General features: G+C 46.8%; 7 protein-coding genes and 3 long non-coding RNA genes across 32 annotated transcripts; 6 read left to right on the top strand and 4 right to left on the bottom strand.

Moving 5' to 3' along the window:
* The first annotated feature begins 17933 nt into the window (after positions 1 to 17933).
* Positions 17934 to 30606, top strand: CCDC90B (coiled-coil domain containing 90B). 3 transcript variants are annotated; one of them, XM_082304005.1, is made up of 10 exons: positions 17934 to 18073; positions 20331 to 20450; positions 23163 to 23266; positions 26487 to 26588; positions 27236 to 27277; positions 27358 to 27429; positions 27514 to 27567; positions 27858 to 27972; positions 29258 to 29364; positions 30129 to 30606. In XM_082304005.1, exons 1-9 carry the CDS (start codon positions 17953 to 17955, stop codon positions 29332 to 29334), a joined length of 807 nt encoding a protein of 268 aa, XP_082160131.1. In that variant the 5' UTR covers positions 17934 to 17952; the 3' UTR covers positions 29335 to 29364; positions 30129 to 30606. The 3 variants fall into 3 exon arrangements, with proteins under 3 accessions (XP_082160131.1, XP_082160132.1, XP_082160130.1); XM_082304006.1 differs by having other exon boundaries at positions 29215 to 30606; XM_082304004.1 differs by having other exon boundaries at positions 29258 to 30606.
* On the bottom strand, positions 26598 to 49935 carry ANKRD42 (ankyrin repeat domain 42; the record flags this gene model as incomplete). Of its 7 annotated transcripts, none has more annotated exons than XM_082304002.1 (12): positions 26598 to 27231; positions 32311 to 32444; positions 36179 to 36323; positions 39069 to 39195; positions 39589 to 39764; positions 40382 to 40487; positions 42039 to 42164; positions 43151 to 43351; positions 46893 to 47028; positions 47638 to 47757; positions 48076 to 48183; positions 49747 to 49935. In XM_082304002.1, 11 exons carry the CDS (start codon positions 49933 to 49935, stop codon positions 32349 to 32351), a joined length of 1530 nt encoding a protein of 509 aa, XP_082160128.1. In that variant the 3' UTR covers positions 26598 to 27231; positions 32311 to 32348. The 7 variants fall into 7 exon arrangements, 6 of the variants coding, with proteins under 6 accessions (XP_082160128.1, XP_082160127.1, XP_082160126.1 ...); XM_082304001.1 differs by lacking the exon at positions 26598 to 27231 and adding an exon at positions 27980 to 29136; XM_082304000.1 differs by lacking the exon at positions 26598 to 27231 and adding an exon at positions 30705 to 30833.
* Positions 36285 to 39062, top strand: LOC309586704. Its single transcript, XR_014227408.1, has 4 exons — positions 36285 to 36415; positions 36543 to 36672; positions 37830 to 38197; positions 38719 to 39062. It is a non-coding gene; the product is annotated as an uncharacterized lncRNA (long non-coding RNA).
* Positions 49936 to 51104: 1169 nt separating the features above from the next.
* On the bottom strand, positions 51105 to 75410 carry PCF11 (PCF11 cleavage and polyadenylation factor subunit). 6 transcript variants are annotated; one of them, XM_082303992.1, is made up of 17 exons: positions 74919 to 75410; positions 69938 to 70063; positions 67460 to 67648; positions 66851 to 67042; positions 64892 to 66000; positions 64436 to 64625; positions 63699 to 64341; positions 62116 to 63611; positions 60658 to 60745; positions 59832 to 59951; positions 59187 to 59295; positions 58397 to 58580; positions 57754 to 57909; positions 56580 to 56672; positions 56030 to 56065; positions 55188 to 55407; positions 51105 to 51122 (listed from the first exon to the last, which is right to left on the bottom strand). In XM_082303992.1, exons 1-16 carry the CDS (start codon positions 75105 to 75107, stop codon positions 55198 to 55200), a joined length of 5130 nt encoding a protein of 1709 aa, XP_082160118.1. In that variant the 5' UTR covers positions 75108 to 75410; the 3' UTR covers positions 51105 to 51122; positions 55188 to 55197. The 6 variants fall into 6 exon arrangements, with proteins under 6 accessions (XP_082160118.1, XP_082160119.1, XP_082160120.1 ...); XM_082303996.1 differs by lacking the exon at positions 51105 to 51122 and adding an exon at positions 70500 to 71228 and having other exon boundaries at positions 54282 to 55407; positions 74919 to 75008; XM_082303995.1 differs by lacking the exon at positions 51105 to 51122 and adding an exon at positions 70500 to 71236 and having other exon boundaries at positions 54282 to 55407; positions 74919 to 75008.
* A 391-nt stretch (positions 75411 to 75801) lies between these two features.
* LOC309586706 lies at positions 75802 to 90620 on the top strand. Of its 3 annotated transcripts, none has more exons than XR_014227410.1 (3): positions 75802 to 77892; positions 79165 to 86258; positions 89492 to 90620. It is a non-coding gene; the product is annotated as an uncharacterized lncRNA (long non-coding RNA). The 3 variants fall into 3 exon arrangements; XR_014227411.1 differs by lacking the exon at positions 89492 to 90620 and having other exon boundaries at positions 79165 to 79983; positions 80091 to 87156; XR_014227412.1 differs by lacking the exon at positions 89492 to 90620 and having other exon boundaries at positions 75802 to 76349; positions 77734 to 77892; positions 79165 to 87156.
* LOC309586705 lies at positions 87539 to 104999 on the bottom strand. The gene is made up of 3 exons (XR_014227409.1): positions 96492 to 104999; positions 96291 to 96401; positions 87539 to 92218 (listed from the first exon to the last, which is right to left on the bottom strand). It is a non-coding gene; the product is annotated as an uncharacterized lncRNA (long non-coding RNA).
* A 306-nt stretch (positions 105000 to 105305) lies between these two features.
* On the top strand, positions 105306 to 151959 carry RAB30 (RAB30, member RAS oncogene family). Of its 2 annotated transcripts, none has more exons than XM_082304007.1 (5): positions 105306 to 105841; positions 141372 to 141472; positions 142941 to 143024; positions 147717 to 147900; positions 150023 to 151959. In XM_082304007.1, exons 2-5 carry the CDS (start codon positions 141380 to 141382, stop codon positions 150271 to 150273), a joined length of 612 nt encoding a protein of 203 aa, XP_082160133.1. In that variant the 5' UTR covers positions 105306 to 105841; positions 141372 to 141379; the 3' UTR covers positions 150274 to 151959. The 2 variants fall into 2 exon arrangements, with proteins under 2 accessions (XP_082160133.1, XP_082160134.1); XM_082304008.1 differs by lacking the exon at positions 105306 to 105841 and adding an exon at positions 131630 to 131708.
* Positions 151960 to 162577: 10618 nt separating this feature from the next.
* On the bottom strand, positions 162578 to 172850 carry DDIAS (DNA damage induced apoptosis suppressor). 4 transcript variants are annotated; one of them, XM_082303709.1, is made up of 7 exons: positions 172587 to 172850; positions 172177 to 172321; positions 170263 to 170391; positions 169098 to 169259; positions 167827 to 167944; positions 165492 to 166023; positions 162578 to 164888 (listed from the first exon to the last, which is right to left on the bottom strand). In XM_082303709.1, the coding sequence occupies exons 3-7, from the start codon at positions 170373 to 170375 to the stop codon at positions 163462 to 163464; spliced, it is 2352 nt and encodes a 783-aa protein (XP_082159835.1). In that variant the 5' UTR covers positions 170376 to 170391; positions 172177 to 172321; positions 172587 to 172850; the 3' UTR covers positions 162578 to 163461. The 4 variants fall into 4 exon arrangements, with proteins under 4 accessions (XP_082159835.1, XP_082159833.1, XP_082159834.1 ...); XM_082303710.1 differs by having other exon boundaries at positions 164546 to 164888; positions 165622 to 166023; XM_082303707.1 differs by having other exon boundaries at positions 162580 to 166023.
* Positions 172851 to 173175: 325 nt separating this feature from the next.
* Positions 173176 to 209246, top strand: PRCP (prolylcarboxypeptidase). Of its 4 annotated transcripts, none has more exons than XM_082304302.1 (10): positions 173221 to 173296; positions 186697 to 186836; positions 191476 to 191616; positions 192756 to 192857; positions 193181 to 193362; positions 194893 to 195050; positions 196376 to 196548; positions 198847 to 199011; positions 201461 to 201648; positions 206115 to 209246. In XM_082304302.1, the coding sequence occupies exons 2-10, from the start codon at positions 186822 to 186824 to the stop codon at positions 206317 to 206319; spliced, it is 1329 nt and encodes a 442-aa protein (XP_082160428.1). In that variant the 5' UTR covers positions 173221 to 173296; positions 186697 to 186821; the 3' UTR covers positions 206320 to 209246. The 4 variants fall into 4 exon arrangements, with proteins under 4 accessions (XP_082160426.1, XP_082160428.1, XP_082160427.1 ...); XM_082304301.1 differs by lacking the exons at positions 173221 to 173296; positions 186697 to 186836 and adding exons at positions 189577 to 189678; positions 190249 to 190431; XM_082304303.1 differs by lacking the exons at positions 173221 to 173296; positions 186697 to 186836 and adding exons at positions 190414 to 190455; positions 192025 to 192250.
* A 26950-nt stretch (positions 209247 to 236196) lies between these two features.
* Positions 236197 to 237303, top strand: FAM181B (family with sequence similarity 181 member B; the record flags this gene model as incomplete). Its single annotated transcript, XM_082303986.1, has 1 exon — positions 236197 to 237303. The coding sequence occupies one exon, from the start codon at positions 236197 to 236199 to the stop codon at positions 237301 to 237303; it is 1107 nt and encodes a 368-aa protein (XP_082160112.1).
* Between the last annotated feature and the right edge of the window lie 45716 nt (positions 237304 to 283019).

The raw sequence follows: 283019 nt of genomic DNA on the forward strand, positions 1-283019 counted from the left end.
TTGCAACTGAACTCTTGACTAACTCAATTTCAGAGACTCTTCCTGGCAGCTCCTGCCTGTGCCTAGACCAATTTGTATGTCGCAATGTGCCCAGTCACATCCTGGGGTGGTGAATCTGGCCATCCCAGAGAACTTCCCAGGCAGTTCCTGCTACAGAACTGACCTAACTGTACATAGATAAGATGCTTCAGTATACAGCAGTAACTGTGCCTGCAGCTGAAAAAAGGGCACTTGGGATTCTGTGCATAGTTAAGATAGTCCAGAGATATTTTGTACATAGTTTAAGATAATCAGTAGCAAGGGATCATTCTTGTGCTGGAGTGATCCCATAGGACCTTTAACCAAATACAAGACTTCAGCAGAACAGCAGCTTGGGGAGTCTCACCCAATCCAGGTGAAGACATCATTGCAAGCACACCCGTAGTAAATTACTTATCGTTATCACAGCCTGTTCATGAGTCCAGTGCATCTACTTCATCTTCTACTCTCCATGCTGTTATCTTCATGCCGTTTATGCAGGACATGCTCTGGTGCAGGTGTAGATCCAGCTCCAGAGCTCCCAGTGCGGCTAAGCAGGCAGAGAGTGTGGGGACAGTTGAAGGCACTCTTTGCACATAAGCTCTTGTGCTCTGGATAGACTGGGGACAGTGGTGAGGAAGCATGCCCACAATTAAGCTCCATAGTTTGTTCCTTTATAAAGGATAGTGATGGTATTTTGAAGCAAAAAGGCAGAAATCTGTACAGAAGTACCCAGATCATAGAATGACAGAATGGTTTTGGTTGGAAGGGACCTTTAAAGGTCATCTAGTCCAACCCCTCTCCCATGGGCAGGGACACCTTTCACTAGATCAGGTTGCTCAAAGGCCCATCCAGCCTGACCTTGAACACTTCCAACGATGGGGCATCCACAACTTCTCTGGGCAGCCTGTTCCAGTGTCTCACCACCCTCATAACAACTTAACTGGTGAAAGCCTCTTTTGAAGCCTTCTCTGAGCCTCACAGTGCAGGGGCAAGTCCTTCTTGCTACCTTCCTGCATTTGAAACAACCAGCTCCCACACTGACACAACCTACACAGTTTTGCACCAGGAGGTGCTGGTCCATTATGATCCTAGTAAGAACAGAATTAAGACTAGAGTCGACTAGACTAGACTAGTTCAGTTGGAAGGGACCTACAATGATCGTCTAGTCCAACTGCCTGACCAATTCAGGACTGACCAAAAGTTAAGGCATCTTGTTAAGATGCATCTGTCCAAATGCCTCTTAAACACTGACAGGCTTGGGGCATCGACCACCTCTCTAGGAAGCCTGTTCCAGGGTTTGACCACCCTCTCAGTAAAGAAATACTTCCTAATGTACAGTCTGAACCTCCCCTGTGCAGCTCTGAACCATTCCCACGCGTCCTGTCACAGGAACCCAGGGAGAAGAGCTCAGCACCTCCCTCTCCACTTCCCCTCCTCAGGAAGCTGCAGAGAGCAATGAGGTCGTCCCTCCGCCTCCTTTTCTCCAAGCTAGACAATCCCAGAGTCCTGAGCCGCTCCTCATAGGACATTCCTTCCAGCCCTTTCACCAGCTTTGCTGCTCTCCTCTGGATGCATTCAAGGACCTTCGCATCCTTTTTAAGTGGTGGGGCATTCAGACTTCATAAAGTATTATTTAAGATGTTATTTATTAGAGCTAAGACTACAAAGAAAGAGAGAATAGTACAGATAACCTTACACCCTTTGAGACGCTGGGAACCCCAAGTGGTATAACATCGAACAGCCCTCTGATCCATGCACAGCACACCGTGCAGTTCCCATCCGTAAAAGAGATTCTCCTATTTTGGTCATTTGAGCTGTTACATCATTTTCTCACAAGGAAACAACTCTATCCATCATTTCTACTGTCAAACAGGAAGGACGTTTGCATGAGTTCTTGCTGCACTTTTTAATAAATGCAAGGCCGTGCAGGTGGTGTAATCACCAATACCAACTGCAAACTGCCTGCAGGCGCCTCCGTTACAGTGAGCTGGCTACACTAGGGATTCTTGCAGCACAACACATGCTGTGTGTGTGTAGCGTACGGACGCAGACGTTGCAAAATGTCTTAAACACTCACCTTGCTTGAGCAAGATAAGGAGGGGGGAGAACGAAGGACCACATCCTGCAAAGGTGGGGTAGCGTTTCTCCAAACCCTTTTGTATGATGTTTCATTTCCATGCTTGGGCGCCAGATGGGGTTGATGATCGGTCATTGAAGTGGGCAGAGCGCGCGTGTTCTGATGCCACTATCCCCCCGACCCATTTCTAGAGAATTCTCACCACAAAATGTGCATGCTCCAGTGTTACCCCCCGACTCATTTCCAGAAGATTCTTGTCATAGAGCACGCATGCTCCTGGTGGCCAGTAAAACCACCTCCTAGGGGCGGGGAAAGAGACTTTAAAAGAGCCAGGAGGCAAAGAGGTGGTGTGCACTGGCCACCTTGACGACCTACCCGCACGCCACATCTTACCGACGTGGGATCCTACTTTACTCTCTACCTCATACTTTTTATCTCTTTCCTTCCTCTTCTTTCCTTGCCTTCTTTCCTCGTTCTACCTTATTATAAAGGCCAGATGTTGTATTCGTGTGTGCCTCTAACACGTGTTACAATCGTATATATCCTTGCCAAATCTCGGTTCAATTATAACATCCTTGTCACAGTTGCCAGTTGTCGTTAAGTAAAAGTTGATCAGATTTTTTGAACGTTTGGGTAATTGTTGTTACTCCTCGTTGCCATGCAGAGATTTCAAAACAACCTCCCCTCGTCCCACCGAGTGGGACAGGACACCGTGCAGCACAGTGCAAGCCACAGCCCTCCACAGCCAGGAGAACCCCTCCATTCACGTCAGCTTGCTTTTAACGTGAAGGCAAAACCTGACATCCCTGGGGCAGACTAGCTCTTCAGCCCTCCCTGCAAGTACCACTGCATGGAGTACCTACCTATGAGGAAAGCACCACGCTGCCAGTGCTCATTCATCTTTTATAGGCCTCTGTCTCCTTTGTACTGGAGCTTTCACTTGCGTTAACATTTTCCTTTTTCCCCTGTGGGGTGGAAGGACTGTTTAACTGTGTCTGCTCTGGCATACAGGGACATGCCCCTGTGCAGCTCTGCTACCAGACTTCTTTGAGCAGACTGGCATGAAATGTTTCGGTCAGATAGTTTAATTGTCATAAATTACAAATTCAGATACTCTCAACTACTAAAAGTGTCAAGTCCTGTTTCCACTTTTTTTTTTAATGGAACATTTGGAATTTTCTGTCACAAAGTTTTGAGACCTATGTTTTACTTAAATGTAGTTTTTCAACTGTTAAAAGAGAAAATGAACTGTTCTAATTGACATGAAATCTGTTTGGTTTTACTGTTGGTTTTTTTTGCTTTGGATCAAGCCCAAATAAATTAATTTCAGTGTTTTCCACTCAGGCCATGAATACAAAAAATCAGCTGTTTCCACAATTCTGCCCTTCAGGACAATGAGAATGGTTTCCTTCTATAGCAGGAATTGACCACCAAATTTTCACACTCCAGTTAACTCCTACCAGAGTTAAATGAAAATTAATTTTTGTCTCGCTCTACTGCCTTGCCATGTTACTCTCCTGGATTTGCCTGGCAGCATAAAGAAGCTGTTCAAATTGAGTTGCTATTGGTGACTTAGGAAATTGTTTTATGATGCAACACTGACAGTTCTGCCTGCAGAGTTGCTCTGATTCAAGCTAGTTACCTACCTGGCCTTCATACCTGCAAAGCTAGAACACACACATTTGGTCTTTGGTTGATATAAACTGAAATAACATTAGGTCTGTTTGTCAAGCAGACAGGGCTCTGCTGATGTGCTGGGCTCAGAGATCAGAAGGTACCAAGACCTCCTAGGCTAGGAAACACTTTGGAAAGTGTTTTCTGACAGATTCATGGAAAAATGGAAGTTTTTAACCATGTTTTTGCCCATGTTGCATCTGTTATTTATACCTATTATCTATGCCCAACACAGGAGTGGCTGAAGAAATGTTTGGCTCTAAAACAGCACTAGGAAGTTCATCACATCCTTTTGAATTGCTCACTCTCTCCTAAAAGTGCCTCCTTGCTGCTGCTGATCAGACTCATGGCTGATCTGTCTGCGTGGCTGATTTGCCCAAGCACCAGGCAGCGGCTGTCACGTCCAGCCTCACAAACGCATCCCTAGAAACAACAATGTCCTCGTGCCCCCAGTGTGTCAAAGGCTTCCTGAAGAAGGCAGGTGATAATTTCAGCCTACAAAAGAAGAGGCCCTTCCTTTCCTCCCAAAAGGGGAGAGAAAGTAGAGAAGAAGGAAGCTAAAACAGTTACCTCTATGCTCCCTCCCATCACCAACCCAATTCCAAGGAAGGAAAAAGTCAAGGCTTCAAGCTAGTAAAAACTGTAGTAGGTTCTGCTTATACATCTACCATTGAATGATGTAATTCTTGGCCCTGGTGGATAAAATCCCACTGATCCAAATGGGAAATAGGGTCTCTGGTTAAGATACTGGTCCAGGTTTTAAGGGATTTCCGTTCAGGCCACATAACCATCCTGGCTGTGTCTAACTGATAGCCTGAGCCCATGCTTTCCCTGAATCCAAACAATTTCAATATGAAATTCACTCTCAGGTATCAGTTTCCAGCACATTCTGAAATAAAAAAGGTTCAGCCTGGTGTACTCGTTAGTGAAAGCCCATACACATCCTTCCTCATCGTTTAGATGCCCATAAGTGCCCTAGGCATTACGTGAGACGCAGGCTGCAGGCCTACTGTACACAAAGCAGACAGCATGGTGCATAAGTGAGGATGCACCCTGTGTTTTATCTTGTTCTCCAGGTGTTTCTGAGGACAAAAGGAATTGTTCAACTTCTCCAGCTGTGCCTGCTCTCTGTAAACCTAGTCTTTAGCTCCTCTAGGGAGAAAGCTGGCAGACAGGAGGGAAGTACCTGATGCACTGCCAGCTGAGTACAATTCTGATTTAGGACTTACATTCCTAGACCCAGATTAACCTTTTCCTGAGCAAGTATCTTGTCTAGCTATGAGGGAGATAATTTCAGCTGGAACTTCTGTAACGCAAACAAATAGCAATAAAATGCTATCTCTGTATCAGGAACATGAGAATCGCCATTTAAAAGTTTTTTTTCAGCTGAATCATCCACATACACATATCTTTTCTGTTTTTCAAGGAAGCAATGTGCAAATAACTAAAGGTATTTCAAAGGCATTTGAAATAAATAAAAAGGATCTGCCTTGTTTGAAAACAGGTTTATAGAATAGCAGCCTGAAATCCTTGGAAGTCTAGGACCTGTTCCTCTCACCTTTGTAAATATGAGTGACTCACATGAGCATTCGGACTACGCTTTGCTCCCTCCTCTCTCTCAAATCATGATGATTTTGTTCAGAGTCAACGACAGGAGAAGCCCACCTTCTCTCCAGAGAGGTGATTTATAAAAGTAAACTTCCAACGTTGTTTGTTCGTTTTAATTGTTTTCTTCATGCTAAATTACACAAGTCTGCAAAGAAGATAGAAATCATTAAAACTCTGAGATGGAGAAGAGGGATTAGATTTAATCCTTTCCCATATCAAATTTCTGTACTGTATATTTCCTAAGTGATTCAGTGTCAGGTGATGAGCTTTACTTGTCAGGTTATCCAAGTCTCATCATCAGGAAATTTGTTATAGAAGCTTCATTTTCCATTCCTTAACTTAATCCTATTACTCCTTAATTTAATCCTATTACAGCCAGGATTGTTGCTGCTAGCCATGTCCACACATCAGCACTGAGATGAAGAGTTACTTTAAAATGTGGAAACTCCAATCACTTTATTACAAGTCCCAGAGCAGTACAATTTCCAGGTGGGGTCTGTTCCAGGGGGTGGTTCATCTCATGCATGGAGGGGATGGCACACTGATGCTAGTTTACCTATACCAGTTAATTGGTGTTCCTCAATTAGGACTGTGTAAGTAATTTTCCTGAGCATACAGGAGAGATTAGACCTGCCACAGAACATCTACAATCATAGCTAACACAATAAAGCAAAATTGCTTCTTTGCACTCCTTCTGGATATTTCACAAATTCCCCATGGGCTTGTCTTAGCTCTGAGGTATGATCTCGGGTTAATAGTTTTGATTAAAGCAAAGAAGGGAAAGAAAAGGGGAATCAGAACAGAAATAATATCTCAGATCGAAACAATCCTTTCTTCAGCTTTATTTCAGTGTTCTGTATAATTTGTTTCCAACTGCTATTGAAACAGAGGTTGGCTGTTTTTCAACAGCAAAGCTTAAATATATATATTGTGTGTACATAGACACACACACACATAAATATATATTACACATATACCATTAAAACTGCAAAGCCAAGCATATGCAAGTACCATAATGCCAGATTTAAGGTTACCCATGCTCATGTTGTGCATGTGCTATGACTCAGTTGTAAGCAACATGATCACATGCTATTTTCCTTAAGACCTCTGTTCATTTAGTGCTTAAGTATGTGCCTCTGTGGTTCGCAGAAGCGTGGGTTAACCCCCTACTTGCAGTACTGTGATGAACTTGCAGCATCTTCTAGTCTCTTCATTATACAATATATAGATAATGGAGACAGCAAAGGCTTTGACCCAAACTAATGCCCTGCCAAAATTCCCATGTTGCTTCAAGGCATGGGAGTACCAGAGCTGCCTGCTCAGAAAGACCTGAACCATTCTGCCTTAAGTTTTCAAATTCAGCCATGAATATAATTTCCAATTTGCAAAAATTTCAGCTCAAATGATTAAGCTGTAGTAAGGAAAAAGATTTCATACCAGGAAGTGACCAGAAGGCCTCTGTGCTACTCTTGTCTTTGCCACTGAGCAACTACTGACCTCTGAGCCCTTATTTCCTCAGTCTTCCCTCCATAAATGGTAGAAGCAGGCAGCATTTCCACTTTACTCCTGATAAAAGGCCTCATCTGTTGTATAGAGCCATGCTCTTTCCTTCCCAATGTTCTGATTTTACTGTAAAGGAGTCCAAGTTCCACCTCAAGCCCTCCCCAAGTCACCTTTCCCTTGGCATCCCCTTATCTGATCTTTTTGTTCTTTGATCTTGAGCATCATTTCCCCTCTCATAGGCTCAGGCTGGAACTGATGATCTACCAAACATTTATTCAGAAGAAATTCTCCCACCACATCAAATCTGGGAGGTTTATCATCAAATCATAGAATGGTTTGGGTTGGAAGAGACCTTTAAAGATCATCTAGTCCAACGCCGCTGCCACGGGCAGGGACATCTTTCCTTTTGATCAGGTTGCTCAAAGCCCCATCAAACCTCACCTTGAACACCTCCAATGATGAACACCTTGAATACCTTATGTACGTTGTAACTAGAATTGTCTAGTGTGGTGGGAGAGAGTTCAGTTTTGCATGCCACCTGTAGATACTGAGAAGCATTTAATTTTGGAGGAAGGGAATAGAGATCTCTTAAGGGAGTCTGAAACTGATTCAGCTCTAACCTTGTACTGGTGGCTGGGAGGCCTGTTTCTTCATGGCTCCATGTGTTCCTCATGTCCTTGGACATACATAGATGGTGTCAATATGGAATTTGTTGTGCACCTTTCTCAAAGCAACTGCTTCATGTATGCTGTATATTAAGACAGCAGTTACCACGTGCTTCATAGCTTCAAGCTCTTCTTCGCAACTCCAAAAATGATTTTTTTTTTCATTCTAGAAGGAGCTGAGATTGCAAACACATCACACAACTTCAAGAACCAGAAAGGGCAGATGACTGTACATCTGAGTTTCTAACACTCAAGCTTTAATTTGGCCTGGAGAGGGAAGCTGAAATAGCCAAAACCTGGTTATTAAGAAGACTTATCATTAGCTCCCATAAATCTTATCCCTTGCTGGGACAAACCTATTGCCCCTAACGTGAGAAACAGCAGAACAACCTCATCAGGGAGACGGCTTACATTTTCTGCATATCTGTTACCTAGTCAGTAAAACTGTCAAAAAGGAGCATTATAACCTTGAACTGGATTGACTGCTGGGGAACCAGCACAATAGTGGAGTGATGAACTTCTGCTCCTTTAGCAGAATAAAAACCAACTCTGTAGTATTTGCTTATTCATCCCCATTTACAATCACTGCAGCAAACCAACCTGGAGGTCACCGATGCAGAAAGCCTTTGCTCGCATGGTTTGTGTGCTCTTGGCCAGGAACAAAAGACTTTTTATTCATGCACTGTAACAAAGCAGGGGCCAAATTTCCTGTTGGGGAAAATGATCAGAACTTGAATGACATCAGCAGAGTTTTGGTTTCAACTGAATTTCAACTAGCATAATGCGCTTTGGAGATTGCCACCAAATGAGTTTAACAGTTTTGCAGTAAATCCACTCCTAATTTATAACCATGCTAATGGGAACCAAATTTACCTAAATGTGTGTGTGTTCACAGCAGAAAGTCAGCAACTCCATAACTCAGTTATCTACTGAGTAAGACTGGCTCCTGGGGACTGAAGGTCAGGCGTGGGCTCTCTTATTTTGGTGGTTTAAACACTTCATGTTTAACTAACATCTGTGTAAGTTGACAGAGCTCTTCAGTGTACACTGCTGTACCTGGAACGGGGGAGCAAAATGACCTCATTTAACTCCATTATGCAACGGCACATACAACTCGCTGCAGTCATTTCTGAAGGTCTGTGGCATTTTGCAGTTGGCTCTAGTGTATCTAACCATTACGGCATTGCTGAGAAGACAAATGTCCTTACAGGCAAATGTAGTTAACAGCACGATAGCTTGCAGGGCAGATGGATGAAATGAGCATCTAGAAATGAGCAGCTGCTATAGTGACACGTCTCCCTTGACACAGCCTCGCCAGTCGAGGATGACTGTACCCTCTGCCTGTGAGGGAGCTCTAAATGGAGATGTCTTCACTTCTCCACTTGTCTTGAAGCAAGCAGTATACCCTTCTGAAGCTCATCTATTAAATTTTTTAAGATCCCAGCTGGATTTATATTAACTTGCAAAGAAATATATTTGCTCTGTTTCCAGGCTCATAAATACTTGAACGTTTTGTGAAAAGCTCTTAGTCCTGGTATAATCTATTCAAGCAAGAAGAACTGTGAAAACAATGGTCTGCAAGCTGTTCCCATGACACAGAGCGCTGTGGTTAAGTGGGTGCTGTTTGTGCCTATGTGGAAATGCATCAGTGCCTATGTGGTCTCAAAACACTAAAAGTGCACTGCGAAATCCAAGGCAAAGTATTTTGGACTCCATCAGAATTTCTGAGCAACTTCAGGAGCCATGAAAACTGTCTCCCTGGGAGCTGTCAGCCATTTCCATAATAACTTGTAAATAAGATCGCAGTGACTTTTATGAACTTGTTTATGAACTCATGCCAGCTTCTCCAGTACATCTGGGTCCTTCGGAGTCTCTGCTAGACAGGCGTACTTGGTCTGGCTGGGATGGAGTTAACTTTCTTCCTAACAGCCCGTATGGAGCTATGCTTCGGATCTGTGGCCGAAACGGTGTCGATAACACACCAATGTTTTGGCTATTGCTGAACAGAGCTTGCACAGCATCATTTCTCTGTTTCCTACTCTGCCCACCCCACCAGCAAGTAGGCAGGGGGTAGGCAAGGGGCTGGGGGGGTGGGACGACACACGACCCAGCCAGGACAGCTGACTCCAGCTGACCAAAGGGATATTCCAGACCATACGACGTCCTGCTCAGCAACAAGAGCTCACAGAAAGGAGAAGGAAGGGGGTACGTTTGCGGTTACGGTGTTTGTCCTCCCAAGTAAGTGTTACAAATGCTGAGGTCCTCCTTCCCAAGAAGTGGCTAAACATCTGCCTGCCAAGGGGAAGTAGTGAATAAATTCCTTTTTTTTGTTTGTTTTGCTTGTGCATGCAGCTTTTGCTCTCCCCATTAAACTGTTGTTACCTCAAACCACAAGTCTCCTCACCTTCCTTCTGTTATCTCCCCATCCCACCAGAGAGGGAAGCGAGCAAGCAGCTGGGTGGGTGCCTGGCTGTTAGCCAGGGTCAACCCACAACAGTCCTTTTTCAAGCGCAGCATGGGGCTCGAGATAACAGTTTTGATTGGAGCCTGCTATCGCAGGTATAGTTGTTAACTGGCAGGGTCCTGTGCCAGTCACGGAACTTGCTTGCTTCACTGTGTATTAGAGTCCAGGCCTTGTCAGTGGCTGCTTTTGCTGTTTGCTGTGGTGCTTATCACTTTACTCCACTGTGCCTGGACACATTTTGATAAAAGCAATGGCCATGTGCCAGGGCTGGCATATGGCCCCGGCACTGATGCGGTTCTTGGGCTTGCGGAGAGAATGAGGGATTGCACCTCCCTCCGCTCCTCTCCAGGACGGACACGTCCAGCTCTGCTGCATGGGCTCCCAAGCTTCTTGTACATCCTTATGTATACTGTTTGATCATATTTTCTAACATCATTGGCTTGTTGTTGGGTGTGTGGAACCTGGCTTGGTCCTGGCATAAGAGTAAACAACTTGTTGGTGAGGTGACAGAGAAATGTGCCCCAAGGTGGTCAGTCGGTGGTGGCAGGGTTTGTGAGAGGATTTGGGCAGGTGCCTAGGGCAGTTATCACCTCTGATGGCCTGTGATTTTACACCTGAACAGGCATATAATCCTGATGAATTGGCACACCACTTGAAGGAAGGGTGCATCGCCTAACCCAGTGAGGCCCAGCAACTTCTAGCAATGGCTGGGGGCTCAGCCTCTGCCTCCTGAGCCTCTGTGCAGCAGCATCAGAGGAAGCAGGATGAGGAACTGACAAAGTCACCACTGAGGGGGAAAACACTTGGGCCCTAAACTCCAAGGTTTTAAAGAAGCTGAGAGATCCATGGAAACATTAGAGCCACAAGTCTGGCAACCGGACTGCTGCCTGGTTGCTGCAGTGTTGGGATACTGGGGTCCACTGTCAGCAGCTAGATGGCAGGCAAGCCAGGCAGCTGGGATCCCTAAGTAGGGACACTGGGACTGACAAAGTGATTGGAAAAGGAACTGGAACCCACAGCCTTTGGACGTGGTTCCTGTTGCCTGTGAAAGCCAATCACACCCTCAAGGACGATCTGGTACGCTGCCTGGGCAAGTGGACCACCACTGAGGAAGGTATCCAACACCTGAGGGAACTAGCGATGGTGGAGGCAGTCTATAGCAAGTTGGAAACAACCAGGTCACCAAAGACCTGGCTGCCATCCAATGCACCCAGTCCATGTGGCAGAAGGTGGTACGTAACTCACTGGTGTCGTATGCCAACACCCTGGTGCTGATGCACTGGCCAGACCCTGAGCCACTGTGGAGTGAGTGTCCCAAGGGCTCCAGGGTTTGAAAGAGAACCTCCCCTCCTCCTGCCCACCACAGGCCTACGCCTTGGCTGTCAGGGGTGCCCCATGGAGCCAGCTTCCCCCTGCCGGAGAGAAAGGGGGCACGAGGTGCACACCATGCCACCCTGTGGTTCCTCCTGCACGACCAGGAGGAGGACATGAAGAAGTGGAACAATGTGCCCACCTCAAATCTAGAAGCCCACATATATGGACCGCAGGGAAGACTGACGCTAAGAAGCACCCATCCAAGAAGGCTGACGCTCCAGTTGCCACTGAGATAGTGGAAGACAGCAATGCCCCAGATGCAGAAGAAGGGCTGAGAACACCTCTCCTCCTGGCCTTGGTGAAGAAACTTCTGGTCTGAAACCACAGGACTCAGTGAATACTCCAACCAGGAATAGAGGATCCCTGTCTCTGGCCAGGCAGAGGAAAGGGACAACCGGATTTACTGGACGGTGTGGACTTGATGGCCTGGTACATGGGATCCACAGGCGCAGAAGGCTTTGGTGGACACTGGTGCACAGTGTACCCTAATGCCATCAGAGTACAAGGGAGCAGAACCCATTGGGATTTCTGGAGTGACCTAGACAGGGAATGTAAGGGTGAGTTATCTGTAGCTTGGTGAGCCCATGAAACATCAGCACATCTAGGGAGAGATGCAACAAACAGCTGGGCTCGTGATCAAGGGGTGGACCTGACCACTGAAGCTATCGCACAGGTGGTGGATGGCAGCACTATGGAGGGCAGAGAGAAGATAATTCAGAAAGACAGGCAAGAGGAGCATCAGGCAACCCACCACTGAAGCCTTCTTTCCCTAATTAACTTCCATACTAGAATTTTATTGCCTTCAGCTGCACGCAGAATCTACATATTGAGATTTCACAATGGTGAGATGCTGACACAGGATTTGGGCTTCTCAATACTACAGGATTACAAAGAACAAGCAATAGCTTCTGCTGACACAAGTCAGCATGGCTCCACTGACTACAGCAACCTCATTGACCTAGATGAGACTTAATCGAATACATCTGTGACCACGCATTTTATTTTGCTATCCTATTTTTTTCTTCCCCACTGGGGTCTCAAACAATGTTACTCAAGACACTGCCAAGGACAAAAGTCAACAGAGTGTCATTAATACCAACCACAGCTTCAAAGTCTATCTGTCCACTGCCTATACTCCACCTAAATTAAATTCGGTAAGATTTATCTGAGCCTGATGTAACTAAATTAATCATGCACTGACCTATCCTACCACAGGCTCCTGTGCCCCACCCTGTGTATTTATTTCAAAGGTAAATCTAATTTGCTGCAAATGTGTTTATCTAGCTGGAAAGCAGACTGTGATAGGTACTCCAGAAGGAAGACAGCTTTCCAGAAAGCATGGTTCAGTGAATTCCTTTATAGGAGGAATATAGAATCTATTTTATTGTTGTTGTTGATTTGCACTGGAATTATTCACCTGCTCCCTGCTCTTTGTCTCAATATATTTCTGAAGCACAGTTAAGCTCCTAAGCTCCAATCAGTTCAAAATTGAGTGGAATGCACCAGCCCTTTCCCCTGGGTTTTCCATGAAGAGCTTCAGCAGCTCTGGAGAACTGCTGGGTAACAACATCCTGCCCACAAGGTTCCTTTGGCAAACGAGAGTGAAATTCTGACAGATGTTTGCTAGCAAAATGCTGAAGCACCATAGCCCACTGAGTAGCCAGCAGTGGTACAGCAGCCTTTGTAACACAGAAGAGAGCCAGAGCACAACACTTTGACCTGAGTAGGAATGCAAAAAGAGACTTACATTGCAGGGGTCTCATGTTGCTAAATATGTACAATCCCAACCAGTGTTGAAATGATTAAAGGACAATATTATGATTAATAGCAAGCGTCTTTGAGACACCAGCTGTCTTCTGTCCCACTCCAGGCTGCTGGACCTCACTCACCTTTGCCTGCCAAGCTGTATCTTGCACTTTGGCTTTGTCTCAGCAGTGTGGTGAGGGAGGCATCAGAGCCAGCTCTGCTTCCCGTGGCACATCCCCCAGCAACACTCTCCTCTTACCCCGTGAGATGTAGAACAGGGCTGGGACAGGGGGGTATGCATGTCCCCGTCTGGCCTCTTTCGCCCAAGGCTCAATGGTGCCGCAACACTTGGTGGTGGCGTGATGCTCCCTTCTTCCAGTTTCAGGACTGAGGTGGGGTCCTGAGGGACTCAAGGAGACAGGCACCACCTACCACTGCTACCAAAGTTCCCTGTCTCCTTGACTATCCCTTTCCATGCCGGTTCATTTAGCAGCAGGTCTGCTACAAAACTACCCAAATGACCAGAAAGAGCCCTAGAGAAGCAGGATGGGCACCATGAAAAAGACAATACTGGAACTATCTTTTGTCAGAGAACGTGATGCTTCCAGACTTCAACAAAAGCTATGAGACCGGCATCTCACCCCCAGAGACTGACAAGAGGCTGACAGCAGAGAATGGACTAAGAAGGGATGGATTCTGCCTGAGCATCCACGGAAATAAAATCTACATGAGGCCCCTGACCGTCAGCCCCAGCTTTGACAGGCAGGCATGACTTACGGTGTAGAAACAATCACTTGGACACTTTTACTATTTTAAACTCCTCATTCTCTTATACTCTGTTCCATTTGTTGAGATTGAATAGTATCTTGCTTTGCTGTAGCTGTTTGTACTCTGTTTGACACTGGTCACAGACCCCAGAAGAGGTTTTGCAAGGGCTGAATTCAGGGACCTGTGCTCACTAACACAGCCAATATAGAGGTTGCCGTAGCCCAGGCCTCTTCTAAGGGTGGGAGACTCAGAAATTCAGAAACAAGAGAGCAGAGAGAAAGGGCTTTCGGCACCCAACATCTCTGAAAATCCAGCAGCAGTTTAGGTTTCTAAATGCAGTTCAGGGGACGCCTAGCTTTGAAAATCTTTGGTTCACCTAAACTCAAGAAAGGAACTTGCTAGTGATTCAGTGGGAAAATCAACCCTAGGCTGGGAAGGATCTTAAAGAAAACAGGGAGAAAAAAGGAGGTATGTGTGCTCGTTGTTTGCTGAGGGAGTGGACTCGAGACAGATGGTCCTTTCCAGCCCCACAAACCAATGACTAGATAGCACCACCATCGACACTACTAAAACTTTGATATGTATCCTGAAGTCAAGGGAGACAACAGGGAGCTCCCATGAAAGATATGAAAAATATATACTGTATGGAAAACAGGGGGGAAGGTTAAAAAATTAGTTATCTTGTCTCATTAATTTCCCTCTTTCCAACCACCTCATCGGTTTCAACATTTTTCTATCAGGGGTCCACATCTGCTTGCCCTCCTTATTTTCATCTGTTTGAGAGGAGCGCCTTCTACCTTACAGCATCTTTGCAGCGTACGGCAGCACGAAGCAATCCCTGCTGCAGGCCCTCACCCAGATGGATGAACAGACAATAGAGAGATGTGTTACCTGTGTGCATGCAAAAGCTGTAGGATGGATGGCTGGGCATAGGAATAGCTGCCCTCCGCCGTATTTGTATAAATGGCAATAAATAAAACAGAGCGGAAGGGTGAGCTGATCAGAATACACAGTCCCATCGTCAGACCCTGTCTGGCTGTAGGCTGCTGCCCTCCTACGGCAAGCTGGGACAGCCGCCTTTACCTCCAGAGCAGCTCTCTGTACTGCTAAGATGAACCGAGTTCAGTTGCTGGTACCGGCTGCCAGAAATTACAGCTTCCAAACACCCAGTTTGCCAGTTCACTGTCTGTCTGAAGTAGAAAATCAGCACCCTGGGGCGCTCAGCCTTTCTGTCCCGCGAGGGAAGCCTGTGTGGTTGGAAAGGACTGCGTGCCGCTCAAGGAGCAATTGCCATCCTGAGCCTGCGTGTGACGTTGTTAGTGCTGAACAATAACGTCCCTGCAGAGAGGGCGCAGATCTGGGGCTCTTCTCCCTTAGTGACAGCTTTTTGTTGCTATCATTGGGGTTTTTTTCTAATGTCTGTATCTTGGCAACACAGGAGTTGTTGACTTGGAAACTCAGTGCTTTAAATAAGGCTAGGCTTGTTCGAGCGTTTCTGCTGAATCCTGCATCTGTTACCATGGCAGGACTGTGAAGTTAAACCTCAGCACAGGTACCAGGCGCTTGCGTTCCCGCGAGCGCCCTTCCAGCGAGTTCCTCGGCTGCTTGCCTTCTTTATCACCCTGCTTCAGACAACTGCCACTGGTAGCAGGGCTTCTTCCCCCAGATACCCCGTACACATCTTCCTTCCACTTTCGTTCTCATCGTAGGAGTCCTCTGAATGAAGGCCATGCCCTGAAAGAGGAAATGCCTCTGAATTAATTAAGATTCCCCCAATGGGCTCTTGTGAACAGAAGGAAACAAGGCAGGACCGAAGCTCCACGTAAGCGAGTCCGCTGAGATGACAGCCCCTTCCACTGAATGGAGACGAGCAGTTCATGAAGGCCGAAGCCAACCTGGCAGCGGAAGGGACCTTCAAGTAACTGAAAATCAAGGGGGTTTTATTACCAAGGAGACTTTTCTGCTCTGAAAGCCTAAATTTTATGTGCTCAGCTTAAAGCATCGCAGCTACAAGCTGTGAGAGGAGGAGGCCTCTGGGAGGAGCACAGAGGGGCGAGTTCAGACAACCCACAGCTGCTGGTGATGGCTGAAAAATGCATCTTCTTTACTCACAGATGTCTTACATCATGGCTCTCACACTTTACTATTTCAGTTAGAACTTTTTGTAAAAAGTACCACTCGCAATCCTCTCTTTTGGTCTGCGCTTTTATTTTAAGATGTAACTTCAGCATCCCTGGACTTCTACAGTGAAACAGATGTCTCAGAGAGCCTAATGTAATTTATTGTAACTATTACCAGCTGAAAAGCAAGAATTCAATTTTGCAAAAATATTCTGAGGCTGTGAAATCTGCATTTTGCTCTGATAGGGAGTAAAATAAAAACAGGTTGGACTTTGAAAGCTTCAGAGTTCAAAAGCATGAGGATCCAGAGTTACGGTTTCATCTTTCAGAAAAACTGGAGCCAGGACTGGTTTTGCATTTAAAGTCAGGGATATTTGGACACAGCAGAGCCAGGCTTAGAGAGGTTCACCTCTGGCAGTTGTCTGAGGCTAGAGTAAGTTCAGGACAGACAATAAGGGGCAACCAGGCTAAATCAGGAGCAGTTCACGGCAACCAGGCTAAATCAGGAGCAGTTCACATCATTCAAATAGAGCTGGGAGAAAATAGGGCCCCTTAGACTCTGCACAGGCCTCTCCATCACAAATCTAATTCTAACTCTGTACACAGGCATGTAAGAGAAATTCAGGGCTGTTTTCTTTTCCCAAAGTCCATCTTGGGATTGTGTGTGTGCAGTGAATGCTCAGCCATCACGTCACTGACCCTGCATTTTTGGTCAATAGGTTTGCAGCCTCCAGAGGCAAATTTGCCTGTTCACAGTATTTGCATGGATGCTCCACACCTGCACCTCTCCAGCTCTGAATTGCTCTGAGTTCTGTACTGCTTACTGCAGGCAGCCTGCTTTTGCTCTGGACTCGGCCTGCCCTGAAATCATTCTGGCCTGAACGCAAGCAGTGCAAGGGCTCTTACAAGGAAGGTCTTTGACAAGCTTTCCTGTGCTTGGCCAGATTAAGAGATCTGTCTTACTCAAAACTTCAGATTAACCACTCTATGGGGAAAACTGAAAGCACTGGACACACCCTCCTGAAGTCCCCAGTACACCTCAAGGAGGCTCCATCAAGCTGACAGCATGTACAAGCAATGCAGCTGGCCACAAGGCTGGCTAGCTGCTGCTCCACAGCACAGCACGGGTATAGCCACCGCACCGTCAGGAGTTGGTTTGGCTGGATCCATTACGACAAAGCTCCCCAGGATGCACACGCTGTCCAGCAGCAAAGCGAGGTGTCCTTTATTCTGATTTGCGGCACGATACCCAGGATGTTTTTCCATTTCAGGGCTGTGCCCGAGCACTGCTTGTCTCTGAGCCCATGGACCAGCGCACTGACAGAGGTCTCTCTCTGGACATCACTTCCACGTACATTTTCCAAGCAAGAGCAGTCCGCAGATTTTTTTCCTATCTCCTCCTCTACCCGCTGTGTTCCAAGGGTGTTTTAACTCTGCCTGTTCACCTTGGCTCACAACAGCCATCAACACCTTTCACACACGCTGCAGCACCAGAGTCCAGACCACTCGCTGCTGTCACTGGCCTAAAACCCCAACCGAGCGAGACTGATTTGCTACAGCCGATTTGCTACACATTTGCTGATTTGCTCTTGCACGTCACCAAGCCTTAGCCAAACTACGAAAAACGCCTGTGGTCTAAAGCAACCCGCTTGCCGACAGCAACTGGAGCTTATAAACGACGGGGAACAACCCTGTGAGAGGGAAGATGGCGCCCGCGGGGCTGCCGGAGGCGGCTGCCTGCGCATGCGCAGCGGGCGCTGCCGCTCCTCCCCTCCGCATGGCGGCGCCTCAAGCCCGGCCCCGTCCCTGCGGCCGAGGACTACAGTACCCAGCGTGCCCCGCGGGGCCCGACCGGAAAGGGGCTGCGGCTGCGCTTGCGCGGTGAGGAGTGCGGCTGGCGGCGCGGGCCGGAAGCGGCGGGCTCGTGCCGCGATGAGGGGCGCCGGGCCCGGCGCCGCGCTCCTCGCCTGGGGCCGCGGCTCCCGCTGGGCCCCGCTCCCGCTCCGGGCCCCGGTCCCTCTCCGGGCCTTGCTGCCCCCGGCTCCTCGGAGAGGTGAGAGGCGCCGGAGGGCCGTGCTCGGCCCCTTGGCCCGCTGGGAGCTGGCGAGTCAGCCGGCAGCCCCTCTGCCGGGCTGTGCTCAGGGCGGGCAGGCGGCTCCCAGCCCCTCCGAGGGGCGAAAGCGGCAGGAGCGGGCACAAGGCTGCCCGCTGTGGTGGGGAGTAGCTGGGCCTCGGGGTCTGTTGGAGGCCGCGCAGGGCGTTTGGCGGGCTGGGCTGGTTGCCTGAGAGCGATCGAGGGGGCCTGTCCCCGGGGCGGTGCGTGAGGGGCACAAAAGGCCGCCCTCTGGGGCTGTGACAAGTCGAGGCAAGGGGTGTGCTGCCTGGGCAAGAGTCGTCGGTTCAGTAGCTTGTGGGGACTGAGAGAATGTTTGAGACGGGAGGAACGATGGGAGTTAGCCAGGGGGTGCAGAAAGTCATCACAAAATGGTGTCAGGTACGGTCTGTGAAAACATCAGTGAGTTTTGAGGAGAGCTTTGGGCTGAGAGTCGTGCATCGAAGCTGGGGAAGGGTCTGGAGCACAGGTCTGATGAGGAGTGGCTGAGGGAGCTGGGGTTGTTTAGCCTGAAGAAGAGGAGGCTGAGGGGAGACCTTATTGCTCTCTACAGCTACCTGAAAGGAGGTTGTAGTGAGGTGGAGTTTGGTCTCTTTTCCCAGGTAACAAGTGATAGGACAAGAGGAAACAGCTTCAAGTTGCACCAGGGGAGGCTTAGGTTGGATATTAGGAAAAACTTCTTCAGTGAAAGGGCTGTCAGGCCCTGGCACAGGCTGCCCAGGGAAGTGGTTGAGTCCCCATCCCTGGAGGTATTTAGAAGAGGTGTGGATGTGGTGCTCGAGGACATGGTTTAGTGGTGGACTTGGCAGTGCTGGGTCACCAGTTGGACTTGGTGATCTTAAAGGTCTTTTCCAACCCAAACGATTCTATGATCCAGTCAATACAGGAGCGAAGCGATAGGAAAAAGAGCAGCATGTCTAGGCAATCAAAAGCTTCATGCTGCAATATCAGCTTTTCTGACTGAATGCCTCTACCATATGTATGTTCAATCCAATGAAAAAAAAAATCCACAAAGGCATTTAGAGGACAGAGAGCTGTGTGTTTAAAAGCTGTTATGGCTCAGTGAAAAAGAATGTTTTATTCCACAGTAAATTACAGAGTTATTTTCAATTATCTGTATGTAGTATTCAATGTTCATGCACTTAAACACAAATTTTTCCTTTGTCTTTTTAATCTTAATTCTTACACGGGCTTTGCTTTGAACGCTACACCTGGCTTAGCTATAGTCACTTCTTTAGAGCAGATACAAGGTGGCACGTCACTTGATTTATCTAGCAGTGGCACAATATAACTTCCCTGTTGTTTAAATGATATAAAGCTTTTCAATAAAGGTCTAGATAAGATACAGAACAACACTTTGCTTAAGGCAGGGAGCCAGCAGTGAGAAAAGTTTTGAATAAGCATGGATTTAGAAGTAACAGGGCTTTTTAGATAACAAAGAATCTATCAGAACGGAATCTGTAACATGTAAGGCCCCACAAAGATAAGAGGAAGGGAAAAATATGCTTGAAATAAAGTAGGAGAAGCTGTGAAACATCTTGTGGGAAGGCATTCACGTAATAAATAGGGTGGATCTTTAATACCTATCTCTGAGGTATTGGGTACAAACATTGTATTGCTTTGTTTCCCAGTTACTTCCCTGGCGAACCAACAAATTTATTCTGGATGTTAGATTTGCATAACTTTCTAAAAAAAAAAAAAAATCTGTAGCTTTATTTTTACACACGGCACTCTGCTTGCTGGAAGGGATAGCAGTGGAAGAAAGTGTAAAAAGAACGTGGCTGAGGGATTCTGTGAAGAACCACATGAATGATGGTAGCTGTAACCAGCAGAAATCGGCAGCGTGTTAGAACTGCTGATGTTTTAAAAGTAGGAAATTATTTAAGTGATGTTTCTCAAATATTACAAAACAATTGGTTGTGGTGTTTTATTTTTGATGTATCAGGATGCTTGCCTGTTGTACAGCTTCCCAGTTACACAAATGAAATTAAGATTGATATACAAGTCCTAGTTAGTACAGATTTCCTATGGGAAAGGGATTGATGGTTTCTGATGTGTGCTGTAGCTAAGCTGTCAAAAGGACCCAGCTTTTTCTTGCAACTTTCATGCAGTTTGGCTATGATAGAAGGAATTAAAATTAGCGTATTGCATGATAAACCAATCAGGTAAAGTTTAAAGCACATGTTGTCACTTCCAGGTTTTGCTGCCACAGTCATTAGGAAGTCATATGATGTCAGAAGAGTTGAAATCACTCCCCTGGAGCAGAGGAAGGTAACTTTTGATACCCATGCTTTAGTGCAGGATCTGGAAGCCCATGGTAAGTGATATCTGATAAATAATTCAAAGGAAAACTTTTAGTTTAAGTACTAAAAGTGTGAGTGCTATCAGTTTTCCCAAAATATCAATACTTTGTGTTATAAAATGTTTTGGCAGCCTCTTGAGGAAGGGCATCTGACACTGTTTGATGCCTCTGTAACCGTACAAATAACTATTGCATTAGATTTACCTTATTTGTAGTTATAGGCAAGTTTATATAGTGTCTTCCAGCCGAGGAACATAGTACAGCTAACAAAGGTAAAGTAACAATAACAGTTGAAGAACTGCTTTCTAGCAAAAATGAAGCTGTAATAGAGGTTCCTTCTACTAGCCTGCTAACAGTGACTTAAGGTTTTTTTTTCTAACTAGAAATATTTGCGGCAGCATGGCGCCGTGATATATTCTTAATGCCTGCGCTTTTATTTTGTGAGTGCGGCTGTCTGCAGTCAGGTGAAAGGTCCACGTCGCCCTGGGTCCTGTCTCCTGGCAGCAGCTGTGAGTCAGTGCCTGCAGAAGAGTATTAAAAGGAGGCAGATGTATGTGACACATCCACTCGTACTTTCTAAGCCTCCAGTTGTTTTCACCCTGGAGGTATTTTGGGTCAGGTGTGAGTTTTAGTAACATTCAGTGGAAATCTTTTCACAAGCTTATTCAGTCCCTGAACCACTGTGAACTGATGAGTACCCAAAACGTCCTTTCTCAGGGAGCTTCAGACATCCTCTCCTTTTGTTTATGCAGAATCTGGCTTCTACAAGGTTCATTTGATGCCTGCTCAGCTCTTTTTTGGGAAGGGGGGAATGAACATTTGATCTCTCATGTCACTCATGATTATGTAAACTTGTCATATTCCCCTGTCATTCTTTTCCAAACAGAAGAATGCTAGCTTGCTGAATTTTGCCTTGAGCTGTAGCTTTTCCATACTTCTGATCGTTTATGATGCCCTTCTGTGAATCTTTTCTGTTTCAAAGGGGAGGGAACAGAGCTGCTGGCACTATTTGACAACTGAATATCCTGTGGATTTGAACAGTGACATCACATTGCATGTGTTCTGTTCTCTGCTCCTTTTCTTAGTAATTCCTAAGGGTTTGGTTTACTTTATTGATCCCTACTAAGCACTGAACTGATACCTTCATCAGACTAGCAACTATCTTAAAATCCCAGGATCCTTCTCCTAAGTGACAGTTGGAACTTTATCCAACCTGAGGTTAGGATTTTTTCCACTATTTGGGTCTAATGTATGTATATGTATTAGTATATTATATGTATTAGTAGTTAGAAGACTCCTAGTAGTCTGCTAACAATGGTTATTTTTTCCATGCATGTCAGACTTGTCAGCCTGTAGTTCCCTACCTCTCCTCTGGAACCGTTTTTAAAAACCGGCACTCTGTTTGCCATTTTCCAGTCCTCGGGTAGCCGGGGTAGGCTGTGAGATGTTGCTTGTCCCCAGTACTGGTTCACTTATTTCTTCTTCGAGTGCCTTTAGAACTCACGGGGTGAAGCCTGTCTGGTGCTGGAACGCTGTGTTGTTATTCAGTTTAATTTGTTCCATAACTTCTACAAATAGTTCAGTACTGCAGCGACAGGGCTCTATAGGTAAAACCTATACATATCACAGAAGCGAGAGAGGCATTTAGTTTTTCCCAAACTTGCTGCACGCAGTTTTCAGGCTCCATTCTCTTGCTTACATGAATTTCTCCACATTTTCTAAACTTCCATGCAACAAGGACAGCTCTTGCGATAGAGGAAGAACAAAATAATGAATTGGCAAAAACCTAAGTAACCTTGAAAATTCGGAGGCACTGGAGCAATACTGTCACCCCTCTTAGTGGAAGGAAACTGTCATAAAGCAAGCGTAGCTCTTTTAGTAATGTAAACCAGTGGTGCACCTTGACAGTGCCAGTATTTTAGAAGGGAGCAGTGGCGTATTTCTCTACATAATTTGCCCTGAAAGTATTTTTCAACAAAAAGTTAATTGATCTCACTTTATAAAACGGGTCAATTCAAAGACAACACCTCAGTGAGACTGCTGGCAATAAATCCTTAGAGCCAAATCTCTCGGCACTAGATCAGATGTGGCGAAAATGACAGCTGGGTTGTCTTTTTCTTTCCACTATTCACTGCACATAGTTTTTAATGTTTAAAAATTGCACCAGGCTATGGACAAAGTGTAATTTTTATCATCAGAAAGCAAAAATCCCAGTTTGAATTCATTCTGCAGGCAATGGATGCAGCATTTTTAACATCAGTTTTGCATGTGTTCGTATCTGTGCAGAACAATTTCAGTATATGCAGACATACTTCTTCATTTTATTATTCTATAGGATGCATGCTCTGTAGCTCAAGGTAAGTTTGGTTTTAACAGAATTTGTGAAAGTTCATTATAAAGTAAAATTTTGATGAATTATACTTATAATGTATGAACAGTTAAACAACGTACAGAAATTTGGCCTTCCTGTCAGCTGCATGCATAGACTATTTCAGTATATTAAAAGTTAATGTGCTTCAGGTTTTTGCAGCATTACCTGTGTTTTTTCTAGTTAAAAGTCACAGTGGCTGGCTCCTCGCTGCCAGTTTTCAGTAACTGTGACTTCCCATTTGCCACTGTAGTGAGGTATGGCACTTGAGTGTCCCTTTTTATTATGTACCTCTTGCTCTCCTCTTCACCCAGCTTGCTAATAATACCTGAACTTGTCATCCTTCAACTGTCTTCTAGGCTTTGGGAAGGAGCAAGCGGAGACCATCGTATCGGCGTTAATAACCCTGTCGAATGTCAGCTTAGACACAGTCTATAAGGATATGGTTACACAGGCTCAGCAGGTAAAAGTAATCTATGGTGTACGTATACGGCATTGTGTAGCTATAGCGGCTCACATTTGTGTATTTACGTGACAAGTGAGCAGCTCTCTGTAGTACTGTGAACACTGCACTGAGATAGGTTTTCCTGAGTTTCAAGGTGGTATTAAGAACAGTAATGTCTTAAACCTTTCATCTCACAGGAGTCTTTTCCAAATGCAGCCACAAGGTAGAACTGTACTGCAGAGATTGCTTCATTTGCTACTGAAAAGCTCTGGTGAAGCCAGACTTTGAGCTGTGCTTTACAACGGTTGAGGGCAGAAGAGAGATTCCAGGACAGGTTCCTGAGACATAACAAGACCACTAAAATATCAGAAAATTGTCAGTGTTTTTACTGAACTTCAGTAAAGATGTCAGCTCTGTTCTGAGATACAGTGTATTTGTCCTATTTTCCGATTCATAAAACTACTAAAAACTACTATTAACACTATTTCATGATTTTATTCTGCATTTTGGTCTCTAAAGCTACATCTATAGTAAGAGCTAAACGTGGCGGGGGTGTGGGCCCAGACACCACCACACGGCTGTCCAGAGCCGCTGCGGCGCCTTGGTTTGATTTTGACCTGTCCCAGCTCGTCTCCCTGACCTGGGCACAATTCGTGTGGAAGTACAGGGCCAGGAACTGTTCCCACCGGCGGGGTGGACAGAGCCATCCTGTTTTAGGAGGAGGAGATTTTTAGCCATCTGGACGTAACCTGCGGTGTGTCATGTACCCTCGGGGACAGAAGTGGGCTCTGAATTACTCAGTTGTTGGTATAAACGGAGCTGTTTGCACTGCTCAGGTCAACACCTCAGCCTGCACTCCAGCATCGAGGTGTTTCCTTTGCTTAGATATTCAAGTCCACGTTTGTGGACGTATCTGGAGGCAGTGAATCAGTTAAGCGGCATGGCTGGGTTTTTTGTTGATAATAGAGGTGGTGACAAGTTTAATTTTAACAAATTGCCAAAATAAAAAGAACTTTTTCTTGTAGGCTAGACATCTGGGCCAGGATAATAAAGCTGTGCTGCACAGTAATGGTTTTAATAATTACTCAGGAAGGCTGTGCAAGCTGAAATTGCATGTCATTCTTCTTCAATGAGTTAATGCAATTAAGCATTCCTTGCTATTTTATTTAAACTGCTGAGCCTTACTTCCAACAGATTTTTATCTTACTGGCGTTTATTCTTAATAAAAGTTATCTAACTTTTTTCCTGTGAATCTCAGAAGGCAAGAACTTAGTATCACAGAATCATTAAGGTTGGAAAAGACCTCTGAGATCATAGAGTCCAACTGTTAACCTAGCTGCCAGGTCTGCCTCTAAACCATGTCCCTAAGCACCACATCCACACGTTTTCTGAACAATTACAGGGACTGTGATTGCACCGCTTCCCTCGGCAGCCTGTGCCAATGCCTGACCACTCTCTGTGAAGAAGTTTTTCCTAATATCCAACCTAAACTTCCCCTGGTGCCACTTGAGGCCATTTCCTCTTGTCTTTTTCACTGGTTACTTGGGAGAAAAGACCGACCCCCACCTCGCTACAGCCTCCTTTCAGGCAGTTGTAGAGAGCCATAAGGTCTCCCCTCAGCCTCCTCTTCTCCAGACTAAACAACCCCAGCTCCCTCAGCCGCTCCTCATAAGCCTTGTGCTCCAGACCCTTCACCAGCTTCGTTGCCCTTCTCTGGCCACGCTCCAGCACCTCGATGTCCTTCTTGGAGTGAGGGGCCCAACACTGAACACAGGACTCGAGGTGCGGCCTCACCAGTGCCGAGTACAGGGGCACTATCACCTCCCTGGTCCTGCTGGCCACACTATTCCTGATACAAGCCAGGATGCCATTGGCCCTCTTGGCCACCTGAGCACACTGCTGACTCATGTTCAGGCGGCTGTCAGCCAACACCCCCAGGTCCTTTCCCGCCAGGCAGCTCCCCAGCCACTCCTCCCCCAGCCTGTAGCGTTGCATGGGGTTGTTGTGACCCAAGTGCAGGACCTGGCACTGAGCCTTGTTGAACCTCACACAGTTGGCCCCTGCCCACGATCCAGCCTGGCCAGGTCCCTCTGCAGGGCCTTCCTACCCTCCAGCAGATCGACACTTCCACCCAACTTGGTGTCATCTGCAAACTTACTGAGGGTGCACTCAACTTGTGTCCCTCTTTTTTTGCATCAAAATGGAAACCTTTCTTTTTGGAGATCCTTTTATATGTAAAGAAAGTCAGTATCCCAAATGTAATGTGCATGGAATTGCACTAGGCAGAAACACTGTTTTTTATAGCGTCGTCAGTGTTGAGGCTGAATGTTTTAAGATGGGATGAGGCAAATTAGCTCCTCAGTGTAAATGCAACTGAAGTTTTCCCAGAAATTGTAAAAACTTCATTGAAGTAGTCAGACTTCAGTGGAAGCTGGGTCAGGGCGTGTTTTAAGGAATTTAGTTCAACACAGGACCTGAGAAATACTGTTTGCTTGTAATCTGAGTGAGAGCTCTTAGTTTTGCTGGCTCTCAGCTTTAAAAGCAGAATCCCACAGAGAGATGTCATTTGTCGTGCTAAATAGTAGGGTAATTCCTTATGCTAACTAAAAGAGTATCACTTTTGAGATTCTAAAATACAAAGTTTCTTCCTTCGTTTTATTTTTTTTTTTTACTCTGTAGTTTATAAATAGCAGTTGAATTCTGAACTTGTTAGTCCAAACAGCAGGAAGGCTTTTTTCGTTGCTTTTCAGCAATGTCTGACTCGTGTGCCTCACACTTCTAACGCTGAGAGGACAGCGTGATGTTCCTATCGTTAAGCCTTTGGTTTGTGATGCCTTTGTGGGCAAGAAATGGAAGCGCTTACTTAGGAACTGGATCCAAACCAAGAGTTAACGCTTCCTAGGCTACTGAGCGTTCTTTGGAAGTGGAAGTGAGTGAAGGGCCAACCTGCAGTTTTGGGTCTGTTTCATTTCATGGCTACTTGGACTAATGCCGCTGGCTTTTTTGCTTAAATTCAGAGTTAGTGTATTACAGCAAGAGGAAAAGCACAAAACCAAACCCTCTTGAGTCTTTCAAACAAATTGCAGCTATAAAAATTCTGTGTTTCTGTCACTTCCTTGTTGGAGAGTCTCCCCATTTTTGTGCTTTGCAGTAGCTAATTTCATCATTTCAGACCTAGAAATCTTTACCTGCCAGAAAGTGTGCAACTTAATCAATGACATGTTTTATTGTTTCTAAGGAAATAACTTTACAGCAGATAATGGCACATTTGGACTCCATTCGAAAAGATATGGTCATCCTGGAGAAAAGTGAATTTGCAAACTTGAGAGCAGAGAATGAGGTACTAATGTTTTTAATTAAGCAGTTAAATTGTAATATATGTTGCATCATACCTGTTGTACATTTTGGGGGAAGAAAATATGAATGTAAAAGTAATTATGGATACTTTTATCAGAGTTGAAGTGTTTGTAGATTACAACTTCTGTGACCACATAAATATATTTCACGTGGTAAGACTCAGTTCTTCTGTAAAGAAAAAAAAAATCTACACATCTTAGAATTGTCTTCTGTGTTTTTATTTAAGGGTGATTCTGGTAGAGTCTTGTCACCATTACCCATACAATGCAGGGAGAGCTGTCCGCCGTTTCTTTGCAGGAATTTGATTAAACTGGTGATTGAGACACATTTCACTTTTGCTTGACAGCATTCTGGTATTTTTCTGCTGTCTTTAGTCTCAGAGTAACAAGATGATCATGGTTCTGAAATAATCCCTTTATTTTGAACAAAATTCCCAGCAGATTATTTATGACTATACCAATTGAACACACCAGTTAGGATATTTAATCAAGAACAAATTTCCCCATTGGGAGAAAAATTATGGGAGAATAATTGCGTGCATGGGGTGGTAACACTTACATGACTGATTAACTTGGTCAGCAGTTTTCTGGATTTGTAAAATCGTTTTTTATTTTCCTTCTCTGCACCTAGAAAATGAAAATTGAATTAGATCAAGTTAAACAGCAGCTAATGGTAAGTACACAGCAAAGACCTACGCACTCCTATTAGGGGAAAGTAAATAGTTATTTTCATAATCTTTATTTGCTTTAAAGAATGAAACCGGCAAAATCCGAGCTGACAGCAAGCTAGACATAAACCTGGAAAGGAGCAGAGTGACGGATATGGTAAGCTGGTCTGTGAAGACAGCCCTCATCAGTTCTGTGTCTTGTTTTCCATCACTACAATTGTAATTTATCTTTTATCCACAGTTTACAGATCAGGAGAGGAAACTGATGGAAGCAACTACAGAGTTTCATAAAAAAGTAAGTATTGAACAAAGCTCATTTAGGAGGGGCTGGCATATCAGGGACTAAAGTCTGTATAATCCGAGTTTTCTCTTTTTCTCTCTCCCTCTTTAATATTCTTCCTGGATCATATTAAATGCTGTTCTGTGTCTTCTACGGTCTCTTACCAGTTACATGTTTTACTTCAGTGATAGGTTGGAAATTTGTTTCTCTTTCTCGTTGCTGGTAGCATGGTAATCTTGTTTGGCTTTGCAAGCTGAAAGGGCTGGAGGACGTTGTCAAATGTATGCTGTCTTCTAACGTTGCAGGATTCCAGTACCAACAGTGTTATCTCAGAAATCAGTAACAAAATTGACACTGAAATAGCTTCCTTAAAAACGCTTATGGAATCGAATAAACTCGATACAATACGTTATTTGGCAGGTATGTGACAGGCGAGGAGGTGAGTACCACTATTGTATTTTGGATGTATAAAATTTCATTCAAGAGTATACGCAAAGCGAGTTCAAGACGTCGGTTGTGTAGCAGCAGATAACCGGGACTGGGGGGACGGGACCCTCCCCGCTTGAAAGAAGTGTGACAGAGAACACAGAGGAGGTGGGAACACGCAGGCGCTGCTGCGGCTGGACTAGGACTGCGCCCAGCACTGCGGTTAGGAGGAATACGGACATGATTTTGTAATGTTTTTTTTAAAGAGCAGGAAAGAAGCCTAAATGCCTTGTCTAGTGCGACAGTACCTCTGCTGGCTGCAGGGCAGCCATTTATGTGGCAGAGTTGCTCCAACAGTTCTCCTGAGCTTAAGTTACCCTGCGAGTTGCTGGTATTCAGGACTAGTCTGAGTTACCCGTTCTGCCTCCCACTCCGTCCTCCGCAGACGCATAGTTTCAGTGTGGCAGTACTGGTACTTTGCCCTGCCAAGCAGAACCCGTTTCAGTCTGATTTGAGATTGTCTTCTCAATATATACATGACCAGTGAAATTTTTATTGTAGTGGAGCTGGATAAAAAGAGAGTAACGCACCGAGTTGGACTCGATGATCCTTGTGGGTCCTTGCCAGCTCAGGACATTCTATGATTCTGTGATTCCATTTGGAAGTGAGAACAAGTTGAAAGGGAAACATAATTACCTTTATTCAATAAACACTAGTTGAAAGAGCAGCTTCACAAATCTGAAAGACAGCTGGTCAGGCTTCAGAGGTGCTGCCTAGCTACCGTAACGTTGGGTCAGGTATGTGTACTGTTAGTTCACTGCCATTTCGTTCAGTGGGAAATCATTTGAATTACATCGAATGCAAGACCTGATGCAGCCGTCTCTCCTGCAATACAGTTTCCAATCGATGGGTGACAATAGTAGAAGCTACTGTAGCCCGCTGTAGTTATTCAGATGCGTCCCTGAAAACATAGTTCCTCAGGCGGCTGAATTTGACCTCCCGTCTCGCCACCTGGGCAGCGCTACTGTGCAGGATATTGCATCTAGGACAAGTTGTTGTCTTCTAAAATTATTCTGTCGCACCTGCAGCAATTCAGGAAGATGAGGAGGCTCTGCTCTACTGTTGTTACCATTCTTCCATCTGTTTGCAGTTAATTTCCTGTATGTAGAAGGTGATACACAATTTAGCCTGCAACTAATTATTTCCTTTTTTTTTTTTTTTTTTTTTTTTTAACAGCTTCAGTATTCACTTGCTTAGCAATAGCACTGGGATTTTATAGGTTCTGGAAATAGATCTAAATGGAACAGCTGCATCAAATACAGACGGAGAAAAGGCCACCCCAGCAACAGCAGTTAGATGATCGTGTTTGCGCTGTAGATAACCTTGGTACCTTTTTGTTTTGATATGCTTACTGTGCACTAAAAACGTTTTCTGAATATGTAACACTAAAGATCGAAATAATTGGGGGGGAAGTAGGCAAATAGTAACATTCCATTGTCCCCTACTGAATACTGTATTTATTTCAAAAGACTCCTTATGCTAAATCAGAAAGTGTTTCCTTATGTGCTTTAGACTTAGCTTTGTTTTCTTTTGGAATATTTTCAAAAGAACATTCTCACTCCCAGCTCCTCTCGAAATATTAAACATTTGATGTGCCCTTGAAATGGGAATACTGTTCCCAAGTTACTATTCCCAATATGGGAATACTAATGCCAGATTCCAACAGATCTACTCTGATCCAGGTAAATTAATCTTAAATATAGGATCTGGATTTTTGCCTTCAGTCTGTTCCTCTCTTTTCTGATGGATTGAAGCCTGGCCCTTTGGGTTTTTTATTTATATATAAACACACACTCCAAGGCCTTTACTAAAGAGTCCTTGTTTTTCTGGAGAACTGGTTTACATAAATTTAAAATCTCATGTAGAACTAAAATGTCTCCATAGATTTTTTTTTTTTGTAGTATCTTTTGCACTTTCCATAGCCCCAGAGGTCAACAGAATGGGAGAACTTCTCCCTTTGTCTTTGCAAGGGGAAGTGCCTCCGCTGTCAGCAGCTGTGTATGGCCCTGGGGCAGATAAGTGCTCTTAACTCCTCCCTTCAAGCAGCACAGAGTATTTCCAATAAACCCTCACGTATGTTCTGGGCGTAGGATCTGGCTTGTAACATGGAAATACTCGGCATCTCGGTGCCAGCGTGGTGGCGGTCGTCCTCCTCCGGGCTGTTGTGTAATCCCGTGGGACGCACTGACTCCCCGAGCCGCTGGTGGGGACCCCTCTGCCTTCTGCAAGGACTTCACGGCTCCTGTTGCAGAGATAGCGGGTGGACGCCTTCCGAAACTGAAGCAGTCACACCTTGTTGAGTACAAATGCTCGGTTTGATTCTTTTAATGCTTGGTTTGATTCCTTTAATAAAATAATAATTTAAAAAAAAAAACCTTCCTGAATTAAACTTTTAAGCAAGAGTAGGCCCTTTATGGGCTAAAGAGTATTTAGTACTGATTAGTGGCAATTTTTTTTACTGCCATTTTATTCTGTTTACAGAACCTGCTGGTATCCTGCCAGTTCTTATATTCTGTGCGTTAAATTATTTATCATCTTCATTTCAGAAAATAAAATTAATTTCTTGTATTTGCTGTCTGACTGCCTGAGAGACTTGAATATAGATTACAGACTGTAAACGGGCACAGTGCTATTATATTGGGAGTTGAGGCTGCTTTTTCTGTTGTCTCTGTGTTTGTCAAATAGGTGTGGGCGCGGGCAGCAGGGATCTCAGCAGGTGGCCGGCAGCCAGGTGTCTGTTGTAACTGTTGCTGCAAATCCATCTTTGTGTAAGCTGTAACCATTTCTGAGGTTCTCTGAAAGGTTGGAAAGGACCCTTAAGATCATGGAGTCCAACCGGTAACCCAGCACTGCCAAGCCCACCACGAAACCATGTCCTCGAGCACCACGTCTACCCAGCTTTTAAATACCTCCAGGGATGGGGACTCAGCCCCTTCCCTGGGCAGCCTGTGCCAGGGCCTGACTGCCCTTTCGGTGAAGAAGTTTTTCCTGATATCCAACCCAGTCCTCCCCTGGCGCAGCTTGAGGCCCTTTCCTCTCGTCCTATCGCTTGTTACTCAGGAGAAGAGAGCGACCCCCACCTCGCTACAGCCTCCTTTCAGGCAGTTGTAGAGAGCCATAAGGTCTCCCCTCAGCCTCCTCTTCTCCAGACTAAACAACCCCAGCTCCCTCAGCCGCTCCTCATAAGACTTGTGCTCCAGACCCTTCCCCAGCTTCGTTGCCCTTCTCTGGACGCAGAATGACTCGGGTTGATCTTTTGCACTGTTCCTGCATGAGAATTTAGTGCCAATGGTGATGTGGGAAATACCTCGCCTACTGCAGCTCCTCGCCACCACCATCCCCTACGCCCTGAAGTGGGCTCTAGAGACTGATTTCTCCTCTAGCCCCGAGACAAGGCTTAATGCTGTTACTCAGCGGGCCTCTCCCGCAGTCTGTGCACACAAAAACAAATTGATTTTTTTTTTCAGTACCTTTGAAATTCTCAGAGATACAAGTTTCCTTTGGTAACTAAGGAGAAGGCAGATCAGGATTCAAGCGCTAGCAAATTAACCTTATAGTGCAAGGCTTTCTTATTGACATCAAAACTCAAAATATGCACAATGAGGGGTCCAAAGGGAAAAGAATTTCACAATAGCACACAGGTGAGAGAAAAATCTTTACATGTGAAGTCACAAAATGTTTTTTAGGCATGGAGGAGAGGTCGGGATTGCTGTCTAACCACAACATGCCCCACAGCCTAGTGCCCCCTTCAGCCCCGAGTTAGACTCGGGGGACCGCCACAGCAGTTCGCCTGGCACCTCGTGAAGGAGTGGCTTCCTGGCTTAGTCAGGAAGGACTTGAAGATGAAAATCAAGGGGCCTGGCACCTGTCTGCAGCTGAGCAGTACTTCTAGACTCTCTATTCTGGTGCCACGCTGCAGCTCCTATCTGATCATTTCAGGAGGTAAGGTGCTTTTTTTCTTCCAGTGCTACAAAATAGCCTAGGAGATGAGGGTATTTTTCTCAGACCTAGGAGGGCCTATGACATTGCTGCAGTTAACTCCTGAAATGTCACTTTATAATTTGCAAAGCTGTTGCTAAACTACTGCCTGGACAGGAAGAGAAGTCTTTCTGCCTTTTTTTTTTTAATAAAAAATGCTGCTGCTGTGATTTAAAAATATTTCCTATCCCAGAGAACTAAAAAAATACTTGGACAAAATGCAGAGAAGCACAACTCATCTGTGGAGCTGGGCTATGCAGACACTTTGTGTTGTCTAGAATATTGCCATTCTACCTCCTCGGCCTGCCCGCCCCTCCTCGGAGGTTCGCTCCTCAGCGCAGCCTCACAAACACTCCTCGCGGGCCGCAGGCCGGTTTCTTCTTTATTTTCTTTTTCTCTTTGCAAGACTTGGAGATGGTCTCAGCTTCCTGAAACAGAGGACACTGCAGTCATTAAATAGCAATCACTTAAACCTGCTGCCTCCTAAGACAGGATTTAAAAATCCATGGCTTTGATAACCACAGAATTGCGTGTTCAGACTGACGCCGAGGGCAGAGCGTAGTCGCAGGGCGTGGGATGACAGCCACAGCAGGGCAGCGTTTGAAGGCCCCCTGGTTGTAGCAGTCACTCAGAGCAGAAGTTTTGGAAAACAAACCTGCGTCGATAGAAGCTGTCTCCAGTCCCAGCTAGTTACCCTAATGCCCCACTGGACTTCTTCAGACTGCTGCTGGTAAGAAACCTGACTACAGCCATTCTTCCACCCTAGAAATGGGGCACTCCGTGCCAGTTGTCCTGGATTTTTAAACCTGCCAGGGCAGTAGAATGGCCAATGTCTTAGAGTGAGCTGTGGAAGCAGAAAGTGGCTTTTCTTTCAAAGGTGGAGGCACCTGGCTGGCCTGGGGGTCTCAGCAGCATGGAAAAGATTGGTCCCAAGGATACAGCGGGAAACAAGCAACTGTCAGAGCACGGCAGCCTGTGTATGGTGGCAGAGAAAGCTGGCACAGGCTAAAGGACAGGGAAAAAAGGCGCAGGCAGGGAGGAAAGGCTCAGAAACAATCCTGCAAGGGAGGGCAAGAGAAAGAAAGCAGGGAAGGGGGGAGATGGGAAGAACTGCGCAATGTGGTTGTGCCAGACCACACGGCGTTGCTCAGGCACGCGCGGGCATGGCTGACCGTAAGCTGGAAAGCCGGCACCCTGCACAGGTGTGCGACCCAGGCACCGCAGCGATCCAAGGGCCTCGTTGCTTTGAGCTGCAGCAATCGCATGCCACCTGGCCGCGCTGCACACGCAGCCGTGCCACGTTACCCTGCGATCAGACGATGGCAACAGAAGGACTAAAATTCTCGGGATGGAAATTCCTCTGTCCTTCTCCAAGGATGAGCAGTGCGGCGCAGTCCACAGCTCCTGCTCCCAGCTGCCTGGGGGTGGCATCACCTCTGCTCTCAAGGGGCCTGAAATGCCCTAGACATTTCAGTGGCACAGCTTAAACGGTAACAAAATTGAGCTCTAAATGCTTGTTTCCCACTCAGAGCATTCCCCATCACGCTCAGAAAAGGGCTGTTATCTACTAGGGACACTCCAGGCACCTGGGCCTTATTCAAACCTGGTTGAAGAAGGTGGTAACGTTACCTGTTTTATCCAGCAAACCAATTTGGCCTCCAAGAAATACGTAAATGTTTCATGTGAAGCACAGGCCAGCTCCTCCCTCCTCCATGATGGCCCTCATAACCGGCTTATGAAGGTATTTTCCCTCACTCACTCCCTCTGGACCAATGAATATTGAATTACAGTGGTCACGCCGCACAGCTCGAGCAGGAGAATGAATATGGCTCCATCTCAGAAGAGCAGACATCATGCTGGTTAGAGCATCCCCCGCCATGGGTCTTCTGGGCTCCTCTAGGCAGAGGAAGGAGCTAAACCCAAGTCACCCACGTTGTCAGCGACTCGCGTCCTCGCCTGGTTATAGCAGGGCCCTACGAACGGCTCCGCAGTCAAGGCAGTGCAATGGTCAAGGCGGTTAAGTGAAGCACCAAGAACAGCAACAGACAGCCCAGGCGGGGAGGGCCCCGAGCCTTCTCCACTGCCTGTACCCTTGGCAGAACCAGCAGCGTTAGCGCGCACCAGCTCCCACAACCCGCCGCAGGAGGAATTTGATGCCTCACCCACAGCTGCCGATGGACTGGATGGCAAAGAAAGATCTGAAAAACGGGGTCTTCACTGTCACATCAGTTTGTGGGAGTGACGTAGCAGGGAAAGGTCTGAAATGCTAGCTCTCTTGTCCCCAAACTTAGCATGTGAACTTCTGACCTATCCTCAAGATTGGATTTTAAAAAAAGCTAGTTTTTCTGTCTTTGCCTGCTAAGCCAACCTATAGCTCATATCTGCATCTTCTTCGCTGGCAGCGGGCTTGATAATGAAGATGATAGCAGATGACACACGAGAACGCTCCCTGAAATCAGCCACTGCACACAGCAATACGGTACTGTACTCCAGTACTGCCCAGTCTGGTGTAAAAGGGAAGAAAACAAACCAGTTCCGAAGCAAAAGAAATATCCTACACCATGTGCTGCAATTGCTACAAACCATGGCAGCGGGGGGTGAGGGGCTGACACATCAGGTTGATACCTGATGTGAGCAGCCAGAAAGGCGGCCTGGTTAGAAGGGGAAAATTACTGAAGAGAAGAAACTGCCTGCTGAAAAATACCGACAGCGAATACGTCTGCCAGCCTGGGAACCGTGAGGCTGGGAACCAGAAACGTGCTTGAGAAGTGCAGCTGGCCTCTTTGAAGTACAGCTGTGGTACCTAAGAACCAGAAGGATCCTGGGATACCACCAAAAAGGGCAAAACCAAGGAACTGTAAAGGTAACTCATTGTCTGAAAAGGTGGAAAGTAGTCTGGAAAAATAAAAAATGGTCTGATTGATAGAACAGAAACCTCATCATCTATTGGCTGTTACATGTGAAAAGTAGAAAAATAGAAACATCAGCATCTACTGGCTGCTTGCAGTGGTGGTGTCCTCCACTCTCTTGTGTCTCTATGATCCAAAAAGGGCTTAATTTTTAAACCGAAATCGAGCCTCTCTCTCTGAGAACTTCCCATGCTGCACATACTTTTCCTTTCCTACACAGGCTGAATTCTCTGCGTGAACTTTCTATGAGATCTTGGACTCTCACCAGGGATGCCTGGCTGACTCCAGACTCTGTGACGTGGATCATCTTTGAAGTGAGACACTGTTATTTTCTTGGTCCCTCTCTGGGCCCACTTTTGGGGTTCAGTTTGTCCTCCCCTCTTTTGGGGATGATTGGGTCCCCCTCTGAGATCAGTTTGTCCTCCCCTCTGGGATGGTTTGGCCCTTCTGAAATCAGTCTAATTCACTTCATACCGCTATGATATATCCCTGTAGGTCCTAAGTATATCAGCTGCTACATTGTTGATAAGTTTGCTTCGCTAATGCCAAGTTTGTAGTAACCCGCAATCGTACATACCTACTTGGTTATTGCTATCCTATTGATTGTTGCTTTATTAGTGATTGCTACCGTACTATTGATTGTTACTATATTATTGATTGCTAATAGTATTTTGTAATAGCTTGAGATATATATATTTATATTCATTTTATTAATCATAGGTATACTTGCTAGCGGTCATCTTGTGGTATTTGTGGTACTCTGTAAGAAAATAGAGGAATGTAGAGGATCAAAGCCTCTGTGTCCTTGTGTATTATGGAATCCTACAGACCCACGGTTGCGATCTCTGCACACCCGCAGGCCGGGTAACCCTTTTGGTGGTGACAGCACCTCTCCCGAAGCACCGGTCCAGTCTCAGATACCAGCTGCCAGCCAAGATGAACTGTCAGCCACTGCATACACAGCATGGAAGTACTCAGAGATCAGCCCACTCCCTGTTGTTAATATCAAGAGGAAGAATACCGGTGCTTCTCTGCCAGGGTACAAAGAGAAACTGATATCCTTGCACAGCAGAGACGCTGTCAGGACGCGACAAAGGCTACTGCTCACCTCAGTGTCCCAAGCTAAAAGCTGCTAGCACACGTACTCCAGCATTTCCTAGCACCAGGCCTGGGAATCTCAGTGAGAACAAACGCGCACAAGCAAGGGCAGCAGCCTCCGTCCCGCGCGCTGGGGGAGTTCGCGTGGCACTCACCGGGGGGAGAGCAGGGGGGACGCGGGTTTTCTCCAGGCGCTCTCTGAGGTGGCTTATCTCAGCACGGTAGTCATCCAGCTGGCTCTCCAGCTTCTCCCGCCTGACTCGCTCATATTCCAGCTGGGCCTCCAGCTCCCTCACAGCCCTGCCAAAAGCAAAGGAGATGAGCAGAGCATGAAATGCATCCAAACCTGCCCTGGCTACTCCACATGGTCCTGTGCCTTTGCTAAGGAACAGGTTAGTCGCAGCAGAAAGCAGCGCGGTACTCCTCACACCAACTGTGCTGGTGTGAGCTACAGCGTGCTCCTGGCTCAAGACTCTTTGTAACAGCTCTAAACAACTGTTTTTCCTTCTTCGCTGTCAGCTGTGCTCGGCGCAATCCGACCACGAGATGGAGACGTCTTCCCGCACACTGAGCCAGACGCTAGGCTCTCGGGTAGGCTGTGACCCACCTCCAGCTGCGGAAGAGGGAAAAGCACCCAAGGAGCAAAAAGGTTAGTATGAAACAGATAAAGAGCATAAAACTGGGATTATGGAGGGGTCAGGAGCAGCTTTTTCGTTTACATCTGATGCCTCTACATCCTTCCTATTGATTGGCTTAGCCACAGATGAGAAATACTCATAGGACAGCTTGCATGACACTTACTAAGGGGAACTGAAGCACTGGCTGATACACAGTCTCACAAGATCTCATCGGTCACACCCACAATGGCTCCTAAATTAATTGAGATTCCTGGAACTGGTTAGCTGAGACATAATTCACATATATTCTTATTATAACAGCAATTGACCTCAGCAACTGAGTCATCTGGAGTTGAGCTGGCTCTCCTCTGTATCAGGATGAATTAGCACAGCTACAAAGATGTAAGATTGGTAAAAGGAAAAGCGAGGCGTCTGCCCTGCGGAGTCAAACAGCAGGGCAGGAAAGCTCTCAGCAAGAGCTACCGCATTTCCCAGACCGAAGTATTCCTGAGTCATGCAGCCCGAAGCTACCAGGCAGTATCAACCTTACTGGCACTGTAAGAACGGCCCGTGCTTATGCCGGGAAATCAGGGCTCAGGGGGGAAAGGCTGACTTCTTGCACGCTTCAGATTAATGAGACACAGCTCTAAAACTGTGCCGCAAACACACGGTGACAATTTTTTCCATGCAATGCAGCCTGGTCAAAGCACTGCGCAGTGGTTCACAACAGGCCTCTTACAGCCAGAAAACATGGACTAAAGCAGAAATGTTCAAAATCTGCTACAGTAGCCTTCCCAAGTGGCCACTCCTGCTTTTCATCTAGCAAAATGGTGTTGTCATTAAATATTTTAAAATAATGAGGGTTTCTGGCATATGATACAAGCACCTTGGAGTTTATCCGCAGGGAGGTACCCTGAGAAGGGTAGGTAGGTACACTGAGAAGCGGTATTTGCATTTCAAAAGGCCAGTGTGGAGCCAGGGATTCTCTCTGGCCTCCACAGATGAGAGAGGCCCTTCAGAGATCCTCACAATTTCTCTAGTTTAGCTGCACACACTACAGAAAGCAAAATCCCTTAAAGAGCCTTGTGAGAGCCCTCTAATAGACACTGCCAGCTTTTGAGTAGCTGCTCTATCCAAAATGAACTCTAATTTCTGCCATTAGTCAGCAGTGACTTTTTTATCATCGCAGATTGCTCCGACCTTCCAACGTAGGCATCAACATCTGAGCTGGTCACCCTCCTCCTTTAAAGCCAGGAGAGACACTCCTAGAAGTGATGAATCTCATCCTGAAGTACAGGTCTAATTATGCCCTGGAAGTGCCTACATCTCTCCCAGAAGTCTAAAGAGGAGCTGAAGGTAACTAACTCGGATGCAGACAGCTACATCGCAGACATACCAAGTTAAGGAAGATGGACTTTCAGCCTGGGCTGAGTCAAAGGGTGACCTGGAACGAAAAGAAATCTTGACTTCTGTTTCTTGGCTTATATACGGTTGTAAGATGAACTACTTAATTCCAGCCTGTAACACCTATTACCTGCTCCAGATCTACACAAACTGGTAAGTCTGCTGTCTTCTTGATGGCATACAAGTCCTCTGGATACAGTCTCCTCTCAGCGAACAAATAAAGACAGTGGTTTGGGGTGGCCCAAACACCTATGGATGTGGTTATCTCGAGACACTGACAACAGTGGGTAGCCAAATCTTTGACAGGTAGAGGTGGAGACAGGGCTGTCTTTTGGATGCTGCATTATTGTTTAAGCTCTAAATCTTTGATTGATAGACAGAAGGGCTTTTCTTGGAACTTAGACAGTCTGCTCATCAAATCACCTGACCAATCTAACAGAACCCTTTCATTTAATGGAGACCCTGAGAATCAGACAGACATTATGAAAAGTGCTTCATGTGCAAGGGCAGGTTTGCTGAGATTTCTTTTTCCTGTGGTCTGGATATGAGCTAATGCTTTCTTGAGCATAGAAATATATTGCCCTTGACACAGAAATGTAGCAGGTCATTGAATAATTTCTGCCGTGTATGCACTTCCATGCAATCCATGCTAAGACTAATGTGTTTTTTTTCAGATTTATTAAAGTGCATACATGTATTTGGCATCCTCAATGCAAACAAAACAGCCAGGACTTATCAGAGCTACTGCACATACGCTGCAGGAAAACCTGAAGGCTGAACAGATAATCTTGCACAAGAAGTGTGGACCCATCAAGCACTTGTGTTGTGCTGTGGAGCTGATCCTGGTGGTAGAAGTCTAGAAATGGTCAGACAAATTGCTCAAGTCTCTTTCTTTTTGGCCTGGTTAAAGCTGGTAAGTGGAAAGGACAGAATGGCCAAAACAACTTGAGTGTAAGTTAGACTTAAAGAAGGCTTTAAAATGGGCCTCACAGAGTTAAACATTAGCAGGGCAAGGTAACCTTACTTCTCAACTTTCCTTTCTTCTTTTTTCATCTTCTTCTCCTCTTCCGTTATTCCTCCCAGCTGTCTGTAGTTGCTGTAGGCAATTTCTAGAAGCTGCTGAAGTTCTTCAATCTTGCGATAGGCCCTTACTGTAAGACAGAGTTCTCCGGGTAGGTAAAATGCACGGAGAAGACAGTCATGCTGGAATCAGTCTGGAAAACAGTCTCACAGAGCAGAAATCACACTGCTCAGCAAATACTGAGCTACACCTGACACCCACACAGCAGACATCTCAAAAACAAGCAGCAATCCAATATGGTTTCACCAACACGGATTAAAACAGTGTAACAATTATGTTCTGATGGCTCTCTGCTATGCTTTCTAATTTTACACGATTTGTTTGAATGCTCAGTGGTACAGATACTGTCAACTGTCTCATCTTACAACAAAGTCACAGCAGTTGGCAGAAACTGTGCAACTAAGACTATAATGCCTTGAGACCAACTTTTTCAAATAAGGAGTGATAGAAAGACGGTGCTTACTGCGTGCATTCCTTTTCTCTGCTTTATCCAGGGTTAAATCTTCTTTGCTATCTGTACTCCCTTCCACACCGTGCCTTTCAAAAAACTTTATGTTGTTTGCATCTAGTTCTTCATCACTAGAGTTACTGTCTCCACTTCTTTGTGTCAAAAGTTCCACAGCTGCCAGTTGGGCAAATCTGCACAGAGAACAGTTAACCTACACTGAAATATCCCCATCATCAGGAAAAATGCAGCCATGCCCCCTGCATGTGACAGAAACTCTCTGAAACTCTTCATGTTCCCATTTATCAGAGAGGGTTTCAAGATTGAAGAAAGCACTGGTACACAAACTATGGGCAGCTAATCTGCTTTTTGTAGTATTCTGATGGCATGAGCTCTGCCTCAATGAAATCTTATGACAATGACTCCCACATCAGAGGTATCTTTTCCTTTGCAGGTTTTCTTAATTGAATCTCATCAGAAACCATATTATTTTTATTAGCGCAAAAATCAGCTGGCCTTCACTAGTTCTCATTTACTTTGTACAGCTGGAGCATACTTTCCTTTTGCAGATCAGCTAGTTTTCATCTGTCATGTCTGACCTTGCTAAAAAGAAAAAAAATAAGTGAAAATTAAAACCTTTTATAACTACAATACAGCTTTGCTTATCACTCAGAGCTGGAATTCATGGGCCTGATCTGTTCTTGCTCCATCACTGAAAATCAGGATTAATTCCAACAAAGCTGACATGATATTGATTGATATATAAATAGTAAGTAAATAAATGACAGAGCTACAGGATATGTACTGCTACCTCTTGGCTACATCCTTCGGAGTCTCTCCAGCATCATCTGTAATGTCACAGTCAGCTCCCATTTCAATCAACCACTGTAAGCAATGGATATGGCCCTGTCCAGCAGCTAAGGGAAGGAAGGTGCACACAAGTCAGTTACGTACAACTGAAGCGTTTCAAACCTAAAATGTCCCCGTCTCGTCATTATTTGACATGCTAGAGGTTGGGTTCACTAACACACCACAGGGGAGATCCTGTTTCAAGAGAAGCCTATATTTCAAGATGTTCAAGTCACATGGGTACACGCAGTTTTGAGGAAGATCATGCAATGTGGTTTTGTGTCTCTTTCTAGTTCCAGAAATTTACTGGCAGCTCTGCCTGGACACAAGTTAAACGAAACTTGCCCGGTTTCATGTGCTGAGCATGAGACACACAAATAACACTGCCTCACACTCTCTTGCAGTAAGGCCTATATGTCACAGATTTGCAGCAAAGCAGTGTCACCTCTCTCCAACTGTGGGCTCCCGTACATCAGACACAGCTGGCTGCCCCAATCTGTGGTGTGTGGTGCTGTGTCATGGAGAAGGAGAGAAGCCAGGGCTTTGTGCTGGAGCTATAGGTACATCATTTCTTGGGCCAGGCACTCAAGGCAACGCTTCTCAGCTGCAGCCTAACACAACAGCTTTGCCTGCTCATGTGATCTGGCACGGCTACTGCTCATACCGCCCGGTGCCAGGAATGATGTCTCACATATGGAAGATGGTATTTGGCGAGTCTAGCTGAAACCTGTAAGCTGTTTTTCTCAAGGAAGAATAAATCCATTTCTTGACAGCACCCCCTTTGGATGTGTGCCATTTTTGTTTTCTTACTGAGATAAAGAAATGAAATTATAATCAGACATAGTATTTCCCCATAACACCAACACTGCATGCAAAGATTGGGGATGAAACAATTGTAGGTTAGCACCATTCCAAGAAAAGAGGGTGGGGAAGAATGTAGAAAACACTTTTAAAATCAATACATATCAATTTTCATACTGAGAACTTTAATTATGTTTTTAAAAATTCTACCATTTTTATCTATTCAAAAAGAAACGTCGGAAATAGTGTTCAAAGCATATGACAAGAATACCTCCCTCCTTCTTTCCCCTCTTATTCTTTCAGACATTACTATGAAACCCTCAAACACAAAAGGACCATTTTTCTCTAATGCTAGCATTCTGCTACATATCAAGGTGTCAGATACCAGAAGTTTACCTTCTTTCACAGCGTACTACCAAGTGACTTTGTTGTGGTTTTTACAACGCATCTCTACAGCACTGATATGTTCAGTAAATAAAGGCCCAGGCCACAATACAGATCATTCTTAAACCTAGCTAGCCAACGTTTCTAAAAGTCACATCTTGCCTGATAAACTATTTAGTTTTCAGCTTAGATGTTGTTTTCTCTTTAAGATAAACTCTTCTTTCTTGACTTCAACTTGGTTATTTTGTTTTTACAGTGACACCTATGCACACATACATCACAAAATATGTTTTTCAGGGTTGCCCTTTCGAGCCCTCAGGAAATGAGATGCTGTTTTTCATGAAGTTTATCTGATGAGCAGCCACTTGAAAAACTTAAGTAAACACATCAGCAACAAACAGTAACAAGCTGAAACACAGATCACAATTACTGACCTTTGTGCATGAGAGTGGATCCCTTATCATCCCGCTCATTAATATTGATTACTCCACTTCTCACTAATCTTCTAAGCACTAACAAGTCCCCTTTGAAAGCAGCGCCATGGGCTGGGAAAGCTAAAACTGAAAATGAAATGCAGGTTTCCCAACAGATGCCAGCAATTCCACTAAACATGCTCATATCTGTCTCTCACTGCTTGCCTCTCGCACGGCAACTTATGCAAGGGCACTTCATAGCTGTAGTTAGCCAGGTTAAGGCAGCTGCATAACTAGCACTGTTCATCACAGACTTGATTAAACATGTCTTGGTTACGGCTACAGGCATCTTACACGGTTAAGGGATTAATTTCATAAACCTGAAATAACAAGTATACCTTTGTTTTAGGGTTGACGTTGTATTACTGGTGGTAATGGGAGTCATTTGTGTATTTTGAATTTCATAGTCTAACCAAATATATAAACTATTTTACTTCTTGCTTAAAAACTACCCATACAGACAATTTGATTTTTCTCGTTATTTTTTATAGATGGGGAGTACTGACATATATACATATATGTATAACGACAAAAGACTAGCAGATAAGGACAGTAAGTGCCTGGAAAAAGTAGAGAGGTGAAGGTGCAGTTCTCATATCCTTGCTCTGCTGACAGTTCTCCTTACAGACCTTGCCACACTTGCATCCTTTGGCTGTTCTGGCTGCAGTAGTATTGCTGGTTAGCAAGTAACCTTAATTTGAATGGGATATTTCCACGTTAAGTTGCTGTTCACTGCAAGTAAGGGATTCTGAGCAGGCACGTCTGAAAACTCATGAAAATTATACAGCTTGTCTGCATGTCTACTGGAGTCTAAGAACATGGATAACTTGGTATTCATACTGCAACATAGTGCGACATGTTCTATTTCGATAACGGGTAAACCTAAGACATTTATAAAATCACATTGAGTATCCCAGTTTTAGCTATCAGTAAGTGTAGTAAGTATTGAAAGGATCAGCTCTTCCTTATATTGGTAATTTAAATGTTATACTTCTGCTCATGCAAGTTTTCAGAATCAAGCATTTCTATAGAATTACAATGCCTATTTTAACAGTATCTTGACCCATACTCACCTTCCCGTGTCTCTGGATGCTCCTCCTCTTTTTCCACACTGTCAATATATTGCAGAATATTATCTTTATAGAAGCGTTCAGCCAAGTCCCTTGGAGTCTCTCCTTGGTCATTCCTGGCTTTCAGTGTGTGCGTGACACTGGCCATTTTACTGACCAAGAACTTAAAGCAATGCAAGTGTCCCTCCATTGCTGCCAGATGACCTATAGAACAAGGCGAAACAAAGTACATTAGAGCAGAGCACTGCTGCCCACCAAGAAAGCAGTGTTCTCACCACTAGTTAAATCCAGCTCATCTACCAGCACTTGAGCCATGCAACGTGGCACAACAAGTGGGAGCAGCCTCAGTTGGACAGGGAATGCTCAGCTCCTGTCCAGGACAGAGTTCAGCTCTATGCGAAGGAGGTGAGTCGAGGATAGGATCTGCAAAGAAGATTCCCTGGCAGAGGTGATTGCAGGAGACATGACAGTGCCAGGAGACCTCTGAGCACTAGCTAGGAGAGTGTGCCACTGGGGTCTCATCTTCCCCACAAACAGAACTCTCACTCCTCGGCAGCTCTCTGACTTCGCTGTCCTAGGGATACTCATTACAGATGGCCAGCAAGGGGTGTCTTTGATTAGGAGTTGAGGCCATTTCTGCTTTAGTCCCACCTCTACTGTGTCACCACAAACAAGTTTTGTCACGCCTCTGCATCTCAGTTATCCCATCTATAAAATGAGGACAGTGACATTCACTTTACTGGGTAAAGTATTTGCAGGTACATCCCATGACAGAGGCTTCTATTCACAGTACTTCTGTCACACATTTCTTTCCTTCAACTGTTGTAGACAGTCGCTGTGTGCAGGAGCTGCTCCACCTCACCACAGCAGTGACTGCTCCCCTGTCCTTTCGGCTATGCTGAGGTTTACTTATTTAATAATACAAGAATGCTGGGCCTGTAACAAAGTAAGAGGTACAAAACACATGCTCATTATTTCGAAATTATTAGTATTCTCTAGTTCCATTAATGGGAATAAGTTGCCAAATAAGTGCTTATTATGTGTCATCACTCCACGAAAATGCCCTGTAAAAGTTGGCTGACGTTCTACAGGCAAAAGGATTAGTTTGTCTCCAGGTAAGAATCTCATTATCTTCACAGTTAATAAACAATGTACCCAGGACCAAAAAACCCCATGTCACTCAAGTTAATTCTTGGCACATGCAAGTTCTCTATTGCAAACCATCCACAGCTTTCCAGAGTGTAATTGCTCTAAAAGGTGATGGATATTGGTTTTATGGCAAGACGACAATACTTAGGTACAGATGATTGCTAAAATTTAATGCGACAAAATCTGAGCTACACTGAAATCAGGGCAGTTTTTCCCATTGTCTTAATATATTCAGTGAGCTAGTTACTCAGGGAGAAGTGAAAAGAAGAGGCACCCTCTTAAAAGTAAGGACTGATTACTAGTCAGCTGGTGAAAAACTGACCCAATCCTTAGGAATCCACTTTCAGATACCTAAAATCTCAGGGATAAAACTTCACCTTTTGGGATGAAACTTTTTTTTTTTTTTAAATCAGATGTCTGTCCTGTGCAGAAGGCGGTCAGAAAGGCTCAACGTTTTCTGCAAAGATTGCAAGGGGAAAATAGATTAAAGAGTTGTTTTCTGTCCGTGTCTTTTTGCACAGTTTCAGTAGGATGCTGTGGAAGACATATAAAGGAACTTTTCATAGGTGGCTTTTAACCTGTGTGTTTCTGAGGAGCTAGTGCCCGACGTATAACTGTGCCGTATGAGCCTCCGGCATGCTGAGCACTTGCGGCTGAGACTAAAGCCAAAGAGTACTGTGACGTTAACACAAAATATGCAGCTTAATGCTGAGAACTTTGAAAAACCTCGTCTCAGGCATCACAAATAGGCAGTGGGTAGTTGGTGTCAGTATCCCAACTTCTCTGTGTTTCATCTCACCTTTTACAAAATCAAGCTAACACTATTTGCTCTTCTCAAAGCGGTGAGTGAGAAAACAGTGTCTGTGAAAAATTCAGATGTTGCACTACGATTAAATTTGAATTATATTTAAAACAGGTTTAACTAGTGAGCAATAAATGAAACATGGATATAGAATCATAGAATCATAGAATGGCTTAGGTTGGAAAAGACTTTTAAGATCATCACGTCCAACCGTGATGGCCAAAAACCAAACACAGAGAGAAATCAAAATGTTGAAATAATGAGCACAGCCCATTCTGGACACTGAATGAGCCACAGTTCTTCCCAAAAATTAGCAGGCTATAGGTAATTAAAGCCTCTACTATAACACACACATGCAAAAGGTGCAGCCAAGTTTTAGGTGTATGGCATCGCAACCTCAGTAAATTTCTTTCAGTATACTGTTAGGAAAAATTATAGCACTGTCCAGCTTGAAGCTGAGATATGTAAAGATGATTTAAGTTCACTCTGCTGTTTCAGAAGCTGAGGAAAAGCTGGTCTGTACATCACGCCACTTTATTAATCTTTTACTAGCAATGTTCCAAAGCATTTTCTTTCCTTTGGATAATGATATGATCAAATGTAACAGAACAAAGGCTGGAGGATCAAGCTTCTGTAGGTGTCCAAATAACAACAAAACCGATTTTCTACTAACCAGTATATACAGAGCATTTAAGTAGAACTGTGCTGGCATTTGCCACCTCTCCATAAAAGTCTCTTATCAGGGAACTGTCCCAAATGCAAATAAAGCTACCTTCCACACTGCCACCAGGGTGTCTAACATCACGATCCCTTATTGCTAATACACCAGATATCCTGCTGGGATGCAAAAGCCCCACATCCTTTAACAAAACCCGGGTTTGCAAAACAGAACACACATATCAGTTTACCAGTTAAGTGGTGCTTAACAGAGGGTAAAAGATTTTAAGAAGGGATTTAAAAAGATAACTCTAAACAAGTGGTAGAGAAAAAAAAATATGCTTTTTGGAACAAATAATGTGACAAACCATAAGAAGAAAAATGCTAAAGGGGAAGGATGCAATGAGAACACAGGGTATGAACAATACCATTCAACTTACAGAGGATAGCGAGGCAGTGGCATGGTAGGCAGAGGGACACTGGAGAAACTATGAAGAGCAAGGAATAAACACTGCCCATTTTTTGTGCTAAAGTGACTATGCTCATGATTATGAAAAGAGTACAGTTTACAGATAATACAGAATACCGGTATTCCAGAAATCAAGATGAAGAAATCACAGGTAAAAGAGAACAAGGGTTTTACCAAATCAGTTAAGAAACAGTGGGACACAAAAACCTGCATATGAACGTGCCAGAATCTGATCACACTGGCACAGCCACTAAAGCCTGGCACAAATTCAAAAAGGAGCATGTAGCAGCTGAAACTGCCTCCCGCTCCACCCACCCTTCTCCTCCTGTGACCTCCACGGGCACATGCGCTCCATCACACGCATATGAGATGCTGCCCACCTACGCTGCGCTCCCAGCCAGGCTCAGCCTGCTGCCTCTTCCAGCACCCGTGAGCTCTGATCCTTGCCAGCAGCAGCAGGAGGTGAAGAGGATACTGTCACCGACAGACAAATACTTTGGATTTTATAAATTCCCCATCATTATAAAAACAGAGTAACTATGTTGACTGCATGGAATCAAATAGCAAATGCTGCTGGCGTGCATTACTTATAATTTGCTACAATTATCATATCACACAACAACTGTAAACCAAAGGTTACAAAAAAAGTATAATTTATCCTGATATACCTGGAAGGTTTCCATTTTTATCCACATCATCTATACAGGCTCCCCATCTAACAAGAAGCTGCAAACACCCCAAGCGACCATGAAAAGCAGCATAATGAACAGGCTTCCAGTCATTCCTGTCTGAAACATTTACATTCTAAAATGAAAGCAGCAGGTTAATTCGTTTATTTATGAATCTTTGACATGACAAATTTTATAAATAGGAATCAGCTGTTCATTGTGTTAAATTATTGAACGCAAATCAAATAGCTTTTTTCAAAGTTCGTGCCATGTACGCAGTTCCCATTCCAAGGCAGGTACTTTTCACAGGTTCTTGGTTTTATTTAAATAATACCCATATAAAAGGTGCATTTTTAGACATACTTCTATCACTGCATTGGTCATTATTCCTTAAATATGCATCTGGATTTTTTTTTTAAGTTTATGTCTCCTTTACTATAGAAGATTTGTACAATTGCAAAAAATCACAACCACCACAGCGCCTGATCTCCATTTAATGACACCCTCAGTGGAATGTGGTTTACTTCATATTATTGATTCTCTCTAGACTTTTGGATCATTTCCCTAACATATCTTACAATAAAAAAATTTAAATTTACCCTAAAAATAAATTCACCAACAAGAACATACTGACAGTAATTAATCTACAGTCCTAAATCTCAGTTTAATCTAGGGAGAGTTTTGTTTGGAAAAAGATGCCAGACTTTGGCTCTGCGCTATGGAACTACGGGTAGAAGTCTCTCACCGCTCCGCTTCGCAGTATGGTTTGTAAGGTGTAAGACTGCCCATGGGCTGCAGCTAAGTGGGACGGAGTGCACCCACGATCATCTTGAGCTTCTGCGTTTGCTCCATTTATTAACAGAGCCTAAAAGAAACGCAAAGCAGAAGTTCAGTTCATAAGCTGAAAAAGCAAACATTGCCTAGCAGGATGACTTGAGATGATCAAGATAACTCTGGGCGGACCTCAAGGCAATGACACTACGCAAAATAAATCTGTTTGCACAGACAGCGCAAATGGGTGCACTGGTTTTAACAAGAGTCACTTGATTCCAGGTGTAAAGACATTAAGATGAGATACTCATAGCTCCATTAGGAGCTCTCTCAGCTGATCTCCATAATGAACTTGTCCAAACTGAAGGTCTGCCCCACTTACTTTCGCTTGAGAGTGAATATTTATACGCACCTGCATGCAAGCATCCTGACCTCGGAGAGCCGCAAGGTGAGCTGCTGTCCAGCCTCTGACAGTTACATGTGTTGTATCGGCTCCATGCCAGAGCAACCAGTGAAGGCACTGCTCGACCAAAACCAGAGTTTTTTATTTAACTATTCTTATCGTGCATCTGAGGCACATTTTAACTATAATTTATCAGTCGATGTTACATTTCAAAACAGTGTATCGGAATACTTCATTATGGAAATATGACAGCCCAGGGCATGCCTTAGCCAGACACTTGTGCTTTAGGAAGTTACAGGTAAGATGTACTTCCCAGGTTTCACCTAAGGGTACAAAAAGTGCAAACAATCTACTAATTCAGACCCTAGCATTGATTTTACAGTATGGCTTCTTAATTTTACTCTTCCAGATTTAAAATGTAATCTGTGAGAGGATTCACATGGCATGAGGTAAAAGCATTGGAAAAAACAGTGCAAACATGTTCACTTGAATTCCAGCTGAAATTACTGGCAGGAAAAATACCATGAACCAAATTTAAAGCCTCATTTAATTTATTAGGCTCCTTAGGTGTACGCAGTCCCATCTCTCTTCTCATCGTTCCACAGCTTAGTTTTGCTTATTCACCTTTTTCCAGCAGATATTATTGCTTGCAATGGAAAGCTTTATGGACTATCCAAAAACAACTAGAGGACCAGTTAAAAATTTTTATTATTATGATTTATTATCTTCTTTTAGGCCAGCCTGCGGCTCTGGTTCCTCCACTGTTTCCACGAAGGAGCTTAGCAACAAATAGATGACAGTTAATTCAATGAAGTCTAATACATTGATTGCAAAGTAGGAGAGTCCAATGAAAAATGGCAGAATTTATAGGGGCAGAAAAGGGTGGGTAAGCAATCTGTTTTTAGGATTGACAACATGATGATCAGCATTTTCTTGACAGTTTCTGTACATTCCAGTAACAGTACTGCATTTATTGAGTTTAGCAAGAACTTTACATTCTTTCCTTTGGGACATGAATTTTTATATGGTTATTCATGGCCTTGTTGCTTCAAGGTTAGATTGCTATAAAGATTGTACAAGGAGGCTGCAACAAGAAGGTGAATGTTGTGCTGAATACAGCAGCTCAGTCCTCCTGGAAGTTCAAAACATTCACGCAAGCACCTGCTGATTTCTCCATTAATATTCAACGGTTTTATTAAAATAAAATGTATTAGGACTATTTCTACAGAGAACGAGGCACGGGACAGGACATCGGTAAACAGAATGAACATGTTTTCATGTCACTTCTCACCTCTTTCAATCACCTGCAGAACATTTTATACATCTTACAGGATTTTCTAGGTGTCCCAAGAGAAGGGAAAAACACAACAGGGACAAAAGAAGGTCATGACTCTGGAAGGGAGACCATAGGCCACACTTCGCTCAGAGTAAAAAATCTACTGATTTTGTAAAATCTGGCAATGTTGACTATATGAACTGCTTGGGGCTTCAGAAAGGCAAAACGAAAACCTAAAATCCTCTACTTCTGCTCTTGGTAAATATATTTAATGAGAAAAACAGGCAAAGATTATTGATTTAGCTTGATCAAAGATAGCAATTTTGCGTCCCGCCTCTCCCAAAGAAGGAAAACATTAACCTACAAAAACCTTGCTGTGTCTGAACCCCAACATAATGTTTTACCTCCAGACTTCCAGAGTGTGCAGCACAGTGCAACGGTGTGAATTTGTGGACTAAATCCACCTCATTAATACCGGCTCCACTTTTTATCATTGATGCAAGCTGTTCTACATCACCAGCTTTCACTGCCTCGTGCACACTAGTATAATTTTGCTTCTTCTTGACAGCTAGCGAGGAATAATAAAAGGGCATTAGTCAGTTCAGCAACATTTAAGAGAGAGGAAATAAGTGATGAATCAAAGAAACATCAGGGTGTCAGCTTCACAGGAACCAACCAAAATGTTCGGAATAACCTATGAGACTGAGATTCGTATCAGCAGGAATCCTAAGTCACTTCTTCTGTTTGTCAGAAACAGAGCAATATGCAAAAGCCTGAGACAGCCATACCCGCTCCAGCCCCAGAAAAGGGCCCAAGCGAGTAAGACCCAGAAGAAAGACGACAAGAAGCACAGCAAGAGCAAGAAGCAGAGCTACTCCATCTATGCATGCAAATGCTGGAGCAGGTCCACTCCAACACTGGCTTTCTTCTGGAACTGTAGGCATCACAAATTCTTTCATTAATCACATTTTCAAGTATGACACCAGGAAGGCTTCACACGTGAGCAAACAAGCTCTCGGCCATCACTTCCCAGGCGCTCCACATGGCCACGCTGCTGCCGCCGCCTAAGGACTTGGCACAGCACTGCACACCATACTGGAGGGCACCAGAGCCTTCACCAAGTGAGCATACCATGTAATTGCTCTTGACTGAGCTACGCCGATCAGCTTCAGGACAAGCTGATGTCAAAATTAGAGCTGCCGCAGAAAAAAAGTTCTTTACACATCATGTTAGTAAGTTTGCATTGCTCTCTTGCCAGAACTATGGCACTGCTCTGTCACAGCTCACTGTTAGCAGCCTGCTATTTTGCTCCCACCGAAGTCAATAACATTTTCATTGACTTCAGTGGCACAGAATCAAACTCTACACATAGAAGCAGTGGGGTCAAAAAACAAAAATCCATGATCAGGCCATGGGATCAAATAACCTCTGTTTTCCTTCAGGCCTTTCCACCGATTAACAACATGACTGGAAACAATGGGAGTTACACATCCAAACCCCCTTGCAACATCTTGCTATCTTGCCAAAACTTGTAAGCAGAAAGATGTGATGTAAGTAGATCTAATGGCTGAGGGGGCTAACTTCAGATAGTCAAGCATAAGAGGAACCTAAAACAATTAGTAATCACCTTCTGGAGTAGTCATCATTCCAGTACCAAAACGCACTGTTTCATTAGATTTCACACTGTTAGGAGAAGTCTTGAAGAGGTGGGATGCTGTTTTGGAAGTCAAGCAAGCGTGAAAATGTAGGTCTTAAGGTATTAGTGCCTCAGCTTCTCTGCCTGTGGAGAAGAAACGGTATTAATAGTTAAAATTGTTATGCAATTTGAGATAAAAAATAATAAAGAATATAAATGAGAGGTTGCATAAAAATCTCTGTGATATGTTTAAAAATAGGCACTAAATACGATGAAAAACAGCCTTCACAGTTTACCAGTGCCTATTTTCATGTAATCTGTAGCGTCATAGAAGTGCCCAGGCAGATCTGGGGTTGCCACACAGAGGAAAAAAGGGCCGAAGCCGATTCAATAACCCAGGCCGACACTAACACACCCTACGCTGTAACACACCACTGGATCTTGTGGCTGTGTATCACTCCACGTCCACCTCCCCCAGCTCAGCAGGCTGTGTCGCCACCCGGCACAGCACGGCTTCAGTTACGAACCGGGACTCCATCCTGCAAAATACTGTATGAACAAACAGCAGCAACAGAGAAACACAGAATAATTCAGGTCAGAAGGGACCTCAGGAGGTCATCTAGTTCATGTTTCCGAAGAATATTTAAGTATGTTTTGTGGTTTGAGTTGTTTTTTTTAGAGAGACAATATCACCAGGACATAATTTTCCCACAAGGGAGCCATTTCTCATTATGGCAAGCGAGGGTTACAGACTTCAGTGCAATTATACAGACTTACATCAGAGGAAGATCTGCCCAATTACACTACTTGCCAAAGTACTAATGTGTTTAACGCAATGTTCCAGTGCAGCAAGTTCAAGGTAATCCATATTTGTTTTTATCCAGAAGAAAAGCAAATGACAAGGCCCACCGGCAGAGTGATTTTTGTCTCCCTTTTACCTCTGGAGACCTACAACCGTACGGAGATCGATGCGAAGCGCTGCTGCATGGCTTCGTGGCGCAGGCCACCACGAACGAGCCGAAGGCAGCTGCCCTGGGACTGAAGTTCAGTAAACAGCTGTTACCATGAATTCTGTACTAGAATATGTTGCTTTTGAAAGTGAAGGACCGGTTCCATCATTTTAGTGCAATTTTTTATCAAAACTGTTATCAGACGCTCATTGCACATTCTAATTGGACTTTGTAGAAAGAATGAAGTATTTTGAGACTAGTAGCTGCCCAGAAATCATTAAAGAAATTAAGTGAGGAAGAATACGTCTCAGAATGGGGGAAAGAGACAATGTTAGACTTTCAAATATTTCCATAACACACAGAAGCAATCCTAGGCAGCACGTCTCGGCAGTAGCTCAGGGGGACGAGGGGAGGCTGCCGGCCCCAGCCAAGCCCCGCTGCAGGCCAAGGCCAAGCTACTGGGCCCCGTGTGGGGGGAAACGCCACCACCGCCGCCCTTCCCCGCGCGTCTGGCGACTATGGAGCAATCTCGGTATTTTGCGTGGGTCCCGGGGGAGCCCCATGTCACAGACTGAGGATTTCGGGCAAAACAAATCGGGAGAGAAAGAGCCGAGGGAGCGCGGCCGCGGGCGGGTCCGGTCCCGCTCCCCGCCATGGCGCCGCCGCCCCGCGGGGGCTTTGCCCTCAGGGCCCGGGCGGGAGCGGTGCCGCCGTCGGCGCTCAGCCGCCGCCACGGCGGTGCTGGGGGGGCAGCCGGGGGGGCAGCCGCGGCCGCCCCCAGCCCTCAGGGAAGGGAGAAGAAGAAGGAGCGCGGGCGAACCAGTCTCACCGGCCGGAGGGGCAGGCGGCGCAGTGGCGGCCGTTGGCATGGCGGCCCCTCACAGCAGACGCGGCCGGGAGCCCGCCTCACTCGCTGCACCCTCCTCCTCCTCCTCCTCCTCCCTCTCTCCGCGCCCGACGCCGCAGAGGGGTTGCTATGGGCACGGTGTGCGCTTCCCCCGGGGCTCTCGCCATCCCCGCGGGGAGGCGGCGGCGGGAGGAAAATGGCGGCCAGGGCGGGAGCCGGCGGGGGCGGGGGCGAGGGGTGGCCATGGCGCCGCGGGGGGCGAGGGCAAAGCGCGGGGCCGCTCTCCCCCGGGGAGGCAGGGAGGGAGGGTTCATCTGCTTTTGGCAGCCTGGTGTCTTCATGGCATCCCCCAGGGAGAAGCGTAACCAGTGTCTCACCTCTGAAACCATCAGTGTTGACCAAGGGGTATTTAAGGCTGCGGGACGATCGGTCTCCAGTCACCGTTTGTGTACGTTTAACCCCCTCTCCCTGCGGGAGATGCTCACCGGTACGAGGGGACGGCTTCGCCCTGCAGCGGCACAGGCCTGCTCCTCACCCCCTTGGCCAGCCCGGCGGGATGCGGCTTCCTTTGGGGCGGTGAAAAAAGCACCCTGCATTTCCAGAGTCCTGCTTCCAGGCCGGACAGACCCTTCCCAGCCAGGTGTGCACGGATAATTACATGGACCACGTAAGGTCCACTTAGAGCTTAACTAGCCTCGTCATTAGAAACTTGCCATAAATCCTCCTGCTGCAACTTACAGGTCTCTCTTTGTTCTACCCCTAGCAGACAGAGCATTTTTTCCCTTTTTCTAACAGCCTTCTACATATTTAAAGACATCACATCTCTGCTCAGTCTCCTCTGAATTTCAATTTGTATGATTTAAGAGAAGTTTACCATATTCCAGGACACAAAGTGTCAATTGGGCCGAGCCTACATCCCCGGTCCGGGAAGAAGTTGTAAGAAGTAAGGCAGGAGTAGCTCCCCTCAGTCACTGGGCTGACTTATCCCTCATCAACCTCCTATTTTTATTCCTCTAGGCTTTCTCTAATCAAAAGCTATTTTTAAGGTTGACACCTAGAACAGGGCACACTCACAGCTACAGCTACAACCTTAATACGAGAGTCAAGGAATTATTCACATCATAAAAACTGCTTGAAGCCTGGTTGTGAAGATGGAAGTGTTGCAGCCAACAGCAAAACCACCGTCACAGCTGGCTATTTCTACTTACATCATACACCACGGGTGAATTCTCATCTCCCAAGGATCCTCACTGCAAGAATAATACGGTAGGACTGTGCCATTGCTCTTTTAGTGCTTATGTCTTGCTCCCAGCAGCTTTAGAAATACGCACTATACACATGGCAGAGTGAATAAAACGTTAAATGCGTATTGTCCTAAGGCACACAATTGTATTATTTCCAAGCCCACAAACATGCCAGCCACACCAACTCACTACTGAAAGGAAAAGACTCACACTCAAATATATGCTTAATTTTATTTATTACATTTAAGAAGTATTAACATCTCAGGATATCTGGTTTAACCATCTAAGTCCAGTCATAAGCAACAAAAAAAAAAAAAAAGTTAATCATGTTTCAAATGAGCATTCTTACATTCATTCCCCCCTGTAATGTAAAGAAAAGTTTGTTCAGCTGTATTAAATTCTTATGTGTTTGACTAATGGGAAAAAAAAAAATCATTAAAAATGTCTTAACTACCAGGCATCCTGGTTTGTTAATTGTTGTTGGCACTTGTGTTCACAATCAAGCACTCTGGTTGGTTTGTTAAATCTTCCCCTTCTACCCAGAACTGTCTTTTCGGGTGTTTTTTTTTTGTTGTTGTTGTATTTTTTTGTTTTTTTTTGTTTTGTTTGTTTTTTGTGTTGTTTTTTTTTTTTTTTTTTTAAATATCTGGATATGTAAGTTTGTTCAAATAAGTTTAAAAAGAAAAGAAATCTAGGGTTGTCTGTCTGAGAAGTTCCTGTACTGCTTCCCTTGATAACCCACCTATCGGATAACTGAAGGAAGTTAATTTGCTTTCATTTTTCTGAATCTTATTGAGCAAAAGTTCTTTTTAATTCCATTTAAACTGAAAAAAGTACAGAAACACTGTCTTCATTTGATGGTGTGCATAAACATTACACTCCATATATAGCAAAAATATCTTTTATTTATAATTTACATTTCCACAAGTGAAAATTGTACATTTTTACATAGACCGTTTCATTCCATTAAATTTTCACGCATCTACAGAACTTTCACACAATGACACCTGAAACTGTGCAGGCAATAAGAAATTCAAATACAAAAATGTATTTATTAACCAAACAGTAGTTGAGGCCCTGCCTCAGTTGAACATTTTTATTTCATATAAAAAGTATTTGCCTTCCAGAGTTAACACAGCAGCTCTTCTGTAAAAAAAAAAACTCATACCTCAGTTTATTTAAACAGACTCTTCAGGTTCTGTTTTAATATCTGTAGATGCAGGTGTGCTCTCTTCTGCACAGGCAGTAGGGGTGTCATCAGGTTCTTCTTTGACTTTAGGTGAGTCACAGGACTCTTGTGTTTCTTGTTTAACAATGTTCAACATAATATTTAGTGGATTTTCTACAGGAGTCTTGCTGGGAGATGGTGTGCAATCGAATGATGATGTCTGCAAAGTGAAAGACAATGCAGCGTTAACACACGTTAAAATAACCACTTTTAGCTTCTTATCCCTTTTACTCTTTTTCAAAATGCAAACACGTTGGTAGTCTGGCACTCAAAATCCAAGCTTCTACTTTATCAAGATCCTAAGAAAACAAACTTATTCTTTAATAGCATTACTTTTTCACAATTACTTTGAAAAGGTATCATCCAAGCAGTGATGAAATGCTTAACACATTACCATAAACTATTCCCTGCTATCCCCAGGGGAACTGTAACTCCCAAAGCATTAAAAACGTAACACACCCCAACACCCATTTACTCCATTTTTGCAACTTCCTAAGATTACGCATGTTACTCAACGATAAATGCACGATGTGTTTTCAAACCATGGTTTCGCTGCAGTCGTGTGTGACACGCGAGCTGTCACGGTACATCACAACAAGAAAAACATCTTCGCTAATTCTGCATTATAAACTTGCCATGCCCAAGGCCTCCGAGTCTGCCTAGTCATAGGCAAGAGAAACGGGTAGCACGTTCTGAACACATCTGCTCCCTGCAGAGTCGGAGATCGAGCAAACAAACCGAAAGCAAAATGCTTCCAAAAGTATGAAGAAGGATTCACTTACGTTTTGGTAATCTTCGTAGCAAGACGGATGGTAAATCTGGAAAAGAATTGTTATACAGTTAAATACATAAAAATAAATTTGAGCTGGATCACTGGTTATGAACAGAACAGTGTCAATTACACGTATCAGACAATTTGTCTAGAAAAACAATGGTATGAGCAGGCCAAGTATGGTGTCAAATATAACTGGGAAAAGATTTTGTGTATGTTTATTTAGGAAAAGTTATCATACAGAAGCCTGGTAAGTGCTGGGAATTATTTCTGTACAGCTGCAAACAGAAATAACTGAACCAATATCTACACCCATTATAGAGAGACATTCGTTTTCCTTTTAGCACTGCAGTACAAGGGAAGGCCAGGGAGCCTACGCTAACAATACCAGGACTTCATGCACTTCCAAAGGCTGAGATATGTATGTACTTGGAAGCCAGGAAAACTACCATGGGAATCCTTCAGGAGGGAAAAAGCACTTGGCCCTCCCAATTTTTTTGCTATAATTCTTCGTGGGTTTTACTGTAAATAAGTATCACATGTAAATAAGATGAGATTACCTTTTCATCTACTCTGATAGCATTCTTCAGGTGCCACTCTTCCTCCTCCTCATCCCAATACTGTTCAAATTGCTCTTGGCAAATTTCACAGCTCTGAAAAATTATTGGAGTAACAGAGATAAATGAGGTTATTGCAACAATTTACTGAACACACGAACTTCAAGAACTTAGTAAGAGTCAAACAAGGTTCTTTTAAATTAAGATACATACATTAAGACTACAACATGATCTTTCCTCCACACTTTAAAAATAACTTTAGAAAACTTTAATTAAAAATTATTTGAGTATAGTTTGCAGACTGAGCAATGATCATCATCCGGTCTTGAAGACCGCTGTCACTTCAGAAATGTAAGCTTTGCCCTTTTAGCTAGGAAGGCTCTGCAAAACACTCTGTAACAATCTAATGCTGTTCTACCGTCATGTAAGACAATCCAGTGCACAGATTTAATTAACTTTTTTTATGGCATTATCTTCACTCTTCCCCTTAACCTGGAGTCTCACGTTAAAAAAGCAGAACTTTTACATGAAGTATTAACATTTTTAGTACTTCTGTGCAAAATCATCAACTCAGGGAACAAAGCACAAAAGGTACTTTTTAAAATTATAACAAAGGCCTTTGTGGCTTGATAGCTAGTTTCTTAGAGGCTCAGCATGTAAAACTAAATTTTAATTCTACCAATATTTGTATTTGATTACTACACTGATTCATCTACCAAAATACAGACCTACTGGTTACTTTAAATTGAGATATTTCTTTATCCTAATGCCTCTCTTCTACTGAAAAAGAAATTTCTGTGTAGAAGTATCAAAAAAACAGTAAACCCAATCATTATTCAAATGACAAAGGACCATTTCCCATTCACTTGCTCTATTTACTTTCTATGGAAGCATTCAGTAAATTAACACACTTTCCCCATTTCAATTTTGCTAAAATGATTGAATGCCAGTGGGTGTAGATTATTTTTTTTGAACTACAGGTGATTTATACTACTACCTGCCACTGGGAAACAACCATTACGTACAAAAATACACCACCTATGAAGTGGCTGCACAGAGGTCCAAGAACAAGACTTCAGTCTACAGACAGCCTGCTGTACGAAAGAATGTTGTAAACATCTTTGAAGTATTAGATCATTCTCAGTATCCAGGCTAATAAAAGCAAGCTGAAACTCACCTCAACTGCTCCAGCTGGTCCAGCAGGGACACTCTGAAACTCCTTCTCTTTCGCAGCTTCTTGTGTCTTCAACACAACCTCTTCATGAGCTTTTTCAAAAAACTGGCTTTTTGCACGCTCCTCTAGATCGGCTATTTCTTCAAATTCAATCCAGTCCTAAGGAAAAAGTTTCCATTCACACTCAGATATGCTGACAAATAGCCAGAAACATTTAAAAAATACAACTCAGAAAAAAAAAAAAAGAAAAAAAAAAGACATCCCAAAAGTACTATATTTAATAAATCTCACTGCATTAAAACTGAAATGCTCCTCGCATGCAGCATTAGCAGAGAGCATGCTTTCTCACAATGCTACACTACAAAAAAAGCTTTTTCCAGAAAAACCACTATCCTTCAATTGCCATTCCATTCTCAGTGCAATCAAAACAGTACCAATAGCTTCAAACTGTTTATTGTTCATCATATAATTGCCTTTTGTGTTTTGACAGGCATTTGAGAACTACGTGAAGTATCTAAGACATCATTGTTTACCAAAGGCCAACTCCGATGATGATGTAAATTTCAACTGCAATCCTACAGCACATACATGAGTAAAACACAGAATCCGGCCTGTAATTCATCAAGACTCACACTGCAATACTTACTGTTAAACTGTAGTACCATCTTCTGTGTGTGATTTTTCTGCTAACATCTTTTTCTGTCCGGTTCTGACGATAATGCCAATCTAAATGATCCGCATAAACATCCGTCTGTGAAGTAGTGAATCTCATTCCACATGAGTAACACTGAATTCCAGTGTACAGTCTATTTATAACACTATCGTAACGCCTACAAAAAGCAGAAAAAAAAAAAAGTCTTAGCATTCCTTTGGAAAGAAACAGGTAAGAAGTACTCAGTAAGTTGCTTCATATGCCCACAAGAGTAGAGGAAAAGCATGAATCTACTGCAAGGTTAAAGTATGCAATATATCTAAATTCTTCCTGATTTTCATAACACAATTGAGACATTCAAATAACAAACAACAGGCTCATATTAACTATTCACAAGAAATGCGCTAGCGTCGTGTTTCATGCCTACTAGCTTCATCACCTAATAGCGCATAAAATGGTAACACTTGCATTTGGCTCAGCTTTGCAAACTACCACGAAGGTGGTAAAATTCGTAGTAACAAACGACGAAACACTGACTTCAATACATATCGCAACCTTGCTGATGAGGTAACGACATGCAACTTGTGTAAAGATAGCTTTCTCAGGTTAATTTCAGTTTTTTCCTCCTTCAAATTCTCCAAGGCTACCATCAAAAACTGCAGGTCCCCTTAGTCACAAAGTAACAGACAATCTTTCCAAAGCTCTCAGCTGTCTGGGATTAACTATCTAGATACTATCATCTCGTTATTCTTACTGCACTGTGAACTCATTCTACTATACGCACTGTCTAAGTTCTTCAACTGTGAAGTTAGTGAGGTCTGGAACATTTTGATCTTCATTCTGGTCATCATCTTCCTCTTCAGCAGCTGGCTGGGATGATGTTTCATTCACTTCTAGAAAGCATAAAGATATCATTTTATCAAAATTTCAGTGCATCATCAGAAAGTAATTATGTGCTTCTGAAAGCTGTTTTTATTCCAATATTAATAAATACGATCTGACTATGCTAAAATACAAGTGTGCCATAGCTAAGTCAGTCATCTTCTAACATAATTTTTAAAAAAGCACACAAGACACTGAAAGTTACTCAAAATTTCAATGTAGGAAAACAAGCATTTCACTTCAGTCTTTGGCATTAAAATTCAGTCTTCAGAGAAACAGAACATTTCAGAAACTAGCAAGAATCTGATTATAATCAAGAACAAGTCACCTAGGCACAGCACCAAAGACAAAACTGACGGCTCTGGATAGCTGAAGTGTGCAAACTGAACAAGATACTAAGAATTCACTCCATCACACGCACTAAATTCCTTCCCAAAAACAAAGTTCAGTTTAAAAAGCATGCAGGAGTTCACAAAAGTTCTTATACTTAGCTTTACACTTCAGCTGTGGATAAACTGAGTAGTTAGAACATAATGGATCTACATACGTGCTGAAGTGGAATCAGTTTTTGACAGTTTGAGGATCCCTGTTGACAGCAGTTTAGCAAACAATTCGTTGACATCAAGCTGTCCAAGGTGGTTATCAGGATATGAATGTGGAAGGGCTCCTAGGGAAAAACATCGACATGCAGGAAGACAAAAGGTCAGCATCAGAAATTCACTTCACTTTTATCAGCATATTTCACAACACACTTCTTCTGCCTCCCATTTCTTCCATATTTTAATTCAAATTATTTATCAACTCTCTGCTTTATGTCTAGTCCTTGGCCAACTTCTTCCCTTGCAGCAGCTTCCTTCATAATGTATTCTGAAGTGCTATCTAAGCTGGCTGCCCATACACGGATCGTTACTAAATACTGTTTATTAAAGTGTAGTATTTTCCTCGTTTTATGCTTGAATATTTCACCAGGACCAATCTATTTCATCACCTACTTTAACCATTTATGACTTCTTAGAAGCTTTTCATTACTAACCATTCATATACTGGCAATGTTTACACACGCTGGCAAACACAAACCAGACTACAGACTGGTACCTTCCAGAAAAGCAGACTAAAGTATTTTTTTTAGCACAACTACATACCAAAACCACAGTGTTAATGAAAACTAATGAAAGTCTTCACTGTTTGAGGGAAACTCCTAAAGAGATGAAAGTACTACAGAAACCACATCTATGGCCACCTCACTGGGGAGGCTTCCCATAGTCCACGCAGACCTAGTGCACCACCACATTACAAAAGGGTAATTTTTGTGGCCACTAACAAACAGAACGATCCAAAAGAAATAAAAGGAAGTTAATTATTTTCTTACACACCTGCAGGGTTCTGAACAAAACTTCCAGGATTTGGCAAATACTGTTGACCTTGGCCATAAGGCCCTGGTTGACCAGACATGAGAGAAACCTGTGAAAATAAACACTGAAGTATTTTTTGTATAATAATGTGATTATAAACTTATTTTTAAATTCTATCATTAACTTCTAGACATTTCTCAATAATTTCAAATATATTAAACTCCTTCCAGGAGTGACCCATGTCAATTTGTTATTGAAAGATCCACAAATGACCACGTAACATTTCCCTCATTTTCATCCCCCACTAGAAACATTTCAGGACACATACCCATTTTGCCTAACATTTAACTTAAAAAAACCCAACATTTCTTCTGCTTATTGAGCCTTCAATCACATTTTCCCAACACAGTACTTCCTTTTAAATTGTTCCTCTTCACCAAAACAGAGCTCATCAGAAAGAAACTTGAGAAACTCTTAAACATCTATTAACAAATGCCACTATTAATTCTTATCTGAGAACTGAAATAGCATCCACTATACGAAACACATCCTGAATGCACGACTTTTCCCCAAACCAGCTATAGTAAGCTTCAGATAGAAAAACAGTTTTTATAACATGCTTGTAATAAAAATGTTTTGGATTTTTTTTTCCTAATTGACTGCTTCCTGGATTTACAAAAAAAAGTTTAAATTGTTAAAAATTTTATCCCATTAGAGGTTAGCAGGAAACATTACCTGCTTTAATTTGGTTAACTCTTCATGTTCAATGATTATCCCCCAAATGAAACATGCCCTCTAAAATCCTAATCTACTCAAAGAAACGACATCATTTTCACTGATGTACAGTATCATTTTCCCCTTTTGAAGAGAGCATTTCCAACTGGCAACAGCAAGGACAACTGAACTTGTAAAGCACACTGGTGCCAGGAGAATTTTAACAGACTGTAGGTCAACAATCTCTGTATCTTTCTCAATTCCCCCAAGTTATGGATATCTCTTTAAAACTGGCTTGTCACCAGTACTAACAGCTGCGAAAAGACAACAGAATTATTTTGGTCCATTCTAATTCTACACCTCTTAGAAAAATTAATCATGTATATTCACTTACATTATCTTTCATGCTTTATATAGAATTCGCTTTTGTGCAAGTTTAATGAAAACACCACAGGCTTCTAATGACCTAGTTTTGTTTTCAAGACAAAAATACTAATTTCACTGTCGCATTCTGAGCTACAAAGTGGCTGTAAAGATCCACTATTTTATTTAATTCGTAAAAAAAAGATTCTTCAAAAATAGCAATGCATCTCCCTCTTAAATTATCTGGAAACTACTGAAGAAGGATGACTTTTTTAGCTTGAAACTGGCTCCCAGTCTGCCAGCTCTTCAGAAAAATCTTCTATTTTTAGAGGTAGAAAACCTGCCAATTCTCTACACAAAAAGACTTCTGCAAGCAAACCATTTAATGCAATCAATTCTTACCTGATTACTTCCCATTGGCATATTATTGAAGTTTCCATATTGAGGACCCTGAAGACCTTTTTCATCAAAGTAATGTCCAGCTGCTCTCAATGGGAAATTCTGTGCTCCTGGGCCAGCTGGCCCATTGAAATTTGGTCCAGGGGAACCATCAAACAGGTCAGGCCTCTGGAACTGCATCCCATGAGACGGTCCATTGTAGCCCTGGCCAGGATGGTCGACAAACGGACCACCTTGTCCGTATGGTGACATTTCTAGTCTTGAGGCAGGATGGTTAGCTACATTTTCAAAACGTGCACCTTGAAGGCCAAGGGGCAAGTCAAATCTAGAGGCTGGCTGGTGAGGTCCATCAAATCTTTGAGGTATGGCTGTATCAAATCGTGGTTGTGCCTGTTGGCCAGGCGCCCTTTCAAATCTTGGACCAGGCTGTCCATGAATTCCATCAAATCTTTGCAAGAGAGACAGCTGTCCAGGCTGACCATCAAATCCAGCTGCATGACAACCATCAAATCTCGGACCGGCCCGACCCAGAGGACCATCAAATCTAAGTCCACCAGCTCCCTGGTGTACTGGTCCATCAATTAACCTAGGGCCTACACCTGGCTGACCATGTGGTCCTTCCAATCTGAGCCCACCACCTGATGGTCCATGTGGCCCCTCAAATCTGAGCCCAGCACCTGATGGTCCATGTGGCCCCATAGGCTGACCATGTGGCCCCTCAAATCTGAGGCCACCTCCAGGTTGACCATGAGGCCCCAATGGCTGTAAATGTGGCCCCTCAAACCTGAGGCCACCCCCTGGTTGACCATGAGGCCCCAAGGGCTGACCATGGGGTCCCTCAAACCTGAGACCACCCCCTGGTTGACCTCGAGGCCCCATAGGTTGACCATGAGGTCCCTCAAACCTGAGACCACCTGAAGGCTGACCACGGGGACCCTCAAACCTGAGACCAACTCCAGGTCCTTCAAATCTAGGACCACCTACAGGCTGCCCCGCAGGCCCCTCGAACCGCAAAGGCCCACCTATCTGCCCAAGAGGTCCCTCAAACCTCAGTGGACCTCCTCCACCAACCTGTCCTGGGGGTCCTTCAAACCTCAGGGCCCCTGCCAGTTGCCCTGGTGGCCCATCAAATCTTAGGGCTCCAGCTCCCCCTGCTCCTGCCAGTGGCCCATCAAACTGAGATGCACCTGCCCCCACCAAAGGCCCCTCAAATCTCATAGCAGCCTGTCCAGGTGGCCCATCAATTCTGGAACTTGAACCAGCAGCAGGACCATCAACAAAAGGACTCCCTTGTCCATCTACCCCAACCCTTGCAGCAGCCTGTCTAGGTGAGCCATCAAAAAGAGGTCTGTCTTCCATTAGTGCACTTATCCTCTGCTTTGCTTCAATGCCTCCAAATCTTGATCCTGGACTTTCTGGAAACGGTGCTTTCTCTGGATCTTCATACCTAGCTCTTTTGAAACGTTCGCTGAATGGTGATCTTGGTTCCTCTCGAACACCTAAAAAAAAACAGAACGAACCAGATAACTACTCACTAAAATGTTGCCAATTATTTAACACCTGTAAAATAAAGCAAAAACACATACCAGCTTGCCCAAGAAGCTGTCTTTCTTCACGATTATCAAATCTGCAGATTGCATCGCCATCTATTTTCTGGAACTCTGTTGTGCTTTTTCCCTGTTGTCTGAGAGCATCTCTAAATTCATCTGATTCTCCCCAGCTGTCGTAGGGATCAAAGTTCTTAGAACCTCTTGCTCCTTTAGTAGCATTTTGTTCCTCAAGTCTTCGTCGACTCTCAAGCGGTGAGAGGTTATCAGCAAAAGGTCTGTTAGTGCCACTTACAGGAGAGTGTCTTCTTGATCTTTCTGCAAATGGTTCTTTTCTGTCAAACTGTACTCCACGCTTGGCTTTTGCTTGCTCACATTCTATTCCAGAAAGCAATGCGTCAGGCAAATGATAATCCAAAATATCATCAGGATCCAACAGGTCAAGCCTTGACAATGAATGCTGAACTTGTGTTCTTTTTAGTTTAGCCTTATGTTCATAATATGTTAATTCTGCATCCGATAGAAGAGGTTTCTTTTTCAAACCACATTTTTCCTCTGTAGGGCTATCCCAGACATTACATCTGTGCTTTCCTTCCTGATACTGGAACAGCTGTCGGATCTGATGAGCTACCATGAGGAACTCATCTTGTGTTATTTCACCAGATGTTAAGCGTTCATTGGCCTAGAATATAAAGTTAAAGTTTAAACTTCTAAAAAGACAAGAAAAGCAAACTATACCCAGGACACTTCTATGAAGACAGATTTATTAATATTACCTTCTTAAGTAATTCTCTCTTGCTTGCAGATGTCAATTCTTTGGGAATCTGTAAATTAGCATCCACACTTAACCGGTGCTGCTGCTTTGGTGCTCGGGGTGACAAAATTCCTTTACCAGCAGGCCAGTTTTCCCGGTGTCTTTGGTGAGGGGATTTACCAAGTGCTTGATGTTCTTCATTCTGCTGTGAGCTGAAAGCAAGAATACATTTAAAATACAGATTATTTCTTTATTCAAGACGTAACTGTTACATTCCTGTTAGAACTCATTATAGCAAAACATCACTATCACCTTAGAATCTAAGTACGCGTAATTTCCGTATCTCACCAGTAGAAATAAGTTAAACTTATCAGTTTTAACAATCTGAACATTGCCTCCCAAAGCCGACTATAATGAAGCCAGCAGTAGAATTTCCACTGGCTTCAAACAGAAGTTGTTTTAAAAGATAGTAACTTACTTTTTATTTTCTTCCCAACCAGATTTCCACCTCTTGCCTGATTTGGATCCTTGCCAGTTTTCTGCATTCTCCTTTGGATCAGGAGAAGCTTTTGTAGAATGCTGGCTTGCTGTTTCTTGGGGCCTATCTTCCTGGGCTTTTTTCACTCTCCTCGGGTCTCGCACCTCTTGTTTAACATTTCTCTTATTAGAATTTCTTTCGTCTCTTGCTGCTTGTGTGCCTTCTTCAACATGAGACTGCTTAGGGCCTATCTGACGTATCTTTCCAATTTTCGGAGTTGATGAAGTGGGAGATAAACTCCTAAGTCTTCTTTTGGGTGATCTCCTCTCTCGTCTTTTTGGGGAATGCGTAGATGGTGACCGTGCCTTAGGAGAGCGTGATCGTGACCGTTTTCTACTACTTGATCTCCCTTGTTTTCCACCCTGTTTTTCTGACTCCTCTGTAGTCGTGTCTTGTTTCTGAACAGCACCATTAATTACTTTATTTCTGCTGCCTACTGGCCTATGTTCACAGGTCTTATGTTCCTCTTTTTCTTTTTTCTCTGTACTTCTCCTCTTTTCTTTCACCTCCTCCTCTTTGCCCTCTGACTTATCTTGAAGATGTCTTTTCAGTCTTGGATCCCGCTTACTAATTTCAGATACTTTTGTGCTTTCACATTCCTGGGTTTTAGTATCTTTAGTACTGGGCAGCTTATTTTTTAAAGGGGATGGTGATTTAGATTTTGCTTCTGACTGGTCAAGTTCTTTCTTCTGTGTTTTTTCACTTGCTTTCAATTTTTCTTGCTTTGTTGAATTTTGCTTTTCAGCCTGTGTTGTTTTGTTTGCCTTGGTATCAGACTGACTGGTTGCGTTTGGTGGGAATTCCTTCCTATGAGATTGATCTTTAGCATGAGAAGAATGTTGAGCCATCCTATTAAGTCGAGGATCCCTATTTACTATTTTCATATCATGGAGGGGAGGACTTGGGGATGGTTTGTTTTTTTCGGATTGCACAGCAGTCTGATGAGGTGGTTTAACTGTCATATGAGGTGTAGGAGACATGTGTTGCTTGGAAGGTGCTGGAACTGAAGCTATAGTAGATGATCCTTGCTGAACACTAAGAGATACAGCCTGCAATAGGAAAAAAGCCAACATTAATCTGCACAACTACCCAGAGATGGTCATATTTTGTCTCGAAACCAGAACTATAGACAGAAATGTCTTGAAAGTTATGCGACTCAGCCATTTAACTGAAAATGACCCATTAATTGCTAATTACAAGCGTTAAAATAATGCAGTACCATTACAAAAAATCAAATTCAAATATAATTGAAAATCACTACTACAAAGTCAATACTGCAAAATATGTAACTTAGGCACGTGTTCTCATTACAGCGTTAGTTTTTCTATATATCCCACATGCTCAAGGCAACTAAGCTGCCAAGTATCTGATGTAATTTTCATATTTCTACACTTTCAAAGATCTTTTATTTTGGTATCAACTGTCAACGTAGCAAGACTTTCAATTACAAATGTAAAACAATACAGCTTAGCCGCCACCTTCAGATGGCGGCATCAAACCAACCTGACCTAATAAGTAAGCTGACTTTACTTCGAACGATCAGGCTTCCTTGTTCTGTAAGTGCAAATATATTTGAAAAAGTCTGGCTTGCTGTGAGCCACAAGAAGAGGTGGAAGACGAGGATCACAGGCACGCATCATTTTGGAGAAAAGTTAAAAACCAAAACCAAAGAACTCCACTACTTTTTTTTTTTTTAAGCTTCTATTTTGAGTGTAATTCTTAAGGTTTTTAGGTAACAAATACCGTTCAGGAACCTGAGAACTCGCGTTGCTCTAGTCCCAAAATAGCTACACTTGCCTAACATGACGAAAAAATCTGTACTGCAGTTACCAGTATAGCTAAGTACTGTCCAAAAGAAAGTGAGACCCAACTATAAGTTTCATTAACTATCCTACTCACCAACTGTGCTTTAGTCTGTTCCAGCTCCAGCTCTAATTTTTTTTGCTGAAGTTCTAACAACTGCTTTTGCTTTGCAAGCAATTGCTGCCTTATCAGTTGCTCCTGTGTCAAATTCTTTTGTATTTCAGGAACAGCTGGAGGAGTAGAGGCACCAGAAGTGACAGCAGAGGTAGGTGCAGTAGATTCCTCTGGCTAAAAACAGAATAAAAAAAAGTTAAATTTAAAATCCTGATGGAATCAACTAATTCCATCTCCTTTAACTGTTATCACGATCCAGTACTGGGACTTAGTTTGTACAGCAGTTATAAATTGCATTTTTAATGCAAAATATAACTAAAACCATTTAAAACTTTTGCCCCAGTAGAATTTGTCTGCTGTGACAGCTGCATGTCAGTTAATATAAATCCATCAATGTTCCAAAATCTAGAATACAGTTTTGAAATACAAAAACCAAACCCATCAAATATTCTGAATTTGGAAATTCCTCTTACCTGTCTACAAAGGTCAGATACTTCATTCTTAATATACTAAATTGTTCAAAAAGCAGCACACAAACAATGAAAACTACACGTATTACCATCTGTTCATACAGTAGGCATAAAAACTTACCGATTTATTTAAAAACTTAGGATTCACATGGATGCTAGAAGTATTCACATTTGGGGGCAGAGGTTTAATTGGCCAAGCAGGATCTAATGAGTTGACTCTGACATCAAGTGCATATAGTTTCTTCAAAGGAAAAATATCATCCCATGTGGAGCGTAATTTAAATAAACTTTTCCTAGTATTTTCATCCACCTAAAACAATAAAACAATTCTATGGCTTGTTAAGTTAATATAAAACAATTTCTTAAACTTTTCTGTAGAACTTAAGATTTCATTTATTTCCTATTTCTACCAACAGTTTGCCATTTTAACACGCTGAACTTGCTATACAGAATTTATAAGCAGTGCAGATCATACATCTATACCAACGGAATCAGTAACAGAAGCTCAAATGTGGAATTGTTGTTTCAAGGCCATTTGAAGGTTTTATTGTGTATTACCATTCTCTGAGAATTTTCTTTCAACTTTTCCATTACCAAAATTCTCATTTTACTTGCCCAATTTCTGTGGAAAAAATACAGTAACAAAAATATTGAAAGGCAACAGCCTCTGCGACAATACATTATTCAAGTGTTTGTGCTGAATGGAGTATAACAATGACAAACAAATCAGGAAACAACAAACTTTGTGAACAGAAAAGGTGTTTTGCTCAGCTGTTCAGTCACTGAAGGATTTTTTCCCAACAAATGCAAGAAAAGGGGTATTAGCTAAAATGAAGTCCATTATATTTCAGTTCAGCTGCAAAATTAGACCCATCTGTGAGCCACTGATCAAGCATATTTGTAGGACCAGTGCCCGTTTTATCTCTTCACAAACCATTACTTTGGCTTATCTCATGACAGGTAAGTTAGAAATTTACAATAAAGCAAAATTTAGTTCATCTCATAACTTGAGTAGTTCAATTAATAAATGAAAAACATTTGAGGACAAAATATATGCAGCTGTCCTAACGTCAATACCCCAATTCAATCATTGACTATGTACATGGGTTTTGCTGCAGTTTTATTTTTAAGATCTTACAGCAAGACACAGAATAGTCTGGGAAGTTCAGAGGTTCTTTCAGGGAGGAGCAGGAACTTCAACAAAAATAATTCATATTCAGCTATTGGGAGGGTGCCTCTACGCAATTTTCAACAAGAGGGTATGAAGTTCACTGCAATAGGTGCAAAAATGACTGAGCAAAAGTTTCTGACTTCAAGTGTCTAAAGATACCTTAGTGACCATTTACTGATAAAACGGAATTTGTAACAATGTCAGTGCTGGAATTCTACTTGCACCTTTTAACACGAACAATTAAGCTATTAGAAGTGACTGCCACTTTACACATTTAATTAATACACATTAATTAAATAGTTCTAGTTAGCTTAGGAGACAGTTAACCTATAAAACTCTGAAAATCCGTTATTATCCAGAGTTTCAGCTGCAACATTAAATGCAACTCAGTAAAAGAACATTCACAATTTAATACTGAAAAAACCTACCTATCTACTCTACACACAGGAGTTCGTGTCTTCTATGGTCATTATTACAATCTATTCCCTATTTCATCATGCACTTTACATCTGAAAACCATATATATAGCGCACACTGGGATCTCAGATCCTTGCTGATATTTAACGACAGATCGACAGGCAAAAGCTCCATTCATCTCATTCACATGAGATGCCACTTTCTTATAGGATACAGGCAACCACAGAAGTTAACCCTTCATTTCTGATCCATTTTTAAACCCATGTAAGTCCAGCCTTTCAAAAACTGGACTTTGATTTGCCTTCCTCATTGAGGAATATGCACAATTACTTCACTGGGTTTAAAGATTAAGAGCAAAAATTAAAAGATATGGCAGCAGTTTTCAATGTTGAAGGAAATTAAAACATGTATTTGTGATATAATGTAGCAATACATCCTAAGACCCCTTCCCCCTCCTAGCGTTTTTTCTAAACCACAGACCACCAGGAAAGAATCAGGTGTCAGTGCTATTCACGTCTCACAGTTTAAGCACTCATTTTACACATCACAAATTAAGTAAATCAGACAAATCTAACTACAGGAGAGAGAAGCTCTGAGAAATTCACATGAAATTGATTCTCAGTCTACTCTTGGGATAAAGACTATTTACTGTCTTAAAAATAAACCAACAATTCATAATTAATTGGTCTATACATTACAGAAAGTCCATCCAGGTGAGCAATGGGTAACCAAAATACTGTTAGTAAAATCTTGCCTGGATAGGAAAATTACAGACATTTATGAATCAAATTAAATTAAGTAAGACTTTGCATCTTACAGCTAACACATAACTTACATGCTTGACAGCAGCAGGAATAATCTTCCACGGTATAGATACAGTACTGAGATTTATAAAAAACAATCAATTTGTATAGTTCACCACCCAAGAAAACCCAGAACTGAAAGCATGTATTTATTTTACCAGGAACAAATTTTGCTTAGAATACAGAACTTTTCTGAAAGTGTATATACCTTTTCAAATACACAAATAAATGTTGCAACTAGGTTTTTAGTAAATGCAGTAAGATATTCTCTTCCCACATTCTTGACAATGGAATCCATAAGGTACATAACAGGGAGCTTCTCTGATGCAGGAGCCTGGAGTAATAAGAAGAAACTGAGAAGTTTAGTACAACAAAAACATATTTCAAGCTTTTTAAATAAAGGGATTACCAATCCCAGAAATACAGACCTCTCTTTTTGGTTGCCACTATAAACACCAAGGGATTTGGCTTGGGATTTTTTGTTTATACAAAAACTTAATCTGGAAAATCGATACTCCGTTCAAAGTATAATGCAGTGGGTCTATCACACAAAAAAGGAACACCTTAGGTTATCTTGTTTGCGTATCAAAGCTTTGGAAAAAGGAAAAAAAAAAAAAAAAAAGGAGGAAAAAAGAAGCCCACAAGACAGTATTGCTGCTAGTGTACTGAGCGTAACCTTTCAAAACCCACTTGAGAAAGTAACTTTACGTCAGCAGGAAACCATCCTTAGCACTTCAAGGAACTTCTAAAAAATACTTTATAATTCAAACCTCCTGAATGCTTGTTTTTCTGGATTTCACAGAACACAAATCAGACTTCTGGCACACAGCCCAAATTAGTGAACTTCTGCAGCCGTAGATTACATGTCGAGTATCACAGTCTTTTCATAAACTACACGCAGAATAGGTCGCAACTATTTCATCGTAATCCAAACGGACAGAGCAAGGAGTCCCATTCTCTCTTGGCACTTGTAGATCGCAACAGTTCAGATTTCCAGAGTGCATGCAAAAATGCACAGTCAGAACAAAGTTCAAAATCCAGACAAAACTCAATCATCTAGTCGACCGGGTAAGTGCACAGACAAGCTCAGGAACTGCAACCACGATTTTCACAGAAGGGAGTCTTCAAACTCTGGACACATCTTTGCTACAAGAGGAGGCTCGTTTTCTGTTGTTTGGTTTTTTGGTTTGGTTGTTTCGGTTTTTTTTTTTTTTTTTAAATCCATTTTCAAAACTTGTAGCAAGTTTGTGCGATAGAAGTGTGGTGACACTGGACCTCTACAGCGACTTCCGATGTACACAAAGCACTACTGGCCCAAATCAAGGCGATTTCAATGCCCACCATCAGCTTTCACAAAGCAGAAGGCACAGCAAAGTTCCAGAAAACATCAGCAAGTACACAGACTTGTTGAAGAGGACAACATGAAAGACAACACAAGCCGTGTGTTGACTGTGATCCTCTTAGAAGAGCATCCACTCATAATCAGTCCCATTCACCATCTGGTAAGCTCGGGATAAAACCAGAATAACTTCACTCACTGCTCATTTTAAACAGGATAGGCTACTAGGTTAATTAACAACACCTGACTTCGCAGGCCCATTGTCCAGACAAGTGTGTGGAAGTGCTCTTGCTTTACAATTTTAGATTTAATTCCTTTCCCTTTAAGGTGGTTCACAGAAGGGCACCAAGTTAACAACACTTTTATATGGGCAAATCACAATGTTTCCTCACCCTTAAATGTGTATTAATTTACCATGACCTGAAACTTAATATTGAACAGGGCAAAACTCGTTGTTAGTTGGGGGCAGAGGGGGTCACTGCCTTTGAGCATACTGAAAAAAGTAAAAACAGGCAGGTGGTGTATTTTGTACATAAAAGGACAGAAAAATGCAGTTAAGTTAGCTACAACTAATTGCAGCACATTAAAAGCCTATCTTACGCTATGACATAATACTGAGCTGTACACAAGCTAACATGCAACAGTGTTAGAATAAGGGCATCTCTCTAGTCTCAGAAATCAAAGACTGTGGGTCTGCAGCTACTCAACATTAAAATGTCTGTGGAATACTGGTTTCTTCTTTAAAGCAGTCTGCACAATGGCACATTAAAAACACTAAGTTCTGAATGCCTTCTTTTATAAAAAGATGACAGTGCACCATTTCTGACTTTTAAAGTCAGCTGTTAGGGAAACAAAGAGCTGTCTCAGAAGTACCTATGCCCAAGAACTACTGACATAGTATGTTACATTCTTCCATTTCACCAATGCATGGAAGTAGCTCACTACACTCAGCTAAGCTTCAAGTTTGAGACACTGGGGAATCATTTAATAGCGAAGGCATTGTAACAAGTTCAACTGTCACTTTCATTATGCATCAGACTGTTAAAAGTAATCATACATGGAAGCACCGTAATCTAGGAAGGAAGCCTACTTCAAACTATGGCACGGAATGAGCAGCTCAGCAGCGTGCCCTGCTATAAGCTACTCAAGGTGCCACATTTTAAGAACCATGACTTAAATATGGTTGGAATATTTAAGTCTTCTCTTCTGGAAATGTTTATGGTGTCAAGGTATCTAGCTCGTATTCCAATAACCACAAAAGGGAACCCCAGACTTGAATGTATTTTGTTTTCAGGCGGTCTATGCAGTATCCCCTAGCAAGAAAGATGCCCACGTGACCCTAACCAAAAGGCAGGGAGGCGACGCATAATCACCAGAACACAGAAGAACACTAACTCTGAGCTCATCAGCATATTATTAAAGACTTCATTACAGAATTCCCACTGTTCCTTCAAATTGTCCTTCAAATAATGTAGGAAAGCTATTGTTGGAAATGTGTGGCTCTTTTTTATTAGTTTCCTAAAAGATTTCAAGTTTAAAATCATATCTGGCAATTAAACCCCAAGTCACAAACTTAAAAAACAACCTTGTATACAAAACAGGTCTTGGAAGCAAGTTCTGCACTATACAATGGTAAATAAGAAGACAAATACATATTTCACACTTTTTATTTACAAATTTTATAATACCAGTCACACATTTCAGAACCATTTATTAAATTGTAAAGCAGACCACTCAAGTTTTACACTAAACAAACTGTCTCCAGGCAACACTTTTTAAAAGTGGCTTAGTAAAGGAGATCACTTTCCCAAAAACAACTAAAACTTGCCTTGAATAAACCACAGTCACAAACAGTAACTAGGCAAAACTAACCATTGATACAGGATTTAAGACATCTTTAAAAAAAAAAAAAAAACACACTTCAGGGCAGGCTCTAAATCACCCAGAAATGAAAAAAAAAAAATTTGACAGCATTGATATTTATCACAAATCATTTTATACACATCCACTGCCCTTTAGGAGATATAATGGTGAGATTATGAGGTCACCTCCCCAGGGAATGGCAAAACTCAGCCACTGGCAGCATTTAAAACTAGACTGGAAGAGGTCTGCGGAACACTAAAAAGCCATCCTGCATTGATAGAAAGATAGATTAAATAACTTAAGAGATCCTTCCCTCCCCATCATTAGATAGTACAATTCTCACCATTATAAACCACGATTTAAAGCCAAAGGAAAAAAGCCTTTGAACACCTGAGATCAGAGGGAGCAAGGGAAACAACGGGGGAGGGGTGACTGGCACGAATGGGGGGGATCGAAAGAAGAACCCTTTTCGTACAAAATGCTCTCATTAAAAAGGTGCTGTAAACCCCCATCCATGTGCTGTGGCTGACTGATGTCAGCAACTGCCTGGGTTGGGCTCAAAGGGAGCCTCCTCTTTCCCTTCTTTTTATATCATGTGCCTTTCAGACGCCATGTTAGGATCCTACAGGCTGCTGCAGTTTCTACAGTCAGGGAGAATTTCTTCTTCCCCATCCTCAACCAATAAACTTCTCTAGCCAAAATAAATTAAATACGCACACAACACTAGCACTACTCAGGGCACAGATCACCTGAAATCTAAACGGATTATCCCAAGCCCGCAGAATTTTCTCTAATCAGGCAGAGCAAAACAACCCCCATCACCGCCACGCACGCTTCTCTATCCGGAGCAGATGATCACCTTTCACCCACAAACTTTTCTGTAAGATAAGGGTATCCCACCCCCCCAAAATTAAGATCTCACAGGGACCGCACTAGGAAAATAACCTTACATTAACTGATACTTAAAAGTCATTATAGTTAGCCCTTCAGAAGTGGACAATTTGCGTGCTATAAACTTAACCTTATTTTCATTCCTTTAAACTACCCCGCAAAAGAAAAATCCCAACCCTCCACCAAATCTCCCAGTCAGGCCCTCTCTAATGATCGCAATATTCACCTACTGTCGAAATCGCTAAATGCAAGGGTTTAGACACCAGAATCGAGACACTGGATACTGGCTCCATGTAGGGGGAAATCCCAGCTACAAGGGCGAGGTGCTGCTGCCCAGTCACTGCCAGGCCGCCATGTTGTGTCTGATATTTACACGGGGCTTAAATCGCGAGCCACGCTGCCCTCCCCGAGCTTTTGGTGGGGCGAGTCCCAAACCCTCCCCTACTACGAACAGGGGGGTGGTGCGGGGGCTGTTCCCCTCCCTCGAGTCCCCTGCTCCCTATGGGGTGGAGGGTAGAAGCAGCAGCCTTAACCTTAGCGATGAAAGGAGCCCCCCCCGACGATCTCTCTGATCCCACCTGAGCCACGCTTCTCTCCGCCTGCTTCCCCCGCAGCGACCCCAGGCTCCTGGCCCTCTCTCCCCGCTGCCCCGGCCGGGGCACCTCGACTCCCCAGCACCCTCTGCTCCCTCCAAATCCTGCCCTCCCTGCTCGCCCCCTGCTCAGCCAACCCCCCCACTACCTCCACGTCCCCTCAACCCCGCTGCCTCGCCGCTCCCCCCCCCGCCCAAGCTCAGCTATCCCCACCCCTGGCCTCCTCCTCCTCACCCCACCCGGCCCGCTGCCGCCCCCCGCGCCTCTCCCTCTCTCTCGCCCCGCTTCCCCTCTCTCAGGCCCTCTCGCCCCCCCGCTCCGCTGCCTCTCCCTGTCCCCTCTGCCCTCCTCTCGGCCCGCCGCTGCCCGGCTCCGCCCGCGCCCCTCCGCAGGCCGTCTCCCCCGCGCCCGTCCTCCTAGCCCCCGAGGCCGCCCTAGCCCGCTGCCCCGGCCGGTCCCCCCAGCAGTATAGGTAGGAGTAGTAGTCGGTGGAATATAAAAACCTTGGCGATTTGCGCCTCGATCAGGGAGACGATGTCCTTGGCGAAGGGCACGTTCTCCTCGGCCAGGATGGTCAGCATGTTGATGTGCGGCTTGCTGTTGAACGTCAGGTCCTCCAGCGACGACTGGTAATCGCGGCACGCGTCCTCCCGGGCCTCGCTGCTACCAGCGCTGCTCTCCGGGGCCGACATGCTTCTCCGACCGGGGCCCGCACCAGGACCCGACCCACCGACCGAGAGCCCCCTCCCCGCGATCCCCTGCCGCCGCCGCCGCCGAGCGATGCCGCCCCCCCCGCCGCTGCCGCTGGGCTCCTCTACCGCATCCTCCGGGCTGCGGCTCCCGCTGGCTGTGGTGCTGCCGTCGGTGCTGCCGCTCCTTCAGCCGCCGCCGACTCAGTCTCAGCGCTCACAAAATGGCGGCGGCGGCTACGGTTCGCAAACCTCTTCCTCCAACCGTTGCGTCATGTGAAATTGTTCTGAGGAAAGGGGCCGGCGGTTTGGAAAGCCCCTTTTGTTCCCTGACTGCGCCCCGATTGGCTGGCGCCCCGCCTGCTCGGCCCGCGATTGGCTCAACCGTCACCACAGCAGCTCCTGATTGGCTAGGACCGCCCTCCCTCTCCTCTGATTGGCTTCTGCCCTAAAGCCCAGCTCTCGCCCCGGCGTCCCGACTTGCAATTGGCTGTTTCCCTACTCCCCTGCTCCGAACCCGCCCTGCTCTTCCTACCGCCTTCCCTCGCCGCCCGAGCTCTGATTGGCTCCCCCCGCGCAATCCCGCCTCTCCGCCAAGCCCTGACTTGTGCCTGCGCGGCTCCGCCCTTAGCCCCGCCCCCTCCCGCTATTGGCTCAGCCGTTGGCGTGGCAACGCCGTTGCCCGCCGCCCCCGGGCGGGCCTGGGGCCTAGCGCCGGCCTTCGGCGGCCTCAGCCGCTCCCCCCCCCCCCGGGAACGGCCCCCTGGCGCCGGGAGAGCGGCGCCGGTGTCTGGCGGCAGCCCCGCACCGGAGAAGCCACTCGCCCCGGCGAAGCGAGTCGTGCCAGTGCGGGCCGCAGCGCTCGCATTGCCCGTCAGCGAAGCGCGGCCTTGTCCCCATCCCGGGTGGCTGTGCCACAAGGAGCAGGGAGGGCCGGTGTCAGCCCCCACGCTGCTCGGTGCCTGTTGATCCAAGACACAGGATTTTCCCTACCTGGTGGGAATTCATTTGCCTCAGCGAGTGACCCTGGCCTCCCTGCTTCTCCTGACACCCGTCTGTTTTGCACCATATAGCTGCCCGCCCCTCGCACCAGTGCTTCTAGGTCTAAAGAGAGCCAGGAGCAGCCTTTCTCCTTGTCACTACGCTAGCCGGAGAGAGCTGGTACAGTCAAAAGTAACAGAACCTGCTCTTGGTCTTGAGATTTGCCCAAAGGTGGAAGTTAACTTGCTTGCAAAGCATTTTAAGGTATAGCTGTTCCTTCCTCCCACTGCGTATTACTTATTAACTGTGGAGAACTGTCGGCACTTGAAAGTAGGCCATGGGTGAATGCTTCATTAAAATACACTTGGAAATTCTGTGAGATAATTTTTTAAATGCAAATTACATATATCTCCCTCAAAATTTTATGTGTGTGTATATATATATATTCTGCAAATATGGCAGCAAGACAGCAAAAACGGAGACGTGGCAAGTTGCTGGTAAAACCTGCTGTTTGCCATTTTACCTGGATAAAAATGTATTTTCGTTTCTACGTTCGTATTTGTATCCCCTTTCTGAAAAATGTGACCTTCATAACAGGGAAGAGGGGACAGGAAACGCAACAGCATCTTTTATTTGCCCGTTGAATTGTATGTTTATGTTTGTTCCTGTATGCCTCGAAATGCCGTACTTTGTACAAACCACTTCGCCTTTACAGTGTGTTACCACGAGATAAGAAAATGAAACTAAAGTTTCTGGTCTCCGGCTGCCCGAAGCTGGGACTGTAAGACTTTTTCTCGGTGTAAATATTAGCTAGCTATTTGAAGACACGCTGTCCATGAAGAATATTAATTACTTACCAGGAATCGAGCCATAATGTAAACCCAGTTTATTTGGCAAAAACAGTACATATTGTTCTGTTCCTAGGGAAGAAACATGGGGGTTGGGAAATCTAGCTCCTCCCAAAACGACTATATTTGTAAGTTAGAATGCTCGTTCATACTAATTACAGGAGCAAAACCAATAATACGAGCAAAACTGCCTTGATGAGGACGTCACGTGGTCCAAGGCCACCCTCAAAACCAGATTTGCTGTTTACTAATCGCCAAAGGACCCAGCCTGATGCGAGGCGAAGCAGTTTGCTACCCTCCAGAACACGCCCGGCTCCCTGAGACTCTGAGTACACCCTACGTGCCTGAGCAGATCCAGTATTTTAGGATATTATTAGTTTCTCTTTACCGGTCTTGGTATGAAGCGAGGAGCACCTCAGCAAGGTCTACAGGCTGTCAGCGGGAAGCTGCCTGTGAGACCCCCATGCTGATGAGTTGTGGGAATGCTCCATGCTCTAAGCAATTCTTGAAACAGCTCGTTAACAGTGGCACAGAAATGCCCGTTGAATCTTGGGCTCTCTAATGAAAAGTTGTTTATTATTACACAATTTATGTCGTACCAGCAATATGTGCAGAGTGTGGATTTATCTATGCCTGCAAAAGCACGCTTCATGATGTATTCTTGAAACCACCTCCTATCAAAAGCACAGCTTTTCCGAAATCATTAGTTAGAAATGCTTCTGGTACAACTATGTCCCACCTCTTCTTCTCCCCGTTGACATAGCTGTCAGTTGAAGTTGGATGGTTTTTCTTTTTTACAGCTGCAGCTGGGGGTTTTGCTGGTATAAAACCCGCTGAAAAGCCTCTAGACTACACCTACATGTAGCACACTTGGCTTGAGAATCACCAGCAACTGATAATTAAAGAAGTTTTGCTGGATAGCTGTGAAATTACAGTACTACATGAGAAAATATATCAAGGTAAGAAGTCTTTCAAGAATTTATTACATTACAAAACATCGGTAGCTGTACTTGAAAATACTCCTACTTGTGTTTATGCTTGAGCTGAATTTTCTTGGGAAGTTTAATAAAATTGCTTTAAACTGTTTTACAGCTAGGCAAGGATAGGAAAAAAGGATCTCTAGGCACCCCGAAATGTTCTTGCTGCTTTTCATTCTGGAAAAGTGAAAAAAATTAATTGAAAATGCATCCTTTTTGACATGTTTGGGAATGAAAAACACAAACACTAAAGAAACAAACACAGTGTAGATTTTTAAATATTGGTTTAATGAGATGTAAATTGCCTCTCTGTACATGAGCTGAAGTCCTTTGTTCTCCAGCCGAGATTCACTTAAGGAAGCAGACAGTGTTTCTCTGCGGTTCCTCCCAAAGGGCGAAAAGCTTTACCCTCTCGTCAAGCCTCCAGAGCAGCTTTGCTGTCATCAGCCTCGCACTCTTCAGTAGCTGATCTGTAGAACAGCCTCAAATAGAAAGTTTGCCGATGTAGCTACAGTAGAAGAGCTGGTACACCCTCCTAGAGACGGGATCCAATTTAAATTGCTTTAATAACTATGTATTGCTTATATCAGAACTGCAAAGGATGTTTTGCCATTGAAACTACATCTGTGGGTTTTCACCAGCAAAGCTGTATTGATTGGCGAATGTTGTTATAGTCCTGCTATTGCTAAATCAGCAAAACTTCTAAATATAAACCAGACCTCCATCACCTGCCAGTCAGATTACTCCTTGTCTAGGTTACACAGGTCCCGTGCAGCTTCCCTCACTTTTATTCACATTTAGCATTGTACTTTGGTGACCTCAGACCAAATAACCGTAAGCTTTTTATAACTGGATTATCTCCCGTTTAGAGCTAAGCACCTACGTTACTCCAAATGCGGAGAGACTAGTTTCGTTCGTAAGGTCGAAATGTAGGAAACACTGGAATTACAGACTTGGGAAAGCACAAAAAATTGCAGTTTGCTCTTCCAGTATCCGGTGGTAATGAGGCTGAATTGGAGATGCATGATGAAGGAACCATCTACTAACATTTCTGTACTTACGAAATGCTGCATATTGTAACTTTTGTGATATGGTTTGGGTTTCACAGCCTCAGAAATTCTTAAGACAAACTGAATATATTTAGTAAAAAATAATTTCATAGGTTGATAATTAGGAAAAATTCAAATACTGACGTACTGAAAAATATGTTTAGTATGTCTAGACAAATGTACTAACCTATATTGCCTTTCAAAGCTTTGCAAGATAGTCCTGGCAGCTTGTAATTTCCGTAACATTTTCATTGTGATGAGTTCATCTTTACAAGAAGGCAGACAGACTGCAAACAGCAGCGAGCCAGGATCAAAGGCTAACGACAGATAGGGAAGAAACTGTTGAATCCACATATTCCTGCCTTTGTCAATCTGAGCTAAATACCATGGCATAAAAAACAGATCTCTGAAATATTTTGGACAGTATTATCAAACCCGGTATTTGGTATGTGGCTATAACACCCAAAGATATGACAGTAGCCTTTTGGGAACCACCTCTTTATTTACACTGACTCAAACTAGCTGGGCTACCGGTAAAAGCCTGACCGCAGCAGCTTGTGTTCCTGGTGCTAAAGACTTGCCGAGTTCCCACAAAGCCTTGTGTAATCTTTCGAAATCCCGTGTTGTCACAGCTAGATTGTTACCGGTACCCGAGTTGACGTGCCACCAGCTCACCTTCTGAACTCACATCTTGGTGGGTCTTGGGAGACCGAAGGACTCAAAACCCAGATATGTTTTACTCTGGCACTTCTCTGTCATCTTCGGCTACGCAGGCAGATATTCCTTGCTGTTCTGTGCTGCCTGTGACTGGGCGACATTTTGCTGGGCAAGGTTCTGGGTTGCTACTGTCTCTGCAGATCCGTTCAATCAAGCAAGGCTCTAGTGACAAGGCTCGTGCTTTCAGCAGGAACATAAATAATTCACATTTGTGCTGGGCTGCTCTCTGTGCCTTCCCTACAAGCAGACTGGCGGCTCAAAGGAAAGCAGCTGTGATTAGCTGGAAATCATACCTAGAGAGTTAAAGGTATGTTTACTAAAGTATATTATATTTTCAAAACGTTTTGCTTCAGAGTGTAATTTTTTTTTGGAGCGGGACAACACCAGCAAGCCTCTCTGTCAACCGTTTTTCAGAAAGATAATGGGAGAGACTCTTCGTTTAACTAAACCCACTCCTATCACATCGCATCACGCTCCACCAGTTGTCCCTTGCTGCAGTACAGCTGCCGAGGAGGCGGCTGGTTTTCTGACTGATAAAGCATGCAGTCACGTAACACCGTGGAATTAACCTGGAAAAGATCCCCCACTGTTTCAGATTTGCCTGGCCGTCCCTACCCGTGGGTAGCCGGTGGCCGTTGGCACAGATATCACTGAGTAACTACAGCGGTGAAGGACTCACAACATTTAGGCTTTGTTTATGCATGGTGCTGGAACTGCTCATTAAAACTTGACATTAAGCTGTATAACTACTAAAATACCTTTTCTATACACAAATTCAAGAGGATTCCCTCTGTAGGAGTTGTAAACCTCACTCTGACTTTTCCCATTTATGCAAACTATCAGTCCAGTATTTAATCCATCCCTCTCTCAACCACGCTTCTGCTGTTCGGATCTGGGAGTTCGACTCTTCCTTCTGCAACAACACCCACTTCTGCAAGTATTTTCAACGAATATAGGATGGATGTCTATGAATATGGGATAAATGTCAACGAATATGGGATAGATGGGATAGTCCGCAGCAATGTTTGGGCGAGCCAAGTTCTCGTCCACCTTTAGCAAGTCAATCACCCGAGAGCCTTGTGAGTAAATTCCATGTAGTGAAGCAGTATTTAGGTTGTATTTGTGACTGCAGCTAGCCTGGCCTCCGCTCAAGTCATGGACTGACCTTTCTGTTATGTTACAGTCTGGTCTGATAAGAAGCACACAGCCCCTACAGAATTACAGCCCCCCCTGCCTCCCCTGTCCCCATCACAGCTCTGTCTGGCTGCAGGACAGTCTGTGGTTTTGTGCTTCTGTGCATCGCACCAGCTTACTAAATGTTTTGAAGTTGGCGTGGGAGATCCCTTTTTAGAAATGAAATGTTTCTAGCCTGCTAACTCTGTGGACTAAACTGTAAAGAGACTGAAAGGCTCTAGACTTCTGGTTGTGGTCCCCACTCCGAACAGCGATGGCACACGGATCCACACCAGGGTAAAGACCTATTCCAGCCATATCCATGCAACTGCCATTTCTGCCACGGAAAGCAGCGGCAGGGCATGATGGGAAGGCGTGTTGTGATCCATTTTACCTCCCAGATCCTTTTGGGAAAACCAACTGCTCACCAGCTCCTCCTCCTCCTCTATCTGTGTGCCTTGATGGTTCATGCCTTGGTGTACAACTTTGCGCTGGTCCCCGTTGAGTTTCAGTCTTCAAAACATCGCTCCGGTTTTCAAGGTTGTTTTGAACTTGAATTCCATCCTCTATTATACTGCAGCCTTTACAGTTTTGCACTATCAGCAAATTTCATACGTGTTTTCTATTCCATCATTCGTATTGTTAGTGAAAACATCAAACAAATGAGGACAGACCCCAGTAGCCGCCTTTCTGCGCTGACAATGTATGAAACCTGATTTCTACTGACCCTATAGGAGTTTCAGCTAGTTTGTTTATGAGAATGCACCACAAGACAAAAATTTCACTGAAGTCCAGATATCTGATATCTACTGCTTTTTGCTTATTTATGGGTTCTGTTATCTTATCATAGAAAGAAATCTGATTGCGATTTCTACCTGATACAATTCCTACCCGATGAATCCATGGTAGCTGCTACTTCTCTCCTTGTTATTTTCCAAATGCTTACAAATAACTTTTTATCCGCTCCAAATTGAAGGAACTGGAGACAGCTGGTCTTTAATTTGTTAGTTCCAAAGACCAAACCCGTCAGATCCTGCTTCTTATTGATGGTATTAAAGTCACACGCCTTACATTAGCCCACTAGAAATGCTGGAAACAATTTACATAATGAATTTACAGCCTGCACAACTGCATGCTTGCAGTGAGCGAGGATCTGACTAGCAGAGAAGCATCTGATCTTTGCACTAACACTGTAAAAATCAATTGGGAAAAAAAAAAAAGGCAATGCGAACACCAAGCTCTGAAAAGGAAGAGCTGTTCCTTAATGTGTTTATGGAAGCAGACCCGAGACGGACCCCTGCAGGGGCACGGCTCTCTTCTGCCTGGGAATCACTGATAAATATTTTCCGAGTACAGTTTCACAACCAGTTTTGCACCAACCCTATAGAAGTTTCAGCTGCTGTGCTTATGGGACTGTTATGTGAGACAAGAGCCCTACTCAAGCGGACATCTTTAGAGCTTTTTTCCCCTCTCCACGTGGCTTCTTAGCCATACAAGGATTTCTATAGGTTTGATAAGATTTTTTTCAGATAATTTTGTGTTGCCAATTGCTAATGTCTTTGTTACCTATTGTGGGAAAAAAAAATGAAATGTTGGCAGACTTGCAAGGGATTTTTAAAAAATATATATTTGTGGTTTTGTTTGTTTTTTATTAAAAGCAAAGCTTCAGATTTTCCTTAACAAAAGCACACTGTCCACCAGAAAATGCATGGTTTGACTGTGAGATGCAAAGTAGTTTTCCCTGAAGTCATTAGATAAGACGGGTGGTGGTCTTTCTTTCGGTTAGATTAGAAGGAAGCTTCATGAATTGAATTTGCTACTGCTCCTCCGGGCAATTTTCTGGGAAGAAATGCTGTGATCCCTGGCTAAAAATCTCTTCTCACTTGCCTGGAAGTGTCAATTTTGGGGGTTCAGCTTACACTGCTAGACCAATGATAGATTCTTATTGTGGTGAAAAATCTTTTTGTGTGTACTGTATCGCAGAAGCGTTCCAGCATTTCTCTTGAGAAGTGCAAATCTGGGCTCAGGATGGCGTTTTAACTCTTACTTACTTAACACAGCTGCGTGCCAGCAGCATTAACGCTCACAGAACCTCGAGCAGGGGCCAAAACAGGCACCCTCTCTTTTCCCACTCCCGTGCTGGATGGCTTGCACTGCTATGTGTCTCCCTACCAACACACCTCTTCCCTCTTTAATTTTCAGTCTGGACAAGAAAACCCATGCCTGGGTCAGAAAACAATTATTTTTGCAGTGACCTGAGCTTTTGTGGTCATTAAATAAAATTGTTGCTAGCTCAACTGCAGAAATGCTTCCGAGAAACCCATCTTTCCTTATCCCACCCTAGACAGCCCTCCTGTATAAAAGAATATAAAAAAATATAAAGACCCATGGTGGGCTGGACTCTGCGGCCACTTACGCCGGAGTAACCATACAGAGGGTGGGGGGACGGCAGCGTTATCAGCACATGATCTCTTCTTACCCGGAATCTTCCCTTATTCTTCAAACAGGATTTTCCTGTTACTATGTGTGGGCTGGAAGGTTTAACTACAGTCTGACTCTTCCTACTGCTATGATTGTAATTGTCTCCTGGGAATCTTTATGGATATTAAGTAAGGAGGCATAAACGTGCTCGGCAGAGGAGTATCGGTGCTCTGCAAACCCAGTCCTTGGGGACCGCTGTCATCATCACAAAACAGCCAAGCGAGCAACTGTCCCCCTCAACCCTTTACATTAAGGAACGGTTTTTGACTTAAGCCTATTCTGTATCTTGTAAGAAGATTAAAAGAATTAAAGAGAAACCAAGTGACCTGTTTAGTCCATTTAATATCAAGCATATGACACATAGCTTCATCTCATACAGGGCCAGAATAAGCAGAAGGACATGATCATGCACCTTTTATGCTGCTCTTGAGGAATTCCAAGCTGGAGCGTCCTGCCTGCATCCATCTCCAGAGGATCCCCAAAGCTATGTAGTTGCATACACACACCACCATCCACAGTTCTTGGATAGAAAACATCCTATTTTGGTTGTAGCAGAGTGATTATTTCAATATATGAAGAGGAGAGCTACCCTGGCTGTGCTGCAAAGGTTTTGAGGAGGTGGAAAGTGCCTGGAGGGGGGGTGGGATGGAGCATGTGAAGCCACGGCGCCGTGCAGACCCTGCCCGAGGGCTCCTGCCCAAGGGCCGGGTGGCCCAGCAATTCCTTCATCCGTGGTCTGAGTACATCCCGCTCATCACATCAGTGCAACAGCGGCACACTGGTGTAGGGGACATGGAGGGGACGGGGAATATGGCCTTGAAAGAGGGGCCCTGCAGCAGATCGGTGCCTGACAGCCTGCTCCCCAAGGCTGCAAGACAAAATGATAAAAGCACGATGACTTTTTCACATACTGGTGGTGTCTGAAGCCCTCGCCTTTCCGTCTGAGCGCCAGTAACGCTGAACTGAAGTGTAATCTTTTTAAGGACTCCATCGACACTACAGTAAAACAATTCACTGGCTGACCTAAGCGGGGATGTTTAAAGAAGTACTCACGATGTTCTTCTTCAAGGCCATCATGAAAGTCCTGGGCTAATTCCCAAGTGCTTTTACAATCCCTTTTGACCGAGTTGCTAGCAGGGAAAAAACTCCAACTACAGTTTATCTGCACGCTGTAGGGAACGTACAGCTGCCTAACATCCCCATCTGTTTGCAGCACTGTATTTGTCCAAAAAGTACTTCCAGTAAATATTGTCAATCATAAACAATCTGTAATGAATTACCAAACCGTTCTCTTTACACTGGGAGCAGCTGGTATATTGGGATGTACTGTGAGAATCACTGCTCGGAGATGTGCCAAGTGAGATAGGAACTGGGACAGGTTACTGGCCTGGCCGTGATCAGTTCTGGCTTTGAGTTGGGTTTATATGAGATAATACCGTATTTGGGTAGTTTGGCATCATTTTAAATATATTTAGACAAAGGATAAAAGTCGTGTATTTCTGTGTCTAATTAACCACTTCAGTGCTGTGAAAGGAGCCAGAATCTAGCCCCATAATACAACTGATAATCTGTATATATATATATATATATATGCTCTATATTTTATATGATTTAGGCTGCAATTTCAGTTAAGTCAGTAAATTAGCAGATTCAAATTATCCAGTCACCAAGTTAATATGGCAGATAACCAGAATATGTACATGCTGATGAGCTGGTGAACTGCAGCAGAACTCAGCGGTAAGCAGGCACATTAGTAGGCTGCTTAAATAAAATCTTTTGTGATGCTCTCTATCCACTTTTTCCTCCTGGTAGCAGAAATTCTGCCTTCTCTTTTTGCCCTTCTCCCCCCCTGCTGCTTCCACCACAGGAATAAGGAAGCCCGCAGGTACCTATTTGTTTTGCTCGTACTATGTGAAACACTGCAAAAATTACACACTAGCACATAAATAAGTAGAGGGGCAGCAAATACACTTTGTTCAAGCTCTGTATCTGTTATAAAGGACCCTGCAAGCGCTGAAAAGGGGAAAAATCCGAATGATATAGCCCAAGAAGTTAGCTCCGCTGCGGTGCTTTATGAGTCCTTTGCCTTGCCCTTATATTGCTCTTTACCTCTGGACTCAGCTTGTGTAAATGCGACTGCAACTCGGTGCTTCCAGGCCAAAGTTTAGCAATGGGTTTAAATTCAAATCACAATGTTTTGCAATTTACTCTTGCCTTGTGCGTGTGCAAATCAATACACTACACACAGGGCAGTGGAATGCAGTTTTCAGCAATTAACTAAGGAATTCACATTATAATCCTGCAAGGCAGCTAAAGGCAGGCAAATTAATTCTGAAGGTAATAAACATATATAATGATATTAGCACTCTGGTAGAGTCATCAGATCCTTGAGGTGGACCTACCTCCAGTTTTCCCTTGAAGCAAATGTCCCAAACCACAAAGCTCTTAACTCTAGAAATCAGATTTATTAGAACAGAAAGGAATACTTTTTTTTTTTTTAGAGAACACTTCAAGTGAGGCAGAACAGAAACAGAAATTTTCCAAATTAACTCCTTGTAGGGCAGGTTCTCTCTTTCAAATGCTTCTTTCTGTCCCATCCTGCTCTTAAGATGGTTCACCCAACTCATCGTGCTCAACTGCACCACAGAGAAGCACCTCGCCCCCTTTCCGCGGCTCCAACCACGGCTGCAGCATCCAAGACAAGACAGGGGCAGCCTTCTTCCCTGGGGCCGAACACCACCCGGTGCGTTTTATTATATATCATGTGCCAGGGAACACGACGCTTCGTAAAAATGAGCAGAACAGGTACTACCCCTGCCGGCTGAAACAGGCGGCCCAGCGGCGGTGGCTGTTTCGCCCTGCGGCAGTTGGTTAGATGTTCTACATAACTACCTACTTTGTCCTGTTGCAAAGCGACTGTGTACCCAGGTAGGTGCTCGTTATAGGGGAATATATTTGGTGATTGTGTGTCTTGTGTTGACTTAGGCAGGTGAATGAAGGCATGCTGGCAAATCCGTAGCGCGTAAGTGTATTTATAAACAGCTACATTCTCAGTATTGCAAGATAGATAACTACCACGGTCTTTGTTATCGGGGATGTTACGGCCTGTGTAATGTAGGGGATGTAGGTAGTCGCTCTGGAGACAGACGGAAGAGGCTGGTGATTTCACACCAGAGCTGCTGTGTGCCTTCAGAGCTTGTGACCCAGGCTGCGGTCTGATGAAGTAAACGCAGCTTGTGTCCCATGTTGGGTTGCATAAAAGGGATCAATGCACAAACATGAATCTCACAAACCACATTACTTACCTAATTTACTTGGTGGTAAATGGAGTCAAATCCAGTTGATGGCCGGTCACGAGTGGTGTTCCCCAGGGCTCAGTGTTGGGGCCGGTCCTGTTCAATATCTTCATTGATGACCTGGATGAGCGGATCGAGTGCACCCTCAGTAAGTTCGCAGATGACACCAAGTTGGGTGGAAGTGTCGATCTGCTGGAGGGTAGGAAGGCCCTGCAGAGGGACCTGGACAGGCTGGATCGATGGGCTGGGGCCAACTGTGTGAGGTTCAACAAGGCTCAGTGCCGGGTCCTGCACTTGGGTCACAACAACCCCATGCAACGCTGCAGGCTGGGGGAGGAGTGGCTGGAGAGCTGCCTGGCGGGAAAGGACCTGGGGGTGTTGGTTGACAGCTGCCTGAACATGAGTCAGCAGTGTGCCCAGGTGGCCAAGAGGGCCAATGGCATCCTGGCTTGTATCAGGAACAGTGTGGCCAGCAGGACCAGGGAGGTGATAGTGCCCCTGTACTTGGCACTGGTGAGGCCGCACCTCGAGTCCTGTGTTCAGTGTTGGGCCCCTCACTCCAAGAAGGACATTGAGGTGCTGGAGCGTGTCCAGAGGAGGGCAACGAAGCTGGGGAAGGGTCTGGAGCACAAGTCTTACGGGGAGCGGCTGAGGGAGCTGGGGTTGTTTAGCCTGGAGAAGAGGAGGCTGAGGGGAGACCTTATCGCTCTCTACAACTGCCTGAAAGGAGGTTGTAGCCAGGTGGGGGTCGGTCTCTTCTCCCTAGTAACAAGTGATAGGACGAGAGGAAAGGGCCTCAAGCTGCGCCAGGGGAGGTTTAGGTTGGATATTGGGAAAAACTTCTTCACCGAAAGGGTGGTCAAGCATTGGAACAGGCTGCCCAGGGAAGTGGTTGAGTCTCCATCCCTGGAGGTATTTAAAGAACAGATAGATGTGGTGCTTGAGGACATGGGATAGATGGACTTGGCAGTGCTAGGTTAACGGTTGGACTCGATGATCTTCAGGGTCTTTTCCAACCTTGACGATTCTATGATTCTATGATTCTATGATACTTACAATTTCACCAAACTGATTAAAAACAAAGCAATGCTCTGTATTTTATATGATTTAGGCTGCAATTTCAGTTAAGTCTATAAATTAGCAGGCTCAAATTATCCAGTCACCAAGTTAACACAGCAGATAACCAGATTACGTAATGAAAGAAGTAATTCTTTTTTTTAACCTTATCTTAGAATTTAATGAAGATCTCATTTTCTTTTAACCAGAAAAACCCAGCTACTATTTAGCTAATATTTTATTGACATAGTTATCATGTCACTGGAGGACCCTGTCATTACTGGGCATAGGTGGCTGCTGAATATTAAGTGTATGTTTTTGTCTCAGGCCAGTTAAAAGATCCGAGCAGACAAGAACTGTACCTGTGCTCAGCTCAACAAAGTACAGTTATACAAATGCCTGTGCCACATCTTCTTTAAATCTCCCTGTTAATACATGTTAGCAGTTTTATGTTGTTGTTTGACATCACTGTGCAATAACACAGAATCTTTTTGAAGATTTAACATGTAGATAGATGATGGTTGAATCATCTCCAACAGCAGTTTTCAAATAGGACTGGCTTTTTCACTGGGAAGAACAGACCAGTGACAGAGTGCTTTCCATTTTTAGCAACTAAAAAAGATATGGTTAACCCTTCTCCTCTCTAACTCTGGCTTAATGACACAATAAATCCAACATTAGGGTCCTTAGTATCCGACCAGATGTGCCCTAACCCACTATTGAAGGTGCAGATCCAGCTTTCACTCATGCTGTCAGTTAAAATGTCTGTAAAAGTTTTATTAGTTTTGTCCTGGCACACTTAATGCGATTACAGCTACTGTCTCTCGGTGCCATTGTCACCTTATGTCAGCTCAGATATCAGCTACCAGCTGTTATAAAACCTGTCTGAACTCCATACCACAGATACTTCATAATTCAATGGAAATGCGGTCGCGTGCCCACACCTGACTGGAACCAAACCCATACGCTTGGGGATCCACTAGTGCACAGATCTAGGAATAAAAATGATGCAAGCAGCCTTACGCCTGCACTGCACACCCATTAAAAATAAGACATGCTTTCACTGAGAAAAAGTTAAAAATAAAAATTTCAGGCAGCTGTTTAATTTCTTAGGATCTGTCTCCTTAAAGTCACTCTGGGATTTTACCAAATCAGGTGTTCTTCCATAAGGGTGAAAGGCAGAGTGTGTAAGGGTCTTGGTTGAGAAAACTTAGCCCTGGCTTCTGGCTGAGACTGCAAATGCGAGACCTACATCAGCATCAATTTTGTTTAGTAAAAATAATTAAAATTTCTTTAGCACAGTATCTCCTTACATCCCTTCTTTTCTTGTCAATCACTGTCATGTTCTCAGCATTTTTAAAGCACTCCAGATTTTTACTGCGAAGGAACAGAAGAAGTAATAAGAGCTCAAAGCTCATCTTTTTAGTTTTTGACCTAAAAAACACAGGCTCTTTGGCATTTTATAAAAGGACATTCCACTCATAGCTAAACAATTAAAGTTTTCTTGTTCCAGTTATCAAGGCTCCCATGTTCTTCTCTTCATGTGTGAATATATTCAGGCTTGGGAATATATTCAGGCTTGGGAAGACATGGTGCGCTATTAATTTTGGTTGTAGTGTTTCAGGGAAGAGCGAGGAGAAGAAGGAGCGAAGTGGCATCATCACTGCCAAGTCAGGTCTCGGACTCCTGGCTACTTGTGTTCAGTAAGATTTCTGAAAGATACAATCGCTCTGTGCACTGCTTAGCATCTCCGCTGCTTTAAGATTGATCTTTGTGTATTAAAAAAAACGGTGTTTTTCATGCACCCAGGTTTTGCACCGTTGATTTGTCTTGGAAGACTGACACGTCTGGCCCGAGCCACCCATGACCAGTCAGCAGAAGGGCAATGAATGATATTCTTGTGTGCTGTTGTACCAATATGCACTTCCTTCCTTTGTCGCAGAAGCTGCAGCATGTGTTGATTCAGTAGAAAAACAAACCCTGTAATAACTGCAAAGACTTCTCATCATTACGGTGCCAGCTGGTTTTAATGCTTGTCTTAGTTCAACTCAATAGAATGACTGGAGTTTAAATAGCATGTGCGTAGATGTTCTCACTATAGTAAATCTCTTTCCCTTGGCTTCTCACAAGATGAAACCTCTCTTAGCACTGCTGCAAGGCAGAGACAAGACATCTGCAGGAAAGAGTAGAGCTTGTTTTGCTGATAAGCTGCTGCTTTTTGAAACTGAAGCAGCCCCTCCTCTGAGCGTGTGTTCTCTTCAAACGTGTCACAATTTCCCTGTTGCTAAAGTCCATCCTGTCATAGAATCATAGATCCTGTCAATTCGTTCCTTGTTGATTTTGGCAGAAGGGTCATCCAAATCAAGTAGGTGGTGACAAATTCCTGCTCTAAGAAAGATCCCACTGGGAAAGCTGAGCATGGACGTTAAAATGTTCCACAAGAAAAACCATCATGTCGCACCCGTATTTTCCTTGTCAAAGATTTTTCCAAAATTCTGTGTCTTGACAAAGCAACTGTAAATTGTCAATATCCAAAGGCGCTGCATTTCAAATCTGGAAAATTGTTGGCTCTTTTACCCCACTGATGTCATTTGGCTTGTTCCATCTTCTGTCCTCTTTCTCTGTGGGATAATATCTAAAAAAGACTGGGTTTTAGGAAGGCATGATGGCTCTACAACTGGCATATAGATTATGCATGAGTTCACGCTGGATCAGCTGGGTCCAGTGATAGCCAAGACCAATAAAAAGACTTATGACACTGTCCAAGAGGTGAACAGGAATGTCTCACTGGCAGGAAGGAACGACAACATAGCTCTGCGGTCTCCAGCTATTTGTCAGCACACCCATCAGACTGCATAGCCACTGAAAACGTAGCTCTTTAGCCAAGACATTACGTTTGCAGAGTCAAAGTTACACTCAACTAAGCCACTGTGAATAAGATGCACCGTAAGACCATCCAACCTGCTCTGGCTAAGCCCCTGCTATATTCTGTTGAGAAAGGATAAAATACCCAACTGTGCAAACCTGGGGAAAGAACTTATGTGCTGTTTTCAGACACCTACTCTGTTTCAGCCCTTGAAGGGTCAGATGTCAGACTGCTGAGGTTTCACTGGCATTAGGAGCTCGCTCCAAAAGGCAGTGAAATACAAGCCGGTGGATCATTGCAATATCTACTTTCCAGCTGAATCCAGAACTTCTTGGGCCCCTGGACTCATTACACTATGGGAGGAGAGTTAGGTGTCTTGGCATGAAGTAAATGCAAGTAATTAATCCCCAAAATCAACAATTCATTAATTTAACCCAAACTACGCACAGCTCATTTTTTAGCAATTTATTATAATTCAAACCAGCAGTGATGATGCCCTAGGAAAGGGCAGTAATTCATCCAAAACTGATAAAACTGAGACTACTTCAAATAAAAACTGTTGGCTGGTATCATCAAGCCAAATCCCAGGGGACAGACAGCAAACAAGGCGGAGCCTGGACAGGGCAGGCTAAAGGGTTAGAGATGACTCAATATTTCACTGCATCACTGCAAACAGGAAGAGGCTATTTCATAAATCATGGGTCATTTCCATAACCTGAAAGCCCATATGTGTGCTAACAGGTCATTACAGCAAGGAATCACACACAAGATTTTCCATGTTATTAAACTCCAGCAGAGCTCAAGTGCTGTGCACACCTAAAGCCTGCAGAAAGCTCTATACAGTCTGGTGTAGACTGGAAACTGTTCTGGGAGAGCCACAGCAGATGCCGGTGTCATGAATACACCCCCGTGTCTGCAATAACTTTGTCTTATCCTCCTGACCCTGTTCCTCTAATCCTTTATAATCGTTCTTGTGGCATTTCTCTGCGTTCAAATACATCAACCTTCGGCTGGGGCTGCATGGCTAGAAGGCGCGTCCCCTGGGTGGTGGATAGGGGATCCCTCTCTGGAGGGTGCACCGGATAAAATTGAAGAAGGTGCCGCGAACCAACGCAGCCTAAGGGAAGGCCACCCTGACAGAAAAACCACTGGCCCTCCAAGTCATGGGGGTTGGGCAGGAGGCCAACTACCTCCTCCCGGAAAAAAATAAATAAATAAATAAAAAGTTGCAGAAACGATGAGCATCAAATGGCAGAGATGGAGAAAATCAGTAATGAAGTGAGGAGGAGGAGATGGAACTGGATCGGTCATGTCTTGAGGAAAAAACCAACAGAAGACTGCGCTGTGGCCCTTGGGACTCCAGAGCACGCAGCCGCAGACCGACCGAAGTGGAAGAACGATGTTCGCGCCTTGTGTGCCTCCTGGAACTGAGAGAATTCAGATTCGGATTCAAATACATCAGATGCCCTTCCTGCACCGTGGACAGTTTTGGAAACTGGTTCAAAAGGCTTGATCCCTGCAGAAGAGGAGGATGCAAATCTTACTCACGTGTGTTTGGTACTGCCTGCGTGTTGTGGAAGGGAAGGCCAGAGGTTATCTGCTCGTTGTAGCCATTATGGAAGATGCCTCTTGAATCTTTTGCTTGAGTTAGTCACTGGTTTGCTCTATTTCTGCAAACGGAGAGGAATGTTACCTCCTCTAGTAGATACTAAGGCCTCATCTGTGCTATACTTCTGAAAGAGTTCAAAATGAAGACTGCTGGTACTCAGTGTTTTTGAAAATTGAAGAAGTTTAGATAGGAAGTCTGTTTTGAAAGCATAAGTCCTGAGTGGTAAAATAACTGAAATCAAGGACAGGAATTCTTTAATTTTTGTTCAAACCTTTTAAAACTACTTAAATATGTGTAGGAGAATTCTCAACAGAACATCTAATACAGAAGAGAAATCACTATATATTAGAAGATGATAAATATTCCATCATCGTTTAGTACTACCTTTTATTATGTACAGCTTCCTAACAGATCTCCAGTCAACAGCAGCCTGAAGTACTTATACTTGTGCAATCGCTCCCATGTGGAATTCTACTGATTTCAGAAAAGTTAATGACTACTAATTACGTAAGTAACTCTCACGCTTTATGCCATTGGATGTGAAATCAGAGCCATAAAATCTATTAAGTGTCTACAGACCATTAAAGATGACCAAGAGTATTACCCAATATCAGCAACACCAGCCTGTGGACACAGCGGGTGAGATATGTCTAAGCTCGATGTGTAGGTTACAAGCCTAACTTTGAGCCAGTCTAGCCTCTGCTCCCTCTGTAGCCAAGAGAAAGGAACAGACACCTCAAGAGACAAATTAATCCCCCTGTAACACAAGCACGAGAACTGAGCCCATTCCTGCATAATAGGTACTCACATCATTACCTGTCTAGTCATTAACTGTCACACACAGTGGGACTCTGCACGAGAATAATTATACACGCACAAATAATGTTTGGGATCAGGCTCCTGCTAAATTGTGTTCTGCAAAGTTAGATTCCTAAATTAGGATAAGAGGCATTGGACGGATCAAGCTTGGGATGTGCGCAGTCCTGGCCACAGAGCGTAGGGAAAGCCGCAGCACAGACCGGGCGTCTGTTGGATGGCTGAGGTTCGGCGAGATGAATTCCATTCGCTGTTAGTGTCTTGAGTTTCAATCCCTAATAAATGCGAGAACACCGACAACTTATTCACAGAGTTATTTGTTTCAACTACTTTGGTCCTAGACTGAAGTAGCTCCCAATCAATAGCAACAGTATCTCAGACTTGTCTTCCTAAATTTCATTATAATGTTTGGTTATTCTCATCTGGAAGAATAGCGTCAAAGCAAAATAAACAGCGAGGAAAAGTTCAAATGAAAATCTTTGTTAAATACTTAATGTCTTGTAATTACTAACTAAAGATAACTGGAGGATTAGGAAATAAAGGAAGCACTAAGGCCATCAGGCTCAATATTCAGCCTGTGAAGTGTTGAAACATTAAAGCAATGTATAAACGGTCTTCCAGCCCCCCTCTGCCGGTAGAGACCCACAAGTACAGTGCACTAGCAGCTGCAGCAGCCTCTCTAGTTCCAAAGCTAGCAGAGATCAACGCCTCTGACACGCATTTTGCAGCACCACGTAGTCTCTGGATGCATTGAAGACTTCAGCTGGAGGCCTGACCTGGGTGGCGGGGAGCTGGGGCGACGGCGGGACCGCAAGCCTCGCTCTGCCCATCAGCATTACGGGGTGCCGGGGTTCTGCAAGGGGGGACTCTGCCATTCCCTCGCCCCACTCGCAGCTGCATCCAGCCCGGCTTTAAACTTCCAGCCACACCTCTAGAGAGGCTGCGATGGGGGAGAAGATAGCAGTCATAAATCCTTCTCTTCCTAACACGATCCCTGTTCTCTTTGCTGCTTTGCGGGCAAAACAGACGGGCTAGTCCACCACAAACCCTGCCTGAACATTGAATTTATAAGCATGCATTCATTTTATTAAAAAAAAAAAAAAAAAAAAGGCAAATCTAATGTTCCTGTTTTGAAAATCAGGGCTCCATTTATGATTTTTACTGTTTTCTAAAGAAATGACGCAAAGCCACTTCACATCTTGGACTTCAAAAAGTGAACATATTCAGTGATGCCACAAAACTGGATGTGTAAATGGATATAAGGAGTTAAAACCGATGTCACAAGAAGGTTCACGAAATTACATTTTATCTACAGAGAGCCTCCAGGATAATCCTTATTAAAGTGGGAGTGGTAGTCAGCTACATTTACTAGTGCATTAAAATGGGGGGGAACCCTACAGAAGTACTGTTAAGTGTTTCAATCTCCTCTTTAAAATGTTGTCAACTAGTTTCCCAAGGGTTTTTAGACATAATACTGTAGGCATAACATTGTAAGAAGGGCTGGGTGTGCTCAGCCTGCTGAAAAGGTTTTGCACTATTGTATTTTAGTGGTGACTGGTTGGTTCCCAGCAATACCGGGGGTCTGCATCTTCACTGCCGATCTGCAAAACGGCACTTCGTCTTTGAGGTGTTTGAGGCAATTGGCTGTAGAGATCTATTTATCCTTAGGTGTCATCAGTTTAGGAAATGGAAGGTGCTACTTTACATTTTTAAAATGCAAAGGTTAAAAAAATATGAAACTCGGCACACGGAGAGCACTTTTCAGCTACATTTTAAGTGTTATTTTCCCCCTCAGAGATTCAATGGGAACCAGAAGGAATATTATTCCCCAGAGACAAGAGATGCCAAAGCAGAGTAACAGCAGCCAGCTATTCACACTGATGCCCTCCTGTGCAAAACATGGCCCTGAGGTGTACGTCATTTGCCCGCTGAATGTACCAGGAGAGGATCCAGGCCCTCTGAAGTTTGAGCTCAATAAGTCTTGTGATTTATGACCCAATTTTAACATTTGTTATTCCAATATTCCTGACTTATCTAATGTAGATACATGCAGCTGTAATATAAAACATGAAAGAAATGCCTACTAAGAAACATCATTTATATGCCTTTGCATAAAACCGGTCAGATTTGTACAGGGTGGAGAAATGTAACTGATTGCAAGTTACATGGAACATGTAGGGATTCGCTGGGGTTTATGCAGCTGAAACATCCACTGAAAGAAAAACGGAAATGGGTCAAACACATTCTTCCCATCAACACTTGCTCTGAAGGACCCTTGGAAAAAGCGTAGAGCCACCTTCACGTTGCGAGCTCACCAGCACCTTCTTACTTAGCAGAGGATTGCAAAACCCTAATGCAAGATTACCACGATAGGGCCAGGGGAGAATATTTGATCACAGTGCCTCCAAAGAGAAGACCAAGTCACATAAGCTGCTTTGTCAAATTTAGCAGAGGTCACGCACAAGACTCTACAAAGGTATTTCTTGGACCTTGTTCACATTAATGCCCCCTCTGTTACAAACTATGTAAGGACCAGCAGCTTTTTTGCACAGTCAGCCATGAAAAAAGGTTCATCCGATGGCACACCAAGACACATCCAGGCCTCCTGTATCCAAGGGCTGCTTGGGCTAAAGGGCCATGCTTATTAGAGCAGCCATTTTCAAACAAGAACGGGAATGAGCTTCAGGAAGGGGGACATGGAAGCCATGGGGACAGAAGGTGACAAAGGCAGAAGACGGCACCTCTTGAGACCGGTGTCCCCTCACCTCCTCCACCACAGGGTGCTGCTGTCCCACCACCCAGGGCAGGGGAGCGGTGGAGGGCAGCATCCGATCAGACCCCTGCACCAGCTCTGGAGCTGTTCAGGATATCCCAAGGGACAAGAAGGAAAGGAGGGCTCTTTCCTCCAAGCTTTCTTTTTTCTTCTTTATGATGGGATGCAATAACCAGAATTCGGCAGCCACCAGAATCACCAGCTCCACACAGCCGAACAAATGGGGAATTATCCCAGGGCTTCTCACACACCAGAGCGTAACCTACTCATTGAGCACCGAGTGAGATGTACTATGTATGGGTGACACGGAGACACTACAGAAAAACCCAAAGTTTGGAAAACCTGTGTGTTGGCACAAAGTTTCCCTTAACACCTACGCATTAGCTAGAAACAAAGCGGTGACCAAAACCCAATGCCATTTGTGGGTGGTGGACATGAACGAAATAATGCCTTGCATTCCCTGCTCTGTCACTAACTGCCGAGGAGGGAATTCCGGGAAGCCTGGGGCGGCCATCCCGCTGCATCCCACAGAGGTGCACAGTACCTGGAGGCTGGGCACAGAAAGCACTACCACAGCGCAGGGAAAACGCAGGTGCACGTTTCCTTTGGGAGGAGTACGACTGACAAATCGACTGGACCCAAGAGGCAGATCCACCTGTACCAGAGAGCACGACTAAATGTTACAGGGAGGCAGGCATATTCCAAATCCAGGATCTTGGCTGTCATGATTTTTACCTAAATTTACCTTCAATAGAGAACCAACTCTACCAAAAGGCTGGGATATTTGCGATATCGTCAAACCCACGCGAAGGAGGCTGCAACGCCGCTCAGAACGAATGGCAGCAACGTTCTCCATCCTGGAGAGCCGCGGCACTTCAGCGTTGACAGAAACTTGTGAGAGACCCCACGCGTACCTGCTGCCATGGCCAAGCACGTCACATGCCTCGGTACTCATGACAAGGTTAATCCGCGGCCAAATACCCTTCTCAAGGAGGAGAGGTTAAAAGACAGACACGATTAGAACTTTTAACGGACAAGAGGATGCACACAAACTGTATTTGTTGGGGACCAGACGTTCACGTTCAATCTGTTCTCAAGAAGGAACAGCTACTCCATCCCAGGAGTCTGTTGGCAACACAGAGCTCCTCTATTTGTCTGTGATTCCCCTGGCTTATTAATTTATATTTTATAAATTGTTAATTTATAGATTATTAATAAATAAAATATATAAATGTATTTAAATTTATACATTTATATATACACATATGCATCTATTTCCAGGTATGTGTTTATAAATATATTTACACTATGAAATGTTTATGTATTATTAATTTATAAATTAAATATGTTTAATTATTTATAATGACAAGTAAGCAAATTCATTTATTTTCATTGGACCAGAGTGCCTGCTAAAATAAGCTCCCTTTCCTCACCCACTCGTTTCCAGGCGGTAGCACTGGGAGAGCGGTGGCTCCAGTCACAATCTACCCTGGGGATACGAGGAGCTTTCCGTGGGCGGGAATTTGCAGGAGGCTAAATGGACCTCACCGACAGGAGCTCGTAAAGCGTGACTGCCCTTCATCCCCGGTGAGACGTAGGACCCCCTTGGCTCTGCAACACCCTCCTGCCAATTCCCGCGAGGATTGCATCTGCCACATCTACTTCTCCTCATTTGTTTTTCCAGAAAGGTTAACAGCAGCAATAACCTAACTCTTAGGGGACACAATTACTATTTTAGTTGACATTCATTAAAGCAGAGCAAGCGCAAAGCCACTGCACGTGTCACTTTAAAACAGCTGCCACCACATCATCCTCATCAGTGGACAACATTCACCATTATCAGAGCGGAGGCAGTAAATCATATTTGCATTGCAAGAGTTTGCAGTGGCGAAGCCGACTTCACCCGTATCAGGAGCACTGCAAAAATGTTGACGTGGAAAACTGTGCTTAGGCTTTTCATCTATCATATGCGAAACATTTTAGTGCCTAATCCTCTTTTTGCAGATCTGCTCTGCCGTTAAATATAAAAGGGATATTTGGCTAGGTGTGCAGGGGTAACATACAACTCCTGAAGCATAAGAAATGAGTTCCATCGTAAGATAACAAATTGATACCCTCTGTAACAGTCAGAAAAGGCAAAATTTGGGGGTAAACTGCTCCATTGGGATTTGTGCAGACTACATCTAGCAATCACCAGTGCTGCTACAGACATCAGGGTTTCTTGAGCTGCCACTGCCCTGCCAGAAGGCTGCACACAGCAGAACATTCGCCTGGGTCACAAGACCTAAAGTAGAAAAACACAGTTAACAAAAGCATCCATGTGCACAAGGGACACGCGAGTGCTGCTCCTCCCCCACAAAACAAACCGCATCCTTAGTGCACGGTTTAATGAGTCAAGAGGCTTCAGCAACAAGCCAAAGGACTTCTGCCTTCTGCTGTGCACCTGGCCACTTATTTTTAGTGTCGTGTCGCAAATGCCCTAAACCAGCTCACTAAACCTGATCCTGGTTTTAGAAAGCCACACAACTGCAAACCTCCTCCGCTTCCACCCCAAGCCACAGAAAAGCACACACGGGGCGGGGAAGGCGCGCGACACCCTGATTAAGGCACCGATAGCTCGCTGTGCCGCTCCAGATGGTTGCGTTGGCACGAGCGGGAACGGCGTACTGTGGCACAGGAGGGCAAGGGGCAAAAGATAACAGCAAACTCCTTAAACCAGCAATGCCACCAAAGCCTCTGCGACTTCATTTTCTGAGAGCTCAAAGCAGTGAGCTGAGGTACTACACCTCCAGGGAATGCACGCCCGAGGCGGCTCTACTGGGTACAAAACAACTCTCGTATACCCAGAATCTGAGGGTAAGACAACAGCTCTACTTCGAGCAGGGTAGCTTAAACAGCCAGCTTCACACCTCTACGCTGAAAAACCTCTTCTGTAGACCCACTAAAACATGAAAAACATCTCACCTTGAGAGCCCTAGGCCTTGCGTATGCAGGAAAGCAAGGTTCAGAAGAGATTCTGGGTCATGCAACTCAGTAGGTAGAGCGATGGATCCTAGCGTGTCCGTTTTAAAATCTTTGCAAGAGCAGCATAATGCGATCTTTTTCATAAAGTCATGCAAGAGGAAGCCAAGGGCTGTAAGAGTAGCCACTGAACTCATCCTAAGGAAGCAGGCTCATGTAAACCTGACCTATGTGGACTGGGGCCAAAACATAAAGGTTAGCTGCTTACTAGCAGTCCACTAAATTACATCCTTAGGACACCACATGTAAATAACTTGACAGAACAGAGCAAGTGAAACCACGTGAGTGGAAACTTGGCCAGGAACCCGAGATACTGTTGCTCCCAGTTTTCCAGGAAGAGGCATTTGCAAAGAAACAGAAAAAAAAAAATAATCAGGAAAGATACAGAACAGGCTAAAGAAAGTACAGAAAGGCTAAAAGTTTGGGTAAACGCCAGAGCCCAAGGCGATGAACAAACCCAGGGAATTCCGGCACAGGAGATGCCACCAAACGCTGCTCTCCTCGGCGGTGTGTGCTTTTTCACAGCCCAGTGTTACTTACCCAAAGGAAGTGGTTTGCGTGCGTTAAGGAATGCTCCGATTGTAACTCTGTTGTTTAGGTACTCACACTGCCAAAGCTTGTATTTTAAGCTGAATCATATACGATGCAACATATAATTTTGCACCACTGCATCTAAATAGCCGGAAAACCCGACAACACTAGCACGCATAATCAGGGACTCCAGCCTATCAATTTAGTTGCAAGACTTTCTTAGAAAATAAATAATGGTGCATAATCTCACACAAAATTCCAGTTGTTAATATTAAATGTTTACCTGTGTTTATGACTTTCACACTCTCCCCATCTCCAACACTTTTTCCTACAAACCTCAAAACGTAAACAGCGACAAGGGAGTGTGTTGGAAGATCGCCATAACTGAAGGCTCACATTGCCTTTGTTACAGCGTTCATTGTTTCCCAAAATGTATTCTTTCCACAAAGATATTTTTAGTGGGCTTTTCATTTCAGTAGAGTTTATGTGACCCTTCAAAAAAAATTCCCTGCTGCCTCCCCCTTTTTGTTTTAAAGGAGTAAAAGGTAGTACCATGCTTGAGGATTTGCCAGCTCACAGACTGCTTGCCTGGCAGCGGCACGCACATCGGCTGAACGTGTCGGTTACCAACTCAGGCTTACCACTGCACAACAAAAATAGACCTTCCCAGGATTGGTGGCAACAGAGCAAGGTCCACACCTAGTGCAACCTCGCCGTGACACCTCGACCTGCTTTATGCAATCCAGGGTTTTATCAAGTTCTGTGCTGAAGAGGGCAGTGCACGCACGAAGTACACCTGAACCAGCACAGCCCAAGTGTTTTCGTGTTCCACGCGGAAGCGTTCAGGTGCACCCGTGGTGTTTATCAAAGCCACAACACAGAGAGCTGAAGGATTTACTCAGCCCTGGAGCCCATCTGAGTCATGTTTGCGTGCCAGTCTCCAGCAACCCGTGGGTGGGGAAGGCTCCTCATCCTCAGTGCAGTGCTGCAATCAGCCAGACAGCTCTGCAGGGGTTAGGAGGACCAAGCAAAGCTATTATTTTTAAATCAGGAAATACTCTTATTTGATGAAAACTGAAGCTGCTTAGGTGGTTCTGGACAGTTGCATATATGCTCTCAAGAGAAATGTGGCCTGCCTGCAACCCTATGGTCTTCAGTAGTCACCCTGGCCCACCCCACCTTAAGAGGTATCTCTTATACATAGCTAAGAAACAGCTGCAGAACATCCTCAACTTTCGAGTCTCCTCTGTTTAGCACATTTCCCCCACTGCTAGTGTGCCTTCCCAGAACAGAGCTTCCCACAACTGCAGTCTCTTGTACTCAAAACTACCCGCAGTTTTTCCAAGGCCCATCACAGTGCCCTGACGCACACTTTTAAGTCCCCTATTCCGATGCCCTTCTCCAATACCTACAATAAAAGCAATTTCCTGTTTCAGTATTAGATGAGCTCTCATTTAAATCCAAGGGAGTTAAAAGATCTGGAAGAAGCAGTTTTTCTCTCTACTAAAATGGTTCTTTCAGATACCGGTTCTTATGAACCAGGGACGTGCAGCAGCCTGCACACCCTTTCCTGCTGAGTGCTACTGAACTGCTGCCATGTTTCAGTCGAAGAACACGTCCATGCTACCTGAAGAGGTTCTTGACTGCTCTTGGAGCACTCTTCTTGTGCTGAAAGATAAAAAAAGTTAACACTTTATAATTAGTCGCAAGAATGATTTTCAGGGAAGCTTTACAAACTTTGTTGGCTATGCAGGGATACTAGGTTCTTCCACAAATCGGTTTAACAGCTGCCTCCTCACAGTGTCACTGAGAACACTCAAGGCATAGAAGCCTTCCAGTCTTACCCGTGTTCTTCCAAGCTCTCCCTGTTTAAGAACAAAGTTGACAACACAATGTATTTTTCTGTATTGTTAAGATACTTGGAAACAGTAAGATGACATAAAACTACTTACGTGTTCTACCCAGCTGCATTCACTCTCTCACCTTGCAGCTCCAGTAACTCTTTGGGAAATAGCTCCACGGGAGACAAGTACAAACAAAAAACCCGCATAGCAGCTTCTTCAGCCTCCAGAATCTGAGCGGTACCTTTAATGTGAAAAGAGTTTACACCCTTCCCCCACCGGCTTTGAAGTAAGCAGTTGGTCAGTGACACTTCAACTCTCCTCCTTCCTCCAAAGGGACCGTGGACAACCAAGTTCTATAGCTGGCATAATTAAGAAAATGGGATTTTAAAACAAAACTTACACGTCAAGACTGGCATAGATCATATCAATCACCCTTAGAAACCATATTCCACTCCCTGTCTGAATGCGTATGAAAATCTTTTCATCCAGCTAATTTGCATGATGTAAGGCCTCACAACGTGCAAGAACCAAGACAACCCCAGCATCCTGCCAGCTCTCCACGCTGCACTGGCAGGGATGTCGACACCATGACAGCAGATCATCAGACACCTTAAAAATTACGTTATCATGTAATACATTTGTACACTTAATCTCATAAATTCGTGTATTCCTCCTGCAGACTGTTGAGCTGGGTTTGGTATACGATCCAGTGAAGGCTCAATTTAGAGCATCCAAATCCTTGAAGTTTTCATTAAGAGCAAGAACGTGTCAGAATGAAAGCTGGAATATGAAGCCAGGTTTCTACATATGAACTCAGATTAAGCAATTTCTTCTTTGAGCAAAGGCATCACACATTCCTACCTATCCTCACCTTCTGCATCCCTCCTGTGGGCCTTCCAACTGCTTCTCCTGGTCTTCAGGACACTGAGCTGTTGCTTACCTGAGTGCACTGTGACCAAAATCACTTTAGTAACGAAGACAACCCATAGTTTCTGCAGTATAGGATGTCAGCGTCATAGTCCATGTACAGACAAACGCAGGCTCAGGACCATACAGACACTGGAAGAAGTTTTCATTACCAGCATTAAACTAGAGCATACCCACGTATTTAAGAAATGCCACAGGCAGGCTTTCAATTCTATCGTCGCCTCAAGTCTTTTCATATCAAATGCTGAGACAACACTTATTTCTGCAATAGGACTGTAAGCTTCTTGTGGATCTTGCAATTAAGACTGCTGGGTCAGAAAAGACTTAATCATTAGCTCCTTCAGGTGAGCAGAGTATCCAAGTCTGACACATGTAACACAAGCTTCATCATTAACATCTCTGACAACTTCTGATCAATGAGTATAATCCATACACTGACAAGTATCAGACACCCCCAAACTGATGAAAGTGAATTATACATGCAGACAAAACTGTTTTACTTGTCTCTTGCATCAGGCATTCATTTGGGTAGTTTCTGAAGCCAACTCCTTTTTTCTACATTTCAATCTGCTACAGCAGCTCTTAGCTGGGACATCAGTGGCATCTACATCTTCGGACAAAGAAACATGGTATAAACAATGAGAAAAAATTATCTGCAAAGCAGGATGCATCCTTGTCTCCTCCCCAGAGCAGCAGCACTGACACAAGGGGGAAGGGGAGGAAGAGAGGGAATCAATGCAGGTGAAACCAATTGCTTCTAAACCAGTTTAAAGAACAAAGCATACTGTCATTAGGTCAGCAGACATCTCTTGGGTGAAGATTTCACACACATTTCCTGCCAGTTATAGAAAAGACAAGCAAGCCCCACCCCCCCAATTATCCCACTGCAGTACTTACTCTCATTACCTGGTATCAGCCACACAGATACAAACACAGGCTTAAAGCCTACAGCGGGCAACTGTTGTGACAGAAGTCATCATGCCACCACCCCATTTTTTCACCCACAGAACACCTAATCTAAAGGTATCTGCATAGAGAAGAATCAGATGTAGAAAAGAAATAAAGGGGGCTGCACTTGTAATTCAGAATTCTTCAGATGTATGCAACTATTCCTTAAAGTTATAGCAGCAACAGAGCATTACTCTCCCTCCGCTTCTTTTCTTCAGTGATGAATATGGCAAAACTGGGCAAGCTGGGGGTGGGGAGAAGCACCTCCTGTCCCAGGACACCGGGCACTTTACAGGAAGGCAAGCAGCTGGTCCAGATTCTTCAACTGGAGGGAGCTGGATTTAAAGAGATGGAAGAATGGCATATTGCTGCAATATCAACAAATCTCAAAAGGCTCAAGGTTCAGATTAAGTAACTGCATCACAGAACACCTCATGACACCATTCCTCCATCGTTCAAGTGTATCCTTGGGGTAAACAAACTACTATACCCATGCAGTTATTGTGAGGCAATATCCTGAGCCAATGCATTGTACTTACCTCCAGGAGGAGCCAAAGTATGAAATAAAAACTTGTAACCCCATTTTTTGTGAGCTATACCACTACTGGACTTTAGCCAAGACTTCCAGTGAGCCTGCAAAACTCTTCAGAACTCTTTTCAAGGGAGTATCTTCTTAAAGTAATAAAGCACTTTATTTCACAGGAATCAGCTGTAACTAGAAACGGTGTTATTTCACAAACCATGCAATAATTTGAGTATCCTCCCTCCCAGTTTTGAGCAAAGATCTTCCACACGTTATTTCAGGGAACTCCAGTCCTCTTAAGCCTAACAGAGATTTAATTGATCTCCCATTTGCTGAATGGATCACTTCCCATTCCCCAACACAGAAACAAGCACAAGTAGGGATGATGTTCAGGGAAGTCTACAACCTGCTGCTCAAAATCTAGCCTACCTCCTACAAGCCAGCCAGAGGGTATGCTGAGACCTAGACAGCACCTGCAGCTGGCTAAGCCATGCCACCACTAGACAGCAAGTGCAGGTAAGAAAGCAGGGAAGCAAGTTAGCCTGGCTGCTCCCATACCATGCTGAGAGGTCTTACACCATCTTGTCCATTCTGTCAGCTTTTTCAAGGTTGATGTATGTCTCCATGGACATACTGAGGACAGCTGCCTTTAGGAGGGAGCAAAGCTCCTCCTGCTGGTCACACTAAGCCACATACCTACGGCAGCCAAACGCTATTCGTGCGGTTGTCAGACAGAAGCCACAACCCTTAAAAAAGGCCCAAATGAGCAAGCACAGGCTGTCACCTGCTGGGTGACAAGAGCGCGTCCCTGCCTGCTCCCTGCCGAGGGCCTCCCCCACCAAGGCCAGGCCCAGAGTCCGGTTCTGCTCCTCAAACCAGCCCCTGCTTCACCCCAGCCAAAGCCCTCGGCACCTACACCCCCCCGGGGCCCCTCTCCCCGCAGGGCGCCAGGGGCACAGCCCCGAGGCCACCGGAGCCGCCCGGCTTCCCCGCCACACACGCAGCACCCTGCCCCTCCACACCCAGCCCGGGCCCGCACCACAGCCGCCTGCCCTCACAGCCGCGTCCGGCGCCTTCCCGCCGCCCGCCCCAGCCCCACCTCAGCCGGCGCCGCTCCCGCGCCGCCGCGGCCCGCCCGCCTCAGGGCCCCGCTGCCGGGGGCGCAGGGACCCCCCGCTCCGGCCCGCGAAGGGGGCGAGCCCCGGGAACGGACTCCCACCTCGCTGCCGCCACGGAGAGGCACTGCCCCACCGAGGGCCGGCGGGCGCCGAGGGACAACCGGCCGCTACGCAATGTCCTTCGGGGCCCTCCGCAACCCGCCGCGCCCCCTCAGCCTCCTCCTTCTCTCTCGCTCCCCCGCACAGGCTCTTTCCACCCCCTGAATCAACACCTAGCTCCCGCCCTCCCTCTTTTTCCGACATCTTAACCCGGTTCCCCGGCCGCTCCTCCCGAGCTAAAAGCATCCCACGCCATCAACATGGCGACAGCCACCACGTCCGCCCCCCACCTCCACGCCCCCCACCGCGGCCGCGCGGCGCGGTGCGTGCCGGGAGATAGAGTCCCCGCTCCGCGCTCCGCCGCGGCGTTTCCTCTCGGGAAACTACAAACCCCAGAAGCCCCCGCGGCCGGCTGGCGCCAGCCAATGGGAAGGCGGCGGCGCGGCCGCTCGCTCCGCCCCGGCGGGCGAGAGGGGTGATGTCATCGCCCAGCGGGCGGCCGCGGGGGCGCCGCCGCTCATTGTGCTCCGCCGGTGCCGCCTCCCGCTGCCGCTGCCAGCGCCGGCCACGGCGGGGGGGCCCCGCTCCTGCTCCCGCTCCAGCCCCCAGGCACCGGCCCGGGGCGGCCCTGCTTCTGCACCAGCCCCGGGGGGGCCGCCCTGCAGCGGGGGCGGCCCTGCGGCCAGCCCCGAAGGGAGCTGACTCGCACCGAGCTCCGCTGCGCCCATCCCGGGCGGTGGGGGGGGGGGCTGTCCTGCCCCGGGGGTGGCTCGGCACCCGTCCCGGGGGGCTGCGCTGCACGGGGAGGGGGGCTCAGCACCTATTCCCCAGCGGGGCTGCCTTGCGCCCCAGCCCGCTGCACCCATCGCGGGGAGCTGCCCTGCGCCCGCCCCCGGGGGGCTGCACCGCGCCGGGGGCGGCCCAGCGCCCACCCCCGGGCGTGGGGGGGCTGCACCGCACCCCGCCCCGCTGGCCCCGTCGTGGGGCGGCCCGGGGCTGCCAGCCTTCTCCCGTCGCCGGTGACCGGCTCCCGGCTCCCGCCTCGTTTTATGGTTGTGGAGAGGGAGGAAAAATCCCAAACCAGGTGAGTTCCGCGCTCCTCTTCTTTTTGTGTGTGTTCCCCCCCCTTCCCCCTCCCCAAACCTCCCCATCTCCCGGCGCCCTTCCCCGCCCGGTGCCCTCCCCAGCGGGGAGAAGCGCTGCCGAGCGGGGCTGCGCCGCCTTCCCCCGGCATTGCTAAAAAGAGGGGGGACCCCCCGAAAAACAAACCTAAATGACAGAAATACCGGGGAGCTGCGTGCCCCTCCCCGCCCTCCGGGCCCGGCGACCGGTGCGGCCGCGTCCCGCAGCCCCCGGGAAACTCCCGCAACTTCGGGATGCTCCGGTCGCCCCGAAATAGCGCGGTCCTGGGGGCGGGCGGCGGCGGGGAGCCCTGTCCCGTTACCACAGCGGGAAACGGGATGGGTTTTTAATTGCTGTCGTTAAGTGCCTGCGAGACCCTGGGGAAAAAAAATAAATGCAATCTTTTAAGAAGTCGGATAAGCGAGGTCTGGTTTAGGATGGTTTTTGGGGTGCTGGTGCGCTACCTCATGTGGCTTCTTGTGTTGCGGCACCCCCATTCCTCCCCTTTTTTCAGGGAAATGGGACAGATTTGAATCCGATGGGTTCTCGATTCCAGCTGTGTGCAGTCGGTCCAGGTTTCTTTTCCAAGTCATGTCATGAGCGTGCATCTTAAACGCTGTCGGTTGGACAGCCCGATGGTTTATTTCAACTTCCAAACTATCACTCTGTTTTTTTCCCTTTTATCATAAATACAAGAAGTGCATATACTTTAAACTTTTTAAGAACTTTGTGTTTCAGCAGAGCTTTGCTTTAGTGTGGCTTTTTTATTTGTTTCCCTGTTCCTTGCTGTTTGCGAGATGCAATTCGGATCTTTACTTGAACAGTGCTATGATATTAGTGCAAGATACTACATTTTTTTCCCTTAGTGCATCACATCTGGAGATTTTTCCCTTTCTATAACTACATTATCACTGCAATTGCTCGTGGACCCCAGGCATCTAATTTTGTGCTGGTGGCAGGGAAGTGCGTGTATGCAGCGGGGTCCTGCTCGCCTCAAATCTGTCAGCATCTTTCGGTGCCCTTTAAAGTTAATCCACTCTAAAGCCCGACTTGGAGGCTGTTCTGAGAGCAGGAAGGGAGCGTGCAGCTGAGCTGATATTTTTTATTTTTTTTTTTCTCCTTTCCCTCTGCTGCATATTTGCTTCTGCGCTTCTCTTGTGTAACTGGCACTGCGTGTCCTCTGGCAGGCTCCCTGGAATCCCGGCACTGGGGGACGGGTGACATGAGTGCCGTGGGGACAATGAAACTCCCTGTTTGGTTTGATCAAAACGTTTGTAAACACCAAGGCGGTGGTTGGGGTGTCCGTATGCAATGCATGGCGTTTTACAGCCTCCCCTCTTCAGGTGGGATAAACGTGCTGCATCCACACCTCCTCCATGCTTTTATTTTATCTGTGTTTTTTCCTTCCTTCCTCTTTGTTACTGACTCAAAGGGGAAGAATAACCCTGCGTGCAGGAGTTGCCTTTGTTTGGTTGGTCTTTTTTTAACATTTTTATTTCCTGGAATGGCATTTTCCCGTTTATTTTACAAGGGAGGGAACGGCTAATCTAATAGAGGGTTTCCCATCTTGGCTGTAAAAACAGAAGTTTTACAGCAGTGATTTTGTTAGCTATGGAGAGAAGGCACTGGAAATGAAGTGATAATTTGAAAGCGTAGCCTGGGAATTGTTCTGGGAAATATTGATACAGAAGTTGTGGAGAACAAGCGGGGAATCCATGATCAGGGATTTTTCAGTTTAAAAGTAATGAAATTTTTGAGACGTCCCTCTTCTGAATTCTGCTTTCATCTTTATATGTGTATATATCTTTACAAATATGTGTTGGTATTTATGCTTGTTTTATTATTTTTCCAAATTATCAAACTTATTGAATGAGAAAGACTCGTGACAATGTTGTCTTGCATACTAGTGTTTTCAAGCTATATTATACTACTGCAAGGAGCAGATTAAAAATGTAGCTCAGAAATCTACACTATTAATAAAGGTGAAATTTTGCCTTGCAGTGACAGAAATACAGACGCATAAAAATGGATCAAAAACTGCAACTCATTCAATAGATGAGTGATTGCTGTGAAAAAGCACGGATGAACTAAGCGGCCTTTCCTCTTGAGTAATTTGAGTCCTGATCCTGCGAAGACCGAAATGCGGTGTGTGCATTTACTGTGATTCAAGAAGTCCTTGAGATGCCAATTGCTGGCAGCAGAGAGACTACCCCAGGAAGGCAGCACTGAATATTTCCTCTGGTCTTTTACTTTTTCCCCCAATTTCTTACTAGTGTCCAGTGTCTGAAAGGGGATTCAGGGTTAGATGGTCTTGTGGTTATACCCTGTACTTTTTTTTTTTTTATTTTAGTCGTGTTCTTAATCAAGTTGAATTTGATGCCATCGATTGGCCTCTTAGCAAAGCCAGAAATCACATCTTTGTACATTGGCTTTATCAGAATCACCTATGTGCCCTGCGCTGTATTAAATTGCCCATCCCAGAACTGTTGTAGAAAGAGGTTCAAGCTCTCCTGGGACGCTTGGGTGTCTCCCAACCTCATGCATGGGGGTACCCAAAGACTGGTGAGATGAGGGGAACCTGGAAGAGCCAGAGCTGGGACAGACTTGCTGCCTCTTTAGCTTCGCTTTCTTCTCTGCTCCAGAGCTGTGCTATGAGAGGACAGTGATTTTTGTTGCCTGGAGTTGGGATCTAGTGAGGCAGTTGGAGCTTCTGAAGGGAGAAGCGGATGGATGAAGAAGGCTCTTGGGGGGGAACTGAGCAGTTGCTTCCCAAACAGGCATGGGGAGGGAAGGTGAGAACTGAGGAGTGGGAGAAAGGTGTCTGTGAGCAAACTGAACCTCCGCCACCTTCCCACGAAAGAGCTTTCCTCTGTTTGCTGTCTAGGCTGTATGTTCCTCTTCCTCCTGGGCCCACGTGTGGGTGGTAGATATTGCTCGCAGCCTGAGCTGGAGCATTGGGGCTCTCTAACGCAAGCTGCAGAGCTCCTGGGTTTAGCTCTGGAGCTGGTCTCGTTCGGTCCCTGCCATGATAGCCAAGCTGGCATCCATCAGTTGGCAAATTGAGGCACTTGCTCCAAGTCTTGTGGCATGTCCCCGGCAGGTGTATCTGCAGCTGGGGTTTTTTGTGTGTGTGGTATGGGGTTGTTGGCATTTTCTTATTTTTACCTAAAATATAGCCAAACAAGAAATTATAATAGCTGAGAATTAGATAAATTCCTTTTCTAATTTTAAGGCATATTGCCTTTTTTAGGGCAGGACCAACAGTTTGAGTGCAAGCCTTGCTCTTGGCAAGTACAGAAAGAGGAGTGGGGAATGTGCCAGGAGCCAGTTCATGCGTATTGCCGAATAACCATCCAGGCAATGCAGAAGTTTGAGAGATTCATTGCAGTAGTGTGGCTAGCATAGCAGGAGAGCAGAAGGTAGCCCAGGGTGGGCATACCTCGCAGTGATGAGGCTGTTTAAACCAAGACACCTGCACAGATGCTTGCAAGACTTTGGAGCAGGAGACTTAGGAGACAATAAAATCATCTTCTGTATTACAGATGGATTTCCGACACCAAAAATGTTAACCCTTGGGGCAGAGATGCTCAGCAAACAGCCCTGCTTTGGCTGGAGGACAGATGAGATGACCTAAGGCAATGTTTTGATTGACTCTCTAGTTTCCGTAATTTCATTTTGCAGCCAGTCATTTAGCTTCCTCCCCCCCCAGTGATTCTGTCAATAACTAACTAAATCCTCATTTTATTTTTAATGGCTCTCTTACAGCATGAAACAACTGATCTGTCATGTTTGTCAAATAACCCTGGTGCCTCTTGCTCAGCCTGTGCTTAAATCATGAATTTAAACTGGGAGGGTTGAGTCCAATATTCCTCAGGTGCTAATACATTGAATTAATTAGGGCAGAACAAGGATGAACTTGTCCCTTAAAATCATTGTCACTATTTAAACAGAGTCAAGACCACATTAAAGTCTGGTGCTGTTACAGTAGTTTCATAACTAATCTGTGCTATTAAACATTGGCCCTGAATAAGGAATTAGTGAGATTTGTGTTATAATGTCATTTGATTTCACCCTGCGTAGATAAAAATCATTAGAGAGCTTTGTTGCATTGAGCTGGGGATAGATATTTAGGTTGCGAACAGCTTGAGACTGAATTGCTATTTGTCATCTCGCCTTGCCTGGAGTTACTGTTCTCACTGCACTTCTCTGTATGCAGAGGTGCACTGCTCCCTAATATACTTAAGGCAAAATTTAAACCACCTGTTTAAACTAACCTAGCTATTAGTTTCCTGAGCTAATTAGGGAATACATGTACAAACAGAGGAGAAAACCTTCAGTAAGGTCTTGTCTTGCTCAATATAGCTAGCAGCAGATTTCCGTGAAGCTCTGTCCTTGTAAAGATCACAGGATACCCTGTTTATTTTCTTTCCTTTTAGCAGAAATGCTTTCTTCTAGGTACAGCTGAACTAAAAGTTAACTATAACCGTTAAGTAACTGAATAGTGTTTTTCTTTTAGACCTTGAAAAGAGTAATGGGAAAGGGAAGAAAGAAGAGGAAGGGGAGGAAAGGCTGCGCTGGCATGAAAAAAGATGAGCTTGCACGTGGTTTCTCAAAAGGCTGTATCCTGCAGGGTGAATTTAAAAGGGGGGGGGGGGTGTAAAAAAAAAAAAAAGGTGTTAGAGATGCCAAAGTGTACAGAGGTAAAGCAGTGTTTGGGTAACTGTCCTGCTAAAGATGCTCTCCACGCAGAGAGGAACCTAATGCAGGGCCCCAGCAGCCTGAGCCGCTGCTGCGCTGTGCTGCTGCTTGTCTGTAATGAAGTTACCAAAAACTAAACTCTGCTTTTTTGATTAAGCAATAAGTCAGTTACTCAAAAGGCAGCATGTGTGCATTTAAAGTGGGAGTATTTCTTGATATAAATCCATCCTATTATTTGCAAAAGAGAATTGCCATGGAAGTACCATCCCATAGGCTGGTGCTGAGCCTTGATGCTAATTTGTTTGGAACAGTGAAGAAAATGAATCCGACTGTGTATGAGACTCTCGCATCCCGCAGTAGCCATCAGTTGTATGTGCTTTCCAGTGTTTTGGACCGAGCCCCTCACATTGGTGGGGGGGAGGGGAAAAAGAGCTTTTATTGCTTCGGGAGGAGGGATCTTACCTGGCTGTGGAAGTATGGGATCCCTCTCCAGAGTAATCAAGTGGTTGGAATTGTTCAGTTGGGAGCGATCTACAAGGATCACCTAGTCCAACTGCCTGACCAATTCAGGGCTGACCGAAAGTTAAAGCGTGTTGTTAAGGGCATTGCCCAAATGCCTCTTAAACACTGACAGGCTTGGGGCATCGACCACCTCTCTAGGAAGCCTGTTCCAGTGTTTGACCACCCTCTCGGTAAAGAAATGCTTCCTAATGTCAGGTCTGAACCTCCCATGGCGCAGCTTTGATCCATTCCCACGCGTCCTGTCACAGGATCCCAGGGAGAAGAGCTCAGCACCTCCCTCTCCTCAGGAAGCTGCAGGGAGCAATGAGGTCGCCCCTCCGCCTCCTTTTCTCCAAGCTAGACAATCCCAGAGTCCTGAGCCGCTCCTCACGGGACATGCCTTCCAGCCCTTTCACCAGCTTTGTTGCTCCCCAGCAAAGCTGTACGGGGTTATACGGGATGTTTCACCTGGGGTGTCACTACTGAGACAGTACCAGCTCGAGGGGAACTGCTGACATGCTCGTTCCCATCCCCTTTCTCCGTGCTTGTTTTCCACCTGCCTAAGCCTCTCCTTGCTCCAGTGCAGGCACCCCACCTCCTCTTCCCCCTCTGCTTTTCTTCGATCTAGTGATGCTCAGCAATAACCTTTGGAAGCCTGGATACTCCCCAGCTACAAATGAATCCGGGTAATGTTGTGAATGGGCATAAATGGAGACTCCTCTGAAGAAGACGTGATGCCAATAGGGAACAGGTTGCTAAAGATGTTGGGTGGAAAGAAGAATGTGTATCTGATTAGCAAACCAGCCCGCCTATGCTGTGCCCTGCAGCAGATGAAATTTAAGTCACAGGAACTTGTCAAGCCCTCCTGACTTCCCAGCGGTCACTCTTTTGTTCCAAATACACATTCATCCATAGATACAAAAGTGGTGGGAGATCCAGAAAAATCCCAGATCCATATTCAGGGTGAAGATCGACACCCCGAGTTGAGAGGTGGATGCCAATGTTCAGATTTACGGGCAATCAAGAAACAAGTGAAAGGGTTTGCCAGGATTAGAAAAGAAACCATGTTTCTACATCCCCCAGATTTCGGGTTTGCTGTATTGCAAAGAATGCTTTCAGTAATGAAAAGCTGACTTGAAAAATAATCATTAGCACTTCTCTGTGATTTAAATTTCATTGCCTGAACTTAGAGTAATGGAAAATAGATCAGTCAAGGCTTTTTATCTAACAAGTTTTTAAAGGAAGCCAGCTTTATGTCTAATTAGTGAGAAGTTCTCCACGATGCCATCTCTTATGCTTCCAGGGTCTAACGCATGGTGTTTTCATGACAGTTGTGGCTGCAGCATGGGATTATTTACTCAAAATAACATCCTTTCTTAAAAACATAGTAAGACAAACTTGTACATAAATTTAACCTGAATTCTTGTTAGTGACCTCAAGAAATCCCCTAAGGGGCCCCCATGCGGTGTGGTCTTATTTTCCTGTTGCTTTCTGCTGGCAGAAGGGAGTTTTTAATTTCGTCTTCTCCAGCACTGGAGAGTCAAACTTTATTATAATGGCAACTGAACTTGATTAACTGAGAGAGGAGATGACTGCCACTTAAAAAAAAAAAAAAAATCCTTTTTCTAGTTCTTGCTTTATAGCTATTAACTTAAATACCTGCAAAATAAATGTAGGGCTGAGTCATTTGGTATCCCTGTTAGATCCTCTAGAGAAATCAGATTATTCCATCCTGAGACGAGGAATATTTGGAGGTGAGAATCAGGTAGCCTTTCTCTTTCATCCTGAAATTGCCTTGGGTGTATCAGTTCATTTTTGTGTATCGGGAAAAAGATTAAGAGAAATAATGTTGGCCTTTTTAGTCTTGCATCTTCCCTGAAGTTCATGGTGCAGTGTGTCCTGTGCAGAAAAGGTATTAACTCAGATAAACCTGCAGTAATGAGTTTAATTAAAACCCTAGCGAAGACTAGAGTAATCTGTAGCTTTCATGGGAGCCCAAGGGCAGATTTGGGATTTCGGTGCATCTCTGGGCTGCCGAGGACCCCGGGATGGCTGTTTCCAGCATCAGGTCCCATGTCCTGGTTGACCAGAGATGTAGTGGCAAGTTCAACCTGTGTGATGATGGGTTTGGGCTCTGCTCCTCTTCTCTGTAATCCCTGTTTCTGTGGCGTAACTGCAGAAAAGTGCTTTCACTCTGAAGGGGTCATTTTAACACAGTTTGCAGCTAATTCCATGTTTTCTATTTAAAATCTGCTCAAGTGAAGTGAATATCTGCAACACCGCAATTGTTCCAGCTCTGCGGGCAGTAGCTGTCTCCGTCTGTAGCCAACAGAAGATCGTGGCACCCTCTACTTTCTTACGTATCTGATAATATAAGAATTCCCACTGTAAATATTTGCTCTTGAGAGCATTAGGTAGTTATGGGGTGATTCTTGAACAATGTTGGGTCTATTAAAAAAAAAAAATCATGCAGAGACTGTATGCGAGCTGCATGTACCAGAAGCTTGAAACATCAGAAGCAAAGTCGGCGCCTGATTTCTCTATTGCATTTGTCCTTGTTCTGAACAATTTGTTCCTTCTAAAAAGGGAACTGTGCCCATTTTCTTCAAGCCAGCAGTATTCACATTTCTAAAATATGGCAGCAGCGTTTTGCTCGGATAGATGGATGGATGTGTGTGTGCGCATAGAAAACTCCCAAATAAACCCAGGTTTCTGTTAACTCTTTAATTTCAGCAGGCAAAGGGGAACCTCTAGAGTCAAGCTATTAACTCCAGGATTTCTGCTTGACCTATTTAGGAGAGGGAGGCGTGAGCGTGTGGCTTGGCTGGAAACTGCTTTGTGGTATCTGTAGGAATGAGGTTTCCTCTTGCCTTGTGACCTGCTGTTGGGTGTTGCCATGTGCTGACCGTCTCCTGCGAGGATGTAGTGTGTGTTTGATGCAGAAACAAACTGTCTTTTTAGCAGTCACTAACCTCAAATTCTGAAGTCTCTTTTACTCCCCTGCCGCCCCCCCTCCCCCCCAACTGGAAAACAAACTTAAATATATCCATATTGTGATCCTGGGGTACTTCTCAGTATTTCCATTATGTTTGTAAACCTTGGAAACTACTTTTGGTAATGTAGAGTGTTTCCCTCTACTAGGAAATCTTTCTTTCCTGGTTTTTTTTTTTGTTTTTTTTTTTTTTAAGTAGCTGTTCTGTTGTCGCAGGTCTGCAGGAAAACTGTGTCTTGGTGCACTTGCACTTCGCTGTGCGGGTAGTTGGTTCCCGTATGTCACCAAGAAGCGTTGGCAGAAGTGTCTTCAAAGGGGTGGCCTGTGAGAAGCATCTGCTGGGTCACGTTGGACATCCCTGTGCTGGAGATGCTTGAGACTTTCCCCCTTCCTATGCTATGGTTATTATGAACCATTCATGAACTTTCTACTGCAGATGTGAATGTAGTATGGGGAATTTTTAAAGCTCCTTCTCAAGCTGCTGCATGGCCAGAGACATTTGTGCTTCCATCATTAGTAACTTTACCTTGCTCATCGTAAACCTCTCAGTCTTTTGTCAGTGGCCATCCCATTTATATCAGTGTTGTCTCTAACCTGTTATGCCTCTGGATTGGGAAACTGCTTGGCTAAAGCCAATCTTAAAATTATTCTTTTTTGCTAGATTAATTTTTTGGGGGAACAGCATCACAGCCTGATTCACTTTGCAGCTATGCAGGTGGTTAGCTGATATTGAATAATAATTAAAACCAGCATCTTTAAAACACACACCACCACCACTCCCCCGCCCCAGTTAGAAATTCGCAACTGAAGAACTTCAAAATAAATTGAGTATTGACTTGCACAATGAAATAACCAAGCAAAACATTCATTGTGGGCTGAGGCTAATTTTGTTAGAATAAAGGAGGCTGATTGTGAAATAAATATTAAAGAAAGTGTCTCATTAAGTTCTGCAGTTTTACAAAAGCTGTCGCCACAGGGAGGAAAAACCTGGCGTGAATTATTGTTTGTTTACTGCAGCTGTCAGTCATCGCAGCGGTGAGCATGTTGCATCAATTCGTAGAGTAGCCATTAGTAACCAGGCCATCCCGCTTAAATGTCAAACTCCTTGCTGGGAAATGTGTGAAACTACATAAAAATTCTTTCCATCTTGTTAACACATCTTTCACAATATTCCTCATTTTGTTTGATGACATCAGTTCTTGGAGATACAGAAGAAGGCTTTAAAAATACCTCCTGGGCAATGTTGGGTGATGCTTATTTAATGAATTTAGTTATGTGTGTCTGACACTCTGGAGGACTGGTCCATTCCCAGCTCTGCCTCTGATGCAGTTTGAGTTGTATGTATTTTTTTTTTATTGTTCCTATATTTTATGTATAGATTGGATTTTATTATCCATTATAAGGTCTTTGGGATAGGGCTTTTATCTGTTAGTCCCTACTTTGTATAGTGAGAATCTGCAGTCCTCTGCAATCTGTAGGTGTTACTGCAATGTGAGTAACCAGTGCTGTAACTTGGGGGGGGGGGGGGGGAATAGCCATTAGTGATTTTTGGGGAATGACAGTCTCCTTAATTTCACTGCAAATCAATCTGTATAATTTGCAGTTTTGTCTAGAAAGACGTATTTTGGACTTTGAAGGCAAGACAATTGAATTCTGCATCTGTTTTGTGTTTATAGCAAGCCACTTCTAAACTTTCTGTCTCTTGGTTGCCTCCATCTGTAAAATGGAGATAACCTCAGAGGGATGCCTTGAATATTCATCAGTGATTTATTGTACGCCGCTGAAGAAAAGTGTTACGGGCAATGTTAATGAAGTTTATTACTCAGCCTTTCTGCTGCACATTGATCAGTATTTCAAACATCCGCAGTCTCCACAGTGAGCGCTAGCAAATTCTTAACTGGACCTAGCCTGTAGATGACAATAATAACGTTGATTTATGTGGGGCTTTTCCTTTGGAAGAGCTCCAAAGAATGTTATAAACTGTAATGCAAACCACAGTGTAAATATTGCCTTAGCAGCCACCAGCTATCAGTGAGGTGCTGCGTGATGGATATTGCAGCTGGCAGCCGTATGCGAGAGGAGAGCAAAAAAAGAGAAGGAATACTGCAAGCGGTGGAGGTGATGCAGGCAGGAAAACATGAAGGCAAAATGACATTACCTGAATTGCGATTTTTTAGCTTTGATGTGATCAGTGATTCCTAGAGATCAAGTGACTCTCATGTGAAACATGGCATTTTTGTTGCAGTTCCATGATGCTGCGATATTGGTTCAATTCCAGCCGAGCAGGAAGAGCCCTGCTAGCTCCCAGGGGTTTCTTGTAGAGCATGTGCGTTTCTGCAGGTCTTCATTCAAATACTGTGGTACAACAATGTGATTTCAGTGGTTTCTCAGCCTGGTGTGACTGTCTGTCATATGCTCCTCCTCCTCTGGAGGCAAAAGGCACAGTCACTTGGAGTTTGCTCTGTACATCCAAAAGACTTGAAAGTATAAGCCAGATAACTTACTCTCAAACTGAAGTCCCGTTGACCCTAAATTAGGGTTAATGGCTGGAGAGCTGCCTGGTAGAAAAGCACCTGGGGGTGCTGGTTGACAGCTGCCTGAACATGAGCCAGCAGTGTGCCCGGGTGGCCAAGAGGGCCAATGGCATCCTGGCTTGTATCAGGAATAGTGTGGCCAGCAGGACCAGGGAGGTGATAGTGCCCCTGTACTCGGCACTGGTGAGGCCGCACCTCGAGTGCTGTGTTCAGTGTTGGGCCCCTCACTACAAGAAGGACATCGAGGTGCTGGAGTGTGTCCAGAGGAGGACAACGAAGCTGGTGAAGGGTCTGGAGCACAAGTCTTATGAGGAGCGGCTGAGGGAGCTGGGGTTGTTTAGTCTGGAGAAGAGGAGGCTGAGGGGAGACCTTATTGCTCTCTACAACTGCCTGAAAGGAGGCTGTAGTGAGGTGGGGGTCGGTCTCTTCTCCCAAGTAACAAGCGATAGGACAAGAGGAAACAGCCTCAAGCTGCGCCAGGGGAGGTTTAGGTTGGATATTAGGAAAAACTTCTTCAGTGAAAGGGCAGTCAGGCCCTGGCACAGGCTGCCCAGGGAAGTGGTTGAGTCCCCATCCCTGGAGGTATTTAAAAGATGGGTAGATGTGGTGCTTGAGGATATGGTTTAGTGGTGGACTTGGCAGTGTTAGGTTAATGGTTGGACTTGATGATCTTAATGGTACTTTCCATCCTAAATGCTTCTATGATTCTAAATCCTTTCAGAAAGTGTAAATACCTATGCAAAGATGTTGCCTAAGGATTTGTTGTGTTCAGTTGGGTTTATTCACTAAATGATGGAGCCTCGTCTTCTCCTCTGAATCATAGGCACCTAAGCTGGGTTGTCTAAAGTTGAATGTTATTACAGGTTCCAGATGCCTTCACTGGAGAGAGATGGCAGGTTCAGAAATGCTTGTCTCACTCACAGTTTAGATAGGGAGGCCAGACCTTGTATAAGACTAACTCCGACATTTTAGTTGGCACTGTTTTGTCTTATCTGCCTTTGAGGAGCTACTGTGTACAGTATAATCTGCCAGACCAGTATCACATGTTACTGCTTTAATAGACTAGACACAAGGCTCAAGTTGTCAAATCATTTTTTAATGAGAGGTTCATCAGCTTTTGTGTCTCATGCAGGAACACATTTTGGAGATGTTTTGAGGACTTTCAACTCTGGTGGCTGAGTGCTGAAGCTCCAAGGGCTCAGAACCACTCAAAACCAAGACAGAGAGGTCCAGAAACTGGGTAACACAAATGAGTAGCTACAACTGGAAGCTGCAACGGGAACATCTCAAGAAGAAATGCATGGCTGCTACATGTGCTCTTGGTGGGCAGGCATTTGTGTCCTGAGCAACCAGCCAGCTGCAGTCCAACAAAAATGGCAAGGGTCAGCCCAGCCTAGTTACAGTGCGGATGCTGATTTCAAGTGCATCTTAGCTGCCTGTTGGTCACACGAATCATAGAAATTGTATTGTAATTTGTAATTTTGCTGAAACAGTCTTTTCTTCAGTAACTTTTGAGCCTGTTGGCTAGGCTAGATGATTGCGAAAACTTGTTTTCCTTAGAAAATCGTGTTAAAGTGTGTATAATGCTTTAAGGAGAGGGGAGCTTGTTGAATTCAGATGCTTATTTGGCAGTGCTCATCCACAGCTTGCCTGATGTGGAGAAGAGGTTGCATTGTATCATCTTAAGGCTTGGTCTGGGTAAACCAGTATTTCTGTTTGGAGCACCATGGGCTTATGGAGACCTCAGTAGTCAATAGAGCACAGTTTGAAGCTTGGCTTCCTGCCTGACTATACTCTTATACCAATCTTTACAATAAAATCAAAACACAAAGTATAATTATAGCCTCGTGGATGAATTTATATTTTTGGTATGCTGTGTGGCTGGGACCATTTAAAAGGATTCTGGTCTTTCTAGATATTTAAAACCACATCAATTCTATATTTTGCTAGGCCCCATCCTTCATTAAATATATATATATATATAGATAACAGTCAATGATTGCATTAATGTTTAATCCAGTACATTTTTCAGCTTTGGGACCCCATTCATCCATATTGCTGTAATCGATTCTTCCTGGAAATACTGTGGTAATGAGAGGAGAGACTGATCTGCAAGCATTACCATGACATGTGTAACCAACCTGTCTTGTTTTCATTCTTTCATTACCTTCGCTTATGACTTTAATTGTGTACTATCTCGAGTAGGATTGCTGGGAAGGAGTGTGAACTTTTCATTTGCATGTTAATGGCACTTTGTCTGGGAACGTGTTACAGGGATTCAAGCAGTGCTATGCAGAAAAAAAACCCAAAAACAAGTCCAGTATGCAAACAACTTTGATGGCTAGTGGTTCAGACGTTGCTAATAATAAGGGTCTTTTTTTCTTCCGATATTGCAAATGCATCTTTCAAATGGACAAGGCAATTGGTATGATTTAGGAAGAGAATTGTTATGAAGAACACCTTCCTGTAATTAGTATCTATCTCCTTCTAGGAAGGAAGGGCTTGTAATTTGTGTGCCCTTTTAAAAGAGAGAATGTATTAATTGAATCTTAATATGTGTTGTGACACACAGGGATACATTGGAAAAAGTTATACACTGAAACTAGCTGGATTTCTCTCGTGTGTGAGAGGTGTGTGTTGCTGGGAGTGTGGGATGTTCTCAGGAGCTGAAGGACTGATGGACAGGCTGTTTTGTGAAGCTCATTTGGCATTTGAGGGTTTTGTCCAAAGCTGTGACATTTTACTCTCCAGCTTCTTGTTTTAAAAAGGAACATCTGTCATTTTAGCCTAACCCTGAAGTGGTTCCCAGTGTGCCTCAGTGTGTGATTGGGGTAATTTGTCCTCTTGCAAAGAACAAGTTCATAATGGCTATTTTGGCCGTTCCTGGGAAAGTAAAGGTCCTCTCCATCACACTTCTGCTTTTGCGTGGAAAGGCCTCCCTCTAAACAGTCAGAGAAATCCTTGTAAATATCGAAAACACCTCTCGTTACGCTTCAACTCCTTCCTCATAGTTCCCTGCTCTCCTGCTGTTTGCAAGAAACCTAAGCCACGTGCTTTGAACTCACCATCAGCATCTCAGCCTGATGGAGCCAGAAGGGATTGCCATCCTCCATGGATCAGACCTGGAGGAAAATGAGTGGCATGGAAGCAACAGCCTGGCATTTCCACTTAGAGACAATTGGATAAGCCACAAGAGGGGAGATTTGCTGCTTTAAATTAAGGGTGGCCCACCAAGCAGGATCCCTTCTTCTGCCTCTTGCTGCTGTGCATTGCTGCAGCATCCCGTGGGCCATTGTTGCGTCCTGAAGAACTGCAAACACAAAACATAGTTTCCAGCTGGTAGAGCTCAGCTCTTTCTGGTGGGTGACAACAGGTCACGGTCACAAACAGGCAGGGAAAGGCCAGGTAATGAGCAGCAGACAGCTTGGTGGGTGTTTGCAGGGAGATGTGACCATGCATGAGAGAGAGAGTGGGTGACACTGCTGCTTTTGCATTGGGGATAATTAGTGGGATGTAGGCTAGGCTGTAAAATAAATGTGAAAAGTAATAACAAGGAGTTGGGGAGCCATGGAAGGAAGAACAATGGGAAACCCTGAAGATGCAAATCAGGAAAAATGGGAAAATTGTCCTTTAATGGGATTTTTTAATGGGGTTGCCAGTGATCCTAGAAGAGATCTGTTAAGACCAGAGACGGACAGTCACAGTAACTGAGATGCAAGGGGATGCTGGGTTGGATTAATCCTGAAGGGACTTTCTTCATTTTAGAAGGATTCGCTAGTGTACTTCTGCAGGAAAGAGCTCTCTTGCCAACAGAGATTAAGCCGGTTCTTCCCATGAATAACCTGTGCAAATGGTGAAGCTGCTAGCTGGCAAGGCTTTGGTTGGAGAAGGGAAGAGCTGTTCTCTGGAGGAAAGGGAGGAGAGGGTTTAAGAAGAGGTGGGTGATGTCTGTTTTAAGCTGGAAAGCTCCCTACACAAGTATCATCAGCTCCTGGAGCTTCAGAGCTGCTTTTGCTGTCCAGGAGTCTTCCAACCTGCAGTGCAAGGTAAAATACTAATTTTCTTGCAGTTCACAGCTTTACCAGTTCACTTGCTGCCCGCAGAATGTTAAATTAGGATAGAAAGCATTTACACTGGAGTCTGGGGATGGAGCGGGCACTAAGGCATTAGTGGCTAGGGGAGAATTTGGGCACTTGAAGAGCAGTGGGATGTGGCCTGTCTGCGTGCAGAAACAGAGAAGGCACCCAAGGGAAGGCTGTGTGCCGTCGTGGGTGACCTGTCCTCCAGCATTTTGTAGTGGGTAGGGGGAGAAGCTAGAAGAAAGAATTGTCTTCTTGATTTTGGTAGCTGTAACTTTTATACAAGACTTGCTAGTTAAAAGGGGGAATTTCCTGAATACAGCCCAGAAATAGTTCCCAGAGAAAAATACCAGCCCTGTTACACCTTTCTTGGCAGACAAAGACAAGAATGCGCGTAGAGAGCATGATACCAGGGCAGAGGAAGGCAGGTATCAAGACTGCAGAATGAAAAGAAGACGAAAAAGAGATCGTGGATAGTAAAGGAAAGCAAAGCAGAGTTGGGGGTGGCAGGGGGGACGGACTCTGGAGAGCTAAAATAGTCCAACAAAGAGAGCATGAGGCTTAGGTCTGGCTACATGGGAGGCAACTACTCCCAAATTTCTGACCTTGGGCAAATCACTTGATCTGTTACTTTTTCCCATCTTGCCTGTGTGTACAGAGTGCTCAGAGATGGAAAATAATCCTTATTAAGTGATTTTTGTGTAGTACAGAGTACAGCAAGGCCATCAGCCTGGCTTGGATTTAAGTGTTCTCATGATACAGATTTGAAGTTACTCTTAATGATGAGGAAAGAGTCAAAATGTGTGTACTGTTTGAGAATGACTTGTTCTCCCTTTGAAATTTAAAGGATGTACGTGTGGGTATGTGTAGTGGAAAGTGTGCTTGGACACCCCCTCCATGCAATAGTTAAATGTTGAGTGACACTTTGGGGTTGTAACTCTGACCTTTTAAAAATGCCACAGGCCTCTTTCAAGGTGATAGACCAAAAAATTGTAATTTATATTCTCTCAAAGCAGAACTCTTATTTATGTTGTTGGAGTCCATACAACCTTCTGTACAGCCTGGTATAAAGCAAGCTCATATTGGGCACACCAAGGTACCAACAAGTAGCAAATAGCAAAAGGGAGAAGAAAAGTCCGAGAAGTGCGCAAAACAGGCCGCAGGTATGGTGTCTGTAATGCTGCTCTTGTGCTCTTAAATAACCCAGCTGATGTTTGAGTTAGTTTCACGTTCGAGTTGTTGGTTGTTGTAACGGCATAATGAATGAATAATTTAACTTGGTACAATGTTATATTTTAAATCGTGGCTTCCTAATCCCTCCATGCTCATTACAACCAGATTCTGGATCTGTCCCAATAGTGCATTTGTGTTGAGGGTGAAGGGGGTGATGTTTGTATGTTTGTAACCATGCTTGGACCTTATTTTGCTGGCTTTGGGGCAGACTTGAGAAGACAGACCTGCTCCGAAGAGCACACACTGTCTTCATTGACTGTCTAAGTGTAATAAATGTACAAAGAAATGCAAACGTGGTGCTTTCTGTGTGACTCTCATTATCTGCAACTCTTGTATTGTACCTGGGAAGTCTCACTCGGTGCTCACCCCATTTCGTGGGAGGGGGAAGAGAGGTTATTAGTTGCCAAGAAAAGAAACTCAAACCAATTTGAGTGAGGACTTGGAGCTGCCAGCTGTAACCCCGGGCAGTATGTGAGGTTACTGCAGAGCTGCAGAAGAAGAGCCGTGAACCAAGCAGCAGATTAGCGAGCCCCCAGTGAAAACCTGGATTTCTCCACTGAAGGTGAAGTTCTTCCCTCCAAAGGCTACAGACTTTTTGATGTGGAGCTCTTGTCTTTACCACAAGTCAACCTCCATTTCTATGCCAAAACAGTACTCAAACCTGTCCCCTTGTATTGCACCACAAATGGGATACTTGACACTTAATACCTAATTTTCCCTGATTGTCTCGCATTGTTTTGTGCTTTTGACAGTGAACCGAAAGCCTATTTGTGACTTACAAATGTGTGTTTTATTACAGACGGATGGGTTAGCTGGGGTTGTAGTGACTGTTGTTGACTGGCACAGAGATTTGCACTTGAACCCGATTTGTGCTCAGTGTTTGAATTCAGATTCCCAGATCCAATGCATGGTCTCACCACAATACAAGTCTCCTTTGCAATTTTAAAAATGGACCATTTTCTAACTTTTGGCAGAGGTAACCCTAAAGCTTTTGAGTTTGTCTCTGCAGGTAGCTGGTAGGTGTCCTGCCAAGGTTAGGGATAGGGTTTTTTGCCAGTTTGTTCTTCCCATTGTCCCCTCTGGGCTGCATTTCTCCTGCTCTTGTGTTGCTGTGCCAGGCAGGGATGCTCCTCTCAGCAGTGCCGCTGGCTGGGCTCATGCCTTGGTGCTCCAGCAGCATCGGCGTAGACATCTTTATTCCAGACTCATCCCATATCCTCTACGCTTCCTGTTTTCCCTGTCTTCTCTCCCTATAACTTTTATTTTTTCCTTTTATAACCCTATCCCAAAATTGCCTCACACTTTCTTTAAACCACTTTTTTTTTTTTTTTTGGATGAAGGGATTGAGAGCAGCCCTGAGGAGAAGGACTTGGGGGTACTGACAGATGAAAAGCTGGACATGAGCTGGCAACGTGCTCTCGCAGCCCAGAAAGCCAACTGTATCCTGGGCTGCATCAAAAGCAGCGTGGCCAGCAGGGTAAGGGAGGGGATTCTGCCCCTCTGCTCCGCTCTGGTGAGACCCCCCTGGAGCCCTGTGTCCAGCTCTGGGGTCCTCAGCACAGGAAAGACATGGACCTGTTGGAGCGGGGCCAGAGGAGGCCACAAAACTGATGAGGGCTGGAGCACCTCTGCTATGAGGAAAGGCTGAGAGAGCTGGGGTTGTTCAGCCTGGAGAAGAGAAGGCTGCGGGGAGACCCTGGTGCGGCCTTTCAGTACTTAAAGGGGGCTTATAAGAAAGATGGGGACGGATTTTTTAGCAGGACCAATAGCACTAGGACAAGGGGTAATGGTTTTAAACTAAAAGAGGGTAGATTCAGACTAGATATAAGGAAGAAATTTTTTACACTGAGGGTGGTGAAACACTGAGGGTGGTGAAACACTGGCACAGGTTGCCCAGAGAGGTGGAGATGCCCCAACCTTGGAAACATTCAAGGCCAGGCTGGATGGGGCTCTGAGCAACCTGATCTGGTTGTAGATGTCCCTGCCAATTACAGGGGGATGGACTGGATGGCCTTTAAAGGTCCCTTCCATCCCAAAGCATTCTATGATTTTTACAGCTATAACGTGTTTCCTTTCACCATCATCTGTAGCAATTCAGGGTACTGCCAGCTAAGCAAATACTCCAGTCCAGATTGCAAGCCTTGTTACCCAGCCTGGATTCTTCACCACCACAGCAGCTTTTCTTTTGCTTTTTATCATACATGTATCCAGTTCAAGCTGGCTCAATTTAAGTTGTCTGCGTGTGACTGTTGCAGAGACAGAGGTGCTTATGCTAAAAGGAGCAGCAGCGCACATTAACAGTGAAGATTTCTCTTCCCTTGGAGAGAAACTAAATAGTTTGGAGAACAGAGTAATTTGAAAAGGTGGTTCAAAGCTGGAATTTGCTTGTTCTTGCTGGAGTTAGCTAACTGGGATAAAATTGTGCAAGTCATTGCAAACTCTGTTTTCGGAGAGAAAACCAGTGACTCTGTAAATCTGCTTTCAAAGTTAAGTCTTAAGATAATGCTTCTGCAGAAGTTCCTTGTACAGAGCTTTGCAGGATGGGGTGGGGGGGTGTCTGGTCTTGCAGTGCCACTTCAGGGCAATGTGTATAATGATTATCACATGAGGAAGAATAAAACCCAAAATGCCATGTAGGACCTGTCCTGCAAGCTGTTGTCAGCAGGGCCAAAAAGTCTTCTCATGTTCTGACTTCTAGTTCTCGTCTTTACCTTTTTTCCCTGCTGAGAGGATAAATATGCACACACAAAAAAAAATTATGTTCTTTGATTTGTGGTACAGTCCTGGATATCCAATCTCAGTCGTATGTAGTATAGAAATACATATAGAAGGGACTAGAAATAAATAAAGAACTTCTTGAGAAGTCTTGTCTTTGCTTTAGATGGGCTCTGCTAGACATGAAATCTGTTCATCAGTAATGGCAATTTGCTGTGCAATAGGAGCTGGTGCTTGCGCATTGCTTTGTACTTGATGGGAGCATGCTGGGGGCAGCAAGGCTGCGCTTGCGTTCGGTGGAACAAACGGCAAACTGAAATGTGAAGAGGCAAATCTGTATTTTACTAAATGAAAATGCCTTATGTTGAGTTTTGAACTACAATTAGTGTTTTTGGGTAGACTGCCCATTCTGTTAAAGAACAAATGGTGGCAGTCCAAATAATTTTGTATAAAATTGGGGAACTGTGAGGAACGAACAAATGCGAGATGTTCCATACCCACATAAGCAGAGTCTGCCTGGCTCATACAATCTCCTTTGATAAGCCATATTCTAAAGAAAGAATGTCAAAGTATATGTATGTATATTTAAGAAGCTGCTAACATGATCTTTTTTGTGACCAAAACACACTTTTCTTTCAGGATTGTGTGTCAAGATCTTGAACACCTGAGTGTAACTGGCTGGCATTAGCCTCTGGACAAAGTCTCCTAGTCGGGATGAAAAATATTTGCTCTGTCACATCCCTTCAACTTAAAGGATTAAAACTGTGTGGTGTCCAACAGTGTCAGCCCACTCCGGTGTAATACCTTAAAGACAATTATTCTTGCTTGGTTTTGGTTTTCTTTCAGTTTTCCCTTTTATCCTCAGCCTGTCTTTTAATTCACCTTTGGCCCGTGCTTTCTCCCTTGCCCATCCCTCCCCGCATCCACCCGTGTGCACAGCAATCCAGAAATGCTCCGGACCCTGAGCCGCCGGAGGACCAAGCCTGCGAGCCAGCAACCCTTGCAGGGAAGGGATGCTGCGGGACCAGCGTGCCGAGGGGTACTCTGGCTGGAGTCCTGCATGGAAACATCCCGTTTTCTGTGCTTTTGGCTTATTGCCTGGGTGAAAGAGCTGAGTTCCCTTGTCCCCTGGGCTGTGACTGCATTTCCAGTAACTTCAGCAGCCTCAACATTTCAGCTCTGCGGTGTGGGTAAGGGTTAACGTAAGAGGCTTGGGGTACAATTCACAGTGTTTGAACTGAAGAGTTATTGTGGAAATCTATTTATCTCATGCTCGATACAAAGTGACCTCCTTTTGGTATGCTCAGGCTGTAAATGAGAAGGTGGGCGTCTCACCCGCAGTCCTGCAGGCACAGCCCTGCCAGGGAGGAGGAGGAGGATTAATCTCCTTCCTTCTGCCTCTTATCCAAAAGATAAAGGATCCAAACTAGTTATCCTTGTTATATCCTGTTGCCTTTAGATGATTTGCATGGGTGTCCTTGATTGTAGCTCAGTTTTGTGGATGAAGTTAGGGGAGGAGCACGGTCTGGTTTGGTTTGCGGTCGCGATGAAGGCTCCGCAGTGCAAATGTGCACTGACGCCTGTGACTTTGGTCAGATATGGCCCTTGGTGTACGTACACAGCCAGAGCTGGAGTGCGATGGTGCGGTTTCATACACAGCTGCTTTGTGGGGAATATAAGGGAAGGAGCTTGTGGCTTTCATTAGAGAAGGGGCCGCTTTCCAGCCAGCCGCACGTGTGCGGTTGTGCAATTTCTGGTCCCCCCCCGCCCCGTGCAATCACGGAGGATGGGGGTGACAGAAAAAAACCTAACCCACACAGGGGCATCACTTACAACATAGTATAATAAACATTATTCCTTAGGGTCCTGTTGTTCCTTCTAGACAAAAGGCCTTGTGTTGGAGCCTAGGAGTGAAGAGAAAGATTTGGAGGAGGGGAAGGGCTGGAGACAAAACCAACCAAATAAGAGCTGGTGGTGAAATGAGTGATGTACATGTGCTGCGTGGATATCCTCAGCTTCCCAGATTTTTAGCATGCAGCCAAAACCAAAAGGCAGTGTGGCTGGAAGGAGCAGGCTCTGTGGGGACCTGGTCCTGAAGTTACAGCCAGATTATCTCCTGCCTATATTCAGAAGATCTACTGTAATGAAAGGTGTGTGTGGTGCTGGTCGTGCACGCGGGGTGCAAGGTGCTTTAGATTGCCTGTGTTGGAGCAAACGCCAGGGTGTCTTTGCTGCTCTTACCTGTCTGGCAGATTAAAACTCACACAAATACCTGTGGTTTTGGCTTGATTTGAGAATACGTGAAGAAACTCCTGTTATTGGACACGTGGCAAGAAATACCACAGTGATGCTGAGCGTGGGAGTGGGGGACTGGTGCCGCTGCCAAGTTCCCCTGGCCGTGCTGGCAGCCTCCCCGGGGAGCCCATGGTGGAGCTGTCATGGAGCTGAGACCCCCCCCCAGCTAGTTCAGGCTCCCTTTGGCAGGCAAGAAAGTCACCACGTTTAAAAGCACATGATTCTCATTACCCGCGCCTGAATGTCTGCTGGGGCTGAATTGCCTGGATCCCCGAGAGTTGCTCAGTAAGAAACAGCAAACATTTTCCCTGCGAAGGAGCAGCTGTTTATATGTAGTGTGCTGTGGGTTCACAAGCGATTATTAGGAAAACATTCCTTTCTAGTCATAAAAAAAGGGCATTTTTGTTGTCTCCTTTCCTCTAAAACACACAAGTCGGAGAGTCAGGGATTTTCATTTGCCATGACAACCAGTGAAACCACCGAGCCATGTGATTTCTCTATCCTTCCTATGATTAAATCTTTTTTTTTTTTTAAAGGCCATGTTGCTAACAGAGTTGGGAAACATCAGGTGTTATTTGTTTTTCTCATGTAGATTAGGCAGGATTTAATTTGCATGTTTGCTTGGGAGCTGTAGAGAGCTGGGGGATATTGATATTTCCATGATTTATGGTAAGAATGGTGTCTTAGTTTAGAATTACTGTATTGTACTGAAATCTCTCTTTGTTTCTCCTCTTTGAGACAGTGCTATTACTGAGGGGTCCTGGCTCCCACAGGACAAAATCCATCGTGGGACCCATCAGTGCTGCTGAACAGTGATGAGGTTCAGTGTCTTGGAGATGTTGGTTTACACATGATACAAATGGCTTAGAGACTTTATGAGCCAATAAATCTTTTCCTATTCTTATGTTGGGACAAGGTTTTGCAAAGGCAGAAAGTGTGATGGACGTGGCTCTTGATGCCTGGTCCATGTGAGGACTCCTGTTGGCTCCAGGTCTGAGCACTTCACGCTAACCAAAAGCCTGGGAGTGGTGTTACTGTCAGCAAAGCTCGAGTGCCAGCATTTATCCTCTCTTTTAAAAATTGCTATCTTCTGCTCAGGAATTTCCCCAGGGTGCCAAATATAGATTCAACACAAAAAAAAAAAAAAAAACAAACCCAAAACCCAACCCCAAGAGCTGTTCTGTTGCTAAGGAATAAAAATAAATGGTCACAAACACGGTGCTGACGTGCCAAGTTGTGTCCCCATGACCATGCAGCTGTGAGTGTGAAGGTCCCTAGCTGGGCAGTGACAGCACTGCCCAGGCTGCACACATCATGTTGACATCGGTGCTTACGGGAGACTGGCTACTGTTTGCTTTAAGGAAACGAAAGGAAATAACTTTCTGCTTCCTAATATTAGTCCCAAAGAGGTCAAAACTTCAGTACGCTGCAGCCAGGAGATCGGCAGTAGTAAAGGAGAATGACTGTATTTTTATGTGGTATTATATATAATACCGCAATGTCTATATTGAAAAAGCCCTGAGAGATCATGTTTGTGATGGGAACACATTTTTGAGCAAAAGTACCGTGCTTTGGGAGATCTTGCACTACATCATAAGGCTGTTGAACATTGACAACATGAAAAGGGTGAATATTGGTGCTGCAGAAGCTGTGGTTGTGCCTTCACCTTCTCTCCAAATGCAAACCTCTATCTGCGGATCTCTGCAATAATTTATTAACCTGTGTGGCTGGAGATGAGGAGTAGCTGAGCTGGGAGAAGAGGTGTGCAGAGGTGAAGACATGATTTATCCAGCCTAGAGAGCTTCTGTGACCAACGTGGTCTTTTAACCTGTGTGAGTGCACACACATGTGATGCTTGGTGTTGTGGGGGCCTGCCTGCTTTAGCCTTCAAGGTACCACTTGCTGCATCAGGTCTAAATAATAAATCTCAAAGACCCTGCCCCTGCAACATGTTTTTTTAATTATTTTTTCGGATTTCAGGCTTTTAGGTAAGCTGTTTGAGTAACATCCCTGCAGTGGCAGGAGACCTAGAGCAGTAAGCTTCCTCTGAAGAGCTGCTTTTTTGCTTTGGGGGTTTTCTTTTAGTGTCAAATTTAATCCATGCAGTCTCTTGAATTGCAGCTGGCCCAAAGCTGAAGTGAGGTTTTAACAGCCGATAGCTGCCCTGGATGAGTAACTGTACTTTTGTGGTGGTTTAGGGCAAATGAAAAGTACCATAACCACCTGAAACTATAAGGGGAACTGAAAACAGGCTATGTGTTAGTGCGTGAGCTAAAATTTAACCAGAACACGAATATTGTTTCTTACTATCTGAAGAGACCTGTGGTATCCTTATAAAAATCTTACTCAGGAGCTGTTATGGTATGAAATGACCATCATAGAGATACTAGTTATAGTAAAGATACTTTTTTACAAAAATGAAATTCTGGGACAAGGGCTGTAAAACCTAATCTGCTGGCCCACCCCAACATTTTTTTACCATCTGGTTTGGGTCCCTCCTGCAGCTGGCTGGGTGCGGGCAGGGCTGGGAACCTTCTCTTTGGAGGCAGCAGGGCTTAGATCAGCTTAAACCAGCCCTGAAGCTACACCTAAGTCTCTATTATTTCCACTTTCTTCCCCCTCTGAAGAATTTGTTTTCATGAAACATCTGCTTCTCTGGCAGTTACTTGCAGTTAAAAGTGTACTGAAGTGTTTCTTTGCAGAAATGCAAAGAATATTCCCTGTCAGCTCAGCCGCTTGCCGGACGGGCTGGCTGATCCCAGTTGGGGGGGGTTTCCATCAAATGAGAGCATTTTTAGAGGGGAAAACTTTTTAGAGGGGACAACCCTTTTGCTGGTGGTGCAGTTTTGTTAGGAAGCAGAAGCATACATGCTTGGGTGCACGAGCATGTGTGATGTTACAGGTAAAATGTGCTTCCCATCTGGAAGTAAAAGGAGGTGATGAATTTGGGAGCACTGGGGCAATAATCAGCCTAGGACTAGCCTATACCTACCACCCCAAACTTGATCTTAGTGGCCGAGAGAGCCCTCTGGTTTGGGATTTCAAGCTCATCTTTGGAGGGAATGGGGACCTGGGAGATGAGTTTCCCCGGACTGCCCTCTGCTGCTCTAGCAACTTCTCCAGCACCTTCTCCATCTCCCTCTCTGTAAGGGTTTAAATAGCCAATGCTATTGCATTGCCTCTGCCATCTTAACAGGAGCCTGTAACCCTTAACTATTTTATTCCTTCATCACTTCATGTCCAAAAAAGCTATCATTTCTGGAGGAGAAACCTTCCTTTAAAATGCATAGCGGAGGCAGAAGTCCTTCCTAAATGCGAATGTGCTGTTGGAAATTGCCACCCTTCCTATTGTGGTGGCACAGGGCTGTGATGCACAGCTCCCGTGTGGCTGGCTGATGTTGCACGTGTGGTTGTGATAAAGGAGACTCTGGCTGAAACACAGGATCACTTCTTTATTTCCTCATGTAAGTTAAAAAAAAACCAACCAACCAACCAACCAAAAAAAACCAAAAAACAAACCAACCCAACTTTTCTCTTAACAATCCTACTTTGTAGTAGCAAGTTGTACTCTTGAATTAGAGGGCATGCCTGAAAGTGTTGCCTAGGGATGCCAGCCTCCCTCTTGAGTCACCAGGAAGATGCTGCCCCACGAAGCCCAGATGCAAACGACTGATTGAAGATGGGTTACCTGTACTGTGCAAATAATTGCCCTAATAATTTTGTGGTCCTTCCTGGAGAGACTTCCTTCAAGCAATTGTCTTGGGAAGGCTTCTTTGCTGTCCTTCAGGCTGCAACATAAAATGTATGAGAGATGCTAGTTGGGGGTTGAGCTCCTCTCAGTGAAACGTTATCAGTTCAAATGCTTCAGAGGAACATGATTTTTTTTTTTTTTTTTTTCCATTTTTTACAGCTTCTACGGTGCAGGTACAGTTCTCACAGCTGTAGCATCTTGGCTTTTGCAGTTTTGGCTTTGATTCTTGCTATTTTAAGGGAACCACCACAAATGCATGTAGCTGTAGTAGGAGAACGTGCATGTCCTGTTCGGAGATTTGGCGATACTGGATGCAGATTGAATCTGGTATAGAGGAATGGTAGGTGCTGTGTCTGCTCCTCAGGAGGTCTAGCTGTCCAAATATTAGTATGATCAGCTCAATGGATGGTGAAATACATTGTCAAGAACAGTGTGCAAGATAGTTTTCTGGGTTTTTTGTTTTATAATGAGGGTGGTGAGACACTGGCACAGGTTGCCCAGAGAAGTTGTGGATGCCCCATCGTTGGAAGTGTTCAATGTCAGGTTGGATGGGGCTTTGAGCAACCTGATCTAGTGAAAGATGTCCCTGCCCATGGGAGGGGGGGTTAGACTAGATGACCTTTAAAGGTCCCTTCCAACCCAACCCATTCTATGACTCACTGATTTTTATCTTGCTTATTACCTCTTCCCTTTACTGCTGGTTTTGCTAATTTATTATTATATTTCAGGAAAGTTACCTTTAGGTCTGATATAGCTGTCCCAAGCTACAAAACCAAGAGCCAAAAGTAATTTTTTTTTATGGATCCTGTTGTGCATTCTGAACAAACAGCATACTTTCATCTTAATATAGCAGTTAGTTTTTAGCTTTTTGGTTGCTACTGCAGGACACCGTTGGGCTGGCCCAGCGTGGCCTCACCAGTGGCATGGCATGCATGACACAGCATGGCACAGCACAGGAGCATCACGCATGATGCTGCATGGACCCCACAGCCCTGCGGACACTGATCCCAGCCACGTGAAAGAGAGATTAGGTGAGGCATAATTACTTGTTACTTCTACTAGGTTTGATGGAGAAGTGATGTAAATCCCAGTAAATCACAAGCTAACTTGAGCAGAAATCAAGAGTTGGAAATAACTGCTTTTTTTTTTTTTTTTTAATTAAAAAGCATTCCTGCAAAACAAAACCTTATTAGCACAGATTTTTAGTTTGTTCATACAGCAGTCTCTGGCACAATCAAAACAAGATGGTCAGCAGCAGTAAGACGAGTCAATGTAGTTAAAACTTAAGAAAAATTTCTTGGATGTGCTTTTATAACCCGAACTATCTAATGTATATACTCATTTTTCACAATACATATATGGGACTTATGTCATTGGTTAATGACATACTTACACTTATGCTACTCTGTATTTGCCATCTCATTTGAGTCGCGATGTTCTTGTAAATATTTTATTGAAGTTCTTTAGTTGTGATAGCTTTTCTCATGTCTTGTCAAAAACATTGGTGTCAGCCTGTCTAATCTTGCAAGTGTTTTACCAGAGCCCTGTCACCCAGTGTCACAACATCTCCACGTACGACTGTGACACCACTCAATCCCCCCATGCCAGCCCAGCAAACTAATGTATCATGAGACTTCTTTGCCTTTTACCTGGTTAACATGCATAAGCCTTTCTTCTGCACCAAGGGCAAATCATTTCTCCTCTAGCCTTGCCTCCCTGCTTGTAGGGCTGCTGTCCCCATAAACCTTGACCAGCTCATGTGAGACACCTGGGGTTCAGCTTGATCCTGCACCTGGTTTCTAAAGGCAGAGGAATTCTCACCTATGGTCCTGATGGGTTTCCCCATTTCAGTGGGTCAGGTCTTGGTGTGGGAGCTTTATTTTCCACTGTAGAGAGCTGGACTTGGGAAGCTTTCCTGGCTTTTCCATGCAAGACACGTTCCAGTTAGTGCTTGGCTGTAGTTTTAAAAAATAATTTTGTATTTTTTTTTTCCTTTGGGAAGAAGCTGTTGTTTTTGAGTGGATAAAACAGCATTTTTGGCTGGATTTCTGGCAATGCAGTTTTCCATGCTTGGAAGTCAGCCTGTCTGCTGTGCTGGCTGAGTCTTTAACTGCTTCCATGCAAAAATGTGTTGCTGCAGAGCATACAGCTTGGTGGTCGCATGATTTGCTAAAATGTGGCCAAAACCAACCGAGTGTTGTTTTGAGCATGCAGTATTGGGTCTCCATGTCCAGGCATGTCTTGAAAGATGTTTATAAAAGCATGTGTTAAGATTGCACTGACTTTTTTGCAGTCAGAACCCAGATTCTGCCAGTAAATGGAGTGTGGGGCTGTTCTTATGCTTGGAAACAGTTTTCTGAAGATGGTGCGTTTCCTGGGCGTGTTGCTGCTTGTGCATGGTTTGGTCACCAGCCAACTATTGTGGCATTGTGGATGTGCATGTCAGCATTTTTTTTAATCCTAAAGAAATTAATCTTCTATTTGTTATTTTGCAAGTACTGTGTGTGTGCATCTCATTTTTCTTAAGTAACGCAGAAATCAGATTACTTCATTTATCTATGTGAGGAGAATAATCATTGATTAAGGGTTCAATTCTCAGATATATTTGATGGAATACAACTTGCTGTCTGCATGTGATACTTTGCGCTTCCATGGCTGTTCCCAACACCGAGGTGTGTTACAAATGTCACTGAGTCTCCCCTCCCTCCAGGAGGTGGGAAAGTTAAATGAGGACACTGGACTGCAGAAGCTGTGACTGGTCTTTCCTGAAGAGGCTTTGGTGGCACTGAGACCCTCAAAGACGTGTCCAGCCCAAACACCACCCAGCCTTCCACCATCCAACAAAAAATGGTTAATGATGTGTGTTAATGCTGCTCTTGACACCAGTACTAGCAAAGCCACCCAGAAGACTACCCAGCGGTAGACAGCATGGATGCAAGGCCTTTTCACCATCAGGGGATGCCAAGAGCACATGAAAATCCCAAGATTGCTCCTAAATGTGAGATCTATAACCTCCACCATTAAGCAAAGCAGGCAGATGAAGAGGGCAGTCTGCAGTCAGTTATCTCTAGGAGTGAGGAGAGCCTGTGTCCAGCCACGGGCTGTGGCAAGGCTGGGCCTTCTCATGTTGAGCGTGGGCATCACCACCGAGCATCCTGCTCCATCGAGCTCCTTCTGCCCAGTAAAGCAGAGCTCCTGCTCTGAGCTATTCCTTGGGATGATGTTGGTGCTGGATTTACCTGCCCGTTTTATGGTGAAGTGCCTGCAATCACTGATCAGTGGGTTCCTCCGTGGCACTTGCACAAGCTACTGGCAGCCAAGTAACCTATGAGCCATGACCTGATCAAAATAGTCTGGTGAGCTGCAAATTTTCCCTGGTGGCAAAAGAGGTAAGGGGAAGGGCTGTGTGCTCTGTACAGTCATTGATGCAAAACCTCTCAACTTCAGCTTTTCTGTATTTTATAGAAATATCTCTGAGATAAAAACATACCTGTGGTATATGAGAACTTGCACCTACTCAGCTTGCTTGGTTTCTATAGGAGAAATACCCTGAGCAAAGGGTTGAGGAGCAGGAATCTCTCCAAATAAAATTTTTGTGTAGGGCTGAGGCTTTCATAATATACTGCTTTTTCTAGCTGGAAAGTTTGGATGCAATTTTTTTTTTAACGTCTGGACTTTTAAATAACTAGCAGCTGGTCAGCCAATGCTGATGGGGATGCCCGGGGGAGCCCCATGCCTCCCCGCACTGCATGCGTAGTTGCTAGATGCCTCCTGGAAGCTTTGGATGGACTTATTGAGCCTGAATTTGTCAGTGGTAGTGTGAGCATACCACAAGTCCAATGCATCACGGAGGTGTGTGCACTAATAGTCTGTAGGTGATGCGAGTGTGGGATAAAAACATAATAGTCTAGGTGATGTGTATGTGTTTCTGCCTGGGAAATCACACTTAGAGGCATGGTGTTTCTTCACTCGGTACCTTCTCCCTTCCTATGAGGGACCATCCTTGATGAAAAGACGTGGTTAGGATTGCCAGTGTGCAGGCAACTGGATATTGCTTGCCTGGAAGGGCAAGTGTGATGGGTGGAAATGGGAAATGCTGGGCTCTGCAACTCCCACATGCCTGCAATAAATCTTTATTCCTTGGATTTCAGAAAGGCATCCCTGGAGTTTTAGCGTCCCACCTAGCTGAGAGTGTGGATCCCTTGTGGCTTTGCCACCACCAGCACAGAGCAGGGCTGTGGCGTGGGCGATCCAGGCTTTTGTGGGGATGAAGTCTCTCAATGTTTCCTGTGTGGATGTGATGTGGATGTAAGTGAAATTAAACCTTGTGAAGAGGAGGAGTGAGGAAGGTCGGCAAGGGAGTAGGAGGAAATCCAGGCTGCTGGGTTGCAGAGGGGCATGAGCTGGGCTCGTGCTTGCCAAGTGCAGGAGCCCGCTTGGGTTGGCAGGTGCTTTGGAAATGAAAATATTTTATCCTGAGTTACGTAATGCAGCAGCATGTCCAGACCTGAGTTCCCTGCAATTTTCTGGCCTGCAAGGAATAATTTTCTGCTTGAAATATTAGCCTTAGCTTTGAATTTCCTGGCTCATATGGCATGTGTGATCAATGTAATATCTGTATACATAACTGCTGCTGTTTGAACTTGAGATGTTTAGGTAAATTTATTTTTGTTTATAGCTGTTGGATGATGAAGAGCAGAAAGTACTTGTTCATCAAGAACTGTATAACTACATCAAAACCCACCCTGACCTACTGGTTAGATCCAGCAGGTAGAAGAGGCTGCAGATCCTTCTCTGTGCCTAACTGAAGCAGTTGCTTGTAAATGAGGATTTGAGGTGGGGTAGAGATGAGGTGCAAATTATCAGTGTTTCTGGCTTAATTTAGTTTCAGTCTTTATCCCTAAATGTGGAGAAGCCTTTGCAGCTGTGGATAGGTTTTTGTTGTTGTTGTTGTGGGTTTTTTGTTTTTGTGTGTTTTTGTTGTTGTTGTTGTTTTGTTTTTTGTTTTTTGTTTTTTGTTTTTTTCCCCAGCTCTTTGCTGGGTAGAAAAACTGGCTGGATGGCCAGGCCCAAAGAGTGGTGGTGAATGGAGTTCAATCCAGTTGGTGGCCAGTCACAAGTGGTGTTCCCCAGGGCTCAGTGTTGGGGCCGGTCCTGTTCAATATCTTTATCAGTGATCTGGATGAGGGGATTGAGTGCACCCTCAGTAAGTTTGCAGATGACACCAAGTTGGGTGGAAGTGCCGATCTGCTGGAGGGTAGGAAGGCCCTGCAGAGGGACCTGGACAGGCTGGATCGCTGGGCTGGGGCCAACTGTATGAGATTCAACAAGGCTCAGTGCCAGGTCCTGCACTTGGGTCACAACAACCCCATGCAACGCTACAGGCTGGGGGAGGAGTGGCTGGAGAGCTGCCTGGTGGAAAAGGACCTGGGGGTGTTGGCTGACAGCCGCCTGAACATGAGCCAGCAGTGTGCCCAGGTGGCCAAGAGGGCCAATGGCATCCTGGCTTGTATCAGGAATAGTGTGGCCAGCAGGACCAGGGAGGTGACAGTGCCCCTGTACTGGGCACTGGTGAGGCCGCACCTCGAGTCCTGTGTTCACTTTTGGGCCCCTCACTACAAGAAGGACACTGAGGTGCTGGAGCGTGTCCAGAGAAGGGCAACGAAGCTGGTGAAGGGTCTGGAGCACAAGTCTTATGAGGAGCGGCTGAGGGAGCTGGGGTTGTTTAGTCTGGAGAAGAGGAGGCTGAGGGGAGACCTTATTGCTCTCTACAGCTACCTGAAAGGAGGCTGTAGCCAGGTGGGGGTCCGTCTCTTTTCCCAAGTAACAAGTGATAGGATGAGAGGAAACGGCCTCAAGTTGCACCAGGGGAGGTTTAGACTGGATGTTAGGAAAAATTTCTTCAACAAAAGGGTTATCAAGCATTGGAACAGGCTGCCCAGTTGAGTCTCCATCCCTGGAGGTCTTTCAAATACATGTAGATGTAGTGCTTAGGGACATGGTTTAGTGGTGGACTTGGCAGTGTTAGGTTAACAGTTGGACTCAGTGATTTTAAAGGTCCTTTCCAACCTAAATGATTCTATGATTCTATAATTGTATAGCCATGCATTGGGTCTGCATCACCTGGCTTCACTAAGCCTGCTCTGATTTGACCTCTTCTGATTTGGGGACAGTGGTCCCCTAACCAGGAGTTGTAAGCAGGACATGCCCGCAAAGCCTTCTGTTGCTTCTTCAGGCTACAGGAAATGAAAACCCATGAGTGAGACTGGTGAGGAGAGAAGGTGATGCCATGATGTGTCACACACTTGCTGCTCTGATTGTCACCTGGCCCTGTGGAGATGTGAACTTCTGCTCCATGACTCCTCTGCCTCTAACTCAGAAGAGGACTGAGATACCATGGAGGTTTAGAAACAACAGGTTATTTCTGTTTTGTTCTTCTAAAATGAAGGCGTCAAAACATTCTTCTAGACATGAAAGGTTTTTGACTTCAGATGAAGGCTGTCCATCGTGTTTCCTGAACGTGCATTATCTTGTGATCTTCAGGGATGGTAAAAGACAGGCAGAGCTAGGCACACCTTGTGGTCAACTGAGAAAGGCTTGCTCTTTTGAAGTCTCCCACTCTACTTTTGGCGCTGTGAGCCAAAACAGCTGGGGCAAAATTATCATCATAGAGCCTGTTCTCATCATGCTTAGAGGTGGAAAGTCTTCCTTCAGCAAAGGAGTCGAGAGAGAAGTGCCAGAGGTTTCTTTATCAGCGAAAAACCTCACTCATATTTGCTGGTTGTTTTGTGCAAAGGCTGGTCCTAGTGTAAAAGCTGATGAGCGACAGGCAGAGTTGTGGTTTCATTCGCCTGAAGAACTTGATCACTCCAAAGTAGTTCGTGTGTCCCAGATAGTATTTGAACCTTTGCCGCGTGTTTCTGCCACTTAGTTGGTACCCAAAGAGGCTGAGCATGGCACAGAGCAGATCAGAGATGAGGAGGAACCCCCTGTGCCCATCCAAAGTAATGGGTAAAAAAACACTGCAAAAAGAAGATAAAATAATTGGTTCAGGTGATGATAAACACTGTCAAGTAAACCAAAGTGGATCAGGGACAGCAAAGAGGTGAATGGAGCAGGGAGAGGACATCATGTAGGGGAATAAATTAAAATATAACTGGATATCTTATTCTGCAAAGCATGTATTTATTGCAGATAAATGCCTTGCCTCGTGGCTTGTGGTGAACAGGAGAAGCAGGAGGCAGTGTCTTTCTCCTCCATCATCTGCGCTGCTGTTCAACATCTACAGGCAGTGAAGAGCCCATGGCAGGGTGAAACAGAGGACCAAGTCCTGCTGACCACGCTGTGGGAGAGTTTCTAGTAACAAAGATGCCAGGAGAAGTGGGAAGGACTGGTGCGTGTCTGCCTTTGCAGCGGTGCTTGTTGTATGGAGAAGGCAGCCCACGACTTCTGCACCTCTTTTGTCAGGTGTCTCCATGGGAGCTGGCACTTGCTTGTATGAGTTTGCATAGGGGAAGGAGGGGTGAAAGCCCTTGGCCCTTGTGCTTTTGTTTGGGGAGGATTTCACCAATCTCTTGGTTGAATTGGAATTAATCATTAAAAATACCAAGAGCATTTCCTGCACCGTCTTGCCGAAGTAAAGAAAACCAGCTAAGCCTGAAATGTGTCCTGCTGTCCTTCGGCTGCGTTCCTGCAGATGGACCACCTCTCTGGGTGGCTGCCGCGCTTTGATTCACCCCTCTTGGCTCCTCGTTCCTGCCTGCAGCGACCATGCGTGGGGCTGAGTGATGGAGTGGAGCTGAGCAGCTACCCAAATGAAATAAAACCCTGCAACACTGATCCCCTGAGAGGCTGGTGGGAACAGCCCAGGGGGGTGATGAGCCGTGAGGGCTGGATGGGGTGCGAGCTGTATAAACCACCTCTGGGAAAAACGGCTGTGAAACCCAATTTTCTGCCCTGCTGCCAGCCCCAGGGTCTGCTCCTGTTTCATCTCATGATAGGGCATGTCTCTGTGCTGTAGCCAGCCCTATTTGTGATTTAAACAAATGCGGTGAGGGGTGGCTGAGGCATGGACAGGCATCCCGTCCCCTGCCCTTGCTGCAGGGCCTTGTCTCTGCCAAAGGGTGGGACAGGCAGCTGCGGCCCTAATGCCTTCAACCACTGCAGTCATGCAAGGCAGAGCCCTGTGCCTGCAAACACAAGAAAACAGAAAGGAAAAAAAAACAAATACCAAACCCCAAGACCAAAACCAAGCAAACAATGTTGCACTCTGCATTCCCCCCCCCCCCCCCTTTTTTTTTAAAGGCATATAATTCAAAGTCTGAGGTGTTGCCGAGATGCACATTCCCTGACCGTGGCCAGCGGGGCAGAGGTTGAGACACATCTTCCCTGGGGAGAGGGAGGGTTGTGCGAGCCTGAGTCAGCAGCAAAGGTCACTTGGCTGAAAGGCTCGGCTTGCAGAAGGAGAAGATTTCGTAAGGGTGACTGATGCAATGTTTCTGTGTTCAGCGCTGACGCTGTGGTAGGTTAGTGTGTGTGCACATCGGAGGGAGAAACACCAGTTTTGGTGCACAGGGGAATAACAGGGCAGCGATGGTCAACCTCACCTGCACATTTCACCTCCCAAATGACTTCTCTCTCTTCCTTGCTGCTCAGTCCATTGCTTTCTCCCCTCCTGTGCCCCCACTTTTTGTCTCTTCAGTCCTGGCGTTTAATCTCATCATTGTGTTTTTTGTTTTATAGCCTTGGCTCATTTTCCAGTTCCCGTTTGGGGTCATTATCACATATGATTAGTCTTGGAGCCTAATGAAGGGGATCAGACGTGACTGTAGGGTATGTCTGAGCCATTTAGTGTTTCTGAGCTCAAAGATCTGCAGAGGAAGTTTATTTTTAAGCTTCCTGAGAAGATAAATTTGAACGTTGGATTGTTTAGGGTACAAGAAATAGAATTGAAATCCCTCCAGGGGGGAGCAGTGCCCTCCAGGATTTGAAGCATCCCAGCGATAATTATCCAGTGCTGAGTAAGTCTCATTAGTCTTGAAATAGCTTTTAGTGGATGATCATGTTTTTCTTCACGCTGGCTAGTGTGAAAGCTTGAAACCGTATATTAACATTTAGCCTTCATTGCAAGAGCACTGTCAACATGTTCTTAATACTGTTGTTGTTATCCAGTCCCACTCTGGGAAAGCCAGGCATGGAGATATGAAATAATTATATAAAATAACTCCAGAAAATAAAAAAGGGCATTTTTTGAGGCTGCTCTTTAAGGTCCCACTCTTTCATTGTATTAAGAGATAAGAGGGAGCTGCAAGGTCTTGTGTGTCGGAGCAAGGCGAGGTTAGAGCATCCTCAGGACAGCTCCAGCTGCTGCTGTTTGGTGGCACTTTGCAGGGGACCGGAGCTCCAGCTCAGCAAGGCAGCAGCAGGGCAAGTGCTGTGCTGTGTCACTTGCCCAGGCAAAGTGGCATGTCCGTCTAGTGACTCAGCTGTGTCCCTGCTAACTGTCTGCTGATGTGATGCAGATCATTAGTCATTAATTGGTGTGGTTACCCCTTTTTTTTGGGCTGCTGGAAGGGTCAAGGATCACATAGATGTGAAGCAGCTGAGTCAGTCTTCCACCCCTTTTGCCTTCAGGTCCACCAGGCTCTTGGTGGTGCTCGGAGAGCTGTTTCAACGTGCCCTGCCAGGCAGACCCAGACTGTCTCAGTTTCATCTTGTACTCTCTGACTGTTTGACTGTAAGGTTATCACAGCTGTATGGTGGCACCGGGGTCTGTAGCTGGGGCCTTCTGGTGTGTGGCAATGAACCCTCCCAAAGAAGGACCTTTGGAAGCAGTGGGAAAGGGCACTCTGCCTTTGGGCTGAGCATGAGGAGCTTGTTTCACCTGTGCTGCATTTGCTCCCTTTGCCAGCTCTGTAAAAACCCTTGTGGTGGTGCAGCCCCTGCCCAGGGAAGTGGTTGAGTCCATATCCCTGGAGGTATTTAAAAGATGGGTAGACATGGTGCTTAGGGACATGGTTTAGTGGTGGACTTGGCAGTGCTGGGTTAACGGTTGGACTTAATGACCTTAAAGGTCTTTTCCAACCTAAATGATTCTACGATTCTATGACTCCCCACTACAATTTTAGCAAATGAGCTCATTCTGTCCTTAAGGCAAACACTGCTGCTTTTATTTTTAAATTATTTTCATTTCCCTGTCTGTTCTGCCCCCATGTGCCCCCCAGCCCTCCTCTGTGCGTACCCAGCACCTGCCTGGAGGAGCTCCTGGGGGGTTTCTGGGTACTGCCCTAAAAGAAATAAATTACGTGTGCCCATTGGACAAGGTGGCAAAGTCCAGTGGAGCTGACGTAGTTGAAAGCAAAACAAACATTTGGGGAAATTTTAAGAAATGATAACTCAGGTTTGTGGAGCCTTGCTCCAAAAGGTGAAAACCAGCATCTCTAATTCATAGGCAGTCAGGTGAGATGGTGTGAAAGCCAGAATGTGGCTGAGGTTTCACAACAGGTGACGTTGGACTACGTGGATGCCCTGGCTCCAAGCGGGAAGGGCTCTTCTCCCTTATCTGGGGAGCTGTGTCCGTGCCAGGAGACCTTTGTTCTGAATATTTGGAGGAATAAAGCTCAGCAAGAATAAAAGGGCATTTCCCCACGGCCTTGTTTCACATTGTGTTGTGCTCTCTCTCTCTTCTCTTGCAGCTGCGTAAATGAGTATGGAAGATTATGATTTCCTCTTCAAAATTGTTTTAATCGGCAATGCCGGTGTGGGGAAGACCTGCTTAGTCCGTCGCTTCACTCAGGTAGGGTTGGCCACCTCTTGGACATGGGATGTTGGGGTGGGGACAGCACTGGGACGGGAGCGTGGAGCCCATGGCTGTGCACCAAGGGCTTCGCTGGCACTGCAGCTCAGAAGTGATTTGTTTTCCATGCTCTTGGTGCATGCGTCACCTATAGTGACATACTGGCACAAGCAGCACATCTGTATCTAGTGCTGTACTTAGCCCTGTTGGGGATCTTGCGTTGGAGAGAGCTCATCCCTCTCTGAAGATGGAAAGTCCTCTCTGAAAGCCACTGGGAAAACTCCTCCTGATTTGAGGTGCTCTAGACTGGTTATAAGGACCAGCACATCTCCTGGTGTGCTCCCATTTGCCTTCTCCTCCCCATCCTTCCTGCCACTGCATAAAGCTCTCCCTGTTATTTGTCTTTAGTAGATAATTAAGTAATCTGGGTCCTGGGCTGTCAGTCCAGTGTCTCCTGTTTAAACACCAGACCTCTTTTGTGGCAGAACAACAGGGGAAGGACCAGACTTCTGTGATCTGGGGCAAGAGAAGGTTTTACATGATGTGCTATGAAACATAACTTTTGGGTTTTTTGTTGCATTCTCCACTAGGAATTGTCAGCAATTTCCCCCCCTCACTGTTAATTTTAGTTTTAAAGCCGTGGTGATGTGAAACACTCTCCAGCCACATGTGACAGCCAGTGGCAGTAAAGCTAGTCAACCCCAAAGGGTTAACCACAAAAATCTGTGGCCGCTTCTGCTGCTTGTGCTTTGGCAGCGCAGCTGCTACAGGGGATGGATGGTCCCCAAAATCAACATGGCTTTGTAGACCTAGACACCAGAAATCAAAAAGCTCTGTTTATTTTATTTTTGGTTTGCTGTTGCTCCTTTCCGATGGTGCTGCAATCAAATACCACCAACATCATGCCGGCCCTTGCCATTGCTGTGGCACTGGTAGCGACTGGCTCTGTGCTTCTCTCCCGAAACACTGTGCAGGGATGTGACCCGGGTGCTGGGAGCTGCCAGAAATGCCTTTCCATGCCGTGACATGGTGGAGGGGAGAGGGAAGGTGTGAGGTTGCAGGAGCAAAGGCACCTCATCCCACATGGGTGCTCCCACCTCTTTCAAGGCGTTGGGAAGTGGGACAGAGGGTCTCCGTCTACCCTTCCCCTGCCTCTTCCAACTGCACAGAAGCAGAAGGGCTTTTCCCTGTATGCATCCTCCTTTTCTCCTGTTTTCCCACCTCTCAAGCCAATGACTTGCTACACGACTAGAGATGTGTAGGCAGTGAAAACACTGTAGGGTTGAATTATGCTAACCTTTATACTGGGGAAATGTCACGTTTTCTTCTCTAAATGTGATGGAAACAAGTGTCTGGAGAAGGGGACAAAGGAGAAATAGTTTTGGGGATGGAAAAGGGTGAGGATTGGCACCCAGAGAGCGCTACAGAAATTTAGTTGATGCAACTCTTTTTTTTTTTTTTTTTTCAGGGGCTTTTCCCACCGGGTCAAGGAGCCACGATTGGGGTTGACTTTATGATTAAAACTGTGGAGATAAATGGTGAAAAAGTAAAGGTAGGAGCCTGATGGTTTTCAGCGTAAACTCGTGTGGCGGTACTATAGCTGAGGGGTCTCACTGCTGGAAGGCATGCGGGGATGCGCAGGGCTGGCTGGCCTGGCTCAGGCAGTGCTGGGTCTAACGATCTTTGCGCCCCTCTCCACAATTACCATCAGGATCAAACCTGATGTGAGGAGTGAACCTACTCTTAAAGGAGCAAATGGAAAGGGAATATCTTGCAAAACCCTGTCCTTGCTTAGGAGACACAGAGATTGTGCCTGGCTGGGGTTGAGGAGGCACAAAGAAGCACTTCAGTGCAACCTCCACTTAAGGCATTTCTGGTAAACCAGAAATTCCCACTGGGATGTGCTCAGTGAAAGTCATCTCCTGCGAGCTCCTGAGATGGCTGGTGGAGGAGAGCAGGCTTCTGGACTTGTGTGGTTCTGCACAACAAAGGCTCGTCTTCCACTTCTGCAAAGTTGTGGATTTGGGAGAAGTTGAGGTTGTCACAGTACTGACACTTTGGTCCGTGGGTTGAAGTGAGAAGGGCAATGTCTATATTATTAACTCTTTCACCAACAAAATAGGGTGGTTGTAACCAAACTACTGCTGGGAAACTGTCCTTGTCCTGTGCGAACTCCCAAACTGAGCCTGAGCATCACTTGGAAGAGAGCTACTTTGCCTGGGTCAAAACGCACCAGAGACCAATCTCACGCTTTAATGGGATTCATGGTTGGGTTCCAGTGCCCAGAGATGTTTGCTGGCGCCGCTTTGTTCATTAGTAGAGATCTCACTAGAGCTATGGTGGCACTGAAGTGGCGAGAGAGGAGTATTGTTATCTGAGCCTCTAATGTCAAGGTGTCTAGGGTCCCTGAGCTGCTCCTGGAATTACTCTGCCTGCATTAAATCCAGACACATCAAAGTGAAAAACGGGGTTTTCCCCCTTACTGCCTTCATCAAATCTAGTAGTGGGCAAATGGGAGAGCGGCAGTAGTGTGACAGCAGCTGGATGTGACGTTGAGACCCATTTTTAAGCTTGTGCTAGGATGGAAACAGTGGACTCGTGCAGATTTTCGACCCTGAGTTTTTTCACCTGTATTTCAGTGAAGAGGTTTTTTGAGAAGAAAATCAGGTGGTGGATTCCTAAGTTTAGGACAGATTTTAAAAGCCGTGATCATGTCAGCAGGCTGCCACCTTGCTGCGTGAGGAGCTGTACAAACCTATGGCAAGCGATGGTCCTTGACCAGAAGACCTTCCAGCCTAAGCAGGTGAAGGACAAGAGGTGTAAATATCTTCCCCTGATAAAGAGACCAAGTTAACATTCAGCACATCGCTGTGCAAGCGCGACAGGGCAGCGGGCAGGAAAGCAGCGAGGATCACGTGTAGCCCCTGTGGTGTCAGTGCTTAGTTCAGTGGTTGCAATGCTCATTAGCAGGCAGCTGGTGTAGTGGGGTCGGCCGGGACACGGATGCTGCTTGTCCAGGCTCCTTGGACAGCAGAGATGCTTCTTTCTGCCAAAACCAGCTCCAGTGGAGCCGCTCAGACGATATAAGCTGGTAAATGGCTTAAGTACTGCACTGAAGGTGTAATTCATTTTTTCCCTTATATACCTGGCTTAAACCAGCTGTCTTAAGATTGTCCTGGTCAATGGAGAGAGAAAAGCAATCTTGGGGAAGATGAATCCCATCCACTTCAGACACCTCTCCTTTCTAAGCGTCTGGCTCACTGTCAAGTACAGATGGAGCTTTAAGAATATCACCTGTATCTGAGGTCTGGTTTTTGGGCAGGTGAACTCGCCCAAAGGATTTGTCTGCACTTGACTTGTTGCTCCCATGACATAATCCTGTTTTAAGACTAGCTTGGACTGAGGATGCAAACTCCTTAAGAGAAAGTTGGGAGCAGTCATACCAACATGGTCTCTGTCAGGGGCAAGGATGGTTCAAGGAAACTCTACCAGCTAAATGCAAACTTGTCAGCGTGGTAAGCCCCTGCTGCCCTGCAAACGTCTGATGAATGCACCAGTGTCCACCCAAGCAACTCTTAATCACCTTGGGGCTGGCTTGTGTTTCACAGAGCCTTAGCAAGTGGTAGCTGGTATACCAGCTATATTTCACATAGAAAATAATGAGTTGTTAAATCAAAGTCACTCTCCCAACCCCACCAGTGGAGTAAATTGGAGTCGCCAAAGCTCAGCTGCAATGACCAAGCTTGGGAGGAAGCTTAGCACGATACATTCAGGAATTTGAGTGAGCCTTCTGGAGCCTGAAAGGCAAATGGATTTCTCTCAGCAGTGATCTTGTAGCCAAAACTTTTTGAGTAAGCAGTGGTAGCGAGAATAAACATTTAATGAGCAGGAAAAGCAGGAATGACTCGGAGCAATGAAAATGACAGCTCAGTCAAACGAGGTGCTTCTGTGACTGCTAGCTCATTTCACACTGCCCGAGCCGTGACTCCGCTTCTGTGCCGGGCAGCATCTCCTGCATGTCTGCTGGGATCCTGGATGAGAGAGAGACCAGAGCTGTTTACTGAAAAGGTTTTCAGACTTGAAAATAAATTTTAGATTTCTGGGGAAAAATACTTTCCAGCTTTCAAAATTGCATTTAAAAGTCAGTGGAGAGGGACTTGCTAGCATGAAAGCTGTGTGCAAGCCATATCAGATACGAGTGGCTACTAAAGCTCGCCGACAGATGAGCTGAGACAGCGCTGTGCAGCTGAGGGGGCTTTTGATCTGCCTGGCCTTTTCTAATAAAACCAAAAATGCATACAACACCTGTGCTAAGAGGCTACATAAATTCAAGCCAAGTAGATAGCAGTTATCATGCTGGTCAAAGCTAAGCATCCTCAGTGCTGCAAACAGAGGGCAATGCTATATGGACCTGTGATCTTATTGTACTTGGTAGAAATGTTCATATGTGTAAAGTTAAATGTATGTGCAAATGTTGGGAGAGAGGGAAGCATCAGCTGGCTCCAAGAAAATAAACATCTAGGTTTTCAGCAGGCTGAGTCAGGCACCTGGTTCCTCTGAAAAAATGATACAAGTAAAATGGTTGCTGTGAAATATTTTATTTGGCAGAAATAATCAGTGGGGTGAAGTGCTGGATGTGCATTTTGTGTGAAGGAAGGGTTTATCAGTGGCTGTGAGGTCGGGGGCTCTTCCCTGCCTTCTGCACCCAGCTCACAGGTAGACTCACGGCTGCAGCCAGTAAGAAACCCTCTCCCCCAGGGCAATCCCTTTTGCTTTCAATGTCCCTTATATTAAAGCAGTGGAAGAACATACTCACATCAAGTTTTTATCAGCTTGGAGATCTTCTCAATAAATGCGAAACATATATAAGCCGGAGTTAACCAGCAGACCAATCAGTAAATGTTTTTCCTGGGAAACAGCCGAGCAACAACAAAATTATCTGTATTTTTCCATCTGCCAGAGTTTGGAGTCTGGTTTGTTTTAACAGGGACTCGTTCGTTATCTGAATTCCATGTGCAAGTAATTTCACTTACGGTTTTGTGTGTCACTTAACTGCAGGTGCCAGGTTCACCCGCTTAAATACAACTATGCCAAGAGATTAAGCACAAAGGTGCCCAGGAGCTGTGAGCCAGCCACAAATTACTTTCTCTGCAAAAAAAGTACTTTTCCAAAATCATGAAAGCTGCTACTGGGAGCTCTCATTTCAAACTAACACATTTATGATGAGTAGCTGGCGTAGTTTGACTTTGGAACTGGGCAAGAATAAGGTTTTCTCTGTTGCGGGCTGCTGAATACGTGGAAAAAAAAAAATCTCAAATACTTTACCTTTTTCTTCCCAAAGTACACAGGATTTTGGCTGGAAATCACCCTTTTGCATATTTAATTCCAGGGAGGGGTGCTTTAAAAAAATAAAAGCTGAAGCAGAGAAGTACTCTTTTATGTTGAAATGTTTTAATTTTGTATGTTTGTTTCTTTGACTGCCTTTTTGAAGAACTGAGGTTTTGGTGACCCACCAAAAACTATCAGATGGTCAAATTATAAAACCAGTATGAGTTTAGTTTGTATTGGGAACTGTGTTGTCTTCCTGGACCCAGAGGGTTTGGCAAACACTCATGACCTCTTTGATATAGTTAAGGACATGTCAACCAGGTCTACGTGTTGGGAAGGCAGGCAGTAAGCAACTGGGTGAGATGGCTGAAGTTGTGGAGAGGAAGCCTGTTAGAGTTCTTGGCTCAGCCTTCAGCTGAGCTCCTTGTTCAATCCTGTGGTTTCCACCCGTCAGCGCATCATCTCGGGATAACTATAACTAGCTTCGGGAGCTAGAGGACAGGCTTTCTTATTTCTTCTTGGGATGGATGCTGCTGTTGGTTGGACTTCAGGAGCAGGAGGAGTGACTTTCTCCCTCCAGCGCCTGTGTTGTAACTCCAGGCCAGCGGCTCTGCCCACAGCAGAGGGAGATGCTAGAAGTTGCATGAAAGCCCATAGACCTGTGGCTTCCAGGGCCCTTTGGTTATGGTGCCAGCTGACTTTGTGCCTTGCATTTCAATCCACAAGTGCAGGAATGGAAACAAAAAATGCTGGGGGAGGGGAAGCCAAAGGGGAGAAGAGCTAAGTGCTTTCCCAGCATTGGTTTTACCCTGATGGGTTTTTTTAGGTCAAAATAGTGCTGCTATCAAATAAAAAAAGTTGTTTGTTTTTTTTTTTCTTTCCTCCGTTTTACCACCCTTCCTTATTATGCCAAAAGCTGCAGATCTGGGACACAGCAGGACAAGAGCGATTCCGGTCCATCACGCAGAGTTACTATCGTAGTGCTAACGCGTTAATTCTGACCTACGACATCACCTGTGAAGAATCCTTCCGGTGTCTCCCCGAGTGGCTGCGAGAAATCGAGCAGTATGCCAGCAATAAGGTCATAACCGTGCTAGTGGGTAAGCGACGATCGTCACTAGTGGGGTGGTGGTGCGATGAGGGGGTGAGCCGTGTGTGTCGGGGGGTTGGTGGCAGATGGAGGTGTTAGCAGGAGGAAAACGTGGTATCTGCATGAACTGGTGGTGCAGGATGCTTGAACTGGTGCAGCAGATCTTGTCGCCAACCAGTTGTAACTGTAAGTGGGCACAGGGTACGGCTGGTGCCTTAAACCCAGTGCTTGAACCATTCCTTCTGCAAATAACCCCAAGATGCTGATAGCGGTGTTCAGGACACCACAGCCTATCTTGAAGTGTGGTCCTGTCTCAGCTCTAAGGCTAGAGCATGCAGAGGTGGATACTTCCCACCAGTTGGTCCAATACGGGACTGAACTGTTGATGGTGCAGCCAACCAAGCTAAGAACAGAGGTTTCCCTTGTGACTCTCAGCTCAGATCTCTGCAAATGTATAAGGAAAATGTATAAGGATCTGCTCAAGCTGGGGTTGCCTGTGGGTTGCTGTACCCCGTAGCTGTGGGACAACCAGAGTCTTGTCTCAGGTGGGTCAAGATCTGGCAACCACATCAGGATGTGATGGTTGTGTGGATCGTAGCATTCATAGGTGGAGCAGAGCTGGAAAGCTAGATATTTTTGCATGGCTTTTAGGGAAACTAAAAATAAATAACTGAATGTTATGTTAATCTGTAGAGCTTCAACTCAAGGTAAAGCAGACCTCAGGCCATCTGTCTGCAACAAGCAAGGTGAAGGTTATTTTTGCTACCCATGCTTTTCCATGCTCTGCCTTCAGCATCTGATAGTTAGGACTTTGGCTTTTAAAGGTCCAAGGATATAAAAAGAACAATGGAAAAATAACTTGGGGAAAGCCAAAAAGTTTCATACTGCAGTGTCATTATCTCCTTTAATAGTTTGTTGTTTAAAAGAAAAATCTAGAGGATTGTAAGATGTGTTTAAGGTGGCTTTAAAAATCTCTTGAGTTTTACATGACCCAGTGGTATTGCAAGTGAGCTTTGGGGTTTAAGGAGCTTCCATACAAGAAAGTCATTACACTCCGTGCGAAGGGTATGGCACGTGTACAAATGCTGCAGAAATAATAAATGACTAACAAACGTATATGTGAATTCCTAGGGAGCGTTAAGTTAATTATCAGTGTCTACAGCACAAAATATAGATGATAGCAGCCATAACACACACTTTGAAGATGGTGACACCCATAAGCCGCTTGTGTTGAGTGATAATTTGTTTAGAAAGGTAACTTCAGTGTATGCCGCAGGTCCAAGAACCTGCTTTATCAGGAAAGAAGGGGCATATCAGATAAGAGGAGGGCAATGAGATGCAGCTTGCCAGTCTTCCTCCCACCAGTTCTCACAAAATTGCTGGTAGAAACAAGGCCAGGAGATGTTTCCTTCTGAACCTGCTGCGTCCATGGACACAGCCCCCTGTTATCGCAGGTCCTGGTCTGTTATCTTTGTAAGATTAATTTATGGCAAAACCATCATATTTGAAGTGAAGTGGCCGGTAATAGGGTATAATCATATCAGACGCTTGCTTGAGGCATTAATCAACTCTGCTAAACCAAGCTCTCCAAAGGCAGGAGCTGGTTTCTCTCCCCGCCTCGCTCTGCGAGTGCCCCCCAAGCCTGCCCCTCATCAGCCTCAACAGCCAAACCCTTCATGGGAATATTGAAATAGGAAAGCAGCCTTCTGTGCCAGGCTTCTTTTAAAGCTTGTAATGACATGAGAAATATCACGTTCAGTGTCTCACATGCTATAATTGACATTTTAAGTGCTCCTCAGAGCAAGAACAGGAGAATTTTCAAGCGATATTAAAATGGAAATCCTTTAATGTTGGTTGATAGCAGCAAACAGATGCACTGGTGCTAAATTAAAGCTAACTGACTTGGGTGTTCACAGGGCATATTCCATTAAATGAGCTGATATTAAATGAACTTGGTCACATGTATCAGGGAATCCGTTATGGAGGGGAGAGCAAGCACTAAGAGTTTCACATCTAAACCACTGTGCATACATACATACAACACCAAACTTTTCTTTATCCCTTATCAACTAATCTTTCTCTTGTTTTGGAAGTCAAATTAATTCCTTTTCTAAAATCTTTTATCAATGCAGGTAATAAGATTGATTTAGCTGATAAGAGGGAAGTCTCCCAGCAAAGAGCTGCAGAGTTTTCGGAAGCGCAGGACATGTACTATCTGGAAACTTCAGCGAAAGAATCGGATAACGTGGAAAAACTCTTCCTGGACTTGGCCTGCCGGTTGATCAGCGAGGCACGACAGAACACCCTTGTGAACAATGTCTCATCCCCCTTACCAGGAGAGGGGAAAAGTATCAGCTACTTGACTTGCTGTAATTTTAATTAAAGAGCTGGCATGTGATTTCCCCTTCTGCCATGGGCCAAGAGGATTTCTTTTTGCTGGGATCTCTCTCCTTGGAGGGAATTCCTGCCACTTTGACTCATCTGACTTACCCTGAGTCAGGTTGCAGACCTGGAAGCGTGGCAGGCTGACTGCTCCAGCTGCATGGCAACGTAGCAGTATATAACACGGTTTAAATTCCATTTTTCTTGCAGTCTCTGGAGCAAGTTAGGAAAAGGAGAGTTGCACAAATGCTTCGTGTAATGCAGAACGTGAGCTATTGTGTTTCCTTCCATGGGAGACTAGAGAAGCCTCTCTCGAAGAAGATATTGAAGAGATCAAAATCTCTTTTACAGAACAATGTGTTTCATCCTTTTTAAAATCAAAAAAAATAAGAAAAAAAACCAATAATGAACACTGACCCTGGACTACACTGGCAATCTGCCGGGCTGCCAGCGAGTGAGCTCTTAAGACATGTATATAGCGTCTACCCGTGCGTCTTCATGGATAACTCTGGTGTTTGAAACAGTGTTATGTCTCTCATCTACTGGCACTTTCATGAACATGGAATTGAAAAAAAGTTACATATATCAACATTTTCAAGATTTAAGAAGACATGGATACAGCTCAGTTGCTCCCTTTGGTGCTAGCAGTTCAGCAAATATTCCATAGACCAAATGTAGTCTTACTACATTACTGTCCTCTGAATGTGTAACTTAGACTCGTTAGGGAAAAACACTAATTAGCACTGTTCATTAAAAAAAAAAAAAAATCTCGTTACCTCTTTTTCTAGGCCTGAACATAGTGGGAAAGGACTGTGCTGCTTTGATATCCAACATAGGATGAAAAAATGTTCCAGAAATAAAATAAAAAAAAAAATTAACTGTCCCTCCTCTAATTAGTAATGTCCTAATGTAAAAAATTAGCTCTGGGAACCATGATTGGTGGAGTTGGAAAAAGCACACCAGACATGACCAAAATCTTGTGCGTGCATGGATTGTGTCTAAGGGTTCAAAGAGAGCACGGTTTGAAGTGGCAGTCTGCAATACGTCTGGCTTAAAAATAAAGCTTGTAGATACAGTTCTTGTTGAAAGGCAGGCGTACAATTCTGTAGAGGTTTTTTTTTTATGCTAAGTGGAAATAGCAGTGGGTTGCAAGTGGTATCATTCTGTCTGACCCATCCAGCACTCACCTTGTGGAACTGCTCTCCAAGATGCTCTTGAAGGTATCTTCTTGGCATCTAGTCTCTCTGCTAAGAGTAGCTTTCAGGTTCAGGGCTGTAGAGTCACTTCATTTACTTGATGCTTTGTTAATCTCAGACTCCAGTGTATGTGTAACTGTTTAGGCAATTTCTTTCTACAAAACCCCCAAAGCAGAAGCACTATGGAGTTTGCGATGTTGTTATACCTCTTGTGCCATATGCAAATAATGCATTGCAAATTTACACGTTGACGTTAAAGCAAAATTGGAAGATAGTGAATGCGCACATGAAAAATGATTTTTAGATGTTTGAGTTCAGTTTAGCTTATCTGGATAAATCTCGCCTGGCAATTACATGGCTGTGATATGCTGTAATTTAGAGTTAATCAGTTTAATATTATTTGGCATTTCCTGAAGATTATAACAGAGCTTTTGTATTGACATAAAAAGCTGCCAGTAAGTACTTCTTGAAAAGAATAACAATAAAAAAAAAAAGGCATTTAAAAATGCTTTTTCACATTTTACTGGAAATACTTCTTTGGGCTGTGTCATGTTGTGCCTTTGACCTGTAATGGGGAGCTGACTCTGTCAGAGAGAGGGGGGATCGGTGTGTCATATCACCATTTTTAATATTTTCTTGCTATTTTTTAGGTCACTTTCTTCTTTGATGACTAATGGTCATATGACTAGTTGTGGTACAAGGCTAGTTTGTCATTTAGGTAACACTTTGCTAAGTGCTGCTCTAAGTGTGAGATGTTGGGGAACATGTCATCTGCTGTGCTGGCCTGTACTGGTCCTTTTCAGTCTCTGCTCATGCTGTAATCCAGAGGATTTAGAAACGTGTGGGACTTGGTGGTTTCTGCTGTGCTGGACCATGTGGTACAGCCTGTGCTGTGAAGAGCAATGCCTGTCTTGAGCATTCCCCAGATTGTCAAATGCAGCCTCATTTGAGCTTGTGAAGACCACCCAACTCCGAGCCAGCTGGTTCTGCACAGCTTTTAGGTAGCTGTTTAGAGCAAGGCTCAGGGTGTTACATGTAAGGTAACACTCAAGTTAAAAATCAATACTACGTGTATTTAATTGGTAAAAGCTCTTACTCTCCAGATGCTGGATTTGTCAGCATGTAATTGATAACAAATCAGGCAGGGCTGTTTGAGTTAATCAAGGAGGAAGGAGACTGCCCACTAAAACACCCGTGGGCTCCTCAGCCTGATTTCCAAGAGCATCAAAGCTGGGCAGGTACTTCTCGCTCCTGCTGAGCACCACTATAAATGCATTTTAAAGTGCTCCTTGCATCACTTCTGGAGGTTGAAGTCTTATGCATCACCATGATGGAACAAGCTGAACTGGTCAAATAGCAGAAACTAACTTTATTTTCTTGGATATTCACTTTGAGGTTTCTAGAAGGCTAAGTCTCTTTTTCCAGTGCTTTCCTAACCTGTAGGTGACTGTTGTGGAGAGACTAGCTGCCTACCAGCTTCCAAGCGTTGGTTCTTGTTACTGCTAGCAAATCTTCTCCTTGTAAGGACTCCATCTCCAGGCAGTGATGTGCTTTTGCAGTGGGGTGGAGTGCTGCAGTTGGGCTGATGTTACAGTGAAATATCAGACTTCTCCAGGACAAATGTGAAAGGATTCCTTTCAAAATTTATTCTGTGTAGACTTAAGAAGTTGAAAGGAAGCAATGGTGGTGTTTGCAACATTTTATAAGGTCCTAAGCCAAAGCTGTAGTCCGAAGCTCGCCTCTATTTCTGCCGTTAATAAACCCACTACCTGTTGAAGAAGTGATATTTTATTGTAGTAACTCCTCTGCAGGAGTTATTTTTGTACTCCTTTGAATATCTCTCTAGTGCACACAACCCACCTCTCCTTGTAGCACTGAGGGCTTATCTCTCTTCTACAGTCTGGTCCACTGCTGAAGGCTTCCCAACTAGAAGGGGAGCTTTATCAACTGCTAATGACAACTTAGTGCTCTGGCATAGTGATCAAAGTCTTGAAAAATAAAAGGAGATTACAAAAAAATACAAATCCCAATTATCTCTCCAACTATGGTCAACTCCTCGCTAGATGAGTGGATTTCTGAGAGAACTGTCAGTAAAAGCTTTGTGATGCTTGTTGGGTTGAGCATCCAAAAGCCATGCATAATTGATATCATGGGGCCAATTTTGACCAGGTATGTTCTCTACTATCAAGAGAGCAAGGCATTGCTTGTAGTGTGGTTGCTAGATTTTGATGTATTTGCAGGGTGATATACTCACAGCCATGGAGTAATCTTCTTAGTTCTGGGTAAATATTAATTTTTATAGTAGTCCCATAATGAGACCTTTTCTTGAAATTTTTTAGCACAATGAGTCGCTCCAATGTAGAAGCCAATATTGGATGGTCAACAGATGTTTGCTTTATCTAGCAGACCTGTTTGGAGAGATTAGTAAAAGCATCTCCTGAAAACAGGATGGTCTAAACTCTTTTCCAGTTCAGCCACTGGTTCAGTCAGGCTGACCTTGGGTAAGCCATCAAATGTTCTGTGCGTCAGGTCACTGTCTGTGAAGTACTCACTGGTATTTTGCGTTGGGTATTTGCACTGCAAGTTTGCTCGGACAAGCCATGACTCCCTTCTGTTCCTATTTGTGTTCCCCATGAGAGAGCAAGCACAAGGGGAAAAAATGCCCTTCAGGACAAAGAGTTATGATGGAAAAAGTGAAATTATGAACTCTATAAAGAAGGGCATGCTGGGTGCCTCTTCCTACCTCTAACACTGAAGTCCTGATTTGATCTACAGGTAAGTTGTTCGAGCATGCAGTCAAATACGTGCTTGTGCTGAATGCTAAATGGCTTTGTGATCATTATTTAATGAAAACCACACATGACAAATTGTCAGACAAGATACTTTGTTCTTTGCTGTAGAACGCATGAGACAGCCCTTAATATCTGTCAGCCTGCTCATGCTTGTTTGTCTTTTTGGAAATAGCTATATTGGTAACAGTTGGCTCCCGCTAGTCTAGGTTTCGTGGCTAATGGCTATTGAATTCCTTCAGTATCAGTAATAACAGCAGCAGACTGAGGTTGACACAGGAGACAGTGATTTGAAAAGAGGGAAAGTGGAAATTAGTGATGCAGAAGCATGGTGGGTGCACATACATGGGACAACAGGCTTTCCCGAGCTTTTGCTGACAAGGGATGCAATTAGTTCTAGTCAAACCCACGGGGTTTTGCCTTGTTTGTTATCCCTAAGGACTGCTGTTTGTTCAGCTGCTTTTTGACTTGTCTTCTCTTTTCAGTATGAAGAACTGTCTATAAATCAGGCTGAGACATTGAGCTGGCATGATTTCTGTAGTCAGAGACTGAATTCAGTTGGAAAATAGGTGAAATCCTCCAGCTGTTTAAATAGGCTGAGCAAACATGCAGGATATGCTGCCCTTGGGGGACCTGTGGTGCCATTGTGGTCGGATACGGCTGGAGACGCTATCACAGAACCCCTCTCCTGGCTGCGGGACAGAGGGAGTGCTGTAGCCCTTACAAAATCATTTGTGTGTGTGAAAAGATGACCATGTGGAGCAGAAAATGCAAAGGAAAGGGATGGTTCTACTCAAGATTTCCTCAATCCCATCCTCTTTTAAAAAAAAAGCATCTATGACTTAGATTTGGATTGTTCTGGATTTTAATAGGGAATGCTTTGAATTTGAGTCTCATCTGAGATTCTTCTGCATTTTGTTGCTTTCAATATCAAAGTACTCAATATCTTTATAAGTGTTGTTCCTACCAGCAAAGACCTTTTTGAGCTTATTCAGTTAGAAAAGGTGTTTCTAGAGGACACTTTGTGAATTCCTAGTGAGCAAGTATGGAAACTCTCAGCAATGTTGATGTACATAAGGGCTCAACAGAAAACCCACTGGAGCCAAAAGAAATACGCTAATCAATTCTAGTAGTGAAAGTCGAGTGAAAGATGTTATACCAAAATGTCTTCTTCCTTAGTTTTTTTTATAAACTTCGCTTATCTGAACAGATTGGCTCTTGAAGCCAACCTTTCTTTCCTTGTGTCAAGTCTGTCCGCTTGTTGCTGTGGGTAGTAATTGCTCTCGTTACTGTTCACAAACAGCGAAGGATCATCATTTTGAAGGACAGTCTTGTTTTCTTATGACGATGCGTGGTGGGGAGACACTCACGTGATTTCCTACAAGTGATTAGTGCATCCTAAGCAAAGCAGCCTCAACTGGAACCGGTCATGTCTTTGAAATGTGATCATCCACTCGAGCTGTAGTTAAATGTACCGTAAAGGTTACAGATCTCACATCTGCCTCAGTTCAGCATTTATCTTGGCTAGGAAAACAGACAACAGGGTAATCATGCTGACCGTGATGCAAGGCTCCCAAAGTAGCCTGCTGCGTTGCTCTGACTTACCTCGCTAATCACCACCTCGCTAAACTGACCCAAAGCCTCCTTTTGCTGTACTGTGCTATATCTAGCTGAGATAGATTGCCGGCTGTCATCACCCATGGATGCCATCACACCCTTTCCCCTCATGTGAATGAGCTGTAACTTAAACCAGAAGTAACAACCATGCCATGTGAGTTGAGAGTGGTTTTTGGTTGGTTGGTTGGGGTTTTTTTCCATGTGGGGCGCCACAGATCCAGGAAAAAAAAAAGCTCATCTCTAATGTTTGCCCCTCCAAATACAGTCAACTGGGAAACCGGGGAAAAATAACCCAGATATAGCAGAAACTGAGATAGCAATGAATGTAATATAGGCTGTAAATGCTGTCAGTGAAAAATTAGACTGATTTTAAGAGTATAACTAGGGTTAACATCTCAGCTTATATGTCTGGGTAAACAGGAGCTGGCTGTACTGTACTCAGAGGTTGTCTCTGTTTTCACATTAATAACTAGCTACCAGCACTTTCTGGATGTGATCACATTTGTTGAACCAATTATCCTTTTCCAGCAAGCTCAGAAGATAATTTTAGCTCCGGTTAGTGCTACAATTAAACTGAAGAAGCAGATGCCACCTTTGCATTTGCACCTTTGGTTTTTCTCCTACTGCTTATCTTGGGGTAAAGTTCCCAAGCACGTGCACGCTTGTGGGTGCACCGCAGCGGTGTCCCTGCCGAGCATCTTCTGGAGGCCAGCCCTGGTCCACAGGCACCCGACATGGCCAAAACCTGTCTCAGTCATGTTTTCAGCTGTGCATCGTTCCCTGGGGGAGAGGGGATGTTAAAAGTACTCTTATGCTTTCATGGGCAGTGATCAAGGGCTCTGGTGTGTCTGGTGTCAGATGAATGCAAACCTTGGAGCTTTTCAAAGCCTGATTCCTCAAGTACCTTTCATCCATGAATCTGCTTGTTCCAATACTGCTCATGCCTTGCAAGGTGTGCCGCTGGTAAGGGAGGCTGGTGTTACGGGAGCACTGTGAGAAGGGGAAACCAAAGCACTGTGGGGGTCTCAGACAGAAACGGGCCTGGTTGCATGAACCGCTGGATCTGAGTCCTGCTTTAGCTAGAACGAGGAGCATCCATGCTCTTCTCTGCCACCACTTCATCTTCTGTTCTCAGCCAGGGCATCCTGTAAGGAATGTTTCCCTTCTTATGGGACCAGTACAAGAGATTCAGATGTTAAGAATCGGTGGGGGTTTGGTGGAAGTGAGTAAATCACCAGGGAGCAGGTGGATGCCGCTCTCCATCCAGGGAGACTTATGGCCCTGTGGAGGAGGAGCGTCATTCTGAGCTGTCGCTCGGGTGGTGGCGTGAATATCTCCGAGGGTCTGGGTTGCATCATTGGCAGGAGCTTTAGTAAATGTAACGGCCGTGGTGTCCCCAGCAGCCAAGCCCTTACAGAGGGCGAGGCAGAGGAGAGGGGAATGCTGGTTTGACGTTTTAATGGAGTGAGAATAAAATGTTTGGTCTATGGCAGGGAGAGCTGCTGCGATTTCAGGCACTGCTATTGCCTCAGCTCTTGCAGACTGTTTGGAAGAAGCCTTACCGCTGGCCTCCACATACAGTCAGCACTGACAGGGGAAAACCCAACTTCTTAAGCCAATGTTTTGGGGGAGAAAAGGCCATCTAATGAGTATGGAGGAAGCCCAGAGCTTGTTGCTATGCTGGTTTGGAGTGACAAGTTTATCTCTGGATATTAGAGAAGTAGTTTAAAATGTGCCATGGTTTTTAGCATAATAAGATGCACTGCAGATATGTCACATCCATTTCATTCCCCACAGCTGTTTACAAAAGGAAAAAAAATAAACCCCCCTGAGATTGGAGCAGCTGCAGTCACTCAGCTGTCAATATGGGACAAGGCTCTTTCTGCTCCTCTTTTATTTCCACTTCACTCTGTTCTGCTGCACATATTTGGCTGTTCTGTGAATTTGCAGATCATGAGATTTTTTTTTTTTTTGAACTGCCTTTGATCTATACAGAAAGACTCACCCAGCTCTCATTTGAATTCATTAATACTTTCAGCAGGCATTTTAATTTTATGTTTACTGGCTTGTTTCCCTTTGTAATGTTATCTAACTGACAAGTTCGTCGTGCTCTGCATTACCTTTAGGTTTTTGAGTCTGAAACGTTTCCTCTTTCCTGAAAGCTATGATCATTTTTAGAGATGTTATAAAGGCATCTTCATTTCCTCAGAAGAAAACCTGAATTACTCTCAGCTTTGATTCCTAGCAAATCAATATTGAAGCACGTAATTTTTTTTACAGCATGAACAAAGTACGTTTTATACCATCAACTGTAGTTTGAATTGTAGTTTAAAAACCTGCTTAAGCACTAAAAGCAGCATTTTGTTTGCAAGTTCTATGCCAGGGAAGTCGCAGCATTAAAGGAATTTCCTGGGTTGGAGTTTTTCCCACAAAGTTCTGCTGTCTTTTCCCCAACAATTGTGAATTTAGCACAATGTACAGAATTTTAGCAAGAACCCCAATTCCTAACCACGTGGCCAGAAGGATGAGGAGAGGATGTGTTTCTTGTTGATCAAGCACAACCATTTCAGTGGAGAAAATGCACTGCAGTTGGTCGGACCGTTGCTCTCGAGTTGCTGGGGTAGTGCTGTCTTTGGGAAGGGTATAGGTGTTAGCAAATCGCCAAACTGTGAATCCTTGACTGTCAGAAGCATTTGGCTTGTCTGTCTGTTTGTTGTTTTTTTTTTTTAAGTTCCTGTTGTCAAGTGTGGTACAGTGGGGTTGAGAAAGGAATGTATTTTGGATGACCCGGATGATGAATGTATGATGCTTCATGTTTATTTGTAATGTCCTTTTTATACTTAGAAATTGCTTACATATGTAACTGTATGTAAATAAATGTTTAATCCTTTCCACATGGTGTTTAAAGTGTTTGATTTGTTTGCTTTTTTGATTTGAACTGCAAAGCAAAGTGGCCTTAAAAACATGTACAAGACAAACCGATTCACTTGACGTGATTTAATACCAGACCAACCACTGAATGGCTGCTGAGGATTTTCTGCTCGGGTTCAGCATACCAAGGCTCTCGCAGCACTGGGATATCACAGCAAGAGCAAAGGCAGAGCTGCTGTCCATGGGAGCACTGTCCCTTTGCACTAGAACAGAAGAAAAATTTTATTCAAACCCAGAGAATTCATAGCGATGTGTGAAATGCCGAAGAAATGCTGGCATCAGTCACTAGAGGGTGGTCTTTGACAGAGGCAGAATGTTCATTCGCCGTCGTTGCAAGCCTGTAGCTGGTTAAGCTCTTGTCCTGCCAGGATGCTTGGGTTGTGTTGGATGAAGGTGACATTTGGATGTTTTGGTTGAATTTATTCTTTGTCCAAGTGCTTTTTTTTTTTTTTTTTTTTTTTTTTTTGGATGCTCGTTCTTCTCTTCAGCCTTCAACTTGCTCTTTTCATGCTCACAGAAGACTCTTTCTTCCACTGGAGTTCCCCAATGACCTGTCTTTCTGGGGACCTAGAATCCTTTTGGACAAGATCTCCCATTTTAAGCCTTTAGTCTTTTGGTCGATACATAAAGTTTGTGCTCTGACTCATTCAGGGGATCAGGTTTCCTCCCCTGTGCTCTGCACCACATCAAGGATGACTTCTGCTAACACCTACACTGAGAAATGAGCTGTGAAGCTTGAAGACACCATGTGTCTTTTATTGCCTCTTCCACTGACCTTGAAGCTCCTTCCTTGGTAAATGCTGACATGAGGGCTGGACCGTCTGCTCCGCGTTCCCCAGGAAGCTGGCAATTTGAGTCGGAGATAAAACAGAGAGGTATTTGGAGAGGGAAAAGTCCCTGCGTGCTTCTAGGTAGGAACTGGGCAAAGGGAGGGGAAGAAAACATCCTTAAAGCTCAGACAGCTTGGGAACTGAGTATTTACTGAAAGAGAGGAGGGCTGGAGTGTGGTGCCTGTGGGGGTGATGGCTGGAGAAGCCGGACCAAGCTCCTCCTGGGGACAGGTAAGGGGCAGGTGAAGACTGGCAGCTCTTCCTTGCAAAAAGCGTGTAACCGGAGGGATGTGCAACCTTATTCTTGTTCAGCAGGTGTAGCAGTAAGGTCGCACAGAAGGCCTGCGCCAGGCTTTGCTGTGGGTAAAAGGACTGTAGGAGCACAAAGGTTCCCTGGAAAAAAGGAACAAACTGCCCAGGGAAAGAAATTCAAGACTGACAGACTACAGGAGCAAAACCAAGACAGCTTACTGCCTCTCCTCCATCTTCTCGTGTACAAAGTCTTCCTACCGAGCACTGGGGGAGCTCTGCCCAGAAGATGTCACCTTGCTGGCAGGGGCCTGTCACGTAGCAGTGCTTTTTGGTCTCACTCTGTGTGCAGTCCTCTCGCACAAAGCACAGGAGATCTGACTGCCCTGCATTAATTTCAATGGTATCATACAGACAGTCCCACCTAATTTAAAATCTAGTCTTGATTTATGGATTTCTATGCATAGGGAATCAACCACAAACCCAGTATGCATTTTCAGGAGTTTTATTACCTTCAGAATTAAACGTGCTGAGTTTTATTCTTTTTGTACAAGCTTATAATTATAATCACATCAGCTTGCACCAAAGCTATCACTTACTGTCATATGTGGATGAATTCTCCGCTGAATAAAATCGCTCATGCTGGACAAAACATCTTATGTCAAGACGCTGTCAGGTATGTGATGTAGAAGTTCTGGCAGTGTTCCCTTGCTAGCCGCATCGAGTCTCTGGTGCCTCGCTTGGATCCGGTCTAACCCCCGTGATAAAGTGGGTGTTTGTCCAGATCATCACAAGGGAGTGCTTAAAGAGCCAGTGATACCGCAGTCTTGTATCATGTGGGAGGCTGTAGTAGAAACAACTAATTTCAAGCTTTATTTGTTTGAGCACTGATGTCTTAAAACCCTTTCATTATTGCCTTCCCTGTGCTCAGTGATTTGGATATGAGTAATGTTGTCTTTCCCTTTATTTCTTCTACATAAGCTATCAATGCAGATATTTTTTTTTTTTTCCAGGCAGGCTGTATTTCTTACTCCTTTTCCACTTGCCCCTAACATAGATTCATCAAGCAGGATTTAATTTGCAATAAATAAGATCTTTTGAACAGGCATAGCAGTGGTAAACGCAGGCGCAAGCAGAGGCTGGTTCACTTGGGCTCGCCCCAGAGCCCTGCGCTATCCCAGCTGAAGCAGCCCTGGGCAGTTCTGGTGCTCTTCTTCGTTGCCAAGTGCAGGGCTAAAGCTCGGCTGGGCCAGTCATCAACGGCTCACAAAGGCTATAGGGCCGCTTCCATCACCGCCCGTCCCGCTGGCTGTGCCGGGAAGCCCTGCACAGGGATCTGTGCGTCGCTGACGGCACGGCATTGCCATATTCTGCAGCGGTGGTTTGGTTTGGGCGGGTGTTGCTGGCACAGCACCTAACAAGCGACTCCACTCACAGGTACGATGCTTGAAGTTACTTTGGTCATCAAGTTATGTTTAATCCTGCTTTTTCCCCCCTTTTTTTTGCTATAACTGGATGTTCCTTTTTCTTCTGTTTATGTCTAGGATCCAGGGGCTGCCGGGATCTAGGCTTGGACCTTGAAGAAACCTTGAGCCTTTTGCCACTGCCACCTACTGTTGCAGCATCCTTAAACACCAGGAGGAACTTCTGGGTTGTGCTTGAGTATCTTGCTGGGTAGGACAGCAAGGAGAGAAGATGGTTTGCTGGCTGAGGTCTTTCGGTGCTGCCCAGCACTAGGCTCCACGCTCTCTTAATGGTGGGCAAGGCTCTGAACCTCTCCCTCAATTTCCTCAACTGTAAGTAAGTAGTGAAAAAAGGAAAAAACCAACACTGACTGCTACGGAAAAACTTCTTTGTAAAGTGACTTTACCGTGCAGACTTGCTGCGTAGCCACGAGGACCTGCTTTCGTCCTTCAGCCTGCAGGAACGCCTGCAGCCTCGGCACAGCCGTGCCCTCAGCAGGAGAGGCCGTATCTCATTAATACCCTGCTCAGCTGCAGAAGCAGCCTGTTTGACTTCACATACTCCCTCCCAGCCCTCAGTGAGAAATGCCTTTGCTTGGAAGGTGCAGAACTTAGAGCGGAGACTGAGAAACCGAAAAGGTTTACCTATATATTCTGTAAGGCTGATCTGTGCTAAAAATAGTGGGTAAAGGGCAAGGTGGTGAGAGAGCATCTGCCCTCATACTTCCCCGGGTGTCCTGGAAATAAGGAGCAGGTAGGTATTTATTTCATAGAAGAGGCAGGAAGGCACACAAAGGTTACAGCTCACATTCCCAAGGTCTGCTTTTTGCAGCCATCCCAAACGCGGTGTCCCTTGGCTGTCCCGGGCAGGTCCCGCGTACCAGGCTGGTCTGTGCACGCCCACCGTCAGGGCCAGTGAGCGCGAGGTCAGCGGAGCCTTCCAGGCTCACACAAGAAGCCCTTCCAGCCCCGGCTCCAACGGTGACTAGCCACAGACAGTAAATAAAACACACAGGAACAAGCTGAGCACAAAACGATACGCTCCCACAATACTCTTCTAACTTCAGCAACTTCTGCCTCTCGAATTTCCTAAGGCAGAGGTGGCGTCTTTATAACCTGAAAGTAAAGCGCTTTCGTTATCAGTATTGATACAATTTGGTCCTTGCATGCAGAGACACAAAACTCTTCTGAACCAACACGGAGCCTGGGCTTTATTTAGCAGGTGCGTTAGAAATGAAGTGAGGCCTCAAACGTGGAAACGCAGCGATGGCTGCCTTGTAGCGGGGAATGAACCAAGCCAAGTCTCCTTGTCACCAGTCACAATGTAAATGGTGCATTCCCATTCCGTGCCTCCAAAAAAATCACAGTGGATAATTTTAGGCCTGCTTCTGTAAGTCAGCATTTTCAGACCGATGGGATCCTCATCAGGACCCGACCTACAAGCTTGCAGCAGCAGCAGCTCCATCATTTCTCTATTCAATGAGCCTAAGTGCAGCTGTTCTGGGTGGGGGACATGGAAGATCCCAAAGCAAGGAAGAAGAAAGACACTGCCAGGAATCTGCCACTGGCAGTCTTGAACTTGAAACAGCCTCCAGGAAAACCAGGAGTTGCTACCAGCCTCTCAGGATGGTCCCCTCCACCCATCTCAAAAGCCACAGCATCCCAAGTGGGCTCAAATACAAGGCTCCCATACGGTATTTGAAATTCCTTGATGGAAACTTGGCCCTTCTCCACCAAGAGTCATCTGGAGAATCCAGAGTGGACGTGGACTCCAGTGCTGCTCTTGTGATGAAAAGACAACACTGAACGCTAAAACACTTCACCTACCCGCACCTGATAAAGTGAGATCTACTAAACACTCACACATTTACAAAAGCTTTTATTGCACGTCCCAGAGTTAATTTACAATAAAATAAAGTAACTGCAAATTCTCTTTTCCCCCATCTCTGTGGTACAAAGATCTGCAAATAAACATAACATCTTAGGAATACATATGCCAAGAGGTATATAAACAATTTAATTGTTTTTAAACAGCTCTTTTCTTCTATTGGCTCCTTCCCAAAAGTCTTAAAAATAATTAAAAAGAACACAGCATAGAAATATCTTTTTTTTTTTTAGTATTTTGGCTTATTGGAAAAAGGACTCCGTGCTTGGAAGAACAACTCAGGAGACCAGCCAGCTGCCCCTTCCAATATAGCCCCTGAGTAATTTGCACTTGAGAGGAGATTCTTGCCTTCTGAAGGGGAATAAGTTTCCAGGTTCGTATCGTTTAAAAACAAGGCCTTGGTGACACCTGCAGATACAGGAGTTGATAGAATCCTGGCTGCATCCCCAGGGTTTAATCTCGCACTCCTGAAGCCCACATCATTTTCACTGTTCTCTTTGCTGTCAGAAATAGGGTTCCTGCCAGCGTGCCTGCAGGTCGATTGTAAGTGAGTAGCCCAGCTAACTGTTTTTAAGTTTGAAGACGCAGCTGGTTTCACCCTTTTCTTTGCAGATGGAGGGATCCACTCCTCAAAGCTGGCAGGCAGTTGGCTGGTAAGGAACTGCTGCGAAACAGAGCTATTACTTACTTTGTTTTCCCCGTTACTTGGCCTTTCACGTTTTGCTAACCTGCCAGTAAGCTGCTGCAACAGAGTGTTTTGGAAGGAAGACCTGGATCGCTTGCATTTGGAATGGATTTTAGTGGGATTTTTAGGGGTGAAGATAGCGACAAAAGAGCTTCTTTCCCCAGCAGGCCACAGTTTCTGGAGAGGTTTTGTCATAGGAGTTGACTGCGAATAAGGAACAAAGTCCTGAGCGCTAACGGAATTGCATTCTGAATCACAAAAGGAGTACGTCACCGGGGTACTGTGCTTACTAAAGGCAGGAGGGGACCTGTGTAGGGATGAGCTTGGTTTTGAACTGTTACAGGGAACATCTCCAGGATATAGCACCAATTCAGGAGCTGTGACCTTTTCTGTCAAAGTGTCTTCCTGTATTAAAGAATTACATGATTTATTTAAGAATTCTACAGGTTTTGCTCCCTCTCTTGTACTTGCATCAAAGAGATCAGCAGAAGCATTGTAGCTGCCTTCAGGGAAGATATTGTTCCCCAGCGCCTCCCTCCTATTATCACCTTTGAAGGTATTTTCTGACAGTTCTGTCAATGGTTTTAATTCTCTTTTGTATATCCTTCTGGTATTGTTGGGAGTTGCTGGATCAGAGTCCCATGCCCCTGTGAACGTACAATCTGTTCTTTGACTTGGTGTAGAAGAATAATTTTCTTTATTTTCACAACCAGCTAAACAGCTATCATCATGTGCAGAATGCATGCAGGTAGCTGCCTCGCTCCTTTTTAAATGGGAGGTTTCTCCATGTTCAGCAGTACACTGCAGATGAATAAAAGACCAAGCTGACTTTGAAATGTCAATATTTGCTTCGTTGGACTGCACGTATCTGCTCGCGGAAACAGAAGGCTCTGATGTAACTGGCAAGGACTGTGACAGAATAGGTAGATGAGGGTTAGGTACAAAGCAAGATGCTCCACGTTCCTTGTCAGCTGTAGGTAAAACAGGAGAGGAAAACTCACATTGTGACACTTCATCACTCGGAGGATTTGCATTCGACTGGAGACAAGCAAACAGTATGTTCTCCCAACTATCATTCTCTGCTGGTGGCAAGAACCTCCCTGAGACGCTCGCTTCAGGCAAATCACCAGCTACTAGGGTTTGCCTGGGATACGATTTAAGATTTACACCCAACTTGCTACTTTCTGGAAGGGCCTGTTTGCCTGCATCAAGGCCGGGCGATGTTACACCACTCTTGCCGTTTTCTATTCTGGCTAAAAATTCATTTAGGCTTTCTGAGAATGGGAGCTCATCCCAAAGCACAGAGTCCGTCTGAGACACTCCAGCTACATTTAGGTGATTAGAAGCTGAGGCATCTCTCTTGTAAAAACCGGAGTTGTGGGATTTTTCTGGGTAAGAATAATTTCTACTATTAGTCTTTGGGTAAATGCTTTTTACCCCAGATTCCAAGGGATGTTGTAACAACCTGGAACTGTTTCCATGTGAACACTCGGTCTTTGAAGAGGACACTCTCTCTGATTTATCAGCTGCAGAGCTACTGTCAGTCCGACTGGGCTGTGAACTCAATTCATTACCTTCCTCTTTATCCCCTTCCTTCACAGAAGAGCTGCAAAACTGTGAATCCCAAAGAGTTTGATTGTTGAGGCTTACACCGCACGATTCTGCAGAGACAGTCCACCCCTCTTGTTCATGCTGTTCACTCACCAGCTTTCCCAGTTCCAGAGTGGGAAAGTCTTCCGCTGTTACCCAAGCAACAGATGAAGTCAGGCTGAGGGACTGCTGCCAGGGCCCTGAAAAACTTTCTCTGCCACTAGACTGAACAAAACAGGAGTTTCTGCTCAGGCTAGACAAGCTGCTGAGCTCACTGAGAGGTTCATCTATTGGAGCTGAAGATGCATCAGGTAAGTATGAGGTGTTATTACAGCTCCTGAATTTTGCCGACTGCAGGAGCCGATGGAAGTAGCTGATAACAGTAAAGCCAGTAACAGCAGCGTTTGGCAGGAAGATCTGGCAAGCTGTAAGGTTTTTTGTATTTCTATTAATTCTGGAACAGTTTCGCAAGATGCTGCTGGCAGCAGAACGCCCTCCATCTTCCCTTGCACAGCCCTGGGGGGGTAAGAAAAACAAACTTAGTGCAATGCTTTATTTTGTGATAAGAAAAAAAAAATTAACGCATGTCTTTTAAGTCAGGCTTAAATTTAGGTCTCCCTTTTTGTCAGGATCTGCAGGGAAGAGAATACAAAACAGTCTGTCACACAAAGCAGTAGTCCCTGGGAAATAAGCACTGGCAAGGGCTATAAAGGGCATCACAGCGAGAGGTTCTTTGCTTGTTGCAATTATGCAGAATTTTGGAGCTGGAAAAACAACCAAGAATTCTAAGAGAGGACTTCACAGAAAATTTCTTCCTCTCTTTAGGGCAATGGGTGCTTCCGGGCTTCCTCCAGTGCAGCTCTGTGCAAATGGCTAGCTGCCTAAGGCCAAGTTTTTTTTTTATCTAGGAGGCACTGGGCAGTACTTGAAGCAAATCGCTCTGGTACCAGATACGTGACTTGGCAGCTCAGCCAGCAAAGCCAGCATGATGTGTTCTATGCGCTACCTCTGTGAAAGGGAAATAAACTACAACCTTTATCTTCTCAGATTTATTTGGAGAGTAGTGTTTCAAAGGAGCTTCAGCTGCAATTCTTTATAGAACCTGCTTCTCTCTACACAGAAATTACAAGTAAAAAATGACATTAAAAGCAGAGGGAATTATCTAGTGTTTTGAGAAGTGGATAAACTCTTTTTCACCTCCCCCTCAAGGTCTGGCAATGCCAGAGGGGCCAAAAATCAAATATAGCTGTCTTCAAATTCAACAACCCTCCTACTCCCTGAGTCTATGCAAAGGTTGAGGCTGAAGGCTGTTAGCCAAGGACAATACTCTTCTAGGTAAGTGTTAAAAAGTATGTTATGTTGGTGCTGAGTTTTATCTAGGAGAGTGCAACTGTATGCGTGGCTGAACACAACTATACAGAAATGTCTACAGCCAAAGGCTGAACAAATGGTCTTTGTACGCGTGTTCAGTCCTTGTGTGTGCAGGAGCAGCCACAAGGCTGTTGATATGTAGGATTACTTATATTTGTAAAGGCATCAGACCTAGAGACCTGGTGAATAATTCCAGTTAAGTTAATCCATGAAGTCCTCCAACTTCCACTACTTAAGATGCTGTGCATTAGGAAATTCTCAGCTCAGATACAAACCTCACGGTACCTGTGGGAGAGGAAAAACACCTGCCAGGTAGGATTTAGTTCGCAGACTTCATAATATGAATGACTCACACCAGAACCACTTGAAGAGAACTTAGAAGACTGTTTCTATGGAAATATTACTAAGAACTAATATTTCAAAGTCTGTGAAACACATAAAAGAGACACAGATGCCTATGTTGAACAGCTGTACTTTATCAACATTTTTAAACACGCTCTTAAATCCAGAAATATCAAAATGCTGCAACGGGATGTGTTTCTCCTTACATTTCAGACACCGGGAGACTATGCAGCATGAGAAAGGTAGGGCAGTGCTTGAAAAGACAGTCTGTTTCTTGCTTGAACTGTACACGGGTTTTTTTACAGACTCCAAGCTGTTACTGATATGCACAGGAGCTGGCACTGCTCACGCTCTCTGAAAAGCAGCCCTGACAAGCTGTCAAGCTGACTACTGCCATTCAAGATGACTTTTGGATGTGACTCATTTAAAATAACACTGGAGTCTGGGGGAAGAGGAGCAGAATCCTTCCCATGTCCTAGCTTTAAATTTTCTCAAGTTCCCAAAAGATGTTGTACATGATGTTTTGATAACTCAGTCTATGCCCCCAACTGGCTACAAGCTAATGAAAAAACTCATTATGAGAGAGTAACGTGGACTAAAAGTTACCTTCACTCCAAATATAAATCTTTTTCCAATGAAACAGGTTTCCACTGCTTCAACTAATGCTCCTGGAGATGCATCTGTGTTTGTTTCTCCTGACAGCTGATTGAAGTCTTGAATACACCTTGAGTAAAAACATATAGAAGTATTGCACCAACAGAGGAAGACTTTCGTAGCATTTTAGCTGTAGTATAGGTAGGACACATGCTAAAGAGAAGATACTGTGGTAGCTTAAACCAAACATAGAATGAAAACAGGAAACCATGAACCTATACATTCAATTGTTTAGTTCACTTAATTTGTTAGTGAAATAGGAGGAAACAAAACAACTCCTCTGAATAGGTTTAAAACACACACGACTTTCAGGTGTTCCCTGCGTGGCTGTGATTTTTGTATCAACACAATGGCTGTATAATGCGCTCAATGTGCTGCTATTGCTTACACATCCTTTCTGCCCGCACCTTTACAGCAACAACAGTTATCTGTATTAAGACATGCAAACAACTGTTTTTCACAGCTGACGGTAGTACAGCAGTCTAGTGCAGAATACCTGCCATGAGTATGTTATTAATGCTGCTGATATGGGATTTAAAGTGCTCACCTTTGACCCAGTGATAACACAAGTCATTGGAAAATAACAGAATTGAGAAACAAGCAGTGAGTGTATCCAAATACCCCATCCTAAGCAGTTTCACACATCAGGAACTCTGAAGCTTACAATGTGGTGGTCAGGCTCTGAGGACTAACAGGCCTTATTAGAAATCCCTCCTTGCTAAAGGAAAATCTGGTCATACTGAAGAAAAGTCATAAGGTGCACACCTTCTTTCTTTTTAAATCCAAACTGTTAAGAAAACCAAAACCCAAAGGCTCTATCTTTACCTTAAGATTCTTCTTCTACAATCTGGAAAAGCTAACTCACTTAGTAATCTGACATTAGACAAAGGAAATTCAATCATCTCAAATAAGGGAGGAAGGACACAAGGAAGAAGCCCAACCAACCAAACTGCGAAGCTCACTTAGCAGGTGGCAGCTGCCTTCAATAGACAAGTGGAGGATCTCTGCTACTATGTAGAAGGAATCCATCTCAAAATTTCAAGATTTCAGGAAGAAACCAAAACTTCAGCATTTTCTCAAGGTGATGGGTACCAAGGAAATGCTGGAAGGGAGCACTTTAGCAGCTTCTTCCCACGCATCTCCCCACCATCCAGGCTCATCTCAATATTTTTAGGCTGAAGAAAAAGCAGCAGCTATATAGTTAGAAACAATCCATTCCTTACCTCTGCAGATTTTCTGCGGTGACCCCAAAGAATGGATCCAAGCAACTTCCAAACACAGTAATGTCAAACAAATCATTAGTGTCGGCAATCTTTAGGGACAATCTATATCTGTAGCTCGCATCTTTAGCTTCACCTGTGCAGCCACATTTTAGACAGTTAAACCTGACAAAAGACAGTAAAAGGACAAAAAAGATTGAATACATTAACTTCTGTTAATCACTGCTGAGGTAAGAACTTATCTGCAGCTGCAAGTATTACTACTATAATGTCCCAAATATTCCATTACAAACTATGAGATACTTATTCTTTATTCCCTGAGGCATTCATCTTACCACAGGCTCAGCAAAGTGTCTGTATCATAACAGAATCCCTCTGGCTTCTTTTACTGGTTTATTAAATGCTAGCCTGTTGTAAAGCTGGAGAGAGACAGTGGGCTTTGAATGACCTGTTGGGGAGTAGTTTTGAATTCCCTGCACCCCCATTTTTCACGTTTCATTTGGGTTTGGGATTTTTCTTCCTGTAGATTTGGTATGATACCTAGATTTAAAAAATCATCGCAAACAGCACTGGTATCTTTTACTTCAGCATCTGAAACAACAGATACTCTTGCTTGACAAAGTCAGCTCCTTCCATTTAGTGCTGACATTCATGGATTTACTGTTCTTCTGCGCGTCACAGATTTCTCCTAATGGTGGGATTAAAAAGGAAAGCTCATATGTTTCTGGACACACAGCAAGTGGACGAGTCATACAGGACTACCTGATGCATTGCACATATAGAATGAGAAGAAATGGAAAAAAACCCCAGGATTTGATTTGGAGAGGCTTTCAGTCAATGCTTTCCAACTTAGTAACAGCACTGAAGAACTGGATGGACTGCAGGGGATGCACTTGGAAGCTATTAACACACATCATTTATTCTCCTAAACTGTCCTTCGATATTGCATGGCACTGAATGCAACAGAACTCTTGATCCATAATGATCTACAAGCTGCTACTGGAATACAAAGAGATCTAAATCGTGATAAGTAACATAAATACCTGAAATTAGCACTTATTTGTACAATGGCTGGATTTTCACCGATTTGTTTTAACTTGTGTTCAGCTCCCAGAGATTCCCAAGGTCTCTGACAGTTACAGTTAACAAACCCCAAAACAGGACCTACCTCCTAGAATCCAGTATCAGCCTAGAAAAGCATTTTTGACAGGCAGGGTAGGTGAAGCAGGAGTTCTGGATGGAAATTACAGAGGCAGCCAAGAGTCCTCTCACACTATTCATGTGCTCACAGCATCACCTGAAACAGGTAAGTCAAAACGGTTCAAAGGGTTCTCGTTTTATGAGATGTTAATACTAACTGCTTTTAGTTGGGTTGTTTGAACATTTTGAAAGGCAGCCCTAAGGAAATTATGATCTCTGTTTGAAAATGGTAGACCAATTAAGGCAACATCCATTATTACCCTTAATTAACCCTTTAAAAAGAAAAAAAATATGAAGATATGTAATAAGAAGCAAGCGTTCGTGATATTTGCACACCACTGCAATGATCACTGAAATGATTCTACACTTGTAATTCTGCAAACACCTTCAATATCAATGACTTTGAAAGGAGAGGATGCCCAGAAAATCTCAAAAGGGCTCTCAATAGCCACTATATTCATGCCCTTTGAGCCAAAGGGACAGCTCTACAGCATTTACCATTGATTTCAACAACGAGGCCGTATGGATCTGACAAATAAATGATGAACTAAATCTTTAAATAAATAGGAATTAATTTATTTTTATTCATTATTACTTTCCTGCAGAATTATCTTGCCTTTATTATCGCTATACTGTCCAAAATATCACGTTTTAAGAAACTTCCCCTATTTTAGAAAGTTAACTTTTTTTTTCTCAGCAGATGCTAGAAACATGTGGACAAAAATACCCTAAAGTGCCTCAAATCATAGAGTTCCAACTTAAATGACCAAAATGTTCTCTACAGCTGAATTAAAGGACACCTTAAAAATCCTTCCTTTGCAAAAGCACTTTTATCACAGTAATAGCTAAACACACATCTCTCTTCAATGTAAGCTGCAGAATAAACTCAGAATAGGAAGTCAATTTCACATCTTCATCCTATAACTCCCTCAGGGAGGCAAAAAGCCAAAGAGATAAAGGAGACTCAAATACGGCTTTTACATGTTAAAAAACATTCAATAATCAACAATGACATTTTGTTCATATTTTGCCACAAAAAAAAAAATCTCAACTTACAAGCCCTTAGGGGCACTGTGCTCAGCATTCTGATACAAACAAGATCTGTAAAATGAGTACTAGAAAAATGTGAGGGACTACACTCATTACTCTGAGTAGTTCAGAGAAGGGGAAAAAAAACCCAAACAAACAAACCAAAACCCAAACAGATATCCCAATACTCCCTATGGCAGAAAGGCCAGGAAAACAGAGGCAGGAAAAGGTAAAAGCTTTACTGGGGGGCCAACCAAAATGAAAAAAAGTCTCTCTTCAGAACACATATTAACAGAGACTCATTTGACCTAATATATTAAGTGGTGCATGCCTTCAATTCTTGCCAAACCAGAACTATTTTGTTTTAGTTACCGTATAAGATATCAGTAAAGAGTACATGAAAAACATACCAATATATAGAAAAGAAGTATTAAAATTAAGTCTGATTTTGTTATTGCCCAAGAAGGTGGACTTGCAGAAACCAGCAGGTGCCTCACATTCCAACTGGTTTTCAACTCAGAACTATATAAACAAAGCATACTGTTATCTGCACTTTCTAAATAAATAAAAAAAAAAAACCAACAACAAAAACCCAAAAAAACACAGCCCAGAAAACGCAGTGAAACTTCAAGTATTCCACTGAAATATGGGAAATAAAGCATAGCATGTACGTATTCAAACAGGTTCTGGTAAGAGCTCCCTTTAGAGCAAACAGATGCAAGAGCTACATCTCTATTTCTCTCTGGTAGAAACACAGTAATTATTATCGGGATATAAGTTTAAAAAGGACAATACAAATAGATCTGTTTTACTTTATTTTTTTTAAATAAGCAAAACAAACCTCTGGACTCACATATCCAACACGGGAACCACGCGGCACTCCAGGTGCTCCCACCGCCAGCCTCCATAGAGCGTTGCCTTTCAACAGCCCTGAAGTCTCACCGAGATTTCCGTCGGCGCCTGGTGCCCTCTAGCGAGCTCATGGCCTTAAATTCTCCCTGAGGAAAAAACCAAAACACACAAGAGCTGTAAGAGGCCTCACGCTGCAATTTTTACCCCTTAACCAGCAGCCTCCTCCCACGCCAGCCCGAGACGCCCCCGGAGGCCGACAGCGAGCAGCCCGGCCGCGGGCACAGCACAAGGATGCTGAAGGCCGGACGGAGCCGCTTGGCTTCACCCCACCCCCGCCACTCGTCCTGGGCGACTCAAGCTTCGCTCAGCACCCAGGAAACGCTTCGGCTACTGAAGTATCGCCGTTCCTACCTGTCTGCCTCCCCGAACAAATCGAGTCTCCGCCTCCCGGCCGCAGGGACCGCGCTGAAGGGAAAGGGTGAAGCGCTGTCACCCGGGCAAAGGAACGGGCGGCTGGCGGCGCCGCCTCCCCTCGGTGCCCTCAGGCCCGCACGGGAGGGAAGCGCCGAAAGGCGGTTACCGGGGCCGTGCCCCCCTCTCCTCAGCGCCGGCCCCGGGGAAGGGCCGCCCGCGGCCCGGCTGCACCGCCCGGCCCCGGCCCTGAGGAGAGCCCGGCAGCCGGAAGTGCGGGTTGCTGAGGGCCGTTGCTGGGGGCGGGGACGAGGCGGCGCTCACCCAATCGTGACGCAGCCCGGAGGCAGGGCAGCCCCACTTCACCCAATAAAAAAGCGAAGATGCCAGCCTCGTTCTTACACGGCACCTAGCGACGAGGGGGGCGGATCACGTGCTCCAAGCAACCAATGGCGCGGCGCCGCCCCCTCCGCTGGGTCCTGCCGCCCGCCGCTCCGCGCGGGGCCGGCCCGGGGCTGCCCGCGGGCGGGGAGAGCGGGGCCGCTATAAAGCGCTGGGGCGGCGGGCGGCCCCCGCTCCTCCCGGCCATGCTGCGGCTCCTCCTGTTTCTCCCGCTCCTCGCTGCGCCCGGCGCCCTGCCCGCGCCCCGCCGCCGCCGGGGGGCCGCGCCGCCAAGCGCCCCCTACCTCACGCGCTACCTCAGGCAGCAGGTAGGAGCCCGCCGCCGGCCGGGCGAGCGGCCCCCGCCTTCCCTCGCACCCCGCCCGGGCAGCTCCCCTTCGTAAAGAGGCCGCTTCGAGGGCGGCGGTCGCCGCTCACCTCCGGGCGCTCCTGAGGGGTGCCGGGCCGGGGGGGAGCTGCTGCGGCCCGGCGTGACGGGACACCGGCCCGGGGTGGGTCCTCGCAGGTGCTGCCGGTGCAGTTTCTGCCCCTGAGAGATTTTCCCTCAGCGCAGCCGCGGGCAGGGAGTTTCCGTGGGGATTCAGGGAGCATTTTGGTCTCTCAGATGCCTCACTCAGCCGCAGACTGGACAGTACTGTATTTCTGCGGATTTCTAGATGGTGCAATGCTCGTTCCCTTCGGCAAAATGTTCTAGGTCTTGAATAATCCAGTTAAGTTGCAACTATTTAAAGTGACAAGTAGTCTGCTCTGTTATATCTATGCACCATATCCTAGCACCTAAGTCTGTGTTCCAAAGCATACTGCACAGCACGTTGGCAGAGGCGGCCAGGGGCCTCAGTTGTACCCTGACTGCGAATAGTGGTTGTGGGGTTTTTTTTGTTTGCTTTAAATATGGAATAGGTTTCTCTTACTAATCTGGGCTTTGTTTTCCTGTCTGCGCTGACAATTCTCCTCAGAATTTGTTGGCAAAATCCATAGCATGTGGACAGAATAGAGGGCTACAAGTGCTGGTGTGGCCCCTTACAGAAAGCTTCAAACCCTGCTTGTTTATAGGTTTTCACAAAAACAGTCCACAGTTCCTTTGTATGTGTCGGGGAACGTCTGCATCTTCACCTGTGCTGTACCTGATCTTTGCTGGGGAGGTAATGGCTTCTCTTACTGGGAGGTGTAGTAAGGGGAGAGGACACTTTCCTAGTATTCTCTTGGTTTGGTTAGACTTAGGCTTGTAGCCTGCATCTGAATTTCATGCCCTGGTCTACATAGGGAGTGGTGGGAAGGAGAAGGTGTTTAATTCACAGGCGTCTCGGATGATACAGGGATTGAACATCTCCTGTTTCAGCTTTGTAGAAGGTGAACTTATGATGGAATGAGCAAAATGGGAAGATTACACTTTCAGAGAGAACAGACATGAAGAAAACAGATAACCCTTATAAGATTATCCTGAATAGCTACGGAATAATTTTAGAGTCAAGGTCCCTGTCATTAGGGGTGTGAGAGGTGGGCTGGGAACAGTTTTAGTGACAAATCCATACATTGAGAGTATATTCTTCTGCAGACTGTGTTACTGGTGTGGGAGCACTCCTCTTCTAGTGGTCTCTCTGCATAGATCCTGTGTCTTGAAAGCATCTGTCTACTGCTTTTCAGTTGCTTGGGTAGTGATTTGAGATTTGGGTTCCTCCATTAACTCTTCTAATAGCCCTGGAGCATATTTTGATAACATACTGCAGATACCTTCGGCAGCGTGCGGTCCATGTTGGCCGGGATATTGATCCTGCGGTAGTGTTGTAACTCTAAGCGTGACACCTAATTGCTCTGGCGCATCTGTTGTTGCACATTGCTGTCATAGTATCAGCAATACTAATTCTGTGCTGTGGTCTGAACCACCCTTTGTCACTATGCTGTTACACCTCTGACCTCATCACCTCTCTAGGTTGTGGTATCACCTGGTTATTCTCCTCAGCTATCGGCAGAGACAGCAGCGTGCCCTCTGGTTGCCAGCAAGGCAGCCGTGTACCTGAGATCTGTGGATTTTGGGAGGCAGAGAGATGTTGAGAGAAGGGTGGGAAGAGTCCCCGTGACATCCTGTTGTAAAGATGATGCCACATCTTGCTCCCTTCAGTCTCTTCCACGTTCTCTTTCCTTACTTCAAGCAAAATCATAGTGGCTGAGAGGGGCTGCTGTGGGAAAGAGGGGTCCTATTCACAGGCCTTGAAATCCTTGCTTTCCTTGTCCGAAGACTTACTAGTATTGCTGAATATGGTGGGAGATGTGTGTATATTCATGTATTTTTTGGTATTCATCAAAGATTTGAATGCTGCTGCCTGGCACTTGAAAAATGTAGGGTTAGCATAAGAGGTCTAATCGCACCGAGGGCATACGACTGCTCTTTATCAGTGGCATAGCATGCAGAACTGAAAGGCAAAACTTCAGCCCTTATGAAACGTGCACCGAGTGCTGCTGTCTGGGAATTTGTAATTATGTTATGATTCTGTAGTGGAACATAAATACCGTGATTAACATATTAAATAGGGGCGGTGATACTTTGCCCCCTCTCAGGATTATTGAAGTTTAATTATTTACATTATAGTTGCTTACAGCATGAATCATCTACTTCTGTTCCATGCTGCTGAGTCTTTCTTCTTTACCCAAAGTTCCTGTTTTGATTCTTGTTTATGCCTTTGATGGTTTATTTATTTATGTAAAGTTATATATATAAATTATTCTATAAATGATTTATATAAAATCATGCAATATAAAAGTGATTTTAGAATATGGCAAAATATTACACTGTTGCCAAGGAAACATTTCTTTTACCTACTTCTATAAAAATCTTTTTGAACAGTCTTTAAATATTTAATACTTCCACAAAAGAAAACTTTGAAAAGTCAAAACAGATTTCTTGCACAAATTCTGTTGCTTAGAAATACCTCTTGAGCACTGGGAACAATTCATTAATGTTGCACATGGGGTAGTGAATTTCAGAAGCTGAGGATTTTTGTGTGAAATTGGTCTCTAAATGGAGCTTCTTGGCACGAAGGCCTATAGACCTGAAGCGTTGCTTGAGGGTTTAGTGTCAGCCTTTACTGAGAAGCAACGATGTTTAAGTTTGCTTTCATAAAAAGGGAGAAGTAACAGGGTCAGAGTTCAGCTCAACACTCATTTGTGTTAAACTTGCTCCTGTTTACCATTTTAAGTGTCAGACAACCCTGACGATGGGGCTAAAGTCTAGAATAATGAGAAGTCAAGCAATGCCTGTGTCAGTGTGACTACGATCTTAGCTTGCATACTGGACTATGTATGTTCTCAACAACTTTTATTATTTTGGCTTGGGGGGTGTGATTCCTGCTCCCCCTTACCCCTCCCTTCATAAGTAACTGATGCCTTTCAGCCCTCTATTCCTCCGATGCAGAAGTGACATTACCCCAATATAAAGGTACCTCATGCTGACCTAGATTAGTACATGGCCCTTTAAGGAGAAACTCTGCCATGACCCACATCTTTACATTAACAAATTCTACTTATATTGGGGAAGTTGGTCTCCTTTTCAGCTCTTCTGATGCAGTAGCGTGACTTTTGTAGGCAAAACTATTCTCACTTCTGCTTTGGTAGCTTGCTTGCTAAAAGGTTGTATGTGACTTGTGTGTTAAATTAATCCATCCAAAACTGAACTTTACAGAGAATGATGTGTAGGATGCACAGAGCTGCAGGAAGACCACCTCTATCTGAATGGCTTCTTTGTAGTCAGCTGTGTCAGTGGCCACAATTCAAATTCATTGGAAAGACTTGGTGAAGTACCCAAGAGCCATCTGCTTCTCTTTGCCCGAGTAGAAATAACCTTATGGCATAGTGGGGAGGGCCTGGAGTCAGGCAGCTTTTCTGACCTTGGGGGAGCCTTGTCTTGCACCTCTGCATTCCTGTCTTCAATGCACGTACCAGCGTTAGAAAAACCATAGCCTGAGAACTTGGGGTGTTTTAAGTGCAGTACTGCTGAGAGGAGCATGCCTTAAATTTCCTGATATTTGAAGAATTCTCAGTGATAAAGTGTCTTTTTCAGAAGAGAGAGTGGATGTGGTGTCTCTTCACTCAATTTGATAATTGATGGCTGTGTGAGACTTAATATGCTGGTGGACCCTTCACCCCAATCACACTTTGTAAGCACATCACTTGCTTTGTGAACTGCTGTGAATTGGCCTAAGAACCAATGCAACAAGTGCAAATTAACTTACGTTCAGCAAATTACTGAGCCTCGTCCTTTAGTCAGGTCGTCTTTTGAACTAGTATGTGTCAATTGTGTCATCGTTTCGAGAAGATGGGTTCTAATTGCATTTAATAACTTCCTAGATTTCATACCTATGTCAGTATTTCATAGCTCAGTAAATTAATATGCAAGCTTTTGTGCTCTGAAACACATCTGTACTTCACATTGTGTGTATGTAAAAGGAAGCTATGTTGAAGCTTCAAAGTAATGAAGTTTCAAAAGTAATGCAATTTGATCTTTTCTGGCTATATCAGGTGTCTTTAATGCCCTATTTTGTGTTACAGTCTGAAGTTCTGAGGCATAGAAAATAAAAGCCTTGATTGTAAGTGCATAAATTAGGATGCAAGTTCCAAGCCAGAAAAGAGAATTTGAGAAGGACTGTGAAGGAGAAGGGAAGATATATTTTTCAGACATGGTTCTTTCTGTTTTCCAGGAGGGGCCAATTTAGAGGAAGCCAGCAAATCCCAGAATTTTCCTGTACTAAATGAAAATGTACTACAGCAAAAAACAATTTAACTTCAGTCTCAGATCACTGCATGAATGAGCAGAGTAAAGTGAGGTGAAGAGATTGGATCACTTTTTTGATGACAATGCTGTCGAATTTATCATCTTAATATGATAAATTGTCTGATTTATCATCTTTATTAGTTAAGATGATAAATTTGGATTAGATGATGAGAAGATGGTAAGTTTGGATTAATCCAAACTAAGGGTGCAGTTTTGCTCTTAAATGTTGCATCTGTTGTATTCACAAGAAGGAAGTTTACAATTACAGAACAAGATACCTTTAATCCAACTCAGTATTTTCCAGTCTGAAATTTTCACTGTTGTATGTAAATGAGTGTCACTAAAAACATACACACAACAGTAGTGTATAAGGTGGTTTAATGCTAATGAAGTAATTCCTAACCATGGGCCTAAAACTCATTTTAAGATATCAAGACAGATTGAGGTTAGCACTTTAAATTCTGGTCAGCAATTTTTTCAGCATCTTATTGTGACTCAGGTTGGTGTCTTGGAATAGTAACAGATGTCGGGAATGGTTAAGATGGGGTTGTTTTTCATGTCTGGCACCATAATACAATAGCACTTTTAACTTCTGGTGAAGGAAAACACTCTTTACAGAGCCCCTTGGTACCAATTAAAAGTTATGTCAGTGGTTAGAGAAGAAGTGATGCTGATGTTTGTCTCGGAGGTGAATTACTTGGAATATGTTTTACTCATCAAGTAGTACAGGAGTACTTGGCAGCTCTTACTCTGTGATTTCATAGTGTGATTTAAAACAGGAGCTGTAAGCTATAAACCAGGTCTACAAGCAGAAACAATAGCTCTTATTCAGTGGACAGGAAAACGGGGAAGTACTTGTTACAGCTTGTCAGTGAATTTTTATTTTTATGCACTACTTATCTGTGGGTCACAATGCAGACATCAGCTTCTCAAATTAAGCAGGAAACACTTAATTTCCTCACAACCTGCAGTCTCTTCCTTCAAGTGAGCAGTTAATACTAGAGACTACAAAAAGGATCAATGATCACTACTCTTTCTGAAAATAAGCATTTTTTATCTCGCTAGCTTTAATTATTAAAAGCTGTAATAGGTCACTGAAAGATTTCTGATAGACTTGATTAAAGAAAGTCTAAAGGACTAAACAGTAAACAAAACTGCATATGGCTGAAGTAGCAAGCTGTTTACAAGCCAGATGTGCATGAGATAAATCCTGTTAACTTCACTGAAGTTATTTTGACTTGTTCGTATTGGCCATGAACTTCTAGCAGTTCAATTAAAGTCTTAGCTCTGAATTTCTTGCCTCTTTTTTTTTTTTTTTGAGAGGTGGGGGGATGAGGAGGGAAATGAAATTCAAAATGGAATTTGATGCTAATGTGTTCTGTATTAATTTCAAAATCTGACTTTGAAGAGATCAAGGCTATCCAACAGCATAAGAAGTCATTGTAGACTGTGCAGCTAATTTGTAACATATGCAAAATTGGTGAGAGACTAGATGTCACACTTGACTATTTCATTTTAAATCTTCAAAAACTGAAGAAATACCTTAATTTTCTTTATTTCATACCTTCTGGAATTTGTAGATATATATCTAAAGCAGTGAAACTTGTAAGAAAATGGGGAAAACCAGGCTGCACTCAGTGATCTTCCATATGCTTGCAAAATGGTTAATGTCTTTATTTTCTAGGCATGTGAATTCAGTTAATTAAATACGGACAGAAGAATGGGAATTGATTTTCTTTTCAGTACAGTTAGCAGATACTGTCCTACTTGCCTGTGGTGTAGGGGGTTAATTTTCTTTTTTGTTTAAAATTTTTAGTTGCTGTCTCCTATGCTTTACTTCAGCCCTGGTGTGCCTGGAATATTTTCTAATACTCAGCACTGTTGTAGTGCTACTACCACGTGGCATTAGTGCTGTCAGTTGTGCTGTGGTGTGGTTGCTGTTCTCTAAATGTGTATAGTGAGCAAAGAACAAAACTTCTGATCCTTTTGGGTTGTTGTTTCCATCTTCAAATTGACATAACAGCTTTTTCCATTGTTCTCTCTTACAGCCAAGATACAAGCTTACCTGTGTGAGGCTTAAAGTGAGAGTGATTAGGTGAAGATTATCTGGAAAAGGTGTTTGTAGAGTAAGATCTGAGAAGTTTCTCTCTTTCCAGGAGAGGAGAGGTTTCACTGAAAGGCCTGCCTGCATGGGATGTGGGTATGCAATGAGCTGTGATACCATGTGCTAGCTTCTTCCTCTGACTGTTGGTATGGACACACTTGGTGGTGTATCTCCTTTCATTCCTAGTTAATTTATTCTGCTTCCAACGGGAGTAAGTTTTCTTGCATTGTGGAGCAAAAAACCTTTCTAAAAGCACCCACAAAGGGACTTGGTGTGAAACAGCTAGTAAGAAGTAGGCTTGGATGGTAGTTTCCACGCAGGAACTTCCTTTCAAGACAACAGGAACAAAAAGTGATGGGCATCAGGCCCTTTGACTTAAGCAGGGCTTGGACTGAGGCCAGGCTGAACTAGAGGAAGTGGGTGAAAGCAAAACTAGCATTAACAAAACATTTGATTTATGCCTCAAAGCAGCAGCTTGCTTTTCCTTACTGCCTGACTCCCTGAAAACGGAGTCTTCCACAAAAGCTGTTCAGAACCGCATGCTGCTCTGCAAGCGCTGGGTTTTCTGTAGTGTTACCTATGCAGTGATAAATGGCTGGCCACCTACAAGTGTACAGTTTTCAGTCCTGCAAGTCACTGCTACCAGGGGCAGAATGTAAGCAGGACTCCGAAGCAGGAGCTCCTCTCCTACAAGCTGATGGCAAATGGCTTTTAGCAATGTCTGTGGCGTTGTTCAAAGTCTGTTCTGAACAGGGTAGTTCATAACAAAATGTTCTTGCCTGGTTTTAAGTGGAAAATGAAAAACAGAAATGGAAGTAGAAAAATATTTTTGGATAAAAATCTGAGAGCCTCTATTTAGATGAGAAAACTGTTCCTTTGCTGTGAGAAGAAAAGCATCTGTGGTCCAGCTCAATTTTGGGTGTTAACTGCACTAGTATAAAGACCCATCACTTATCCATGCGTTTACTAGAGCTTGTCAGCCACTGGAAAACTTTTTGTAATGGTTGTGACAAGAGACCTGGATGTTTCTGCTTTAAAGTAGAGCAATCTGTAGAAAAACTTTTCACCTGCAGGGAGCCATGGATGTTATTTCCCTGAACGCTGCTGGTCTCCCTGTCATCCCATCTGCTGATGTCTCGGAGCCCTGCAAGCAGACAGTTGTTTTTCAGTGTTAAGATATGTTGCAAGCTTGCCAGAGAAGCAGTTGCAATGTGGTATTTTTGCTGTTGCATAAGGGCTGTATGACTAATTGCTGCTTTGATGCTTTGTTCTCTGAAATTGTCTTCCCCCCCGCCTCCTCTTAGATGCTCCTCAGAATTGGTGGCTATGAAATAAATGATCCACAGTGGCATGTGTAAAATCCCTAGCACTGGACCTTATGTAGGCATTCAGTGCCTTTTAATAGAAATGAACTGTCATCCCTGCATTGAGCTTTTGCCATATTGCCTGTGCTTTGTCTAATTAGAAGAATATCCAGATGGATGACAGGACAGTTTTCTTGTTTGCTTTCACTACGTCTTTCTCTTCTTCCGTGGATCCCTTGTCTTGTGTGGGATTAGCTGTAGAAAATAAAATACAAATAATAGCGGTTGAATTAAGGCTGGGAGAATGACAGAACAGAGCAAATTTCCGTGTAGCTCTGAAAATCTGGAGAGTAAAACAATTGCAATTTGAGTTGAACTTCTAAAAATATCTAGCCAAGTACAAAGTTCTAGCCCTTTTTGGGGAAGGGGTAGAGGCATGTTAAATATTGAATTTGACCAAATCAAAATATTGTCTTGAATCTGAAATGCTTTCCTTCCCCATGTCCTTTTTTACAAAAAGGCTGAGGAAGTCTTCCAAATGAAAACCATTTTGATCAGGGAAGATCAAACTTATCTTGTAAAGTGTTTTGTTTAAACAATTAGTCCTAGTCAAAACACACTCAGCAAAACTGGAGTATTTTTATACTACTTAATCTGTGGCCGTGTTGAAGGTTCATGTACAATTTTTTCCTCTCCTCTGAAGTTAATCCTCCAAATGTGATGGATTTGTAATTCAATCTGGAAGGCAGATGGAAAAAATTACGGGCCTTTGCCTGTTAAGGGTCTGAGAGACCTTTCACAAGGGTAACTTTTTTTTTGCTGGTGTAGTGCATCTTCTTTGTGCTCATTTCAGCCTTATGAAATAATGCACTTTGGGTAAGATAGCTTTGATGTGTTTGTTCCCTACTCCTTGCCCCATCCCTTGTCCTGTGGAAGAATTTCACCAGGGTAATAATGCCTTGAATGGAAGCATCAGTGATGTGAACATTTGGTGTGTTTATCGCCATAGTAGAATCATAGAATGGTTTGGGTTGGAAGGGACCTTTAAAGGCCATCCAGTCCATCCCCCTGTAATTGGCAGGGACATCTACAACCAGATCAGGTTGCTCAGAGCCCCATCCAGCCTGGCCTTGAATGTTTCCAAGGATGAGGGAGGCATCTCTACCTCTCTGAGCAAAACCTGTGCCAGTGTTTCACCACCCTCATCATGAAAAATTTCTTCCTTATATCTAGTCTGAATCTACCTTCCTTTAGTTTAAAACCATTACCCCTTGTCCTGTTGCAGCAGGCCTTGCTAAAAAGACTATCCCCATCTTTCTTGTAGGCCCCCTTTAAGTACTGGAAGGCTGCAGTAGGGTCTCCCTGGGGCCTTCTCTTCTCCAGGCTGAACAACCCCAGCTCTCTCAGCCTTTCCTCATAGCAGAGGTGCTCCATCCCTCTGATCACTTTTGTGGCCTCCTCTGGCCCCGCTCTAACAGGTCCATGTCTTTCCTGTGCTGAGGACCCCAGAGCTGGAAGCAGGGCTCCAGGTGGGGTCTCACCAGAGTGGAGCAGAGGGGCAGAATCCCCTCCCTTACCCTGCTGGCCACGCTGCTTTTGATGCAGCCCAGGATACGGTTGGCTTTCTGGGTGGTGAGTGCACATTGCCAGCTCATGTCCAGCTTTTCATCCAGCAGTACCCCCAAGTCCTTCTCGGCAGGGCTGCTCTCAATAGTAGTTTGTTATAAATTTACATAGTTGATTGATTCTCAGCATCACAAGCCTCTCCATTGCTTGGAGAAGAACAGAGTGGCAGGGGAATGGAGAGTGTGCTTAAAGAGCGTTGGCAGTAAAGCTGATTGAAGTGATTCCTGCCATCTCCTGCCTTGGTTACCCATTCTCTCCCTGGTGCTGGAGTTTTACCACTCTCTAGGCTGGGGTGGCAAATTTTGTGAGGGCTTGTGGGACCTCTCCAACTGTTCCTCCAACTGGAAGAGTTCTAATGAGGAATTGCATCCTTGCTGTGACTGGTGCAGGATTTTATGCTTAAGTAGTTAAAGCCTGAATGTGTCTAGGAACTTCATCTTTCCATGGTAAGGAGAATCTGGAGTGTCAGTTGCAGCACGAAACTACTCAGGGTTTGTGGAAGTTGAAACCAATGAGTTTGTGTTCTCATTAGCTGCTCAGGTTTCCAACATAAAAATAACCTTTCATCATATACTGTTCGGGAACTGTTTGTTTCTAACAAGGGCTGACCTGAGTGGCCCAGTGCTTTCCTACAGCATATCCTGTAGCTGTTTAAATGTACTTCAGTCTTTCAAGTGTCTTGTCCAAACTGTGTGACTCAGGGCAGGGGTAGAGTTCCTGTCTGAGGCTTTCTGTGTCAGTGCTTCTTAATCACTGAAGTGATAAATGAGTGCTAAAAGCAGACTTCCTTAAACAGTTGCAACCTCCCAGGAGCAGGTGACATGGTTTCTGCAGCATAAAAGCAGCTTCGGTAAAATACGTGACGCGTGATTCTAGTGAAAGGCCAGTGTGTTCACAAGGATGTAGTTGCAATGGAAGGGATCCCTCCCTTATGAGGATCTTAAGCCTGCATTTGTTTTGGGGAGCATGTTTGGCTGAAAGCTAATTCCAGTCAAGCACAAATTGGTAACAGTTGTGCTGGACCATCACTAGCAGAAGTTGGAATCAATTAATAGGCAAAAAGCACATGTATGGTTATGTCTGTATGTTTTGTTAAATGTGACAGATTAATGAAATAAAATTAAATCTAGTGAACAAAACCTCTGACTTATGGGTAGTGTGGAAGATTACAATGACATAGAGTCCATCTCTTCCAGTTTTCTTATTATTGACATGTAGGACTTTCAAGGCAGTGGGTTAATGTAGCCTGATGCAAAAAGGTGTAGTTTACATCTCCCTGGTTTTCCACAGAGCATCAAATGATTATGCATTTCTGCAGACTGGTGATAACCTTCAGTCTTTGCTGTCCCTTGCACAAGTATCATTAATATATTATTATAGAAGATTATTTTGGGAGTTATTGAAAAACACCTGAAAGACAACGCAGTCATTGGTCCCAGCCAGCATGTGTTCACGAGGGGAAAGTCCCGCTTGACCAACTTGATTTCCTTCTATGACAAGGTTACCCACCTAGCTGACCAAGGGAAGCCAGTCGATGTAATCTTTTTGGACTTCAGTAAAGCCTTCGATACTGTCTCTCACAGTATCCTCCTGGACAAAATGTCCAGCATACAGCTGGATAAACACATAATGCAATGGGAGAGCCATTGGCTGATGGGTCGGGCTCCAAGGGTTGTAGTAAATGGGGTTACATCGGGCTGGTGACCAGTCACTAGCGGGGTTCCACAGGGATCCATCTTGGTGCCAGTGCTCTTCAATATCTTCATAAATGACTTGGGTGCAGGACTGGATGGTTTGTTGTCAAAGTTTGCTGATGGCACAAAACTGGGAGGAGCCGTTGACACTCTTGAGGGCAGAGAGGCCCTGCAGAAAGATCTGGACAAATTAGAGTGCTGGGCAATCACCAACCATATGAAGCTTATCAAGGACAAGTGCTGGATTTTGCACCTGGGACATGGCAGCCCTGGATGTACCTACAGACTGGGGAACAAGAGGCTGGAGAGCAGCCCCGCAGAGAGGGATCTGGGGGTTCTGGTCAATGGCACGTTGAACACGAGCCAACAGCGTGCCCTGGCAGCCAGGAGGGCCAACCATGTCCTGGGGTGCATCAAGCACTGTATTGCCAGCCGGCTGAGGGAGATGATTGTCCCACTCTACTCTGCACTGGTGTGGCCTCATCTTGAGTACTGTGTGCAGTTTTGGGCACCACAGTACAAAAAGGATGCAAAGCCACTAGAGAGTGTCCAGAGGAGAGCCACAAAGATGGTGAAGGCTTCAGAGGGGAAGCTGTACGAGGAGTGGCTGAAGTTACTTGGTCTGTTCAGCCTGGAGGAGACTGAGGGGAGACCTCATCGGTATCTACAGCTTCCTCACAAGGGGAAGAGGAGGGGCAGGCGCTGATCTCTTCTCCCTGGTGACCAATGCTAGGACCTGAGGGAACAGCAGGAAGATATGCCGGGGAGGTTTAGGTTGGACATTAGGAAAAGGTTCTTCACCCAAAGGGTGGTGGACCACTGGAACAGGCTCCCCGAGGAGGTAGTCACGGCACCGAGCCTGATAATGTTCAAGAAGCAATAGGGCAATGCCCTCAGGCATATGGTGTGATTTTTTTTTGGGGGGGGGGGGGGGGGGGGGCGTGTTGTCCTATGCAGGGACAGGAGTTGGACTTGATGATGCTTGGGGGTCCCTTGCAACTCAGGACATTCTATGATCAGCCTAGAAAGCAAGGAAACACCTCATTCCCTGCATGTAAAATGGAAAATACAAACCAAAGCTAACCTTGACTTTCATGTGTCTTTTTTTTTTTTTTTTTTCTTTTCTGCACTAAATTAGCAGGGACAAACTGAGAGAATCTCACCAGCTGTTGGTGAGATGAAGTGTCAGTCCTGGCAGGCTGTGATATACAAATGTGCAGTAGGAGAAAACAAAGCAACAGGAATAGTGTCAGGGAGGGAGACTTTTTTAAAATTGATTTTTATTTGCTTTCATTTCTGGTTCTGTTTCCCCTGCTATGAAGACATAAATAGTGTGGGAGTATATATTTTTTTTTTTTTGTACTGCTCTACTGCTGCAACATTTTTTAAGCTTGAATATTTAATTATATGTAGTAGTACTTGTAACAAAATTTGTGGCTTCTTGAATATGTTGCTGTACAATGATGGCAAAGCTGTCCCTGACTTCATAAACTTGCAACTTATATGGAGGAAGCAAAGATTTTTAAGAGGAAACAAAACTAATAGGACCAGCCAACTGGACTGGAGTCCCACAGCCTGTCAGGAGTAAAACCGGGAATAGAAACACATCGGTGAAATCCCAAAGAGGCTAGTGCCCACACTGCTGTTCATGCAGGAGGATATCCTCAGGCTATCCTGTATCTTCCTGTCCTCAGGAAATAATTCAGACAGGATGAGCACTCAAAACAACTCCGTGAATGCTTGGAGGGTGGAGCATCCCTCTTAAAATCCCCTGGCTTCTGACTAGTAAAACAACTGACTTGATTTCAAACGGAATATCCAAGTTTGGGAAAATAAAGCTATTGCCTAGAGGATCAAAATTTGAGGCATGACAGAAACTCTTTCAGACACTTGCAATATTGCTAGAAACTCAGAAGCATAAAACCATCAGGTGCTGGTTTACCACCTTGAATGACATTAAATGCTTTTGGTTAGAAGCTACTCTGTGAATTACAGTCTTTTTTGGTAAAGGCTTGGGTTTGCTGTCCTGTCTCTGTAGTCACTAATGACCTTAAGATGCTGCTGAGAAGGAAGTGGGTTTTAGCCCACATGTCCCGTTTTTTCGTTGTACTTTGCACAGTGCCATAGTTCCTGAATACTTCCAGGAGTATATTAAGCAAACTAACATCTGTAGAATAACTAACATCTGTTGTGCTGTTTTTTGTTTCCTCCCTAGGGGAGATGTGTGGGCAGAGTGGCTTGTTTTATTTTAGAAGGACTTCCAAAACAACAAAAAAGCACATTTAAAAAAACCAACCTGAGACAAGTCATCTTTGAGAGCTCAACAAAAGCACGTGATACATGTGCACATATAAGGTAAAGTAAAAGAAATGTGCCGTGTGTTTCAAGCGGAAGGCAGCAAGGTGGGTTTTGGCCCTTCCTTCCAATGGGAGTTTGCTCAGTGGACCAGTCTGGAGAAGGCTCCTTGTCCTGAGCCAGCAAGCTGCACTTCATGGTAGAAAGTTTCTCTTGAGCTAAAGGATCAAAGCTGCCGACTTGAGCCTTCAGTCTGGAGCTCTCATCAGCCTCTTGGGCACAGTGTCTCGTGCTGCCTGCTGCTGTTTTTAATCAAACTCAGTGAGTGCAGTTCTCAGCAGCCATGCTTTGGGTAGTGGCTGCAGTCTTCCATCTGGAGCTGGCTGCCTCTTAAGCAATCTGTTGTGTGCATGTTTATATTTTCCCCAAATGCTTTGTGAGTCTTTGGGCTCAAAAAAGTGCAGGAAAATACAAGGTGATTCCCATTTTTAATCAAGTGGAACTGAAATTTTGTTGCTTGCTTTCTTTGCCTCACAGCTGTAGCTCTCCAAAGTATCCCATCCTGTCCACCTGAGCTGACAAAAGTTTCCCTTAAACTTATGAATAACTTATTACTTTCAGTACTCCTTTTTTCTATTTTTTTATCCTTCCTTTTATTAGTATCAGAATGACTGTGTCAGTGTTTTATGTACATCCTACTTTCATTTGTAAAACATTGCTATTGTATCACTGATGATGACTGTATTCTTATTTCTAACCAAACTTGTTAGGTAGTCCTGTTTACAGAAGCTTAAAACTTTAGGCTGTGTAGCTGGTTTGGATTAATCCTAGAGTAGTTTAGTTTTGGAAGGGAACTAACTCTGCATGTCATCTGGTCCAACCTCCCACTCAAAGCAGGGCCAGTTTCGAAGTTGTATTAGGTTGCTCAGGACCTTGTACTTACTGCTGACATCCTGCAAATAATTGTAATTATGAAAATTGTAATTATGAAAGCTTCATACATGCTAGCACACATTTATGATTGTTACTTTTAACCAACAGTTAAGTTTGTAAATGTGTACTAAACGGCTTTTTTCTTTTGCTGTTGTGGTTTGTTCTAATTAAGTCTGGTTGCAAAAGTCATTGCGTTTGTGTTATTCCTTTTGCGTAAGTGTGGAAAAGAAATTTTCTGGTTCAACTTTTTAATGCAATCTGACTTCAGGAAAAAAAAGCTAAAAAAAAAATAGCAGGGTGATTTGAGTTGTAAAGTATACTTCACACAGTTTAGGGAGTTTATTACTTGTTTGCGTACCTGTTCGACAGAGGATGGTGAAAGAAAGCACTTGAGTGAGAAGCAGCAGCTCCCATGTGCAGCCCTGCGTGTTCCTGCAGCGCAGTTTGGCTACACAACAGCTCCATCTGCTGTTCTTGAACTACAGCTTTCCCTTTGTGCCCAGACCTTTCACTTCAGTTTTATATTGGTTCTTGTGCTTCTTCCCTCTGACTTTGTACATTTTCAAACAGTTTTAACTCTTACGAGGAGTTACTCCTTGGGACACCTCCAAACTGTGTTTTGATGTTCTGGATTCAGAATTTCTTGAATTTCTTGGCAATAACCAGCAGTTGTGACATCTCTCTCTGTCTGCTTTACAAACATTAAATTTTCTTTTTTAGTCATGTTATCTGTCTTACCCTTGCAAAGACAAGTTACTACAAGGTATGAAGCCCCATCATCTAGCAATAAAGGAGTTCCTGCTCTCCAGTTGAGTAATAGGTACTTGTGTTTTGTTTTGTGTTTTTTTTTTTCCCTGCAGAAGTCTGGACTTGTGTCTGTGCTGCCTGGGATCTTACATGTGTCCATGGTTTGATGTGTTATGGATATGATGAACAGAGGCAGTTTAGCTGCTGTGAGGCTATCAAAATCTTATAGATTGAGGGAGGAGTGGGAAAGAAGAAAGTATCTGATAGCAGTGAGTGAGTCTACAGCATGGCTCGGAGTCAAGATGGAGAATCATGACACTTTGATCAATGTGGTTACTAAAACCGGCAAAAGAAATCTTAAAGTCCTGTACTTCTTTCCCTCTTGGTATTGAGAGGCAGACTTGCTAGAGCACTGGGATTTTGGGGTTTGTTTTATGGGAGTAGACTGACAGATCACATCACAAGGAAACCATAGTAAATCACATCTCTAAAGAAAATTAGACATCATTTGGGAAAATATATTCATATTGTAATATTACTACCTAATTTTCCAGCTCCTGTGGAATAAGAACAGTAAGATGGGCTTTAGAATTTGTTCTGCACAATACCCCATTGAATAACCTCAGCCTAGTGCCAAAAGGATGCCTATTCATTAAATTATTCTGTTTTTTTCTTTTTTTTTTTCTTCCCTTCCACTGTATGTTGTTTTTGTCTGTCACATATTAAGCTGTCTGCACTGAGAAGATTTTGGTATGTATCTTTGTAGTTCAGGAAAGTTGAATACTTTGTGTTGTAGTCTTGTAGTTGGCGTTGTGGCTTCAGGCAGGAAGGATGCAGAATCAAGTTTTAAAGCTAAGTGTTTAATTTCAGATAATTCCATAAAAGGCAGACAGGACACATGAGCCTGTTTTTTCCTATCTGTGGCTAGCAGCCTAACCAGAGAAGTTAAATAGAAAAAGATACTTCTCCCCTTTACAAACAGAACTGGAACAAAAGACGTATTAATTGTACTTCCTAATAGTGTTGGAGTTTATTAAACTATACTATGATTTTTTAGATGTGCCTTATCTTATCCTTCTCTTTAATTGTCCCAAGGTCTTATGACCAAAGACTTCTTCAGTTGCTGACCTTGTTCTGCCTTTCTATATCTAATCACTCTTGACTACACTCGATGTAGAAAGTGAAACTACAGTTAATAACTGTGCAAATGAAAAAGGAGCAGGTGAGTTGTCAGTGTAAAATAAGCCCAGCATATGTTGTCAGCACTTGAATTCAGTGAAAGATCCCTTAAATATGCACATGATAACATCACCACTTACTCATAAGTAGTACATGGTCCCACTAAGCAGAACTGGAGGACATAGATAAATTAGTTTTATTTGGGTCTGGAAGCAGTCACTGAAGTTAACTTATTCAGGGTGAAGACCTTGTCTCTTACGTCTGTCAAGACCATGCACAGACCTTCAGCTGCTCCTGCTGCTCTGCTAGCAGTGAGCTGCAACACAACTGTCCTCTCACTTCAGTCCAAGAGTGAGTAAGCTTTGAGAGAGTTTGGAAATGACACTTTGCAGCAGATTGTAGATCTCAAATAAATTTCTGCGTTCTCTTCGACTGAAAGCAAATATAAGTACGTGGTATGGAGTAGCTGGATCCTGCAGGTCAAGAGTTAGGCTTTCCTGAGCTGCCTGGAGGAATCTGCCTAGCAGCTAGGTCACTATGTTAGCAGCGAGTGCTTGGATTTGTGTGTGATTTGCTGCTTTTTAACATTAACTTGCAGATGTTCTCAAAACAGGAAATGTGAAAGGTTGGTTCCTGGAGCAGCTGAGAGATTTGGCAGAGTTGTTGGTGTAAAGGCAGATGGGTGAGAAGAGATGCTCAAGCCAGCAGATGTCAGGCTGTTACCACCAGCAAGAAACAATATGAAGGGAAAAGATGATGCTTTGTGCTGATGGAAGTCAAAATTGGGAAACTACAGGTCACCTTCAACTGATGAATAAAAGTAGTGATGATTTGTGAATACATGGTGATTAAGCAGCATAGCTCTTCTGGAGTAGTTTTGTGTTTTGGATGTTTTTTTTAAATTTTTCATCGTAAAAGCCTGTGTGGGTATTCCAGAATAAGATTATGCCCATGCAGAGAGTTACCTTGTAAAAGCAAATGATAAACTGTCCAGTATGGATAAATGCTTGGGGAAGGGTCAAAGGGGATAGTGCATACAAAGCAGTGTGACTAAAAGCTGAAAAACTGACCTTGGGAATAGAAACTAAATTTCTAATGAGGGACTACAGCTAACACTGGGGGGTTTGGGTTAAGTGATATGTACAGGCTTGCAATATTTATAGGGCAGTGAAAAAATTGGGGAGGGTATGTGAATTAGTGAAAATTGCAAGGAAAGAAGGAGAAACATTCCATAAAACTATCTGAAAAATATGTCAATAGCACAAGAAGTCTAGAGAATTAGTATTTTCTAAGAATTAAAAAAAAAAAAAAAAAAACACTTTCTAACAAAAATCTGTTTAAATTTGTCTTATGCCAAAAGGAGGAGAGAAGGAAGAGATGGAGTTTTTCCTTTAGTTGATTTTTTTTAATAAATAAGGCTAGTAAGGAATTTTCCTAAGACTCAAAGCATTGCAGGACAATGACTCTTTTTACTTGTTGATACAGTTTTATTAGATCAGATGCTTCGTGACCCCTCAGCAGATTTGTCTGATTTCCTAAATATATTTAGAATATCTCATGTTAAATATGATACTAGCATGGATTTCTTTTTTTACAGCTGAAAATAACATTTCTCCTTCAGTGTATACATCTGTAATTTTGGCTGGTTTCCTTTGTAAAGCAGAAGAATTTTGATGTATTAGGAATCTAAGAATATAAATTCAATGTCATATTTTTTTATCTCAGTAAAACTTGCTTGCTTTTTTTATTTTTCAATGGCAAAGTGACTGGCAGTGTTCGCAGTGGACTCCATGATCAGTTTTACCTTTCTGAACATGTTGTTGTTTTTCCTTGTTCTTAGATTGATCACTTTGGATTTGATGAAAATCTTACATTCCAGCAGCGGTATCTAGTAGCAGATCAGCACTGGAAGAAAGACAATGGACCAATACTATTTTATACAGGCAATGAAGGAGACATCACGTGGTTCTGCAACAATACGGTATGTAGAAAATAGATTCTTGATTCTTGAATGACAGTCCTTCTTTCCAGTAGTGGCCTACTGAAAAATAAGGAAGAACAAGGACACGGTGTCAGAATATCATTTAAAGAGAAGTTTGTAATGGTTGTTGTGATTGTTATAGGAGGAAGAAGAAGCTGAAAAAAAAAAAAAAAACCCACACAGAAAAAGTTCTAGGGGGTTCAGTGTCCTATTTGAAGCCCATAGAAGTCAAAGGGATGCACTTGTATTAATTTCCTGGAGTAGTGAAGAAAAATTTCTGGAGGAAACACTATAAGGTGCCTCAAGCTAAGAATGCAAAATTTTGGACCAAATCACACCTATCCCAGTACTTTACATTCCCCAAATAACATGGGAGGTTTTGATGTTTTCTTTTGTTTTCTCCATAAGAAAAATGTGAAGTGAAATGAAGGGGGCTGGAAACCTAAGATAGATGATTCTTGCTTTCTGACAAGATCTGTGGAAGCTTTTACTTCCCTGACTGATACAAATGCAGAATGGCACGTGTGGGCATTTTTCAGCCACTTCAATACAAAGTCCAGTAACACAACAGAAGGTGGCATGTGCTGGGCTCAAAGCAACCAAGGACTGCTTACACACTTTGTTCTGTCAGCAGGTGATCTCTGTCTGCCTGTTTCCATAACTGGTGGTAACAAGCTGCTGTCAACAAGTAATAACAAGCTGTAGTTATTTATTAGTTGAAAATACGTGTATTGCAATGCTCTAGATGATTGCTTATTGACAAGCAAGCTTTGTGTTTTCTGTAATGCAGTCCTAACTCAAATGCTTGCTTTTCTCCTGTAGTGTTTTTTATTTCCTATGGATTAAGCTCGTGCCATAGGAGTTCTGGCAGGATTGCCTGTATACTGCTTAATAATTTGCAGCATTGACATATACATATTTTCTTTGTATGTGTCCCTGTCTCTGGGTGGATGTCTGGTTTGTGTGTTTTCTTACTTCAGTGGTACTTTAAAACCAAATTGCACTCTGTCTTTATAGTTGTATTTTGATAGTGATGTCTTTCTAATCAAAGAATAAGAGTTGGAATACACTAGACTGAAAATAGAGACTTTGAAAATAATTGATTCAGCTTATTTAAATGTCTGTTTTCCTCCAACCAGGGTTTTATGTGGGACGTGGCTGAAGAACTTAATGCCATGTTAGTATTTGCTGAACATAGATATTATGGAGAATCTTTACCCTTTGGTAACGAGTCTTTCAGCGTAAGTGTTTTCTTTTGTCTTCCTTAACTGTGTTCTATACAAACATAATTCTGCCTATTGTAATGCTTGCCAGTGCAATGACTGTCAGGCTGAGTAAGATTTAGATGTGCTAGAAGCACACAACTATCCTATTTTTGTAATTATTAATTCTAGGATTAAAAAAAAAAAAAATCTTGATTTTTAGCACTTCAAGGGACACCTGCAAAGAATATTTCATTTGTTATCAGGCACAGATTTAGAAGTCAACAGCTGCCATGGGGAATAGAAAGACTGCTGCTGGAAATCACTCCAGTGCTGTACATAACCTGCTTTCTTTGTCTCAGGATTCCAAGCATCTGAATTACCTGACATCAGAACAAGCTCTGGCAGACTTTGCAGTACTGGTTGAGTACTTAAAGACGACCATTGCGGGAGCCCGTTACAGTCCTGTCATAGCTATAGGAGGATCTTACGGAGGAATGCTTGCAGCCTGGTTTAGGATGAAGTACCCCCATGTGGTAGTTGGGTGAGTGTACTCATCCTGCTCAAACACAGCAGGCATTTGTTACTTCTGTGCTATAAATATTACAGCACTGGGAGAAGTACTGTAATTCAGGCTGGCTTGAATTTTTCACTATTGGGAGGAGGAATTAAGTTAACTTGAATTTGGGAAGAGGCACTGTTTGCCTACTAAAGACAACTGTAGGTCAGCAGGTACTGGATGGTGTATATTTTTCAGAGCTATCTGTTAGTTTTGTAAAAACAATTATTATGAACATTGACTTTGCACCTAAGTTTTTTAGCACCACCAGACTTCTGGTGACTTGAGGCAGGTCTTTAATCTCTTCAGTGCCTTCATTCCCCTCTGGGAAACAAGATAAGTAAACAGAATCATAGAATGATTTGGGTTGGAAGGGACACTTAAAGGCCATCTAGTCCAACCCCCTGCAATGAGCAGGGATGTCAACTCAATCAGGTTGCTTAGAGCCCCATCGGACCTGACCTTGAATGTTCCCAGGGATGTAGCATCTCCCACCTCTCTGGGCAACCTGTGCCAGTGTTTCACCACCCTCAGCGTAATAAATTTCTTCCTTTTACCTAGCCTGAATCTACCCTCTTTTAGTTTGAAACCATTACCCCTTGTCCTATCGCAACAGGCCCTGCTAAAAAGTCTGTCCCCATCTTTATTATAAGCCCCCTTTAATTACTGGAAGGCTGCAATAAGGTCTCCCTGGGGCCTTCTCTTCTCCAGGCTGAACAACCCCAGCTCTCTCAGCTTTTCCTCATAGCAGAGGTGTTCCATCCTTCTGATCACTTTTGTGGCCTCCTCTGGCCCCGCTCCAACAGCTCCATGTCCTTCCCGTGCTGAGGACCCCAGAGCTGGACGCAGGGCTCCAGGTGGGGTCTCACCAGAGCGGAGCAGAGGGGCAGAATCCCCTCCCTTACCCTGCTGGCCACGTTGCTTTTGATGCAGCCCAGGATACAGTTGGCTTTCTGGGCTGCGAGAGCACATTGCCAGCTCATGTCCAGCTTTTCATCTATCAGTACCCCCAAGTCCTTCTCCTCAGGGCTGTGCTCAATCCTTTCATCCCCCAGCTTGTATTGATACCAGGGGTTCACATGGGCCCACTTCTCGAGCTTGTGCAGGTCCCTCTGGATGGCATCTCGTCCCTCAGGTGTGTCAACCACACCTGCTAGAGAGTAAATTTTTGTGGTTGGGGCTCTCTTCAGTTGAGGTTGCACAATGCCTAGTGAGAAAGACCGAGTTGCTAGATGAGAATGAAAAAATAATGTGGTAAGCAAGTCTGAATTTCTACTTTATGTATTTACTGATATCTTTGTACTAGAGCCCAAGACTCATAACCTTCAACAGCCTTTGCATGCAGAATAGTTTTGCAACGTTATGGTTAGTTCGTGTAGGGCTCAGTGTCCAAGATAATTATAAATGCTAGTCAGATAGTGGCTGTGGGGAGGGTATTGACAAGCGGATGGAAGTTCCATTTGCAGGGGTTCAGGATGCATGGTTTTCCAAACAATCTTTTTATTCCCTTTGCAGAGCACTGGCAGCCTCTGCCCCAATCTGGCAGTTTGGCGATTTGGTTCCCTGTGGCACTTATTTCAGCATAGTGACTAATGATTTCAAAAAAAGTGGGACAGGCTGCTCAGAAAGCATCCGGAATTCCTGGAATGCCATTAACCACCTTTCTTCAACAGGTGAGACCTCACCAATACTTTTTCAAAGGGTCGTAATTTTCAGGATTGTGTTATGGCTTCATAAAATCGAATTTACAATATGGCTTTCCTCTGTGTATGTATTGATTTTTTTGAAACTATACTCTTAGTACTGAAAACTGTCAAATGATCTTAGCGTTATTTTTTAAATGTCTGTTTTGTTGGATCACAAGCTTTGTTCATGCCTGATGTGATTCAGAATCCAGGTCCAAACATCCCTAAGGTCAGACAGGAGCTGACTCCTGATCAGAACCTCAAGGCTTGTATTCCTTTCTGACAAAGTAGGCCAGATAGTTGTTACTCCAAAAAATAGTTTAAATACCAACAGAGGCAATCAGGTATAGAAAATTACTGCAATCCTTATGGATTCAGTGCTAGGGACTCAGTTGAACTCGATCTTAAGGGTCTTTTCCAACCTAAATGATTCTACAATTCTACAACTACCTGAAAGGAGGTTCTAGCGAAGTTGGTGTCGGTCTCTTTTCCCAGGTAGCAAGTGATAGGATGAGAGGAAACAGCCTCAAGTTGCACCAGGGGAGGTTTAGATTGGATGTTAGGAAAAATTCCTTCACCGAAAGGGCAGTCAGGCACTGGCACAGGCTGCCCAGGGAAGTGGCTGAGTCCTCATCCCTGGAGGTGTTTCAAAGACTTGTAGATGTGGCGCCTAGGGACATGGTCTAGTGGTGGACTTGGCGGTGTTAGATTAGTGGTTGGACTTGATGATCTTAAAGGTCCTTTCCAACCTAAACAATTCTATGATTCTATATCAGATGAGTTCACTGTACAGCAAAGGAACTCAATTAAACAAAAATAATCTTGCTACTTGAGTTCAGTGTCCTATAAAGAAAGCCTGGTATGATGAGTTAGCTAATTAAAATCAGGGAAGCTGAATAGGACAAGTTCTAGACCAGACAAAATAATGAAAGGAAACACCAGGAGACTCCCAGGAGATCTATCTGTTAATAGTCCATGCACTGTCAGCTAGCTGGTTTGAAAATTTCCTTTCATTGGAAGAAGAGAGCCCTGATGTTACTTCCTATCAAAAAAAATGCCAAATGGCTTGTAAATCTGTCTCTGTTTTTTTTAGATAATGTTACCTTAGCTGTGACATACCCATACGCTGTAGTATGCAGGTTGTATTTTCCTTCACTTAGAGGTGATGACTAAAATTTGATCTGCTATGCTTGTATGTATGTGGAATAATTTCACCAGATTAGTTATGCTAAGTGAAATACTTTTTAGCAGCAGCACAACTGACCTATGTGTTAATGGTACAATACATTAAACATTATATTTTTTTATCAAAGATGCAGGTTTACAGTGGCTTTCCAGCACATTTCATTTGTGCAGCCCATTAAAAAATCTTCAGGATGCTGCTATATTGAAAAGCTGGCTGAGTGAAACATGGGTAAACTTGGCTATGGTGAACTATCCCTATAAAGCTGACTTCTTACAGCCTCTGCCAGCTTGGCCTATACAGGTAATTGAGAACCAATGTCTTGTAGAGTTGACTACTTGGTTTAACTAATTCTCTTCTTCTCTCCTAGTCTGCAACTTTTCCTTTATTTTTGGCTCTGTAGAACCAATATGGCTGAAAAAGAGAACCAGGGCAGTATCTTCTTGTGCATCAACTGGTTTGTTGACTGACTGCCACTTGTAGGGCTAATAGGTTGCATCAAGAGCCCAGAAGAAGAAAAGTGCTAGGGGTGACTGGAAAAAACTCAGTTGTCCTGCAGAGTTGTTCTTGAGGAGCAGAAATGTTGCACAAAAAAAGCAGATGCAATTAGAGCTTCTGATGCCAGGCTTAGCTGGTAGAGCTTGCAATTAAAGAGAAAGTTTTGGGCCTATGCCCTTATGATGTGGGAGACCTAGTGAGAGAGGAAATGTGGATCCCAATAAGCGTATTCCTTGCAGGGTCACTTCTCAAAGCAGGACCGCTTTTCACTCCTGCAAACCTTCGCTTGTGCAGTTCTGTTTATCTGCAGTGCTTTCTCCAAGATTTCTATTTTCTTGGAGTGTTTTTGTTCTTTCAAGACCCTGGCTGAATTTCCCTGCATGGCTTTGGGTTACTGTGTATGGCAGGTAAGGTAGATAAAATTAATATTTTTGGCTATTAAACAGTAGTTAAATATAAAATAAAAAACTTCCCTTGTGTAGAGTTGCCTCATGGAGGAGGGGAGGAACATTCATCTGTCCGATGTGACTGTCTGCAATGGGCAGTATGAACCCCTTGAAAATTATTTTTGCTTTGTTATTAGTCTGACACAACCTAAGAAATGTGCTTACCTTCACCACTGTCCATGCTCTCTCTCTTTGACTGAGGTATAAACCTAAAATAGAAAAGGCTGCGGCTTGTCTGGACAATGCTGATGTATGAAATCTGAGTTATTTAAGCTCTTCGGGTATTTTTTCTGAAAGACAAGCTCTAAGCTGACTCTGAGGGTGAGAAGGGGGGAAAATGTGCTTGAGTAGCTGGATATTTATGTGTGTTGCTTAACCTATTCTCTGTTGTGCGCTGCCAGTACTATCTCAGAAGTGTTGATTTCTGTCTCTACCACGCAATCTGAGCTTCAGATATGGGGCTGCCTGCAGCCCTCTGCTATCTGTCTGCAGTGTATATCTGCATGAATTAGTGAGCTTTCCAAACCTCTAATTGCTGAGCTAAGAACTGATGGCTGAGCTAGCCAAACCATAAAACCTACTTGGAATGGCAAAATGTGGAAGCTGTGCTCTGTCCTTGTCTGTAGGGAACAAGGGAGGGATCCATTTCCTAGCTGCCACAATGAAAATGAGGGAAAAGAATATGCAATATGCAGGGGAGGGAAGGAGAGTAAGTTTATTTCTTGGAAGAGGCACAGTTTGCAGTGGCCCTGTGAGTTGTCCCCGTGTGCCTGTGCCCCTGCACTTGAGCAGCGTTGGAGCTGCAGTGCAGCCTTTGCTCCCTGCAGACAGTAACACTGGATTCTCCCGATGGGCTGGGAGCTCAGATTTACAGCTTTCACCCTTCACTGTTCTTGTATTAATCCCAACTCCATGGGAGCAGGGGTAGGGAGAAAGTCTTGGCAAAGAGAATATTGTCACTTTTAAAAAAATGTTTAAAGATGAAAAAAACTTTCTGGGGCAGTAGCTCTTGTGTTTTCTGTTTGGTTGGTTTTTTTCCCTCTACTTGTGTCCTCAGTTAAGATTTTGAATTGAACTCTACCTGAGATTGTTCTTAACTTTTCACTGGTGAAACAGTGCCTTGTTCCACAACCTCATATTTTCCGAACACAAAGTAGTAAGAATTTTGCAATGCTGCTGTATAAAAGGACTTCAAAATATTAGAGCTTTCCTTACATGGATGTTTCCATTTGTACTACAGCAAACTACAGCAAACTGCAGGGAACCCCAATCTATACCTGGAGCTTCTTTGTTATATATTTGCATGTCTTATCTTTCATTACAAAGGAGCTAAATACTCTTTATTAAGTATTATCTGTTTTAAAGAATGGGAAATGGATTGAAAAACTTGGTGAATGAAATATTAAGGTTGCACTGCTTTTAAAGTTTTAATCAGGAAATGTAAAGTTTCAGGTTCCTCATAGTAGCATGTGCTACACAAATAGAACATTGCTTTTTATGATAATGTTGAGGGTATATTACTGCATAGAAAGATGCTTTCTGGAAGTGGTCTTGACTGTACTTTGCAAAGAAATTGATACCCTATCAGGTATCATGTATTAATCTGTATTTCTTGCAGATTTAGACACTTCCCCTCCCTTTTTTCTCTTTGTTGCAGGAAGTCTGCAAGTTCTTGAAGGATCCCAGTCTCTCTGACAAATTGTTGCTGCAGAATGTTTTTCAGGCAGTAAATTTATACTACAATTATTCAGGAGAAGCCTCATGCTTAGACATGTCTGAGACCGCAACAAAGAATCTGGGCCAGTTGGGTTGGTACTATCAGGTATGCGCTCTGTCCTTTCTAAATTGCAACTTGGTGAGTTTTTTTTGGGCTAGAGCTTTTGAGAATTCTTAAGTCATTTAACTGTGAATATATTGCACCAGATGTAATTGATGTACTGATGACAAATGTAAGCATGAAGCAAGTATGATTGTAGTGGGGAGGGCAAGGCACAAAAGAGAAGCAGCTTTCCCAGGAGGTTTAGGTGGTGTCTTCATTATCTAGCTAATTGTTGAGTTTCAGCTCTTCATATAGACTGGAAAATGATGGGCATCAGCAGCATCTTGGTCTTCTAATGCCCCCATCCCAGCTGTCCATCCCAGTTTGTGCATGCAAATATGTCAGGATATGTTGATACTGATTTCTTTCAACTAAAGCTGTTTATCCTGTGGCTCACTGAGACCCAATCTTTCCCATCAAGTAGGTAACAAAAACGCAGATCCCTGTTGTCAGGGGTCCAGGACATTCTGCTCTCCCCATCCCATTTACTAAGCACATGCAACACAGTTATATACAGTTTCTCTTCTGGGGAGCAGGGCAGCTGCTTCCAGAAGCAAAGTGTTAAGAATTGGTGTTCTGGTTGTGACCATCTGCTCTTGGCTACTGTCTCCTATGTATTTGTTCTGGACAGCCCCAGGAGATGTGCAGGTGTTGTAAGTTGTCCTCTGAGAAAGGGGGAAAATGCCATATGGGTAACAAAGAATATGGCAGCTGCGCTCGTCAAAACAACACATCCACTCTGCAGCGTGTTCCCTGCCTGCTTCTTGAAGGCATGTGGGAAGGGGGCAAGTAGAAACAAACTGAGAGTTAAGATTAATTGCCATGGTGAGGGCTATATTGCATCCAGGATATAATTTGTTTTTCTTTTTTAGCTAATATCACTAAGATGTCAGAGAATACTTAGGGTGAAAGATGAAATTTTTGCTTGATATCTGTGTTCTGGCCCACTTACAAGAAGGGCTGGAAGGAGGATCCAGGGAGCTACAGGCCTGTCAGTCTGACCTCGGTGACAGGCAAGGTTATGGAGCGGATCATCCTGAATGCCATCACATGGCACGTACAGGACAACCAGGGGATCACTCCCAGTCAGCATGGGTTATGAAAGGCAGGTCCTGCTTCACTAACCTCACCTCCTTCTGTGACAGTGACTCACTTAGTGGATGAGGGACAGGCTGTGGATGTTGTCTACCTGGACTTTAGTAAAGCCTTTGACACCATTTCCCACAGCATTCTCCTGGAGAAACTGGCTGCTGATGGCTTGGATGGGCCTACTCTTCGCTGGGTAAAAAAACTGGCTGGACGGCCAGGCCCAAAGAGTTGCGGTGAATGGAGTTAAAACCAGTTGGTGGCCGGTCACAAGTGGTGTTCCCCAGGGCTCAGTACGGGGGCCAGTTCTGTTTAATATCTTTATCAATGATCTGGATGAGGAGATCGAGTGCACCCTCAGTAAGTTTGCAGATGACACCAAGTTGGGTGGAAGTGTCGATCTGCTGGAGGGTAGGAAGGCCCTGCAGAGGGACCTGGACAGGCTGGATCAATGGCATGAGGCCAACTGTATGAGGTTCAACAAGGCTCAGTGCTGGGTCCTGCACTTGGGTCACAACAACCCCATGCAACGCTACAGGCTGGGGGAGGAGTGGCTGGAGAGCTGCCTGGTGGAAAAGGACCAGGGGGTGTCATTCAGCCAGCTGAATATGAGGTGGCAGTGTGCCCAGGTGGCCAAGAGGGCCAATGGCATCCTGGCTTGTATCAGGAATAGTGTGGCCAGCAGGACCAGGGAGGTGATAGTGCCCCTGTACTCGGCACTGGTGAGGCCGCACCTCGAGTCCTGTGTTCAGTTTTGGGCCCCTCACTACAAGAAGGACATCGAGGTGCTGGAGCGTGTCCAGAGGAGGGCAACGAAGCTGGTGAAGGGTCTAGAGCACAAGTCTTATGAGGAGCGGCTGAGGGAGCTGGGGTTGTTTAGCCTGGAGAAGAGGAGGCTGAGGGGAGACCTTATGGCTCTCTATACAACTACCTGAAAGGAGGCTGTAGCCAGGTGGGGGTTGGTCTCTTCTCCCTAGTAACAAGTGATAGGACGAGAGGAAACAGCCTCAAGCTGTGCCAGGGGAGGTTTAGGTTGGATATTAGGAAAAACTTCTTCACTGAAAGGGCAGTCAGGCACTGGCACAGGCTGCCCAGGGAAGTGGTTGAGTCCCCATCCCTGGAGGTGTTTAAAAGATGGGTAGATGTGGTGCTTAGGGACATGGTTTATTGGTGGACTTGGCAGTGCTAGGTATAACAGTTCGACTTGATGGTCTTAAAGGTCTTTTCCAACCTAAATGATTCTCTGATAGTTCAACAGTAATTACTGATGAAATCCTGTTTTGAGCTTTTTTTATTTAAATACTGCACTAAGAGCTATTGGACAGTCTCCTGGGAATACATCTTGTTGCCCTGCTCTTTCTTTCAGGCTTGCACTGAGATGGTGATGCCCATGTGCACAGATGGTGTCAATGACATGTTCGAGCCTCAGAAATGGGACTTTGATGCACTTTCAGAAGAGTGTTACAGGCTGTGGGGAGTGAGGCCTCGCCCTTCTTGGATTCTTTCTATGTATGGAGGGAAAAACATCAGTTCACACAGCAACATCGTCTTCAGGTGAGCCTGGCTTCAGCTTCTAGAGTGGAGTTTTCCACCAATTTGGGTTGTCAGTGCAGAGAGCCTGCCCTAAGTAGCAAAAGGACCTGTCTCCAATGCTCCAGCTGAATAATTGATGGGCATGCTTTGTGTTGCTCTTGAGAGTAAAATGGTCAATCTGCAGTGGCCAAAGAAGCCAACTATTCTGTCACTGCCTGTGTGACTCTAAATGAGGAATTTGGGTTGGGATTCTGCCAAATGTAATTTTCTTCCCATGTGGATTCCTTCTTATCTTGTGGCCAAAGTCCAGGTTTCCCATGCTGGTAAATCCGTCTAGCTCTTATGAAGCCAACGCACTGTCTTTTCCACATAAAAGGAAAGTCTAAACAAACTCTAGCTGTAACACAGGATCTCGGTCACTAAAATTGTTGCTCTGGGTGATAGCCTTGCGGAGGGGCTGGCGCAATGTTACTCTTTCCCTTTGATACAGAAAAGAGAGGGAAGTAACTTGGGGAGCTTTCTTATCATTGCCAATTGCCCTTTTCTTTTAGTGGTAATTAGGCAAGTTTCAACAAACTTGTGTAAGATCCAAATACAAAGAGATGTTTCCATTCTAGAAAGGCATACCGGTAATACAACAGAAGTTGTTTTGAAACACCTTTGTATGTGGACATAAAGTGAAAGAAATGTTTGTCTAGTGCAAAAACTAGTGCATGCTGCTTGCTCTGTACTCAGCCTTCAGTTCCCTTGTTTTTACGATTAAACTCTGCTTTCTTTTAAAGAGAGGTTCGTGTAGCTTTACTTCTGCTGTGAGGTGATACAAAATTTGAGCAGCTGAGTACTGGCTGTTCATTAGGTTGTTAACATGGTAGGGAGGCATTTAATAAACCCATTGAAGCCTGTGCCTCAGGCGTTCTGACTCGCTGTACCGATTGCCCGCTGTGGGCAGCTCCTGAATGTATATTCCTCTGTGTTCTGGTTAAAATTGTGCAAGGCCTTTTAAAAAAACAAACAAACAAAAAAACAAACAAAAAAACCCCCAAAAAACCCCAACCCTGCCATTTCTTTAAACAAAGCTCAGAATTAGTCTGTTGGACTTGGTAAATAGGTGTGTTTTAAAAGTAGAAAGTCCTCGCTTGAATTGGGGATTATTCTCTGGATTTCAGCTGTTAGCATTGGTCTGTTTGGCTCCAAAGGCCTGTTGATTTCATCTTGTTTGTCTTTTGCTGTTTCTGTCCCAGCAGGATACCTGCTCTAGAGTGAGAAATTCCACCCTTTTTTGGAAAACTTTTTAATAAAGAAAAAAGTGTTGGTTTAACTTAATTTCTGTAGAGTGTTGCTTATTTCCAAGGCTTCACAGCTCTGTACAGTAGAAATGTGCTTTGTAAGTAACAGACAAGCAAACAAATCTAAATAAGTGTTTAAGAATTTATGCCAGCTGAAGGAACTTGAAATGAGAAAAGCTTGAAAGCAACCAAATGAATGAAGAAGTAGTGCTGTACACACAAAGCTTTGGATCTCAAGCTGGGTTGTTTCTCTTCAAACAAATACATTGTCAACACTGTACATTTTATATAAGAGCCTTTTATCCTCGAACACTACAGAGTGCTTTACAAAAAATATCCCGATGTTTACCAGGGGATGTGGCTCCCTGTGGGGTAAAAAGCACTGTTTCAAGTGTCAGGCAACTTGCACAACAGTTTAGCGCAGGAAGGGAAGAATACTCCATCTAAAGAGAACCGCTGTAGGGTGGATTTATCTAGCCGCAGTGGGATTTGGCCAGGATGCTTGAACTGGTATTGCTGCTTCTCCCTCTGCGAGCAGTGCATCACTCTGCAGGTTCACGCTGTGTTGTGTGGTATTGACGCAGGAATCTCCATTGCCACTTTGGTACCTTCTTGGAGGTACGCAATTAGTGTGTGAGTGCTTACTTAAGCAGTAGGCAGGTATTACTTGCCTGTCCTGGGTAAGTAATACACTAGTTAAACACTAGTTTGAAGAAATTGGGGGTTTCAGAACCCTGTTTGCCCTTTCTCTTCCAGCAATTTCCACTCCTGATCCTCTTACTGGGACATGCTCTGTACTTGGTGTGGAAGTGCTGCACAGTGGTGGAAATGGCATTTTGACACTGTTCATGCATGTGGTGACAGAGAGCTTGTAGCAGTAGGTAGTGTCTCATCATCAACATACTGTGGTAGTCAAAATCAGCCCAGGTTATATTAGACAGTACAAAATTTGGTGTGTGCTGTCTAAAAATTAGTATTTTTCAATCTGGATGGATCATACCTGGGTTGTATGTTTCTAAGTCAGGGCACCCACCTACCCAGTTCTGTACTGGCAGGGGAGAGGCAGAAAGTGAAGGTTGTGTTTTGAGAGATACTGGAGCTATGTGCAGAAGGGGGGATTGTTAGCATAAAAGAAGGGAACAGAGGAAAAGAAAAGGCAGAACAATGCCTGGCTGAAGAGAAAAGGTGAGAGGGAGAAAAAGTTAAAAGGAAATTTGGCAGTTGTGGAGAGTGGGCATGTTAAAAAAGCGTGCACAGACAGTGCTGCTAGGATTGTGTAAAACCTCTCCTTGTTCTGGGCAGGGCTGGAGGGCTGAGGAGGCTCTGAAGAGATGATGGGAAAGGGAACTGTTTGCTGTGGGTTAGGCAGGACCCTCTTTATGCTGTCAAGGAAATACGATTTGAAAACAGGACTAGCATGCTGATATTTTGCATTAGGTTTTTTTTTTCTGCCCTACTGGCCTGGCTACTGCTAGAAAGGAATGGCTGACTCTTTTATTCTTTCTTTTCTTTTGCTTCTGTTTACATTAGGGAACTCCCTGTAAGATGGGCAACTGAGTACTTATATGCATACTTAGCTTTAACACATAAATAATCCATTCCAGTTGGTACTGAATTATCTTAATCTGTAAAACTGTTGAGACTTACAATTATTTTGTGATGAACCCTCCATCCCCCCTCCTCTCAGCAAGTATCCCTTCCCAAACTGCGTCAGCGCCTCTGGTGCCATCATTTGGCAGGAGCCGCAGAGGACGCAGCCAGAAGCTCCCAGAGAAGCCAGAGACAGTGTTGTTTTCTTGTGGCAGACTTAGTTTCCACATGACTGGGACCAAAAGATCCAAGTCCATGTACATCTTGGGTTTCTCAGCAACTCATCCCCCTGTTGCCAAGGTGCTCTGCTGATTCAGGCGACCTTTTAAATCCAGTGCTTTTTGCTTTTTGGGCAGCTCTGTATGCTTTTTGTTTTGCAGATACAAAATGTTTCCCTTCTCCTAAGTCATATTTAGAATTGCTGAAAATAAAGAACTAGAGAGATTCAAGATACTTGGTCTTTTTCAGTGGAGAAACAAATAAAGTATTAGTTCAGACCCCATCAGGTTTTTACTCTTAGTGATGTCTTCATTATGTCGTCTTTTTTACTCATGATTTCTTTCTGTTATTTTCTGGTGCTGCCATTGTGGTATTTTTCTAGCTGCATATCTCTTAATTTCCAAGGATGTTTTAATTTTAGATCCTCCTAGAAATTTACACTGACATACAATAGCCTATCTCTAAGGTTTCCTTTTGTGGGCAGGTTCAGTGTTTTAAGTGAGGAACAGATGTAGATTTGGGTAGTTCCGTAAGTATGTGGATGTTTATTTCTTTGTGCAGAAAGAGGGACCACGTGTGGGAAGAACACTGTGGTAAAGGAAAATAAGATGTAGTGGGGATTACTGGGTGAAGTCCAAAGCTAGGAAAGAGATGCAAACCTCTCACCCCGGTTCAGCCATTGGCTTGCTCCGTGGACCAGGCATTATGTGGAGCCAGATCTACAGGGCAAGGAATCCGTCATTGATTTGACATGAGGGAGGAGGGGGAGTAAATTGCATTAAATTGTCCTGTCACAGAGGAAGAGTCATTTTAGACAGTTTCTTGAGGGATAAAAGCTTTATTTTAATATGGTTGTTATTAGAAATAAAGGGACTAACAGAATGTCCAAGTATTTCTTTGCAAAACCAGCTTGGCACACAGCTGCGACAGCAAAAGGTAGAACCTCCTGAAAAGTCAGCTCTAAGGGGTGCAGTTGGTTATTAGTTTATGGCAGACTGTGAAGAAGGAAAGCAAAGTGCTTTGGTTTGGGAACTTGGACATGTCTTGGTACAGGGGAACCTGAAACTTTTATGGCAATGACAGGTGGCAGCAGATCTATCTCCAGTGGCTGTGGCACTATTATAGGTTATCATCTGAATTAGCAGATAATTAATGACAGAAGCGTCATTAAATAATTAATAATTAAAGCCTTGCTTAAGCTGCTGATAGCTCTGTACCTCCGTCAAGAAGGCTCCTCTCAGCAGAGAGGTGGGCACATGACATTGAGACAGGGCTGGGGTCTGTTTCTGTCTGTGCATACGCAAAACTAGTTGAGAGTAAACATGGATACGTTGACGTGAGCTGCAGCCCCGCTGCTGTGCAGAGGTGCCCTAATGTATTCTTTTCTTACAGCAACGGCGGCCTGGACCCGTGGTCTGCAGGGGGGGTGACCCAGAACATCACCGATTCCCTCGTGGCAATCGTGATCCCGGACGGAGCTCATCACCTGGACCTACGCAGCCGCAACCCTTTGGACCCCAAATCTGTGCAGCAAGCTCGAGCCTTGGAAATCTGCTACATGAAGCAGTGGATTGAAAAGGCCAGGCACAACCACTGAAGTGGTACTGCGACAACTGTGGCCGTTATACCTCTGTTGGCTTTGGTGAGAGCAGGGCCAGGCCTTAGTGCACGGTTGTCTGAACATTTCATTCCTGCTTCCTCACCTGTGTTGCAGTGCTAACCGTTGCTTGTGAGAGAAGCAGGCCGCAGACAGATGGAGAGCATTGTCAGATAATAAACTTTAGTCAAAGTGTGTGGATTGAGCTGCCTGCTCTGGCTTGCTTTCCTCTTCTGCTCTTCTCAAATGCTGTACTTTATGGTAAAGTCAAGAGTTCTCGTTTTGGGCTTGATGCCTTCCTCGCTGTGCTAGGTGATTGTCCTGACTGCTGGTATATACAGTGGATTAAATGGCAGTGCTGTTGATGATGAAACTCCTGCTGCCTTCAGTGGGATTGAATTTCAGGCATCCTTGGCTGGTGTAAGTGGTCATGGCAGGGGCATGGAGATAATGGGGGAGCAGAAATCACATCCTGCTGTGATGTTTGGTGGAGAGGTAGGGAAGGCATGGGGAAGCTGGCTGTGCCGTTTGTAAAGAAACCAAACAGCGCTTACCCTTTGGAATCAATGCTGGAAAAGAAGGAAATATCTTTTCTTTTTTTTTTTTTCCTTAGTTTTCTGACAGCTTATTAATCAAAGCTGCCTTAGGTGGCTTTTCCATTCTGCGCTGTACTGAATGGTCAGGGCTGGGCCCGGACTCACTCTGCTGATAGCTGGCTGAGCACGCACAATCTGCATCAGGGTTTTATTTCTTCCTTTGCTGTTTGTCCTAATCCTGAAATATCTGCCACTGTGATGATGGTTGCCAAAGAAAACTCTGGGTATATTTTGTGTATGTGTGTATCCCCCACAAACACTTAGCTTTTTCAAATCAGGAAGCTTTTGGAGCTGTTCTCTTGAAGAGCAAATGTGACACTTGTGCTGGCTAGATCTTATGAAGTGACAAATAATTGGGGCTGTGCCTTGTGTGCGTTTCCCCCTCCCCCCTATTCTGTGTATTGTTCAAATTCTGCATGATCTGTTTGCTGATAGCTCTTCAATAAAAGCCTTTTTAAAAAAATTGTTTGTGGGACAAACTATTCAAAACACAGAATGCAGCTATCCTCTTGGATCAGCCTAAAGCCTGATGCTGAGCTCAACAAGCCAGGTGCAATGGGCTTTCTGTAAGGCTTCCAAACCAGACAAACTGCCCTGATTCATGAGACAGCATATTTGACATTAATAAATGGCCGGGGCAGTCCCCTCGTTTTCCAGCTTTGGCTTCATTCACACTGAAGCCCTTCTTCAGAAAGGATTCTTTGCAGTTTAAAGGACAACTCCGTTTCAGAAAGACTCGGGCATGGCTTCTTGTCCCCAGACTCTTAAAATTCCAATTCTGTTGAAAAGTTTTCTCAGCTTTGATGATACGCCTGATAGTGGAGTCTTTTCCTAAGACAGCAGGTGGCCTTTTCTGTTTCCAGTCTCTTCCCATCCTCTGGGAACAAAGCAAACCCAACACTAAAATGTTTTTACCTTTTAAAACACTCCTGTGCATTCTTCTTTCTGATAGTGTTCCTGGCATTCCCTCGTCTTGTGTTAAACATGGCATTTATGTTCAGACTCCGCAATCTGAACCTCTCGTGCTCTTGACCAAGGTAATTGCTTAAGAGACTGTAGAGAACAAGACCAGAGAAGAACCACAGGGGGAGAAGGAATAGCTACGTAGAACTTGCCTGAAACCTGTTGACCGAAAGCTGTTGGCAATCCCTTTTCCAGTAGTTCCAATTTTTGGTACTCTTCTGTAAATATACTCCAGTCTTGCCTGTGTACTTTATAATGACATGGTGGCCTTGAATTTTTTGAAAGAAATAAAAATTGTTTTCTAATCAAGTGAGTTACAATGGTATTTCTAAAAACTTGACTGTATCTTCTGTGCTAACTGATGTCTGGTAGCATCCTGGTTTACTGCAAGGCAAGGAACGGAATCTACAAGAGTAAATATAAATTTGGGGGTCAGGAATGATTTGTAACTACAAGCAAGAGCCTGGTCCAGCTGCTCTCACTGATTGCTCAGGGTGCTATTCCGAGTGCAAATTCTGGGAAAAACACTTCCATGTTGTATGGAGAAGGGCGTCAGGGGGTTCATGCAATGGGCTGTGAATGCTCCAGATTAACAGCCACTGTATACAGCACTCTACAGCAGTTGGCTTGTGGCTCCTTATCTCTCTCCCTACTAGCCAGCTTACTGTCTCAGGAAACAGCTGCTGCTTTGTTGTTTGGAAAATATTTTGTAGTTTCAATCAGAATAAGTAATCCAAACTTACATTCCTCTTTCCCCTGCCCTCCTGCCTTTTCATAAGCAGGAAAAAAAAAATGCCTTTAATAAAACTTAAAAAACAACCCTGCCATTTTGTATTTTGAGAAGTTGCATTTAAAACCAAATTCTTCAGTGTTTTATGGTTTGGGGTTTGTTGGGGTTTTTTTGTTGTTTGTTTTTTGATTTTTACTATGCCAGTTTCTGTCTGTGAGACTGATTCTAGTGCGCTTTGGATCAGGTTCTTACTGCTTGGAGCAGCTTATGAATTAGGTGACTGGCTTTCTGTTGGTTTTAGTTGTTCTTACTTTTTACTTTTTTTTCCACTTCAAGTTGAGTAGTTGAAACTTCAGGTCGTATTTGCCTTAAGCGTTCAGACTTCATCTTAAAATCTATGTGCACATCTCTGTACGCTACCAAGGGACTGTCTGTGGTGTTTGGCTACCTCATCTAAATGTTACCTCTCCTGCTTATTTCATGCAGGTGAGAACAAAATGGGCCATGGGAAATGGCTGATTTCTCTTTCCAGGTATGTGATGATGGGCCATACTTCATCGAAGGCTTATGTACGTCCTTGGCACGTGTCATGAATGACTGGAATTTAAAAATGTATGTTTTCTACTCCTTGGGGAAAATGCAGAAGGAAAAAGAATGAATGATTTGCCCAAAGCATGAATCTTACTGGTGAAACTGCAGTTTGTATCAATAAAAATATGTTCACATAATGAAATGTGAGTTTCTGGGACTGGATTTTGTTTTGCAAGGACATTGAAGTGTCTACCGCTGAAAGAGGGGAGGCTTAGATTAGATGTAAGGAAGAAATTCTTCACTCAGAGGGTGGTGAGGCACTGGCACAGGTTGCCCAGAGAAGCTGTGGATGCCCCATCCCTGGAAGTGTTCAAGGTCAGGCCGGATGGGGCTTTGAGCAACCTGGTCTAGTGGAAGGTGTCCCTGCCCATGGCAGGGGGTTGGACCAGATGATCTTTAAGGTCCCTTCCAACCCAAACCATTCTATGATGACATGGATTTTTATCCCTTGGCAGATTTGGAGTTCTGCAAATAACGCTGTCTTGTGTGCTTGACCCTGGTGGAGTGGGAGGACAACTAGTTAAAGTAATCCTCAAGTTACACACGGAGCAGTCAGGACGTCAGAGGATGAGCCTGCGCTTACTTGGGAGTTTCTCGTTTCAGAGGTTAAGCTGCCTGGTGAGGAGCAGGGCTATGAACTGGTTGGTCTCCATAGGTGACCATGCTGAATGCAATCCAGCTAGCTGTAATGGCAAAAAATGCAAGCAAGTCCCAAGCAAACACACGCTTCTGACACGTCGGTGATGATGGAGGTTGTGTGGGCGGATCCGTAGCACTCCCTGACCTGGCAAGTGGAGGCGCTAACTGGGCTGTGTAGCCCAAAGAGTTAATCGGGCAGGGCTATGGCCGCTGGGTCTTGGGAGGGAGCTAAAGAGCTTCTGCAACTTGTTGTGTTTGTAGGTAAATTTAACTTTGAAGATCATCAAATATCGCATCACCAAAGGAGACTACAGAAAGGAAAGCCCCTCCAGGAACCTGGAACATGGATTCTACATCACAGAAAAAGTGTATGCACAGTGAGAATCGAGTTTTGTCTCCCATGCTGTCTGCCCACCAAATAGGTTGCAGACAAATGTCAGTATGCTTTAAATAAAGGGATTATTTTTTTTCTACCTCTGCTCTTAAAAAGGGTATTTAGCTGTTTGTGAATCTATTCTCAAAGGAGTGGGAAAGAGTCATAAATGACCTAAAGAGCTTTCTGTACGTTAAAGACTTTATGCATCAACGCTCAGATATTTGAGCTCCTTCCAGGACTAATGGTGGAACCATTGTGTCTTTCTGGCAGCCAGGAGGGTGCCGTGAAGCCCGAAAGCTTGGGTTTGAAAGAACCCAGGAGATTGTACACTCCAAGCTCACGTTTTTTTCTCTCCCCTGTTGATTCAGAATATCATCGCTATGCTGTAACTGGGGGGGGCTGTTTGTGAAACCATGTGTTTAGAGGAAAAAAAAATTGAAAGATTCTTATGGTAGTTTGAGTTAAAAATAATATCTCTGAAACTGCTCAGGCTTGTGACCCGATGATACTTGCGCTCACCGCCCTGACCAGCTTGAAGGAACGACCTGTACTAAAAGACCACCGTGGGGACGGACTTGTGTTAGAACAATAAACCAGGCCCTCGCAGAGCCGGGTGAGTGACACATCCGTCTCATCCTTCCGAAATACGCCGCTGCTCCTGAAAATAGAAATGTTTCTAAAGTTGAAACCATGTATGTGATTTTTACTCCTTAGGACCCATTTATCGGTGATCACTTGGAGGGGTTGGTTTGAATCCCATTGCACTTCTGTCTCTGTCATGTACCGTGATGGTGTCGGTGGTGTCGGTGTTTAGCGTGTTACCAAGTGTTACTACTGTAGCCTCCAGATTTTTTATAATCTAGCCTCTTTGTGTGTTTTTAAACCAAAGCTTTGGTCTTACAAAAATGACTACAAATCCAGCTTCTTTGAGACTGTTCATGCTAAGAAACTGAAATGATCTGTTTTGGCAATGCAGGTTAGCAGAAAATGTGTGTTACTGTGTGTTACCTGAGCTGTGAAGCAATGGCAAAAGATCTGAACTGAGGATGATATCTGGGATAAATTCACAGTACTTAAGTGCTTTTCAAAATTCCCCTTCTATTGTTAAAAAAAAAAAAACACACCCTTATTTTATCATTTTAAAGATGCTGGGCATCTGATTGCAGCTTCTGCTGACATCAGTAGACTTGTTCTCTTGTATTATTTTGATTCCTTGATTTCACAGTGCTGCCTCCAGGTGCTGAGACATGAGCATTGAAGCCCCAAGTCAGCCTTTCATTTATTTTCCCCCCCAGCCCAACTCATTTCCACCAGCAAATCTGAAGCGATTTGATCTACATGCTTTAGGGCAGTTTCCTTCTCCCTGTCCTTTCGGTAACACAAGCCCAATGAAGAAGTTGCTTTATAGCATTAGTTATATTGCTAACAGCTCCTTGTATTGCTAGCCTGAGCCTTGCCGAGGTGGGGACCTGCTCGGTCGCCGCTGCAGCCCCCCGCCGGAGGTCCCTCCGGCCCTGGGGCACGATGCAGAGACAGCGAACACCCACAGCAGCGAAGAGCGAGAACGTGCTCCTTTAGCACGGAGCACCCCGTATCTGCACTCTCCAAGGCAGTCCTAAACTACGCCAGCCATTGCTTATCTTGCAGTTGGCTTTTGGGTGCCAGATGTGAACATTTGGGTGCCAGCTGGCTGTTGGGGGGCTTCGGGTGTAACATGGGGTCATCTCCGTACTGGAAAATGTATTTTCCATAGCCCTCAGTGCTGTATGCGAGCGTTTCCTCGGTGGGGAGCGAGGGCTGCTGGGGGCGGCTGCTGCCCAGCTCTCGGGGGCTTTCCCCTCCACTGGCGATTTGCAAAATCTTTTAGTTCAATCCCCCAGTTTAGAAAGTAGGGGCAGCGAAACACTGAGACCGGGAATAGCAAATCCCTTCCGTTTGTCTTGTTGTTTTCTAATGTATGCGACCTCTCTGGGTGGTTTAAGCGGTTTAGGTACTTTCTATAAAAGGGATCTTTTAATGACAAAACTAATGTGATTATCTTACCGAGTGTGAGAGGCGTATTCAAGGTTTAAAGAAAATCTGTTAGAATAGCTGAATGTATCTGCTTAATCCTTTCTCTAATGTGGGTGGACAATGCTCTGGGAAGCAATTGGTCTTTCTTTCTTAGAGTAAATGCCTGGTCTCCAGAGGTAGGAACTTGTTTGCAGCTTTTTATACCCTTACGCTTCACCTTCTAGAGAATACAAAGGCGCAGGAGAGAGGCAGAGAGTTTTGAGAGGCCAAGTTTTTCCTCAAATAGCTGGGGGTGTAACCAATACGGGGCCAATTCCGGCAGGCGGCCGAGCACCCTCCGCTCCCTTTGACTGCAACCTGAATAGAGGGTCCTCCCTCCTTTTGCCCTCCTGCAAAACCACGTTCCCTGCAACGTGAAATACAGAAATGCTTTCTCTTTCCTGAGCATGCAGGGAAGCTGCTTGCGGTTGCTCGGATGACAGGACCCTGCCTGGTTTTGCGTGTTGGGCGAGCAGCCCTTCCCACGCGGATCCATGGCTTTGGGGAATTCTCCGAAGGCCGCGTTTTCCATATCAACCCTTTGGAAAGGTTTGGACCTGCTGACAAGTTATCACAAGGTGACACCTGAGCAGGGGTGAATGGGGCTGTGGTTGGACAGGGGGGACAGCACCGAGGGGTGATGCTGTGGGATGCAGCTGTAGCTGGACCTCGGCTGGTACCAGCCTGGCGCTGCTCAGCTCCTCCAATATTCATAGGCCTGTGCTTGGGAATCTTTGATTTCCCCATGTCCATCTGGATACACACATCTTGGAAACATTAGGAAATCCTATTGTCCACAACAGTTAGCAAGACAGGTAGAACCCCCCACCATGCCAAAGTATTTAACAAAGCAAGTAGTGGCTCTGGGACTCTTTAGGATGGATTTGGCTTTATAGCAGAGGCAAGCAGGTTGCATTTTGTAATTTGTTATCTAAACATCCTCAAAACAGCACATAAGGAGGAGAAGGATATTGAGCTGCTGCCTTTCCCAGTTTGAGTGAAATGTACGGTCTCCTCTCACCACCTGGCAGAGTAACACAGGGAAAAGAGGGACCTCAACATCACCGTAGCCTCTTCACGGAGGCAGGCACTGAGCTATAGCCCTACACGCTCATCTGGCTACCCCGGCCATGGGGTTGGGGTTGGCTTCTCTGTTGTGGAGAGAGATGGTACTCAAGGACTTGGTGCACAACCTAAAAACCAGTCCCAGCAGGGTCAGCTACAGGGTCAGACCAGGATGCTCAGTGATGTGTCCAGCTGGGTCCTGAGAACCTCCAAGGACGGAGCCTGCAGAGCCTCTCTGGGCATCGTGCTTGGCTGTCTGCATGGTGGAAAAGTTTCACATCTGGCCTGAACCTCTTGTTTCAATGTGCATTGTCTTTTATCCTCCCACCATGCACCATCATGAAGAGCCCTGCTCTGTCTTCTTGATGACACCTGTAGGCACTGGGGACTGCTGTCAGGTGCCCCCAAAGCTGTTCCTTTTCCAGGCTGAAGAAGTCCAGCTCCCCCACCCTCTCCTCACAGGCCAAGTGCTCCAGTCCCAACCATCCCAGTGGTCCTTCCCTGAACTTGTTCCAGATGATCAATGTCTTCCACTGGGAGGCCCCAAACTGGATGCGGCATTTGATTTGTGGTCACCAAGCACCAACTAGAGGGGGATGATCCCTTTCCTGGATCTCCTGGCTCTGCTCCCGTTCATACGGCCCAGGAGGCTGTTGGTCTCTTTGCTGCCAGGACACACAGCTGGCTCATGCCCACCCTGATGTCCACCAGGACCTTTTCCGCAGAGCTGCTCCCCAGGCTGTCAGTGCCCATTCTGCACCACTGCAAGAGTCCTTCCTTCCCAAAGGGGCAAGACTTTGTGCTTGCTCTTGTTGAATTTCACGAGGTTCTTGTTGTCTCCTTCCTTGAGCATGTCTGTCTGAATGGCCACCCTTCCTTGAGTGTATTAACTCTTCCCTCCAACTTGGTGTCATCTGCAAGGGTAAGGAATGCCAAAGAACAACTCGAAACTTAAGAACAACATGATTTTTTTTTATCTCTTTGTTGAAGATGTGCTTGGACTAGTTAGTCTTGAATGCACTTGTTCTCTAAAGTATTTGCAGCATTGAAAGGATGACATCGTTCCTGACTACCACCTTCTTGTCTGCATCCCTCCATCAATTCTGCCATGGATTCTGCAGCTGAGATCTGACCGGCTGCCAGGACAAGGGAGGAAAGCCCCACGCCGCTCTGCCCTCAGAGCCCTGATGTGCAGCAGGGCTTTCGGATGTGCCTTGCTGCAATGCCCAATGTCATACAAATGAGCTTTAGAAGTGCCATTCAGTCACCACAGCCTCCGTGCTGCAATGAAAACGGAACCCAGGCATTTCTGCGAGGGACTGTGGAACAGCTTTAACAGTTAAGTACCATCCAAAAAAATGGGATGGGAGAGGAAGAGCTGCCTGGGCTACCTCCTTGTAAGCAGCAAAGGATTCCTTTTGGAGGGTGGTTCATATGGTCAAGTGAGTCTGAGAGAACTATGCGTTGGATCACCATTGCTATATAACAGGTATTTTATCACCATTTCATAAGTAAGGAATTTGGACCTGAATAAGACCAGAGAGGTCTTGACTGTTTTTCTTCAGGATGAATTATAAAACTTTTTATGTCTTATCACTGCCCAAATCTTGAGCGGTGCTCCAGGGCTGCCCACCACTCCCAGGGAAGTTATCCAGTACATCTGGGCAGATGCTGGGGGGGGGTCAGGAGTGATGGCAGGCGCAGCCCAGTGGGTCACTATTTCCAACACTGGGCTTCCCTGAGCACCCAGAGCTCTGCTTCCACACCTGCACACGCATCGGTTTGAGAGGAAGCAGCTCAACACCTTGCTGTGTTTAACGCCTGTTGGTGTTTCTCCAAGCATCCCACAGATCTACTGCCTGCCTTTAGTTTCCTGGCTGAGGCAGGCTCTGGTGATGTGGAGCCCCATTCCTTTGGTCCAAGGAGAGAACAGTGGTCCCCTCTCCATGAAATGTGTATATATGTGTGAGCATGCATGGGGAACAAACTGTGTTCCTCCTCCAGAAAGAACGGAATGACCTCCTCCTCCCTGCTTGCAGCCTGCTGATGTGTCCAGCCGTGCAAACTGGGCCCTTCAGCAGCCCCTTGACGTTTCACCGTGCGCCAGAGAGGATGGGGGAGGAAGCGAAGGATGTTATTTCCTTGCAAAGACCAGTCCCCCATTCTCAATCACCATGAACGAGGCCGCTAAAAAAGGCCGGGCCCTCCCAGGTCACGCGGAGGCTCCCACCTTTCCTCCCAACAGATGAAGTCAGTACTTGCTACGCAAACTAGACTAATAATGTCGGAGCAGCGGGAGGTGAGTGCAATCAAGTGCGAGAGCCTGAGTTATAGCGGTAACCTGCTGAATTCCTGGGTCACAAAGTAATTTACAGAACAACCCTAATGTCATTCAATAATTATTCAGACAGCCTGGACCCCGGGGGGCACAGCCTCCTGCCGGGTGTATTATTAATACCATCAACAAGCAGCAGGATGTTGGTGTGAAGAAAAGAACCACAACACAAGCGTGTGAACCCAAGGAACAAATGGAAACTGGTATTAATAGGATATTGTACTGCTCCCTAACGAGCAAAAAAATCTATCTATCTTGTCCTAGCAAGTCGTTCAGCGAAATATGAGTGTGTCCCCTTACGCTGACAGCGAAAATCGCTCACGGCAGTTTGCAGCAGAAGGGGAGGAAGATCGGTGTGGCAGTGGCTGCCCATTGATATCTCCCAGCCTCTGCGATAGTCCCCATGGAGACTGAACGGGGCGGGAGGTGGTTTCCAAGCGCCCCAGAATAATTTAAATTAATATCCAGTGAACAATGTAAACCTTCTCTTTGACGTGGCGTGGGAATAGGCAGTCAGCGCTCGAACTGGGTCAGCTGAAAAGGAGGGTAATGCCACAGCCCAGGATTTGATCAGCGGAGTAAGCCAGGGGCTCGACCTCTGCTATCTCAGTCCCTCCCTTCTCCTCCCGCCCCCCATCCTCCAAAACATCTAGAAATGGCAGCAAATTCCCTTTGGAAACTTCTTTATGTGAATGGAGACCTCCTGGATGAAGAGGATGTATGTAAAACGTGAGAGTGGGTGTAGAGGGCAACGTCTTCTGCAGTGTGTACGGACCCCGGCACGTGGGCACCAGGAGATGCAAGTGTCGACAGGGTAGCGTTGCCACAGCTGCAAGTTTACACCATTTTACATCACGGCTTTGGGTTTCGTGGCCCTTCCTCACCGCACCGAAGCTCTACGTGGCCTAAGGGTTGCTGCAAAGGTGCAATAAGGAATTATGTGGGCAAAGCCTGAAGTGAATCAAGCCTGAAGTAACCCGTGAGTTGTTTTTCAGCTGGGAAGTGACAGGTGGAGGGCTACTTACTACGTTGCTTTGATCTGGTACACGCCGCTAACAAACAGACAAGCAAAACCTCCCTGGGTTTGACCCTTCCTCACGCAGAGGATCATATCGTTTATTTAAACATGGGGGGTAAATGTTTCTCAAGGGCATTTAAAGGATCAGAGAAGGCTTCTTGGCCATAATCTCAGGGATAAATAGCAGATGTTGGTTTATAGCAGAAGAGATTTTGCCTCAGACCTGTTCCCATAATGCGGTAATAGAGCCAGGCTGTTGCCTCAGGCACTGCCTGAGGTGGTAGGCCCATGTCCTCATTTGATCCACCATGTGCATGGGAGATTGGTCACCACCAGTAACCAGCAAGCAACTGTTGTGCCTGGGTGCCCTGCTCTGCATGGGGCCCTCCTGTAGCATCACCCTAGCCACAGGCTGAGGTTGTTACAGGAGTAGCAGCATCCACACTTTGTCTTGGGGCGTGAGATGAACTCAGTCGTTCTCTTTGGTCCTTAAAAATGCAAAATGAGAAAATCTCCACAAAATTGTGCAGCAAAAAGAAGCTGGCCACCTGGAGCTGCCCAGTGGTAGGCAATGCGCTGGACCAGCGCACTGGTGGACCCGTTCATCCTCTACTGGGAGTGCCTGGCATGCGAGGAGTGAACACGGGTATATCTGCAGAGCTGTCTGGGTCCACAAACCAGCAAAGCACCGATGGCCGTAATGACACTCGCTGGCTCCAGCATCAAACAAATTACAACTGTGTTACTGGATCAGGAGTCTGGAAGGTTGTCACCTCCCTGGTGGAGACAGAGCGGAGCGATGCCTGCGACCGGTCTTCACATTTCCTATGAGAAAACAAAGCGTGCAGCGTGGCTCCCCTTTCCCACCTGCCACAACTTTGGCCAATTCACTGCTTTTTCACAGCTTAGGTAGAATTCAGATGGCTGTTTAGCTAAGTCAGAATTAGGGCAGGGGTCCAGCACCTGATAGATGTCCATCTGCCCAAGAGAGGTGCCCTGCAAAGGGCACCTGCAAAGCCACCAGAGCAGAGACCCCCAGAAGTCCAGCAGGAAGGCATTTAATGTCTTTAAGGGGGTACAGGGATAGACAGTCCTGAAACTGGATGGATACCCCATCACTGGAAGTGTTCAAGGTCAGGTTGGAGAGGGTTTTGAGCAACCTCATCTAGTGAAAGATGTCCCTGCCCATGGCAGGGGGGTGGAACTAGATGATCTTTAAGGTCCCTTCTGACCCAAACCACTCTATGGTTCTATGGGACACACGCAGATGGGATCTCCAGCTGGGAACCAGGGGGATCTAGGATTGACGAGTGTGTCCTACACCCACAGTCAGCAGCCGCAGCCTCAGGTTTGAGAAGAAGCTCGGCCACAGAAAATGTTTCAGTGGCCACAAATGACTCGTCTTTCTGTGGCCTCTTACAATGTTTGGCTAGTGCTCTTTTTGAATTTTTGGGTTTGCTTTGCTCTTATGCTACCAGTGCCCAGCAGGCAGACAGGAGGGCCACACAGCACCACGGGCATCGGTGGCAGGAGGTACGGAGGGCTCTGACGTTAGCTTTAAATGCCAGGCTCTTCCTCTTGTTCACAGTTTAGCAATAAATTGCTAGTGACATCCACCCCATCTAACCTCCCTCTTTGATTTCTCCCACACGCGCCACCGCCAGAAGTGACTGTAATTTTGTGCCTGTGCTGCTTTTCTTGGCGGGACCCATGAAAAAAGGGTGAGAGATGCGTTATTCTGACGTTACCACTGTCGCTGCCTAAGAACAGGATCACCAAAATACTTTTATTTTCCCTTTTGTGCTTATGCACGGATGTTGCTGCTGATATTCCCTGAATTCCCCTGAAAAATAAAGAGTGTTTTATCCGTATTCCCCAAGTGCCCCATACAAATGCAAATCAGCTCCGGGTGGTAAATGTTGGTTTGGTTTTTTTTCCTGGCTGCCCAGCATCACTTGGCGGGTCTTTTCTCACTTGTTTCTTTTCCTCCCTTTCCTTTAGCCGGTGTGTCCGAAGCGAGGTCCCCAGGAGGGTCAGAGACCTGCTCCATTCCCACACCTCTGCCCTCCTCCTCCTCCTCCTGCTGCCTGTCTTGTTTAAAGCCTATTTGTTTATTAACGCCTTGAGCAGAAAGAGCTGAAGGGTTAGAAATAAACCAGGACTCACTCAAGTTCCCTAAGATAACGGTTGGGTGGGCCACACCGGTCCCAAACGAGAACAGTTGGGCACTTTATGTTCCTGCTTTGCTGCCGCAGAGTTCATCTCTTGGATAACATCAAGTAGAAGATCACGGCTGCCGGGAGTCCAGATCAGAAGGAGGAGAGTGACTCTGAACTTTCCCATCACTTTAAATAGGTCAGTGCTTTTTAGGTAATAAAATACCTAAATGAGGGACTCCTAAATCCCCCATGGGTGGGATTTTAACCAGTGAGGCTGGTGAGAGTAACAGGTGCTCTAAACCCTTAGGCCAAAGCAGGTGTCTACTCACTTAGAAGATTTATGCACTATTTTTTAAAAAATACAGCTAGTCAGTTGACTAGGCTGCTGGGTTAAAGCCATGCCTGTTATTTCTTCTTCTGGACTTGGCACATTTTCTTCCATGCCCAAATTTCAGACTGATGCAGGCTCTCTGTGCCCTCAGGGTCTCTTGACTTTTTTCAAATACATGATTTTTAATTGTATTTAAAGCTGCAGCTGAACAGATCTGCAGGTTATGTCAAATGCACACAGGATTACTGCAAGGAGAAGTTAAAAACAAGACATCAACATCAAAATTCAGCTCCAGCAATCCAGCAAATGCAGCCTGCAGGTCCTGGCGAGCCCAGGCTGAGCATCGCTGCCAGGCACAACCGCTGGCTCAGTCAGGATCCGTCTCTTCCTCCCGTGGGTTTCAGATCAACCAAGCACTTAAATATATGCTTAACTTCGAGTGCATGAGTAGCTCCCTCTTCCTGAGATGTTCTTGCAATGGGCTTAGCGTTTAGGATGTCCTTAAACCCAAGCGAAGGGTTGGAGGAGCCCGTGCAGGGCCGAGGGATGCCGCTTCCTTCCCCGCTTGGATCCACCAAGGTGCTCAAGGTCCCGTCAATCTGCTGAGCCCGTGGGCCTGGCTGCGTGTCGCGGTGTTTTGGCCCATGGGGTGGCCCAAGCTGTCTGCTGGGGGTGACCAAATTTGGGTGGGAGACACAGGGGACCCAATCCGTCACCCACATCGCTTCGTTGCCATCTCCCATCTGCCCGGTGCTGATACTGAGCAGCTTGTTCTGCCCTGAATGCTGCAGCTGAGCTGGTTTCTAAAAAAAGACCTCAGAGTTAAAAAATTCATTTGTGTGGGTTTCCTTTTTTTTTTTCTTTTCCCCCCCTTTTCATCTTCTTTCCTGCTGCTATTCATTTAGCATGAAATAACCTTCCAGATCAATCCGGAAGAGATCATTTGAAACTGTTGCTGTTTTCCCATTGCTAATTGCTGGGTTGAAATCCCATTCGAATCGCCCTGAATACACAGTCTGATGTTCCTAAGCTAAGGGCCTACCAGGTATTTTCCCCTGCAGGCTTTTTTTTTCCCTGAAAAAAAAAAAACCCAAACCAATCCTGGCTCACTGGTTAGTTTTTAATGGGACAATAGCATCTCCATAGTACGTCTTGTTTCTGAAGCAGAGCCGTGTTTTGGCAGGAACCGACCGCTGCCGAGTTTCACAGGGCTGGCGGGGTGGTTTGGTACTCACGGACCCAGAAATGAAGCAGTTAATTGCCCTACTGGGAAGGAGGAAATTTCTTGTAAAAATCCAGAATCTGGTTGAACAATGTGGCCTTTTATTTTTCAGCCTTGGAATCAAGCCTGGCTGCCCTTGTAAACAAAGAAAGGAAAGAATCACTGAACCAACCCAACACATAAAAACTGACCATGTCTGTCTTTGAAGTTCCCTTTATGTTGTTTGGAAAACTTGGGATTATAGAGGTTTTTTTTCTTTTTTTTTTCTTTTTTTTTTTTTTAAGAAAAAGAGGGATGGGAGTTAAGGGAAACTTTTTCTTAAACAGAGCAGAAGTCATTAATTAAGTATCCCATTCATCCCCGAGGCACCGGCTCATCAATCAGATTTCTTATTAGCATTCTGATGACCCGCCTGACCCCCCGTCTCTGTACTGTCTGCATGACGACACGGAAAACCAGACCACACACCGAACGGAGGAGGATTATTCGACACTTTTCCTTACTCCGAGGGGGGACCGAGCCGGGAAGAGGAATGATGACTGACGTTGTTGTTTTGGGTTGAGGCAAGTCAATAAGCGGCTCCAGGAGAGCTTGGGAGGGTGACACAAGTGGTGTCCTGGTGGGTTTGCTGATGCACGCACAGGGCTGGGACCTGCGGCTCGGTGCCATCGCAGGGTCTCTCTGCGCCCGTCGTGGTCACGCTAGGCTCAAACCCAGAGCGAAGAACAGGATTTTAGCGCAGTGACCACCGTGCTTTTACCCTTGGGTAACCCTGGCTGGGAAACGGTTGCCTCCTGAAAATGTGCTGGCAGCTTCGGGCCCCCTGAGCAGGCTGTGTCCTCAAGGTGGGTAAGGATCTCACATTACCAGTCCTCCAGCCTTTCTCCTTCCAGGCTATTCCAGTTACAAGTAATTAGCTGATTACATCTTTTCACAACTGCTTTTGGGCAAGTTTTTGCATTGAAAAGAAAAAAGAGGACAGTGACAGCAGCAAGTTACGAGGTGTGCACATCTTTTCTTGAGAGAAAGTCAAGCTACCGCAGCCCCTTGCTTAGCATGGGAATCTGCACACGCACACACATGCACAGAGCACGCAGCCAAGGCTGACCCTGACCGACGCCGGGGAAAGCGGTGGCCCGTGGTGGGAGGCCGCAGTGGGAGATCACCAGCTGCTCTCCGTTGCGTTTGCAGCGATGTTACGCGGAGCCGCATGTCAGGGAGGGAGAAAGGCAGGGTGAATGATGTGCCCGTGCAACTGCCCTGGTGATGGGTGCAGGAATACGGTGCTGCTCTTAGGGCAGCTTGTTACCAAAAGTGGCTAAGGCTTCTAAATCGGATTGCTTTTACCAGGTGTTATTCTCAAAATAAAAAAATCTGACCTTTTTTGTTTTTTTAAATGGGGAAGCTGTTTCCCTGGCAAGATAGAAAATTATTTGTTTTACTATTTCTTCCTTCTTCGTGTTTCTCTTTTTCAAAAGCAAAAGTATAATACAGTGTGTGGCGAATAGAAAAACTGGAAAATGTGGATAAAGCTGTACAAATTTTCTAAAGTATCTGGGGGGGTTAATTTTTTAAAAAATTTATTTCTTCTTTTTGATTTACTTTAGTTGGAAGGGGTTGTACCTGACCAAGTGTGACATATTCTCCTTTACATCTTAGAGCCCTCGATAGTTACCATCACAGCTCATCTCTGAATTTAGGCAATATTCCCTGAGTCACACCAGAAACTGGCAGGGATTAGGCACCTTTAGAGGTGTGAGCCTCAAAGTTCTGCCCAACAAGAAATGTCCCTCTGGGCAGGGAATAATATCTGATCTCCAGCTAAAATCCCAATGGATAAAACATCCTTGTCTTTGGGGCTCATCCTCAAGGTAGAGGATTGCTGTTACAACCATCAGGGAATGACCTGGGGATGCAAGGACATCCATCAGTCATTGCTGATGGAGGAGGAGATGGGGAGGATGGAAGTGAGAGGGGGCAGCAGTTTGGTCTTTCATGTTAAATGCCAAAGCAGCACCGGGAGCAGATACCTGAAGCCAGGGCTTCCCTTCCCAGGCAGGTGCCTTCGGCATGAAGCTGCAGGAACAATTCTGCTCTCTGTCCCAATGGATCCGGAATTATCGGACACCAGCAGGAGGGGTGCAAGTCAACTTCTTCTGCACTGTGTTTTTAAATTAGCATTTTATTTTCCTTCTGCTGCATAGTGAAGCTTGCGACACTTCATAGCATTGTCTGAGATTTTGGGGGTCAATCTCTTCTCCCAAGTAACAAGCAATAGGACGAGAGGAAACGGCCTCGAGCTGCGCCAGGGGAGGTTTAGGTTGGATATTAGGAAAAACTTCTTCACCAAAAGGACAGTCAGGCACTGGCACAGGCTGCCCAGGGAAGTGGTTGAGTCCCTATCCCTGGACGTATTTAAAAGATGGGTAGACGTGGTGCTTGAGGACATGGTTTATTGGTGGACTTGGCAGTGCTGGGTTAACGGTTGGACTCGATGATCTTAAAGGTCTTTTCCAACCTTAATGATTCTATGATTCTATTCCCTGCTATTGTAGAAGCCCAGACACCGACGTTGCAGGTCTCTCCTCCTCTCTTCCTGAGGCACATTACAGTTGTTGATTTGGTCTTTTGTTGGAGTTCATTTCCTGTGGTCCAGGGTGTGTAGTGGCATGTGAAATGGATGCGCTACAGACCCTTCTGAACTGCATGTCTGCCACAGCAACTTCATGTCCTCTCCCTGACAGAGGCCAGAGGAGACCCTTGGGATGAGCACAGAGCAACACTCACCCTAGACTGTCCCCATCCTCCTCCAATTTGTGGCTTGGGGATCTCTTACTGCGTAGCTGTCGGGGCTCCATGACCCAGATAGTGTCTTCTGGTCCCGTATAAGCCTAAACACATACCACCCAGGCAGCCCCTGTGGCCCCAAGTACCCAATTTTGGCTAATGTCATAGGGGCATAATCAGCCCCTCCTTGGCCAATGACTATGGACCAGGGCCAGCAGGATCAACCAGGGCAGCGATTAGGGCAAGCCAGAAGTCAGACTATTAGTCAAAGTGGCTGGAAACCAGCTCCCTGACTACCTGCACAGACACGTCCTCCGTGGGCTCAGAAAGGGTTCTGTGTATCCCAGAACGTAAAGGCACGTAAAAGTAGGTCGTATTTTTGCTTGGTGATGGGAAGAGCTGGCATGCTTAGATGGGCAGCTCTTCCAGGCATGCTGATGGTGCTTGGCCCAGGGCATCCTCACAAAGTCACCTCGGGTCTCAGCTCCCTTCTCCCCATAATCCAGAGGAGTCCTGAGGAAGCGTTACCCCCTGGGGTTATTGCTGGACCTTTCTACATGGCCCTTCATGTCCTGGGGCAAATCATGGCCTGTGGAGATCAGACTGCGAGGCTCATCTCCATGCCTCCATCACAGCAGATTACTGGTGTGTATTTTGCATCTGGGAAACACAGAAAGGAATTATACTTTTTACATCTTGAAATGATAAGGGTGTGGTTTAGATATCGACAATTAAGTCTAGTTTTCATGGTCCTTGTTAACCGAAGTACCGCTTAATCTAGTTCCTCCCTGAGGTATCTGCTATGGCCTGTGACTGTCAGTGGTCTTTGTGTGCTCTGCCATGCTATTCAATACTTGGCGTATTTTGAATTGAGATCAGCTGAAATGTCACATATTTCTCTGATGATGTCATTTCTTCCAACAGAGTGGCCTGCGAAGCAGCAAGTAAAAAAAAAAAAAACCAGGGAGGGAAGAATGTGTATTGGGTAGATACTGCCACAAAAGCGATCAGATGGGAAGAGACTTGCTATGTGGAAGACCTGCAAAATGCACAAAGAGTTGCAAGGAAGAACGCTCCCATCCCTTCCATCTCCAGTGCAGCAAATGAGGAGGTGAGTTCGACTGGGTACAAGTTTGGCGGCTGCTGATCTGCTGCCAGACCATCTGACACAGCGATCAGATGTTGTTTGCAAAGCCTGCATAAATTAAATTCCATGTACACGGAACAAATTTAAACAGGATCTCTGGTGCCAGCAGCTCCTCTTATCGCTTTGTAGGCTGTTCGCGTTCCCTGGCAGATAATCACCATGACTAACATTTATCTGACGCAGCCAATTTTGCTACCAAAATCTGTTTTCTGACCTTAACTGACTATTCACAGAAATGACAGTCCCCCCTCCAATAGTATAAATACTAACAAAGCTCTCCTAGGAAATAGCTGAGTTTTAGGGACACTTTATAAAGTCAAAATAAGATGCAATGGGTGCTCCAGAGAGCTGGATGGAGGGGCTCAGTGCTTTTTATTTCTCTTAGTATTTGTGGTAGTTTCCTTCATCTCATTTATTTCTTTTGCTGTTGTGTGTTGCATCTTCAAATACAGAAAGACTTTGTGCAGTTGGATGGCCACGCCAGAGAAAGAGCTACCTGCCGTGCTCTTCATGCCAACTTGACTTCTGCTCGCTCTTTCTCTGCTGTATTTTCAAGAGCTCTGTTAGGTAGGAAAGGCTGGTACAAGTGTTTGGTGATGCAGTGAAAGGCACTGGGGAATTGACCCGGGTTCAGATGTACCTGACATGATTGAAAAAGGAGACGTTTGACTTCGAGCAGCTCCTCACGCTGTTCACCATGGGGCTGCACGTGGTGCTGGCTCCAGCCGGTGGTGGGAGCTGGGGCTGAGGGAGGAGAAGAAGGAAGGACCAGGGCAGATACACACAGGTCTGCCTGTAGCTTGTTAGCAGATTTCTAATCTAACAGGGCTCTGTTGCCCAGACCAATACCCTTTACTGACCCGTGTTTCCATAGATCTCCACTCAAGTCACGTGCACTATGAATCCCCAGTTTATCCTCTCAGGACACAGACTGGGCAGGAGGGCAAGAAGCGCTTGCTGGCTAGACAGAGGAACCTTTATCCACAATGAATTTTTTAAGCTCTTGAAAGTTAACATATCTTTCTCAAGAACTGAATTCTTCAAGTGGATCTGCCCATCCTTTCCAGAAGTCTGTTGTTAGTTTTTTTCTTTGAGTCTTTCTCTTTCTGATTCTTCCTCCATGAGGCCCATACTGTCCCATGAACCCATACCACGCTTCTAAGGAAAATCCACCTTTAAATAGTGGATTTGGGCCATGTGTTCACTCTGCAGTGGTCCAGACCTAGTGGTCCTCACCTGAAGGTCAGAGCTGAAGGCCCCAGACTGCAGAGGGGTGGCTTAAAGATGGTCCCTTGCAAAAAAAATCACCAGAATTCTTCCAAATAGGTCTAAATAAACTGCATCTGGGCAAAATTGAATGCACAATGTTTGTACTTCCATATCTTGCATGTCTGGCTGTTTGTGAGGGGTACCAGGCTCAGAACTGCCTCAAGTCATTGGCAAAAGTGCCCACTCTGTATGTGTCTGAGCCTGAATCCCCTCACCCTTCAGGGTTTCCCAGTGGTTTCTCTTCTTCCTCCTTGTGCTGCCACCAGAAGACTGAGTTTTGCCTATATTGATGACTCACTCTGCCCAAGTTGAATGAGTTCTCCATATTCCCATTCAGATCCTTCTTGAAAGTCCCTTCCATAGGCCCAAAAGAAATAATTCAAAGCCCTACCCCAGAGAAGATATTGCCCTTCCTCACCTTCATTTTCCTAGAGCACTCAGCCATACGGGCAGGGCTTACCGCATCTGGCAACTATTTGTTGTAGTGTCTGTACATTCTTGACATGAGGCTAAGTATGGATATTTTCAGATCTTATTAAGCTTTTTAAGCTTAATAGGTGGGATTAGATGACTTGGAGAATTTGTAAAGAGATGCTATGCATTTTGTCTTTCCAATTTTGGTCCCAGTCTGGTCTAAACCTGTAATGAACAGAAACGGTTACTGGCTGGGAGTTTTCCCCTCAAAAAAGAGTGTGGTGACCTCTGAGTGGCTAAAAAGCATTTTCAGGACATTTTGGGCAACTGTCCTACACTGATTTGACACCTATATCTCCTAAGTAAGTTGGCTGAGTTGGCAGGTGCCCTAAACTTTTAAGGTCTGGTTTGATTAGGTTGATCATGGAGACTCCCTTCATGGTCAGTGGGAAAATAAGCAATTGCAAGGCAGGATCACTAAAATAGGGCAGAAAGGTTACTCTGGAGCTGCCTGTTTCTCTCCACCAACAAGAATCATAGAATCATTTAGGCTGGAAAAGACCCTTAAGATTATTGAGCCCAACCATTAACCTAACACTGCCAAGTCCACCACTAAACCATGTCCCTAAGCGCCACGTCCACAGAAGAGGAGCTGTGGGTGAGATGCTCATGTGGGGTCCTCTTTGACAGCCACGATCAGTGGCTTTTGGGTCTTTTTTAATTGCTTGTCAGTGTCTGTATTTGGCAGTCTGGTGGGCAGCATCTCATGGTCCTTATTGAGGTGAATTATGGCTGTGGGGATGGCTGTGCCCGGGTGCAGGCTGCAACAGCCGGGCTCCTCCTGCGGCTCCCCACGGAGGGAGCACCGAGACCCTCGCACAGGTCACCCGAGGGAGGGTGGGCAGCGTGCAAACCCTCCATCCTCCAGCTGGGACCCCCCTGGGACCACCAAAAGGAAGAGGAGAGCATGAACACACAAAAAGGGCAGAGCTTGAATGTCTTGATCAAAATCCAAGCCCCGAGAAGGGCGCTGCCAAAATCCACCTCGCACGAACTCAGCAGCCCCCAACACGCGTGGTGGTTCGGACACGCTAAGCAGGAGCAGCCACGTTCCCACCGCCGGGCGCGCAGCGATATGACGGCGTGCCAAAGGTTCTTTAGGGGCTGAGGGGGGGAAAAAAATCCTGGCATAGAATTTAAATTGTGCTCTAACCTTTTCTGCAAACTGAAAGCAAGAAAAATGCTCATAAAACTACTCTTTGTGCACAGAAAGAAGTCCGTTTTTATACTGTTGCTAAGTTCCTTATTGTTTTCTGGCTGTTTTTTGTGTTTCTGTGGCAGCCTTTTCTGTGGGCCTCTTTCAGTGACTTAGCTATATTGGCCTGCAGATAATTAGATCAGTGCTATCATTTTCACTGTCCTTTTTCCTCTGGGGCTATTTGCATGATAATGGCAGTTTGTGCGACTCTCTCCCTTCGTCTCCCTCTCTTTTAACAAGACACCATTTCTAAACATGAAATAATTCAGGGAACAATCTGCGAGTGGCTCTGTTAAGAAAAGACTGAAAACATCTGGTTAAGAAAACATTTCTGGTAACCAAAAATCCAACGTTTTTCTTAGCTATAGCTTTTTAAAAAAAAAGGGGTTTTGGGTTTTTTTTACAGTATTTTTAGTCTGTATGTATCTGGTCTATGCAAAGTTCCTAATCACAGCATGCTCCCACTCTGGGTACATATGTGTATATAATGATTTATTATGTGTTTATCTAGGTAATTTATAGACAAGTAAGATATTAGAATTTAAACTCCTAATGAATCATATGAACATTTAAAAGGTAGCTGTGTGCCACAGAATGGTTTTGAACTCCTCTTGCTGTGAACAAAGTCTTCCATTCAGCAAGATATGCCCAAATCTAAGCATGAGAGTAAACCCATTGAAATCCAGAGGTTGGCTTGGGTGGCTGACACTTGTGTTGTGCTGATTTAGGGTCTGGGGCTTTCCATGTGAGAACTTACTGGGGCCAAGGGTGGGCCAAAGAAGCGCTTTGTGCAGGAGCAGGGACTCCTGCGTCCCCAAGCCCCGCAGACCGGTGGCCATCTCGGCCTGCAGACTGTGCTGCACCAAGGAGAAGGTTATTTTTGCTGTATGAAAGGGGCCTTGGGATGAATTCCTGCTCCTGATGAGATTAAACTCCCTGCAGACGTACCTCAGCAGGGGAGACAATAAATGGTGAAAAAAATAAAGGGAGTTAATAAAATTAGTGCTGGTATCAGGAAATCATGATATGCATTTGAGATAAGACCTGGGTTTGCCTCCTAGAAAGGACATTTGTGGAGCGGATCCCGGAGGGCATTAATGCAGAGCCTGGATTTCCCCATGGCAGCCCAGCAAGGGGCATTGGATGTCCTGCTCCCAACATTTTTTGACATGGATCTGTCAGATCTTCATGTCACCCTGTCAAAAACATATTTCTGGTCCAGAACTCAGAGCCCTCCTCGGAGCAGCCCAGGCCTGCAGTGGATGGGGGGTGAGGCTGGGAATAGAAAATCATATTTGCCTGTTCAGTTGAGCTGTTAAAAAGTGCTTCGGTGGGGGCATTTTGCTGAAGGAAATGACCTTTCTAGTGGGCCATTTTCAACAGGCAAAACTGGTCACAGTTTTGATAGCGTTTTCAATTAAAAATAAAGCAATTAAAATTCCACAATTGTCCTTTTTTATGAAAAAAAAAAATCTAGGAAAGAAACAGAGTTTAACCATTTAAATACTGGGACACAGTGCTGACCAACATTTAAAGATGGTCTTGTGATGCAAATATCTCCCAACCATTGTAACACACCAGAAAAAAAAAAATTCCTGTAGGTAAATACCTGGGCTCTGCTGTTGTCTGCCATGGGGTCCCGCAGCTGCCGCCATTTCAGGACCTGAGCCCCAGCCCTCTCCCTGGGGCTGACGCAGACGAGGCAGTGCCAGAGCAGCTCCGTAGGCAGAGGCCGCCTTTTTGCCAGCATCATCACGTTACAGATCCATCAGCTGAGCTGCACTGGCTTTATTTAAGAGACATAAAGGAACAAGAAGAGTTACGACAGCATTGCTGTAGTCGTAGGTACCTGAAGTCACGTCCATGGCAGGGGCTCTTCAGCATGGTTGAAGCATCATTTGAGAGCTACCTGGAGCGAGAGAGGGCTGAGCCCAGGCCATGGGAGAGCTGCAGGGAAAAGCTGAGTTTAGCTCATAGCTGCATGGAGGGAAGATGCCACATGTCACATGAAGATTTTGGCATGGGGTTTCCTGGCTCAGGAAAATTGGTTATTCCCAAATGGAGGGCGAAGAGACAAGGAGCAGCTCACCAGAGTCATGGGACTCATTGATGCTCAGCAATTCTGAAAATTAGGTACATTAATTGGGGTTATTCATCACTCGGTGAAAGTCAGTGGAAATGGCTTCACTGGAGGCTGGGCACGGTCCTTATTTCAGAGCATAAATAATGAATGAGAAGACTTCTTTCTGAAACACTGGTGCCAGGCTGTGTATGGCCACGGACCACACACCAGGCAGCACCCAGCCCTCCTCCGCTCTCCCCCATGGTGTGGATGGTGCACAGCCAGACCTCTGAGAAACACCTCAGTGCCTTTGGTTTCAGTGACTAGTTTGAGATACATGAAGACTATTTTGCAGCATTTGCTAAATCCTCACATTAGGTAAGATTTGAGGAGCTCCTGTTCTCCCCAAAACCATGCAGCACCTCCTGTCAAAGCCTGTAGGAACCATGAGATCAAATAAACTGGTTCCTGCCAAGCAAACAGAGATTAGCGGAAGGATAGTGTGCAGCAAACAAGATGGTGCTTGACGTTAGTTGCTATTTGTTTGTGTTTCACATTTTATGTCCACCCAGCAAAGCATTTCCAAGCAGCACCCTGCACGACTAGCGAAAATAGAGGAATGAGTTTGATCTCAAAACCCACATGTTTACTTGCAGAAAAGTCTCTGAGTGAAGATAAAAAGCTGCAAATTTCAAGGAATACACAAGGACTGGGGAAAAAAAAAAAAAAAGAAAAAATATCTCTCAATAATATGAAAAGTAATTTGCTTTGTTATTCTTTTCAGGTATCAGTAAATGCTTCCTCAATGCATATTTCTACCAGTAGCCAAGTGCTGGACTATGAGCAGGATTTACTGAAATGAAATTACAATTTCAACCCCCAAAACTCTTTTCTGAAGAAGCAAGTGATGGTTTTGCACAGCTCTTGTAGTGGTGACAGAGAGCCACCAGCAATACACCCAAGTTCTGCATTCAAGAAAGCAGCCCACAAAAGTTATCATCAAATGCGTTATTTTTGCAGTAAAGTTCATGGTTTTGCAACTTTTGTGGGATTTTGATCTATACCAGGACATTTTTAATCCAGTCATAAATAATTATGTAAAATTTAGGTGGAAGACTGATATATTACAGCTAATACTCTTCCTGAATGCTCATGTTTTCAGAGAGTATGAAAAAATATTTAACCTACTAAAGGCAACTTCAGTGAAGAGCTGAAAGCCTGCTGCCATCACCTTCAAAATTATATAGAGGATTTGAACAAAAGTTATGATACTGTGAAGAAGATGAGTGTTTCTCCAGCTGGGAAGTTTATATAATGAAAAACCAGCTACAATCTGAAACAGTGAAAGCAACACAAAGTTTTTTTCAGCTGGTGCTGAGGTTTGTTTTCAGATGATCTGCCTCAGGAATTGGGTTTGGACATGGTCCCTTCCCCATTGCATGCTTCTTCTGATCTTCTCGTCCTTAAGCTTCCAGTCTACCTTCCCATAGATAGATTTCCTTCACAATATATCATATATAAAGTGCATAACACAGCTGTGGAACAATATTTATGACCACTCAGATGAAGGAGAACAAGATGGCGATGATGGAAGAGCAACCCTAGTTTTATGCTGAAGTAACCCCACTGAAATAAGGAATTCCACTCATAAAACCATGAGGTGGGTCAGGCTCAGCTGAACGATGGCCTTTCCTGTTCATTCAGGAAATTAAATATAGTTCCCCTGTGTGTGGGCCACCTTTCAGCTGAGTCCTGCGCTCCTCACATGGGCGAAACGACCATTGCCTTATGAGCAACGTGATCCCAGACCAGGGCGCTGCAGGACTGGGCTGCGTACATCCCTCAGATTTCACAAAATACTGGCAAATGGGAAATAAAGTCCCTCCCTGATGAATTTATGAACTTGGTTCCAGTGGAAACATACGAAGTTGATTGGATGAGGGCCTGAAGTGAACCACTATTTTTTTTCCAGTTCTAAACCTATCTGTTTTTTTTTTTTTTTCCTTCTTTCTTAAAATAAGCATATAAAAAAAATCTCAGGTTGAATGTTTACAGTCCACCTCAGACACCTGTGTGTAGCTCAGCAATACTTTGCTGAAACCCAGAAGTCTCCAGCAGCATCTCAGAGCTCAGCCGAGCCCGGGCAAGGGCCGGGAGATCCTTTATGGGATTTCCTGATGGAGTGATGATCCCGTAAACACAGACAGCACAGCTTTGTGCTTCTTCCTTGCACAGCTCTTTCCAGTGTGGTGCAGTGCTTACAAACACACGTCACCCACTCACCGGTGCCAGCAGAACCACCAAAACCTGCTTTTCCCTTTCTTCTGGGGGAATATATCCTGGGAGAACATGAAATGCCCACCAAAATTGGAAGAGGGGAAGGGAAACTGAGGCAATGGCACCCAGAGGCTGCAAGAGGAAAACTCGGCTTCGTTTGCAGGGTGCCAGCTCCGCAGTCCCGTGTCCACTAATAATTTCATTTGAATAAAATAATATCTCTAAGAAGCTAAGACTGTAAAGGAAGGAACCGTGTATATGCACACGTATGAGCATGCATCATTTGAAGTGGTCTTTAGTGATTTAAGGCAGGTGAGGACTGGATCTACATAAGCCACACAGTCTTATATCTACACACATATACCAAATTTGGGTTAAGTGGCTTAAATTTGACTTAAGTGGAATATGCCTTTCATCCCTCCTTCTGATTTTCCTGAATATTTTATTGTCGGTTTTTCTTTCTTTATTAGTGGCGAAGCAAACCGGTATGTTTTAAAATTTCTCCCACTGTTGCGAGTACAAACTTCCTGAAGGTTTTAGCTTGTTTGCAAGAGATTCGGTAAAATGAAGATTTTTTTTTTTTAGGTCAACATTTTCTTCTGGCAGACTGAGCCTGAAGTGCACTTTATTTCCCTTTAATTTAACAGCTCCAGCAGCTTTTCCAGTTAAATCGACTGTTCATTATTGAGCCCATTTATGAAGGGCTGTGCAGTGCAGTTTAATGAATCCCTGGCACAAAGCTCCCTTTCAGCGTAGGGAAAGAATAGCAGCCTATTTAGGTCCTGTAGGGCTGTATGTCAAAGGCTGCCTATAATACTTGTCAGGGAAGGGCAGAAATTCCCACTGATATAAGAATGTGCAAGAAATCAACTTTCACAACCAACTTGCCGATTAAGACGCGATCAGGAAATGAGACTGTAGGTTGCGAGCGGTGACACCTGTTTGGGCAGCCAGATTTTCCCATAACTCGATAACCATATGGGCCATACAACCGGCCAGGGAAAAAAAAAGTCCTCCTTCCCCTGTCATAGAGATTTTCTTACTTTCACGCTGCCTTCCTGATGCTGCGGTGAAAGGAAAACGGGTGTTGTGAATTGTGAGGGCTGAGCTCGGTGCTGGATTTGGTTTGCCTTCCCCCAGGGAAGGTTTTGCTAGTGATCGTAGAACCACAGAATGCTTTGGGATGGAGGGGACCTTTAAAGGCCATACAGTCCATTCCCCCTGCAATGAGCAGGGACATCTTCAACCAGATCAGGTTGCTCAGAGCCCCATCCAGCCTGGCCTTCAATGTTTCCAAAGATGGGGCATCTACCACCTCTCTGGGCAACCTGTGCCAGTGTTTCACCACCATCATTGTAAAAAATTTCTTCCTTATGTCCAGTCTGAATCTACTCTCTTTTAGTGATGGGGCACAGCATCAGATGTTTCCTTCAGGCTGGATCCCACTACCTGTCCCTGCATTGCAGAGGGTTTACCCCGGTGTTGGGCACTGAGACAGGCGGTCCCGCGAGCATCAGGAGGGCGGACTCAGCTTCTGGAACCACCTCCAGTGAGGAGATGCTCCACAAAAGTGCTGGCACCGTTAACGTGGTCCTCAGCTGTGCAAGGCTTTCTTTTTTGTGTAAGGCATGCTCTCCTTTCTGCCCCACTCAGTCCGTAAGGATAACAAATTGATCTTCTTGCAAAGGGCTTGATCGTGTGGCTACGAGCTCAATTTGTGGCTGGTGCAAAGCATTAGTGAGCACAGCTTGTCCCTGCTCCCTTCGATTCGCAGGGTGACCATGCTGCCGTTCCCTCTAAAAAAGCCGAACTTGACACTGAGGGCATCGTGCTGGAGAGCCTTGGTTAATCCCCAGAGCTGGTCGATGCTGCTGCCTGTAATAAGCAAGAAAATAAACGAACCCAGATACATTTCCTACACAAAAGTGGGCAAGAAAATAGCAGTAGAGCCCCTGGAGTCCCTTAGTGAGCACTGAACGCCATCCTGCGGGATGGAGGTTTGGAGTCGGGGAAGCGCTTCTGCAGCCACTTCCCGCACCTCGGTCTGATGGGGGGAGAGAGAGGAGGGACCAGGACATCTGGTCCAAGCATTTGCCTGGGGCTGGGGCTATTTTGTGGATCTAATCCCAGCACTTCCCGGACATTAGACCTTGCCAGCGAGCCGCGGTGGATCGCTGGTGGGACGTGAGAGCCACCCTGCGCAGGCTGAGCATTGGCATCCTGAAAGAGCACGGGCAGTAGACAAGCGTTGGCTCGTAGAGCAGCTGGGAAAGAGAGACGTTTTGCAGGAATATCCAAACCGCTATTTCCTTGGAAAAATTAAGTTTCTTTGCAAGTTGTTGACATCATGTGGCTTAGCAAATTTCCCTCCACGCATTGCCCAACTTGGGGTAATCAGCTCTGCTTGAGAGAACACAGAGAATAAACATGTTTAATGCAATTATGAAGGCTTTCTGAATCTCCAGATCTGGTTGAGAATATGTAAATTTGGCTGCTTAGCACCACTGAATGCAAACTTTCCTTTGCATGCCTGGCAATTGTTTTAATACTCACCAATTTTTAGGGGGTAATAAAGTCTCCTGCTAAACCGTAGCTGAGCTCTCAAAGCTGTTCAATTGAATGAATTTAGCCTTACAGAAGAGAAGCCGGGGCTTTCAGCTTTTTTTTTCTCTAAGCCACCAGATATTTAGCCACTCTGCATATAACACCACCCAGACTCGTTAACAACCCCCTTTAGACAGGGTATGAAATATTGCCGCTGTAACGCCGAAGCAGATACTAACTTGAGGACAACTTCGTTGCTGCTCTATTAGAGAGCCATTTCACATTGCTTGGATAAGAAATGCTCTCAAACTGGCTGCACGTCCAGCGACAGAGAGTGATCCCTGCTTTCTAGACCCCACGTGGAGTTTGAAATGGCCTCAAAGTGGATGGAAAACTATCTAGCGGAGCACAGAGGGGATATATCTATATGTTGTTCTTTACATTTCCCCATCAATAAGGGAGCTTGGAGCAGGCTGCAAAGCTTGACAGGGCTGGACAGGACCTCAGGGTAAAGGCTTGGGTAGCTCGGGTCACTTGTACTTGAGCTAAGCAGTTTAAATCCACCTCCTATGTATACATACTCATTCTGATATGGAGAGATATATAGATTTCCCATAGCTCTCTGCTTACCAGTATTTTTCCTTCAATTACACAGCTGCACTCAGAGCAACTCCCCAAAGAAGAGACTGCAGGAGGCTCCAGCAGAGCAGGTTTTGCAAGGAGACCAAGCCCAGATGTGCCGGCACCAGAGCCCAGGCTGTGCCTGGGCCGGCGAGGCTCTGCCTGCCGATGGGACCCTGCTGAGACGCAGGTGAGGGACCAAGAAAATCAGCATTTTGGTTTTGTAGAGGATTTTGAGCCTTTTTTTTCCTCTCATGAAGTATGTGCTTCCTCCTCTTTTCTCCTTGCAATGCTTGCTTTGCATTCGACAAGTGTTTGGAACCACAGTGAGGTGAATTTGGCTGATTTTTCCCTTTTTTACCACTAAGTACGGTCTTAGGAGCCTGTTGCCCTTTTCTCCTGCAGAGTTTTGCTTTCCGTTTTTCCTTCCAATATAAAACTGCTGTACTTCTGATGAATTGACACAGACCAAGAAAACTCACTTCATTTCAGTCAAAATCAGATATACATCTTTATTCAATCATTTGGACATATAAAATCACTGAAAATAAATCTGGAGCTTGAAGGGTTGAGGTTGTTCTGCATCAATGTAAAAGTTTTCTAAAGGAGAATCTTTCCCCCCAGAAAAGACAAGATAGTTCCTAAAGGAGCTGTTACCAGTACTTTCAGTAGCCTCTTCACAAATTTTTCTGCTGTCGATATTGAAGATTTATACTGCTGCTTCGCTAAACCTGTGCAAGTAAAATTCTTCCGTTTTAACTGAATGCAACCCAGCCACTTAAAATCTCTTCTGGATTTTCTCAGGACTTGACCTGACTGGGAAAATACAATATGCTGGGTAACGTGCATAGCAATGAGCTTGGAAAAAAAAAAAAAACAAACAACCAAAAAACCACAAAACTTTGCAAATTACTTTAGGCTGTGCATGCTGGCGGGTGTCTCCGCGCCCTCGCACCTAGAGCCGTGCGGGTGATGCAGCACCGGCGCTCGGCCCTCGGGCAGAGGAAGGCGCCTTGTGCCGGCTGAGCGGCTGCGGGCGGGGGGCAGCGCCGGGGGGGCTGGCTGTGCCTCTGGTCGGGGGGTGTCTGTGCGTCTGGCTCCGGCAGGTGCGGGTACCTGTCCCGGGGGGCTGTGTGTACCTGTCCCGGGGCTGTGTACCTGTCCCGGGGCTGTGTGTACCCGCCCCGGGGGTGATGCCCGTCCCGCCCCTCCGCCGCCGCCGCTCTCCCCGGCCGGGGGCTGGCCGCAGCCGGCCGGGCCCGGCCCCCGGGGGCCCGGCGGGGAGGCGGGGAGGGCCGGGGCCGGCCCCGCTCCTGAGCCCTCCTCCTCCCCCGCCCGCCGCCTTTTCCCCGCCGCCGCCGCCGCCCGCCCGCCCCGCTCAGCCCTGCGGAGCTCGGGGCGGCGGGGCCCCGCCGCCGGCCATGGCCGTGCCAGCCGCGCTGCTCAGCCCCCACCACCTCCTCTCCTTCTGCTTCCCCGCCGGCGGCGGCCTGCTGGGCTATGCCGACCTGGAGAAGGGCTACGAGGGCGGCGGCGGGGGCGAGGCGGGGGACTTTAAAGAAGCCACCCGGGACCTGCTGAGCTTCATCGACTCGGCCTCCAGCAACATCAAGCTGGCGCTGGACAAGCCGGTGAAGTCCAAGCGGAAGGTGAACCATAGGAAGTACCTGCAGAAGCAGATCAAGCGCTGCACCGGCATCATCGCCGCCGCCCCGCCGCCGCCGCCGCCCGCGCCGCCGCCGCCCGCCGCCTCCTCCCCGCCCGCCGCCTGCCCCGCCAAGCCCCCGCCGCGCCGGGAGGCCTCGCAGGCGGCCAGCAGCCTCCAGAGCAAGAGCCTGGCCGCCCTCTTCGGCTCCCTGCAGCCGGGCCGGGCGGCGGCGGCGGGCGGCGGCGAGGCGGCGGGCGGCGGGGCGGCGGGCGGCGGCGGCGGCGGCGGCGGGGCGGCGGGCGGCCCGCGGAAGGTGCCGCTGCGGGACCGCAACCTGCCGCCCTCCTTCTTCACGGAGCCGGCGCTGCCCGCCGCTGCTCCCGCCGCCTCCCGCGGGCCGCCGCCGGGCGCCAAGGAGCTGGAGAAGGGCGGCGGGGGAGGCGGCGCGGAGGCGGCCGAGTTCTTCGAGCTGCTGGGCCCCGAGTACGGCGGGCTCCTGCCCGAGCACCCCGCCCCGCCGGACGCCTTCCCCGGCGGCGCCGCCGCCCGCCTGCCCGCCGAGCTGGGCCTGGAGCACGGCCTCTACGAAGCCCCGCTGCCGCTGCCCGCCGCCCACCACCCGCTGCTGGGCGGGCTGCTCTACCCCGAGCCGCCCTGGAGCCCGGCCGGGCCCTGCAGCCCGCCCAAGAAGGCGTCGGCCGAGGCGCTGCGCCCGCTCTACCCCGGCGGCGGGGAGCCGGCCCCGGGCGGCGGCGAGGAGCCGGGCGGGCCCCTGTCGGCGGGCTTCGCCCCCTTCTTCCCCGACTGCCCGCTGCCCCCGCCGCAGGGGCCCTACGACTACAGCGCCGGCTACCACCGGGCCGGCTACTCGGGGCTGTAGGGCAGCGCCGGGGCCCGGGCCCGGCCCCGACCCGCTCGGCCCGGGGCGATGGAAGGGGCGAGCGGCGAGCGGGCCGCCGGCGGGGCCCGAGGGGCGCTCGGGGCTGCGGGGGGCCTCCCGCCTGCGTCCGTGTGTCCGTGCCCCGCCCCACGGCCCCCGCAGGACTCGGCCCTGTGCTCTGCGAGTCGCCTCCTCCTGCCGTTTGGGAGGCGCTGCAAATAAAATGTGAAATATTGGGTTCCTTCAGGTGTTTTTCTAGCGGCCGGTGACTCCCTTTCCTTAGCCTTCCTTAGGGTCAGGTTGTGTCTTACTGTAGGCGGACGCGGCTCGGTGTACCTGTCTTACGCGACCTTGCAACGGGGGCTGCTCTTCTTGAAGGCAGCCGTGACCACCTGTAAATGATCCCAGTCTAAAAGTAAAACTCGGTCAGCTCTTGCGGCGTGGTTAAAATTTTTCCCAGGCTTGCCTGCATCGCAAGTGCTGGCGGGTGTTCAGCTGAGGACACAAAAGGCGAGAGAAAACAAAACAAAAAAGTGAAGCAAAATTAAAAATGCTGCTACCAAAACTTAGTGTCCTGAAATTTAACAATATGTCTTGCAGGATCTTGCAAACAGCAGTTTACAGCGATACGTAAGTTAATTGATGGCGTAAGTTCGGGACAAAAATGTACTGTAGCCGCTGCAGCAATGTGATTCCTACGGACCGTTGGATTTCTTCCAGGAATGTGTCAAAGCTCGGAAAGCAATGCGGCTCGGGCTCATTGTGTACAGGAGATTATTTGATAATCATTTAAGTTATGTAAAAGAGTCTATGATAGGTCCTATAAAAATAAAGCTACACAATAGATCTAAGGTCTGTGGTTGTTACTGCCGTTGAAATGCAGCGTTCAAGGGGCTTTCACTGCGCCTCCGTCCTCTGTAATGGTTTCTTGGCAGGAGTTAAGACGGGCAGTGGTTTTTGTCTTTCCTAAATCTTTTGAAACGCCGTATTTTATCCACAGCGACCCATGCTTGTTTTGCCTTCATTTGTACCGGCTGTTCCTTTAACTTCCTAGAAAGAAGGGAATGATAATACGCTACAAAGCCAAGGGATGAAAATTGTTACAGTTATGAAAACAGATCAAAATACTGGGGAGGTTTCCTATTGAGATGCGGTTTTAAAAGGCAATCCCGCAGCCTGGCTCCCCGCCAGTCCCCAGCGGATTGTTTGTTTTTGACACGGGATCCACATACGGATCAGCCTGAGGTTTTGCCCTCGGGTGGTGACAAATCCTTGTGCCTTCTATCTTTTAAAAGATAACGTGAGAAGTAAAACAGTTTTCTTCATTCGTCAATCCCAGATTTAACTTCTCAGAGACGCGGGGTCAAGATGTTGGGATGCGTGGAGAGGTGAAGCAAGATCTTTTGGAAGTAAACCACGAGATAATTTGTTTCAGAAATTGGCTTAATTTTACTTTTAAACAGCAAAAGCTGTAACTTAGGCTGCCTCTTTCCTCCCCAAAAGCTGCCCAAGGTCTCCACAAGCTGTATGGAAAGGAACCACCGTGAATGAGTGGCCACAGCACTCCAGTGTCTCATAGCTGAACCCCATTACAGAGATGTACTTTTCGAGTATAATTTTGCAGTAGTTTATTTAACTAAGCTTCAGGAGATCGTGTGTGAGGATCAATAGGCGGCCGGTCCAGCCAAGGTAGCTACAAATTAGGTTAAGCCTGCCCCGCTGCTGGTTTCGATGGTGGGACAGTGTCTTGCTCCGTGAACTCAGTCCTGCCTTCTTCGCTTTGGCAGACCTCCCGGTGAAGAGAGCGCGAGTTTGCCTTTGCAAGCAGCGCGCCGCCGGGTCCGAGCAGAGCTTGCGTAAAACGACCTTTCAGGTTATCTAGACAAGACCGACTGGGGGGTTATTTCGGTTGCAGAGGTGGTTTTTTTTTGTTTACCCACTGCTTCAAGCATGTGAATTTGTAGCACATATTGGCAGCTGCTTGGAGTATTGCGGCTTGATGGTGCTGCGCTAATATATATCTTATTGCCCAGCTTTCTCACCTGAGCCGCATGCCTGAGATCTGCGCTTTCAGCAGGCCGAAGCAAATGAAGGGGAAGCTGATAATGCAATGGTCTCTGCTAAGGAAAGATAACACCTCTTTTCACTTAGGATTTCACTGAGCAATTTATTTATTTCACAAGCTCAATATGCAAGTGTGTATTAACCAGGGCTCTAATCCTGAAGACTTTACAGCCATCCTATTTGTCAGCTGTCTTGCAGACTTCTGTGAGATTTTGCTTGAAAAAAGTCTAAAAGAAGTTTTCAGGAACAGCCCCTGGGATATGCTATGTAGGCATTGCAAACCTGAACTGTTCGGTTGCCCACAGGCCTCACCCTTTTATTCCAAGTAGCCGTGAAGTGCCACAAATCTGACCTGCAGGTGGTTTTCACTCGTTGGGTGCTCTGCTCCCGTGTAGGTGGTGACCCGTGGTGCTCAGAAGCAGAGCATCATCAGCCTCCTTGGGTTAGATCTTGTCTCAAATCAGTGCGAGAAGCGGCTCTGTGGGCGTCAGCAGAGCTGGGCTGGTGTAAAACTGTCGTGGCAGCCCGCTCCAGATGCTGCCGGGTTGGGAGGGTTCTCCGTGGGCTTGCAAGGAGTTGGGGGCAGGCTCCAGGAGTCAGCTTCACAGAGCAGCAGCTGCAGATGTTGCTTCAGCTTAGCTTCTATTTTGCAATAGTTCCTTAAAAGGGGATTTTCAGTTTGTAGGAGGTTACGCTGGAAAAGAAAACAAATTTAGTGTCGCTGTTCTTTGAAGTACCGCTGCGTTTCTGCCAGAGGATGTATTTGAGGAGTACCTGCTCTGGGAAGTCTGATAGGGCTGGAAAGGAGCTAACAATGGCTGGGTCGATCCCGGCTGCTTTTCCCACAGCACAGGCCAGACAAAGGACTTCTGTGCAGCTCCTGAGGAGCTGGAGCTCCTCTCCGGGCTGCGGAGGCGGCGAGGGCACCGCTACCAGACCAAGGGTTGCCATCTAGCGGAGCTGCATCTTTTATCTTCTTTGTGCATGTGTGGGCTCTTTTTGTTGCGGTTGTTTCCCCCAGCTTGAATAGTGCAGGCACTGAAAATGTCACACGAGTCTCACTTAGAAACACCCTTGGGAAATTGCTTTCTCCGCTGAAACATTGAAGAGCATCATCTTAAGCATCTGTAAGAATAAAACCTTTTGTAATCGAGCAAGATATTTTGGTTTATCTGGTGCACTTTCACAAGGAGTCTGTCCCTAAGAACTAAAGCTGATCCTTTTTAGCTTTTCTGTCTTAAAAGAAGTGTGTCCCTTTGAATGGAAGCGGGTTCTGTTTGGTTGGATCAAGGTCAGACTATCAAACTGTGTCGTTTTACAAAGCCTGCACTGAGTTCCTCAGACACGCTAAATTCCACTTTGTTGCTGGTGTATTTTACACATATTATCTGATTTTACTGGAGATTTTGGTGGAAAAGCATACAAATCTTAATAATTTTTCATATGCAGTCAAAGATGATAAAGGGGAATAACAAGAACCCTTTCTTCTCTTTCTAAGTGAGGGAATCTTACCTTTCCTTAACGGTGATTTACTGAAGAGTAACAAAGGGTTCACCATGACTAGTTATTACTGCGTCTCAATATTTTGTGACTTAAATGGTCTGGGTCTTTTCCAAAGCCGCTTCAAGAAAGCAGAAAGATTCCTTTATTTTCTTGGATGGGCTTTTGAAACAGGCTCGCTAACTATTTAATGACCTCGGCTTGGGATTGCTTTTGGGATTGAGTTACATAGGTGTTCAAACAATGTTAGTAAAAAAGATACAGAAGTTTATTGTCAACACTTCTTCTTTTCTGACTTTTTGAATAAACTGTTTTTGGCAACAGCGCAAAAACTGGAGGTCATTCTGCAGTTATTGGCAAAAAGGAGGAAAAAAGGTGGTGGGGCAACTCCGTACTGATGTGCAAGCAATTAAGATGGAAATGTGAGAGTGCAAGCCTACAAACTGGACTATATTAAATGAGAGCTGGGAATGCTTTTAGGATAGCTTTATGTCAACCAGAGAGACTGCAGCTGCCTTCTGTGCAATAAACTCGTCTCTCATTTTTAAGACTGGTAAACAATTGTTTAAAATCCAATGTTTTTTGTAACACATCCACATAAAAGAGCAAAAAAAAAAGAGTGTATTATAGTGACCCTCTCTCCCAAAATCTGTGTGGGTAAAGCTTGACAGATGATTGCTGAAAGGTGATGTTATGACAGGTGAGGGGGGAACTTCTGTTTCCTATGTTTTATAATATTTTTCGATACCTCACTGTAACCTTGATTATCCTTCATGACTCCCCTCCCTCACTGGCAGAGAACTACTTCACTAGACTGGAGGTTTTTAGCCTTTTATGCTTTTTGGACCCCCTCCATATCAAATGTAAATGTACCATCAAAGCCTTATTTTTTGTGGTTATTTTGGTTGTAGTCCATAGACCCACCATTGTCCAGAGATTACAGACTCAACATCGCTACATTGCTGTCAATGGAAAATATTTTTAATTGCTTGAATTGGCCCATGTAGGATTTGAGGAATATGCGGCATTTCTCACATGATCCTTCATCTCTCCTTCTCTGAGATGGGGGAATCACGTCGTATTTATGAAACCTCTGTGACCCTGCCAGAGGCAGCTAAAACCGCACGCTCCAGGTATTCCCCAACAATGTTGGGCATGTAAGAAAATGTGGATCAGTCCACAATAAGGGAGGGAGAACAGGATTCAAGCTTTGTAGTAACGGGCTCTGGTGCTCTTGTTAGTGCATGTTTTGTGTGTTGGGATGTCTCCTGGTGGGCATTTTAGACTGCCTCAGTCTTAGCAGCTAATTGTTATTCAGTCTGCAGGCTCTGCTGAACAAATTCTGGCAAATCCTGCTGTGCCAGATGAAGAGGTGACTGTCCCCATTTGCTACCCTGCCTCTGCCAGAAGTGCCATCCCTTAGCAGTGTGGACTGAAGGGAACTGTACCTGTGCCTCCGTTACTCAGTGCCCAAGTCCATCATCAAGGACGGTGTGAAGTGAACTGGGGGTCATGCTGATTAGCCTGGGAATGGCTGGAGTTCAGCTCAGCCGTTCCAGCCACAGCTCAGCTAAGCAAATCTGCTTGCAGACAGGGAGTGAGTTAAACCTGAGACACTGGGTGACAACAATATTACTTTACTAGTAGCTGTGTATAGGGAATACAAACTGCTTTCTGTTTCTTGAGTAGAAGCTGGTCATAATTGTTACGGATTTTTTGTTGTCCAGCCTTATGAAAGATACAGGCCCACTGCTTAAACCTCTGTGTGCCTCCACAGTGGTGAAAACTCAGTGAATGATTTTTAATTTGATGTTGCCAAGACACTCTTCAAATGTAAAGAATCCTGCCTGAAACAGGCTGCTGGACCAGGGATGGTGGCACAGGAGAGGCAGTGGCCCAGATTTTCTCTCTTCTCATTTTCTTAATTGCAGATAGGCTCTTCTACACTACAAGGTAAAGAATGAGTTTATAGAATCATAGAATCATAGAATACCATGTTGGAAGGGACCTCAAGGATCATCTGGTCCAACCTTTCTAGGCCAGAGCACAATCTAGATGAGATGGCCCAGCACCATGTCCAGCTGAGTCTTAAACGTGTCCAGTGTAGCGGAGTCAACCAGTTCCCTGGGGAGATTATTCCCATGATTGACTGTTCTCGTGAAAAATTTACCTCTCGCGTCCAATCGGAATCTCCCTGGGAGTAACTCATACCTGTTACCCCTTGTCCTCACTGTGTGACTCCTTGTAAAAAGGGAGTCTCCATCTTCTTTGTAGCTCCCCTTTAAGTACTGGGACATGGTGATGAGATCACCTCTAAGCCTCCTTTTCTCAAGGCTGAACAAACCCAGCTCTCTCAGCCTATCCTCATACGGCAGGCTGCCCAGACCCCTGATCATCTTGGTGGCCCTTCTCTGGACCCCCTCCAGCCTGTCCACATCTTTTTTGTATAACGGGGACCAGAACTGTACACAGTATTCCAGGTGTGGCCTGACAAGTGCCAAGTAGAGAGGGATAGTGACTTCTTTATCTCTGCTGGTGATGCCCTTTTTGATGCAACCCAGCATCCTCTTGGCCTTCTTGGCCGCAGCAGCACCCTGTTCCCTCATGTTGAGCTTCCAGTCCACCAAGCCCCCCAGGTCCCTTTCTACGGAGCTGCTCTCCAGCCAGGTGGATCCCAGTCTCAGCTGCACTCCTGGATTATGTTTTCCCAGGTGCAAGACCCTACACTTGTCCTTGTTAAACTTCATAAGGTTCTTGTTAGCCCACTCTTCCGGCCTATCCAGATCTTCCTGCAGGGTGGCTGTCCCTTCCAGAGTGTCTACTTCCCACTCAGAAGGGACTGATAGGGACTGATGCCCACGACCCATTTCAATGACATGTAGCAGACATGGCCTTTTGTGCAGGCAGTCATCCAAACCTCATGGCGAAGAGCTCGGGCCTGTGCCGAGTGTACTCTCAGGTCTCTGCTGTGGGGTCAATGCTCTAGGGTGGCCTTGAGAGCTATCCTGGACCCTCCCTTAGTCTCTGAATCTGAATTCTCTCAGTGCCAGGAGGCACACAAGGCGCAAACATCGTTCTTCCACTTCGGTCGGTCTGCGGCTGCGTGCTCTGGAGTCCCAAGGGCCACAGCGCAGTCTTCTGTTGGTTTTTTCCTCAAGACATGACCGATCCAGTTCCTTCTCCTCCTCACTTCATTACTGATTTTCTCCATCTCCGAGTTGATGCTCGTCGTTTCTGCAACTTTTTACTTTTTTTTCCGGGAGGAGGTAGTTGGCCTCCTGCCCAACCCCCATGACTTGGAGGGCCAGTGGTTTTTCTGTCAGGGTGGCCTTCCCTTAGGCTGCGTTGGTTCGCGGCACCTTCTTCAATTTTATCTGGTGCACCCTCCAGAGAGGGATCCCCTATCCACCACCCAGGGGACGTGCCTTCTAGCCGTGCAGCCCCAGCCGAAGGACCCTCCCTTAGTATGACATACATAATATTTCCTTCTCCTCCCATGTCTCTTTGATGTGTTCAGCTCCTAAGCTAGCTGGAGTGCTTCTTTGGGTATTGAGGCTGAGCACCCTGAACAGTGGTCTGTCTTTCCAACAGTTAAAAATGAGGTTCATAGTGAATTTGTGAGATCTCTGGAAATCTCAGTGATTTCCCAAACCAATCTGCAGGAGTTACAGATTAAAATACCATTTATTGCTCTGACTGCTGACTGTATGAATACAGCCTGGGTGACTGTGAGTTGAGCTGGACTCTTACAGATCTCTTGTTTGAACACTACCAGCCAATGTTACAATTCTGTGATCAAATCCCCTTCCAGTTCCAGCGGTTTCTTGTCAGTGGTTTGTCAGCTAAACTCGTTAGGTCTGGAGTAAACAGCCCTGTTGTTCTCAGTATACAAAAAGCAGAGATCAGATAGGTAAAATTGCGTGTGAATTCCAAATAAAAGGGAAATTCCATCCTCCTACCACCATGTTTCATCAGCGGATAACTAATAAGGAATAATTTTTTGCATAGTAACGCTTCACAGTAGAACTAGACTTTAAAGATTGGCTATAATTGCTTCTGTGCACTCAAATAATTGAATATAAATCAATTACCACCATTTTAGGTATTTGAACGGCCAAGCTCGCTCTATGAAGAAAACCCTTTCTCTCCGGTTTAATAGCCAGACCTTTAGCTTCTTTGTTTATCCACATATCTGGGACAAATGATTCAAACTCAGTCATTAATTAGGGATTTTATAAAGATTTTCCTTTCAGGACTGAAAGGTCAGCACACCCTTGAAGCGCTAGCAAAACAAATATCTCCGATTTGCACATGAAATCAAGGCTTGTGAGGAAGAAGCCTCAGAAAATGACTTAAAGGGTAGAGGTTTAATTCGGAGTGGCTGCTTGTAAGAACACGCCTGGTGTGTTAAGCACAAATGTGATGACCAGATAGCCTGAATTTTATCCAAAAGTCTGTGACTAATATTTTTTATGGATTAGATGACTCTTCAGGCCTAGAGCCAGCTGACAAGAAACATCAGGCACAAGGGCTGAAGTAAAAGTCGGGCCAGAGGAGCATGGCCCTGACCTCGATATAATTTATTTTTATTATATTGTTCAGAGACCCTTTGGTTGGCAGAGCCACACGCTGGCTCCTGGATGCTGGGGATGAGCCGTGCTGCAGCCTGCAGCAGAGTGCTCCGAGCAATGAGCTGGCTTGGCCAATAGATGGGCCCTGCCGGGGAAGAAAGAACATATTTTACGATGGAAAAAACGCTACCTGGCTAATCCAGACCAGCTGGGATTATAAATAAGATTCAATTGTGTTAAACAAGAGGAGAGACATGAGTGACTAAGCAGAGAGAGGTGAAGGTTTTTTTCTGGGAGATGTAATTCAGATAGTCAATTGCTAGGCTTAGCATCATGTTAGGATGCCATAGTGATCCATTCTGGGCTTGAAATAGGTATTAATATTCCCAAATTATTACCTGTATTGATCTCTTTTTCTTGTATTTATGCTATTTTTACCACTGGTTTCAAGTCACCTCATTAATTTTTCAAAGGAAGAGAAAAAGAAATCAGAAATAAAGGACTTGTTCTGTTGCAGAGAGAAAAACGGGGAACAGAGAAATCCAAAATGATCTGCCATAAATAGTCTTGCTTTCAATTAGAAAGCAAAACACAAACAGACAGCAACTAAAAGTCCCACAATATTCAGCTTGTGTTTTTTCCTACACTGATTTAATCTCTTTTACTAGTTAATGTGGCTTGTGGGGCAGCCACACAGATATTTCTGATTTCAGTAGGAGTCCCTCTATGGGAGATTTTTCTTGTGCAAGACTGGAAAAGAGAAAAATACTCATTGCCACTGGTAAAGCTCTGGTAAAATATGATGTACCACTGACAGGACCCTCTCAGCTAGTCAAAAGCTACGGACTAGAAAAGTCCTCTACAGCCCTCAAGTGGTTCACATTGAATCCTACACGTTGGGAAAGCAACACCCCAGCCTTGGCGAGGAAGCTCCCAGGGTGGGCATGGTCTTCCCTCCCAGAAGATGCGCTTACGAAGATGCTGTGCTCTCGCCAGCCTTTCCCTTCCTTTCCACCTCCACCAGCCGCAGGGAGGATGCGCTGTCTTCCAGCAGCCTCAGCTTGTCAGCCTGCATTTTCAGCTATGGGGCAAGCAAAAGCACAGAACGTGTTTTAGATGGAGGTGCCAAGCCAGGAGCTGCCACTCGACGGCGTGGCAGGCCTCCCAGCAGGGTTTTCCCAAGCTCAGGACAGGTTCCCCTTCTGTCTCCAGGAAAGTCAGCAGGAAAGGCTTTGGCCCTCGGCCTCTGAAGCCAAGGGGAAGAAAACTTTCCCTGCAGTGGACTTGGAAAGAGTCCTCATCCTCAGGGGAGGAAAAAGAGACTCAGAAAATGCCAGTCTTTCTCTTGGAGGGAAACTTGGTCAAGCTCAGAGAGGGAAAAAGTGTCTGCAATGGCCCCCCGTGGGCAGAGAAAGGTTAGGTTTGGGAGGGCTTTCAACTGCTTGACATACCCGGGCCCCCTCTGCCTCATGCCTCTCCCTCTGAGCCTGGTGCTCTGCCCACACGCGCTCTTCTGCCCTTTCTTTCCGGAGCCGCTCCTCGCCAGCGATGCCCGGAGATTTCTTTCATCCCGTTGCATACACAGGTAGCATGCTTCCAGCCCAGAATAAAAGCAGGCAATGGTGAGAGAGATGTCAATGAAAGAAACGCCCAGGCTCAGTATCCATCTAACGACTCAGGCACACTGGCCACAGGGGCTACCTGTCCTGCTCTCCAGCAGCCCTCACAGAGTGGGAGTAGAGTTTGGGGCTGGGCTGTAGCAGAGCAGTGTGACAGCAGCCGGCGCTGGACAGCATGAGGCCCTGTAAGGAGGGGACAAGAAGGCTCTTCAGAGCAGCCCCTGGGTGACGCATGCGACGAGGCAGGGGCTGAGCTTGCTGCATGCAGGTAGGGAAAGGGGCTAGTAGGGAGGAACAGGACTTTTACTTGGGAAACAGGACGACATGGCCAGAAGCTGTCTAGGAAAGGACATTCTTGCTGCCTGATACGGCTGAACCCATTGTCCCTGGCCTCTGCAGGAGAGACAGCCCCACGTGAGAGCATTGCCAGGGAAGGGTCCCATTGCCATCCAAGGCGGCCGGCTTATGGGCTGCTAAGGCAGAAAGCTGCCCTCTGGCAGAGCTCCCTGTGTCAGCATTAACCCCTCCTTAGAAGGAGCTGCACAGCTCGGACAAGCACCTAGGAAAAAAACAAGCAAGGAGCAAATTAAGTTAGACAGCGCTGCAGCAGAGGACAATCAAGTTTGGGCAGTTGCGAGGCCCACAGGAAGACTCTGCTAGAAAGCTGTCTTGCAGACTCCTTGTGCTCATTTTGGCTGGGGTAGAGTTAATTTTCTTCACAGTAGCTGGTAAGCACCTATGTTTTGGATTTGTGCTGAAAACAGTGTTGATAACAGCGATGTTTTCATTATTGCTGAGCAGTGCTTACACAGAGTCAAGGACTTTTCTGCTTCTCACACCACCCAACCAGCAAGTAGGCTGGGGTGCACAAGAAGTAGGAAGGGGGCACAGCTGGGACAGCAGACCCCAACTGACCAAAGGGGCTATCCCATACCATATGACATCATGCTCAGCAATAAATGCTGGGGGAAGAAGAAGGAAGGGGGGGACATTCAGAGTGATGGCGACCATCCAGGCAATTCCTTATCCACTGAAGAGTCCATCCATCAAATCCATCTCTCTACAATTTAGAGAGAAGGATGTTGTGGGGGACTGCATGAGACCTTTGTCTCACAGAGGTCCAGACAGATGACATCCGTAGCTCTTCTCTTGTCCACTGATGTAGTCACTCCATGATAGAAGGCCACTAGGTTGGTCAGGCAGGACTTGCCCTTGGGGAAGCCATGCTGGATGTCTGGAATTGCCTCTCTGTCCTCCGTGTGCCTTAGCATAACTTGCAGGAAGATCTGTGCCATGACCTTCCCAGGCACAGAGGTGAGGCTGACAGGTCGGGAGTACCCCGGGGCCTCCTTTCTACCCTTTTGAAAAACGGGTGCAATGTTTCCCTTTCTCCAGTCCCCGGGGACTTCAGCTGGCTGCCATTCTTTCCAGCTATTTTCCAAATACATTGCAAACCGCTTTATTTGGAAGCAACGCTCTTTATTGTTCAGTAAGCAGCGGGATTTCACCCTGGGCAATGCTCTCCCCTCCTCTGCTCACAGCTCGACAGCTGCAAGAGGGCAGCGCTGGCTCCCCAGCCTCTCCTCCCCACTGCAGGACTTGGGGCAGTGGGGCCCTTCAGGCTGGTGCTACCGGTGGATCTTCTCAGAGGCGCTAGGGAGCGAAAAAGAGAAGGTTCAAGGTTGATGTGCAGCGAGGGAGGCCGAGAACACTGGCTGACCCCTTCAGCCCCCACACTCCTGGGTGTGCGCCTGGCCCGCGGGAGTCCCGATGGTGTCTGTGGCTCTGTGGAGGCCCCTGGTGTCCCAGCCCGTGGCGGGGAACCTACGCAGCGCCAGGCTGAGGCGCTGTGCGAGGCCGGGGCAGAGACCTTTGGCCGAGCAGCTCCAGAGGCGCAGGGCAAGGCCTCTGGCTGCAGGTGCTGGGTGGGAGGAAGCAGGGGCTACGGGCTTTGAGGAGCTGGAGCCCAGCACCTCATCCCGCTGGAGATGCCCGAGTGTGGAGCCGCCCGTGGGTGTTGGGTGCCAGGCGGAGCTCTCACCTGGAGTCCCCACCCGCTGCCCCGGAGCGGGAGGGATGTCTGGTCGAGGGCCGCAGGATGCAAAGCCTGCTGCTGCCCCTCGAGCCGGGAGAGCCCAGGGCCCTGGGGGGTCCCCAAGGGGCTGCTGGTAGGGGGAAGGCGGCCGCTGCAGGAGGGGCTTACCAGAGCCTCGGCATTTCCACAGCGCTGCTCTTGCGCCTGTCTTCCCGCAGGGCTTCCTTTCTCTTCTCCAGCAGCCTGCTCACCTGGATGCCCCGCACGAGAAGGGAGCTGCAGCAGCAGGGAACACCGCTGTCACTTGGGCTGGCAACCTGCCCGCCTCTGCCTGCCCCCAGCCCCCGGGGCAGGGAGCACAGCCCCCTGCCACTTGGTATCCGTGACCAGCAGCTCCCGGGGAGTTTTAGCCCACGGCGTTTGGGCTGCAGGGGGACAGCTGGCGTCGGGGCCTCTTCCCCGTCGTTGCCTACCAGCAGCAGCCGGGGCATGGAGAAGCAGAGCCCACAGGTCGGCAACCTGCATCCTTGATCCCTCAGGCGGCCTGCTGCCGCTTCACTCATAGAGGCCTTTGTGGGAGCTGGCACACGCTTACTTGCTCAGGGACTTGTCCAGAGCAGCCGCCTCTGTCTTCTTCTTTTCCGGGGGGTGAGGGATGAGAAGATGCTGCTGCTTCAGTCTCCCGGGTGCCACCTGCACTCCAGACCTGCCATCCTGTAAGGCTGGCCGTCCCCCGGGCATCAGCTGCACCTGCATTGGCATGAGACGGAGGTGGGACCCGGGCCCGAGCTCACTCCAACGTGCAGCACCCTGGGAGGCAGCGATGCAAAGACCACCCAGCCTGCCCGCAGCTCCTAAGCGCCCATCCCTGCCCACTGCCCTGCTTGCTGCCCCTCCATGAGCGGCACCCCAGGAGCGCGTGTTTCGCAGGGGGTACCTGTCCTGCTCTGCCGTGACCCTCACAGACTGGGGGTAGAGTTGGGGGCCGGGCCGTAGCAGACCACTTGCGCTTCCCTTCTTCTCCCTTCCTTGAAGAGCAATCCTCGCGCACTGCCGGCAGTCTGCAAGCACAGGAGGGGGGGGTTTCTGCTACGGCTCGTGCTCGCCAGCCGAGTGCCGCTTTGGCGGCCCGCGGCAGCTCTCTGCGTGGACCATCCCTCGTCCCTTCTCTGTGCTCTGACCCAAGGAGAAGCTGTAGCCCGAGCTGTGGCACCAGCCTCCCGAAGCAGAGCTCAGGCGGCCCCATCCAGACCCCATCCAGAGGAGCCCTCTCCCTTGCCGATCCCTCAGCCGTGCCCTCCCCTGACCAAAAGAGGCGGCTCCCTTGCAGCTACGCAGCACGAGAAGTCAGCCGTAGCCTTGTGCTGGGAGCTTCTGCAGGCAGTTCCCACCAGGGCTGTACGCTGGCAGCAGGGGCAGGAGAGCAACCCCTGCCCCAACCTGCTTTCTGCTTGCTGCCCGGCAAGGAGAGGGCGCTTTGCCAGGACACGCGTCACGATGGGTTTGGAGTTGACCGAGACCCTATGGCCCAAGGCCGGCTCTCGCTGCCTCGAGGACCAGAGCCCTGGGCTTGCCTGCTCCAGCTCCCCACCAGCCTCACCTGAGAGAAGGCTCTTTTGCCCTGGCAGCCTCGCCCAGCTCTCCTTCCAGCGTCACGCGAGGCAGCCTGGCCGGAGCGGGACGTTCGCGGGAGAGCAGCCGGCGCTTGTCCGTGAGAGGCCCTGTAAGAAGGGGACAAGAAGGCTCTTCAGAGCAGCCCCTTGGTGACCGCGCGACCGGTCAGGGACCAAGCCTCCCTGCGTGCCTGTGGGGAAAGGGGCCAGCAGAGAGGGACAGGGACACTCTTGCACACCACGCTGTGCTTGGGGCTTTCTCCCTCTGAACCGTGCCCAGCTCTTCATTTCTGCGGCCTGAGAGTGCTCCCACAGGTCTGCCTTTCTCCCCGCATATCACAGGCGGGGAAGCGAGCCTCGGGTCTCTCTGCTGCCGTCGTGGCCCCAGAGTGTCCCTTTGGGCACGTCAGGCCCACAGAGGAGCTGTCAGGAGACGGGAGCTACAGGAGCCCAGTGCAGAAGGGGCCTCAGGGGTATGGAATGCAATGGGGGGCGCTGGGCTGCCCTGCCATCTTGGTCCCTACCGTGGGCCTGCAGAGCTACTGTCACGGGGAATCGGAGCCCCAGGAGGGGCCCCACCCTGTCCAAAGCACAGCCTTTCAGCCGTGGCTCTGAGCCCCTGGCCCTTAGGAGAAGGTGCAAAAGGGCAGGGTGGAGAGGTCTCGCAGGAGCCATCGCTCCCCGGAGGCAGCTCTCATGGTACCTGTTCTCTTAGGCTCTTCCTCCGGCCCCGCTTCTCCCTTCTTCTTCTCCTCCACCTGCCCCTTGCGTGTCCGAAGAGGCCCTTCCCCGGCACCTCTTCCAGGTGCTACGTAGAGCCCGATCCTGGAAGCAAGAAGACAACAGGGGTTTGATTGCAGGGTGCCAGCTCCCAGGGTTGCCGGGCTCTGGCCTTGGTGCCACCTTGGGAGAGACGCTTGCTGTCGGCTGGGAAGGGAAGGGGCAGTGCATGGGCCATGGGCCGCGCTCTGAATCCACCCATCTTGCAAAACAAGCAGGAGCAAGCGTGGAGCGATGGGGGATCCAGGCTTTGGAAAGAAATCTCCCTCCAGCTGCTTTCCAAGCAGTGGGCAAGCCCTGGCACTACCGGCTGACCCAAGAGAAGCTGCTGCTGTGGCCAGCAGCCAAGGGCTGCAGAAGGAAACGTACTCACTTGGGAAACACGATGACATGGCCAGAAGCCGTCTGGGAAAGGGCGTTCTTTCTGCCTGCTACGGCCGAACCCATCGTCGCTGGCCTCTGCAGGAGAGACAGCCCCACGTGAGAGCATGGCCAGGGAAGGATCCCGTTGCCATCCAAGGCCTTTGGGCTGCTAAGGCAGAAAGCTGCCCTCTGGCAGAGCTCCCTGTCTGCAGCGTTAGCCCCTCTTTATTAGAAGCAGGAGCTGCACAGCGAGCGCCTGCAGCCGGCTCGTAACACTGCCTGGCCTTGGGCAAGGGCAAGAGGCAGCCGTCTCAAGCAGGAGACGAGTCAGAGCCCCAAGGAGAAGTCCCTGCCTGCGGCCTCTCAGGGCATCTCCCAAGAAGCCATGGCAGCGGTGGCGGAGTGAGGCACTCACGCTGAGGAGAGATTTCTGCAGGCGGCCGGTGCTGTCCAGGGTGCAAACAAAGTTTGTGGAAAACTGCATTTTGACTCTCTTCTTCCGGAAGCTCAGGCAGCCGATGCCCTTGAAGATGAAGTCGACATCCTGCTGCTTTGCCAGGGTGTAGGACAGAAAACGCAGGGTCTCCTGAACGCAGCGCTGCACCGTGTCCCGAGGAACGCGGATGTCCAAGGATACGGCGGCGTAGTTCAACCAAACGATTGGAAGAGCACCTGGGGAAAAACAAGCGAGGAGCAAAGTGACTTTGACACTGCTGAAGAGGAGGACGGTCAGGCACGGGCAGCTGCAAAGCTGTGCTACAGAGCTGTCTTGCAGATGAGCTCTGCGTAGCCCCTTCTTCCCCCAGCTCAAAGCCCTCTCCGGTCTGAGGGGCAGCGCTGGAGAGAAGAGAATCCCTGAAAAGCCAGAGCTCCGAGGCCAGGGTGCAAGCGGTGCAGAGGGGGAGCTTTTGAGGAGCTGCGGCTTTGTGGGTGGTGGGAGGCGGGGGCTGTCTTTGCTTGTGAGGTGCTCAGACTGTTCTCAGGACGTTGTGAAGGGGCTCCAGACTCCTCTCAGTCCCCTGGCAGCAGCAGTTCCGCATGCCCCGCAAAGGCCTCGCACGAGGAAGCCGTCCCGTTCATCGGCCTTCTTACCGGAAAGAGGTTCTTCCTTGTATTGGAGCCCGTGAACCCATGCAAAGTTCTCGGAGAGCTGGAAGACGGGCTTCTGCGTGTGGAGGAGATCAGAGCACCCCATGGAGAAATAGTGTTGAATAAGGTAGAAGGTGCCCAGCCCAGGTATTGCGACACCCTGAAAGGAGAGAGAAAAGGAGGCACAGGGCTCAGTCTTTCCGAGATGGGACGTAGCTTCTGCGAGCGAGGCAATGGGCCCTTGTGGCCCGGCTTATGGGGAAGGGGCCGGACGGTGGCAGTCGGGAGAGCTTTGGAGGTGGCCTCGCCCTCTGGGCCTTTTTCAGCTCCCTCCGGTTTGCTCTCTGAAGAAGAGCTGCGCTAGTAAGGCAGAGCAAACAGCCTGAGCTAGGGAGGGCCCCCCAAGGGCTTTCCAGCCGGTGGGGAAAGGCTGGAGAAATGGCTCAGGCTGAATGCTGGGCCGCCCACTCTGTCCATGGGCAATGGGCAAGCTCCAGGCAGCATGGATCAGGTCCTTGTGCTGCAGCTGGGCTCTTCTTTCTGTCCCAGGTGTCAGAGCAGCGGCCGGTGGCACGCCTGTAGCCCGCAGGGTACCTCGGGGGCGTTTCTTCGGCTTTAGCAGGTGGTGTGGAGGTTGCGGAGCCCTGGAATGAGCAGGGTAGGAGGGGCTGAGGAGAGGGCAAAGCCCACCTTGTTGGGCGCCAGCTGCCGGAGGATGTAGTGGGCTACCCCATCCCAAATTCTCACGATCTCTGGAAAGCAAGAGCAAGGGAGGTCATGCTCCACGTCAGCCCTAGGCAGGGAGGTGGCAGGTGCCAGTGTGCTGGGACCCTCCCTCCCCCTCCCCAGGATGAACTGCGGCACGACAGGGGAGCCTGCCCTACGGCAACGCTCATCAGACACCTCGCGATGCCCTCACCATCATCGGAGAGGTTCATGAGAGTTGGAAACATGAGGCGGCCACGACACAGGATGGGAGCGCTCCTGGCCTCCATCTGGCTCCGGCCCGCCTCCCCGCTTCACCAAGCAGCCGTCCCACGCCGGTTCGCTGCTTCCAGTCACCTTCTGCTCCTCACTGCCAGGCGTCTCCTCAAGAGCAAAGCGGCAGCCAAAGCGGCAGCCAGCACCTCGCTCCTGAAGGCCTCGCAGCCAAGTGTGGGCCAGCACGGGCAGCAGGGCTGGTCAATGGGACGTGTCGCTGGGTCACAGTCGGCCCCATTGTCACCCCACCGCGCGTGTCACAAGTAGGGGGGTGCATCGTGCACCGGCAGCTCAGCCCCTCCAGGGCGCTGGGGTTCAAGTGGCTGATCATCTCTCCCCTAGGCTCAACCCACCCCCAGGGCAGCCCCTAATTCCCGGCCTGCCAGAGTCCAAGAGAGGGAGGATCAAGCCATGCCCTTGCCCCTCTTGAAAAGAGGGGCCTCTTTTCATCCTCTGGCTTTGTCTGCTCTCGGTCGTGCCTTGTAGGGATGAGGCCAGCCAGAGAGACAGCAGCCCCTGCCTGGCTCTCTGAGGACAACGATACCCTTGGGACCTGGGCACCTGCAGCCCCCAGCTCCCCTGGCGGAGGCAACGGCTGGTTTGGGAGGTGTCTAAAAGTGCCTCCCCTCTCTCTACAACTCTTCCCTGTGAGCCTGGAAATCAGCCCAGAGACGCTTGTGCTCTTCTGTTCTCTGCTGCTGCTCCTCCTCAGCGTTCATGAAGTATGATGAGCAGTGATGACACAGCCACGTAGAAGGTGCCTTTCCAGCTCCCTTATGCCCGTCTCAGACAAAGGTCTCCATCTTGTCCTTCTTCTGGCGTCCCGCAGGAGCTTGCAAAAAGGAGAGGCCATTCAGGCCACTATTTATGCCGTGATAATTCACACGCTGGCTTCATCCTGTGCAACGACTTGTGGGATGGCGTGGGGGATTCTTAACCCATCTCCCTTTCCCAGTTCCTGCAACTCAATCAGCAAATCATAGAATGGTTTGGGCTGGAAGGGACCCTTAAAGGTCATCTAGTCCAACCCCCTGCAATGAGCAGGGACATCTCCAACCAGATCACGTTGCTCAGAGCCCCGTCCAACCTGACCTTCAGTGTTTCCAGGGGTGGGGCATCTCCCACCTCTCTGGGCAACCTGTGCCAGTGTTTCAGCACCCTCAGCGTAATAAATTTCTTCCTTTTACCTAGCCTGAATCTACCCTCTTTGAGTTTGCAATCATTACCCCTTGTCCTATCGCAACAGGCCCTGCTAAGAAGTCTTTCTTATAAGCCCCCTTTAAATACTGAGCGGCCGCACCAGGGTCTCCCCGCAGCCTTCTCTTCTCCAGGCTGAACAACCCCAGCTCTCTCAGCCTTTGCTCATAGCAGAGGTGTTCCAGCCCTCTGATCCTTTTTGTGGCCTCCTCTGGACCCGCTCCAAGAGGTCCATGTCTTTCCTGTGCTGAGTGCTCCAGAGCTGGATGCAGGGCTCCAGGGGGGATCTCACCAGAGCAGAGTAGAGGGGCACCTCCCTTGACCTGCTGGCCACGCTTCTTTTGATACAGCCCAGGATACGGTTGGTGTCCTGGGCTGCAAGTGCCTGTTGCCAGCTCATGTCCAGCTTCCCCAAGTCCTTCTCTGCAGGGCTGCTCTCAAGCCCTTCATTCCCCAGCCTGTATTGATAGACGGGGTTGCCCCATCCCAGGTGCAGGGCCTTGCACTTGGCCTTGTTGACTTCATGAGGGTCACATGGGCCCACTTCTCGAGCTTGTCCAGGTCCCTCTGGATGGCATCCCGTCCCTCAGGCGTGTCAACTGCACCACTCAGCTTGCTGTTGTCTGCCAAGTTGCTGAGGGTGCACTCAATCCCGCTGTCTGTGCCTTTGATGAAGATATTAAACAGGCCTGGTCCCAATGCGGACCCCTGAGGGACACCACTCCTCACTGATCTCCCTCTGCACATTGAGCCGTTGACCACTACGTGCTGGGTGCGACCGTGCAGCCAATTCCAATTATCTGCCAAAGAGTCCATCCATCAACTCCATCTCTCTCCAATTTAGAGAGAAGGATGTTGTGAGGGAGTGGGTCAAAGGCCTTACAGAAGTCCAGATAGACGACATCCGTAGCTCTTCCCTTGTCCGCTGATGTAGTCACTCCATCTGTTCCGTCCCAGTAAGCAGGAAAGGAACCGATTGGCGGATTCTTTGAGGCTGAGTTAAGGTGAGATGACACACAAGGTCCAAGTAGTAAACACACAATTTGTTTGATGCACGACCCAACAGCAAATTACGGCCTCTTTAAGTCAAGCCTTGCCTCAGCCCCTGGAACCTTCTCTCGGCCCAGTTCCGGGAGCGGTTGAGACGTCTGTCAGTCAAGAGGAGTGACACCAGGCCCCTCTCCCCATAACTTGACTCTGTCTCCTGGACCTTTCTCTTGGGGCAGGGTCGGGGCTCACATTGCAGGGGCTCGTCCCTTACGCCACCGTAGAAGGCCACTAGGTTGGTCGGGCAGGACTTGCCCTTGGGGAAGCCATGCTGGCTGTCCCAAATCACCTCCCTGTCCTCCGTGTGCCTTAGCATAGCTTGCAGGAGGGTCTGTGCCATGACCTTCCCAGGCACAGAGGTGAGGCTGACAGGTTGGGAGTTCCCAGGGGCCTCCTTTCTACCCTTTTGAAAAACGGGTGCAATGTTTCCCTTTCTCCAGTCCCCGGGGACTTCAGCTGGCTGCCATTCTTTCCAGCTATTTTCCAAATACATTGCAAACCGCTTTATTTGGAAGCAACGCTCTTTATTGTTCAGTAAGCAGCGGGATTTCACCCTGGGCAATGCTCTCCCCTCCTCTGCTCACAGCTCGACAGCTGCAAGAGGGCAGCGCTGGCTCCCCAGCCTCTCCTCCCCACTGCAGGACTTGGGGCAGTGGGGCCCTTCAGGCTGGTGCTACCGGTGGATCTTCTCAGAGGCGCTAGGGAGCAAAAAAGAGAAGGTTCAAGGTTGATGTGCAGCGAGGGAGGCCGAGAACACTGGCTGACCCCTTCAGCCCCCACACTCCTGGGTGTGCGCCTGGCCCGCGGGAGTCCCGATGGTGTCTGTGGCTCTGTGGAGGCCCCTGGTGTCCCAGCCCGTGGCGGGGAACCTACGCAGCGCCAGGCTGAGGCGCTGTGCGAGGCCGGGGCAGAGACCTTTGGCCGAGCAGCTCCAGAGGCGCAGGGCAAGGCCTCTGGCTGCAGGTGCTGGGTGGGAGGAAGCAGGGGCTACGGGCTTTGAGGAGCTGGAGCCCAGCACCTCATCCCGCTGGAGATGCCCGAGTGTGGAGCCGCCCGTGGGTGTTGGGTGCCAGGCGGAGCTCTCACCTGGAGTCCCCACCCGCTGCCCCGGAGCGGGAGGGATGTCTGGTCGAGGGCCGCAGGATGCAAAGCCTGCTGCTGCCCCTCGAGCCGGGAGAGCCCAGGGCCCTGGGGGGTCCCCAAGGGGCTGCTGGTAGGGGGAAGGCGGCCGCTGCAGGAGGGGCTTACCAGAGCCTCGGCATTTCCACAGCGCTGCTCTTGCGCCTGTCTTCCCGCAGGGCTTCCTTTCTCTTCTCCAGCAGCCTGCTCACCTGGATGCCCCGCACGAGAAGGGAGCTGCAGCAGCAGGGAACACCGCTGTCACTTGGGCTGGCAACCTGCCCGCCTCTGCCTGCCCCCAGCCCCCGGGGCAGGGAGCACAGCCCCCTGCCACTTGGTATCCGTGACCAGCAGCTCCCGGGGAGTTTTAGCCCACAGCGTTTGGGCTGCAGGGGGACAGCTGGCGTCGGGGCCTCTTCCCCGTCGTTGCCTACCAGCAGCAGCCGGGGCATGGAGAAGCAGAGCCCACAGGTCGGCAACCTGCATCCTTGATCCCTCAGGCGGCCTGCTGCCGCTTCACTCATAGAGGCCTTTGTGGGAGCTGGCACACGCTTACTTGCTCAGGGACTTGTCCAGAGCAGCCGCCTCTGTCTTCTTCTTTTCCGGGGGGTGAGGGATGAGAAGATGCTGCTGCTTCAGTCTCCCGGGTGCCACCTGCACTCCAGACCTGCCATCCTGTAAGGCTGGCCGTCCCCCGGGCATCAGCTGCACCTGCATTGGCATGAGACGGAGGTGGGACCCGGGCCCGAGCTCACTCCAACGTGCAGCACCCTGGGAGGCAGCGATGCAAAGACCACCCAGCCTGCCCGCAGCTCCTAAGCGCCCATCCCTGCCCACTGCCCTGCTTGCTGCCCCTCCATGAGCGGCACCCCAGGAGCGCGTGTTTCGCAGGGGGTACCTGTCCTGCTCTGCCGTGACCCTCACAGACGGGGGGTAGAGTTGGGGGCCGGGCCGTAGCAGACCACTTGCGCTTCCCTTCTTCTCCCTTCCTTGAAGAGCAATCCTCGCGCACTGCCGGCAGTCTGCAAGCACAGGAGAGGGGGGGTTTCTGCTACGGCTCGTGCTCTCCTACCGAGTGCCGCTTTGGTGGCCTGCGGCAGCTCTCTGCGTGGACCATCCCTCGTCCCTTCTCTGTGCTCTGACCCAAGGAGAAGCTGTAGCCCGAGCTGTGGCACCAGCCTCCCGAAGCAGAGCTCAGGCGGCCCCATCCAGACCCCATCCAGAGGAGCCCTCTCCCTTGCCGATCCCTCAGCCGTGCCCTCCCCTGACCAAAAGAGGCGGCTCCCTTGCAGCTACGCAGCACGAGAAGTCAGCCGTAGCCTTGTGCTGGGAGCTTCTGCAGGCAGTTCCCACCAGGGCTGTACGCTGGCAGCAGGGGCAGGAGAGCAACCCCTGCCCCAACCTGCTTTCTGCTTGCTGCCCGGCAAGGAGAGGGCGCTTTGCCAGGACACGCGTCACGATGGGTTTGGAGTTGACCGAGACCCTATGGCCCAAGGCCGGCTCTCGCTGCCTCGAGGACCAGAGCCCTGGGCTTGCCTGCTCCAGCTCCCCACCAGCCTCACCTGAGAGAAGGCTCTTTTGCCCTGGCAGCCTCGCCCAGCTCTCCTTCCAGCGTCACGCGAGGCAGCCTGGCCGGAGCGGGACGTTCGCGGGAGAGCAGCCGGCGCTTGTCCGTGAGAGGCCCTGTAAGAAGGGGACAAGAAGGCTCTTCAGAGCAGCCCCTTGGTGACCGCGCGACCGGTCAGGGACCAAGCCTCCCTGCGTGCCTGTGGGGAAAGGGGCAGCAGAGAGGGACAGGGACACTCTTGCACACCACGCTGTGCTTGGGGCTTTCTCCCTCTGAACCGTGCCCAGCTTTTCGTTTCTGCGGCCTGAGAGTGCTCCCACAGGTCTGCCTTTCTCCCCGCATATCACAGGCGGGGAAGCGATCCTCGGGTCTCTCTGCTGCCGTCGTGGCCCCAGAGTGTCCCTTTGGGCACGTCAGGCCCACAGAGGAGCTGTCAGGAGACGGGAGCTACAGGAGCCCAGTGCAGAAGGGGCCTCAGGGGTATGGAATGCAATGGGGGGCGCTGGGCTGCCCTGCCATCTTGGTCCCTACCGTGGGCCTGCAGAGCTACTGTCACGGGGAATCGGAGCCCCAGGAGGGGCCCCACCCTGTCCAAAGCACAGCCTTTCAGCCGTGGCTCTGAGCCCCTGGCCCTTAGGAGAAGGTGCAAAAGGGCAGGGTGGAGAGGTCTCGCAGGAGCCATCGCTCCCCGGAGGCAGCTCTCATGGTACCTGTTCTCTTAGGCTCTTCCTCCGGCCCCGCTTCTCCCTTCTTCTTCTCCTCCACCTGCCCCTTGCGTGTCCGAAGAGGCCCTTCCCCGGCACCTCTTCCAGGTGCTACGTAGAGCCCGATCCTGGAAGCAAGAAGACAACAGGGGTTTGATTGCAGGGTGCCAGCTCCCAGGGTTGCCGGGCTCTGGCCTTGGTGCCACCTTGGGAGAGACGCTTGCTGTCGGCTGGGAAGGGAAGGGGCAGTGCATGGGCCATGGGCCGCGCTCTGAATCCACCCATCTTGCAAAACAAGCAGGAGCAAGCGTGGAGCGATGGGGGATCCAGGCTTTGGAAAGAAATCTCCCTCCAGCTGCTTTCCAAGCAGTGGGCAAGCCCTGGCACTACCGGCTGACCCAAGAGAAGCTGCTGCTGTGGCCAGCAGCCAAGGGCTGCAGAAGGAAACGTACTCACTTGGGAAACACGATGACATGGCCAGAAGCCGTCTGGGAAAGGGCGTTCTTTCTGCCTGCTACGGCCGAACCCATCGTCGCTGGCCTCTGCAGGAGAGACAGCCCCACGTGAGAGCATGGCCAGGGAAGGATCCCGTTGCCATCCAAGGCCTTTGGGCTGCTAAGGCAGAAAGCTGCCCTCTGGCAGAGCTCCCTGTCTGCAGCGTTAGCCCCTCTTTATTAGAAGCAGGAGCTGCACAGCGAGCGCCTGCAGCCGGCTCGTAACACTGCCTGGCCTTGGGCAAGGGCAAGAGGCAGCCGTCTCAAGCAGGAGACGAGTCAGAGCCCCAAGGAGAAGTCCCTGCCTGCGGCCTCTCAGGGCATCTCCCAAGAAGCCATGGCAGCGGTGGCGGAGTGAGGCACTCACGCTGAGGAGAGATTTCTGCAGGCGGCCGGTGCTGTCCAGGGTGCAAACAAAGTTTGTGGAAAACTGCATTTTGACTCTCTTCTTCCGGAAGCTCAGGCAGCCGATGCCCTTGAAGATGAAGTCGACATCCTGCTGCTTTGCCAGGGTGTAGGACAGAAAACGCAGGGTCTCCTGAACGCAGCGCTGCACCGTGTCCCGAGGAACGCGGATGTCCAAGGATACGGCGGCGTAGTTCAACCAAACGATTGGAAGAGCACCTGGGGAAAAACAAGCGAGGAGCAAAGTGACTTTGACACTGCTGAGGAGGAGGACGGTCAGGCACGGGCAGCTGCGAAGCTGTGCTACAGAGCTGTCTTGCAGACTCCTCTGGTGCCGCTGTAAAATGAGCTCTGCGTAGCCCCTTCCTCCCCCAGCTCAAAGCCCTCTCTGGTCTGAGGGGCAGCGCTGGAGAGAAGAGAATCCCTGAAAAGCCAGAGCTCCGAGGCCAGGGTGCAAGCGGTGCAGAGGGGGAGCTTTTGAGGAGCTGCGGCTTTGTGGGTGGTGGGAGGCGGGGGCTGTCTTTGCTTGTGAGGTGCTCAGACTGTTCTCAGGACGTTGTGAAGGGGCTCCAGACTCCTCTCAGTCCCCTGGCAGCAGCAGTTCCGCATGCCCCGCAAAGGCCTCGCACGAGGAAGCCGTCCCGTTCATCGGCCTTCTTACCGGAAAGAGGTTCTTCCTTGTATTGGAGCCCGTGAACCCATGCAAAGTTCTCGGAGAGCTGGAAGACGGGCTTCTGCGTGTGGAGGAGATCAGAGCACCCCATGGAGAAATAGTGTTGAATAAGGTAGAAGGTGCCCAGCCCAGGTATTGCGACACCCTGAAAGGAGAGAGAAAAGGAGGCACAGGGCTCAGTCTTTCCGAGATGGGACGTAGCTTCTGCGAGCGAGGCAATGGGCCCTTGTGGCCCGGCTTATGGGGAAGGGGCCGGACGGTGGCAGTCGGGAGAGCTTTGGAGGTGGCCTCGCCCTCTGGGCCTTTTTCAGCTCCCTCCGGTTTGCTCTCTGAAGAAGAGCTGCGCTAGTAAGGCAGAGCAAACAGCCTGAGCTAGGGAGGGCCCCCCAAGGGCTTTCCAGCCGGTGGGGAAAGGCTGGAGAAATGGCTCAGGCTGAATGCTGGGCCGCCCACTCTGTCCATGGGCAATGGGCAAGCTCCAGGCAGCATGGATCAGGTCCTTGTGCTGCAGCTGGGCTCTTCTTTCTGTCCCAGGTGTCAGAGCAGCGGCCGGTGGCACGCCTGTAGCCCGCAGGGTACCTCGGGGGCGTTTCTTCGGCTTTAGCAGGTGGTGTGGAGGTTGCGGAGCCCTGGAATGAGCAGGGTAGGAGGGGCTGAGGAGAGGGCAAAGCCCACCTTGTTGGGCGCCAGCTGCCGGAGGATGTAGTGGGCTACCCCATCCCAAATTCTCACGATCTCTGGAAAGCAAGAGCAAGGGAGGTCATGCTCCACGTCAGCCCTAGGCAGGGAGGTGGCAGGTGCCAGTGTGCTGGGACCCTCCCTCCCCCTCCCCAGGATGAACTGCGGCACGACAGGGGAGCCTGCCCTACGGCAACGCTCATCAGACACCTCGCGATGCCCTCACCATCATCGGAGAGGTTCATGAGAGTTGGAAACATGAGGCGGCCACGACACAGGATGGGAGCGCTCCTGGCCTCCATCTGGCTCCGGCCCGCCTCCCCGCTTCACCAAGCAGCCGTCCCACGCCGGTTCGCTGCTTCCAGTCACCTTCTGCTCCTCACTGCCAGGCGTCTCCTCAAGAGCAAAGCGGCAGCCAAAGCGGCAGCCAGCACCTCGCTCCTGAAGGCCTCGCAGCCAAGTGTGGGCCAGCACGGGCAGCAGGGCTGGTCAATGGGACGTGTCGCTGGGTCACAGTCGGCCCCATTGTCACCCCACCGCGCGTGTCACAAGTAGGGGGGTGCATCGTGCACCGGCAGCTCAGCCCCTCCAGGGCGCTGGGGTTCAAGTGGCTGATCATCTCTCCCCTAGGCTCAACCCACCCCCAGGGCAGCCCCTAATTCCCGGCCTGCCAGAGTCCAAGAGAGGGAGGATCAAGCCATGCCCTTGCCCCTCTTGAAAAGAGGGGCCTCTTTTCATCCTCTGGCTTTGTCTGCTCTCGGTCGTGCCTTGTAGGGATGAGGCCAGCCAGAGAGACAGCAGCCCCTGCCTGGCTCTCTGAGGACAACGATACCCTTGGGACCTGGGCACCTGCAGCCCCCAGCTCCCCTGGCGGAGGCAACGGCTGGTTTGGGAGGTGTCTAAAAGTGCCTCCCCTCTCTCTACAACTGTTCCCTGTGAGCCTGGAAATCAGCCCAGAGACGCTTGTGCTCTTCTGTTCTCTGCTGCTGCTCCTCCTCAGCGTTCATGAAGTATGATGAGCAGTGATGACACAGCCACGTAGAAGGTGCCTTTCCAGCTCCCTTATGCCCGTCTCAGACAAAGGTCTCCATCTTGTCCTTCTTCTGGCGTCCCGCAGGAGCTTGCAAAAAGGAGAGGCCATTCAGGCCACTATTTATGCCGTGATAATTCACACGCTGGCTTCATCCTGTGCAACGACTTGTGGGATGGCGTGGGGGATTCTTAACCCATCTCCCTTTCCCAGTTCCTGCAACTCAATCAGCAAATCATAGAATGGTTTGGGCTGGAAGGGACCCTTAAAGGTCATCTAGTCCAACCCCCTGCAATGAGCAGGGACATCTCCAACCAGATCACGTTGCTCAGAGCCCCGTCCAACCTGACCTTCAGTGTTTCCAGGGGTGGGGCATCTCCCACCACTCTGGGCAACCTGTGCCAGTGTTTCAGCACCCTCAGCGTAATAAATTTCTTCCTTTTACCTAGCCTGAATCTACCCTCTTTGAGTTTGCAATCATTACCCCTTGTCCTATCGCAACAGGCCCTGCTAAGAAGTCTTTCTTATAAGCCCCCTTTAAATACTGAGCGGCCGCACCAGGGTCTCCCCGCAGCCTTCTCTTCTCCAGGCTGAACAACCCCAGCTCTCTCAGCCTTTGCTCATAGCAGAGGTGTTCCAGCCCTCTGATCCTTTTTGTGGCCTCCTCTGGACCCGCTCCAAGAGGTCCATGTCTTTCCTGTGCTGAGTGCTCCAGAGCTGGATGCAGGGCTCCAGGGGGGGTCTCACCAGAGCAGAGTAGAGGGGCACCTCCCTTGACCTGCTGGCCACGCTTCTTTTGATACAGCCCAGGATACGGTTGGTGTCCTGGGCTGCAAGTGCCTGTTGCCAGCTCATGTCCAGCTTCCCCAAGTCCTTCTCTGCAGGGCTGCTCTCAAGCCCTTCATTCCCCAGCCTGTATTGATAGACGGGGTTGCCCCATCCCAGGTGCAGGGCCTTGCACTTGGCCTTGTTGACTTCATGAGGGTCACATGGGCCCACTTCTCGAGCTTGTCCAGGTCCCTCTGGATGGCATCCCGTCCCTCAGGCGTGTCACCTGCACCACTCAGCTTGCTGTTGTCTGCCAAGTTGCTGAGGGTGCACTCAATCCCGCTGTCTGTGCCTTTGATGAAGATATTAAACAGGCCTGGTCCCAATACGGACCCCTGAGGGACACCACTCCTCACTGATCTCCCTCTGCACATTGAGCCGTTGACCACTACGTGCTGGGTGCGACCGTGCAGCCAATTCCAATTATCTGCCAAAGAGTCCATCCATCAACTCCATCTCTCTCCAATTTAGAGAGAAGGATGTTGTGAGGGAGTGGATCAAAGGCCTTACAGAAGTCCAGATAGACGACATCCGTAGCTCTTCCCTTGTCCGCTGATGTAGTCACTCCATCTGTTCCGTCCCAGTAAGCAGGAAAGGAACCGATTGGCGGATTCTTTGAGGCTGAGTTAAGGTGAGATGACACACAAGGTCCAAGTAGTAAACACACAATTTGTTTGATGCACGACCCAACAGCAAATTACGGCCTCTTTAAGTCAAGCCTTGCCTCAGCCCCTGGAACCTTCTCTCGGCCCAGTTCCGGGAGTGGTTGAGACGTCTGTCAGTCAAGAGGAGTGACACCAGGCCCCTCCCCATAACTTGACTCTGTCTCCTGGACCTTTCTCTTGGGGCAGGGTCGGGGCTCACATTGCAGGGGCTCGTCCCTTACGCCACCGTAGAAGGCCACTAGGTTGGTCGGGCAGGACTTGCCCTTGGGGAAGCCATGCTGGCTGTCCCAAATCACCTCCCTGTCCTCCGTGTGCCTTAGCATAGCTTGCAGGAGGGTCTGTGCCATGACCTTCCCAGGCACAGAGGTGAGGCTGACAGGTCGGGAGTTCCCAGGGGCCTCCTTTCTACCCTTTTGAAAAACGGGTGCAATGTTTCCCTTTCTCCAGTCCCCAGGGACTTCAGCTGGCTGCCATTCTTTCCAGCTATTTTCCAAATACATTGCAAACCGCTTTATTTGGAAGCAACGCTCTTTATTGTTCAGTAAGCAGCGGGATTTCACCCTGGGCAATGCTCTCCCCTCCTCTGCTCACAGCTCGACAGCTGCAAGAGGGCAGCGCTGGCTCCCCAGCCTCTCCTCCCCACTGCAGGACTTGGGGCAGTGGGGCCCTTCAGGCTGGTGCTACCGGTGGATCTTCTCAGAGGCGCTAGGGAGCGAAAAAGAGAAGGTTCAAGGTTGATGTGCAGCGAGGGAGGCCGAGAACACTGGCTGACCCCTTCAGCCCCCACACTCCTGGGTGTGCGCCTGGCCCGCGGGAGTCCCGATGGTGTCTGTGGCTCTGTGGAGGCCCCTGGTGTCCCAGCCCGTGGCGGGGAACCTACGCAGCGCCAGGCTGAGGCGCTGTGCGAGGCCGGGGCAGAGACCTTTGGCCGAGCAGCTCCAGAGGCGCAGGGCAAGGCCTCTGGCTGCAGGTGCTGGGTGGGAGGAAGCAGGGGCTACGGGCTTTGAGGAGCTGGAGCCCAGCACCTCATCCCGCTGGAGATGCCCGAGTGTGGAGCCGCCCGTGGGTGTTGGGTGCCAGGCGGAGCTCTCACCTGGAGTCCCCACCCGCTGCCCCGGAGCGGGAGGGATGTCTGGTCGAGGGCCGCAGGATGCAAAGCCTGCTGCTGCCCCTCGAGCCGGGAGAGCCCAGGGCCCTGGGGGGTCCCCAAGGGGCTGCTGGTAGGGGGAAGGCGGCCGCTGCAGGAGGGGCTTACCAGAGCCTCGGCATTTCCACAGCGCTGCTCTTGCGCCTGTCTTCCCGCAGGGCTTCCTTTCTCTTCTCCAGCAGCCTGCTCACCTGGATGCCCCGCACGAGAAGGGAGCTGCAGCAGCAGGGAACACCGCTGTCACTTGGGCTGGCAACCTGCCCGCCTCTGCCTGCCCCCAGCCCCCGGGGCAGGGAGCACAGCCCCCTGCCACTTGGTATCCGTGACCAGCAGCTCCCGGGGAGTTTTAGCCCACGGCGTTTGGGCTGCAGGGGGACAGCTGGCGTCGGGGCCTCTTCCCCGTCGTTGCCTACCAGCAGCAGCCGGGGCATGGAGAAGCAGAGCCCACAGGTCGGCAACCTGCATCCTTGATCCCTCAGGCGGCCTGCTGCCGCTTCACTCATAGAGGCCTTTGTGGGAGCTGGCACACGCTTACTTGCTCAGGGACTTGTCCAGAGCAGCCGCCTCTGTCTTCTTCTTTTCCGGGGGGTGAGGGATGAGAAGATGCTGCTGCTTCAGTCTCCCGGGTGCCACCTGCACTCCAGACCTGCCATCCTGTAAGGCTGGCCGTCCCCCGGGCATCAGCTGCACCTGCATTGGCATGAGACGGAGGTGGGACCCGGGCCCGAGCTCACTCCAACGTGCAGCACCCTGGGAGGCAGCGATGCAAAGACCACCCAGCCTGCCCGCAGCTCCTAAGCGCCCATCCCTGCCCACTGCCCTGCTTGCTGCCCCTCCATGAGCGGCACCCCAGGAGCGCGTGTTTCGCAGGGGGTACCTGTCCTGCTCTGCCGTGACCCTCACAGACTGGGGGTAGAGTTGGGGGCCGGGCCGTAGCAGACCACTTGCGCTTCCCTTCTTCTCCCTTCCTTGAAGAGCAATCCTCGCGCACTGCCGGCAGTCTGCAAGCACAGGAGGGGGGGGTTTCTGCTACGGCTCGTGCTCGCCAGCCGAGTGCCGCTTTGGCGGCCCGCGGCAGCTCTCTGCGTGGACCATCCCTCGTCCCTTCTCTGTGCTCTGACCCAAGGAGAAGCTGTAGCCCGAGCTGTGGCACCAGCCTCCCGAAGCAGAGCTCAGGCGGCCCCATCCAGACCCCATCCAGAGGAGCCCTCTCCCTTGCCGATCCCTCAGCCGTGCCCTCCCCTGACCAAAAGAGGCGGCTCCCTTGCAGCTACGCAGCACGAGAAGTCAGCCGTAGCCTTGTGCTGGGAGCTTCTGCAGGCAGTTCCCACCAGGGCTGTACGCTGGCAGCAGGGGCAGGAGAGCAACCCCTGCCCCAACCTGCTTTCTGCTTGCTGCCCGGCAAGGAGAGGGCGCTTTGCCAGGACACGCGTCACGATGGGTTTGGAGTTGACCGAGACCCTATGGCCCAAGGCCGGCTCTCGCTGCCTCGAGGACCAGAGCCCTGGGCTTGCCTGCTCCAGCTCCCCACCAGCCTCACCTGAGAGAAGGCTCTTTTGCCCTGGCAGCCTCGCCCAGCTCTCCTTCCAGCGTCACGCGAGGCAGCCTGGCCGGAGCGGGACGTTCGCGGGAGAGCAGCCGGCGCTTGTCCGTGAGAGGCCCTGTAAGAAGGGGACAAGAAGGCTCTTCAGAGCAGCCCCTTGGTGACCGCGCGACCGGTCAGGAACCAAGCCTCCCTGCGTGCCTGTGGGGAAAGGGGCCAGCAGAGAGGGACAGGGACACTCTTGCACACCACGCTGTGCTTGGGGCTTTCTCCCTCTGAACCGTGCCCAGCTCTTCATTTCTGCGGCCTGAGAGTGCTCCCACAGGTCTGCCTTTCTCCCCGCATATCACAGGCGGGGAAGCGAGCCTCGGGTCTCTCTGCTGCCGTCGTGGCCCCAGAGTGTCCCTTTGGGCACGTCAGGCCCACAGAGGAGCTGTCAGGAGACGGGAGCTACAGGAGCCCAGTGCAGAAGGGGCCTCAGGGGTATGGAATGCAACGGGGGGCGCTGGGCTGCCCTGCCATCTTGGTCCCTACCGTGGGCCTGCAGAGCTACTGTCACGGGGAATCGGAGCCCCAGGAGGGGCCCCACCCTGTCCAAAGCACAGCCTTTCAGCCGTGGCTCTGAGCCCCTGGCCCTTAGGAGAAGGTGCAAAAGGGCAGGGTGGAGAGGTCTCGCAGGAGCCATCGCTCCCCGGAGGCAGCTCTCATGGTACCTGTTCTCTTAGGCTCTTCCTCCGGCCCCGCTTCTCCCTTCTTCTTCTCCTCCACCTGCCCCTTGCGTGTCTGAAGAGGCCCTTCCCCGGCACCTCTTCCAGGTGCTACGTAGAGCCCGATCCTGGAAGCAAGAAGACAACAGGGGTTTGATTGCAGGGTGCCAGCTCCCAGGGTTGCCGGGCTCTGGCCTTGGTGCCACCTTGGGAGAGACGCTTGCTGTCGGCTGGGAAGGGAAGGGGCAGTGCATGGGCCATGGGCCGCGCTCTGAATCCACCCATCTTGCAAAACAAGCAGGAACAAGCGTGGAGCGATGGGGGATCCAGGCTTTGGAAAGAAATCTCCCTCCAGCTGCTTTCCAAGCAGTGGGCAAGCCCTGGCACTACCGGCTGACCCAAGAGAAGCTGCTGCTGTGGCCAGCAGCCAAGGGCTGCAGAAGGAAACGTACTCACTTGGGAAACACGATGACATGGCCAGAAGCCGTCTGGGAAAGGGCGTTCTTTCTGCCTGCTACGGCCGAACCCATCGTCGCTGGCCTCTGCAGGAGAGACAGCCCCACGTGAGAGCATGGCCAGGGAAGGATCCCGTTGCCATCCAAGGCCTTTGGGCTGCTAAGGCAGAAAGCTGCCCTCTGGCAGAGCTCCCTGTCCGCAGCGTTAGCCCCTCTTTATTAGAAGCAGGAGCTGCACAGCGAGCGCCTGCAGCCGGCTCGTAACACTGCCTGGCCTTGGGCAAGGGCAAGAGGCAGCCGTCTCAAGCAGGAGACGAGTCAGAGCCCCAAGGAGAAGTCCCTGCCTGCGGCCTCTCAGGGCATCTCCCAAGAAGCCACGGCGGCGGTGGCGGAGTGAGGCACTCACGCTGAGGAGAGATTTCTGCAGGCGGCCGGTGCTGTCCAGGGTGCAAACAAAGTTTGTGGAAAACTGCATTTTGATTCTCTTCTTCCGGAAGCTCAGGCAGCCGATGCCCTTGAAGATGAAGTCGACATCCTGCTGCTTTGCCAGGGTGTAGGACAGAAAACGCAGGGTCTCCTGAACGCAGCGCTGCACCGTGTCCCGAGGAACGCGGATGTCCAAGGATACGGCGGCGTAGTTCAACCAAACGATTGGAAGAGCACCTGGGGAAAAACAAGCGAGGAGCAAAGTGACTTTGACACTGCTGAAGAGGAGGACGGTCAGGCACGGGCAGCTGCAAAGCTGTGCTACAGAGCTGTCTTGCAGATGAGCTCTGCGTAGCCCCTTCCTCCCCCAGCTCAAAGCCCTCTCCGGTCTGAGGGGCAGCGCTGGAGAGAAGAGAATCCCTGAAAAGCCAGAGCTCCGAGGCCAGGGTGCAAGCGGTGCAGAGGGGGAGCTTTTGAGGAGCTGCGGCTTTGTGGGTGGTGGGAAGCGCGGGCTGTCTTTGCTTGTGGGTGCTCAGACTGTTCTCAGGACGTTGTGAAGGGGCTCCAGACTCCTCTCAGTCCCCTGGCAGCAGCAGTTCCGCATGCCCCGCAAAGGCCTCGCACGAGGAAGCCGTCCCGTTCATCGGCCTTCTTACCGGAAAGAGGTTCTTCCTTGTATTGGAGCCCGTGAACCCATGCAAAGTTCTCGGAGAGCTGGAAGACGGGCTTCTGCGTGTGGAGGAGATCAGAGCACCCCGTGGAGAAATAGTGTTCAATAAGGTAGAAGGTGCCCAGCCCAGGTATTGCGACACCCTGAAAGGAGAGAGAAAAGGAGGCACAGGGCTCAGTCTTTCCGAGATGGGACGTAGCTTCTGCGAGCGAGGCGATGGGCCCTTGTGGCCCGGCTTATGGGGAAGGGGCCGGACGGTGGCAGTCGGGAGAGCTTTGGAGGTGGCCTCGCCCTCTGGGCCTTTTTCAGCTCCCTCCGGTTTGCTCTCTGAAGAAGAGCTGCGCTAGTAAGGCAGAGCAAACAGCCTGAGCTAGGGAGGACCCCCCAAGGGCTTTCCAGCCAGTGGGGAAAGGCTGGAGAAATGGCTCAGGCTGAATGCTGGGCTGCCCACTCTGTGCATGGGCAATGGGCAAGCTCCAGGCAGCATGGATCAGGTCCTTGTGCTGCAGCTGGGCTCTTCTTTCTGTCCCAGGTGTCAGAGCAGCAGCCGGTGGCACGCCTGTAGCCCGCAGGGTACCTCCGGGGCGTTTCTTCGGCTTTAGCAGGTGGTGTGGAGGTTGCGGAGCCCTGGAATGAGCAGGGTAGGAGGGGCTGAGGAGAGGGCAAAGCCCACCTTGTTGGGCGCCAGCTGCCGGAGGATGTAGTGGGCTACCCCATCCCAAATTCTCACGATCTCTGGAAAGCAAGAGCAAGGGAGGTCATGCTCCACGTCAGCCCTAGGCAGGGAGGTGGCAGGTGCCAGTGTGCTGGGACCCTCCCTCCCCCTCCCCAGGATGAACTGCGGCACGAGAGGGGAGCCTGCCCTACGGCAACGCTCATCAGACACCTCGCGATGCCCTCACCATCATCGGAGAGGTTCATGAGGGTTGGAAACATGAGGCGGCCACGACACAGGATGGGAGCGCTCCTGGCCTCCATCTGGCTCCGGCCCGCCTCCCCGCTTCACCAAGCAGCCGTCCCACGCCGGTTCGCTGCTTCCAGTCACCTTCTGCTCCTCACTGCCAGGCGTCTCCTCAAGAGCAAAGCGGCAGCCAGAGCAGCAGCCAGCACCTCGCTCCTGAAGGCCTCGCAGCCAAGTGTGGGCCAGCACGGGCAGCAGGGCTGGTCAATGGGACGTGTCGCTGGGTCACAGTCGGCCCCATTGTCACCCCACCGCGCGTGTCACAAGTAGGGGGGTGCATCGTGCACCGGCAGCTCAGCCCCTCCAGGGCGCTGGGGTTCAAGTGGCTGATCATCTCTCCCCTAGGCTCAACCCACCCCCAGGGCAGCCCCTAATTCCCGGCCTGCCAGAGTCCAAGAGAGGGAGGATCAAGCCATGCCCTTGCCCCTCTTGAAAAGAGGGGCCTCTTTTCATCCTCTGGCTTTGTCTGCTCTCGGTCGTGCCTTGTAGGGGGTGGTCCTCAAAAGTGGCCTCTGAGCGCTGGCATTCTACGAGTGCTAAGGACAGTGTTTGGGCTCCTTTGTATCTTATCACCAAGGGAAACCTGATTCTCTTACAGGTAGTCCTTCTGTCCCTGGCATTCCTGCTCCCAGCTGATTTCATAGAATCATAGAGTTGTAGAATCATTTAGGTTGGAAAAGAACTTCAAGGTCATCGAGTCCAACTGTTAACCCAGCACTGCCAAGTCTACCACTAAACCATGTCCCTAAGCACCACATCCACACGTCTTTTAAATACCTCCATGGAAGGGGACTCAACCACTTCCCTGGGCAGCCTGTTCCAATGCCTGACAGCCCTTTCAGTGAAGAAGTTTTTCCTAATTTGCAACCTAATCTTCCCCTGGCGCAGCTTGAGGCCATTTCCTCTCATCCTGTTGCTTGCTTCCTGGGAGAAGAGACCAACCCCAATCTCTCTACAAGCTCCTTTCAGGTACTTGTAGAGAATGATAAGGTCTCCCCTCAGCCTCCTCTCCTCCAGGCTAAACAACCCCGGTTCCCTCAGTTGCTCCTCATAAGACTTGTGCTCTAGAATCATAGAATCATAGAATGCTTTGGGATGGAAGGGGCCCCTAAAGGTCATCTAGTCCAACCTCCTGCAATTGGCAGGGACATCTACAACCAGATCAGGTTGCTCAGAGCCCCCTCCAACCTGACCTTCAGTGTTTCCAGGGATGGGGCATCTCCCACCACTCTGGGCAACCTGTGCCAGTGTTTCACCACCCTCAGCGTAATAAATTTCTTCCTTTTACGTAGTCTCAATCTACCCTCTTTTAGTTTGAAATCATTACCCCTTGTCCTATCACAACAGGCCCTACTAAAAAGTCTGTCCCTATCTTTCTTATAAGCTTCCTTTAAGTATTGAAAGGCTGCAATAAGGTCTTCCCGCAGCCTTCTCAATGCTACACAGCCCCAGCTCTCTCAGCCTTTGGTTATAGCAGAGGTGTTCCAGCCCTCTGATCCTTTTTGTGGCCTCCTCTGGACCCGCTCCAACAGGTCCATGTTCTTCCTGTGCTGAGTGCTCCAGAGCTGGACGTAGTGCTCCAGGTGGGGTCTCATGAGGGCAGAGTAGAGGGGAAGAATCACCTCTCTTGACCTGCTGGATACGCTTCTTTTGATACAGCCCATATGCAGCCCTCTAGACCCTTCACCAGCTTCGTTGCCCTTCTCTAGACACACTCCATCACCTCGATGTCCTTCTTGGGGTGAGGGGCCCAACACTGAACACAGGACTCAAGGTGCGGCCTCACCAGTGCCGAGTACAGGGGCACTATCACCTCCCTGGTCCTGCCAGCCACACTATTCCTGATACAAGCCAGGATGCTGTTGGCTGCCTTGGCCACCTGAGCACACTGCTGGCTCATGTTCAGCTGGCTGTTGACCAACACCCCCAGGTCCTTTTCCACCAGGCAGCTCTCCAGCCACTCCTCCCCCAGCCTGTAGCGTTGCATGGGGTTGTTGTGACCCAAGTGCAGGACCCGGCACTGAGCCTTGTTGAATCTCATACAGTTGGCCCCAGCCCGTCGATCCAGCCTGGCCAGGTCCCTCTGTAGAGCTTTTCTGCCCTCAGGCAGATCAACGCTCCCACCCAGCTTGGTGTCATCTGCAAACTTACTGAGGGTGCACTGGATCCCCTCATCCAGATCATTGATAAAGATCTTTCTTAAACAGAACTGGCCCCAATACTGAGGCCTGGGGAACACCACTTGTGACGGGCCACCAACTGGATTTAACTCCATTCTGTTATGGAAATTACACATGCCAGCCACCATAACAGGGTTCGACTCTTATGTTTCTGCTGCATCAATAAGCTGAAAAGAGATTCTTCTACAAAGTCCTTTTTATTAATAGTGCTACAGCTCAAGCTGGCTGCCTCCAAAGAGGGACCTCAAACAAAGAAATACGTGGGCAATTATGCCCTTACAATCTAAATTCCCCACCCCTCATGAGACAGTTCAGACCAGTAGTAATAGGTTCTGGGGTCTTCCTGTTTTTCATTGGGTCCTTCCATTGTCTCTAGGTGGGCTGGTTTTTTTTTTCTTATATCTAAGGCTGCAGCTTCTGTTAATGAATGTACCTTCCTTATCTTCTGGCTTGAACCGGCTGTAGGGCCTTCTTTTACTTGACTAGGTAAAAATTCATCTTGTCTAGGTGAAACTTCACAGCTTGTGGCCTAAGGCTTCAGCAAATTTAGCTACTAATGCTAGGCAAGTTATGCTAAACAAGTTCTATATTAGTATATGAAATTGCACAACAAGTCACCACAACTCTCTAGGCTCGGCCGTCCAGCCAGTTTTTTACCCAGCGAAGAGTAGGCCCATCCAGGCCATTAGCAGCCAGTTTCTCCAGGAGAATGCTGTGGGAAACGGTGTCAGAGGCTTTACTGAAATCCAGGTAAACAACATCCACAGCCTGTCGCTCATCCACTAAGCAAGTCACCTTGTCATAGAAGGAGATCAGGTCAGTCAAGTGGGACCTGCTTTTCATAAACCCTTTCTGCAGTTGGGCCTTCTTGCATTCCATGCCAGATCATTCCTCGGTCACAGATTACCACTGCTGAGCAGTTACGATTCCAATTTTCCCTTCACTGAGCACAAGACCCCCTTTCCATGCCTTCTGGAAAAAAATGCCTGTCACAGAGTCACAAAATCACAGAATGGTTGAGGTTGGAAGGGACCTCTGCAGGTCATCTGGTCCAACCCTCTGCTGAAGCAGGGCCACCTAGAGCTGGCTCCAATCAGTCTCTTTGCTGCAAAAGCTTGCTTATGAATGATGCAGTGAATAAATTTCATGGGCCGTGCTATCTCTGTAACCTTACCCCTCAATCTGTGGGGTTTTTTTAGCTCCAGTCCAAGCACCCTCTCCATCAGTGGTTACATGTGCACAGTTTTTGTGTGAAACATTTTTATTAAAGAAGTCATTTACTCTTGAGAATGTATCTTCTCTGGTATATCTTTCCTTTAGTAGCTCACAAAAAAAAGTAGTTCTTTGCGTATTTCATTATTGAAACAGCATCTAAAAAATACCATAAGCTGAGACATGTCAGAAACACCCGGACTTTCATCCAGCTGCACAGCAACCCTCCTACACTGTGTAAATCCTTCTAATACTTGTGTCTTCAAATCTTCAGCAATGTCTTTGCTGCATCTTCCAACAGTAGTTGCTGACAAGGCAATGCATGTCAGTTTGTTGCCATGCTGTTTCCATGTATTATTTCAGCCATTTTTACCAGGACAAGAAGAACAAATGTTTCACCCAATAGCTTGTGGCTTTTTGTCTTTTGCTGTTAAGTGAGAAACCTCAGAGGGGGCTTCTATACATTTATCATTAAGTTTAGTGAAATTTTGTAACTGGATTGAGTATCACCTAAGTTTAAACCTCACTGAAAAAATTCATCTTGCTCACCCCCTGGCATGCACATGAGGGTTGTAGGGGATGGATAGAAATGAGTCAGTTTGTTTCTCAATCCCAGGCTGTTCAGATTATTTGTGACAAGAGAAAAGCTTTTTTATTTCTGTCAAAGTGGTTCGGAGCACTCCTAGCAGAAGGGCTGAAATTCAGGCCCAGCAGAAAGCACATGGTGGTGGGAAACCAGGCATACAAAGTAATGAAAATGAAGAAATCCCCTCCAAAGAGAGGTGAGACTCATACTGTCTGTCTGTAAGACTCATGGTACGTTCTTGCCGTTCTCAGGCCCCACAGGAAACGTGCTCCCTCTGTATACAGAGAAATAGAGGGCAGCTGCTGTAAGCGAGGTCAGCTCAAGACTCTTTTGACAGCCCTGGCAGTCATTTTCCAAGTCTGGTTCCCACCCATGCCTCAAGCTTGGGGAGGCCTTGGCCTGTCCTTGACAGAGCTGTGGGTGATGGCAGGTGGCATCTAAGCTCCTGAATGGCCATTCTTTTCCTTTGTCCTGATGGAAACCTTTCCTTGGCTTAGCAGGAGAGGACCTGAGCCTGTGCAGAGGTGCAGCAGGACGGTGCTGCAGCCTGGCAGGTGCAGACCTCGGCCGTCCCCACCTCAGTGCTAGGTGAGGCACTGTGCTCCTCTCTGGCTGTTGCTTGGTGCTCTGCAAGTTGTCCTGCTGAGCTGGGCCCTGCTGTCTGGGGACCCCCTCTCTCCTCGGGATGCTGGGAGGCTGCACTTCACCTGCCCAGCTATTTTCTGCCTCAGTCCCTCATGAACAGACAGGATGTTGATTTCCTGTTCAAGGACACCGGCCTTCTGCTCCTTTGTGAACAGCGAGGCAGCAAGCACTTTTTCAGAGTTGGTTCACACCCTGGGTAGCACCAGACACCTGGTGAAGATGTGTACCCTTGTGCCAGGGTTGGTGTGGTTCAACTGACCAAACCTCCCCAGGGACCCCAGGGTTTTGATGAGTGCTGCTGCAGAGTGGGCTCGCTCTGGCTGTCAGCCTTGGGATGAGAGCCATCATACCAAAGGCGGCAGTGGAGTTCCTGCAGCACTTCAGGGAGTGGGCCTCAGCTGGAGGGGTTTCCGAGGAGTCACTTTGCCTCCTGTTCAGGGCCACCACTCTGACACGAAGGTCATCTGGTCCAACTCCCCCTGCTCAAGCTGTGTCACCTAGAGCTGGTTGCCCAGGACCATGTCCAGGTGGCTTTTGAATATCTCCAAGGATGAAGATTACACAGCCTCCCTGGGCAACCTGTTCTAGTGCTCAGTGACCCTCACAGGAAAAAAGGTGCTTCCTGATGTTCAGTAGCATTTCCCCTGGTTGAACTTCATGAGGTTCCTCTCAACCCATTTCTCCAGCCTGTCAAGTCCCTCTGGATGGCAGCACAGCTCTCTGGTTTATCAGCCACTCCTCCCAAATTTGTGCCATCAGCAAACTTGCAGAGGGTACGCTCTGCCCCATCATCCAGATCATTAATGAAGATGCTGAACAGGGCTGGAGCCCCGGGGTACGCTGCTAGTTACTGACCTCCAGCATGACTTTGTGCGCCCGATCACCACCCTCAGGGCCCAGTTGTTCACCCAGTTTTCAATCTGTCTGCTCATCCAGCTGGTACTTCCTCAACTTCTGTAGGAGGCTCTTAGGGGAGACAGTGTCAAAGGCCTTACTGAAGTCTCTGTAGACAATACACACTGCTCTCCCCTTGGGCATGGAGCCAGTGATCCTGGAATATTAACCAGCTCTCCCAGTCCCCTCTTCCCTCCAGGGCCTTATCCCATGCTACTCTTCCATGCAGACTTTTGAAGAGGCCACAGTATGCTGTCCTGAAGTCCAGGGTTGTCAGCTTGCTCTTGGCCACGCCATCCCACAAGTACTTGTATGGAATGAAGCCAATCATGGTAAGCACCGTGGGATAAATATTTGCCTCAATAGCCTCTCCTCATCTAAAGGAAGCCCAGGTGTAACAAGGGCTAAGGGGCTTCTTTTTGTGAGCAAGGACGGCACTGGGGGTGTCATTCCCATGCTGCTCCCGCCCAACACTCCTCTCGGCCAAGATACACTGACAGCCTTGATGGAAAAGGTGAGTGTGGTGGATTAACCTCAGCTAGCTGCCAGGTGCCCGCCAAGCTGCTCTATCACTTCCCCTCCTCAACAGGACAGGGGGGAGAAAATATGACGACAGGCTTGTGAGTTGAGATAAGGACAGGGAGATCACCCAGCAATTACCATCACAGACAAAAGAGACTTGACTTGGGGAAATTGATTTAATTTATTGCCAGTTAATAAGAGAATAGGATAATGAGAAATAAGAACAAATCTAAGAGCACCTTCCTCCCACTCCTCCCTTCATCCTGGGCTCAATTTCACCCCTGGATTCTCTACCTTCTCCACCCCAAGTGGCGCAGGAGGTGGGGAATGGGGGTTGCCATCAGTTCATAACACTTCATCTCTGCTGCTCCTCCCAGTTCCCTCTTTTCCCTTGCTCCAGCGTGGGGGTCCATCCTTCACAAACTTCTCACATGGGTCCTTCCCACAGGCCGCAGTTCTTCAAGAACTGCTGCAGCATGGGCCCTTTCCACAGGTGCGGGTCCTTCAGAAATGGACTGTTCCAGCGTGGGTCCCCTGTGGGGCCACAAGTCCTGACAGAAAATGTGCTCTTGCATAGGCTGCTCTCCGCAGGCCACAGCTCCTGCCAGGAGCCTGCTGCAGCACAGGCGCTCCACAGGGTGACAGCCTCCTTCGGGCATCCACCTGCTCCAGCGTGGGATCCTCCACAGGCTGCAGGTGGATATCTGCTCCAGAGTGGACCTCCATGGGCTGCAGGGGCACAGCCTGCCTCACCATGGTCTTCACCATGGGCTGCAGGGGAATCTCTGCTCAAGTGCCTGGAGAAACTCCTCCCCCTTCTTCTGCACTGACATTGATGTCTGCAGGGTTGTTCCTCTCACATAGTCTCACTGTCTCTCCCAGCTGCTGTTGCACAGCAGTTTTTACACCTTTGTAAATATGTTACCACAGAGGAGCTACTAACGTTGCTGATGGGCTCAGCTTTGGCCAGTGGCAGGTCCATCTTGGAGATGGCTGGAACTGTCTCAGTCAGACATAGGGGCAGCTTCTGGCATATACTCATACAAGCCAACCCTGCAGCCCCCCAGCTACCAAAACCTTGCCATATAAACACTGTATTAGTGAGCCTGAAGATTTCCACCACTTCCCCACTTTCTACTGCCCCAAGCAACTCTTTGTCCAGGCTCACCACGCGCTCTTCTCCCTAAGCTGCTCCCTGAGCCACCCCTGTAGCCTGCCATTGCTCCCCACTTGTTCTCTTGCCCAAGGCCAGAGAGGTCCTGGGCCTTAGGGAAAGAGAAGGCTCTGCTTTCCGAGGAAAAGCCCTATTTGCAGCAGGCACAAGAGAAGCACCAGTGGCAAGACCGCTTCCCACACTAGATGGCTTTCTCTCTTGCCTCCTCTCCCTTAGGAACCTGCGCCAGCAGTTTGTACAACCCACCACTGTGTCATGGAAGCGGCAGGAGAGGAAGAATGGCCACCCCCCAGTGTTAGAGCGAGAGGGCCCAAACAGGAGAGGCACTTTTAGACACCTCCCAAACCAGCCATTGCCTCCTCCAGAGGAGCTGGGGGCTGCAGGTGCCCAGGTCCCAAGGGTATCGTTGTCCTCAGAGAGCCAGGCAGGGGCTGCTGTCTCTCTGGCTGGCCTCGTCCCTACAAGGCACGACCGAGAGGAGACAAAGCCAGAGGATGAAAAGAGGCAATGCCAAGGCACACAGAGGACAGGGAGGTGATTTGGGACAGCCAGCATGGCTTCCCCAAGGACAAGTCCTGCCCGACCAACCTAGTGGCCTTCTACGGTGGCGTAAGGGACGAGACCCTGCAATGTGAGCCCCGACCCTGCCCCAGGAGAAAGGTCCAGGAGACAGAGTCAAGTTATGGGGAGGGGCCTGGTGTCACTCCTCTTGACTGACAGACGTCTCAACCACTCCCGGAACTGGGCCGAGAGAAGGTTCCAGGGGCTGAGGCAAGGCTTGACTTAAAGAGGCCGTAATTTGCTGTTGGGTCGTGCATCAAACAAATTGTGTGTTTACTACTTGGACCTTGTGTGTCATCTCACCTTAACTCAGCCTCAAAGAATCCGCCAATCGGTTCCTTTCCTGCTTACTGGGACGGAACAGATGGAGTGACTACATCAGCGGACAAGGGAAGAGCTACGGATGTCGTCTATCTGGACTTCTGTAAGGCCTTTGACCCACTCCCTCACAACATCCTTCTCTCTAAATTGGAGAGAGATGGAGTTGATGGATGGACTCTTTGGCAGATAATTGGAATTGGCTGCACGGTCGCACCCAGCACGTAGTGGTCAACGGCTCAATGTGCAGAGGGAGATCAGTGAGGAGTGGTGTCCCTCAGGGGTCCGCATTGGGACCAGGCCTGTTTAATATCTTCATCAAAGGCACAGACAGCGGGATTGAGTGCACCCTCAGCAACTTGGCAGACAACAGCAAGCTGAGTGGTGCAGTTGACACGCCTGAGGGACGGGATGCCATCCAGAGGGACCTGGACAAGCTCGAGAAGTGGGCCCATGTGACCCTCATGAAGTCAACAAGGCCAAGTGCAAGGCCCTGCACCTGGGATGGGGCAACCCCGTCTATCAATACAGGCTGGGGAATGAAGGGCTTGAGAGCAGCCCTGCAGAGAAGGACTTGGGGAAGCTGGACATGAGCTGGCAACAGGCACTTGCAGCCCAGGACACCAACCGTATCCTGGGCTGTATCAAAAGAAGCGTGGCCAGCAGGTCAAGGGAGGTGCCCCTCTACTCTGCTCTGGTGAGATCCCCCCTGGAGCCCTGCATCCAGCTCTGGAGCACTCAGCACAGGAAAGACATGGACCTCTTGGAGCGGGTCCAGAGGAGGCCACAAAAAGGATCAGAGGGCTGGAACACCTCTGCTATGAGCAAAGGCTGAGAGAGCTGGGGTTGTTCAGCCTGGAGAAGAGAAGGCTGCGGGGAGACCCTGGTGCGGCCGCTCAGTATTTAAAGGGGGCTTATAAGAAAGACTTCTTAGCAGGGCCTGTTGCGATAGGACAAGGGGTAATGATTGCAAACTCAAAGAGGGTAGATTCAGGCTAGGTAAAAGGAAGAAATTTATTACGCTGAGGGTGCTGAAACACTGGCACAGGTTGCCCAGAGTGGTGGGAGATGCCCCACCCCTGGAAACACTGAAGGTCAGGTTGGACGGGGCTCTGAGCAACGTGATCTGGTTGGAGATGTCCCTGCTCATTGCAGGGGGTTGGACTAGATGACCTTTAAGGGTCCCTTCCAGCCCAAACCATTCTATGATTTGCTGATTGAGTTGCAGGAACTGGGAAAGGGAGATGGGTTAAGAATCCCCCACGCCATCCCACAAGTCGTTGCACAGGATGAAGCCAGCGTGTGAATTATCACGGCATAAATAGTGGCCTGAATGGCCTCTCCTTTTTGCAAGCTCCTGCGGGACGCCAGAAGAAGGACAAGATGGAGACCTTTGTCTGAGACGGGCATAAGGGAGCTGGAAAGGCACCTTCTACGTGGCTGTGTCATCACTGCTCATCATACTTCATGAACGCTGAGGAGGAGCAGCAGCAGAGAACAGAAGAGCACAAGCGTCTCTGGGCTGATTTCCAGGCTCACAGGGAACAGTTGTAGAGAGAGGGGAGGCACTTTTAGACACCTCCCAAACCAGCCGTTGCCTCCGCCAGGGGAGCTGGGGGCTGCAGGTGCCCAGGTCCCAAGGGTATCGTTGTCCTCAGAGAGCCAGGCAGGGGCTGCTGTCTCTCTGGCTGGCCTCGTCCCTACAAGGCACGACCGAGAGCAGACAAAGCCAGAGGATGAAAAGAGGCCCCTCTTTTCAAGAGGGGCAAGGGCATGGCTTGATCCTCCCTCTCTTGGACTCTGGCAGGCCGGGAATTAGGGGCTGCCCTGGGGGTGGGTTGAGCCTAGGGGAGAGATGATCAGTCACTTGAACCCCAGCGCCCTGGAGGGGCTGAGCTGCCGGTGCACGATGCACCCCCCTACTTGTGACACGCGCGGTGGGGTGACAATGGGGCCGACTGTGACCCAGCGACACGTCCCATTGACCAGCCCTGCTGCCCGTGCTGGCCCACGCTTGGCTGCGAGGCCTTCAGGAGCGAGGTGCTGGCTGCCGCTTTGGCTGCCGCTTTGCTCTTGAGGAGACGCCTGGCAGTGAGGAGCAGAAGGTGACTGGAAGCAGCGAACCGGCGTGGGACGGCTGCTTGGTGAAGCGGGGAGGCGGGCCGGAGCCAGATGGAGGCCAGGAGCGCTCCCATCCTGTGTCGTGGCCGCCTCATGTTTCCAACTCTCATGAACCTCTCCGATGATGGTGAGGGCATCGCGAGGTGTCTGATGAGCGTTGCCGTAGGGCAGGCTCCCCTGTCGTGCCGCAGTTCATCCTGGGGAGGGGGAGGGAGGGTCCCAGCACACTGGCACCTGCCACCTCCCTGCCTAGGGCTGACGTGGAGCATGACCTCCCTTGCTCTTGCTTTCCAGAGATCGTGAGAATTTGGGATGGGGTAGCCCACTACATCCTCCGGCAGCTGGCGCCCAACAAGGTGGGCTTTGCCCTCTCCTCAGCCCCTCCTACCCTGCTCATTCCAGGGCTCCGCAACCTCCACACCACCTGCTAAAGCCGAAGAAACGCCCCGGAGGTACCCTGCGGGCTACAGGCGTGCCACCGGCCGCTGCTCTGACACCTGGGACAGAAAGAAGAGCCCAGCTGCAGCACAAGGACCTGATCCATGCTGCCTGGAGCTTGCCCATTGCCCATGGACAGAGTGGGCGGCCCAGCATTCAGCCTGAGCCATTTCTCCAGCCTTTCCCCACCGGCTGGAAAGCCCTTGGGGGGCCCTCCCTAGCTCAGGCTGTTTGCTCTGCTCTTACTAGCGCAGCTCTTCTTCAGAGAGCAAACCGGAGGGAGCTGAAAAAGGCCCAGAGGGCGAGGCCACCTCCAAAGCTCTCCCGACTGCCACCGTCCGGCCCCTTCCCCATAAGCCGGGCCACAAGGGCCCATTGCCTTGCTCGCAGAAGCTACGTCCCATCTTGGAAAGACTGAGCCCTGTGCCTCCTTTTCTCTCTCCTTTCAGGGTGTTGCAATACCTGGGCTGGGCACCTTCTACCTTATTCAACACTATTTCTCCATGGGGTGCTCTGATCTCCTCCACACGCAGAAGCCCGTCTTCCAGCTCTCCGAGAACTTTGCATGGGTTCACGGGCTCCAATACAAGGAAGAACCTCTTTCCGGTAAGAAGGCCGATGAACGGGACGGCTTCCTCGTGCGAGGCCTTTGCGGGGCATGCGGAACTGCTGCTGCCAGGGGACTGAGAGGAGTCTGGAGCCCCTTCACAACGTCCTGAGAACAGCCTGAGCACCCACAAGCAAAGACAGCCCCCGCCTCCCACCACCCACAAAGCCGCAGCTCCTCAAAAGCTCCCCCTCTGCACCGCTTGCACCCTGGCCTCGGAGCTCTGGCTTTTCAGGGATTCTCTTCTCTCCAGCGCTGCCCCTCAGACCGGAGAGGGCTTTGAGCTGGGGGAGGAAGGGGCTACGCAGAGCTCATCTGCAAGACAGCTCTGTAGCACAGCTTTGCAGCTGCCCGTGCCTGACCGTCCTCCTCTTCAGCAGTGTCAAAGTCACTTTGCTCCTCGCTTGTTTTTCCCCAGGTGCTCTTCCAATCGTTTGGTTGAACTACGCCGCCGTATCCTTGGACATCCGCGTTCCTCGGGACACGGTGCAGCGCTGCGTTCAGGAGACCCTGCGTTTTCTGTCCTACACCCTGGCAAAGCAGCAGGATGTCGACTTCATCTTCAAGGGCATCGGCTGCCTGAGCTTCCGGAAGAAGAGAGTCAAAATGCAGTTTTCCACAAACTTTGTTTGCACCCTGGACAGCACCGGCCGCCTGCAGAAATCTCTCCTCAGCGTGAGTGCCTCACTCCGCCACCGCTGCCATGGCTTCTTGGGAGATGCCCTGAGAGGCCGCAGGCAGGGACTTCTCCTTGGGGCTCTGACTCGTCTCCTGCTTGAGACGGCTGCCTCTTGCCCTTGCCCAAGGCCAGGCAGTGTTACGAGCCGGCTGCAGGCGCTCGCTGTGCAGCTCCTGCTTCTAATAAAGAGGGGCTAACGCTGCAGACAGGGAGCTCTGCCAGAGGGCAGCTTTCTGCCTTAGCAGCCCAAAGGCCTTGGATGGCAACGGGATCCTTCCCTGGCCATGCTCTCACGTGGGGCTGTCTCTCCTGCAGAGGCCAGCGACGATGGGTTCGGCCGTAGCAGGCAGAAAGAACGCCCTTTCCCAGACGGCTTCTGGCCATGTCATCGTGTTTCCCAAGTGAGTACGTTTCCTTCTGCAGCCCTTGGCTGCTGGCCACAGCAGCAGCTTCTCTTGGGTCAGCCGGTAGTGCCAGGGCTTGCCCACTGCTTGGAAAGCAGCTGGAGGGAGATTTCTTTCCAAAGCCTGGATCCCCCATCGCTCCACGCTTGCTCCTGCTTGTTTTGCAAGATGGGTGGATTCAGAGCGCGGCCCATGGCCCATGCACTGCCCCTTCCCTTCCCAGCCGACAGCAAGCGTCTCTCCCAAGGTGGCACCAAGGCCAGAGCCCGGCAACCCTGGGAGCTGGCACCCTGCAATCAAACCCCTGTTGTCTTCTTGCTTCCAGGATCGGGCTCTACGTAGCACCTGGAAGAGGTGCCGGGGAAGGGCCTCTTCAGACACGCAAGGGGCAGGTGGAGGAGAAGAAGAAGGGAGAAGCGGGGCCGGAGGAAGAGCCTAAGAGAA

This window comes from Platalea leucorodia (genome assembly GCF_965183815.1).
Source record: "Platalea leucorodia genome assembly, chromosome: 2".
Taxonomy (NCBI): Eukaryota; Metazoa; Chordata; class Aves; order Pelecaniformes; family Threskiornithidae; genus Platalea; species Platalea leucorodia.

Coding starts and splice junctions, on each gene's coding strand:
- RAB30 (XM_082304007.1), top strand. CDS start 141,380: ATGAGTATGGAAGATTATGATTTCCTCTTCAAAATTGTTTTAATCGGC. Junction 141,473..142,940: donor TAGTCCGTCGCTTCACTCAG/GTAGGGTTGGCC, acceptor TTTTTTTTTCAG/GGGCTTTTCCCACCGGGTCA. Junction 147,901..150,022: donor GGTCATAACCGTGCTAGTGG/GTAAGCGACGAT, acceptor TTATCAATGCAG/GTAATAAGATTGATTTAGCT.
- CCDC90B (XM_082304004.1), top strand. CDS start 17,953: ATGAGGGGCGCCGGGCCCGGCGCCGCGCTCCTCGCCTGGGGCCGCGGC. Junction 20,451..23,162: donor GCAGGATCTGGAAGCCCATG/GTAAGTGATATC, acceptor ACTGTCTTCTAG/GCTTTGGGAAGGAGCAAGCG. Junction 27,278..27,357: donor AAGTTAAACAGCAGCTAATG/GTAAGTACACAG, acceptor TTTGCTTTAAAG/AATGAAACCGGCAAAATCCG.
- DDIAS (XM_082303707.1), bottom strand. CDS start 170,375: ATGAATAGTGTGAGAGGACTCTTGGCTGCCTCTGTAATTTCCATCCAG. Junction 167,945..169,097: donor ACCGCAGAAAATCTGCAGAG/GTAAGGAATGGA, acceptor TTTTTACTCAAG/GTGTATTCAAGACTTCAATC. Junction 166,024..167,826: donor GATTTATATTTGGAGTGAAG/GTAACTTTTAGT, acceptor TTACCCCCCCAG/GGCTGTGCAAGGGAAGATGG.
- PCF11 (XM_082303992.1), bottom strand. CDS start 75,107: ATGTCGGCCCCGGAGAGCAGCGCTGGTAGCAGCGAGGCCCGGGAGGAC. Junction 67,649..69,937: donor TTATTTGTGTATTTGAAAAG/GTATATACACTT, acceptor TTATTGTTTTAG/GTGGATGAAAATACTAGGAA. Junction 55,408..56,029: donor GCTACGAAGATTACCAAAAC/GTAAGTGAATCC, acceptor TTCACTTTGCAG/ACATCATCATTCGATTGCAC.
- PRCP (XM_082304301.1), top strand. CDS start 190,405: ATGGAAGTCAAAATTGGGAAACTACAG. Junction 191,617..192,755: donor CGTGGTTCTGCAACAATACG/GTATGTAGAAAA, acceptor TCCTCCAACCAG/GGTTTTATGTGGGACGTGGC. Junction 195,051..196,375: donor TAACCACCTTTCTTCAACAG/GTGAGACCTCAC, acceptor TTTTTATCAAAG/ATGCAGGTTTACAGTGGCTT.